The sequence below is a fragment of the Acipenser ruthenus genome, chromosome 7 (genome assembly GCF_902713425.1).
Source record: "Acipenser ruthenus chromosome 7, fAciRut3.2 maternal haplotype, whole genome shotgun sequence".
Lineage (NCBI taxonomy): Eukaryota > Metazoa > Chordata > Actinopteri > Acipenseriformes > Acipenseridae > Acipenser > Acipenser ruthenus.
The window spans coordinates 13,882,265-14,124,241 of NC_081195.1; the positions used below are offsets into that span (position 1 = coordinate 13,882,265).

The following is a 241,977-nucleotide window of genomic DNA, read 5'->3' on the forward strand; positions in this document are numbered from 1 at the left end:
TATTAAGATATAGTTACAGAGAGGATAGCATAACCTATTGAGCCTGATATGGAAAAATAGCAAGACACGCAGGGAAGGGAGTTCTTTTAAAAGTCAGGTTTGTATTATTATTTATTTCTTAGCAGACACCCTTATCCAGGGCGATTTACAATTGTTACAAGATTTCACATTATACAGATTTCACTTTGTTTTTTTTTTACATACAATTACCCATTTATACAGCTGGGTTTTTACTGGAGCAATCTAGGTAAAGTACCTTGCTCAAGGGTAGAGCAGCAGTGTCCCCCACCTGGGATTGAACCCACGACCCTCCGGTCAAGAGCCCAGAGCCCTAACTGCCCTAACTAACTACTCCACACTGCTGCTGCAGACTGTGGGGTTTATTGATGTAGTGATATTGTGAATGTTTTTTTACAAATGAAGTTTTTATTGTTAAAAGCAAGTGGCAAAGAATAGAGGTTTAGTAGTGAAATGAATCATGGTTGTAAAAAAAAGGCTGTTTTCATCCCCTGAGTTTTAGAAATCTGAAAATGTCCCCTGTGAAATGTCTTTTACTCGCTATTTGCCTGGTTTTATTTAGATTACTTTTACAAAGATTTGTTATACTAGATCTGTACTTAATGAGCCCTTCCTTGCACTAATCCGTTTGCTGAAAATAGCTATGGGCTGCTTGTCTCTATAAAGCATATACTTTTCAATTGGTTTAATAGAGTGTTTATTTATAGCTATGGCCAAAAGATTTGCATCACCCTATATTATGGCTTCCAGTAAACTTTTTCAATATCACTTTGTAGTTTATTTGATTACATGATGTTAAATAAAATATCTAAATTATGTTCAGATAGGTTTTTTTGTTGTCATTATGTCTCAATCACATAATTCTAGGTGACGCAAAACTTTTGACCAGAGCTGTATATTCCCTCCTGCTTCTCAGACATCACTTGAGTTCATCAAAAGAGTGCATCAATGTGAGTATTTGTAGCAAAAGTATAGAATATGTATGAACAAAATTATACAGTATTTTGTCATGGGTGGGCATGGCAATAATTGTTATCCTTTAGCCAGACATTGCCCATGACATTAATACAACATAGTTTTTCATGGCACATCTTGTTTGTGCCACACGTTTTCTATAAATATGATATCAGTAGCAATACTGAAGCTACCCTAACTCATATCATTGTAATTTATCCACTTTTACAGCTCGTGCCTTCACACAAGTGAGCTGGCTGTCAAGAAGTACATTCGTAACACTCTTTAAAGTCTGTTTGACTTTATGTAATGTTTTGAAAATACATTTTGTTTTAAATGATATGCAGTATACTTAGCAATAGAATGTAATGCAGCTTGCAGTATGCAGTATGTAACTTTTCATGACATAACATTAAAATAACTCATGGAAATGTAACCACATGAATGGTATTATGTGTTTAGAACTTGTAATCAAAATGATGTGTAAAGCAATGCTGAAGAAATAAACAGGAAACAACAGTGGTCAATGTGGAACTATTTCAATGTATCTTATCATTTACAAAAGTGGGAACACAAGAGAAATAGCAACAGCAATACTTCCAACATCCAACATACAGTAACCTCATACAGTAAAAACAAATGATACACACAACAAGGACTCCTAGGGTGCCCTGTATTTTTACAGCAGACAGACCAATTAAGAGTTTCTTTGAAACATATTGCAAGTTAACCTTTCAATTAGTCTTATGGTTTAGTGCACCTGTTGTATATTATTATTTGTTTATTTAGCAGACGCCTTTATCCAAGGCAACTTACAGAGACTAGGGTGTGTGAACTATGCATCAGCTGCAGAGTCACTTACAATTACGTCTCACCCGAAAGACGGAGCCAAGGAGGTTAAGTGACTTGCTCAGGGTTACACAATGAGTCAGTGGCTGAGGTGGGATTTGAACCAGGTTCCTCCTGGTTCAAAGCCCTTTTCTTTAACCACTGGACTACACAGCCTCCTATATGTAAAGTTATTCTTATTCACTTAGGATGCAGACATATAAAATACTGTATATGAATATTATCAAAGTCAAATCATAACACTTTGCATTCTTTATCAATCCCTGACTTACATTATGGGCTGCCTAATAGATCAAATAGGAATAACGTTCGTTATTATGCAATGATCTAAGAGTGTGATTTCACTACTGACTGCTGACAAACTAATCAAACTTTTAAACACATTTGCTGTGCAAATTGTAGGGAGGAATATATCACTTGTGGCCTTTGATTGGATTGTCTAAACTAAAATGATCGTGGTTGGGATTTACAGGCTAAGAATGCTCAGTGGTTTAATGGCTTGACGTCACATTATTAGCGGCCTCTTGGATCCCCTTAGCCACTAAGCCATTGCCTTCTGTCAGCTCTGAAGAGACAACAGGAAATTTGTGGTCAGCACACCAGGGCAACAATGCTATTCGGAACTATAGGAAACATTCTATCTTTTCCCATGTGATGCCTGTGTAAAGGGGAGAAGAAACCACAAAAATGGGCGAACTCAATACAGAATCTGTTGAGAAGTACTTGGAGAACAATCCTCAGTTTGCCAAAGAGTATTTTGATAAAAAGATCCGGGCAGAAGCACTTTCGGCAGCTTATACAGATTCCAAGTTAGATGTAAAAGATGCAGCCTCTTTCAAGGAAATTACCCAAGTGGAGGAATCTAATTTTATATTTGAAATGATTAAAGAAATTCAGACTTCCACAAGCTTGGAAAAGCCTATCCACCAAATGTTGCAGAGACTGTCTCAACTAGTGAGAGCAGACAAGTGTAGCATGTTCTTATGCAGGTCCAGGAACGGCACACCAGAGTTAACAACAACTCTCTTCAATGTCACGCCAACTTCCAAGTTGGAGGAAAATCTTGTTGCTCCTGAAGCTGAGATAGTTTTTCCTCTCGATGTTGGTATAGTGGGGTGGGTTGCTCACACTAAGAAGACTTTAAATATACCAGATGTGAAAAAGGTAAGCTTGCAATACTAGTGTGAACTGTGAATGAGTCTTTAGAATGCACTAAGATAATGTTGCATCTTTAGGCTATGTGTCACCACAAGAAACACTATAAATCAATAATTTCACAGTAAAGTGTCTGTGTGTAAATGAAATGAAATAGTTAAGGAAAAAATACTTTAATTAGAGGAATTAGAAAGTCATCTTGTATATAATAAAGATGCATATGAAAATTAAATTCATCACACAAAATGTTGTCTGTTAAACTATACAGATGTAAATACTGAAGAATGAAATTTGAAACATGTGTTAAGTAATTTCAAAGCATATTGCCAACCAGAAACAGTGTTTCCAGCAGGTTTCAATGTTTATAACCATATCTGACTTACTGCTTCTTACTTGCCATATGGAGGGATTACTGGATAATCCCTCTAAATTCATAAGACTGATTAAACAAAAAAAGATCAAGGAGGATCCATTTCATCAGGCCTAACAGGGCTGCGTTGTCATGGTAACATGGCTGGGCTACCCAAAACTAAAATTAAACCCAGGTATATGTGCTACCAAAAATAAACACAACAGTTCTACTGCTTGACACCCACATATGTAACTGTGGGTCTAGAAGTGAGTAATTTTATGGTGTTTTATATATATAAGAACAAGTGCTCTGGCTTTTGTGTTCTGTAACACATCATGGATTGTTATGGCTGTGTTACCTGTTTGACAATGTGGGCAATGATCCTTACACTATCAGTGCACTAGAGCGGCCATTTTGAAAACAGACTTTAAAGTTTAAGTGTAAAACGTTGTCAGGATGTTAACAATGAAAATAAAAATTACAGTTGAGTTATTTAGACAGTTGTAGCAACACGTTGAGACGCGTAACCCTATATTTTTTGGAACCCCGTTAATTACTCTTTCCGCAGTATTCATTTTGGGGCGCCCCCCGACCATAAGGTGTGATTTTTTCAGGCACCACAATAGCAAGCCTCCTGGTTGAGATCTCACTTCAACAGACAGCCTTCCGGTTTCAGTCTCGTTTAAAAGTGAGCAAACCTTTACTGAGCCACAAGTAGACAGGAACTGTTCTGGAGAATGGCACAAATAGTAATGGGCATGTCTGGAGCTTGTGTGATAGTTGTGTAATTGTTTTTAAAACATGTTTCTGTTTCTCTTTTATCATTTTTGTTATATTACTCGTTTGGTAAATATGTTAATAAATCAGATGTTTTTGATCCAATTAATTTCATTTCTTTCCAGATTCATTACATATTGGAGTTTAATGGTACAGTTTTTTTTCTTTTTTTTTTGATGAACCTTTGAATACAAAAAATATAACACTGATCAAGCATCATTTTTCTTGAAAAGTGAATACATTGTTTTGCATTTTTTTCATCTGTGCCAGCCTGAGCTTGTTGATCCTTATGTCATTTGATGTATAACACATGCTTGTATCACACACAAGCAAGTAGTCATACATAACAAAATAAAAACAGTTAAAACAGGTGTAAATTTGGTTGAGTGTGTTAAGTAGTTTTATTTCATATTAAATTGAACACTAATGCTAGTAAATGCTACTTTATTTTATCATAGAATACACACTTTTGTGACTTTGTGGATAAACAGACTGGATACACTACCACCAGCATGTTGGCAACTCCAATTACATATGGGAAAGAAGTGTTGGCTGTCATAATGGCGATTAACAAAATTGGTGAACCTGAGTTCTCTAAAGCAGATGAGGAGGTAACTCCATTCTTTACATAATAGTTTGAAATCATCACATTATGATCCAATGGCTGCTCAAACTGACAAGTGTTTCTTTTTGTCTATATTTCAGCTTTTTGTCAAATACCTTAACTTTGCTTCTTTCATTTTGACTCACTACCACATCACGTACCTATTCAATGTGGAATCGCGAAGGAGCCAGGTACATTTCTATACATTTTAAGTGAAGTGTTTACTTTGACGAGGGCTTGTAGTTCAGTTTTAATAAATGTCCAGGTGAAGGAATTAAGCTCTAGTGTGTTAGTATTTTATAGCTATTCTCTGTTCAAGAATTTGTGCTGAAATGCTTTACAAAATTTGAGGGTTATTGCTTCAGGGAAACTTTAAAATATGTTGCTTTTGTTAATTGCTGAATACTTACTATAATGTTATTGTTTATGAAATATGGGACACATTGTATACAAACAATGAAACTCAAATGCTACATTAAGAAAACTGTTCTTGTCTTCCTTTCCCTTTTTAATAGGTGCTGTTGTGGTCTGCTAGCAAAGTGTTTGAAGAACTTACAGATATTGAACGTCAGTTTCACAAAGCTTTATACACTGTTCGACTCTACCTCAACTGTGAAAGATACTCAGTTGGTCTACTGGATATGACCAAGGAAAAGGTATATATATATATGCACACACACACACACAAATGTATATATATATATATATATATATATATATATATATATATATATATATATATATATATATATAATATATACATCTGTTATGCCCGTCATAATAGAGATTACTTCTTAGCAGGATCTAATTTTACTGTATTTTATTTTACAAAGTACTGTAGTTTTTTTTTTTAAAACACTGCATGAAAAAATGTAACATTTACAAAGATGTATCATTCACTTGAAATATTTTGAGCCCGTTCGAGACCCTTACAATACAAATAGAATAAATAAATGTCTTTATACATCATTCGGGCCTGTGTAAAAAAAATCTGTCACATTGTGCAGAACAAGACAGTGATTTACCAATACATCACTGCAGACTGTGAAAAAACACAACACAGTGCAAATTTAAACTGAGGAAATAACTATATATATATATATATATATATATATATATATATATATATATATATAATGATGTAATGACCATTTTTCTTAATCTGTCGTTTCTGTGTTGTATTTATTTATTTTTCCTTTATTTAGTTACATGAGCCAAAGGTTTAACATAATACCTAGAGGTCATTTTAATGTTATGACAAAAACAAACAATCAACAATCAATCAGATATACAATAATAATAATAATAATAATAATAATAATAATAATAATAATAATAATAAAGTATACAGTATACAATATACTGTAGTCCACAAATATGTCTACTCTTATAAGCCAAATGTAACAATATAAAAATGCCAAAAAAACTGTTAAATTATTGTGTTGTGTTTTTTTGTTTGTTTGTTTTTTTACCAGTTTTATACCCTTATTATTATACAGATATGCTAAAATAGTTTATGAAAATGTTTGAGGGGTCCCCCGGGACTCATCCAGTGAAAGCACTGTGACATGAAGTGCAGGGAGAGTCATACAATCAAGAGCTCGCTGCTTCAAATCCTGGCTGTGCTGATTTGCCGATCTTGGCTGTGGGAAAACAGGGAACGCTGCACTGGCATTCGAACTCCCATAGATTGAGAAGGAAAATGCGAGAAGGAATATAGATAGTTATGAGCAGCAGTGTGGAGTAGTGGTTAGTGCTCTAGACTCTTGACCGGAGGGTCGTGGGTTCAATCCCAGGTGGGGGACACTGATGTTGTACCCTTGAGCAAGGTACTTTACCTAGATTGCTCCAGTAAAAACCCAGCTGTATAAATGGGTAATTGTATGTAAAAATAATGTGATATCTGTATAATGTGATATCTTGTAACAAGTGTAAGTCACCCTGGATAAGGGTGTCTGCTAAGAAATTACTACTAATAATAAGTGTATTGTGACAAGTTTTCCCAGGCTAGGATAATCAGGGAACAAAGGTTGCATGGTTATTAAGTGGGTTGCAGTGTTGAGATGATAGGGATTTAATGCTTCAATAATATAAAAAGCAGTAAGATAGTCTTTTCTGTGACTGGTGTGATTCTGTTTTACAGGAATTCTATGATGAATGGCCAATAAAACTTGGAGAACAAGAACCTTACACGGGTCCAAAGACACCGGATGGAAGAGTAGGTATTTTATTACTTGCCAGTAAGTATTAGAACCTTACAATATATGTGCTTATACATGTATATACAGAACAAGTATATATGTTTTACTTTTTACAGGAAGTCATCTTTTATAAGATCGTTGATTATATTTTGCATGGAACTGAAGAAATTAAAGTCATACCGTGAGTGTCTTGATAAAACATGTTTTCTTAATAATAATCAAAAGCAACAGACAGAACTATTCTAAATATGTCTTTTGCTGCTGTTTTGTATTTAAAGGTCCCCCCCTCCAGATCACTGGTCACTTGTCAGCGGGCTGCCAACTTATGTAGCTGAAAATGGATTTGTAAGTCAATACATTTTCTAGTATTTGTTTTATCGGTACTGATATATATATTTTTGTAAGCTCTACCATTAATATAACAGCACTTTATTATTGTAAGTGTGCATCTGTAATCCATTGTTTTATTTATAAAAGGTGTGACATATTGACATACGGCTGTTTGAATAGTCCTTGAGTTCTCATGAGGAATTTCTAAATGGATATTTGGTGACACTTTATTTTAAGGATCCATTAATTGTCATCATTTTTTCAAACATATTGGTGCTGTTGTATTTGAGCCTCTATTGATACAACCAAACTCAATTCACTTGTGATTTAAGACAGATCTAGGCCTCCAGATGTAAGTAGGCATTTAAAAACATGCTACTAAAGGTGTTGACAATTCTCAACAAGATTTATTACCAGTATACGGTGTCTACCAGTACTGACGGCATGTTGTTTTTGATATTTACTCAATCCTTTAGCTGTCTGAATGTACTGGTACAAGTTACTGTAATTTCATACCTTATTAACACTCAATTATATCATTTCCAATTAACAAAAATATATTTATTAGCAAAAATGAACAATAAAAACTTAGCAGATACCTTCTCGGTTTTGGATATCTGCTTTTCACCATGCTGTCCGATAACTGGATTCTGAATTGGACCAACACAGTGTTTAAACCTTTACTAAAATTCAACATGTATGCTACTCACCTATGTACGATACTGTAAAATGAAGACATGTAGATTTGTGTATGTAATTTAGTAACAAATATTTTTTATAAATCATGCAAACTACTTAATTCTGTATTTAATTTAAAATAATATCTCATTTGAAATCTATATGCTATGCTGTAATTTAATTCTTTCTCTTGTCGTGATGCAGATTTGTAACATGATGAATGTAGCAGCAGATGAATACTTCACCTTCCAAGTAAGTGCTCCTGGCTTGTACATGCATCCTACTATTAATTCAGAGTTCATTGTACTGTACATTACCCGCTATCATCATAATTGCTATTGGAGTTCACACAATTATATTATAATGTTTAATATTCAAGTCTGTCACATGTATTTTGCAGAAAGAATCCTTTGACGAGACTGGCTGGGTGATGAAAAATGTCCTGTCACTACCCATTGTCAACAAGAAGGAAGAAATTGTGGGAATCGCCACATTCTACAATAGGAAGGACGGCAGACCATTCGATGAACATGATGAACAGATCACTGAAGTACACATTTTAAATGAGATACTTATTTAGAATAGACCCAGAGTTGACAGTAAGGAATCATCCTAAACATAGGTGAAAACAGCAATGAGGCCAAATAATAGCATTTCACGTATTCATGTATTAATAAGGTACTTCATTAAGCTCCCTCTTTATGGTATATCCATCATGGTTGTTCATTGAGTATTGAATTGTTTACCGCCACACTGAATGCATTAAACACAGCCCTATGAATGTTCATGCAGTGTTGTGTTTATGTAACAAGTATTATCTATGAAAGAAAATATGTTGAAACCTAAATTAAACAGCTTTATTTACAACTGTGGACCTGCTTAGGAATGCAGCGTAATTTGGAACTGTGTGGTTAGTCCAGTCATTCTGTTGCTGGATTTGAATGAATGCAAAAAAGACTCACTCTGAAGTGTTGAATCCGAAGAATACACTAGATCTCTCAACATGCATTGTATATATATTTTTTTATCTTAATCATGTTTCAGATGTATATGTATGACAGGTAGGGAAAGTAATTAGGCCTAAGTAAGAACTGTATAATTTTTTTTAGGCGCTCACACAATTTCTGGGATGGTCTGTGCTTAACACAGACACATACGACAGACTGAATAAGATGGAAAACAGGAAAGATATTGCACAGGAAATGCTCATGTATCAAACCAAGTGCACCAAGTCTGAGCTTCTGACTGTTATGGTAAGACAAAATATTGTTTATGTGATTTGCATACAAATATGTGGAAACAACAGAGAGAATATCTTTTGTAAATGTTCTTTTTCCTTCTGTTAGAATACACTGGAGAAGTTCAATGCTGAACCTGAGGACTGTGATCCTAAGGATCTTATCAAATTCTTGGTAAGGCCGACTATATTTTTAAGGGAAACCTTATACAGTATTTGGTTCCGCAAGAAGAACTAAACCAGACCTAACTAAAGCCAGAATAAGGCAACAAACCCTTTGAACAAAAGTATAACCTGAAGTATATAACCTGAATACAAAACCATTGCATTGTCATTGAAGATCATTTGGTAAGAAACCTATTTTTTTTAAATATATAAACTATAAACCTACTCAATCAATCAAAATATTCAAATATGCTATAATAGTAGTTCTCCTTATATTTTAGGGAAGGTCCTGGCAATCTATATACATATATTTATATGTGTTTAATCTTTTACAGAAATCAAACTTACCCGATCCCAAAGATGTTGAGCTTTATGAATTCCACTTCAGTGACTTGCCTGTTACTGAACTTGATTTGATTAAATGTGGAATTCGGTGTTTCTATGAAATCAATGTGGTTGAAAAGTTCAAAGTACCTCCAGAAGTAAGTGCATATGTATGTGTGTGTGATGTAAGATAAATAAACCCTTCAACCACAACTTTCAACACTCAGGTTATTTGTTCTGAGGCAAAACTGGAAGAAATGACAGTAGACAAAAGTCTTGACTAATGCCTTTGTCAGTGTTAAATAAAAGTTATCCCATAGTCTTGTAATGTACAATGAAAGAATACTAAAATCATGGTAGCCAATAGAATAATCATTAATGTATTGTATACAAATGGGAAAACTACAAAATCACCAAGTAAATTCACTGTGGTAAAGTTTTATATGGAGCGTTCATGGTCACAGCACATTATCCCAATAGAATGGATAAGCATCTATTGGATTTGATGTGCCTCTAAGGGTTACAGTAAACTGCCATTTTCCTTTTATTATGATAAATATAATATTATTTTAAGCACCCTTTAATGGTGATGCATACAGTAATAGTCCTGTATTTGTCTTTCTTTCAACAAGGTGCTAACACGGTGGATGTACACTGTTCGGAAAGGTTATCGTGATATAACCTATCACAACTGGCGGCACGGCTTCAACGTGGGGCAGACAATGTTCTCACTACTCATGGTAAGCTTTTGAATACGAAATCTTTTTTCAGGCTGAAGCCCTACTGTGTTGTTCATTATGTGAATGGCTTACTTGATGTGGAACAAAATAACAATTAATACTTGAAACATGCAAATAATATTTTGCACAATGGAGGAATAGAGATAATAAAGTGTCCAGTGTATATATAGGTCTCATATTCGAGTTTTTAAATGCTTGTTTCTTGAATCTTGCTTGCAGTCAGAGTATGAAACACAGGTATTGCTAGTATTATTGTACTGTGGGATCACAAATTCCACAACTCTTTATGTAAAATGTATTGTAGGGAGCCAGGGGTATGCTTACAGTGGAATAAATGGTTGCCGCAGACGCACTACGGATGGTGTGTGTGCATATCGGTTTGTGAGTAGTCAGATCTTGGAGAATAGTCGCTGGGTCCATAAACAAAATTGAAAATAATCTCTTTAATAGCATTGTTTTTAAACATCAAAATGTAACATTTTTCATAAACCCAATATCTATTTGATAAAACGCCTACCTTATTAAAATTATCTTCGCTGTGTACTTACAAATTCTCATTTTTGTGTCTACAGTATACTGTAAAGCCATAAATATTCGCGACCAAAATATTTGGCGAATCACACCCATAAAACCTATTTTGCTCCAGAAATCTTGCCGACCTGTTGCTATATTCGAAGTATGTATTGTTAGTGGAATTTGATATTCATGCCAAAAATGTTGGCGAAAAATGCATAATAAAAGGCTCGCAAATATTTATGGCTTTACAGTATATTGCTTGTCTATGACATATTGTTTGTACTATAAAATTGTATATATAGAGGATAAATGACGAGGCCCCATTGAATGTGTAAAATATACAGCAAAGTGCAGATGGATCCATAACCCATGAAAGCGAAGCTTGAGATTCAAGTCACTCACAGTCTGATAGAGAGTTTTTAAAGTAGCATCATAGACAGAACAACTCAGAATACAACAATAAAGTACAAAGTAATTAATCTCAATTACCGTGAATAAAACATAAGAATAAAATCAATAATTAATGACAATTTCCTAAATTATAATGATTGACTGCATATACACAGCTGAAGTAAGACTTTGTCTTTACGTCGCTTTGTCCCCTATTTATACCGTCAAACATAACCCCTTGGTAAACGATTGCAGCCACTCCTCCAATCTGCGGCTGCCACATCATTTCCCTTCCGGGTCAATGAGTTAATGCACCGAAGCTCTGCCCCCTTTTTAACTGACCGACTTCCTTTTAACCCTAGGAATGAAGTGTGAAGAGTCCAGGGTACTCTGTTCCCGTTACTTAGCGCCCTCACAGGTCGGGAGGGAGATTTACCACCAAGAATCATTGTCTTTCTGCCACATATCCCATCATTCAGAGTGGAGCCGAAGGAACACTCAGCTGAATCTACCTTTCCCTTTACTCCCCCCTCCCGGGAAAAATAATCTGCATTTTGGTGGTCTTTCCCTGCACGATGTATCATGTGATGAGAGTGGGGGCCTGGCAGAGTCTTCGCTTAATAGTATCAAATGCCCCCTGACACTCTACTGACCATTTAATTAAATTTGGTGCACTCTTTTTGGTGAGGTCAACTAAAGGGTTAACCACTGTGGCATACTCTGTGATAAAGCGGCAGTAATAACCGGCTAATCCCAAACGACCGACCAAATCCAGGTGATCTCTTAGTAGGAGCACATGCTTCACTACATTTTTGGATGAGCCTTTGTGCTCCTCCCACCCCTCTCTCAACAGATCGAGAATGCCGCGAGGCTGTCGGCTGTACAAAAGCTTGAAGGGGAGAACCCTGTCGAACTCTGCGGAACCTCTCTCACTGTTAAGAGGAGATAGGGAAGAAACGATGCCCAATGTTTTTGCTCTTGAGTTACAAAACGTCTCAGCATCTGCTTCAAGGTCTGATTAAATCGTTCCACCAAACCATCCGTCTGTGGATGATAAACAGATGTTCTGATGGGACATACTTTTTTATATTTTATACACTTGCTGTAACGTTTTAGACAAAAAGTTGGTTCCATGATCAGTCAAAATCTCCTTGGGGATCCCTACTCTAGCCATAATCTTCACTAACTCTGTGGCTATTGCAGCGGCACTAGTGGGCCTCAATGGAACTGCCTCCGGGTATCGTGTTGCATAATCTATATGCGTATACCCAAAATCAGAAGGTAGCAAAGGGCCCACTATGTCCATTGCAATGCGTTCAAAGGGGGTGGAAATATCCGTTCCCTTGTTTTGTCAGCCTGTGGCGGATTGTCCCGCCCCTGTATATATATTTATTATTATTTGTATTTTTGTTTGCGGCGCAGATCAAAGCGCCGTGTATTTGTTATTGTTTTTATAATTTAAAAACCTTGTGAGGATGCGTGACTGATCAGCTAATGATTTATTTAGCTAGCTGACAGTCACGCATCCTTATTAAACTCGTGCAGATGGTGACCATCTCCCTAGTTAATTCATTGATTAATTGTTGCTAATCAGGAGATGGGCACTGTATATAAACCTGCAGCTCTCTACCCTCAGGGAGGGTGTATTAGGAGTGAGAGTGGAGAGAGCGAGGAGAGAGAAAACGAAACTTAAAAACAACTGCTAAATGTTATTTGTTTATTTGTTTGGCCAACGCGCCTGTTTGTTTGTTGTGTTTTGTTTGTTTAAATCTTTTGGTTTATTTATTTAATAAAATGCTGAGCGCCGTTGTGTTCAGCTTCCGCCATTCCATCCATTGTTTTGTTTCTGTTACTTCCTGGTCCTTGACGTCACCAGTCACATGCCACTCAGCAGCTGCTCAGTCACACAGCCTCATGACCTCGGGCCGACAAAACGGGGGAACCAATAATTGTGTTACAGGCTGTCCTGTGTCCCCGTGGCTATTACAGTAATTGCCCCTTGACACTGAAGTGCGGAAATACTAGAGCCCCAGCGCCATCAACATCCTTACCTTCAATGGACCGGACCTGTCCCCAAGCGTGAGTGACGGGTCATTATGTTGGCCCCACACTATGTCCGCGCTTGAGTGCCATATGTCCGGTATATTGAGAGGGGCGGGAGTAGCATCTGCCCTAGATGGCCCAGTAATCCCGCCCTCTCGGTCACACTGCATTCCCACCCCTTTTAACTGGAGTTTGTTACCATTGGAGCAGTTTTCCACCAAACCTTGTCTGAGACCTTGTCTCATTAATGATCCCTCCTATTTTCTCATCCGTCTCATCCGTTGAAAGGGAAAAACATCACCAATTACTTCCCTTTCTGCCACGATTACGTGTGCATTCAAGACTGCCATTAATTTCTGGGTGTGGTAGCCTTTCCGCCACCCCCACTTCATGACGTTTTATCGGTCCTACCGATAAATATGCTTTTATGGTGGGGTATGTCATCGTGTCTCTATGGATACAGGAGATAGCCACCTGATCTTGTGGCGTCCATGACACACCACCTAGGAGAGCTGTCCTAATTAAGGTCTGCTCACACCCTGTGTCCACTAATGCGTGGGTATTCACATTCCCTAAAACCACATCAACAATACAAGACCCCTTCCGACTATTTTCCCCTTGCTTACCTATTTCAGGTGCCCAATTACACCCCACCACATCACACTCCATTGCAACGGGGCATGACCTGGCCAGGTGTCCTGGTTGGTTGCACCTAAAACAAGTTGAGGGGACAGAGGGCACACTGCTTAGATATCTGTCCCGTTGCTGGTATGGTAACGGGGCAGGGGAAGCACCTCTACCCCAGCTGGGGGCCAACCTTGGTCTCCATGAAGTGGAGGCAAGGTGGACCATTGGGGTCGGCGGTCTCGGAGGTCTGGATCCCGGTGCCAGTGCTGGTGGTGGTGAGAGAGAGAGAGGAGGTGATGCACAGCCGCTCCGGTAGACGGGTGCCATGTGTATCCCTGTCCGGGCGGAGACCAGGGAGTCTTCAAAGTCCTCGGCCAGTTTCACAGCTTTTTCCACTGTGTCGGGATTGTGGCGCCGTATCCAGGCTTGGGTTTCGGCGCCGACCACATGGCACAACTGCTCCACTACCACTGCATCCCCCAATTGCAGATTGGTCTTCTTGGCAGGGTCAGCCAGTGTACCATGTGGTCACACAACCTTTCCGTGACCATCCTCGGGTGTGTTTCCAGGGAGATTTACCACCAAGAATCATTGTCTTTCTGTCACAAGAGCCAATCAGAGTTCCAGTTTTGCAAGGTGTTATAAATTCAACATCAAAAGCAAAAGCAATGCTAATCTGCTTGAAGATAGTTAAAGTGATTGCTGTAGGGAGTTACAAAGTATGAACTCTCTATTTACCTACTTTGTACTTTAGTATTGATGAAATATTCTGTTTAATTTGTTATGGAACCTCAGTTCCAAGAAGGCAAACAAAAATATGGCCAAATGTACGTTTGTGGTAAGGATCAAAAGCTTGCACTTGGCTTAGTATTTGAGCAATGCTATCCATGTTTATACAACTTTTGGCAGGATCCAACCAAGGCAATTATTAACTTGGAAATGTGTTTGTTTCCAGACTGGCAGACTAAAGAAGTACTACACAGATCTTGAGGCATTTGCTATGGTAGCAGCTGCTTTTTGTCACGATATTGATCACAGGGGAACTAACAATTTATACCAGATGAAGTAAGTATTTAGTAACAAGTTAACTATTTTGCTTAAAAAAAAAAACTAAAAAAAAAAGTGCACTAGTGGCCATTTTGAAAAGAGCTTTGAAACAGAGTTTGAAGTTATAAGTGTAAAAAGCTGTCAGGATGTTCACAATGAAAAGAAAAATTAGAGGTCCGTTATTTAAACAGTTGTAGCAACACGTGGGGACACGTAACACTGTGATTTTCAGAACCCCCGCTACTTACTCTTTAAACGTAGCCCTAGTATGCCATAATATAAAACTCCACTATGCATTGCAAACGGTGTACTTGGAATGTTTTACCTCCCTTTAGGTCTTTGAACGTGAAAAATGTGTTGTTATATATGATATTAAAACTATATATATATATATATATATATATATATATATATATATATATATAGAGAGAGAGAGAGAGAGAGGAAGGTCTTTACCTTAAAAGCCCAATTATATTATTCATGTATTACTATATGCTTAGATTCCTTTGTACTTGCTTCAGAACATGCCTAGAATGTTATAAACAACTCTTGTCAGATTTGACATTTACCATTATGCCTGCAGATATTTGGAGACAGCATCCATATTTCTGCATTTTGTTGATATCCTCCCAAAAGGTCACCCTGTTGCAGTGTCTGCATTCTGTGCTTACTGTACCTGTTTCTCATCTCTCACAACTCCCCTGGCTACACCTGGCAGCTGTCTTATTAACCTGCCGACGTATGCATTATGGATTGCTATCTGTGAGCCCTACAATTCACCAATAGGCAAGATGGAGTTCTGGGATGAATGAACATTTATACATATGCACTTTGATATATTTACATGGCACTTCATGTTAAGAAAAGAAAGAAAAAGTTAATATCTAAAAGAATTTACACCTGCAAGAAATAATTCTATTTACAACTTTCTACCCACAGGTCAGCATCCCCATTAGCAAAATTGCATGGCTCCTCCATTATGGAAAGGCATCACCTTGAATACAGCAAGACCCTTATGGCAGATGAGGTTAATTAACTATACTGCACTGAAAATAAATCATTACGATTTTGTTTAATAATAATAATGCTTGGTTCCTCATATAAACTGCCTTTCATAATCTCTTCTGTAGAGCCTCAATATCTTCCAGAATCTTCAGAAGCGGCAGTTTGAAACTGTTGTTCACTTATTTGAAATTGCCATCATTGCAACTGACTTGGCATTGTACTTCAAGTAAGTGATTCTGTTTAAATGGTCCAGCAATGTTGCAGGTCCATATATAACTATTGTATGTGAAGCTATGCCATGTCAATGTTGTGTCTTCTTTCCCGATTATATTTGCAGTTTATGTGTGCAATAGATTAACGTAGTCGTGTTTAATGGGTGAAGTTTCAAGACAGGGATCTAGAACAAACTTTTGTTTTGCTCCATTTTAATTGTATGAATCACTGTCATATTATTTATTAAAATCATTTAGCTATACAATATGGTGTTCTAATATTATCTGTAATTTAGTATTGAACAGGAAAATTAAATGCGACGACTCAGTAAATGAACACGATTTATATTGAAAAAAGATAACAGGAGTTTGTTGTAAAGTAGAAATTTGCTCAGAAATGCGAGTGTTTTTAAAATGATTGTAATTTACCAATATATAATACATTATGTACACAACAACCAATCGACATTCCTGGGATAGCATGTATTTGGAATGTATTCTATGTATTTGTTATTTAACATGCCGGAAGTGTTACAGTAGATGTGTTTAAATGTTCCACAGAAAGAGAAGTATGTTTCAGAAGATTGTTGACGCCACAGAAAAAATGGCAACCGAGGAGGAGCAAATAAAGTACATCACATTGGACCCCACCAAGAAGGAAGTCATCATGTAAATATTCATCTTTTCAAATATCACCTCCAAAATCAGGAGCAGCACACATTTGTTTGGTAAAATATTGTAATATTTTATGGCAGGAAATGAAAATCACAGGTTGTATGCACTGATAATCGCCACACACAAAGAGTCCTATTTTAAATGTCTACTGTGTATTTGTCTTTAAAATACATACCAGCGACGGTACTATTTTAATGATTTAACAATGGCTGTTTTGAGATCTGCCACTCTTCAGTGTAACCCCATTCAGGGGAGTATTTCAGTTAGCCACAATATTCCACACCCGTAAATTCCACATTGCATTTTCAAACTAATCAGACTCCTCAGCTGTAGTTTAAGGTCTTGTTCTAATAACTGGACGTAGTGTAAGTATACTGTGCTGCATCAATGTTTTGAAAAGTTAGCAATATCATTTTTTACTGAGCCTTTGTTTCTGTTTCATCAAAGGGCAATGATGATGACTGGATGTGACCTGTCTGCCATTACCAAACCATGGGAAGTACAAAGTAAGGTAGGCACATCATTAATATTCCATTTAATACAACACTTCATCAATGTTTCCAGAGAGAGACAAACTACAATCCCTACAACTCCAGACTGCAGGAGGAATACTAAGGCCAGATACTAGAAAATATTTTCAAGATCATCTTTGTACAGAGTGTGGTCTGTGTAGATTCTTCCGCAAATGAGTCCCTGTTTCTCCATTTTCAAAAAAACGAAGAGTAACATGTCATAAGACACACTGGGCCAAATTCTCATTAGCGCATTCTAAAACAATTAAGAAAAAAACTACTAAATGTCTGAGCTGTTTATTTTGGTAACTTTGTTGAGTGTGTTTTTCTTTTCTGGCACCTGGCACCACAAAACTTCTGTATGAAGTTTGTAAACAACATCGACAATTTGACTACATTAACGTCAATGTATTGTTTTTCCAGGTGGCTCTTATGGTAGCAAATGAGTTCTGGGAGCAGGGAGATCTGGAAAGGACCGTTCTAGATCAACAGCCCATTGTAAGAATATAATGTATAGTTATCTGTCATGCTTGTATAATACAGTGTATAATGCACCTAATTCCATTAAAGTTCATCTTCAATTTTTGGTATGTTATACATATATATTTATATGACATTATATTTTTTTAGAAATCTATCAGAAAATATAGTATAATAACTTTTGTTTCTTTGTCTAGCCCATGATGGACAGAAACAAGTCTGCTGAGCTACCGAAGTTACAAGTTGGCTTTATCGATTTTGTGTGCACATTTGTATACAAGGTAGGTGTGGGACCTTCCTTTTATCATACTGTAGCGTCGGGTCTCGCAGTACCCTGAATAGGACTTTTGGGGTGCTACATTGAACTTGGGGGGGGGGGGGGGGACCGGGACTATTTCTTCCGTTGTAAATAAGTTTATTTCTGTGTGTGTGCGCTGTCCTGTCTTCCCCACCGTTTGTGTGTGTCACCCTGCGTGAGTCTGTGAGTGGAAGCGTGTTTCGTGTCTAGACAGTGCTGGCGTGCTGCCTAGGGTGTCACGTGCACAGTGCAGCTGTATGAGAGAGGGGTCTGTGTTGGCTGCACTGTGATTTGTGTTCGGTTCCGCCAGTCAGCTGCTTGCGCGGGACCGAGCCAATAGGGTTCGGGGGGATCTCTATTTAGGAGCTGCCTGCGAGCAACTCGGGGTTGTGTTGTGTTTGGCACTGCCTAACTGAGCTATGTATCCTGTTGCTAAAAAGAGGGTCCTTTTGCCTGCCGTTCCTGTTTAAATAAAAATAGCAGTTTTAACTGCTTTGAGCTGAATCCTGTGTTGCCTTCTCTTATTCCACTGCGGACCAGATACACCTCCGCTACAATACACGTTCATTTGAGAGTTTATCAAAACAAAAACATGTACTTGATTATAGGCATCTTCCCCTCTTGTTTAATTTCCATAAACTATCAGCTTAGTTCCTGGTAGACTCTTCTAGGTTAATGTTAATTTCAAATTCAGAAGATTATACATTGCAGACAGAAGTGTATTTGTAATGGAGACTTTAACTGCATATTCTGTATGAAGCCTTTGAAAATTAACTTTTTGTGATACCTCCTGAAGGCCTTCTAACACATAATATACTGTGCCGGCGCCTGTCCAAGAATACTGTACAAGTAGAGTTAATGGAAAACCAAAGTAACCTCTGCCCACACTCTGTAGATTGGATTTTGATAATCAACCAGTAGTTAATTTTGGTGCTGGTACATTCTATATTGTTCTGTATCTTATTAGAAATATATCAACTGAATTAATTTTGGGAACAAAAAATGATGTTAACATGCATAGTTGTGTGAAAGACTTAGGGCCGGAATGTTCCTAGTTAATCTGCCTTCGGGAGCGCTTGTATATTTGCTTCACTCAGGGCTGTAGATTCTCTTTTATGAAACATGTCATAACCAGCACTCTCTTTGTTATGATCCAATCTCACAGGAATTCTCAAGGTTCCACAAAGAAATCACACCAATGTTATCAGGTCTTCAAAACAACAGGGTTGAATGGAAAGCATTGGCAGATGTGTACGAGGCAAAGATGAAGGTTATTGAGGAGGAAAAGAAGAAGAAGGAAGAAGAGGATGCCAAAAAAGGTAATTCTGCCACCTTATTTTGATTGTAGTTTAGTTTTACTCACTTACTGTCTATTCTTGTTCTTTAAGTCTATTTAAGCCCCACTAATAATATATATGCCATTTCCATGACCATCCATTTCTGGGTAGTGCCTCGAAGGATCCACCTTAATGAAAGGACCAGTACTCTATTATGTTTTCCCCTTTAAATCTTGTATGTATGTACAATATTTACAGTATAACAATACAGTCATAATAACCAGAAAAAACTGCACCCTTTTTTTAAAAGGGTTTCCCTGAACTACTGTAGTGAAAAAAATAATACATCTTCAGTGTACTTATACTGTAACATGTAAAGCACAGAGAGGTATGGTCAGGGGCGGACTGTTAAGAGTGTTCGCTTGCTCGTCGAACCCCCAGTCTCTTAATAATGAATTGCCCTTCTGGGTGATGTGTGTTTCATTTCCCCCCTCTCACGTGATACTGGCACAACAACAATGCTGTTCAACCCATCTGTTTAATGGGCTGAAGTCAGGCTGTGCTCGCTCAGAAACGCGAGCACCCAAATCCGCTGTGCACATGCGCAGTAGCAGCCAGCAGTCAGCCAGGACTGGCTATGATTGGCTTAAAAGTGTCTGGATGGAGCGCGGCCTGTTAGTGAACACGGTGATCAGGTGATCGGCGCGCATGTGCCAAGACAACAAAGGCTATAAATATGAGCAGCACGTCTTTGTCTCTTCTCAGTCTTGCATGGTGTATTACTTTGCGGAAAGACAGAAAACGATTAATCTGTTTAAATATTAAAATAAAATTCGAATTATCTTGGTCTAACTTTATCTAAGACTTTTTGTATCGCTTCCAACAAGAAACAGATCCACTGGACAGTGCTTCTACCACTCAGGTTGGCCCCCTGGACCACACCCCCCCAGACCCCACCCCCTCACCTGCATCTGAGGTGTGAACACCCAAATGTTTTTGCCACCAGCTGCCACTGGGTATGGTAAAGCATAGACAAGCATTGTAAAACACAGAGAGGTATGGTAAAGCATAGGCAAGCATTGTAAAGCACAGAGAGGTATGGTAAAGCATAGGCAAGCATTGTAAAGCACAGAGAGGCACGGTAAAGCATAGTATAAGCACAGCAAAGGGTAATAATAGCATAGTGAAAGTATGGTGAACCACAGATAAGCATTATAAAAGAATTGCGAGGTATAGTAAAGCATATTAATAAACATGACAAACCAGGGTAAACTATGGTAAATTCATAGCAGAACCATGGGAAAAGCATGGGAAAATACAGTGGTAAACTTTCACAAGGGCTATTTGTTTTTCCAGGAGAAGATGGATTGTATGTATTTAGAGCATTGCATTCAGCTTGGGTGTGCTACTTACTGTTGCTCAAACTGTGCTAAAAACAGAAGCTGGTTTTCTGAATATAAATCAGAAAGCTGTCTATAAGTCCTTTTTTCCTTAAACTGATCCGTCAGTGATGATGACAGTATCCCCAGCAGTCCCAGTATGTCTGGCTAGGGGATCACATGACATCCATAATTACCATAATTACCAGCATACTGTCTGGCAGTGGAGAGATCAGCGTGCGTAATCAAACGATAAGCAAAGACTGCAGCAGCATCCGAGACAGACATCAGACCATGAGCCCTAAGAGACCCAGCTGCAACAGGCAGCATGTTTAGACTGCTCTAGTAGATCTCTTGATCCACCCCTTCTACTTTGCACTGGACTTGCCTGAGCTGAGCACCACATCACTGGATCCTCAGCTAATGCACTATCCTTGCACTATTGCATTGCTATTATGTCATTGTAGATATAACTTGTTGTAATCCTAACTTGTTGCATCCTAGCTCATAGTGTATTCTAGTAGTATTAATGCATTTACTGTAAACTACAATGTATAATTTGAATCTTGCATTGTAACCCTGTACTGCCCTGTAACACCTGCAAGTCGCCTTGGTTAAAGGCGCCTGCCAATAAATACATAATAATAATGCAGGTCAAAAGGGTTGCAAATAACCCAGCAACTTGATGTAGTCCAGCTTTTGAATGTTTCACTTCCAATATGGTTTGACTGACAAAACTAGCACAACTGTGACAGGTATAAATCTAGCAAAAAACTAAAACTATCCAGGACATGCAGTTCAAAACTAGGTATTTAGATGATAACAATTTCGGGTCTTAATGTCAATTTGAATTTCAACTAACTTAAAAATGGTATTAGTTCGAACGACCAAATAAACACAGATACATTGGCAACCGCTGATGAGCTCAATCAGTTAGTTCATTTGTCTGCTACGTTTACAAGGATTTTTGAAAATATGTAATTATTGGAACTTGTGGCAATGGGTTAGAGTTTAGTAAAGATGGCATGTATCAAGCAAAGGCAACATTTTAGAGATCTTTGCAAGAATAGTGGGACTAGTGAACCAATCACGTCTCCAGCTGCTTCAAACTCTGTGAGACGAGATATAGCCAGGGGAGAAATGAACCCAGTAACCCCAAGCATACCTTCCTGTCACTTGAACTCATTCCCCTGTTATAAACGAGCCATGTTACATGCAGCTCGTCTGCGTGATGCTGAATTTGTGACCTGCCGTGTAGAGCAAATGGGAGCTGTGCAGCAATCGGCGGATGATATGGAACTCGCAATTTGCATGTGAAAAACAACATTCACTTAAACCGCAGTTAAATTATGTTTATTGCAACAAGTAACCACAGTCAAAAGATCATTTCAGTACGCTTCAAATTAACTACTGTCTATTCACAAAGCTTTAACTCTGTTTTGAATGAAGGTTCATGAACCTGTTGTAGACTGATGGTAAAGAAGCTACTGATAGTTTAGAACAGTTTCATGAAGTGTATTTTATTTATAAAAAACAGACTTTAAATAAAGAGTTAAATGAGGGTTTATTTACTGACAGTTTGTCTTTGGTGTTTTCGCAGCAGAAGGTGGAGGAGGAGGAGGAGGAGGAGGAGGGGAAGGCGAAGGAGGCAAATCGAAAACGTGCACAATATTTTAGAAACTGTCTGACAGCCCTTCCGTCTCAGGCATACAGATTGCCATTTAAGCACTGGAGGAAGTCGTACAAAGACTTACCTCCCAGGATTACAACAGAATGTTTGATTGGGCACAATCCTCTTACATCTACCATCTGCTGCATGTCAGTAGCAATGGACTTCTGGAACGAGTCCCTGTGAGAACCGCTGGCAGTAATGGAGCTGGAATGTACAGCAGCATTTTGTGGTGTAATATATAACTAACAATAGAGCATTAGATATGGTTCTCTTGTAAATAGCTGTAAAAGGATGACATTTTATTTGACTGCAGTTACTGGGTACCGGCTTTGATACTATATGAATCCTTGCATGTAAACATTGGTTTTTAAAAAGCTCAGCAAAAGGCAGTCGTTGGCCACAATTTATAAAACAATTTCAGAATTCTTGATTATTATTTAGATATTTTATTTTTCTGTGAAACTTGAATTCCCTTTTTTTTTCTCTGAAGTGGTTATGTAGCCAAGAGTCTCAGTCTAGTTCCTAGAATCTACATTAAATGTGTCACATTCACAATTATATTAAAATTATTTTAAACTGTTGTCTAACACAGCTACACATAACCAAATGAATTATAAACCAATTTATGGGTGGTACAATAAAAAAAAAAAATAGAATGATGCCTGAAAACAACATTTGGCAATAGATGGTGAAAAAAATATAATACAAGATGACATCTCTAATAACAATAAGAGACACCCAACACAACACTATCAACTTTTAAATGAATCGCATTTTAAAACTCTATTTCAGATTGATGCATGGGGAAGTGGATTAATTAGTTTTACTGAATTAGTTAGCACTTTTTTGTAATTTGACTATGCATCAGATTGGTTTCAATCCAACACCTCTCATACTGTCATTCGGGAGCTACTGAAAAACCTCCATTACCTAATCTGTTGTAACCTTTTTTAAATGTTAGGTAATCAGAGTACAGTTCAGTCAATTAATAGGTTCCTCCATGCTGTGTAGTCTCATATTGTGACTCACTGCTCTACCAGATTGTGATCAAGCTGAAGGCTTGTGATGAACTGGCTTTCACTGATGTAAATTTAGATCGACTGTTTTATGTATATGTTGCAGGCATTTGGAAAGGTACTATAAGACAATCTCTAAGTTCTAAATGCGGGCAACAGTGCATTATAACTTCCATGTATGCAAAAACACATAGGTATACATCAAAAGAAACTTATCACTATTATAACACATTTATTTTCGAAAAATATATAAGGTATATAAATGATGGACACTGACTAAATGTTTTTGGTTTCTTTTTAATCACTTGATCAATCATCCTTGACGATGACACGCTTGAGTGACTATGACTGAAGCATATGCACTTAATCACCTAATTAGTGAATTGATTGGACGTTGATCTGAGTGATTTCAGCTATTGAATGGCAAGCTTGAATAAAATCAATAAAGAAAATCACAGAAAAACACCAATATTACACGTCTGTCAAGAGAGCAGTGCCTTCGTGCAATCGGCATGTTGGAGTCTGGAATAGGGCAACTTACTGTGGCTCGCCATCTTGGGTGCTCACAGCCAGCAATTTCAAACCTGGCGAGACAGTATAACCAGACACACTGTCAATGACAGGCCATGAACTGGGAGACCAAGAGTCACAACACCTGCCCAAGATCGACAGAGCATTTTGCAGCATCTTCGTGATGTCAATTGTTAATCAGGACAAAAAATTCACTGCACCTGCTCTAACTCAGAGTTTGTCATATTTCGATCTAGTGAATTTTATCCAAATATAAGTGATAAGTTTCTTTTTATGCTCAAATATAAGTGATATGTTTCTTTTGATGCTCAGTATATATATATTTCAGCGAGGTCCTGCTTTTTTAGTGAGGTCTTGAACTTCAGACGGTTTTGAGGCAGCTTGTTCACAATTAAGGTTTACACTGTTTTTGGAAGAAAATTTGTGATGTTGCTTCAATCAAAGTTAAGGCTGTTACCATCATTTTCTAAAGCCGGCTGTTAGTACAGTAACCATAATATCATGTATACTTTATTTAAAAAAAAAAAAAAAAGTATAATATTATCATTTTTACATAGCCCAAAATAGTCCTCCTCTAGGTGTGATTCATTGTCAATATAGAAAACAAATATTTGTTTCTTCACTGAAACAAACCCTTGTCCAAAAGGTGCTACTTGGTAATAAGTTAGAGGTTTGACTGTTGATTTATAAACATGTAGTTTTTAAAACTAGGCTAGAAGCATGTATCTTAGTTCTGAAAAAAATAAAAAACTCATTGATTTGTACAGCAAGCCAAATATAAGTTTGCTGTAAGAAATAGAAAACAATCTGTTTAGACTTGTTGTACAGGTGTAAGAAGATTGCACTGGATTGGATTTGTCTTCAAACCAAGCATTAAAAGATTCTCAGGGATTTAACCTTGAAATCCCCCTATTTACCATAAGTAGACTGCACAAGGCTGCTGTTATTTGTTAATCAAGAGCACCTTAAAACAAGTTGCTGATGGATATACAATTTTTTTTTTTTTTCTTAATTATTATAAGTCCCTATTTTACAAACATGTTTGAACATTGAACCAAAAACTGAATTTCATAATAGCTTTGGGCATGTTAAATGCAAAGTTACGCAAGACAATGGGGGGTTGGGATAATGGGATAAGGCTGATGCAGGAAACCTCACCAGTTTTTATGTTAAAAATATTTTGTCATTAAAAAGAAAGCACAAGTCTCCATTAAGTAATAACGTTTGGATAGTAAGAAACAATTGCATTACTGGAACTGGTATTTATTTAAAATATCACCTGGATAACCCTGTTAAGACTAAATATTGTCCTGTAAAGTATCTTAAAGAGAAACAGCAGGGCAGAAGGAAACACTTCTGTAACATGTCTAAGGACCTTTATCCCATTAGCCTGGCCTCAGCACAAGATGTGGAGTAGTGGTTAAGGCTCTGGACTCTTGACTGGAGGGTTGTGGGTTCAATCCCAGGTGGGGACACTGTTGCTGTACCCTTGAGCAAGGTACTTTACCTAGATTGCTCCAGTAAAAACCCAACTATATAAATGGGTAATTGTATGTAAAAAATAATGTGATAACTTGTAATAATTGTAAGTCGTCCTGGATAAGGGCGTCTGCTAAGAAATAAATAATAATAACAAGATAAACACCTTGGATTTGGCATTAGAATCATATATATATATATATATATAAAAAAAAAAATAACTACAGCCATTAATCAGCTACAGTTTAGTACAGTTATCGATTGATTGACAGATTAACATATGTATGTACAAAGCACTTAAAACTGAAGTATTATAATAGTGAATGGATTATTTTAAAGAGGCTAGGTTGACATTTAAAAAACTTTGTATAATAATGTCATCTGTAAATTAAAATAAATAAAATGGACAGTAATTAAAATGCTGGCTGTTTAATTTTCTGATAGGGGACACCTGTGGTTTCATATCACCCAGTATCTTTTTTTTATATAACTGGCAAATCCAACACGGTTTCCATCTTATTTTTATTACCATTTATTTATTCAGCAAAAGGTAGATGGACAGATGTGAGCTCGGGGATGTTTACAGTGCTGTAATAGAGTAGAAGTGACTTGGTGCTAAAGTTAATGGATAGCCAGATGTACTGGAACTTTACTATAAAAAAAAAATCGAGCTGATCTGCTGCTTTTGAACTGTGGCATATTTTAGGAAGCACCACAAAAATGTGATAAAGATCATTCAAATAATGTTTTGCTAAAATTGCCATAACGAGTCACAGCTTTTGTTTGTTCTGTCATGTTATACTGTACTTCTTGACAGCTGCTATAAGGATAATGGTGCCATAATTAAAATGTAATCCCAGCTACAGTGTATGGTTCTCATAGCTTCTGGACTAAAGGATTAACCTTTAAAAGCAGCATTACCATTTGCTGCTAGATTATTTCTGGTACACATCCACTTTCTTATAGGGCGGAGATGCTGAGAGAAAACAGATTTGGTTCCAAAGATACTTTCAAACCTTTATCCCCCTGCTGTAAACAGCACACTGCAGTGTAAAACACAAGACACATTTCTCCACAGCTCTTCTGTTTATCATTATTTCAAACAAAATTTAGCAACAAAATACTCTACCTGTAGTGTTTCATAATTCGGCTACAGTTTCATAGTGTGTCTTAAAACTAGGGCTGTCAATTAATCGCAGTTAACTTCTGCGACTAACGCGTTCATTTTTTAGATGAATTTTCTGAACGCACGTTAATCACACTCCTGTCTCGTCTCTCTTTTAGCGTGTCGTAATTCATTTCCTGCGGCACCATTTTAGAGCATGCCAGGATTAAAAGCGCGTACTCATCGTTTGAATATAAAATTAGTCAGTGAACCGCATTATGTAGCAAAGCACTCAAACTGAAGGACCTGAAGGATGTTTATTTAAAAAAAAAAAAAAACTTTCTGATGGTTCATTGGATAGAAAGAGGGTTACTTGTATCTACTGTCAAAGTGAGTTCCAGTATCACAGATGTGCATCTAGTCTGCTGTACCACTTGCGTGCTAAACATGCTTTCACTTATCAAAATACACTCTAGTAGTTTTTTTCTGCTACAGACATCAACAATACAACAACAGATGAAACCCGTCCGTTTCGACAGAGTACTCTTACAAATTCAGGATCGCCATGAATCAAGTATGATACTATAAGTATAACCAGTGCTGCTGGACAGCTACCGACTGCAGACCCGTTAACATTGTACCTTTGTTTTCTTTCAATAACCACATTTATTTTTAAACATAAGAACATAAGAAAGTTTACAAACGAGAGAAGGCCATTTAGCCCATCTTGCTTGTTTGGTTGTTAGTATCTTATTGATCCCAGAATCTCATCAAGCAGCTTCTTGAAGGATCCCAGGGTGTCAGCTTCAACAACATTACTGGGGAGTTGGTTCCAGACCCTCACAATTCTCTGTGTAAAAAAGTGCCTCCTATTTTCTGTTCTGAATTCCCCTATCTAATCTCGATTTGTGACCCCTGGTACTTGTTTCTTTTTTCAGGTCGAAAAAGTTGACATTGTCAATACCTTTTAGAATTTTGAATGCTTGAATCAGATCACAGCCTAGTCTTCTTTGTTCAAGACTGAATAGATGCCTTTTAAACCCAGGATAATTCTGATCGCTCTTCTTTGCACTCTAGAGCAGCAATATCTGTTTATTACCGTGTCTGCATTTTATTAACAGCAATAGCGTCTGTTTGAATATGTGTTCGGTGTTTGATACAATACATTTCTTACTTGCAATAAAAAAACAAAGGAAAACACAAAGGTCAAAGTTATACAGAGTCCCTTTGGATCATTTTTAGAGACCATCACAGTGGCTTGGCAAGTAGCACATTTTAGTTTTTTTCAATGAGCCTGTGTTAACTCCTAGCCAGTGCTGAGTGCTAGGCCACTACACTGAAGTACAGGTCAGAATGTATCAGATAAACCAAGAAATGTCTAATTGTTTACAGCTGTTTTGAAGCCTGCACTTTAATAAAAAAATAAAGAATATAAGAACATAAGAAAGTTTACAAACGAGAGGAGGCCATTTAGCCCATCTTGCTTGTTTGGTTGTTAGTATCTTATTGATCCCAGAATCTCATCAAGCAGCTTCTTGAAGGATCCCAGGGTGTCAGCTTCAACAACAATATAATTTACAATTATGGAGGATATAAACGTTACTCAGTGAATGTTTTGTTTTATTTAGGCAATTTCAAGTTATTAATAAAAGCACATTTTCAATAATAATAATAATAATAATAATTATTATTATTATTATTAAAACAACAATGAAAAACATCAGTTCAATGCTGGATTGTAAATAAATATAAAACTATAAAGAGAATCCAGAACTAGGAAAACAGGGTTGTTTTCTGGATAATAATAATAATAATAATAATAATAATAATAATAATAATAATAATAATAAAACAACAAATGATTTGGATGCAGTAATTGTATCAATTAAATATGCGATTAAAACCAAGATTAACAAAAATGTAAATCTCAGGATTAATCGCGGTAGAACATTTTGTATTCGACCAATATATTATTTTAAAACACAAGCTTCCAAGACCACAAAACTAATTATAATTTAATAAAACCTCCAAAGACTGTAGACACTAAAACGGATAATTCTTTCTCTGAGAAATAAAATCTTTAAGTGAAAATGGGTTAGAAAATTATGAACAGCATAATGTTTAGCCTGATAACTAATTTGTTAGTTTACTGCGTCTGTCCTTTTTTTATTTTACTTTTCAATTAATCCAACATACTGTCTGTACCTCGCAGAGGTCTAATAAATATCACATCTGGACTGTCGAGAGGAAAACATTTAGTAGAAACTACAGTGCCTTGCATAAGTATTCACCCCCCTTGGACTTTTCCACATTTTGTAGTGTTACAACCTGGAATTAAAATGGATTTAAATTAGGATTTTTTGTCACTGATCTACACAAAATAGTCCATAATTTCGAAGTGGGGAAAAAAAAAATCTACATATTTTTCAAAATTATTTACAAATATAAAATTGAAAAGTCTTGATTGCATAAGTATTCACCCCCTTTGCTGTGACACCCCTAAATAAGCTCTGGTGCAACCAATTGCTTTCAGAAGTCACATAATTAGTTGAATGGAGTCCACCTGTGTGCAATTAAAGTGTCACATGATCTCAGATTAAATACCTGTTTCTGGAAGGCCCCAGAGTTTGTTAGAGAGCATATCTAAACAAACAGCATCATGAAGACCAAGGAGCTATCAAAACAAGTCCGGGATAAAGTTCTGGAGAAGCACCAATCAGGGTTGGGTTATAAAAAAATATCCCAAACTTTGAACATCCCCCAGAGCACCGTTAAATCCATTATTAAAACATGGAAAGAATATGGCACAACCGCGACTCTGCCTAGAGAAGGCCGTCCACCAAAACTCATTGACCAGGTAAGGAGGGCATTAGTCAGAGAAGCAACCAAGAGGCCAATGGTAACTCTGAAGGAGCTGGAGAGATCCACAGCTGAGATGGGAGAAACCGTCCATGGGACAACTATAACCCAGATGCTCCACAAAGCTGGGCTTTACGGAAGAGTGGCGAGAAGAAAGCCATTGCTGAAAAAAACCCATATTAAATCCCATTTGGATTTTGCCAAAAGGCATGTGGGAGACACAGCAAACATGTGGAAAAAGGTTCTCTGGTATGATATGACCAAAATTGAACTTTTTGGCCTTGGCGCAAAACGCTGTGTGTGGCGCAAAGCCAACACTGCTCATCACCCCGAGAACACCATCCCCACGGTGAAGCATGGTGGTGGCAGCACCATGTTATGGGGATGCTTTTCATCGGCAGGGACTGGGAAACTGGTCAGGATTGAGGGCAAGATGGATGGAGCCAAATACAGGGAAATTCTAGAGGAAAACCTGTTTCAGTCTGCAAGAGACCTGGGACTGGGGCAGAGGTTCACCTTCCAGCAGGACAATGACCCTAAACACACAGCCAAAGCTACACTGGAGTGGCTTAAAAACAAGAACCTGAATGTCTTAGAATGGCCCAGTCAAAGCCCAGACCTCAATCTGACTGAGAATCTGTGGCAAGACTTGAAAATTGGTGTTCACCAACGGTCCCCATCCAACTTGACAGTGCTTGAGCAATTTTGCCAAGAATAGGCAAAAATTGCAGGATCCACATGTGCAAAGCTGGTAGAGACTTACCCAAAAAGACTCACAGCTGTAATTGCTGCCAAAGGTGCTTCTACTAGGTATTGACTCGGGGGTGAATACTTATGCAACCAACAAATGTATTTTTTTTTTGTTTAATTAACTTTTGTGTCACAATAAAAAATATTTTGCACCTTCAAAGTGTTAAGTATGTTGTGTAAATCAAATGGTAAAAATCCAAATTAAATCCATTTTAATTCCAGGTTGTAACACTACAAAATGTGAAAAAGTCCAAGGGGGGTGAATACTTATGCAAGGCACTGTACACTATTTTTTCATGGGTTTCCAATGATTTATTTCCAAGGTGGCATGAGAGGCAGGATAAGAAGAAACAGGACAACAATGTTAAAACGTAGCGTAAAAAAAGCATAAAAATATGTAATTCCATAGGGATTTTTTTTTCTGAACATTCAACACATGGTATCACTGGGTCTGTTGGTGCCAAGGATAGTTAGCAACGGGTAGTTAGCCACGGGGATTCAAGGGCATTTGTTAGAAAGAAAATCACAAAGATGTCAGAGTACATATTAACACCAACATTTGGTTCTTGGGGGCTTCTTCACCCTTCCCTACTTTGAATTAACTGCACACCTTTGTTCCGATACAAGGGCCAGTGAGTCAAAGAAACATATCTTGAAAATAGTCATCAAACTCTTCTTCCCTGTGGGGTAGAAATAGTGAAGACTCATTAGACACATGACTTGGTGATGAAAAAAATAACACTTTTCTCTCCATTTTATAGGTATAGTCCCACAAATCCATTTGCCAGCTCATGTAATGGATCAAGTCAAGGTTTCCATTAACAGAAAAGGGAAATACATTTTACCAACCTTGTTTTCTCGTCTATACTTGGCGCCGGACCTTTCCAATAGTCTGCATCAGAGGGGCCTTGTGTTTCATCACCGTTGTCAGAATCTGTATTCCAGAATAGTAAAGTGAAGTCATGCATTTCTCTATATCTGACTGGCTCATGATTAGTACAAATTACGAATATAATTGAACAAAGTTGGCTGTTGGGAATCTAGATGTTCCACAACACATGTGCATTGAAACAGAAGAAAATGTATCATGAATAGAGTATGTGTACCTCCATCAGATGTGTCCGAGTCCTCTGAACTTCTAGGTGAATGACGTTCTGCTAAAGAAAAAAAGTGTCATTTTAAAAAAAAAAGTAGGTCTCTAAAACACTATATGAAAGTAAAATATATTCCCTTCCATACTGTCCTTGCCATTGTCATAGTACATGTTTGCATGCATGTCTTTATGCAATTGAAATACTGTACATAACTTTGAAGTGGTCAATGTAAACTTAAGATGTTGAAGAAAAACACAAGCAGCGCTGTTTCTGTTGCAGGTATGTTTCAGATACAATGTTATAGAATAGCTCAGTGTACAGTAGTGAAGGTGATTATGACTGTATTGCTACTTGTCTCTTTCAGGGTTGTTTTTACCTATGTGTGAGAAGCTACTGTGCAGTAACTCTTAAAGCTGATCTCAATACATTCTCTCTCTCTCATTTAGTAAAGTTATGCTATATATAGTCACACAATGCTATATATAGTCACACACCTATAAGCTTGGATATTTAGAATAAGTAACTTTTTTATGGTGCATGCCATCAGTTTTAGTGATTCTGGGTCCTGGTGCTCCAATATTGTTATTAGGATTTTTCTCTAAATCTGTCTTTGCCTAGCTTTGAACTTCCTTTGAGCTTGTCCAGATAACCATTCTCTTTCCATTCAAAGTGCAGTCTAATCTATGTGGGGCTGGCAGAGTTCAAAGGTCACATTGTCCAAGATTTGAATGTAATGCAGAATGCCGTTTGGTCCCAGCACTATTTGGGTCATATTTTGAAAACAACTTTTCAGAGACCAAAATAAGTTTACACCATAAAACAAGAAGTAAACAATTCAGAACAATAATTGAACTGCTCCTTTTAGCAACTATCTTTTTTTTTTTAGTGCACTCAAGAAATGTATCTTTGCAAGTGCACTTAAAAACAGGACCTTTAGGGCTCATTGTTTAACAGTTTTTTCTTCTTTCCAATGATCCATTGCCTTTACCTTTTCCTTTTCTTTTCCCCTTGCTTCTGTGTTTCTTGGTCACTGATAATTTGGATTTTTTTGACAGTGGTTCATCTTCACCGTCCTCTGTTCTCTGCCTCTTCTTTGGTTTAACTTCTTTCCTCCTTTATCACAAGAACAGGTTTATTTTCAATCTGAAGACCAATAACCCCATCTCAACAAAGAAGAGCCATGTTTTAGGTTTGTTTGTATATTCACACTGGTTTAGTTCTAGCCATGAGGGAAATGTGCCATTACTGAGCCACCCACAGCAGCTAGTATTCTTTGGAGTTCTCACAATAACGTACTGACCATTGTAAGTGTCCACACAACAAAATGATCTCAATTTGTTCCCTTTTCAAGCAGCCGTTTATTCAATTGTTTCTATTGGAATGTCAAATTAATCCAATCAACACCATGGCCCTCACCTGGATGTCAACTCAACCAAAGGTCTCTCTTACCTGTGATGGAAGTTTAATTTGTAGGAACATTCTGGACACAGTCCTGAAAAGTAAATGTAAAAAATATGTGAAGGCCAAATAAACCTGCATTTGATTCAATGCTGTAATATATTTACATCATTTAAAATATCTTCTTAGTTCTTGGAAAATATATCAGTATGGAACAGTTGTTTCACCAGCAGCTTAGATTTTATTTGTTTCGTTGTAAAACTTTAGACTTGACCAGTGACTACCAGGTCTGGGTAATAGCAGTACGGATTAAACCACAATGGGATGGTTAGCACTACTCTTGGACTACCTTATACAAGGTAACATTAGGTAGTTCAAGACTAGTTCCAATCAGAACACAGAAATGTGTTTCAGAAGTCCCAGTAAGACAGATCTGTTGTATGTGTCAGGAGAACATTACAAAAACAGAAATATACTGGAAAGGGTCCGGATTTGGTGAAGGATCATCAAGTGAAAACGCTGGCACTTTGTTTGTTATACCAAGACTGCTTTCAGTAGCTCACACATGAATGGCATTTTGGTTACCCCCCTAAAGCACACCAGTCTTATTCAGTTAAAGGGAGATAGTAAACCAGGACTTTCACACAAGCTTCTAAAACATCAACGCACACCCACCCCATTCAACAGAAGAATGCATTTAATTCAAGATATTCCCATCACAAACAAAATACATTAAAAAAAATATATATGCAAGTGTGAAGCTATGAAACATAGTGTGTATTAATTTTTACAAGTAACTTTAAAACCAAAACTATTTTAGTAACAGGATATTTCAAGCCCAGATCCAAGCCTACTCTATACATTTTAAGTAATCAGCACGGCAAATATATCCTTGCAACTCATACATTGCGGTCAGCATGCTTTAATATCCACCAAAACTATATATATATATATATACATATTGTAACAAATACACTCAACTGTAGTATATTTTTACTCTGTTCCCACTCCTCTGTGAGATCAACAGTAACCACAAGACTGTCAGTTTGGTTTAACAGGGTGGTGCCTGTATTTTTATTGGACAATCCAAAGCCTTAGGTGATAATCAATATAGGGTTCAAACACAGTTCAGGTTCTCATACAAAATCCAGGTTAATCCACCAGAAGGGTGGTCAAAACAGTCCAAGTCATACACAGAATTGTAGTCTTCTTTTTTTCCTTTTTGTTTTAAATCAGTAACTCTTACCAGCACTTTTTATTCTCTCTCTCACACCTTGTACTCCTCTCCTTTCCGTGCTGTGACCAAGCCCTTTTATAGGTGGATGATTATGTCTAATTTGGGGCAGGTGTGGCTACCACACCCTGGGTACCTTGCATTGTGGGAATTGTAGTGTGCTGAGGGTGGCCATTTTGTGACTTGTAGTCCTTTCCCTGCTGCCATTTAGAAAGTGCTGTCAAAACCTCAGCCCTGATGTATTTACCATCTATAACCACACCCTTTGCTTTATCACAATATATACATACATACATATATATATATATATATATATATAAACAGCAACACTGGCTTTCAAGAAACAATGGTGCCATAATCAGGTCACACACTAATGAGATTTCCTCCAACAGAAAGCATTAATAGTAACAGGATTATCTGCACAGGCCTTGAATTAGACTAAACAATAGTATAGACCTGCAGGCCCGATCTGTCTCGATTGGAAGCCTGACTTACGCAGTTTTACAAGGGCGTTCCTCTTCTCCCCTTGTTCAATGTAGCCAAAGTTCACCTCCCAGCTTTTCAGACCTTCCTTCGTATCACAGTTCTTGTTTCCACAGAAGAACTGGCCTGAAAAAGAATGTAGGTATATTTTAATATACTCAGTATGGTGGCAGCAAATGTATTCATATAGTTAAAGTGTAAGCTTTACATTTTCACCTTTTAATGATGTTTGCAATTAGTGTGTGGTTCTTACTGCAATTACCTAGTGCAGTGTTTTGTTTTTCTGTGTCTGTGTTAAAGTGCTTTCACCTGACTTCAGGAGCTCCTATTCTGTTCTACTTGCTTGCTATAGATATATGTAACAAAGAAGTGACTTTCTGTTTCATATTTTTCCTTTTTAAAAGCAATTAAGGCGCAACGTATCACAGTCTATCATTCTACCAAATAATAGAGTGGAACAGTTGTATTCAATTTAGGCCACTAAGACTTCAGTTTACAAAAGCTCCATTATTTTGAAAACTCAATGTTGACAGGTATGCTGAACCCCCTTTTGCAGTCAGCGTTGCTTGCTGCAAGAGTGATGGTTACCATGGCGATCACCCCCCAATCACATGAACATGATCCGAGTGACTTGGAGTTATTTTGCTTAAACATCAATAGCAACCGTACAACCAAGAAGAAGCCGGGAGACAGTAAAGAAAAAATGATGTAGCCTAAACATTCGTTTTGATAAATCAAAATATAAAATGACCTTGTTTTACAGATACATAGTATCTGGCCCTGCCGGCTTACTTTCACCTCTGTGTGTAACGCAGGTTAGATCAGCCAGTGTGTTTATAAATGTAAGCGTCAGTGTCACCCAGTGATCTACCACAAGTTTCCTTCTGTTTTGATGGCAATACACTTCTGTGCACTAGATGGTGATAGTAGTTACGAATACAGCCTACATAATGTATCCAGAACTGAAGAACAGCTCCTGAACCATAACAAAGTTAATATCAAGTAATAAAAAACAGAATATTTGAGTAACTGAAATAAGAACTCAGATATAAAAAGACATAGAAACAGTAACAAAAAAGTTACTCTTTAATAATTCTTAACATGAATGTACTTGAGAGAGACCCACAACTGTAGACAGTTACAGTCTAATTAAACCTGATTCCCAAATGTTGACACAGAAATGACCTTGTGGTGGTTTGTATGTTAGTGTTACTGTGTATGCAGTTGCTACCCTGATGTCACTAAATGTTTTTCATAAAAGGTAAGGGTTGATCTAAAAAGGTCTCCTGATGCTGTGACAGACTTACTGGGCTTTCTTTCCTGAAACTCCTGTATTGATTTAGCACTATCCTTAATCTGGTCAATAACAGCATGGATTTAACTACCGTAGGATTAATACAGGATATTCAAGATGTATTGAGAGGAAGCGGTCACACATATGGGCCTCCACCACCATTTGCTTCACAAGAAAGGTATATTGTTCTCTCCTGGCTTAGGGTGTACTGACATGCTTTGATGAGTGCATTTGTGTAGTTGCACAACAAGCCATGAGGAACTAAATGATGCAAAACACAAATTGTCCATAGAGGGCGCTGTTGATGCCCATTTGTGCGTATCTCACGGTAAACTGTGAGTACGGGCAGCATTGTACAACTGGTGGTGGTTAATTAATCTTGTGACCTGGGCAATTTTTCTCTATTTTGTTATTGAATTCTCCATGGCTTGTTCTGTACCAGTACCAAAATTCAGAACTCTATTTTGGCTAAGTAAGCCACAGCATGTGTGGATATACTCTAAGTGACTTAATTCCAACACTGTATAAATAACTAGACTTTAAAGTATAATGTGATTGTAAATATTGCGATTTCAAAATGTTTATTTAATTTGCCTCCTTCAAGTAGGGTCAGACTTGTGGTTTAAATCAGCTGTCAAATCCTACAACCGGTTCAAGCTAGATGCTGCTGCAGATTAATACACTGCCACAAGGCATTCACCCTTCACCTATCTTTCAAAATGATATTGCTGGATAACTACTGCTGGTCAATCTGACCGGATTCACGTGGTCTCATATGTAAATATAAACTAGCCATGTAACGTCCCTCTGTCAACACTAGCAGATAAAGCCCAGAGAATGACCCCTTTCACCTGTAGAAACTGTGCAAGGTGGCCCCACAGCAGCCAGCAGCTGTCATTGCTGGTTGCTTTGAAAGTTGTTGCAAGAATAACATTTGAATTCCCAATAATGTTCTTACACAGTTTTAAGAAACACGAGCTTGCATGTTACAATATACCAAGTGTTTACTATTCACAAATGTTAAACTTCATATTTTGACTATTAATAAATAAACATATAACAAGAAAAATGAAAAAAAAAAAACATGAGTTGCCACAGTAAAATGGAATGTACATCTTTGTTTTCCCATGTTATTCTATATCACACTTATTTGAGCGTTTCTTTACTTTTCTATGCTTTGTCTCATTAGGTACTTTACATATAGGTACTTTTTAAGGGCAAAATATTATTTTTTTAAGGATAACTGCACTTGTAAAATGGTTTGTAAACGTGAAGTAAAATGAAAAAATAAGTTGCTGTTGTACAGTGTAAGAAGTATGTTTAGAATAGTCGCTTACATCATTAACAACCTACCATATGGTAGGTGTTAAGAATCAAGGGTTAAGGTCATTGCCACAGTTTTCTTGAGATGTATTTACTGGAACAAAATTAACTCTAAAAACTTGACGATGCAATACTTGTCCTGTGCACTCCCATGCCTACCACCAGTATCATCATCTGAATCTTACAAAAGATTATTTCTCAACAAGTTCTGTCATAAGCTGCTAAGTAATAGGTGGTTCGTGTCCTCAGATACTTCAGGTCCCCCAAGTAAAACTACCTCTAAGCTAATGCTTAAAGCAACCATAACACAGCTGCCAGTTGAAATTAAACCTTTAACTTTATTACAAGTCAAAAAGCACAAGAGGTCTGTTATTTCTTTCAGTTGGGGAATAAAAGTCATGTATTAAGGGGATTGGGTTTTATAATTTTATGGTTTGGTTCAAATAAATTACAAACCCTGCAATATCATTCATGCTTTGTTTGCATATTGTAGATGCTGTAGTAATGTGCTACAGCACAAGATGTGCAAAGAAAGCGCAAAAGCCAAATAAAATGTACTGAGGCCTCTGTGTACTTTATAAATAGACATTATGAAAACCTCCCGAAAAAATTGTTTTTACACAAAAATACTCACGTCATTTAATGTAACCAGAAACAAAACAAACACTTTAAACTAAAAAAAACACTTGTATACACCCCCACCTTTTCAATGTGCTCTATTTCCAAAAGCACAGTACTGTACATTATGTTGTAAAGAAGCAGATGCTGTTTTGACCAAACAGCAGTACCGATATTCAGTGACAGTGTACCATTGTTAATTAAATTGTTAAATAAATTAAAAATTATAATACTTTAATTAAAAGAATCCAGAATGAGATTCAGTAACACAGTAATGGAAAACTACCTCTGACCAATATTTATAAAACAGCAAAGTTCAATTTTCTAATCATGCAATGTGAATGAAATTCTCTTATTCAAAACATGGCTGAGAGGGTGGACTATGACCTTTCTAATTTCGTAAACAGTTCAGCTAGAAATGTTGCATAATGGCACAATGCTATCTCATTGGGTGTTGCAAAAACAGTTGATTTCAGCTGACAATAAACAATATTTAATGAAAGTAATGAATTCCAGTTAGCAAGAAACTACTTGGGAGTATAGCTATGGCAAAGATTTGCATCACCTAGAATTTTAGCACTGAGACATAATTTAAAATAAAAAAATAAAAAATAAATCTGAACATAATTTAGATATTTTATTTAAAGTTAACTATGTAATTGAATATGTTAATGTAACATTATTCAGCACATTTCATTCGACTGCATAAAGAGCACTGATAATCAGCATACTAAATATGCATAGGCTATCAGCAATCAGAAAGTAGACACATTGTACAAACCTAGGCACCACTGGTTCCCTACAAAATTCAACCATAGACATTTTATGGGTTTAAATAAGCACTACATATTTTCACAGCATTTATTAATGTAAGAAGAGGTTTATATAACTTGAAGTTCAACATTAAATAGAATGAAAATTAAATTAAAATGAGGCTTTAGTAAAAGTTACAATATTGCATAGTAAGGCGTCTTGACTACTAATGAATTTATTGTGTTAAATGCATGAGTAGTACCATGGGATTAACGTTCTCCCCAGCCAATTAGCTAATTCTAGCAATGATGTACTATTTGTTTGAGGTGAGGATCCCCACATACGAAACGTAGCTAATCACTAATCTTAAAAACAAACGTATGTTGGTAAGCTGTAAAACAGCTGTACAGTTTAAAAAAAAAAAAACAACGCAAGGAGAGTGACGAAACTTCTTAATGTAATCTCTGCAGGCTGAGTCTTAATGGTGATCGCATCATCTCATTGTGGCACTGACGTACTATACATTTGGTGTGGGGGTTCCCTATACAACCTGTAAATCAGCTATCAGTATCATGAAAAACATTTTATTATCTCTACTCACAGTATTTGTACATGTAGAAATATACTTTCCACATGCTCTGACCTACAAAAAAAATTAAAATCCTGTGCTGGTTTGGGGTGCTGCAGTATTTTGTAATGGTGACTAGGCTAGTATTGCATTTAATTCTTTGCCACTTGGTAGTCTCCATTGAATGGGTTTATGAGAACATCGCAAGGCAGTATTTTCACAGGGACATGCACCATCTCTTGACAGATTTAAATCGGTTAGGAATTATTATTTTTGTCCAAAATAACCTACTGACTTTATAACCACCCAGAACATGGTAATTTCGATTTCTTTTTAACAAAATTCATCTATTTAGGGGTTAAAAAAATGTGCAAATATGTCCCACAACCAAAGCTATTATTTTATTAGTTGTAGTTAATGCTAGCTCAGCTTCAAACTATCTTAAATCACAGAAAGATAAAGCCTCAAACTCTGGATTATATCTGGAAAGCCTAGTTTTAAATCCCTGCTTTGGCACAGCAGAGGATTTGAAAGAAAATCAAAGTAAAATATCCTTTACAGCAATATCCATATGTGCTTTTTTAATATTCTGAAGCATATAAGCTAATTATATCTCCAAGAGGATAGCTTTTTCAATAATTTATGAAAAACGCTTGGGAGTCAGTCATTTACTTAATTAGATTTGCAAAACTGGGATGATCACATAATATAATTTCCTCAGGTCGAGAGAGAATTCTCCTTCGCAGTTTCTGCAATATCAAACCGCTCACTGTGTACACCTATAAAGAACCATCTAATACCATGACCCTGTCATTTACTATTCATTATGTGACCAGGTGAGCAGATACAATTAAAACAAAACAAACAAACAAAAAAAAAAACGTTCTATAACAGTGCAGCTTTATGACCGTAGTTATTTTCTTGTTTTATGGTGCAATTTAATCAAATAGCACAATTCAAACTTCCAGAAAAAAACAACTAAATCCCACCTAACTGCAAAAACTGTTGGCTTTGCATTAGTTTGCACAGCAATCCTTTTACTCAGTTCACGACTAGCTACGTGAATTAGGTATTTATTAGGATAATAACTATTAAGAAGGGATAAAGGCTATATCCCAAAGTACAGCAGTAGTATGATTATGTTATTGTCTTCTGCTCTGCTTAATGGATTAGAAACGTAATTGGAGTAAAGAGATAGATGGAAATGTTATATTTTGGCCAGCCTTTGAACTGTTAGTTTCCTTTGTAGGAAACATGATCTGGACAAGTTTATTGTGTCACATTTGACAGAGACCATCTATCAATATTTCAGCAGTTCAATTCCAAGGACTACCACGACACTCAGTTCCTAGTTTCCAAAGGCTTACAGCAAACAGTAAATAGTTTAGGAGATACAATGTGTTGAAGGCGAGTGGGTGTAAGCAAATCCCCAAACTTCATGAATATATGCAGCATGCCAGTATGCTTGTCTCTCATAGATACTACAATCAGCTGATCTTGATAAATCCTACAGTCATATATTGAACAAACTTCAGTGCTGACATGTCAGACTTTTAAAAACAAAAACAACTCAAACATCCATTTACAGTTATTTAGCTCCCTCCGGTGGTTACTTGAGCCTTATACTGCTGTACAGTTTGTTTTCCAAAAATTAAATCCTAAATACTAAATAAAAAGTAATGTGGTTGATTGTGATCCAGAAAAAAATGTGGCCCAATTCTACTCATAATTGTGAATGCATCTCACTAACTGAACTTCATTAGATGCTTTACATTGCAGCAGTGTGGAGTAGTGGTTAGGGCTCTGGACTCTTGACTGGAGGGTTGTGGGTTCAATCCCCAGTGGGGGACACTGCTGTTGTACCCTTGAGCAAGGTACTTTACCTAGATTGCTCCAGTAAAAACCCAACTGTATAAATGGGTAATTGTATGTAAAAATAATGTGAAATAATGTATAATGTGATATCTTGTAACAATTGTAAGTCGCCCTGGATAAGGGCGTCTGCTAAGAAATAAATAATAATAATAATAATACATTGCAGTACTGTCCATATGGACTGAGATCACAAGCAACATATTACTTTGGCAGTCCTTTCTACAGAAGGACATATAGTGTCTTATTTTGTATAATAATAGCATTTGTGCCTGTAACAGGGGAGATCTATGCTGACTGTCTGGCGCATGCATGGTTCTGCAGGAAGAGGGCAGCACCCCGTAAGATCCGCCTGTCAGTCATGGCAATGACACGGAGAGGTGGGACGAGGGTGTGTGGTTTCACCCTCTCTCTGAATGGTTGTGAGGCGGGCCTTGGGGGATTGCTGGGCCTATAAAATAACGCTCTGTTGTTCCCTCAGCTCGGCCCCTATAGGACGACAAACGAGCGAGCAGAAGCTCTATTGCCGGACAACAGCGCCCTCTGCGGGTAAAAATAAATCAGAGCGGCGTTACAAATAAAGTTCTGTCTCCTGTGTCAGTGTATTGCCCACCACCCTTCCACAGTGCCCTTCTAATCTTAAGACATTTATTAATATGTTACTGTATTGTTTATAACTGATATACAGTGTTGTAATCTAATGTTTTAGCTCTGGGGAGGAAACATCAAGGTTCTTGTTCTATTGCTCAGGTCACCAGTTCTGAATCCAAACAAGGATTGCTGGATCAAGTTAAAGACGTTGGTGAAAAGACAGACTTCAAATACAAAGCAGCTGAAACTGGTACGCTAAGAAAGGTGCAAAAAAGCATGTAATGCTATGACAATTTGTGACTAGCTGTGATAAATCCAAAGGAGGGCATACCAAATGAAAATAAACATACACTGAATGGGTGTTGTTACCTTTGATTAAGACTGTACTAAACTTAGTATTGTTCATTTTAATTTTGGACAAAAAAATGTGTGTTGTTATTAAATGTTTATTAGGTATTTTATTAAAGAGCAACACTATATAATCAATACACTAAATAATCAATTATCTGCCAGTCCTCATGGGAACCAATGTACTTACTGATAATTGGAATAAAAATCAAGTTCATGTCAACTCCTCCAGGTTTCCCTGGATTATAGATAGATTCTATCTTTCAGCACGGTGAATCCGCTATGAATGAATGGCAATGAATGAATGGCAATGAATGAATGATGATGATTGCAATTGCAGATGATTTATGAACTGTGAAGGGCGCTCAGGGTCCGATGACTGTGGTGGGCAGTCAGGGCCCGAGCGAAAGATACGTTTGGCCGGAGACCTCATCCGTGGGTGACCGACGGCTACCTGCATGAGGCCGGCTGGAAAAACACGAAAAGTTACATGCATCCCAGTGCCGCAGATAGGAAGTGGCTGTGGCCACCTTCCCCCGAAAAGACGAGGCTGCCAAACCATGAATGAATAATAATAAATAATTAACACGCTCCAAAGTGGCGCCGTGCCACCTATCCCCCAAATACTGAAATTAATGAAAATCAGCAGCTGAGACACGGCCCGTCCCCCAGAGCATGACTGTGCTGGAGGAGAGAGCCCAGCCTCTCCAACCCGACCACTCACCCCACAGAACTAAATACGAACCGCTCAGCACTCTGGTAAGGAAAAACCCCCTACTCACATTTTTTATTTTTTAGGGGGAAACCTTAGGGAATCCGTGGCTGAGGGCAGCCCTACCTCCAAGCTCTAAGCGGTCAACTCCCGTTTCGGCCTCCCAGCGCTTGACTGAGAGGCCGAAACAAAAAGAAGCGACATGAAAGAATAATACACAGAGATTTTATGGGCTTGCGGATGACATATTGGTTCGGGGCGGATTCTCCTTTGCAGAAAAGGAACCAAGTTTACAATCCTATTTTGTCCTTAAATAACCCAAGAGATCTTGTTCGCATTATAGTTGTGGTCAATTACCCTTAAATTCTCTAAGGATTACCTCATATCCCAGCAGTGCTCTTTATTTTATTTTACAGGTTTTCACCATCCCTTACAATTTAAAGAAGGGAATTCAATGCCCTTTTTTCCAAAATAAAATATGTTATCAGGTAGACCATCCTGCTAACATAATAATCAATATTGAGAATATCTTTCCATTTTTAACATATAACTAGTTATTAAAACATGAAACTGAATGATTGGAAAAATGAATACAAGTTTAAGTCACCTGAAAATTAAGCTTGGAAAATAGCAGATTTTTACCTTTTCCTGAAACAACCTCCTTCTCCACTTGCCATCTGAAACCAAACTGTTATAAAAATTTTAAAAAAAATAAAAAAAAAACATAGTGAATTGGCAAAGCAACATCGCATATGATCACTTTATGTAAGAAATGTCTGATTCTACAAGAAAGCAAATGGGCTAGGCTAATGCTATCACTGTCTGTACAAAAACAATAGTATTCAAAATCAATCCACAGACAATCAAATTATCTTTTTAAAGCTCGGTGGAACAAACAAATTATTGTTATTTGCATTTATTTTTTCTAGTTTTACCATTTATTGTTTGTTCACTGACTTTTCGCTGATGAAATAACATGTATAATCCCCTGGTAAAATGTATATTCAGTGTAAAATGATACTTAAAACCCTGCAATTGTTATGGAATGAAAATCAAACAATGGTGTAAAACTGCAAGCGAGCATCTTAAGTACTATGCAGAAGAGCGAGGCTGGTCTGCATTCGTCACTAGAGTGACTTTAACCTCTTCTCATCTCACTAACGGATGCCAGAATCTGTAACAGTAGTGCATCACACAACACTGCCTGTTACTGCACAGTGACACTGCCGTTATTCAGAAAGTACCGGTAACCATAAATTCCACTGTTCATAGTTTTATAGATTGAACACAACATCTTGAAATGCAATAAATGCTATAAAGCTATTGCAAACTTGGTAATTATCTCAGCAGTCATTTAATTTGTATGCAAGCATTTAGGGTTTCATTATTTCAAGATGGTAGACATGCAAGGTCGGAACTTGACATACATACCTTGTTTTCTTTATATCTGCCCAGATCAGCAATGCAGTATTCTTTGAATAATTTATCATAGTATTTCTTTGCCAGATTTTGCTCCCTGGAGATACAGTAAATAGAGTAATAGCCTTGTTTTAAAAAAATAATAACAATGAAACGGCAAAAAAAGCTTTTAACTTTTTGGTTTCTGATTATGGAGTACATGATTACTATTATGTACAAAGACAATCAATCTGTGTATTTAAAATATAGTTTAAAAAAAGAATGCACATTTAACAGCAGCCAGGTCAAAGCGACAACGGATAAACTGTGTCATAAGTTATAGTTGTTTCAGTAAGACTCTAGAATTTAAAATAAAACTGCCTGATACATATATCAACTCTAAGATAAGGAAGGTTCAAAAGACATGGAATATGGGCAGCCAGAATGCAAAGCTACTGTATAACTATGCAAATATGCGTAGGCGCTTATGCCGGGGGGTGAGCTTATACGCAATTTAAGTTTTAAGTATTGTCTTATCAATTTTACTAACACAACTTACCATGCTAACCCTACACCTTGCATTTTCAAATTTGAACTACAGGGCACTTATACTCAGAGACAGGCGCAAGGGCTTGCATATGAAACCAAGGGGGTTACTGCATTTTCACAGTAAACCCAAGTAAAAGCCCATGCACTTATTTGCTTGACTATACAGTATGGCAGGCACAGGTGTTCTTCCCTTTTTGATTAAAAGTAGCAGATTTGGAAAAAAGACAAGACCTTGCTGTCGAAAACTTGCTTCGTTCCAACACCTGTCTTCTTTTTAACTGTTTTGTGAAAGCACAGCTGGACATTTGAAACAGAAGTGCTTAGAAGACTTGCATTGATCTGTTTATTCGAATGAGATATGGAGAAAGAAAGGCTTCTAAAAATACATGTCTGCGGGTAATGCACTGTAAGCAGGGTGGAAAGATTTACTCCAATAATTAGTCCCGTTAGAGGCATCCTACACGCAATTTATCTGCAGTAAATTCCCGTGCAGGTTACAGCTACACTTTACCAAGTCATATCGTCTTCATCTTCCTCTCTCCATAGGAACCGATGGTTTTCCTTGATCACATCCACATCTGTTTTGTCTTTTTCACTGAAAATATGAGATGGAAACATACAGCGCATAAATCAAATACTGTGTGTATCCTCTCTTGAGACTTTAAAAGGCCATACTTTAGGACAGCCACTGTTAAAAATACACTTCAGAACCATCTAGCACGTTAACAGCTTTCTGAATTATTAATAAGAAACAGTAACTCAATGAACTGTATCTGCTACTGCAATGTGGGGCAGTGAAATGAAAAGAAGCAAACACTTCAATAATTAAATTGCAACATAAAGGCAGAGATTCAAAATGTTGAAGGCCAAATAGATAAATCTCGATGTTAAAGAGCAACTTGTTAAGGGTATGAAATAACACAGTTTTCTTAAACAGAATCACTTTTGTATATCATTTACTATTTCAGTCATTGCATTCTGGTGGCTTTTTAAAACATAGAAGTTAAAAGCACTCCTGTGACCTTTATAGAGCTCTCAAACATGTATGGCTTACACCAGAGGGGAACCATTAACCTGTCCTTCTGCAACATTGCATACTGTATTTCTTACTGATGTACTGTAAATCGTACCTCCACTAAGGGAAGAGTGTTGCAGGGGGACAGGTAAACGCTTACACTCTGGTGTACCAGCTGAAGAGAGGTAACATGTTTGAGAGCCATACTGAGGACCACAGGTACATCTTGAAGTTGTGAGTTTTAAGAAGTCACCAGGATGTCATGAAGAGACATGATTTATCATGCGGCTATGTACAGAGTTCTGGTATTATCAACATAATTACTGTTAAATGATATAGTATTATTGTGTTTAACTTGTTTTAACAAGAACTTTTTCTTAATTCAGTACTTACACTATTAAGACATGTCACGCTACTTCATTTTCAGTGGTTGGGTGTGTTTTTTTAAGAGGTCAGACAGCTAGATTGATCTGCCTTTCTGGTTATGATTACTTTTTTATACCTACTAAGTAACCTGGAATGGGTCTGTCTTGCTTACCAAAATGAGCTTGAGTAAATACTAAGTAAAACCAGACGCAGTTGAAAACTACGCTCTTATTTTGTTTCGTATTTCCCTTTATAAATGTCAAATTAACAGCCGTTACAAACAGTGGCAGTGCATGGCCGACTTACATTCCCCTAACCACAGACAAAGGACAGCATGGTGACTGTTGCCAAGCAACAGCATTTAATAAAAAGAACAATTTTCATCAGGCAAAAGGCAAAAAAAAAAATCTTTGGGTTCCCTACCTGTTTTCAAATGATTACTAGAGGAGTCTCAAAGAATACATTGCTGAATTTGGCTGTTTAATTCCAATAATGCAATTAGCATATTTTGTTTTGTTATTATACATAATGTTGACAAATTATTATTATTATTATTTATTTCTTAGCAGACGCCCTTATCCAGGGTGACTTACAATTGTTACAAGATATCACATTATTTTTACACACAATTACCCATTTATACAGTTGGGTTTTTACTGGAGCAATCTAGGTAAAGTACCTTGCTCAAGGGTACAGCAGCAGTGTCCCCTACCAGGGATTAAACCCACGACCCTCCGGTCAAGAGTCCAGAGCCCTAACCACTACTCCTCACTGCTGCCCTATCAAATCAGTTGCCCAGCTGGTACAGAATAGTACACAATAGTTAGTCTATTTTTACATTCCTTAACAGACGTAAAAAACGTGATCACATCATCCCCGTCTTGCCCAGCTGCATTGGCTACCTGTAAAGTTCAGGATTATTTTCAAAACTCTCCTGCTCACCTACAATGCCCTTCATCACACAGGTGCCAAGTACCTCCTGAACCTGCTGACCCGCTATGTCCCTGCCCTGACCTGCTTGTTATCCCCAAGCAAAAGTGCACCACACTTGGAGAACGCTCGTTTAGCTTCATGGCTCAGAGTCTTTGGAACTCTCTCCCAGCTTTGGTGCATGATGCTCCCACTGTCGCTCACTTTAAACCAACTCTCAAGACCCACCTGTTCTCTCTTGCTTTCCATGCTCTTTAAGCCTGATATCTGCTATTAGCTGCTGTGCTACTGCTACTATTTCATGTATTATGCTACTATCATGTATTATGCACTTTCCACTGTATTTAATGTATTATGCATTGTTTTTTTTTTACTGTATATCATGTATTATGTATTTCTCTATTTAAAGTATTATGGATTTTCTTGTTGTTACTGCATCGTGCAAAGTGCTTTGTGATGGTGGTCCACTATGAAAGGCACTATATAAAATAAAGATTGATTGATTGATTTTTATTTAACCCTTCACCCTTCCAATTACTTTACTGCTAGCCAGCTTTAATAGTCATCACAGATTGTCTAAGACTTGAAACCTTATGACAGAATGAGACCTGTGGCTATACATAATTAGCATTGAAAATTGAAGATATATGTATCAATAATAAATGAGGTATTTGAAGTTTAATAGGGTTTTGATTCATATGGCCGTGTGCACTTCAGAGGGTAAATGCAATTATTAACCACTTAATAACCAATAGATTTGGATTGTTGCTAAATGGACTGCTGTAACAACAGTGTTTTGTTCCAATGATTATTCTTTGGGCATCCAAAGGGAGTGAGAAAGAATCTGATCGGTTCTATAACTGTGACACCGCCAAGCCAATTGCCTCTTGCCAATTGTCAATGTGATGCTCCCTGACTTCTCACAGCCATGTCATGCATCTGCGCTCCCTGACTGTATAACTCACCCTGTACAGCCACTGGGGGATATTGTGTTATTAAATGTACTTACATGGAGCGCTTAAAGTCCTCCTCCTTGCCACCATAAAACAATATATAGTCACTGACAAACTTTTTGTGTCTGTCATACTGCAGGGAACTGATTAAGGACAAAGCCACAAAAGGTTAGAACAGAGCACTATAATTTGTGCCTTTACTGCACACTTGATCACGAACATAAACAAGGGATCCCCAGTATAGTTTTAGAAGGCAGAAGATACAGCATTAAAGTAACACATCACATCTGTTTCTATTTAGAACTCCAAAAAACATTCACATTACATAGACGGCATAACCAGCTGTCTTCCCAAAACATCTGCTGTCACCTTTGATTTTACTGAATAGCTTTTAAACTCCATTACAATTATATTTTGTAATACACACACACACACACACACACACACACACACACACACACACACACACACACACACACACTTGTAGTCAAAAGTTTACATACCCCAACGGAAATTGATAATTTCTAGAAATTTCTCGAAAACAAAGAATTTTAGGAAAAATCTTTTGTAGCAAAAGTTCTGGGGCTGTCACTCAATTACCATTTTTGATTGGTTAATCTATGGGCATTAGTTGATTAATAGGTAGATTAATCCATGCACATTTTTAATAAGGGTAACGATCTTATAGCGGCTGTCCTGCATAGTAATACTCCTAAAACGTTTTGGACAGTCCTTGTATTTATGGTATGTATTTCTCACTTAACCACCTCATAACCAGAGGTCACAATCAATGTGAGGAATAATCCAATGTAAAGGTATAAAACTTAGCCAGAAACAACTCAATATAAGACCACTGTGTCATGTCACTGTACAAAACCAAGAGCTGAAATATCTTATGACTCCAGCAGGAACAAATGACCTGAATACAGAAAACCATTCAAAATGTAACCTGCACTGCTGTTAGGAGCCACAGTACTGCTTTCTGTACCTTTTAGAGAATCCCTACTGGCTAATGTAAACCAGTTTGCTGCTAAAAACAAAAATGGGACATTTTCCTAAAAAAGAAACTGAATAAAAACCAGCGGACACACGCACACATAAATTGTTCACCATGTAAAGTAGACAATGGGGTGCCTGGGTCCAAAAGAGTTATTAAAGTTTCAAGATGAAGCTAAACTCTGTTATTTCGTTTTAAATCGACTTCAAACAACTGTTTACAGTAACACAAAATTACAGGAAATGAAGTCATCATTTAAAAATTGCACATAAAGTAACATAAAGGGAAAAAAAATTATTTAAACCATATTTTGCATTTGTCAACGTTTAACGTAAAACAAATGTAACTGTAGTACTTCTGAGGCACAATATTTGTGTTACAAAGCACATAAGCTGTTTAGGCTTTGGAGAGCGATCCCTTAGCTGGAAGGGCCAAAACATACTAAAAGGCTCACGTCAAACTGTTAATTCTACTTTTCTTGTCCTGTTTTTTGATCACTGTGGTTTAAGAGGCAGAGCACCTAAAACTAGAAAATGTTTGTGAAAAGAAATTGTCTAACTCTACAATTTAGAGCTTTTTTTATTTTTATTTTTTTTAACCACTGTTACCCCTATGCGTAAGCTTGCTCAAGTACCACAGTGTATGGTACTGCACCTGTATGTATAATCCTAACAACTGTACAACCCAGACCTAAACTTTCCAATCGGGCTATCATCCCCCAATCTTAACCATTTTAACCATTCTTTACCATGCTTTATTACACTGCTGTGCTTTTACTGAGGTCAACTTTTATAAGGGGTCTACAGCATAAAACCATCAACCTACATGCAGAACAGTGACAAGTTCCACAAACATTCAGTTATTGAAAGTGTGTAATCCACAGAAGATGAAGAGAGACAAGCAGGCTGTCAAAAATGAGGATTAAACATTCAATTACAAAAGCAGACAAATATATTTTTCCAAGTAATATATGGGATTTCACACTCTGTTCCATCTGCCCCTTTTGTTGTCCCTTGGCCTTAGCATAAATCATTTTCCCTGAGATAACTACTGTATAATGTAAAGGTCCTATAAGCAGTTATCTTGTTGTGCATTTTATAAAATCTCTCTACAGATTAAACCCATGCCAAGCCTATTTTAGAAGAAAACAATGTTTCCGTAGGGTTTTAATTCTACAGCAGCTTTCAAAAGGGGACAACAGTCATAGAAAAAACTAAGAATTAAAATAAACCCTTTTGCATTCATGTCTAACGAGTAAAGGCGTATCTCTAGACAGACAGCCTGCCCCACAGTGTCTAATTTAAACTAACAAAAAACGTTCCTGCTGACTGAAGTTTCACCCTCCAGAGGCACCTGTGTGTCTACCACCATGGCAGCTTGACTATTACTGTTTGTATAAGCTTGAATGCTTTATACCTTATCGATATCCATCTGAAGCCATATTAAGCAGCTGGCTTGACCATTGAGATGTGTACATTGCAACTCAGGACAACAAGAAGGAACTTAAAGGATACAGCATTCATTGAAATCAAGTGATGCCGCCTGTTTCTTGCCTCTTCCCTGTAAAAAAGAAAATATGCATTAAGTTCCCATGTAACACAATGTTATAGGTTATAGTATAAAATACTTCTAAAAATACGTATGTGGCTGAACTTTTGAACAGTACTGTATATGCTCTTCAGACCTGTTGCCACTATGGCCTGCATTCTGTTCAACACACTGTACAGGGAGTCAACATTTATTTTCCCTGAATAGCTCAACAGGCTGCAGCACCTGGCTTCCGAGTTCAGAGATTCATACTCAGACGCCTTACCCAAGTTAATCTTGCTTCAGGTAGTGTAAACGTCCTGTATATTTTGCTTATTCAGATCCTAAGTTGCAACCCGTAAATATTTACACACCTATCCCATTCTTGAGCTGCGAGATGCTTGTGGACCAACTTAACATGCTTTCCTTTCTGAAATGCCTTTTGGAGCAGAGGGTCATCTTTACGTATCCTAAAAAATAATTGAAAACATAAACAAATTAGCCAAATTAAACAGCATCTAATCTATGTTTTTATTATACATATAACAATAGCTATCAATGAACAAAAATTACATAAACTTATGTAGAAATGGAAGATAGTTATCCAAAATCTATGATGCCTGAACCTCCAACCACAAATCATTGCCTCACAGTGACATTTGGATCAGAACTCCACTCAAAGAAACGGCACAGTTACATTTGTGGAACATTGTCCAAAAGTACATTGTGGTACATTCTCTATGGCACATACAGCCATTATTTTGTTATTTTAAAAGGATGTTTTAGTACAGATTTTCTGCATAAATGCTCCTGGTAAAAGCATTGGAGCATAATGATAGACAGTACTAAAGATGTAATTCTGAATTATAGGTAATGCAGTTATAAAAATGTGCTGATAAGATATTGGTAGTCCATTTCTAAGGATATCAGAAACAGCAGACATGACACAGTGCCCAAGCTAATGGCTTCACAGTCAAAAAAAACATCACATGACTAATCAAGGGAGACCTTTTTTTTTTAAGCACGTCCCTCCTCAAAAGAAGCTCTCTAGAGCGACTTGTTTTTTTAAAGCACTCACCTTCCACCTCCCAGCTTGACGATTTGTCACATTATGCTGTTCAGATCACTACAATATACCCTTTTGTGTACCATATGAAAACAACATCCCTGTACATAGTGGCACTATTGAGACCGGTCACATTTTAAATCAAGTGAATAGACCTCAATAACAAAAAATACAACAAATAACTACTGTAGCTTGGATGGCTTCAAATACTCTAACGCTTCAATGGCAAGTGATATGGATTACTATACATCACAGCTGCCAGTAGTTTTCATCACTTGAAAGACTTACAATCGGAGTTTTCCACTGTCTTATAAAACTGAGCTGAGTCTACAATGTAGCTTTACAGAATGCTAATTAATTAAGTGTAACTCTTTCTTAACATACCTTTTCTTTTTCTGGTCAGATGTTTCTTCTTGAATTTCATCATCGCTAAAGTCTGAGTCATAACCCCCAACACCATGCACCTGGAACACATTATAAATAGCATTTCAAAACTGCCACCCTATTTCAGTTTAGATTTGTGATGCTGAAGTTATGAGGGGTGAAACATACTATACTAATCCATCCATCCATCCATTATCATTAACCGCTTACTCCTTTACAGGGTTGCGGTGAGCCGGAGCCTAACCTGGCATACACAGGGCGCAAGGCGAGACTACACCCTGGACGGGATGCCAGTCCATTGCAGGGCACCACACACACACACACGGCAATTTAGAGTGACCAATCAACCTGGACAGCATGTCTTTGGACTGTGGGAGGAAACCGGAGTACCCGGAGAAAACCCACGCGAACATGGGGAGAACATGCAAACTCCACACAAACAGTACCCTAGGCCGTATTCAAACCCAGGACCCTGGCGCTGTGAGGCAGCAGCGCTAACCATTACGCCACCGTGCCACCCTACTATACTAATGTGACATGTATTTTCCCGGAACAGGGTGAATGGTTTATATTCTCGAAATGATTTACTAGCTGTGGCCTACCTATTTGTAATACTATTCTGGGCACATGGTGTTCTTTCAAGTAGCTGTTTGTCATGTTAAGACCATTCTGCTCTACAGTCTAAACCAATCAATCAATGCCGTAAAAGTAGTTCCAAAGTATCACATGACCACCTCTATACAAACAGCTTCCCAAAAAGTTATGTTATGGTACAGTATACGCATTTGAAAGGTACCAGGTTATCATCAGCTTGGTTTAAAGTGTAAAATAAGCTTAAATGTGTGTTACTCAGCTGTCCACACAGTTTTTCCTCCTAAGTGCAGAATGATTTTTCTACCTTAGTTCATCATTTAGCTGTTGGAAATAATGTAGGGAAAAAAACATAATGTGCACTGCAAGCTACAACAAACAAAATAAGCAGAATCTGCTCATATATATTAAAACTACCTCAGCAAGCTTGAGAAACTAAACACCACACTTCAAGGTTTCAAATTTACCAGCAAGGATGGACCATCAAAATGGTGACCTTCTGAGCAGCAGGACAGAATGATTCTCGGATGATTCTATCCATGCACTAAGTTTTACTTAATATTTGTAAAGGAACTGTAAACCCATTTAATAATCAATTATAGAGCCTATATTTATTATTAACATTAATAATTTAAATACAGTACATATTACCACTGAAAAATACTCAATTCTGTTTTGAATGAACCTGTAACTAGTTTTGTTATTTAAAACAGCAGACTGCTTTTTATTAGAAATCACTGTGGTTTTCCATAGAACATTTAAACTATCATCAACACCTACTAATGGATTTCTATTAGTGCTTTTGCATATAGTAAACCATAATCGAAAATTAAGGGGATGTGTTTTGTTATTAAAACTTGAATCTTGGGAAATCCAAACAATGGGGTCTATTGATAAAATACCCAAAAAGAAAACATGCTTATCTTTAAATATTACATTAGTATAACTGAATCCACAGCCTTTATATAAATGACACATTAATCAGAAAAAAAACATGCCTATTGATGCTCTCAATCTATAAATCATCATGTAACCTTCTGGCTTTTTAAATGATTGATGTGCTGCACAACAGAGAGCACTTGCTAAAAGCAATAAATACAATTATACCATTACATCTTACCTGCAGAGCTGAGCATTTTTCAAAGGAGCTCCATATTTGATGCACAGCACACGGCCTTTTAGACAACAGTGACATATTGTGCTTTGGATTTTATATACAGCACAGGGGCTACATTATTTTCATTAGATTTGGTTGACCCCTTGTCAGCTCTTAAAAATATGCATCTGAACCATTTAAAAAACTTAGGGATGAACAAATCCATATGTTCCATTTTTTTTTTTTTTTTTAAGTGCTATACTAAGCAATCAGACCTACGACAAACGTTTACCAATACAGCCCCCTATTAAAATAACCGATGTTAGCATGTACATAACACAAAGGTCGTGTTTTCAAGTTACACATTTTAAACTAAAATCTTAGTTTAACTCTTTCCACACTTCAAACCTAGATTAACATTTGAGCTTTTCAAAACTGCTCATGTGAGACATAGCCAGCAGAAGTGCATCGCAGGTAACAGGTCTGCAATTAGAGCACCATGCACTGTTTACAACTTGATCTTGAAACGTATTATTTTACCTTTTACTATATCCCGATCGATATCGCTGTGATGTGGCCAACATTGGGTGGAACAGGTAAAACTATACTTTTCTTGTACCTGTAAAACGTTAAGGTCTGACACACATACACGTTTTAGAGTTACAAAAATAATTGCTTTATATACCAGAAGTGATACTGTAATTAGGGTGGGAGTAGATATTGTATATATACACACACACAGAGTAATATTTGACTGGTTGATACTGAGACTCGGCAGCGTATTTTGAAAGCGTACATCTATTCCATGTGTTGTACAAAGAAAACTGCTTCATACAACGTTTAGACATTTAGAAAGCTGGTCTTTGTATTAATAACCGCGTCTACCTTTACAAGATTCAGTGATCTGTTGTTGTCCATAGTTTCACTACGCTCCAGTTTCAGCAGCGATTCGATGGCGTCAAAAGGCAGCGACTTTGGAAGGAAGGCGAAGGAGGCAGATGTTTCTAAATGTAATGTAAATGTCTTTTTCTCCAGTGTGTAAGAAAAGAAAGGTATAGCTTTTTTAAGTGTTATTTAAGCAGTCTGGCCGATATACTTCAGTTGCAGAAGTGTCAAATATGAAATTAAAAACAGTGTATCTGTTACGGGGTGGGGGGGGGGCGACTATATTTTGCCCGTTCCTATGACGTATTTTAAGGTAACTCAGAACTCCTATACATCGCAAGGAAAGACGAACTGATCCCGCTATCATGCCAGCGGTGCCGTTTACTGGGTGCTTGATACTGTGGTCTTATTTTTCATGTCGTAGGGCTACATATTTTTACATCATTATTGACAAAAACAATTGTAATTAAGACTAAATGCCATGCTAGCATCTTGTTACCCAGTGCCTATAAGTTTGCCTGCAAATAATGCAACTGAATGTATTATTATGAGCTTTCAAAATACTTAATAGTTAAAAACAATGGTACATAATGGAAATAACAGGATAAGATGGGGCAAGATGCAGTTTTTTTTTTTCAATCACAGTACTGCCTTGTATACGCACAGGTGGCAGTAGTTTAAAAATGTATGTAATTCCCTTAGAAATCGTATGCATTGTGTTTTTAACATGGGCATTTTGCCACATCCAACTGGTGAAACTTTGTTTTTGTAACTTGTAAGGCAGGGGTATTCAATTACATTCACTGGAGGGCCAGATAAGGCAATGTCCAAATCTTGGGGGCCACAGGACGCTCATCGTGTGTATGGTGGGGGGGTGGCGGGGGTAACCACTTACAATGGTACAATTTATGATTGCCATTTAATAATACAGATACAAAGCAAATATATGTATCACTGTAATGCTATTAAAACTGCATGCTATTAATCTTAATTTTATTGAAACTATTACATTAAAATGCCCATCTAATTTCCTTTCTTTTTGTCAAAAAGTTTGATCCTCGCTTGAAAAATTACTGCGCAACAAGCATACAAGTTAAGTAATGAAAGCTCGTCAATCAGTGGCGGGGGCGTGGCGAATTTGCCATGACAACGGCACCAGACTTTCCATGATAAGGTGGAAGGGGGGCAGAACAAAATATTGAGGGGGCTACACCCCACTTTGTGTGGGCATGCATAAATACATTCAAATTATTTTCTGTGTCAGATGTGGAACAGCAAGGAAAACAAAACTTCAGGAAAGATAGAAGTTATTTGAAGAAGTTAAATAATAATAATAGTAAACTGTAAAAAAAAATCACTGTTAGGTTATGATGTGTACTGGCGCGAATGGGAATGGATGTGCATACAGAGTGTGTGACTAAACTAAAGTTTATTGATTGAGGGTAGCTTACAGAATAAGTTGTAAACAAGGAAGGAGAAGGGTTATTAGCAGATAAAGTGCAGTGATTATTTGTTCCTGTATTATGGCATGTTGCCAATAAATATCGCTTGTTAGGGGACACAAATACCCTGTAGATAGCGGTGACCTTTCAACCGTTCGGATCTGCAACTAGCATTTGTAATGAAGGACAACTACTTTTACAAAAACCTGCCTACTTCTTCCTGAAAGAAATCATAATAACAAATTAAAAAGCATGGCACCAGGACTGAATTTATCACTGCTGTGCACTGTTCTGTGCAGCGGGATGTCTTTGAGATCAGTCCAGTTTGTGCAATTTACATGTCTTTTAACGATCTCAGACAAGCAATACACAGTGGAAATGGCGGTGTGATTTGCCACTAGAAACATTTGTTGATATAGTTTCAATTGTTAATATTGTAGCTTGCACAGGGCAAGGCAGCAGCAGGGCTGGTAGGTAACGTAATCACACACGAAGACATAAGTCCAATATATGCTCCCTGCAAAAGAGACAGCTCTTTTGTACAGCGGTATCTGCGCTATGCTTTAGTGTGAGAGGTCCCGGGTTTGCGCCCGCCCTCCGCCTGTATGTGGATTACCTCACCCTGTGTGATGCAAGCACACACCCACCATGCAACCCCTGCAAGCACACACCCACCATGCAACCTCTGCACGCACACACCACGATGCAACCCCTGCACGCACACACCACCATGCAACCCCTGCATGCACACACCCACCATGCAACCCCTGCTCGCACACACACCCTCTACACTATCCTGATTCTCTTCCCTCCCCCCAGGATCGCTACACTATAGAGGTTTATCAGGCCTTAAAATTAATAGTATGGCGTTCAACATGTTTTATTCACCTATCACATGCAAAAACAAAAATAAAATAAAGGCCTATATCAGCTCTTTCACTTATCAATCAATCAATCAATATTTATTTTATATAGCGCCTTTCATAGTGGGCTATTGGTTTTAAGAGACCAGTGCCCTTCAACAACTTAACATAAATTCTATTATATTGTATTGGTAAAATATTCTTTATCTATTCCTGATAGTTTAAACTGTAGGCTAAACTGTAGGCTATAGATAATGCAAATATAATGGCTAAATTCCAATTCAAGCATTTACAATCTGGTCTACCTAAATGTCCTCCTGTAGTTCAATTGGCTAAGCAATTCCTCACTTCTCCCACTTTAACTGCTGTGTCAGTGTGCTGCACAGAATAGCTGCCGCGTGTAAAGAGCTTTGGCATCCTGTGGGATGAAAGGTGCTATATAAATCCAAAGTATTATCTTGCATTTAAATAAATAGCTTTTTAAAACTAGGGGTAAGGTAATTTTGGGAGTTCAAAGTGTTTGAAGACCCTGGGTCAATCGCCTTCAAAAGGGTGAGAAAGGGTAATCTGTCTGGTATGGTAAAGGGAGTTCTAAACCACACGGTGTTGAAATGTGATATGCTAGCAGCATAAGCAGCTCTCTAATTGCTTATCAGTGCCCACTTTGTGATGGTGGTAGAAGGCACAGCAAGTTTGTTGTTGTTTATTTATTTATTTTATTGTTATTTAGCACATTCTTATCTCAAACTCAGCTGTGGGTGAACACAAAATGCAAGACAGGTTGTTTATAATTAATTAGGCTTGCTACTATCTGCCTTTAAAGCTGTAATTAACATTGTTAAACCATCTCAATTTCTTAATTACATCACGGATATCTGACGATGATGAAACAAGCAGAAACGTGTTTCTAGCTATACATTCCTTGAACAAAACTGATCACTTTACACCAGGGCTTCTCAAACTCGGTCCTGCGGACCCCCTGTGGCTGCTGGTTTTCATTCCAACCGAGCGCTCAATTACTTAACTAGACCCTTAATTGAACTAATAATTTGCTTCATTAGACCTTTCTACTTGTTTGCAGCTCTTAAACAGTTGTCGTTCAAGTTACTCAGCAAATGTTATAGCTAACTTGAAATATCAGTTCAATTAAGGGTCTAGTTAAGTAATTGAGAGCTTGGTTGGAATGAAAACCAGCAGCCACAGGGGGGTCCCAGGACCAAGTTTGAGAAGCCCTACATTACACTCAATGTAAGGAGGATGTAGTCACTACACTACATACTGCTTGTTTCGTAAAATAAATACATTCTGCCTGGAGAAGCACGTAACAAATGCTGAATTAGCAAGAAACAATAGGGGGATTCATTAGGAGTTTGAATTAAAAAGTGCGCAATATAATTCTGGTGATATGGAGCAATGAACCTGCTAGCAGGGGTCTCCAATCCTGGTCATGGAGGGCCGGTGTCCCTCCTGGTTTTTGTTCCAACTGTACCCTAAATTATTTAATTGGACCAATTAAGTTCTTATTGGAATTGACCTGTGGCATTCTATCAATATCAGGAATGCCTATGAATTGTTATATCAACTACAACAAAGTATAAATCTAGGCATTCAGTAGGTCACACAGATTGATACAATTAACTTGTCATTCTATCAATCTTGCAGTTAACCCTTTTATGGCCAGTGTAAATGTTTCCAAGTAGGAAGGACTATATGTGACCATATCATGATCACTAAGAGAAAAGTGAGGTCAAAATAGACTTTCCACTTTACAACTCCTAGTAGGAAACAAAAATTGTAGCTTTGATTTGATTTGATTTAAAAAGACACAACATTATCCAAGACCTCCCAAACCATTGGGCCTTGACAGCTGAAACTGTGGATTTTTCCATTGCTCATCATGGATACTATTCTGGATTCATTTTTCAAAGAAAACCAGTGATGTGCCAGCACCCAATTTTCTGGATTCTCTTTCAACATACCAGAGCAGTCTGCAGTCTTTTAGGCCATGTGCAAAAGATTTCCTGTACTGACAGTTGCCTCAAGTATCAACCTTTTGGCCTGATCTCTAATCTGTAGTAGTGACTGTGACCAATAAAGCCTAGGAAGTGCTGGATTCCTTATTGTGCTGTACAATAAATGGGCTTTTTTTCTTTTGCTTGTTAACCTACAGTCCCCATTCATAAGACAGCAAGATCTTCTCTCCCCATGCATGTAGCGTATGTTCTGTGCATGGAAATTGCATCTATTGCCAAAAACAGCCACTGTGGAAAACAGTATTAGTAGTTGTCATTCATTTGCATCCAAAAACAATGCATAGCTCATGCATACAAATTAAAAGGTCCTATTGGCTTCACCTTAAGTAGGTACAGGTCATAAATGTGAAGCCCTTTAAGTGAGAAGAGACAAACCAACAATAGGTTTTATCTTTTAAAAAATCTCAGTGGTACTCACCCATTTGTATAAGCCAAGTCTAAAATAAAAAACCTTTCTATGATTCATGGGAGTGGATGTCTTGATGTGTTTCACTGTTGCTGCAGATTACATCATCTTTGAATGGAATCAATAGAATGGAAATGATGACCTACCCCTGGTGAGTAGAAAATAAAAGATTAGGAATAGAGTAAATGTAAGAATCTGTTTTCCTGCAAAGCAGGTAAATTACCACTAACTTTAACATATGAATAATCTCATAAATATTTACATTGCAAGTAAATTAACTGACCCATGAGTGCCTAATCGAGTTTGGCAAGTTTATTCAGTTTCATTGCTTTAGAAAAATATAAAATGTGTGCATGTTATTAGTTTAAATGAACAGAAATACAGTATACTTGCTAAATTGTTGGGATAGGATGCCATGGTCTTATAACACTCCATAGCTTTTTAACTTGCATAATGAGTTTGTGTGAGATGGGCCATTTGTATTATCTCATGAAGACAAGAGACCAATTATCCTTAAATTATTTCATGCTGCAAAACAAGGTCATAACAAAAAGGGGGCACTGCACAGACTGCTTGTTGCCAAAAATGAACAACAATTCACTTATTCTTTTAAGCTTAAGCGACTGAATTGGCCTCAAGGAGAAAAATTGTCAGACAGAACTTCAGTCCTATTCAGACTCTGCTGGGTTTGAACCCACCGCTGCATATAACAAAGGGCTCCCATTTAACAGCATCTGCATTCTGAGTATCTAGAAGTTGGAAAACAGTCAGGGTGCTTAGCAACCAGCCAAAACAGAGTTTGGAATAGCAGCTGCAACTATTTAGCAGTGGTTTTGATACACAAATAGGTGTTCATGGTTTGTTACTTGATCCTGAGTTCAGTGCACCAAGATAGGACCTTGCCTTTAAAGGGGTAAAAGGTTAAACTCATTTTGGTTTACAGATACAAATGATTACCAGTCACATCTATAAACTAGGTTGTTATAGGAAGTGCACAAACAATGATTTTTTCATCAGCTTCAGGTACATCACCTCTACATATGTGTTAGTTGCATGTTTTATTGCAATGTATGAATGTTCAAGCCATACCAATTACAGTCAGACCTGCTTATGTTACTGCTTGATAGAACACATAAAAGCAGTTCTAATAGACTGTGGTCTTTATATTCATGAGGATACACCAGAGTGCTCACTGTAGACGGGTTCTCGTTCTATGCCGGTGGCCTCTAATACCAGTTTGACAGTACATTACAACCAACTTGAATTCTGCTTTCATCAGATCAAAGACTACATTGTAATACATCACATGATATATGTGGCTCAATAAAATGTGAGGATGCTCCCCTCTGAGCTAGAACTTTTTTAATGCCATCTTTAGAGGAGAAAAGTAGAGATGTTAATTCCAGTATCCTGGTCCAATTCCAATACAGAAAAAAGTTCTGACCAGGTTAAATATCTGAATTCAAAGTAAATTAGACTAGAAGCATAATGATTTCTCAAACTGCCAATGACAGGAACAGAAACAATATGGTCAATCTCTGTGGTTATATCCTGTATACATACCTTCAAATAAATAAAGCATTTCTGCAGAAGGCAACATTACAGGTTCATATTAAAAAAAAACCTTGAATAATGTATTGATGACCCTTTTGTCAAAGATTAATTTTCACATGCCCAGATCCTGTCATAGGATGAGGTAGGGGGAGCTTCTGAGAGGGTCTTGACATGATTCCACAGGAATACCAAAGCACCCCCTACCTTTCCCTTTTCCAGTATAGTTCTGTGTTTGCAAAATCTGACAACATATGCTAAAGAAGTCAGAGAAGTGCCAACAAATGCTAATGATTGATGAATGTGTAGCTCTATTCCCAATATCAAGGCTTGAATGTGGTTTTCTGGTATGACGAGATAAAAACTAAGTTGTGCTGACTAATGACAAAAGCTATGTATATTTAGTTTTTAAAATGGCAGATGCGACCTGGGTCAATACATGTAGAACACTATAGCCCACACGATGCAAAAGAGACTTTAACTCAGTTATTGGTAAGGGGGTCATGCTGTAACAATCCATTTTTATAACAGGCAGCAAACCTGACTCCTTGATGTCAAAGACCACAAAAGTGAAAACTCACCAGCAATTGGATCTCTAAAAAAAATGGGTTATTGAGAAAGGAAGTAAATAAACAAAAAAATCATGGAATTATGGCAAAATCAATGGGAACACAATCCTAAGGGAAGGTTTTATTATGATATACAGCCAAAGGTTAGATTAGGGAGTGAAACATCTAGAGGGGAATTGAACAGGACGGAAGAAACTATAATGAATAGGTTGAGAATTGGACATACGGCATTGAGTCATCTTTTTAGAATACGGAAACATGTAGATGGATTATGTGGAGATTGTCAAAGGTTGGAAACTGTACAACATTATATTTTGGAATGTAAATTCAAACAACAAAGGGAGACGTTCATAAATCAGTTGATTGCATTAGAGGTGGATAATAAATTAATATGTATTGAAGGAGAGAAAAGGAAAACAAATTGGGAAAGAAAAACAATACAATATATTCAGAATACTGGAAAATGGGGATGTATCTAGATGTTCTTATAGAAGGGTGATAAAGAGCATGCGCCAACTTCCCTTAATCATCAGAATTGGATCTCTAGCGCTCCACACAATTGAACAAGCAGTAAAGACGCAAAACTAGATTTCGTAACACAATGTAAGGATTTTTAAATTACATTTAAAAAATGCAGGGTGTTTTTAGTTATTAATTCAAAAACTATGCTTACAAATACAATGCAACACAAACCTTTATTTCACGTGTTGGGAGGTTGTAGCACCGCTACTATGTATCCTGCACTTAATAGAAAACGTTAGTATCAATGTATGTATGTAGGGCTATTGCAATGAATGTAGGATGTGCAATAGTATTGTGGCAGCGGGGTAAGCAAAATGCAATTTAACAGCTTCTGGCTGTTTAAAATATGAGAAAAACAGTCTTCTTTTCTTCTTTTTTACATTAAACAGCGCATGCCATGAAATGCATAGTGATGTGTCATGTACAATTTACCATAGTTCCCTTTTTACCTATTGTACTAAAAGTAGCGAACATCATCCATCTATAACATCGACTGGAAAAATATCCCTCGGGGGTCATGGACCGTTCCATTTTTTACCCCAGGGTTTAGCCAATAGATGTGCAGAAGTGTATTTTAAGAGGCATCGTTGATTATTTAAGTTTCATGTTGAATTGAGCCTGAAATATAACATTGAGGGTGGTGTGCAATTAAATTAGCGCATGGCACAGCGTTTATGAAAAAATAAAACCAGACTTTTTTTTCGTGGTATGTTGACTGTATGTATTTCTGAAGGGAGGCAATCCATTCGTCGTCCCTGTTCTGCAAAGTGTTGGCGATTCTTATCTTTTGATTATATTTTATATATATAGATAGATATAGATTATATAGTAATCTTCCAGTTTGAAGAAATCATCATCCCTGATATTGCTATAGCGCCTCGCAGAACGAATCTCTTTAGATCAACGCCTCAGTGATGTGAATATAGATCAGCTGCAGTTTACTTGCACGGCAGAGGCAGAAGAGAAGGAGAAGGGAAAGAGAAAAAAGAACCGGCTGTCTTGGACTCCTATGCAAGAAATCATACATATACAAAAAGAAACCTAGTTCATGTTCTACGATATTCGACGCGCTGGTTGTAACCAGAGTGGATCACAACGATGGGATATGCCAACAAAACCTTCAAAAGATACGTTCTCTTCCTTTGGATTGCATCTTTGCATCTTTCAATAGAAGGCAGACCAAGGCAACCCAGATGCCCCACGTCGTGTATATGCACAAGAGATAATGCTCTGTGTGAAAACATCAGATCGGTTCCTCGCAGTTTTCCCCCTGATGTCGTTTCTTTGTAAGTGCATTTGGAAATATGCATTAATAAAATGTTTGTTTGTGTGCGTTTTGTTTGTTTACAGTATCAAATTAGGATTCTACACCGGCATTTTGGTGTTTTTATTTTAATTTTCGTCATCTCAAAAGATGAAACATTTTATTGTACGTTTAATCTACTATTGTGAGACCTTCCTAATGTCAATTTCTGATTAATATTCCATATTTAAATGTATAAGACAATAGGCTATCGAACGCTCTTTTGTTGGACTAATTTTTGGAATGCACACTATTATTATGATGCATTTTTTTATTTCCCAATAACAAATCGTCTTTTTTTATTTATTTTTTTTAGATCGTTTGTTAAATCTGGATTCAACGAAATTCCTGAAGGAAGCTTCATGCACACACCAGCACTGCAGCTTCTGTGAGATCAATTTTATACATTTTTTGTCTTCCCGTTATAATCGCTTTAAACAGCAAATCAGTAAAAGCAGGCTTTTATTACATATAAGATATAAGATATGTTTATGCTGATAATGCTAATAATTTCAAAGGGCGTTGGAAGTGTGAGAGATTTGCATTGCAGCAACTGGCGAGCAGGCAGCACAGAATTGCAGCATTACAGCAAAATGGTAGAATATTAGTTGTATGTCTGTATAGGACTGATTCAATAAGGGTTGTTTAAGGAAATGTGCTTTAATAAATGTAAGCAAGGGACTCCTAGTCAAACGTACACAGTATACTCGGAACCTTAGCGTGCTTCTCTGTGTAAAAGATCTCAAAACAGAACTGTAAATAAGATGTTTAAATAAGATGTTACTACCAGAAGGATTTCCCTGGCACTAAGGCAGCAGGTTTAACTGCTGACAGTAGGTGCACAAAACATAACTACCCTTACCTTTTGTTATAAATATTCTTATGCTTCAGCCATTATGTTACTCAATCTTTTTATGATTTCTTTCTGTCAGTAGAATGTGAACTGGTTCTAGTCACTCCGTTTAAATAAATGGGATTTGAAGGGCATAATTTCTTAATGCTTTAAGAAAAAAAATATTTGTATTTTAGTTCATCATGGGCACTATTTAGCAACGTTCGCGAACCCTTAAGGCAATCACAAAATACTTTTGCGGACAGTTAGCGCACCCGAATCAGGCACACGTGTGGGCAAACAGACTTTGCCCACCTATGGTTGTAGTCATGGGCGTCCACAGAATTAATTCTGGGGGGCAAGGTGTTTAAAAGTAGTCGGGTAACGTGGTTTGTATTGCATAATAATTCTTCTAAGCCTCATTTACATTAAAGTAGTCAGGTAAAGTGGTTTTGTATTGCATAATAATTATTATAAGCCTCATTTCCATTAAAGCTGCAATTTTCTTTCTGATTATGCAAGTTGCATAAAAATTGTTTTTTTAATAAGCAAAAATAAACGGGACCATACATGCAGTCTATATATCCACTATTTAAATGTAACATTTGCACTTTTGCTGGCTTTTAAAAATGACACAAAAAGGTCCTGCATTCACACAACTTCAACATGTAACCTAATTTTAAGCTATGGCCTCTTTTGGTTTGTTTGCATTTATGATAAATAATGTTTTGTTCACTAAATTGTTCTGTGGCAAGAATGCCTTTACATGTGCATAAAGTGAACATATGCATAAAGAGATTCACCAAACAAACAAAAATATTGTAGCGATCTCGGTTAACGCAGGTAGGCGCATCACACAGGTAATCTACACACAGGCAGAGGACGGGCGTGAACCCCGGAACCTCTCACACTAAAGCATAGTGCCGATACCGCTGTACAAAAGAGCTGGCTGCCTTTGCAAGGAGCGTATATCGGGCTCATGTCTCTGTGTGTGATTACGTCACCTACCAGCCCTGCTGTTGCCTTCCCCCGTGCACACTACACTCTCCCCTGCCAGCCTCAAGTCCACCCCGGACTAGCTAACCAGGCGACAGTCCGATGAGTGCATGCCGGGGTACCTGCATCCCACTTCTAACACCAATGTAACGATCTCAGTTAACGCAGGCAGGCGCATCACACAGGGCGAGGCAATCCACACACAGGCGGAGGACGGGCGTGAACCTGAGACCTCTCGTACTAAAGCATAGCGCCGCTACTGCTGTACAAAAGAACTGGCTCCCTTTGCAAGGATCGTACATCGGGCTTATGTCTCTGTGTGTGATTACGTCACCTACCAGCCCTGCTGCTGCCTTTCCCCCGTACACCCTACAGTATTATCAAGGTCCTACTATTCTATATGTTGTAAAACAAAGCCAGCAACACATTTGTATTCTATGTGACACTAACATTACCAAGCTCATAGTTTGATTATGAGCCATATCTTTTCACCAGACTGTTTTAAAAGGAAAAACTAAACAAAAGCTTTGCGTCTTGTCATGGCACACAACATTGTTCTAATTATTCATAAGTAAATGAAGTCAGAGACGGCTCAAACACTCATGATCTGATGCGTGACAGTCTTCAATAGTGTTACGATAAAGTAGAAAAATAGATTTGCAGAATGACATCGGTAGTAATACAAGGTAATGGTGACTTGCGCATAATAACACAGATCATAATAATAATAATAATAATAATAATAATAATAATAATAATAATAATAATAATAATAATAATGTTGCAATTTAAAATACTTAAATAAGTTAATAAAAAGGATCAATGAAGGAATTTGTAAAGACACACAATTGAGATTGCAGTAAATTGTACATATAAATGTATAAAACAAAAATAATTTTGTTAAATTCTGACAGCTGGAGATTAGACTACTACTACTGGTACCACAAAGAAAAAATAATACTAAGAGTACAACTGTACAACTGGAGGTCAGGGTGGTAACCTTTTATCAAAACAAGACCTGTTTTGTAATGGGACAGCCCATCTCTAGGTCCTGCTCAATAATCTCTGGACAGCCAGCTTGTTATCCTTTTGATGAGCTTAGTGTGCTTTCCTATAGCTTTCAAAAACATTATATCATCACCCGAATAGATGACTCCTCTATACCACTGCATACCACTAACTGAGAGTTAACGTTTAAAAATAACTGATAGTTTTTTTGTTCTCACTATTTATTATTTAAGATGTGTAAAGTCAATTTTCACATTCTATGGCATACAGGAAAAAAAATAATATGGTGACCTTTCAATTTTATAGCTTTAAAACTTTTCTTAACTTCTGTTCTTTGAAACAAAGCAAAAAAATGCATGTCTTATTATTATTATTATTATTATTATTATTATTATTATTATTATTATTATTATTATTATTTATTTCTTAACAGATGCCCTTATCCAGGGCGACTTACAGTCGTAAACAAATACATTTCAAGAATCACAGTACAAGTAATAATGCAATTAAGAGCAAGATAAAAACAATGACTTTGGTTCAAGCAAATACAAGTGTGACAAAATACGATTCAATAATACAGCAGATAACAGTGTTAATGATAGTTACATCAGGATATAATTAAATACAAAATACTACAAATTAAACACTTGGCAGATTACAGTGCTCTGAAGTACAGGATAAAATGCAGTAAAATAGGGGGCAGATAAGAGCAAGTAAAGCACATTTAAGGAATGGTGACAAGTGACCCAGGGGAAAAACAGAGGAGTTCTACAGGTGCTTTCTGAAGAGGTGAGTCTTAAGGAGGCTCCAGAATGTGCTCAGGGACTGGGCAGTCCTGACATCTGTAGGAAGGTCATTCCACCACTGTGGGGCAAGGGTGGAGAAGGAGCGGGCTCTGGAGGCAGGGGAGCGTAGAGGAGGTAGATCCAGTCTTCTAGTGCAGGCAGAGCGGATAGGTCGAGTGGGGGTGTAGGGAGAGATGAGGGTCTGGAGGTAGCTGGGTGCAGTCTGGTCAAGGCATCTGTAGGCTAGTACAAGAGTCTTGAACTGGATGTGAGCGGTGATCGGGAACCAGTGGAGTGAGCGGAGTAGTGGAGTTGCGTGGGAGAAGCGAGGCAGAAAGAACACCAGGTGAGCAGCGGAGTTCTAGGTGAGCTGGAGCGGACGGGTGGCGGACGAAGGGTGGCCAGCAAGGAGGGAGTTGCAGTAGTCTAGGCGGGAAAGTACCAAGGCCTGGACCAGGAGCTGGGTGGTGTAGTTGGTGAGGAAGGGTCAGATTCTTCGGATGTTGCTCAGGAAGAATCGGCAAGTGTGTGCAAGAGTGGAGATGTGCTGGGAATAAGAGAGGCAGGGGTCCAGGGTGACTCCGAGGTTCTTAGCGGAGGAAGAGGGAGAGAGTGTGGTAGATTCCAGAGGAACAGAGATAGAGAGATCAGAGGAGGGGAGGAGGAGGAGGGAAAGAAAAGGAGGTCAAATTTAGAGAGGTCTTCTGGCAAAATATTAAGATACAATTAATCATATGCAGCAAAAAGCACTCATGAGTAAGGGTTAGTCAGCACACAGATTTCCTACAAGAAATCCGTTTTTAGGAATTTTGAAATGTTCGCTATATCCGTGTGCCTCAGTTACTCTGTGTTAGAAGCAGTGTTAGCTCATTCAGTCCATCATTTTTGACCACTTTTAACACTACAGGCAGCACATTTCGTGATGACATCGTTCAGGATTTCTGACAACTGCATGCTGTAGAGTTGTGGTTTTTTTGTGTTTTTTTTGCATGATATACTGGATATGAGTGGTCGTTGTGATCAAGTCAACTTCCTCTGCTGGTACATGTGTGCTCGAGGACATTTTTCTAAAAGGAATGAGGTTTAAAAAACATCGCTTCTTCAACTCATACCACAGATTCTTAATCGGATTTAGATCGTAACTTTGGGTAGGCCATTCCAGAACTTTGATTTTATTCTTCTTTAACCATTCTGAAGTAGATTTCAATGTGTGCTTTGGATTGTTGTTGTGTTGGAACACCCAGTTGTGCTTTAAACCAAGTTTTGTAGCAGAGGGTTTCAGATGATTGGCCAATATCTTTTGGTATGCTATGGAATCCATTTTACCATGTATTGGAAATAAATTTCTTGTGCCATTAGAGAAAAAACAGCCCCATAGAAGGATATCACAACCTCCATGCTTGACAGTAGGTATGGTGTTCTTTTCTTTGTACGCCTCGCCAGACTTTCTCCATTCTCGATTTTTGTTTCATCACTCCACAAAACCTTTGACCAGAAATCATATCCATCATTCAAATGCCATTTTGCAAACTGTAAGCCATTGTCTTTGTGACGTTTTCCTAAGAGTGGCTTTTTCCTTGGCCTGCGACCATTGAGACCTTCATCATGCAATACCCAACCTATGGTTGAAATGGAAACCCCAGTTGTAGCCAATTCATTTTGAATATCTTTGGCAGTCAATCTCGGATTGTTATTAACCTTCCTCACAATTTTTCTACTTGTTCTTGGTGAAAGAACCTTCTTTCTTCCAAACCTTGTACTTCTTGATAATAGAAACAATAGTTGAAATTTGTTGTATCCTTCTCTAGCTTTATGACCATAAATAATTTTCTTCAGATTGCTCTTTACTTTTTCCCATATTGACTTATTGGTAATGACAGCAATCATCCTATGCCTAACCCTTTTATACTCTCTAAAAATGTTCACCTACAATCAAGCATTTTCTAGACTTTTCTAGAGGGTACAGGGTACAGTAAGTTAATCAAACAGAACCAGTCGTTTTATTAAATTAATAGTTTGATTGTGTAGATAAATTGTGAAATGCATGTTATTTCTTCCTTGCATGCTGTTAAACATTTATTATTATTATTATTATTATTATTATTATTATTATTATTATTATTATTATTATTATTATTATTATTATTTATTTTTTAAGCATTACATGTTGTTGCCAATGATATAATGCCATTAATAACTCTAACTAGTGCTTAAGTTCTAATGCCCCATGTTGAATGTAATAATACTGTATCTATGTTTAATTCAAAAACATAATTTGGGCAAGTCTATAGCCAAGCTGGAAAATTACATTTATAACCTCATACTGCTGGAAGTTGGCCTATTTGACGCACAGAGTGACATGCATGTTTCAGGGGTTGAATAGCTTAAACTGTGGAAGGGTCTTCTTTCTGGAATGATCTCTGTGGTTGTTTTTAAATTACATTATTTGGGGGCTGTGTGGTCCAGTGGTTAAAGAAATGGGCTTGTAACCAGGAGGTCCCCGGTTCAAATCCTACCTCGGCCACTGACTCATTGTGTGACCCTGAGCAAGTCACTTAACCTCCTTGTGCTCCGTCTTTCAGGTGAGACGTATTTGTAAGTGACTCTGCAGCTGATGCATAGTTCACACACCCTAGTCTCTGTAAGTCGCCTTGGATAAAGGCATCTGCTAAATAAACAAATAATAAAATAATAATATTTGATGTATTCTGTAGCCTGTTCACTGCAAACTCCTTTGAGGCCATTCATGAAGATGCTTTCCTTGGTCTCCCACATCTCGAGTACCTGTAAGTAATATCAACTTGTATTCTTTTTTTGCACATTCTTAATAGACAGTAGTTTATGTAGGTGGATTCATACAATCACAACAATATGGAAATGCTTTCACAGGTTTATCGAAAACAACAAAATCAAATCGATTTCTCCAAATGCATTTCAAGGACTTAAGTCGCTTATTCACCTGTAAGTATATCCTGTTTTCTTTATTTTGGTGGTTGTGGTAATAAATCCTACCATTTCGTGCTGACCTCCACTTTGTTTTTGCCCCGTATGTCTGTTTTCTTTCCTGTAAAATGGCTAGTGTTCATAAAGAATGTTGATATTTATTGACTGAGAGCTATACAGATGCAATTTTGAGTGCATCCAGCTAAAATGGTAACACTATTTCAATTAGTATTCATAAAACTCCTCAATGCTGTTTATGCATGCAGTTCACAGCACAAAGAAGTAAAAAAGCTTTATGGTTCATTTTTTTTGTGATCGATGTCATACATCATTATACAGGTTATACATTACTAAAATGTATTTCTAATTTGCCATGTACCATTGAGATGCACCTGGTTAGAGATATTACAAATGCAGATTTGCTTAGTTGTACTTTATGCTATTATTAGCACAGAGCTGGCAATCACATAAAACCCAACGGTAACACAATCATTTGTGCACGATTAAAATGACAATACCCACCTGTGACAGGATGGCTTGGTGGGTCACCAGACCAGAAAATATACACACAATAGTAATGCGGGGTGAGTCGCCAATGCGATCATTTTTATTAAATCAAACAAACTAAAGACTTTTACAAAACAGCACAAAGGCCAAAATAAATATACACAAACAAAACAAGTACCGTGCCTGTCTATACTCTGCATGAGTGGCAATTGTTTATTTCTTACTTTGTGATTGATCTCTCTCATTCCTCACTGAACAACAAACCCCGATCAGTAAAAGCCGCTGGTATATATAGTGGTTGAGGGATTAACTGCATATCAATTACCGCATTTATACCTCAACCACATTCTGCACGGGTTTTCTAATAAAAAGAAAAGTTAACACAGGCCACATTTTGTTGGTCTTGACTGGTTTTAGTAGAGAGGTTTCACTGAACATGAATTTGATTTTAGAGTTGGCCTACTGTTAGTATGGTTGGACAAAAAAATAAATAAACAAAGTGGAGAAGCAGTCATGTGACTCTACACATAACCAAGAATGCTGTGGCAGAAAATGGAAAACTGTAAATACCCGTAAGTTTATCTACAATTATACACCATAATAACCAATCAGGTCACTCCATTGCTGTAGGACATGTCACGGTACACAAAGTTGAAAAAAACAAACATTCCACCACAGTAGACAGCAAAGTTTCATTACCAATATTTATATGGTAACAGTTCAGAAATCAGTTTGGTTAGTACCAGTAAATGATGTGTAAAAGCTGCTGATATACTGTTTATGTGACAGTATCTTTTCGAGTTGAGGGCAAGTTCTGCGATTGTTGTTGTGCTGAGTTAGGAAGGAAAATCTGGCAATTGGCTGCTCTGTAGCAACCACTATTGGCCAGGAGCCAGACAAAACCACATGGAGTAGTTAGGCTGAACTCTGCCCCCAGAATTTAGCAGCTTGAAAACATCCACTGAGTTTGTTTGTCATTTGAAAAAAGACATTTGGCAAGACAGCAGGAATAGAGGATGCCCATTGATCTTCAGTCCTCCTGAGTTGGTACAGGGGTTGCAGCGATGAGGGGACATTCAAATTTCAAATTAGGGAGAAAATGGAGTTAAAATACATCACTGGTTACTCTAAATGCATTGCTGAAGGAAAAAAAAAGATGTGCACTTATTGAATTTGTTAGATTAATACCACAGTTTATTGAGGATGGTTTTAAAAAATGTATTTGCAGGAGCCTGGCATATAATAATCTTCAGACACTCCCTAAAGATGTTTTCAAAGGCCTGGAGGCATTAATAAAGGTGTAAGTATGAATTATTGTTATTGCTTATTGCTTAGCAACAGAAATGCATAATCTATGTACATATTTATTTCTCTCATCTGCAATTTGATGTAAAAAAAATGTAAACATTGAAAGTAGAGCTGTGATTCCTTTCACAATAATCGTCCCTCATTATTTTATTTAAAGGTAATCAGTATTGTTCACTTTAGCCTGCAATGGCACTCATTGTATATAGGACCAGAGGAACCAGATAAAGCTACCAACACAAGGTGGAAGAGCCCACAAAGCTTTTCATGCAGCTTTCAAAGTGTAGTAGTCCCTTTAAACTGACACATTTTCCTTAGTACATGACTTGTCTTTGTGTAAACATGACTTACCTCTTATTCCTGTTTCAATTCTGCATCATTTCCAAAGATTTTGTCTTAATATGTTTTGTGAAAAATAATACTTAGAGTGCTCAATCATTTAATTAATTCATATTACAAAAAAATATATGTGAGAAAACAGAGTGTGCCAAAAAATGTATACTTTTTAAGCTATACATACAGTATATCACTGAATACTATCAAAATTGTCCCATAAGTGCCCTCGCTCTAGGATCGTCTTTATGTTTCTCATCATCTTTGCTTTGCAGGGACCTGAGAGGCAATGCCTTTAACTGTGACTGCAAATTGAAGTGGTTAGTTGAATGGATGCACAACACAAATGCAACTGTGGATCAAATCTATTGTGCAGACCCGCCAGCATATCAGGGGAAGACCATCAACGATCTTGACCCGCAATCATTTGACTGCATAACAACAGGTGATTGTTATTTGCTAAAAATTCATTTCTAACATCAGTTTTATAATACATACTCAAAAGTACTTCACTTTGATCCTATGTCACCATGCCCATGAGCGCAAGCATGACCACATGCAAGCCCACCTCAGCTCTTTTTTTCAACAAGCTCAACAGAAAATGAAAAGGGTTTGAATGCTAAATTACCAATTGTTTCCTTTTCATGTTTTACAGAATTTGCTTCATACCAGTCCCTAAAATTTGAGTCAATTTCAGTGGATTCCTTCTCTTACAAGAACGATGACTATATTGTAATTGCCCAGCCTTTCATCGGGAAATGCAGCTTCCTAGAATGGGACCATGTTGAAATGGTCTTCCGGAATTATGATAACATTAGCAGTAAGTTATTTTCAATATCTTCCATTGACTAATCTACACCAGATTTGTCCTTACTTTTTAGGCATAAATGTGGAGTATACACCCTTTTAAAGGTAATAACCAAAGTTTTAATGGGATACTTTGTATCATCTACATTTTGCTAAGGTTTACTTTCCTTCTTGTTTAATGTTCCATTATTTGTTTTCTAAATTATCCTCTATTGTATTTTTTGCTTTCACTATTATTTACGAAGTTTACTAACAATTCCAGCAAAAAAATGATTTGAAAAGACTCCTCAAGGCTGATTTTGAGAGTGAGGCCAGGAAGCATTTAGAGTTGCATTGCTCACTGAAGCTCATTGGGGATCGGTTGTGCACTGAGGTGAAATTTTTGGTGGAAAGGTTAATTAGTATGGCAACAGATGTAAATCATACTGAGCACATATAACATGATATCATATACATAAGAAAACAAAAATACCAGGAATATGTAGATTATATGCCTCAAAACATGTTCTTATTTAGGGGAATCCAATCCTGTTTATCTTTAAAAACAAACCCCCTTTAGGAGGATAATACAGTTCTGTTTCAGAACAGTAGCTTGGTTACAATATTCCACCACAAGGTGGTGCACTCTTTCATTCAATTAGAAGTCATTTTGGCATTGCATTTACCTGACTTACTGTAATACATGTTAATATTTCTTCAACTGTGACAGATGGTCTTATGTGCTGTATAGACAGTGAGTGTGGTGCTGTGGTGGGGTCTATAACCTGTTGCACAGGGAGTGAACCAGAAAAGGAAGCAGTGTGTTTATCTTTAGACTAATGGTTTCACAGACCAATATGAGCTACATTAGGTGGTTATTATTATTATTATTTATTTCTTAGCAGACGCCCTTATCCAGGGCGACTTCAGGATTAGTGCTTATCAGGGTCGATGAAACCCACCAATAGTGTTGTAGATGTGGCAGGATAGATTGTTTAATCTGAGTAAAAGTTAAAACAACATCTGGAAAACTACTTTTTTTAAAAATGCCAACGCAATGTAAGAATTGTTTCAGAGGCTTTGTTATTCCCCCTTTTACTAGCTCATACAACGTACAGTATTAAATGTCTTGTATACTTTTTTTTGAAGGCACTTCCATGATCGTCTGCAAACCAATGGTGATAGACACTCAGCTGTTTATCATTGTTGCCCAGCTTTTTGGAGGCTCCCACATTTACAAACGGGACAACTCTGCTAACAAGTTCATCAAAATCCAGGATATTGACATCCTCAAAATCAGGAAGCCTAACGACGTGGAAACCTTTACAATCGATGGCACCTCATACTTTGTCATTGCCGACAGTTCCAAAGCAGGTTCTACAACAGTGTACAAGTGGAATGGAAACGGATTCTACTCCCATCAGTCCCTCCATCCTTGGTACAGAGATACGGATGTGGAATATCTCGAAATAGCCAACAAACCACACTTGATTCTGTCGAGCAGCTCCCAGCGCCCTGTTATCTATCAGTGGAACAAATCCCAGAAATTGTTTGATAGGCGTACGGACATTCCAGAAATGGAAGACGTCTTTGCAGTCAAGCATTTCAAAGTGAAGAATGACCTGTACATCTGCCTCACCAGGTTTATTGGGGACTCCAAAGTGATGAAGTGGGATGGCTCTATGTTTTTGGAGATACAGACGATGCCATCTAGAGGATCAATGGTGTTCCAGCCTTTTGCTGTGAACAACTGGCAGTACGCAATTCTCGGGAGTGACTACTCCTTTACACAAGTCTACCGCTGGGACGTGAAGAAGAGCCAGTTTGTTAACTTCCAGGAGTTAAATATCCAGGCTCCAAGGGCTTTTACACTCGTTTCTATTGACAACCGTGAGTTTCTGCTGGCTTCTAGTTTTAAGGGACAAACGCAGATTTATGAACATCTCATACTTGACCTAAGCAATTAATAGAAGCAGACCTTACTTGTATTTACACTGCAGTAAAGAATAACTGCACTTAATGGAAATGGACATGTTTTTGGATTATATGCATGATATATACCACTAATAATACTTCTAGGTGAATGTCTTGCTAGAAGTATCTATCTCTTTTGGTCATCATTTAGTGCTTTTGAATTTTCCTTGCTTTTTTAACAATGACCACTGTTATCTTTCCCATTGGGACTTTAAGCTGTACATAACTGTGCAATCACGTCTGTTACTAAAGTGAGAAATAATAATAATACACTTTTTCATCTATTTATTAACCTATTTGGAAGAAAATATATATCTGCCGAATAACACGTTTACATTTCTCTGTCTTTCCAGTTGCAAGCAAAATTATTTGTAAATGAAGCTTTTGTAAATATGTGAGGGACCGTGTCAGTCAGAAATCAGAAATCATATATTTGTAAGAAAATGAACATATGTTGCAATGCAAACTTAGTTGTTGTTGCTTGGGGGGGGGGATCCTGACAAATGAGATTTTTATTGTTATTTGTTTGTATGTACTGTATAGTAATTTACTCAAAATAATAATAATAAAAAATAAAATAGCAGAATGTTTTAACTATTTATATATATATATGTAAAAACACACACACACCCACCACACTAGCATCAGCTGATCACCTCCCCATATAGTTTTATGAAAATATTTTTTTGAGAATGAGCTCTCGCCAATGGCTAACACAGGTCATCAACAGGATTTAGTTCTATATAAAATACATTTTTGTACATACATGTTCTTTTTAATGAAAGTATATACTGTACATTGAAAGTTTAATTCCATTATAAAACAATATGATGGCTTATTTTCCTTTCAGGTTAACTTGCCAATATACAACGTAGGTTTCACTTTTCTTAAAGTTCCAGTATAGTTATGCATTCTGTTTTGATTATAAACAATTATACCTTAACTAAAAACGATTTTCATGATGTTCTCTCGTTTTCCCATTTCGGAGAGACCTGCTTTCTAGTTGGGTTACCTGAACGGATCCTAAATGTTTTTTTTTCCTTTTCGATTTACATGGAAAGACACTAATTCTGGGACAGCAGGCATAAATGTAGACACACCACCCAGCTTCAGAATAGATCGGAGTTGCCCAAAGCAGTTCATAATGCTGAAAAAGTATTATCAAGTTATCCAGGAAGATAAGAAATGGCACTGCAAGATCCAATACATCTTGCAGGCATTGTTATAACTTATATGGATGTAATACTGGGTCTTTAAACATGTATTTGAGATTGTTTACCTCTTGGAAACTGCAGAAAGAGCTCCAGGTTATGTGTTCAAAATAAATCAAAACTTGGTACAGCTTATAATGAAGATTAGTAGTTCTATAAATAACAAAAGCATGAATAATAAAAAGTCCTCAATAAAACTTTGACACAGCCCCTTTCCCCCTTGTTGGACAAGAAAGCAACAGACTGTCTATACTGGTACATATATTGTAATAGTATCTACACACGTTTTTAATATTTAAAAAGGACAACATATATAAAATGTTTTTTTTTGCCTGATACAATAAACATTTACAGCATGTACGGTATAATTCCGTACTGATCACCAAATTCTTTTATCATATTTGGCCACTGGGTAGCTCCAGGGTTTGAGAATCCTACTCACCGTTATGTTGCTGATCTAAGCTGTGGGGACTCACAAGTAGCAATGGCGTTTGCACTCCCGAAGAGTTCTAGAAATAAACAGTCTGCTGATAACTCATCATGCTTCAGTGACCCCTGCTGGTCAGGTGCGCAGAGGTTTCAGGTAGAGCCCTTTTCTTTCAGTCTGGTAGTTCATTTTTATTGCCACAACATTAAGTACTGGCCCAAATAAAACACCACACATGCCTACACCAAGAGGGAAGCATGCACAGGTACTTCTATCAAACTCATAGTGATGTGGCAATGTAAATAAGCATCACAGTCATTGAAGTGCAAATGTATATATATGTACATCATTTTGTGGATGAAATTATGTGGACTAGTGATGTGCAGTTTGTGAACGATTCATTCTTTTTGAAGGACTCATTACAGTGAATCATGGGAATCGGATCAGAGTCTCGTCTGAATCGGTTCTTTTGATTCATCCAATGAACGAATTATGTGACACACAGGAGTCGAGTTACCAGCCTATCAAAACTCTGGATTGGCAAAAAGGGATGGGACAACTACAATACCTGGAACTTCAGCAAAGACGATGCTAAAGTACTGAAAACTTATTACGATCAGTATGAAGCATATGTTATGCCTAAAGCTAACCCGATTTTCCCCAGATAGAAATTTCAAGAAAATGTACAAGGAGCAACCAAGACATTTGAGCATTTCGTAACAGAACTCAAAATGCTAGTAAAGGACTGCAACGATCAAAATAGTGACGAGATGGTCAGGGACTGCATCGTATTTGCTACCAACTCGCCGAAAGTTCATGAAAAACTTTTAAACCAAGGACCAGAACTTACCTTAGAAAAAGCGATAGATGTAGCAAGATCTCACGAAATAGCGCAGGCCCAACTGAAATCCATGGGTAGCAGCAACACGAGCAGTAAACAATCTGACGATAAAGAAGTTCATGCAGTGGGGAAGAAATACGCAACTAAGTATGCGTCAGCAAAGCAAGGCCCTCACAAAACCCCACCGAAAGAAAACGATAGCAGCACCTCCATGTGTTATAAAACACAGAACATGCAGCTACTGTGCAGGAAAACATGCAGGCAATGAAGAATGCCCGGCAAGAGGTCGCCGTTGTGCTAAATGTAAAAAACTTAATCATTTTGCAAAAGCATGCAGGTCTGGCTCAAGTAAACCAGTACATGCAGTTCAACAGAATGAAAAGGGCAAAAACTATCTGGAGTGCGATGAGCTTTTCATTGATACTGTTAGTAATTAAGTAGACCATTCTAATTTGGAGCAATAATTTGCTGACATACTAATAGGGCCAAATGCAAGTAATGTGCAATTCAAGTTGACACTAGAGCCCAAGTAAATGATATACGTGAGTGCAAATACCACAGCCTCTGTCCCAAAGGCCAATTAGAATGCACTAAACAACGCCTCACCGGTTATGGAGGTGAACAACTAACAGTCAAAGGCAAATGTCAGCTAGAATGCAAGCACAAAAATACCACACTATTGCTGGAGTTCTATGTTGTGGACACCCAGGCACCACCAGTCTTAGGGCTAAAGTCATGCCTTTATCTTGAGCTCATCAAGTTAGTACTGTCTGTGGCTGCAACGGAAAATGTAAAAAATACGATTATGGCTGAATATGCTGATGTTTTTAAAGGAATAGGACTGTTCCCAGGTGAATGCACATTCCACCTCGACCCAACAGTCACCCCTGTTGTGTGACCGCCAAAAGGAGTTCCACTAGCAATCCGCAGTCGCCTCAAACAGGAGCTGGAAAGCACAGAAGCGTCAGGGATCATTACCAAGGTTACCGAGCCCACTGATTGGATTCAAGCTTTAGTCGTGGCTGAGAAACCCCGCACAGGAAAGCTCTGTGACCTCATCAAGGCTATAAAGTGCCCACACTACCCATTGCCAACTCTAGATGATGTCACGCCAAAGCTTGCTGGTGCACGTTATTTTAGTGTGTTGGATGCAAGATCGGGATACTGGGCCATCAAGTTATCAGATGAGTCATCAAAACTGACCACTTTTAACACTGTCTTTGGACGTTATCGATTTCTCCGTCTGCCCTTTGGCATTATCTCTGCACAGGATGAGTTCCAGCACAAGATTGACAAGACATACGAATGCCTCAGTGGAGTAGCAGCCATTGTTGATGACATCTTAGTGTTTGGTCACACAAAAGCAGAACACGACACAAACTTGCGTGCAATGCTTGAAAGGTCAAGAGAGAAGGGTGTACTCCCCAGAAAAGAGCAACATATGCGTCCCAAGTAAGTTACTTTGGACATCGCCTCACAGTGGACGGGATCAAACGAGATCCAGCGAAGATCATCGCTATCAAGAATATGGAACCTCCCCGCAGTCGTGCAGAACTCAAAACTGTTCTCTGCATGGTTAATTACCTTGCTAGGTTTGCACCTCACCTTTCAGAGATCAATGTACCGCTGCGTCAGTTGCTCAAACAAACCAGTGAATTCCTATGGGACAAACAACACGACATTGCTTTTCAGAACATGAAAGAACTAATCACACGGGAACCAGGCCCTGTGCTTGCTTACTTTGACCCCGATAAAGACCTGAACCTACATGTTGATGCATCAAAAAGTGGACTTGGTGCAGTACTGCTGCAGGAGGGTAATCCATTAGCATATGCTTCGAAGTCCCTCACAGCCAATGAAGAAAACTATGCACAAATAGAGAAAGAGCTCTATGCAGTTCTGTTTGGATGCAAACGTTCTGACCAGTACATCTATGGTCACCACACCACTGTGGAATCAGACCATAAACCTCTAGAATTCATAATGAGGAAACCACTTGCAACTGCACCTCCCAGGCTACAGAGAATGGTCCTTCAGCTACAGAAATACGAAATCACCATCATACATCGGCCTGGGAAGGATATACCAGTAGCAGACACACTGTCAAGAAAGTCCATTGTCTACAACGACAACAGCCTCAGTGAAGATATGGACATGCAGGTTCACATGGTTCTACACAACTTGCCAGTTAGCGATCAGAAGATGTCTGAGATCAAAGAAGCAACGGAGGCTAATGCCCAAATGAATGCACTAAAGAAAGCCATGAAGGAAGGGTGGCCCTCTACAAGGAAAAAATGCCCACCTGACATTGCTGAATACTGGAATACTGAACTCTCTCAGCTAAATAGCATCATATTTAAGGGTGAGAAAATAGTTGTGCCACATTCTCTGAGGACAAACATGCTGGCCAGGATTCACACTGGACACATGGGCATGCAGAGATGCAAGCACAGAGCCAGTGACATCCTCTTTTGGCCCAGCATGTGCAAGCAAATCGAACAACTCATTGAGAAATGCCCCACTTGCCTCAAACGACGCATGTCAAACACCAGAGAGCCAATGACATCACACCAGATACCAACTAGACCATGGCAAACTGTGGCAACTGATTTGTTCTTTTGGAACAATGAAGACTACATTGTTATTGTGGATTACTACAGCAGATTCTTTGAATTAGACAAACTTTGCGACACAAAGAGCACCACTGTAATCCGCAAATTGAAAGCAGCATTTGCTCGACACGGAATTCCCGAGAAAGTCATCTCCGACAGCGGTCCCCAATATGCCTCTAAAGAATGTGACACCTTTGCAAAAACATGGGACTTTAAGCACATCACAGCAAGCCTGTGTTACCCTCAAAGCAACGGTCTTGCAGAGAAGACAGTCCAGACTGTAAAGCACCTGCTAGACAGAGCAAAAGCAGACAACAAGGACCCTTATCTAAGTTTGCTGGAGTATCGCACCGCCCCAGTAGACAATTTCAAGTCACCTACAGAGCTGTTAATGAGCCGCTGTCTTCGTTCCATATTCCCTTCTACTGAGAAACAACTCAAACCTGAAGTAATCAGCTACAAGCAAACCCATGCAAAGCGAGAGGAAAGACAGCAACAGCAAAAACAATACTATGACAAGCCAGCCAAGCCACTTTTGACACTTGATTCTGGTACTTCAGTCCGAATCCAACAGGACCATGGCCGCTGGAAACCATCCACTGTCATTAAACCAGCACACACCAACTGATCATACTATGTCCATACTACTGATGGACATATTTATCGCCGCAATTGACGTCACTTACTCAGCACAAATGAAGAGCACAGGCAGCAGAGTGGGGATTATGACTATGCAAGCCAATTACCACAAAACCAACCAAAGGAACCAGATGATCACGCATCACCTCGATCATTCCCAGCTAAGATCACAACTTACGAGCCAACAAACCAATCAGCACCCATACAACTACCAACACCTGATGAGGACTTACAAACACAGTTACATGTGCCATATACCACCAGATGAGGACGCCATGTTAAACCCAGAGCAGTCCTTGATCTGTGACATGTTAAAGGGGTGTTAAGGGGATCGCTGCCCCTATGTGAACACCTATGTAAATAAGTTACCTTGCTAAATCTTTTATATGTGAGACACATTCAGAAACACAAAATATATGCAAAAAAAAAAAAGTTTTATTCATTGAAGAATGTTTTTGTTTAAGAAGGGAGATGTAACATTCAGTAATGTTTCACACATTGTTGACTAACAGGTCGCTATCCAGTGTTTATTTATCAGTAGCGACCGACCCATCAGTGTGTCTATATGTTAAGTCCTCTATGTAAAATCTCCCTGCCATCAGTGGCACAAATTAAAGAACGCAGGAACAAGTTCCGAAGGGCGGGGGGATGCAGAATATCTCATCACCTGCACTATAGAATTTAGCACGACACCTGAGTTTATCCAAGGTAAAAGAAGCCAATCGATTTTTTTTTTTAAAACTATCAAAATCATATTCATAGCTTTGTATTTAACCTCTCTTTAGTCCCTCAAAATCTATTTACCGGTACAGTATATTATTCCAACAACTTAATATATGTTTTGGTTGTTTAGTTTAACTAGCGTTTGCACCTCCCTCTAGTGCAGGGGAAAACAAAACCTTGTTAATAACGTTTGGATGCTTCTTTGGAATTACACAAATCAAAACCAATTTATAAATGATATTGGCCATTTAATTTGTTGTATCAATACACAGCCATTGATATAATTCCTATAATAGACGGGATTACGTCCCTTAAAACTAAGTCTGTTCTGTTTTTTAATCAAACTCGTGGTGATTGTGAAGCAAGTCACTTTGTTACTTTCTTGAACTCGACTGATTCTATTTTACTGAAAAAAGTACAAAAAGACAACGCCTTGTTAATTCAAACCATATACAAAAAGCCAGTGAAGTTAAATTGATTTAAATAAATCAGTTAAGAGAGATTAGTTGCAAAAACGTGTTATAAACTTTTTGCAACGAGTAATTAAAATTTTAAATCGGGAACATTTCATTTAAGTTCACTAACTTGTGTTTGGTTTGAATTAAAAACAAGGAGATGTTATCAATGAAGCAGAATCATAGTATGATTCAAACTACGGGAAAACACCAAAGATTAAAGTAATTAAAAGACGAACTTCAGCAGAAGTTGAGTAGACACGCCTTCGCAACGAGTAGCAACATAGAATGATGCACAGTAAAAATGTTTGCGGAGTTGAAAAAAAAGAAACAGCGGCTGCTGGCCATTAAATATCAATCTCGTGGCGGTCCCAATATTTTATGACATGGTTCGATTTAGGACAAACATGACTGCATAGTGCTCTGTACAACCATGGAATAAACCACCTCCGAAACGTAATCTCACTCTACATAGAGTAAATATTTGCACCAGGAAACATGCCCTGCCAGATTTCTGACAAAAAAATAGCGACCTCGTTCTTCAAAACAAGCGCAACCCATGATAGAGTATAGGCATGTATGCAAATTCTAACCAGAAACTCTCAAATTTCAACCGCGACTCTCAAAAGAAAACAAGCCCAATCCCGTTTATTATAAGCGGACTTGGCAACTCTGATGGGTACGCACTGTCAAGCACCAGTCTCAAAGCATTGGCTGACATATGTACCATGTGATAGTATGTCATCAGTGATGTCACGAAATGTGAATTTCGTCCACATAATATGCATTTCGTCCACAAAATGTACATATAATTGTCCATTTCGTCCACATGTACATTTTGTCCAATAATTTTGTTTATTTTTATTTAAAAGGTGATTTTTTGGAGAAAAGAGGAAGCATAAGCTGCTTTTTGTTTACAAAATGTAAACTGCAAATTCTGTTATGTGTACAAAACGAATTAAGAAAAACCACATTATGTGCACACAATGTAAATCACTAAAATCATTTTGTCCACATAAAGTAAAACCATGTTTACCTTTTGTGGACTCAACGCAAAGCTTGTTTTTATACATGTTGTGCAGTTTCTTACCTTTTGTGCACAGAATGTACCAGTATGTGCATTTTGTCCACTACAGGTCCTTTTGTGGACAAAATGATACATGACACAAACGGCGCCCCATGGTATTTCATCATGGTCTAATCAGGACTTGGGTTTGTCGTACTTAAATCTTGGGTAACGTTTTAGTTGGCCACTTGCTCTGACAGTCAAAGTCCTCGATTACCCAAGTGGTGAAATGTAATAGTACAGGAGTTGACAATACTAAACCAAGGTTACTAATTTAACTAACGAAACTCATTACTCTTCTTCGCTGAAGAGAAAATTGTAAGAGGAAAAAAGGCACCAATCAACCACCATCCAGCATCAAAAATGAACAACTTCACCGGGAGAAGTAGAAACGATGAAGATGAGAACGATATTTCAGTGGAGCTCGACAGAGAAGAAATAGAGATTAACTGCCTAGAACAAGAGGATGAACGTGAAACTGAAAAGATTAAACTGAAAAATAACAGTAACAGTCATCACTTTACTAATGATGATGGAGCAGGTAGCACAGATAATAACACAGCAAGTAAGAGAAATGCGGGTGTCAGAAAACAGTTGTCTGTTTTCATGTGCTGTGGACAGAAAGCTGATACAAAGAAGGGCAAGCAGGCAGTTTCGAAAGGTAATGTACAAAGACTTTCCCGTTCCACCTTTCTTTGTATTTTTTTTTTTTTACAATTTGTTATTTATTTATTTAAAAAAATGTTTGAGTCACCTTTAGATCTCGAGTACAGTACAACATCTAGCTATATTTGCTCTGGGGATAACAGCAAAAGTTACGTGTGTTCTTACACATTTTCTAAAAAAAAAAAAAAAAAAATGGTGTAATTACAGAAAGTATCTCCCCTAACTATACAGTACGCACTGTACAGCTCAGGGACCACACAGGTACGTTTGTTTGCAATACTTATGTATGTACAGTACCGGGTAGAACTAATTTCCTTTCACTTGTCACCCAGTGCTCAGAGCACATTCTGTTAACCGTAGTTATAATTTCCTCGTGCGATTATTGATTGGATACATATTCAAAACGGCATATCGCCTTCAGATGTAGACATACTCACCCAACAGACTGTACCTGCCATAACGACAGGTTAAAGTAATTTTATAATTAAACGCATTGTAGTTTTTTAGGCTTTTGTGGTTTTCTTCAAGAAATACGCAGTAACAGGAAATTACTTACAATTTAACTGAGAGGAAATGTATAATATTAATTGGAGAAAACATGTAGGCCTATTGCCAAAACAACCCCAAATTGAGTTTTAAAAACAGTTATACAACCACAGTTTAGCTTAACCGCAAGACAGCACAATGGTTAATGTCATGGGTCAAAGTGTTATCTTGGTTGATATTACTGTGCATTAAGTTTTTGTTTTTTCATTTCTTTTTGCCCACAATATAAAAGTTCACACAATACCAATTCTTTTCAGTATAGTTCATTCCTCTGATACAGTTCCTGAAAGGTTTATATTGATTTTAAAACACATGCTTTTTATTTTTATTTTGGTTGTATTAGACAGGGAGTTCATGTTCAGAGACACACAGCTTGGTAGTACTATATATATATATATATATATATATATATATATATATATATATATAGCCTTTAAATTGGGTGTTGCATAAGGATTCCATTTAAGATCGGTTGTGACTGGAGGTAATCTGTTGTGTGTTTCAGGGCCCAGTTTTGCCCAGTTCCTAGTGGACAATTGGTATAAATGGTCACTTACCCACTGCTGACAGCGTCACAGCCTGAATGGGCATAGTGACTGAAATACCTTCTCACCAACAGGTATAAAATGAAAGCAATTCATAAAAAATAAATTAAAATGATGATGCCATTCAAAATGAATGATTGGTTATGTGCCTCCAGTTCTCCGTAGTTATGAACCCAAGATCTGTGTCAATTTCTTACTGCAGACATAGAAGGCCTTCAGAAAATACAATTATTTTATCTTACCTTTTATGCCATGATGGTCCTGATGCAGATCTCACACTCAGGGGTTTAAAAGAAAGACAAAGCAAACATAATTCAGTACTTTACTTCTGGCAACCCGTTCACAATTTGTGCTTCCTGCGGACATTCAAATGCTTATCAGTGTGTTCTGGATTCAAACAAAATAGGTACTGTAACCCTGTGAACAATCCCAATTCCCTGACTGCCGTTAAACCCTCTAACATCCTATTTCAGGATTATTAACCAACCAACCGAATTCAGTTACTGAATTGGTCCGAAGCCCTTTACAAGATGAACTACCTGTAAATATACGGTTTGAACCTGGATTACTGTGATGATGCAATTCACCTCAGGAAGAACACACTCTGAAAAAGTTCTCAAGAGGAAGTAATTGAACATTTATAATGCTAGTAAGGGACCGGGAAACCATCCAATACTGTATTGGTAGAAATAATGAAATGTTGCCTGGCATTAGACCTTGTCAGCACTTTGTACATTGTAGCTTGGACAAATGACCAGAAACATGTTGGTGGGTAACTGAGGACAATATCACTCTCTGTACAGGAGCTTTCTAGCTGTGTAACAAGATTATAATTGCTCATATTTAAAAAGCATATACAACTAACAATGTACTATGTGTGAAATGACTAGATGCATGGTTTATATGCTGAAAAGCAGTGTACAGTGCCTTGCGAAAGTATTCGGCCCCCTTGAACTTTGCGACCTTTTGCCACATTTCAGGCTTCAAACATAAAGATATGAAACTGTAATTTTTTGTGAAGAATCAACAACAAGTGGGACACAATCATGAAGTGGAACGAAATTTATTGGATATTTCAAACTTTTTTAACAAATAAAAAACTGAAAAATTGGGCGTGCAAAATTATTCAGCCCCTTTACTTTCAGTGCAGCAAACTCTCTCCAGAAGTTCAGTGAGGATCTCTGAATGATCCAATGTTGACCTAAATGACTAATGATGATAAATAGAATCCACCTGTGTGTAATCAAGTCTCCGTATAAATGCACCTGCACTGTGATAGTCTCAGAGGTCCGTTTAAAGCGCAGAGAGCATCATGAAGAACAAGGAACACACCAGGCAGGTCCGAGATACTGTTGTGGAGAAGTTTAAAGCCGGATTTGGATACAAAAAGATTTCCCAAGCTTTAAACATCCCAAGGAGCACTGTGCAAGCGATAATATTGAAATGGAAGGAGTATCAGACCACTGCAAATCTACCAAGACCTGGCCGTCCCTCTAAACTTTCAGCTCATACAAGGAGAAGACTGATCAGAGATGCAGCCAAGAGGCCCATGATCACTCTGGATGAACTGCAGAGATCTACAGCTGAGGTGGGAGACTCTGTCCATAGGACAACAATCAGTCGTATACTGCACAAATCTGGCCTTTATGGAAGAGTGGCAAGAAGAAAGCCATTTCTTAAAGATATCCCTAAAAAGTGTCGTTTACAGTTTGCCACAAGCCACCTGGGAGACACACCAAACATGTGGAAGAAGGTGCTCTGGTCAGATGAAACCAAAATCGAACTTTTTGGCAACAATGCAAAACGTTATGTTTGGCGTAAAAGCAACACAGCTCATCACCCTGAACACACCATCCCCACTGTCAAACATGGTGGTGGCAGCATCATGGTTTGGGCCTGCTTTTCTTCAGCAGGGACAGGGAAGATGGTTAAAATTGATGGGAAGATGGATGGAGCCAAATACAGGACCATTCTGGAAGAAAACCTGATGGAGTCTGCAAAAGACCTGAGACTGGGACGGAGATTTGTCTTCCAACAAGACAATGATCCAAAACATAAAGCAAAATCTACAATGGAATGGTTCACAAATAAACATATCCAGGTGTTAGAATGGCCAAGTCAAAGTCCAGACCTGAATCCAATCGAGAATCTGTGGAAAGAACTGAAAACTGCTGTTCACAAATGCTCTCCATCCAACCTCACTGAGCTCGAGCTGTTTTGCAAGGAGGAATGGGCAAAAATTTCAGTCTCTCGATGTGCAAAACTGATAGAGACATACCCCAAGCGACTTACAGCTGTAATCGCAGCAAAAGGTGGCGCTACAAAGTATTAACTTAAGGGGGCTGAATAATTTTGCACGCCCAATTTTTCAGTTTTTTATTTGTTAAAAAAGTTTGAAATATCCAATAAATTTCGTTACACTTCATGATTGTGTCCCACTTGTTGTTGATTCTTCACAAAAAATTACAGTTTCATATCTTTATGTTTGAAGCCTGAAATGTGGCAAAAGGTCGCAAAGTTCAAGGGGGCCGAATACTTTCGCAAGGCACTGTATAAGAGGAAATTATGGTGATCTGCCAACTTGATCTCATCTTTCTTTCAGACTTGGAAAAGAAACCTGCCTTTACAGGAATTGGCCTGGTTTATGCCTTGTTGGCTTCGTTTCTTTTCTCAGTAATAGCCCTTTTAGCGAAGAAAATAGAGGGAGTCCATTCTGTGGAAATCAGTTTGATCCGATGTTTCTTCCAGATGCTGTTTCTCCTTCCTGCCATTATTTATAATAAGTAAGTCTACAAGATGTTCGAAAACTGTTCATTGCAGTGCACAGGTTTGAATAAGCACAAGGATGTGGTATAGTTTAAAAATGGTGTGCTAATGAAATATTCTTTCATATGGTAATTAAAAAAAAAAACTTTCTCTAATATATATATATATATATATATATATATATATATATATATATAAAATATAGATGCAAAAGTATTCTTTGTCATAAAGTTCTCAACTTACCTTATAGGTGCTCCATTGTGCCACTGTGTTAGTGATGGAACGCTGTCGCCAGTTAATAACTTTTGTCGATCCTTATGCCATATGTTAATGTACAGTATTTAGTTCTGTTTCCTCTGGGGGAAAACAACAATTTATTTTTATCTTCCCTAGAACTGGATTTTTGGGACCAAGAGATCAGAGAATCTTTCTCTTTCTGAGAGGGTTTCTCGGTGCAAATGCAATGATTCTGTTATTCTACGCCGTGCAGCAGATGCCTTTGGCCGACGCAACTGTCATTATGTTCAGTAATCCAGTCTTTACTGCGATCTTGGCCTGGATTTTCCTCAAGGAAAAATGCACCATCTGGGACTTTGTCTTCACCCTTTTCACACTGACAGGAGTTATACTAATTGCAAGACCCCCCTTCCTCTTCGGGTCCCGCACTGAGGGGATTGAGGGAGAATACACAAACCACATGAAGGGAACCATTGCGGCATTTGCAGGCGCAGTAGGAGCTGCGTTCACTTTTGTTGTGCTCAGAAAAATGGGGAAAAGCGTGCACTACTATTTGTCTGTGTGGTACTATGCAGTCATTGGTTTCATAGAATGCGTCATTGCTCTGTTCGCCATTCAGGAGTGGAGCTTACCATATTGTGGGGGGGACAGGTGGCTTTTAATATTGATAGGGCTGCTGGGAGTAGCAGGCCAGGCCTTTCTCACGAAAGCACTGCAGCTTGAAAAAGCAGGCCCAGTGGCCTTAATGAGAACTATGGATGTGGTGTTTGCCTTTATATTTCAGTTTTTTTTTCTTAATCGCGCTCCAACCTGGTGGAGTTTTGGTGGAGCATTCTGTGTAATTAGCAGTACTAGTGGAATTGCACTGCGTAAATGGTATATCAATACAAGAAGTGGGTAACCACAACTACAATGACGGCCACAGTTATACTTTATCTGACCATATTCTCTACTATACAGTTATGCATACTATTAATAGGGATTTCACTGTGTTCTTGCCATAATCCTAAACCTTTCATAGAGGAATAATCTGAATTAATGAGTGCAATTTTACATTTCCAAATGAAACCTATTTAAGAGTTACTTGGCGTGCTTACGTGCATATAAAAAAAAATGAGGTATTTATGATCATTTTTATTTTTGTGACACTTAAATTGAAAGCTTTATTTATAACAACTTTATTATTATTATTATTATTATTATTATTATTATTATTATATGAAGGGTTATAAATAAATATGGGTTAGCTAACTCATTTGTCATGTTTTTCTAGGAAATATTAAAATATAGGCAGTAAAGTGAATTGTCTTTACAAAGTAAAGATTACACATCAATTAATAGAATTTGAAATAACATATATATATGTATATATATATATATATTCTGATCAATTTGACCTTTCTACTGCAGCTACAGTATATTTTCTTAATGATTTTAAATAGTATAGATTAATAACACGACAGCATAATTGCACTTTAATTGCATCACAGTCTTCCTTGCAAGACCTAGTAATGACAAATACCTTGTTATTCCTCTTGTTTGTAAATTAGATTTTTATTTTAATAATTTTTTCATGCACTTATGGTCCATTTTATTGTTATCTTATTAGTTAAAAAAACATTTATTAGTTTTGCATTGTATCACATTGTGGTCTAGATTCCGCATCAAATCTACAGGGTTCTGTTTTTTTGTTTTGTTTTTAATAGTCATAATATATTAGTTAATGTTTCAAAATAATGATCGCTCAGGGACAAGTCATTAGATGCACTTTTGCCTTTTTGAATAGATTTGAGTGTGTGAATGTTTTATTTTTTGAAAAAAATATCATACAGCCTTTTCCATGCAGTAGTGAAGGCCTCACTTCAAGAACCCCCTAATTATGTTCAGTAAATGTCATGTATAGGACCATAATTGAGATGTACATAGCTGCACTAAAACACTTAAAAGTGATTGTAGCTATTCTAAATAACTCCATAAAGCTGGGTCTATTGTGCACTTCTTTTTGCTATATAGTTCTAAAATGTGCAGCATAGCAAACATGTATTTTTATTTTAAAACATGATATTGCTACAATAGGATCCAGAAATATTGTGTTTGCAAGTCTTGCTCAGGTGTTGTTGCCCTTCCTTGGTCATTTCACCTGGATTGTAAAACTGTCCCCATTTGCAACTAGAAACACATTTGAACCACAAGACCCTGCTGAAAGGCAGTGAAACAGTAACAGTAAGGTAAGCAAACAGAACTTTTCTTATCCTAATGTGCTGTCAGAGGGCATGTCTTAAATTGAAAATACATGCTTGCACATTTGAGATCTAGGCCTATATACAGTAACGAACAAAAGTGCATGACAGGTAAGATTTAAAAAATAATAATAATAATGAATGCCAATCTGCCTACATCCCTCTGGGTAAGTTACTGGAACAGATCTAGACTCTCCATGTTGAGAAGGGGGATTTCCTGAGTTCAGTATTCAAAGAGTATGTAGTTTCATATGACATTTTAACTGTTTTTATTTGTTTTTGTAATCCTTTTTATGATGTTTGTAATTGTTCTGAGTGTCGTTGCTCAGATATTGAATTGTATTAATTTCTGCTTTCTAGTTTTAAGAAAACTAAAAAAAAAAACTGATATGAACCAGACAGTAAATTAGAAGGCCAAAAGTGTTTGATATATAAAGTAAAAAATCAATGAGACTCAGCTTCAAATATGATATGAGGGTTAAGGGAAGTAAAAATAAAACTGTTAACATGACATTTGTTGATACTCTTTAATGCTGAGACCCTAATATCAACAACACAAACCCCAACTGTTTACAGTATTTAGGAGGAAAGAGCCATCACAATCTTTATTTATGGAGCTGTCTTTATTGCAGATTAATTTGTAGGTTTGAGATTCATGGATAACATTAAAAAAAAAAAAAAATTGTTTTTTTGCAGCCCTACAAGAAATCAATTATGCATTCTGTCAGTTTCATAAAGATGTCAAAATATTATAAAATGTCCATCTATTTTTACAATATTCGTACTGTATGTGCAATTTGGTCCTATAAGCACTGAATATTCAATAACAATTTAGAGATATTTTTCTACTCAAAACGTTTTTAAAGTCCTTGATACTGTATAAAACTATATATTTTGGAATGATCAGGCTATGCTTATTTTTTTTAAAAAGATGATTATTAGAAAAGGTTGCATAAATATTTTACAATATAATGTTAAAAAAAAACAACTTAGTCTCTCAATGGATTTCAACCTGTATAAGAATAGAATTAAAACTTTTCCTCAAACCAAAATATGTGTTTTGTGTTGTTTCTATTAAATAATGTTTGGAGGAAGTGTCTTTAAAATAAAATAATAAAATTGCTCAACATGGAAACCTAACCCTATTGCATGTGATCTAATTACATTGACGTCTACTTTCTAGTTCTCAGTGTGTATATAACAGTCTTATTCTTTTTGTGTGATTTGTTTTGTTTGCACTTTGTTTTATTTTTAATAGAAATACAGAACACGATTTGATAGTCAAGTATATTTTAATGTTTTGTTTGTCTTTTAGGTATCTTGTTTTCTATGTAACACAAAACATATTTACATTCTTGAGTATTCAGGTTCCTGTAAGTGAGAACAGTCAGTTATTATCTGACCTACAGGTATTAGGACTGCAAAGATGAGACATACTGACCTGCAAAACAATAGTGGGCATTAAAGTGAACCCTCCATATTCTTTGGTTACGTTCATATTTTAACCCTTTATTATTCAGCTGAAGGAGTATTATTATTATTTGTTTATTTAGCAGACTGCTTTATCTAAGGTGACTTACAGAGACAAGGGTGTGTGAACTATGCAGCAGCTGCAGAGTTACTTACAATTACGTCTCACCCGAAAGACAGAGCACAAGGAGGTTGGAGTACTCTTGATATTTTTCGTTGAATGTTACTTTTGGTGGTTTTAGATTGATATTTATTAAAGAATATTAATTAGTACAGTACATTTAAATGTGCAACTTTGCTAACAGTAAATATTTATAGTACTAGAAACACAAATGCATCAATTTGTTTTATTGTAACTTGGAGACATTTTAAAAACAAAAACATTCTGTACATGACTAGACATTTTAGTAGCGATAAAGGAACCTCAATTGCATAACCTTGTGTGACCAGCACATCTGGCCATCTTCAACCCAGCAAAAGGCAAATAATGTTACTATGGGAACTGTGTGGTCTCTGATGCTGCCTATAAAAAAGAATCTGTGATGCTGACGCAACAGCTGTATGCCTCATCAAAAACACCATGGTGTAATTTGTTTAATCAAAGATACAAATATCTGGTCCCTGAGACTGTATCCGTGGCAATTTAATGACTTGTGCCTATGATGCACCTTTTTAAATAAATAAATAAATCCCACAGGTTCATCACTGCTATAACAAACAGATTACAGGTCTCCATGGAAGGAAATATTCTACATAATTGAGTCTTTGCCTTTCAGAAGCCTTATCAAATAAATGTAAGTATGTTGGTTCTTTGTTTGAAAACATGCTGCAAATATCTCAATGTGTCGATACCCGAAGAAGTCAGAAGCATGAATATGACAAGATCCAGAAAAACGATGGAACCGATTTGATGGCTGCAGACTGAGGTTTGGGAACATAATTTCAAAGCTACAGCGAGCAACAAGATAAAGGATAAAAAACACCTGCTATATATAGCACACACTTTTGGGGTAAATTGTCTGTTCCTGTATTGACTAATACATTTTATACACACTGACATACTCTGTAATAAATCAAAGCTGCACCCCTCCCTGTTGTAAATAATTGTACTCATTTTCATGATGGGCAATACAGCAGATCTGATAAAATACTGGTACTTGGCACTCGGGTTGAATCTGTATCCCAGACTTAAAAAAAAAAAAGATCTAAAAAGTGTTCATTTCAACCCCAAACTTCCCTGAAGGAATAAGAGCTGTTTTTTATTCAGTTGCAATAAGCTTCTTGGCTGGGCAGTTGTTTTCCAGGAACTTGAAGAACAGTGGCAGTGGCAGTGGAGTGGATGAATGGCAAATGGAGAAGAGGATCTAAAGTTCCTATTCTGGGAACTCTCCAGGAAAAGTCTCCATAGATTAAAAGACAAGCTGTACTGTCTAGTTCAAAAATCTTTTCACAGCTAGGCATTCACTTGACTGGTTCACAATAGCCAAGTTAGAGTGGCTGTGGAAAAAAAAACAAACACATTGTACTGTGAATACAACAAAGTTATACACAACCGGTCAGCTTGCTACCTACTGTAATTGAAAACCAGACGAACAAAAACAAAATAAGTTAATGTTTCAAAATTATGATCGCTCAGGGACAAGTGTTTATCTATAGAGCTGGGTCATGTGATTATCTGGTGATGGTATTTTAGAGAAGTTGGACTGTTTAGCCTGTAAATTGCACATCTATGCAGCTGGGTGTCTCAGAGTGTGAATCTGACTTCTATAAAACACTTTGGAGAATGGGTTTCCAGGATGGTTTCTGAACCACCAGGTCTCTACTGCATTCAACTAAAGAATATTTATATATTTTTAAATTTGTATTAATATTGTCATATTGCTTTAACCTTTCAATGTATATGTGTTCTGCCTTATTCATTTCTGCTATTACCATATATATATATATATATATATATATATATATATATATATATATATATATATATATATATATATATCATTCTTAAAAGTTACCTGGTGGACACATTACACATGACATTGTATCTCCTTATCTTGCTTCAAATTCAGCTTGAGTACTGCATGGTTTGAGCACTGGTTGTACCATTCTGACTAAGCTGTCACAGCACTGTAATTAAATTAGAACAGTATGTTGGATGTTGTTTATATTTCAGAAATGTATTTTCTTTGTAAAACTGAAACCATATTTCTAAAGAATACTTTTTTGGTTTCTAATAAATAAAAAAAAGACATTTTTTAAAGAAAGTGGATTTAAATATAATCCTAAAATGTTTACAACTGTATCTCAAATGTATTTTCATGTAATTCAGCCTATTTTAAAGCATTTCTGTCAGGCATGTATTAAATCTTACAATCCACCAGAGGGCGAAAGTGACCAGTGTGTTCAACAGACGTTGAGAAGTCACATTTATTTTCTATTCATTTTCAACTTTCATTTAATCCATCAGTTTTCTATATATAAATATATAACTCATGTATATTTCAGACTCCTTTAATTACAATCCAAGGCCTCCTGCAATCTGTGTGAATGAGAAATTAATGTGTGAGTTATTTGTGCATGTTACATTTAAACTTGTTCACATACCACTGTGATCATCATTGGCCGATGCTAATGCTCTGGACCCTTCAAACCAAAGAGAGAGACCAAAATTGGGAATACCAATGCACTTACATATAAGGTACGATTTATACAATTATTTTAATATTTTATGCCTTTAATTATTTAATGTGAAATCCAATTGATGGTGGTGATGGGATTTAAAGTGATTATAGGAAATAAAACATGTTCCATGACATCTGGTACTACACTAAGCAAAACAAAGTGATCTTGCCTTGTCGTCCAGGAAATTGGTTACACTTTTGCACTTCTAATGTAATTGTACCTCGGTCCCTTTGAGGTCAGTATCTTACGCCAGTCATTTGGGGAAGCAGCGAGTTGGTAACTGACCTAGCGCAGTCCCAGACACCATGCTAGACAGAATCACTTTAATGTAGTGGTGGCACTCTAGTCTTGCAAGAAATGGATCCTATTAATTGATTAATTACTTTCAGCTACAATCAGAAGGTCATCAGTAGCTAGGCAGGGCAGCTGTACAGTATGACTTAGAAATGATCCATGCAAATCTTTTTAGACCCTTCAAGAGGAAACTGCTGCATTCTGCAGTTTTCTGATCTCACCTCAACGATGGATGCATTAACACTTGCATATCCTACACTTCTCAACAGGCCTTCATTTGTTCTCTTCCACTGTAACCTTCTATAGCCAGACTAACTCCTTCAGTTTGTGCACAGCACTGCTGGATTACACATGACAATGAGGTGGGGTTACACATTCCTTATCGATGGCATACAAGTTCCCTCCTGGAGGACAAGGGAACTGGAACATTATGACAAACCACAGCCAGGCCTGTGACAAGGATCAGGTATTGGCTAACTCTGTTCTGGGATGGGCGGATACTCCTCGCCATTATCTTTTCACGATTGTTTGCTATTAAGTAAATAATTAATAGCAAAAATATGTTTTCAGAATTTTGTCAAATATTACAACTAATATTGTATGTACAATTGCCTGTACACCATCTGTACACCATTCTTTTTTATTTCACTTGCCTCATTTTCTTTATATAAATATACTGTATAGAAAATAATTTTATTTGTGGAATGTGTAACTAAACTACCTGGCCCTGTTGTAAGAGAACCTTCGTGAAATAACAGCTGTACGCGGTTTAAATACATGTTGCCAGCAGGGGTCACTGCAGTACACGTGAAGCTCTTAAAAAGGACTTGCATAATGTAGGAAGTTGATTTTCAAACTTTTTTGATTTAATGCAAATAGAAATTCAAGAGGCAGTTTTTTTGTGTTCACCCAGCTGTGGTAACTTCATACTGTATCGTAACTGAATTAAAAAGTAATATCTGTATGTTAAGACTGGTCCTATTTGAATCAAATGACATTGTAAATGTAGATTTGCTATACAGTGCATTGTTAATTAATACTGTGTATTATAATTAAAGTAGATTGAGTAGTGCTTAATGTGTTTAAGGTTAGTTTGAGTGAAGCGCTGCCACATTCAGTTGTTACTTTAGTAAAGGTTCAAATCCTTTTCATATCTTTCGGTTTCCCTGCTTCATTTTTATTAAGTTATTTTAACAAACATCTCTAAAGGTGCAACACTATACTCTGTAGAGTAGCTGTCTCAGCGTTCAAACTCCCACCTGCGCTGGGTGGCCAGCAGGTCATATTTCCATTATCGATTAATTCAATCACGTTTCCACTCTGTGAACCACTTTCAGCTGTTTTAGAGAGGGTTCATGTGTTCATTCTCATGTTCAGTACTGTTTAACCAAATTTATAAAATAAATAAATAAATAAATAAATAAATAAATAAATAAATAAATAAATAATCAATCAAACAGTATGAATAAGGGGCAATTTAATGACTTTTGGGCCAAATGGGAAAATAATGTTTTGTTTTAAAGTGGTTTCTTAGTCATGCATTTAAAAAAAGTGCTGTTAAAACGCTCAGTTTGTTAGACGCGCCACCTTTGTTTAACTTGTGCACAATATATTGTGCAGGTGGTTTACCGTTTTTTAAATAACAATACAAATGTAATCTTGCAGGCCAGCCCTCCCTTGTGAAGTTATGAGCGTGTTTTGCCTTGCATGCGAGCCACCCTTTTTTGCTTCAGCTAATTTACATTTTCCATGTGGGGGAATTCAACTTTTTTTTCTTCATTTGGAGACATTAGTAACTAAAGTCTTTCTTTCTACAAGACTGCTGGCAGCAGCGAATAAGGCAGAGGCTGCTGTGTTGCACTTCTGAGGCAAACCGTTGAATTGGGGCATTGTTAGCCTACATAGCAATACTTTTTCATTGTGAAAACGAGAGAAGGGTGTAAAAAGGCACCTTGTGTGCTGCTGCTGACAGACCATCGAAGAATATCACGAAGAAATCGGAGCAATCATTGAAAGTCCCATTAGTATTCAGTGTATTGCTGCATGCAGTCTCTTGGAAACACGATTAGCTCAGACATTCCTATGCCATCACACGGCACTCAGTAAACACCACTTTACCAGTTTATCTGGGCAAACTATTATAGAGCTGTAGCTTAATTTTCACTCACAGTAGCAATATGACAGTGGACCTCGGTCCACTCTGCAGCACGCAAGTGCGAAATAACTGGTGCTGGTGGAATCAGTGAGAAGCAAACACCGCATTCCATATCCGCCACCAAGCTTTGCCTCCGTAGTTCAACGCACATGGTAAGTGAGATTTCACATGTAAATTTTGCAGTAGAGTATTACACTTTAATATTCTTCTTTTGTGTTTATTTTGCGGCAGTAATGTGACGCGCTGGCGTATATCTTCTGCTGAGCAACCTCAAAACGACAACACACGTAATGTGGCTGGGTTAGTGAAATACGTGCTTAGGCGCTTGCATAAAGTTTTGCTATAATGGTTAATATGTATTGTAAGTGTTTTTAATGTTTCAGGTAATTTTTAGATTGTTTTAAAATACTTTCAAACAGCTTTTTTTTTTTTTTTTTTTAATGAAGCACACATTTTCGTGATCTATGAGCTTGTGCAATGTAAACACAAAGGTAAAGTTTTTGTTTGCGCGAAACATGTATTAATGATGTACCATTTAATCACTGTATACTACATAACTCCAGAATAACAAAACAACCCATCGCTCACAGTATTTGTTAATTTAATTTAGTGCGCTGTTAAGTTATCTATTTAATCAAAAGTGTAGCGTCCCTTATGTTACAACATCTACGCACTGTTTTATTCTGTACATTTGTTACTAGAATAATAAATATACCGATTGGGAAAACGCAATCCTGTTTTTTATCTGCCAATATAATTTGTAACACACTGTCCTGGGGCAGGAACTTGCAGTAGCGATTTTATTCTAGTTTAAACTAAAAAAAAAACTGCATTTGGGGTTAAGGGAGCGAAGTGGAATCTCATAGCGGGTTTCTAATTCGGTGGCTGTTAATTAGCCCCCGGGAGTTTGTGTTTGTGTTGGCATATAGACAAACTATGTGGTATTGTATCCAAAGGTTAAAAACAGGAAGTGGAGGTGTCCAAAGTATTCCCACAGTGTAGTTTACCCTTAATTGCCATTTATGTCATGTCAGATCTTGCCTATTGGAACAATGGTGTTCTCACACTCTGTTGTGGATGTGCTATTGCTTTACAGCTTTCCTGGAAGACCCAGAGAGAAGACAGGTTTCTAACCTCTAACCTCCCTCCTCAGTTATCAACTCTGGGTCATTATTGATTATTGCACTACTGATACTTTCTCAACATTGTTTTTAGTGCAAATACAAATAGTGCTTATGCAAGGTGCACAGTGTTGGCAAGCATGGTGGGGTCTTCCCCCTTAACCCCTCATCTCAAACTCAAAATCCAGACTCATTTCCACTTGGGTTAAGTTCGGACCAACAGACTCATTTCACTGCACAGTAAAATGTTGTAGCTGTAGGTTGCTTTTATTCTTGAAGTGAATTGCAATACAAGGTTGTATATTTTAAACAATAACCTTAAACAATAGTTTAAAGGTCAGACACATCATGCATTTGATTCCAAGCCTTTTAAAAGCATTAGGAACCAAATTCTTAATAAACTCTTACTGGACAAAAGATTATCTGTATTATCAGTTCTCCTGTAATGAGCACAAAAAGCAACACTAAAGGTTAGAAGCAATGTGTTTACTTACACTTTTTAACATTGTATGAGGTCACACATTTATACAGTCTTTCAAGTCTTGTAACAGGGAGCCGCAGGATTGGCTCAAGTAGTTTATTTCAAACAGATGTTCACAGATGTGAGGTAAAGTGTTCATGCTGTACAGGTTTTCATTTGGTGAATAGGAGAATCCTCTGCAAGTTCCGGGTATTGTGTTCTGAAATAATCAGAATGTGTGACAGAACTATTCCATTAGCACACAGCGAATTGAGAAATTCAGTAGGCACCAGTTGACAACTAGACTGTGAATCATGCTAAGTACTGTAAGTAGAGGATATTGTTCTTTATTTTAACACCATGATGTCTGGCTAACTTTTTTTTGACAACAGACCAATGAGTTAGAATTATCATTCATAATGCTTGTTATGGCATAAGGAGGTTTTCCAGATTAATACACATTTTTATTGCAGATCCTCTGTTTTGCCATATGATAGAACTAAACCTTTGTGAATTATTATTATTATTATTATTTATATATAACTAATGAACTGGCTGTACATACTTTTTTAATTCTATTTAATAATAGTAGAAACAAAGGTTTACTTCGATTGCATTTGGGGAATGTTTAAAAGGACAGGCTTTAAGAAACTAATTTGTTTGTTTATTATAGTCTAAAACACGCTTTGTAATATGAATCTGTTAAAATCACTCCAAAATACATATTTGCTTCCACCCAAATGGCATTGAATATTTCCTAAACAGTGCAAATCCGCAGCAGTTTAACCCTGTTACGACTTTATCACTTGCTTTATTGTCATTATCTTTCCCCATCAGATATTTTGTGTTGGTACTGCTTTTTTGTGGTATGAGCATACACAATAGGAGCCCATTTCCAGCTTGCACACTCTTAAGATACATCTTTACAGAACAGAAATGGCTCTCTAAATTGCATTGATATTTGCAACACTTAGAAGTTAATTGGTTATACTACCTGGCATCCCTCCATTTTGCTCTCTCCCATTGCTGTTTGTAAGTGGGTGAGTTAGTAGTTCTTTTTTTGTCATAGAAGTTAAATTATTATTTTTTTTTTAAGATTGATAAGCTGAATTTTGAAGCTGAATTTTGATGGCAACATCTGCTAACAATTAGAGGCTATAGCTGAGCAAGCATGTTGTCTAAATGGTCTCAGCTGATGAGTGTTGATTTATTTAACTCTTGCTGGAATTGTTGTTTTAGACATGTGTATGTGATTCCATAACAGCTTCAGTCAGACTTTCTAATATATAGATGCCAGGAAAAACACATGTAGTTTAGGTAACAGCTGTTTAGCAGAGTATTCCAGTCCTAGCACTCAGTAAGTTCCTTAGGTAGCCTATATTTTCTCATGCAGAGGCCCAACTTTCTGATGGTGCTGCATACAGTACACTACCACCACTCATGGAACCATGGAAAATAATTGCTTTCTGGTTCCAGAATGCATTGTAAAGTTTTAACATTACTTCCCTTGATTTAAATTCAACGCTTTTCACTATATATCTGAGCATCTTGTTGGCCTTTTATTTTTATAGGTTCCCCACATTATCTAGATGAAGACATTTCTGAGTCAACATAAACTCCTAGGTCTTTATCATAGATTCCTCCTTCAATTTCAGTATCTCCCATATGATATTTATAATGAGGAGACAGAAGACAACGTGATCTAGTGATTAAAGTCCATGGCATGTAACCAGAAGGTCACCGGTTCAAGTCCCATCTCTGCCACTGACTCACTGTGTGACCCTGAGCAAGTCACTTAACCTCCTTGTGCTACATCCTGCGGATGTCCTATTGTAAGTGACTCTGCATATAATGCACAGTTCACAGCCTACCTCTGTAAAGAGCTTTGTGATGGTGGTCCACTATGAAAGGCACTATATATAAAATAAAGACATGTCATTTGCCATGTGTCTTCCCAGTTCTGAATGCTGTCTAGATCATTTTGAATGACCTTTGCTGCTGAAACGGTGTTTGCCAATACTGCTATTTTTGTGTCGTCTGCAAATTCAACAAGTTTTCTTACTATACCAGAATCTAAGTCGTTAATGTAGATTAGGAATAGCAGAGGACCTTATACTGATCCCTGTGGTACTCCATTGGTTACCTCACTCCATTCTGAGGTTTCTCCTCTAATCAGTACTTTCTGTTTTATGCATGTTAACCACTCCCAAATCCATGTGCATGCATTTCCTTGAATCCCTACTGCGTTTAGTTTGAGAATTAATCTTTTATGCAGGACTTTATCAAAATCTTTCTGGCAAGCTAAATAAACCAATTTTATATGCTTTGCAATTACCCATTGTTGATGTTGCATACTCAAAAAAAAACAAGCAGGTTAGTTAGACACTATCTCCCTTTCCTAAAACCATGCTTACTGTCTCCCAGGATACTGTTACCATATAGGTAATTTTCCATTTTGGATCTTACCATAGTTTCCATAAGTTTACATATAATTAGAGCTTCTGTTTTTCGGTTTTTATTAATTTCAATTTCATCTTGCTCTCCACCGGGTTTTCCCATTTTATATGGGGGAAATTGAAATCCCCCATTAATAGGGCTTCTTTGCTGCACGCATTTCTAATGTCATTGTATAACAGATTAGGCTATTTTGCTCGGTGCCTGAATTTGGCGGTCTATAGCATGCCCCTATTATTTTGCCCTTGGAATTTTTGTCCATTATTCTTGCATTCATCTGGCAAATGGGGAACTTACCTGTTCATGGACATGGTTGTTCCACTCCGGAAAGGTATAGAGAAATCAGTTGACCAGATTGGTAAGCTCTCTGTGCAAACTCTTTCTCAGGGCTGTCCTATGCCGCATGGAGAAGTCCGGTACAAAAAATAAATTCATCATATTGGACCAGTAATTCACTTCACATGGCAGAGGGATATGAAGTGGGATAATAGTTCAAACAAGAGCATGTGGCTGATGACTCTCAATACTACAGTGTTTCCTAGTAAAGATAGCTTTAGTCATGTTCCATTGAATAGAAATGTATTTGGTTGTGACTGTTGTTGACTATTACCATTGACAAGACTTGTTTCCAAGTACAAGTTGTACAGTGTTAGCATTCTGTAAGAAATGTACTAAGATTTGCATCCTGAACTAAAACACTAAGAATTGCATGGGAGTTGGGAAGCAGGTCTGTGTCAGACCTTGAACACTTACATTCCACCCACAAAGCACACCATTATCTCAGTAATGTGCCCGATAAAAATTCACAATCCCTACGGCTAAAGACAAGTGAAAATATTTCACTCTGAAGCATTTCACGTGATTTATAGCTGCTTTCAGTCAATAGTTTTGTTATGTCTACCTGACTAGTAATGTTCACCTTGGATCTTCATCATACTGGAAAGGTCATAATTTAAAACCGTTTAATCGTATCTTTTAAAAAAAATCTGTAGATAAAAGTCTGAAGATAATAATTAAGCATTCCCGTAGGGGAGTTTGTATAAACGGCTACTTCTGATATCTTATAAACTACTTAAGCTGGCAACTTCTAAAACTTGCAAAACTAACAAAACCCTTCACTCTGACCTGTGACCTAAGATGGCCGCCATATGGGGGTCATGCGACTGTTTGGTTTCTGGGTGATAAATACTTTACGCTTTGAGATATTGGCTTCATACTCGCTACACAAGTGTATTCTATGATTCTCTAGGTCAGGTCCAGAGTGTTGTACAAGAAAAACAAACCCTGTCTTGACAGTGATTTTGTAAAGCTGCTGCTGACACAGAACCAAAGCCTTGTATCTCACAAACCATTAGTGGCTTTAGATGTGCAGGGTTACAGCAATCCTTATTACTACATGTGCTGCTGACCATGAAAGTGTACTCTGACCTTATATGGCTTCCATAAGTTACAGCTACATGGAACCATGTACACCTTGAGTTCTTAATGTTGGAACACAGCGGTATTCTTTGATTTTTTTACTTAAGTTCCATTATCCAGTAAAAATAAACCCTTCATTGCTAAATTGCTTTAAATTCTGGCCATATCAAAGATACAGACCACATGCTCAAACCACTTTCTTACACTTTCTAAGTCTCTTGGTAACCCTGAATGGACCATGATCTGCTACTCAAATATATACAACATTCAATGTGATAGCTGTATTGGCTTGACAATAGTTAGTTTGCTCATGGTCTCTTGTGCTTGAAGTTTTGAGATGTAGACCATTTTCTACCAGACAGAGATCTTCAGACCTAATTTTACCAAGGCAGCAAAGTGATGTTTGAGAATAACAATGCCCTTAATTTATATTAACCTAACCCTTACCCAACACATAAATAAATAATAAAACAAATCACATTACCGTATCAAGGATGTAATGTAGTATGCGTCCAAGATTTCAATAAAAAACCAAGCACCCAGCTTGGAGGAATCACACCTGCAGGAGCCCCTGTTTATTGGTATGTATCCTTTGAATAGAATGTGTAGACAGGATGCATAGCCAAATTTCCTTGACTGTACTATGCAATCGTCATTGTTGAATAGAACAACTGTCTGTAAAACCTAAACAAAAACAAAAGTTACAGTACTACCATGTTGTCTTGCATCATGTTTGTAATTCACATTGCAAAGCATTTGGAAGAACTTGCCATCTTAATGGGGTTCTGTCTTGCATTTCGTAAGATCAAATTTTACAAAGATCCTGAATTACTTTATGTAACATACATGGTCTTATGCAGCTTTTCATGCTTTGCCCTTTTCTTCTGAAACTAGTACTGGCAGTTATTTTTTTCCATCCACACTAACAGTGAAATACAGTAGGTGGTCAACTTCTTGTAGTAGTCGTAGTAGTAGCAGTAGTAGTCATAGTAGTATAAACATGTATGTAAATATTTTTTTATTTGAATTAATAGGTTGGGGGTTGGGGGTTGGCGGGGCACACTGTGTGGCTCACGAGTCACATCATGGACGCCCAGTTTCCATGGAGACAACCCATGTAAAATAACTGTTCTCCACTCCTTTTCAGTTGAGGAATGTGGGAAGTACCATGTAACTGGCTTGTATGAGACCAAATAAAGTACATTGTTGTGTAACATTCTGTTTATGTCTGTTAGGTTCCAAAGTTACTGTCAGCTGAAGTGTGCAAATCTTTATATTTCAGATGGTCAGGTGTTTTCCAATTTAGACTTTTTTTCCGGATTGCCCCCCAAATGTTTTTCTAAATCTAAATTAATGCAGATAATTGAGAAATTACCTGTGCTAAGTGTTTGCCATTGATTCCTTTGATCCATCTGGGGAAAATGTGTGAAGTCAGCAGTATAAAAGTCTATAGAAATCTGCATGTGAAATTCCCCCGAGCTGTGTTGCATTATCATTGCTAGCAGTGACCAATGGGTTTCTCTCATGCCTGACAAAACAACACTTTGTGAAGTCCATTCTTTTTTTAGCGACAATGAACAGTTAGAAATTGACCAATTAATGAAAGAAAAATACGTACAGGGTCTTAAAAAATTGGTTTCAATCTTTGCCATACATGTTAATTTTTATTTTTTTTTGTCCTCCTGTATTTTGTTCCAGTCATTACAGATTTATATTCCAACCTGAAAAGGAGAAATACATCTGTTGGGAATGACGTGTTGGGTTTGGGATTGATTAGGGGAAAAATGGCTTGCGCCAGCAAAAATACATTTAAGTGTCTCAGGAAAAGCTGGCAAAATATTCTGTGCGTGAGCAGCTTCTTTGGTATACATGGTTAACTTAAAGTCATTTATTTTGAAAACTGTGTGATGGCGTTTATAGTCATAATTTAGGTGCTTTGTTCTCTTGTGTACATTTTCCACTTTTCAGTTTTCTCTGCAGTGACTTTTTCATGCATGAATGCATTAAACTAGGGGTAACCTTGTCTTCCAGTCTGGATTTTAAACATTTTCAAATTCTTAGGGGCCTGCATGACCTTCATGGATTCCAACCAGATTTTATACAGTGCTGTTTGAATGTGTTTGAGTTATCTCCATTAAAGAAAATAACAAATAGCTTTTATTACTTTTATAAACAGACTGGTGTACTTTGTTGGTTAGTAGCTTTAAATATTAAATTAGATTTAGCTACTCTCAGTAAATGCTATAAAGTATTAAAAAAAAACAGTTTGTCAAATTTCCAGCAGCTGCATATGTGAACTGGCAGCTTTGGTGGCTTATGGAAGATATAATCTTGGTGCTGTGAAAAACTAAAGTGGGTGTGCACAGGCTGCAAGGTTGGTGCCTGGAACAAAATGGTACAGTAATGTCATTTTATAGATTTGATTTGTGTTTTTGAAATAAATCTGTAATAGAAAATGATTTATAATGGATTGCAGTAGTATACACTTTTTTTTTTGCTTTAATAGATTTAACTCTGTATTATATTAATGCTGTTGTGTCAGTGATAGCATTCGAATTAGAGGGTGCTGTAAAATATTTTAATCACTTAAAAAAGCTGTGCTGGTATTAAAACCACGTGAGATTTAACTGCAGGTATTAACTGCAAAAATGTGTTTACTGGACACAGCCTGTGGCGATTTTATATTTGTACAGTCACACAGACATTTTACAGGCCAACATCGTTCCGGTTGGCGACGACGACGACAAAAGAAAATGCAAAAACAAGCAACATTTATGAGTAGTTTCAACAGGGTCTGAAACTATCTGCCTCATTAGTGAAGATATAGCTTCTGAGATGAGTTGGGCATCTGTCCTCTCCACAGACTGCATGTGCACAAACTGCACAGTTACCAGCCCTTTCTGGCAGACTCATACATGTACTAGTGCCTCTTCTATGACAGCGCTATCGGTTGAACCATCTGACATCACTGACAGGAATTTTGCACCTTTTATTTTCTCAGACAGCTGCCTTCTTTCTACCTCAGCAGTGTAGTGCAAAAAATGCTTGTTTGTCAACTTACTATGTTTTTTCAAGCTGTAAAACAAGTCCGTTCAAGATACAATTGATTCCAGTAAATAGTAAATTCATCTTAAATACCAAATAAGAGTTTACTTTATTTAGCGTGGTTGCATTATAGTTTACTATCATTTGAATCCCTTTTTCAGAGTTTGTAGCACACACATTATTATTATTATTATTATTATTATTATTATTATTATTATTATTATTATTATTATTAAAACTTGAATGCCAGCATATATTAAATAACAGACCAGTCGAAAGCAGAAGTTGTGGTGCTTATTGTGGTGACATCATTTGTTCAAGTTTCTTCTTGTTTAAGCCAACAGCTTCTGTTATTAAAGGTACAGCGGACTGTCACAAATTCACAGCACTGGCACAGAGCTGCTGGCATTCAAAGTGTTAAGTGTACAAAAACGTACCCGCCACTGTGGCTATGAGTGTGAAATGTTAATTTCGAACCCTGTTGTTGCACACGTTCATTGAAGAAGTGGGGAGCGCACAGCAACCATTGCGTGTAGAATGCAAATGTTTATTGATATTTACAGAAGACTGAAGGAAGTTCGCAATGCTGTGGAGAATGCCTAACATATTTTGATTGGCAGCTTACTGCCCCCTATCTTCTTGTGGAAATATTTGCTTTTGCAATGTTGAATCCGTCTTCATGGATAATAATGAAATGCAGACCAGATGGCGGAGGCTAATACAAATAAATGCAGAAGATAAGCAGTTTGAAGAGCTCGAAAATGCGTGAATTTATTTAGTTTGCCAAAGTGATGGTCAGTTTATTGAGAGTCCTGCAAATTCAAAGGATGGTTAAGCTGATCCATTGGGAAGTATAGGCTGGTGAGTATTGCAAAAGTATGAGTGAGCTTGACTTGAGTACGGCAGGAACTACCTTAGAATCAATGAGTTCACTGAGAGGACCTGTATTGAATGTTGTGTAATGTAAAGACTGCAACAGTTAAAATGCTTGTTTTTCAGATAGTGTCTTTAGAAACAGATCCAGTTGTGAAAGAACATTCTTCTGTCCTACAGTAGTTGTGTCCCATTTTGACATTTACAATTGTATTTAATGTAATATTATACAGACTCTCGTAAAAGCTAGGCACAGCCTTCAGCTGCTCATTTTTGATCATTAAAAATGACTGTTATGAGCTGTCTGAGTGAGCCCGGCCCTTTTTACACATTAATGAGCTGCTTTCTGTCGTGTTCTGAATTCTGACAATAAACAGATGAAGACTTCATGAACATGGCAGACCATGCAATGTAAGATTGATATTTCCTGTCTATAACCTGCAACTACTTGTTTAATTCATTATAATAATAAATAATAATAATGTACTAATTTATTCAACAAGAGGCCCTACTTGTGCTTTTGAGGGTGTACACGCAGTAGGTATCACAGCGTGTTTGTATTGTGATGTAGATTTGAGAAAAAGGAGCACTTTGACCTATATTGTACATTATCAGAGAGCTTGTTATAATAGCATTAAAAAAGAACAGGAAACAAGTTGACTTTTACTATAGTATACCATTCTTGTAGAACATGTTCTCAATTGTACATTTTTCAATGATGTATTCTAGCCAGGGTTGGCAAATTTTTATATATTTAAATCAGATTTTTTTTATTTAAATCGATTATTTTTTTTATTTTTCCTTCTTTTTATTTTTTAATTATGGAATTTTTTTTGGAGTACCGTAGTTGTAGCTCTACAATACCTCCAAACTGTAAATTTTGGAACATAAGAAAGTTTACAAACGAGAGGAGGCCATTCAGCCCATCTTGCTCGTTTGGTTGTTAGTAGCTTATTGATCCCAGAATCTCATCAAGCAGCTTCTTGAAGGATCCCAGGGTGTCAGCTTCAACAACATTTAAGGATGTTGGAAATGGTAGTTTGTGAATAGTTGCATACCGTACTAAATTACTCAATCTTAAATGAATGCACAAATAAAGCAAATTATTTATCATTGTGGCATCCTCTAAATGTGAACTACAATATGTGAACAACAAGAATAGCGATGGAGTATGTCAGAGAAAAATCCACCTCACTCATCCCAGTCATTATTTTCTTTGATTTCCTCTTTCTGTGTCAGTCCAAACACACACAGTTGTTCATTAGCACTACTTTACTTTTTATAGTGTGTTCAGTTGTTAACGTTCCTGATTGCCCCACTAAATAAACCTGGTTTCAAAGGGTCTTAACACAGTGTACAATTGTCTATTTGGGACCCCATTGCACTGTCATCAGAATCGCTTCGGCGAATGTATTAATAATGGGGCAGGCGCTCTATAACGGGGCAAGACATGTCTTCAGAATACCATTTCAGTGCACTATTTTTATTTTTTTTACATCTTCGCTCCATTTATGCGCCACAGAATCAGAATTTTGTGTCTTTTCCTTGAGAAACTATATAAAATAGGTAGTAAATGAAAAAATCAGTGATTTAAATCGACTTGATTTAAATCAACCAACCCTGATTCTAGCAATGTCAGAAACAGGAACAAAAACTGACCAGGCGGGTTTAAGAATTTAGTGAAATAGCCCCACCCTACCCTATATATTTGTAACCCTTTCCTTACCCGAATCTTTCAGTTAAACAACGTAGCACAGCCTTTAATCAGTCTCTCAGACACTGAACCAGCAATAAGAGCCAAACTACATCTGGTTCAGCTAGTGGGTAGCAGATATTGGTACTTTCCTATGATAAAAAGGATATATATATATATAATTTTTTTTTAAGTATATACACATGTTTTTGTTTTTCATCATATAAAAGCACAAGAACCAAGAGGAACATCAAACAATAATTTACATAAAGAAATTGATAGATTGAAGTGGTGTTACAGTACAGATAAAACCGGGAGACTTTGATGTTAAATCGTCTTCATAGCGAGTCTACCAGATGTAGAAATAGTTTTTCATGAATTATTCTTATGTATTGAAATCGGTAGCTTTATACCAGATGGCCCCGTGCTAGCCTAAATATCTTGGATAGTCGCTACAGCAGAGAGAAGCTATTGTAGTATGCCTGCCGTGTCGGTCACATACTGCACATTTCTTTTTTCAATTTCTAAAACTCTGAAAACGTATTCTTCACAATGATCTTCAAAGTAGTGGTGGACTTTGTTTGTGGTTTCCTTGCTTGATAGAGGCTTTGAGACTCAGAATTCCTGATGATGCAGGCTGTATCGTGTCTAGATTTGTGCTAGGAGAATCACCTGTGTGTTTTCACTGTGTGTAATAAAATGTTGGTAATAATTGCTATTACATTTTCCCCCAATCTAAATGGTTTTCCTTTCCCTCCTTGGCTCAGGTGACCCCCAATCAGACACACGCATTCATGTAACAATGGGGAGGGCAATTTATATCAATCGTCACAGCACTTAACCCTTTCACGCAAGAGATAGTGAAAATAGCTGAAAAAAGTTGTTTGGGCACAATAAATATTTTTCATTTATTTGTTTTTTTCTATTTTTTTCCATTGCTTTTATATGGGGGGGGGGAACGGCATCGTCATATGAGGCTATCGTGCATTTGCGTCTTCCATCCGTCCCCATATAAAGAGTAGAAGATAGTGTTTTATTTATTTATTTTTTATCTGTCTCCATATGAAGTTACCATGCATGAAAGGGTTCTAACACCACTCACTGATAAAGGTATTAGCTGCAATTGAAATGTACTTGATTAGTTTCCAATTGTTTTATCTCACAGTTAGTTCTTGAATGTTTAAAGAACTGGATGCTTTAATAAGTGTAGACTCTTTAAGGACCAACTTTCTTTTGGAAATTTCATAAGCACACTTTAGGGAAGAGTAAACAAATCTGCATGCTCTTAGTTAAGAAATAATTTATTAATATCTAAAGTTCCCATTCACACCTGGATGAATGACAAAGCAGAATTTACCAGGAAACTGCCTGGCATGTTTAAAGAGTCAGTGTGTGATACAGGCTTGTTTTTTTTTGTTTTTTTAGAAACATGATTGATTGTTTTTAGAGTAATAATGAAAACTTTTTACAAGTCCTCAATAGCCATGCAGCACGAAAGGCTTTGCTGGTATAAGGGCTTACTGCATGAACTCTACATTTACCACACAAACTGGCTTATTTAGATTGATGTTTCTTTTTTTTATAATCTTGTGAATAAGCAAACATTTCTCTACATTTTAAACAATTCAAATATTGTACAGTTCAGTTAAGACATGTTGAGTACTCTTTCACAAGGTATAATAATATTATTATTAAACATCTGCCACAGAGTGGATTATCTTTTAAATTAACTATAAATGCAGCATACTGTATATATTGTTGTTATTGCATCATTTCTGATGCAGAAGGAGGATTATGAAAAGCATTTAAAGCCCTAAAAGTTACTCCAATTGCTTTTTTCTTTTTCTCTTGAAATATATATGTTGTCATTGCTTGAATGTTTTGATATGCTTGTCGGCTGTTTTTGTTTTTTCTTGTATGGTTTGGATTGTATAACACTAATGTGTATGCATGTGGATCTGAAAATGATTATCCTGGTTTTAATAAAACTGAACTCAAAAGTCTAGTCTTGTCGCTTGCTGTAGAGTCCCATTAGAAGCCAGCAATGCCATATCTCTTGTTTTCCTTCTCCTGCATCTTGCCCTTTGTAAACTACCCTCTCCTGCAGAGGCCTTGCATTTCACACACACATTTCTTTTGAATCTTTTTTTGGTCCTGTCTTGAGTTGACTGTTGAAACAGCTGCAGGGTAAGACTCCTTATAGTGGTGGTTTGTGAAAAATACTTCTGACTGAGCAGAACTTCTCAAACAGGCTAGCTACAGAACACCCCATCTTGAGGTAGACAGAAATGGTAAACAGATTAATCTAGTAAAATCCATGCCTCTCAATATGTCTTTTGGTTAAGACTTTTTTCCTGTTATCATAGAAAATGTGTTGCGTTCAGCCTTTTATCAAGGTCAACTTTCATTTTATAGGCTGTCAGGAGCAGTAGAATAGTAACTTTTCGAAATTTTTCGACTGATATGTACTGTACTGAGGTGGAAGTGTGTATTAACGGTGACACTGTAAAATGGCTTGGATAAATTAAGTGCTGTGATTAGCTTATCAAGATCACATGACCGTATGTTAAGAATTGTCTTGCTGCACGGCTATGACATCATAGACCAACTTACTAAACCTGATCAATTAATATTACTACACCTTAATAGTAACAATTATCTAAAGAGTGTTTCTGTAGGTAGAATAGTCAACATACAACTGAAACAGCATTTAAATCACCCAACAATCTGTTTTTTTTTCATCTGTCACTAAGAATTACAGAAAATATACTGTGGTCAGAGAACAGAACAAAGAAAACTCTGAATTACAGAAAATATACTGTAGTCAGAGAACAGAACAAAGAAAACTCTGAGGTAAGCAGTAGCAGTAACACTTTATTCAAAAGCCATCTGAGAAATCACCACGTAGTAAATATATGTGTAGCAGTGGCATCTGCTTATTAAACTAAATATCGCCTTATAAAACTGACCTAGTGTGTGATGTTTTAAATTAGACACAACAGATACATCTCACCACTACCCTCCGATTTCAGAAACATATTTAAAACAAAATTAAAATATCTCCTGCTGTCTTCTGACACAACCGTTGGGCTTTTAAACAAGGTTGGGTTTGGCATAGAGTTCTATTGTGCTCGCCGCGAACGGGAAGGACTGCGGCACTGCGCAAACTGACACGGAAGTCGTTTAGTCCACATATCATCTAATGCTGATGTACAGTCTAGGGAAATGATGCTGGTTACTGACCATCAATGTGAAAACAGCCTTTGAAATTATTGGTCAGCTTCTCTTGAACACCGCAAAACCTGAGTAGGATCATTTCCTACACACACAAAATCCTCCCTCAGATGAGGGAAATCAGTCTGCTTTAAATTCTCAGATGTCATTTTATCTTGAAAATGTTACTATAAATGGGAATGTTCAATGTAATGTTTATGGCAAATAAAAAAGTACAAAATATATGTATTCAGGGACTATTTTTTTCAGTGGAAATATACATAATATATTTCAAATTTTTTCCTTAAAAAAAAAAGCTAGTTTGTGTAAGGCAATTCTTACAGCACTTCCTGGGTAGTTGAAAGCTTGTCTTTCTGCACACCCTGCCGTGGGTTATTTCTTGCATGTTTTTTGGAAAAGTTATAAAGGCTTTAATTTTTTTCTAAACTGAAAAATGCTGTCAATTTTTGCTGATAGTGTACCAGTAAACATTTTAAAAGCTAAATACTGTGTACAACTAGCAAGAATCTAGCAGTATTTCACATGTTCAGCAAAAAATATTTAGCTTCGTCCTTGCTTTCATACAGAAGGTGTTAATGTATTTTTTTAGTTTAGGTATTGATAAACTATTATGCACTTACAGTATCTCCTATATAGATTTACAGAAAGAAAATCATTTTGTTTTTCAGAAAGAGGTTACGCAAGTCCTGGAAGCACACGAAGACAAACACTGAGACACAGAAATGTGAACAGAGGCTTCAGTGACGTTCTGTTCTACAGTGCTCAATGTTCAAGCAGAACAACTTGCCTGTCAATACTGGAAAACAAAACATTTGATATGCAAGCTCTTAAATCAGGAACTTCTTCCACCTCAGAAGATCAGTCTTGCCTGCCAGAGTTTCACAGCTGTGGAAGTTGTATTGCCTATTAACAACACAGCCGCTGAGCTTGCATGCTCTATTTGCCGATTACACAAGTTGATTTACACCCAATTTTTTGCTCCATGATATGAAGGTTAGCGGAGCAAACCAGCGGAATATCTCGACTCTATGTGTTAGCATGGCCTCTGAGGGAGTGGATGCTTTGGGGCAGGCGAATGTGACACCTGCTTTGTCAGCTGGGAATAAAAATAGCCGAAATGCTTCAAACGCCAGGAGACACTCGGCCAAGCAAGAAAGAGGTCTCACTTCAACACTGCCATACATTATAGAGGCAGAACACTACAAATCTGCGTCAGATATTCTGCCACTGTCAACCAAAGCAGGAATACCCTACGACTGCCAGACAAGAGAGTTTTGGGGTGGCAAAGCTGGGGAGTTCTGCTGCAGCTCAATGCAAAGAGACAGTACAGGCTGCTTCTATTGCAGCCAGCTGTGCAAGACATGTGATCCACTGGTAGAAGGGAGAGTTTGCTCGGAGACTCACATTCTTACTGAACTGGAGAGCACTGTTGAGCCCCTGCAAGATGAGCTACAGTTGGGAATGGAAAGCCTTTCCTCAGAGTTACATCAGTTTGTAGGGGAAAAGTCAGAGGAGAACTGTGTGGATGGATCCAACAACCCATCGGACTTCAACACCAACCAGAAAAGGGAGAAGCAATTGTCCTGTCTGAGTCGCAGGCTCAAACCCAGCTCCACAGCACAGTCTTTACCAGTGCCATTTGACTGTCCTGCTGTCCCAGATGCTGACTTGACAGGTGTCTGTGGCTGTGATCGTATGGAAGTTACAAAAAGTTGCCAGAACCAAGATATGTTGCACAGTTGTGTTCAATGGGTTAAAGATGGGTACTCAAGTCTGGAAAGACGCTGTTGGAAACACAAAACAAAGTACCCTAGTGATGGTAGCAGCTCTTTTCAGTTCCGAATGACCCATAAGTCAGCCACAAGTCCACAAAATAACGAGGATAACAGCGGGGAAGAGTGGCCAGAGGATGAGTTTGTCCGAAACAAGAAGGAGCGCTCCACTCTACTAGTCAGGAGGTATTATAAAAATAACCGGGAGGTGAAGAAATCTGTTTATACAGGCACAAGAGCTATAATGAGGACACTTCCTTCAGGTCACATAGGAGACGAAGCCTGGAAGTCTGTTTGCAAAAAAAGACAAAACGTCTTTGAGAAACACATCAGGTCAGCGACTGAAAACATCACTGTGCTTCAGGCTGGTGACCTGCGATCGTCTGGGCTGCTCCATTTCTTGGCCAGATTTAAGGATTATGAGGTAAGGATAGTTAACTTATTTGTTTGGCTAAAGGTACATGAAAAATGTTTCAGATAATAAAAAATAAAAAAGGAGTTTTTTGCCATTGAGTTAGTTATGTGTATGTGTTAAAAAGCTTTGGGAACAGCTCCCTTCACAGTTTTGTATCCAGATATGCCTGAGTTGATACCAGAGTTTAAAACTGCACCCAATCCTTGGTTACAGAACGCCACTTTATTACGTATGTTGTTGAAATGATCAGAAGCCAGGAGTTTGAGCAACTAGGCCCATGTAAAATAAATAGTTCCTCCCTTTATAATTAACAGCAATGACTCATATTATATTAGTGAACCAACAGACTCAGGAGGGGCCTGATTGCTCAGATTCTTGATATGTGGTTATTCCAATAATACGTACATAACAGGGAATTCTGAAAAACAGGACTAGCTAGAGTGCATAACAAGTGGAAGTTTCTTTTATTTATTTATTTATTTTATTTAGTTGTCGCCTATGGTTTTTACCCCAGTTTTCTCCCCAATTTGAAATGCCAAATTATTATTTTTATCCTGGTTCACCGCTGCAACTCCAGCGCCGACTCGGGAAACGGCTGCAGAAACACATGTCCTCTGAAACGTGTCCTGCCAAGTCGTCTTTTTTCGCGCTGCAGGTCTATAGCAAAGCCACACCAGACCCATAGTGCCAGAGGACAACACAGATCTGAGTGGCTTCTACAGTCGACCCGCAGGTGCCCCATCAGTCACAGGTGCGCGGTGAACTGAGGATTACCCTGCCGACCTGAACCCACCCAGGTGGCGCTCGGCACAATTGTGTGCCGCCCCCTGGGAACTCCCGGCCACAATCAGTGATGGCATAACCTGGACTCAAACCAGCGATCTCCAGGCTATAGGGCACATCCTGCACTCCACGTAGAGCACCTATACTGGATGCGCCACTTGGGAGCCAACAATGGAAGTTTCTACGATGCTCAATAGGCCTTATGATCATGGCTTTGACTATCCCATTATATTCTGTGTTGCAATGGAAACAGAATGCTATGTTGAAAAAAATATATCCTTGTAATAGTCATGTATATATAAAAAATATTCTTGTAATATAAATGTTCCTACTTCATCACTAAACAAACAGCCGCCATTATCACTCTAAAACAAGCACAGTACAACTGAGAAAAAATTATAAATACAAATAGACATGGACATTTAAACAATGACGAGAACTTGGAAACAATGTGGTTAAGACCAATGACAAGAAGTTAAGGAGACTTTTAAAAGAGCAAGAAAATGAAAATAGAAGGAACAAAAAACTTGATATAAACTTCACAATGTCGTATTTGCATTCAGCGGGATAAACGAGATGCCTCAAAAAAGACTTGTACAAACACCTTTCGAATGTCATCTCAGTAAATAAGAAAAATGTGGAAGACTTTGAACAGTGTTTTTTATGTATTATTTATTTTCCGTTGTACTGTGCTTGTAGCACGAGACATAATGTCAGTGGTTTGTTTTTAAATGCTATTTACTTTTGTATGCTTTAAGAAACTTAGAATATATAAAATATGGGTCAGAAAGTATTTTTTATCACACAATAATACATGTCTCTAGTTGGTTTTGGGCTGGTAATGCATATGTGGCCTGTAAAGGTAGGTCTAATTAGTCACACAATCAAAGTTTATCAAACCATTGCAAGTCACATTTTCCTCCTTTCCACATAGCTTATGTAGACAAATTCTTCTGGAAATACACATGTTATTATGATACTGAGTTACAAATTTCCACTTATGTGGAAACGGTCATGTCATTGTTTGCTTTAGGGCACAAGAAATATTTTTAAACCAGCACTAATCTGCACAGTTGGAAGACGTAGATCATAAGAATTGCTTTATGCAATAGAAAAATAAATCTCCTGGTGTTTAAGTCTGGACATGACACACATGCACAACCGTGGAAGAGTCTACTTTTCTAAGCAGTATTGTAATTTTGACAGTCTGACATCCAAATAACAAAAAGAAAATGCACTGTATAGTCAATTATTAAACAGAATGTCTGTAAAGAGATTTGTATCCTAAGATGTGTGAAATCAAAAGTATATCCTGCTTGTATTTCAGGCAAGATGCTTGTCAAGATAGAAATAGCAGAGATGTGCTATTACAGTCCTAATTAAGGATTTGTTATTCAATATGATTGTGTTAGCTAAAGTTCACTGAGGTCTAGAAAAAGCTGGTGTCCGTTTTAAAGAGGCTAGATTTTGATTGCCGTGGCCAACTAACTTTGTAAATCTTTGATCATGACAAATAATTACTACTGAAGATTTTAATATTTTTACTACGGGTTAATGTTATAAAATTTACAATAAATAACTTGGATGCAGGTTGGTGATCCTCAGGTACATGAATGTCGAGCAAAAGTGGGGTTGATCGGACTAAAACACGTTTCAAGTTTTAGATCTAGCTCAAACAGCTGATTGCTCCCAATTACTGTAAAATCCCAGCTATTACTGTAATGATGTACTGTAAACAGTCTTGTCCTAGAAGGTACTGTCTAGATAAGTTATTATGTACTTATTTTCACTGTTACAGTAAGCAGGAACATTGTGTTCTTGTCTCATTTAGGATTCTGTATGTTAACATACAGGAAGATGATTCACTCAAATTAAATCAATGAACTTAATTTAGCAGATGAGCATTTACTTGATTGAATCAGTCAGTCAAAGTTTTTTTTGTACAGTAAATTCTCTGTCCTTTTTTATCTACAGGAGTGTGATGCATCTGTTTTAACACGCTTACTGGGCTTTGCTATGCTCGTACCATAGATTAGGATGGTAAACTTTTACAAAGGAAGTGTACCTTAACACTAATAGATTCTTCTAATTCCTTTAAACAATGCAATACAAAACACACCATACATCTTGAACCTACTGGCCAGCTCTGCATACTATTTCTAATGCACATAACCAGGGCAGACCAAGTGAAATGTAACATGAGGTTTTATTACAGATACACTACTGCTTAGTTTATTTAGCTGGTCAAGCATAAAAACAAGAAAAGAACCAGGAGGTAAAAAAAAGACCATATTTCAAATTGTGGGTGTCACTCCTTTGTCTGGCAACCTATTTAAAAAGGCTGTCTTTCGAGGCTGGATTGTAAACACAAATATGATATTGTATCTATGATGGGCCTTACATAGTAAATGCTATTTCCAAACAACACCTATCATTTACCATCAAATACTGAAAAACCGTATCAGATATAGCTGGTTACAGCTGCCATGCCTACCACTGTGGCCTTTGTGCACAAGAGGATTACTATTTTGTTTTTGTGAGACAGATATGCTTTAACTTAATAGAAGTCCATATGTTAACATCTAACAGGTGCTCTGGTACTATAGCTAAGCTAATAACATCTGATGGTACTTTAGTAGGAATTAAATGAGTTTTAGGTTTACAAAGCCATTATGTAAACAGACTAGGAAGGGTAGGATATTATCAATCAGCCATGCACACCACAGATGTATTGCAAAGTAAACGGTTTTAAATTTTCAAGAAATGACCATACATCTTTACCTCTAGATACGTGGACAAATATTTAAGACCATCATTTAAATGGGATTAAGGGAAGCTTTCTTAGTTTGCTTTTCAAGCAAAGGGTGATTTAAGGCTTACGGTCATATAGACTTGTGTACTGCTTTAGCTAAAGAGCAACTTGGACTAATTTCAGTAAAGCATATAAAATAAAGGTACTGTATTAAGCAATTGTTTTACTTTTTAAACAACTTCTTTACTCTGCTTGCTTTCTGTTGCATGCAGAAATACTCGTGTAGCTATAGATTACAGAATTTATCATTATAATATTTAAAACAAAACATAAAATATATATATATTGATGGAGAGACACAGGTACAGCTGAAAATGAAGATATTCTTAGTTTTATACTTTACTAAGTAAAAGATATAAGCCCCTTTCACACTGGCATGCTCTACCCGGGTCAGGGTCAGGATTGACCTGGGTGACAGACTCAAGTAAACAATGTGTGTATCAATGCCCCAGAAGCAGCTTGTTATTGAAACAGAACAGACCGCTGCTGTGACATTGACGATACAGAGAGAGAGTGTACAGGACCAAGGTTGATTTCTTACAGACTACCTCGATAATTCAATATTTGTAGTTATGTAGTTTTCTATACTTGTGGTTATGAATGAGATTTATTCACTTATTTTAACCATTTGTAACCTTACAGACCGTTTGTTGTATTTCTAAACTGATACACCATTATATGCATCCACTGCAATGTTACTACCAAGCAATTATCAATGCAACTGTAGCCTATCTGGATGTGTACATTATGTGACAGCATCTACTGTAGATTTTACTTGAATTATACAAACGAAATCTTGGTATAGAAAACGGCATATTAGCTATTACAATAGTTTCCTTAGGTGATTGCAGATTTGGAATGCATCCTTGGCTTTTAACAGCTGTGTCTTACCCACACAAGAATGAAGAACATGCATCAAGGACACAGCGATGCACTAGGAATGTGATGGAGATCATTGACATGGATTTTGCCTGAACGTATTTCGTAATGTTGTCAGACTCCCCCCACATTATACACAACATAGATATTCCCATTATTTTTTATTTCCACGTGGCTGCTGCTTGCTGGTGGGAGAGACGCCTCCCTGTACGCTAGTACTAGTTTCTATAACATCGAATTCTGCTTGCATTAATTATTCTTGATCTTGTTAACATGCATTTTGATTAACGGGTTCCCCTTATCTAGTCGTTGAGACAGGAAATAATGTAGGTGACCTGCGACAATAAAGCTTTTTAACGAGAAATGCGTTTATTAACGACCTCAGACTCAATTTCAAAGCATTAACGGATTGATTTAATTGACACATTTCGTTTACTAATAAAGCTCTCATTACTATACCACGAATTTGATACAATAACACTAGTTTTTAAAAATTATTCCCAATGGTTCATGATACCTGTAGAGCCCCGTTTTCTTTCGCAAATACGAAATAACGCAAAATAAAATGAAATGCAACATGTAAAACGAAATACAACTAAATGTAAAGCAAACCTAGAATGATAGTTTTAGGTTTATACAAAAAAAACTTTAAATACTTGCAATCGTAGCTGTCAAGGCTTTTACCATAGACATGGTCTGAACAGAAGCTCTGACTAGCACTTGCGCAGATGTATAATTAGGAGCGAGTCGTTTGGGAAAATTGTGATGGAAGAGAAGAGATGTTTGTTTCATAAATGCCTAAATTGCGCATAACAATTAAACAGTGTTGCAAAGAGGGTATGTATGCAGCTGACGGTGACCAAATAATGATGTGCAGATTGTGCAACTGTCGGCTGGAATGTGAGTCTAAAGATACCATCGTTAAGCATTAGCTGTTTATTTATTTTGGGGAAAATAGGGCTTGTTTGCTTATATTTGTATTTATTTCAAGTGATGCAAACTTTGCACTGGAGCAAATGCGGTTTTGGTTTTGAATGAATGAATCTTCTTTGCTTCGTGTTTAAATACTCAGAAACCCCAAGCTTAGTTTGTGTACTGGAGCCCTGCTTCAGTGCAATGGGATTGAAATAAAAAATTGTTATCGTTTTTTTTTAATGGATAGATTGATGCATGTACAATTATTATGACAGCCCCACAATAGTAGGGCCAGTGTAAATATATGTTTTTGATGTTATCTTACTGTATTTTTATAGAGGGCATGGGCAGTATTTACTGTAAATAAATAAGCAGTTAATTAAAAAGAATGGGGGACTGTACGTTACCATTACTGCCGCTAATGAGAAATTATGGTAACTAAATTATTTTTCTGTGAGAGGTCTGTTTGTCAAAATGTGTACAGATGAACCTGTTTTATATCACCTAGCTTAATATCATACCCTGTTTTATTATCATGATTTTTCAAAAACCACTTGCCTTGCACCATAGGTTCTTTGAGATATGACCTCTCTTAATATCATCTCACAAACCAGCTTATTGTCATGTTTTGTGCAGCCTGTCAAATGCTGCGTGGACGGGCTTTACTAAGTAACCACAGGAAATAATTAATTTCCAACGCAACTAACAACCAATAATAAAAATAAATAATTTCACAGGGCTCTACTCACGCATGCAGTGCCACTGGGGGCCTATTGCCAAAAAAGATGATTTGGGATAGTTGGTATGTCATGTAACTGAAAAGATAAAGGGCACACATACTGTATTTCTTCAAAGATTAAGAAACTATGTGCGAGTCTACAGTATAGATATGCAGTGTATTCTGTTTGGAGGTTCCACTTTCTATATTGTCTCACACCAAACTGTTCTCCACAGCATGAGTTACACACACACAGCCACAACAAAAGAGGAGAGTAGTTTATTAGGTAGTGTTTCTTTTTTCCAGCTGCTTTCCTGTAAAAAAAAATAAAAAAAACATGCTTTGTTTTGTCTCAGTGCTATTACATGTTCACAGAATGCAGTGGTGTCGCCAGGCAACTTGATTGGGTGGGAATATAGTGTACAACTGTAATATTCTTTTGATGTTTATTTATTAGAAGATTGTACTGCAATATCCAGACAGTCCACTAATCAAGAATGAGTAGGGTACAGAGTTAAATACCTTCTACAGTTATCCCATTTTTCTGGAAACCAATGGTAAGGTAATGTGAGCTTGCTTGAATGCAATACTGTAAGTTAAACTGAATACTGTATTTGACGGCTTTTAAGAACACAAAGACAGATTGCGGCTAGTTTTATAAATGGGTACTTTGAATGTTTGCTTTTGGGATTTCTTGAGATACATTTCTTGGAGGAAGAATAAAACTTTGACTAAAGTATAAAAAGACCCCTGTAGCCCCACAGAAACCCATAGGGAATAGTGCTGGGCATTGGTTACAATCTTTCAAGTCATTAGAAACATAACTTATTACTGTAGAAGCTGCTAATTTAAGTGACCTACAGAGTGGTAATGCTCAGTAGTGTGATTAACCAGTGCAGACTGCAGTGCATATGTTGGTTGCCAGCACCTCATGGCACAATAAGCCACTGTACTGTACATATCTAGATGGATTTATGAGTTGGTTTATTGCTCCTCTGTGGTAAGGAAATGGCCGATCTCAGCTTTCCCTCCACTGCAGTACTGTACTTGGCTAACAACGGTTCCCATTGAAAAGGTTAATAATCAGAACTTCTGTCAAAATGAAAGCTTGTGTCTGCCTTTACTGTTACCACAGAAACCAAACATATAGATATGGACTAGAACTGAAGTGCTTTTTATGCGTTTATGAATTGGATGTGTTCCCTACTTGCAAGCCAGGAAAGGTACTATTTATCAATTTCTCTTGACATTGTAAGAGGAACAGAATGGATACAAGAGGCCTCCAGTGTAATTTTTTTTTTTGTATTTCCTGTGGTAAATAAGCCTGCCAAAACATACATACTAATGTATTAGTGCTACCAGGGGGATTAGCCACTTCAGCATAGCACTGGAGGTCCGAGCAATAAGAAACCTTAGAACAACATAGTGATTATCCCTACTTCTGTTAACCCTTTCCCTATGCAATCTAAAAGAGTTAGGAAGCTTTGACAAGACTGTTTGGTTAAGGCAAGGTTGACTTTCTGATTTAAGGCATACATTGTAACTTATTTTATATTATTTAATAACGATTACACAGTAGTATTTCAATTAGATAGATACGGGAGGGGATTATAGCTAGGTCAGCACCCCTGCCCTTTTTTTTTAACCAGTGCTGTGTTTATTACTGTCTATAGTAGCCCACTGATTCTGGGGAATTGGTGAAGTTCATCACTAATGGAATTCCTTGCATGTCTTCATTTACGTTACTACTTCATTATCTAAGACAGTATTGTTACAGACATGTTGGTATGCTGACACCCATATATCGACAGCCTGTTACTGTATCAGCAGACCGTAAGATTAAGTAACTGGGCTTATCCTTTTCACATTAAGTAACTGGGCTTATCCTTTTCACTGTGCTGTGGTTTCATAGTAACACCCATTCACTTTTTTTCAGTTTATGGTAGGAGAATGCCTTTGATAATGTACTTTCAGGAGTTGGACAGTTTTTAAGTAGCATAACAATTATTCACAATGCAAGTGTAGAAAAGCTCCAAAGAAAAGTATTGATTCAGTAATGCATATAGGTACAGTTCCAGTGAAAATTCAGTTGTAATTTTTTTTAACATCAGTGAACTTGTTTAGAATACCGCATACCTTTTGAATTTAAGACGTCCTTGGATTTTATTATTATTATTATTATGCTTATTTAGCAGACGCCTTTATCCAAGGCGACTTACAGAGACTAGGGTGTGTGAACTATGCATCAGCTGCAGAGTCACTTACAATTACGTCTCACCCGAAAGACGGAGCACAAGGAGGTTAAGTGACTTGCTCAGAGTCACACAATGAGTCATTGGCTGAGGTGGGATTTGAACCGGGGATCTCCTGGTTACAAGCCTGTTTCTTTAACCACTGGACCACACAGCCTCCCTGGATTTAATACGCAGTCCCAATTTCCCACCCTCAACTTGAGAAAAAAAAATCTAATAAAGATGCATTTACAAAGATGCATTTACTCCTACAGGAGAACGAAGTGTGGGGGCAGTTTGCAGCCGTCTGCTGGCGCACAGAGCATTACAGTTATGCGCTAGTTCTCATTCCAGTTGTTATTACTCACAAATGTTTTTTCTCCTTTTTTGTGAACTGTGGTATTGTTTGGCAAGTACAAAATATGGGGGTCTGATTAGAATGCTGAAATTGTAAAAGCTTCTCTTCGAATTCCTCAGGAAGTTGATGCTTTGTGACAGGGAGGAACCTGTCGCTAGTTCAGCTGCGCTGCTGCTGTGGTAAACAGGAAGAGTTGCCCAGAGCTGAACTAATCTGAAGGTCTTGATTGGCTGGAGGGCATGCCCAGGGAGCCTACACCTGTTTAAGAATGCAGCAGCGCCAGTCCGAGGCTACTGCACCACGGCCATAGCTAAAGGAAAAGCTTGCTGTATTTACATCGAGGAGGAGAGTGCCCGATCCGCAGGATAACTGCTATGGAACCCTTCAACTGCCAGTCAGTCGCGTTGCTGTTTGTGTACTCGGGCAGTCATATATTTTGTTGCCGATTTCTAATACACACATCACTATATCCTCGAATTTAATTTAAGCAGGCCTTTTTTTAGAAGAAAAAATTAGTTAAAAAAGTGCGTCTTAAAACATACTCTACACCCTGCTGCGCAAAAGAAACATCAAGAGATTCGAACCACCCACAAAGCAGAGATGTTTGACTTGCAAGAAATCTGAACCTTCTACCCCCCCCCCCTCCCCGAGATGAGATTTAAGCAGCAGAGAAATACTAAGCATTTATTTATTTTGCAAAATTACTCCCCTAACCTTTTCCTACTAGCACCAAAGTTGGAACACAATTTCAGCTTTCCAAAAGGTACAACATAAGATACAGCTTGCAAAAAATAGTTTTTAAAACCTAATTTTTCTATTTTAAAACGGGTCAAGCTTGCTAACCAACAACATTTGAATTTGTCCACTGTTTTAAATAGTCTGCTGTTAGTGATTGAAGTCTTATTTTTTCCCTCCCCCCGTTCCTTATATTTGTACCGTACAAACCAAAAGTAATGAGTACACTGTGGTTTCAGATAATTTCCGAATCCTGGAAGAGATTTGCATTTGATATGTTACCATTGCAGTTAAGAAATGAATGATGCTAGGAGTCACAGTTTATTAAATCCAGCAATATTGAAATAAACAGTGTGTCTCAATAAAAAGAATGAGGTCCAGTGGTTAAAGAAAAGGGCTTGTAACCAAGAGGTCCCTAGTTCAAATCCCACCTCAGCTACTGACTCATTGTGTGACCCTGAGCAAGTCACTTAACCTCCTTGTGCTCCGTCTTTCGGGTGAGACGTAATTGTAAGTGACTCTGCAACTGATGCAGAGTTCACACACCCTAGTCTCTGTAAGTCGCCTTGGATAAAGGCGTCTGCTAAATTAAACAAATAGTAATAACAATAATAACTTAGTGCTGTGTTTTTAAAACGAAACACTGTGCAGCCATTTCCCTGTCTGCTTTAGGATGTTAATTGTCTAAGTCTTTCCTTGCTACTTATCTGAAGTCTTTTACTTACGTCACACAGGGTCCTTTTAATTATCATTCATGGAAAAAAAAAATCAGGGCCCTACAGTGTGCAGCATTCACCATATGTTTGTAATACATTACAGGGAGGTTTGTAATGACTGACTTGAATCTGTTAATGTTACAAAACTCCTGTGGTAACTAAACACGTATAATATAGCCTTCCACTAATGTGATGTTCGCTTTAGTGAAAACACCATTATAAATCTGTCCAAAGTGTCTGATATGACTGGCAATACAAATCATAACTGACTGATAAACCTGGAAGTTTTATTTATTAATGTTTTTTTCTGCTGTGTTTTCTTAATTAAAACCACAACAATATTTATTTGGTTATTTAGACAGATTCTAGATACACTATTTAAGATCAATTCTTCAGGCACCAGTTCTGTATACCATACGTTGGCTTACGGACTAATGTTCATACTTTGGAGTAGGATTTACTCCCGGCTTTGTAACACATCCAGCTAATACAATGTATACATTACACAACACATATTAGGATTTCACATATATGCACAGAAATCATGACAGACAGCAGCACTGGAAAATTGACCAGGATCCAGTGGTGTTAGGTTTCCAAATTAGTAGTCCACAATGGAATGATCTTTCTGGTCCCATGAACTCTACTGGGAAAGCTAAAGGAACATCTTCACCAGCCAGTTTGTACAAATTCACCTCAAAGGTCACTGAAAGAATTGCAGTGCATTCTATGAGGCCTGCTGGAGAGGAACACAACAGAGGATGTGTTGCTGGTCTGCATTGTGCATGGCTTAGTCATATCAGCACATGCTTAGGGAAATACTGTAGCTAAGAGTGAGAACAGAACCTGGGGATTACAGTACTATATAATCCCAGGTGATAATAAATACACAGCACTTTTCTATTAACTTTGCAATGTTGTGCCAAAGCTTTCTTTCCATGGGCCAGTTACACCTTGCAGGATGATAACTAATCATAACATAATAAAAACCATGCCTTTTTATAATTGAGCATCACAAATATGAAAACATAGCATCCTCTTAATACACCACCTTACCAGCAAACATGATGTGGTATCTTGCAAGTGATAACATTGAATTATTATTGAACCTACTATTGTAACATCCATTATGATGACAACTTATTCACAAAAATGTAATTAAAACAAATAAAAATAAAAAATAAATAATAATATTTGAAAATATTATTGCTCTGTTGTAGTTCCCCTTTAGATTATTCATAATATATAATTAATTTAGCCTCTGTTACAACTGCCACTAGCAACTAGGCTACATCTCCCAGAATACAATATCTTTAGTTAACTAGGATAATACACAAGAGAAACCAACCCAACAAACATTATCCAATCTCTGGCTAGTCCTGTTGTCTTTGCAGCCAATCACAGTAAGAATAAGAAAAATTCGAAGCTACACAGGTTGAAGCATAAGCACTCCAGTACAGCTACAAATCCAACTGGAACCATCGTGGGAGGCAGCCTCTAAAAAAGGTACCTATAATAGTAAACAAACTATTTTATAACGTATTTATGCATGTCCTTATTTTATTTATCTGTATGAAGTTTTAACATGTTCACTGAGTTTAAGAAGTTAGTGTTAAAATATAAGTAACGTAATTAATTTGCAGTGTCAAATGCGATAAAGAACCTTGTAGAACACACGCGTGGTTGTACAGTAGTTTAAAGAAACATTGCAGTTAAAATGGAATACAATGACAAACAATCCAATTACTAGACTGACAAAACAATACAAAACATTCACATTGCTTTTATTTTCCTTCAGCGGTCTTTCCGTAACCATAACAAAGGAACTTGGCCACGTCCCCTGATATACCTTCAGTCACGCCCCCTCGGTAGCGAGTGCAATCACGTATCCTCCAATCCATGACTGATACATCGTCTACCGCATTAAGGCGATGACTTCTGGTATTGTGACTCCGCCCCCTTCCTGGATGGCCGACTTCCGACTGACCCTGGAATGAACTGCCAAACCATCCAGTCCGGGGCACACTGTTCCTGTTATACAGCGCCCTCACAGGTCGGGAGGGAGATTGTTGACTAGGATTCATTCTCTCTCTGTCACACTACCCCATTACCATGAAAGATTGTACAGTATTTATCGAGATTACTCATAACTTCAAGGTAATGTTGCATTTTACCCACAGAAAATACATTTTACTCTCACAGTGTTAAAATTAGAGGGTAAGTTACTCTGTGACCCAAAACCTGGAGCGCTGATTTCAGTAAAACATTTTAAGTCCGGAGAAGTTTAAAAATCTGCTTGTGCTCAAAATGTTGATCAAATCTTAATAGAGCTGACACATACTGACTTGAAGGAATGCAAATTGGGGAATTGAATAATGGTCTGTTGCAAAACAGTAATGACTTGAGCACAAAGTCCTGGCCAATTGCTAATTTGTTTTAGTTGCAAATTAGTTTTAGATCAGCAGATTTGTAAGCACTAATTACATTCCACATTAAATGTCAACTTTTGTAGTAACCGCAGACAGTGAGACTCATTTTAGTGTTGAGTTGAACATGCATTCATTAATTGAATATTGAATTTCCAGAGTTAAATGTGTTTAAAGCTAGAACTTATTACAGACTCCGCACAAGGAGGGAACACATTTATGTAGCTTGCAAAATGCATAGATTATTGGCACACATTGAGTTTCTCCAGGATCTTGTTATTTTTCCCTAGCTCTGATACTTAACCTAAAAAAGAGGCGCAAAAGACTGGAAACTGAACTGTGAAACCATAACCTGGCCATGACTCTGGACTGTAATTTTAACACGGGTTTATAACAAATACTGTATGCTTAAACAATGCTGGCTCAGAGGTAATAGAGCAGTTTTAAACAACAGTTATTTTAGATCAGAAATAAAGTTAGTTTAGGGATAATTGTTGATTTAGGCAAATCACAAAGAGCATCTAATCTCAAGGAAATTGTCATGGAGAAAAATACTATTGATTTGCTTGCATGTTTGTTTCTTTACATTTCTCAGAGTCAAAGAAGCTGTTCAGCTATTATTGTAGTCCTTGTCAGTGAGCAAAAACTTTGTTTATATTAGTATATATGGAATTAGTTACCATTTGTTTCTACGAGAGAGACTTCATGATAAGTGAAACATGATAACATAATAATGTCAAAGAGTATTGCTTAAAAGTGACTAAAGAAATCAGCCACACACACAGTATAAACAGTTTAGAGACTTACTTTTCGATTTCTGTTAATACAAATTTGGCATAAAAAACATCTTAGATTGAAGTGGTTATTTAAATAAGATATTGTATTTTAGTGGTGGACTGAACATTGCTGCAGTTAGTGATTTTCCTCCATTACCTGCAGTTTCCTTTTGGACTAGTTTCTAGGAAAAATAATGAACATTACATCTGTCCAAGGGAGCTGTCTGTCGTCAGCCAGTAATTGCTTCACTACTGGGACCTGGCACTCAACCTTGCTCTGCCTGAGTTGCTGAAGATTATATTTGTAAACTGTCAGGTTCCTGCATTTGTGTGGTTTCCTAAACATGCAAAGATTTTTTGTTGTGGTTGTTTTTTTGTTTTGTTTTTTAGGACAAAGACATTTACAGTGTCTTATTCATATCAAAGCTCTAAAATGTTTATTTTTATATTCAGATCCAATGCCACCCAAAGTTTCGTGGTGAAAAACATTTTAGCAGTTAGTTCACTTAACCCGATTTTACAAAATCTTGGACTACCTGTTGTTACCTTGGTTAAGGTAGTCCAAGATTAGTGTTCTTCCGAGTCTGTGAAACCAGATGAAAGAGCTTAAAAAGTGATCTTATAAAAAAACAGTAACAAATTGCAATAGAAGTTATGCATTACTTTTTATTTGGTAAACTAAGAACAACACAAAACTCTTTTGGCACTGTCAGGCTTCCATAACTCCATCATACTGGCTGTGTTTATTTGTTATTCTATAAACTGATTGAAAACAACTATGAATATAGTAATATTGGTATGTATGATTGTTCTAATGAGTTCCACAGCTCTGTCACTCAGGATGTATTTACAGGTGTTTTATAATCACACTCTCTGTGTTTTAAAGTAATTGTGTGAGCAATTAGGAATATGCATGTTGAACTTGTTTCTCCAAGCTGGGCGATATGGCTTATGGACAGATTAGTGACTAATATGCAATCATGTAAACAGATGTTTAGACTGACAAAAGGATTTGTGAGTAACTGTAAGGTCATCAAACCATATTCATTCATTCAGTATCTTTACCTGAAGCATAGGACTCATGACTGACCAAAACTCTGGAACATATTACAGTAGCTAGACCCGTATCAAATCTTATACCATCTGGTGAGTGTTACTGTTAGTTTCCCAGCTTTTGATTTTACAGCATGTTAAAGTAGAACATGGCTTGTCTGTCTGTCTGCCTGTCTGTCTGTGGATTGGCTTGCCTTTGGAACTTTCCATTCATTCATTTAGGTTGTGGGTGGGACATGTGAGCTTGATTCACTTAATTGGTCTGATTAAACAATAGTGGATGACTGTTGCAAATTCATATGTTGTCAAACTGTAACAACAAAGTCCCAGCCACAACGAGACATAAAAATGATTGTTATACTCATGCAATATTAGGTTTGCAGTTAGGTTTACAACATGCATCTGTGAATCTATAAGAATACAGTATTTTCTCAGATGTATTTTGGACAGCAAAACAAAAACAACAAAAGAAAAATGGAATCTGCATTGGGACCTTATGATAAACAACAAATTCTGATGGGGGGGGGGGGGGGGGGGGGGGGGGGGAGTATTTACATCCTTCACTGATTCCCATGGAGATTAAATAGATAGCATTCCAAATATTAGACCTTTTTCCAGCCCCCTACTGTGTGAGGCCATTTTCTCAGTAGCTTTAGTAGTAGTAGTAACTAAGCTTTCAGTTTGGATGGACTATCATTAGTAGATAAACTATTGTTTATAATGGCGAAAAAACCACAGGGACCCCCACAGATACCCACATGGCTATCTTCATTTATTAGAATCATGCAGAGCATTAAGAAATAAAAATATGATGAAACTTCATTCAAGGATTACGTTTACTCAGCTGAAAGATGGCATGCTGCACAAACTATTTTTTTGTATTATATCTGTCTGCCACCTAGTGGACTTCCTACACATTTCCAGAAGTAGTTTTAAAATTAGATTTATATGGCTAATCACTAACATTTAGCTACAAAACAAATACCTTCAATGGAAGGATTTTAATGAACTGTATCATTTTTGTAGAAAGAAGTTGCATATTCTTTTTTTCTTTTTTTTTTAATTTAGTAGTCGCCAATTGTTTTTATCATTTTTTTTCCCAATTTGGAATAGCCAATTATTTTTAGGCTCAGCTCACTTCTACCACCCCTGTGCTGACTCTGGAGCGGTGAAGACGAACACACGCTGTCCTCCGAAGCGTGTGCCGTCAGTCGACCGCTTCTTTTTCACATTGCAGGCCCACCATACAGCCACCTCAGAGCTACAACGTCGGAGGACAACGCATCTCTGGGCAGCTTACGGGCAAGCCTGCAGTCACCCGGCCAGACTACAGGGGTCGCTGGTGCACGGTTAGCCGAGGACACCCTAGCCAACCTAAGCCCCCCCCCCTTTACTGGATGCTCCACTCGGGAGCACCACTGGAGTTGCACATTCTTGAGTTGTTCCTGGATACTAAATGAAATATGTGGAAAGGAATACTTTTGGGGTTTTAATTACAGTAAAATAAAAGTTTTTATAATACAGTGAATGTGACCAAATAACGAAAAGAGAGAAAGGTTGTGATAAATCCTGCCTATTTGAAACAGAGATTGGATTCAGAGTTTCTTGCTATGGAACCATTAACACTACTCAGGGGGAGTTGAAGGCTTCAGTTCAAAGCCTACCATATAATAAAAACAAAATATATGAAACCAGAAAAAAGCTCATTGAGATGAGTCATGTTTCTAAAGGTGCCAGCAGACATTGCGTGGACAAATCATTCATACCATTTAAGAACACACAAACATAAAAAAAAATAAATACAGGTCTGCAAAATAAGACTCTGAAAGCTCAAGATAGCACATTCAGGAAATGAAAAAGAAAATGTTTTGTATAAAGTATGGTGGTCTTGCCTTAGGCAGGTGTTTACTTGAACCTATAGTACCGGCTCATCAGTGATCAGCAGTGTATGACTTCCTCTTAACATTGTTCCTTCATTAGTAAAGGAGTACTGGGACCTAAAAAGAACTGGATGTATTCGGTGACACTGCGTCATTATTAAAAATGTGTGCTTTACTTTCATTCCTTATGGTCTGTTCTGAGATTTTAAACTAACACAAATAAGCCACAATTCAGCGAATGGACAGTATTAGTTGCACTGTCAAGCATGTGCTATAGTGGTTTTATACTGCAGTGACTGTGAACAGCCACCAGGAAGCAGTGTTAGGTGATGCAAATGCTACAGTGGCACAGTACAGTACAGAGTCCATACACTACTGTACACTGTAACCAAGTGCCAGTAAACTATTTGGAAATAATCGGGAATTATTGTTACAAGAAGAAGCTTGTTTAACTCTTGTTTTCTTACATTAACATACAGTACTCATTCATTTCAGAAAAGATGGTCAAATTTATCATCAGTGACTTAGTCAGGTAATCACCCCTTGTTAGTATTTCATGTTTACCGCATGGCTTATTGTAGGTTGTCCTTTTATATTTGTAGGGTTATTTTGTTATTCCTGCTTAGTACATATCTAACAGGGTGATCTTTCAAATAAAGTAGAACCAACAATGTACCTAGGAGTAAAGCATTAGGAAATTAGGCATCGTCTATCGTATCTAATTTCAGACAAACTGTACTGCTTAAAAGAGAGATTGCTAGAAAGATAAGGATATCAAAGCAAAGAAAAACAAGAACAGGCTTGTCGAGCATCATTGTCATCTCCTGTTGCTCCAGTGTTAAGTGTTGTACTGCATGTACGCAAGTCCTTGCAGCATATAAATACAGAAAATAGACTAATGCATTCCTGCTGTGTGCGATGCAGTAATATATAATTCTAATGCAGTACTGTATGTGTGAGATCATCATCAGCAACTCACTTTTATTACATGATTAAAAACCGAATGATAACATGGATCAAGGTTTCTCTCATTTGCACACAGCTGTTGGCTAGTCACTGGCATGTTATCTAGAAATATGTTTCTTTTAAATCTTATAAATCAAAGTGCTAGAAGGAACTCTGGCTTCAGGAATCAGTATTAGTTCCGTGGAGACTACGATGTAATTGTGGGTCTAGACACTGCAAACACGGATGGAGCCAAGACCTTCATTATAATCTGTGTTTAGGGAAGAAACACATACAGCAGTTAGGGTATTGGTCTGATGTACAACTTCACATGTGCATTCTACCTACACTTGGTACTTCTAACTTAATGAGACATTTGGTATACTCTTACCAGATCCAGTATTCACATGGTAATGTTTTAAAGAGAAGTGAATGCGGGAATTAAATTAGCCTTACTATGTAAACATTACATTCATAACTAACACTTTGAACAGATTCAAATGTTTAAACTACAAAACACATACTTTGTTAGACAACTACACGCACACTCCCTCCGTTATACCAGTTGTCACAGGATTTAGATCAAAAGTGCCTTACTATAGTAGTATTTCTGGATGTGTTAAATAACCTGAATATTTTTGTTTAAAATCTCTTCCCTTTAAGGTGTAAATAGAACAGCGTAATAGCATTTCTAGTTTTAAAGAGATTTTTTTTCAGAGTTTATATTGAAGGGAAACATAATGCACACTTGAAGGAATTGCAGTTCATTGTACAAAATACTTTATTGCATAATATACTCCTACTAGTTATTAGTGATAGTTAATACAGTGGGAATTAAAGGGAAAAGTTAAAGGGAGGTGGGGTTGCTTGTTTTAAGTCAACTCATTTGTGCTATCTGCCTTATTCTGAGGACCCAATGTAAGAATTTAAGACCTTTAAGAGGTTCTCATAGCAACAGTGGAAGGAACTGCTTAATGAGCAGGATCAACTCACTTTCCAGGGTGAAATTCAAATTTGTCATGGTATTAAGGGATAATGAGGCTATTACATGCAATACTGTCATTGACCATGTAAGATGACTGGCCTACTGGCTAATTTGTTTAATAAAATAGACATGGGAATAATTGAATGGTGAACAAAAGAGCCTCAAGTTTTATGTGTTGGTGATTAGATGAGCTAATTAGCAATTTGCTTGCAGAGAACAGGCTTTCATTTACAGCATTGGGTTTGTAGTGATGAGATGCTATTTATGTTTAAGCAAAAATAGCAATTTGCAGTTGGTATTTTAATTAACAATTTGTTTGAACTAACTAGAATCACCGTCGAGCCCTCTTGAGGTGTCGTGGGCTAGTCGACGAAACACTGAGGATGGAAGGTGCCCACTTGAAAACCCCAGAGATGTACCCTACTTAGCTCAATCCAGACGGTTGTCATGCTGATGCGCTGGGGAGGCCGCACTTTGGTTGATCCCCGGAGCCAGCATCGCAGCCGTTGTGTGTGCTGATGCGCCAGGGAGGCAAAATAAGCTGATCCCTGGAGCCAGCATTACACTTCAGCCATTAACACCAGACAGAAGGATATCTACATCATCATATGGAAGGAAACGTAAATGGATGGAGACACATATGGATCACATTAGTTTACTGTAAAGCTACGTCTTAGTTGGTGCTTATCTTGGCGAGAGCCGAGTTCAAATCAGCATGAAGTTTTAACATCTACTCTCGTGTAATGGAAATCATGCAGTAACTTCAAGTGTAGTGAATGCAGTGTGTGGTTTTATCATCTCTGGACAATTTCAGTGTTCCATAAATCTACCTGTTGTGGACTTTCATTTAAACCTGTATTCATTTTTAAATTATATCTGTACATTAGCTTCTTTGCAAAGCATGTCACTACAGTAACTGCCAAGCATGTCAGTCATTGGTGGAAGCAGCTGCTTGGTTAATTACAAGAAAAAAAAGGAGTTGAAGGGGTGAATGTCTCTCTCCAGGTTAAATGACTAAAGAGGTGCAAATGTAACAGACCTTTAGTTATCAGGTACCATTGTTAAGCTTTCTTTAACCATGGTACCAGATACCATATTTAATTGTAAATGCACACGTGCTATACACAATCAGATACATGTGTGTTACGATTCTAAAGGACTGCACACTATTGAATTGGTGGGTTGCAGAGTGTATAGCCCACCATTGTCTATTGTACAGGATTTAAATGTTGTAATACATAGTTTTCCCGTGGTATGTTGTACATACACAGGGTCATTACAAGAGGGCTTATAAAACATTACTAATGCCTCGTTTCCTTTCTTGACACAAGCTTTACAGAAAGTATTAACACCAGCTTTGCACGATTAGGCTGTCATTATTTGAGAACGACCTCATGCTGCTCTTCATAACAGTTGTAAGGATGACAAATATTTATTTACAACAGTCTCCAGATGGGGATCTGTTGACCATGTACAGAAAAATCTCTGACTACTTACTGTAGGCGTTTTAGTATAAAAAAACATTTGGGAGGAAAAAACAATATGTAAAAAAACAAAATCTTACCACTCAACGCATGTTTTGCTCTTGATCTTTTTGTTTTTCAGACGTTATTGTCATTTTGAATCAGGTAAAGCCAATTTATCATGCACCAACACGTAGTGCCAATTATGGTAACACAGAAAGTACAGTATTGTGTACTTTAGGCTACATACTGCTGAAGTGCTTTGGCAGTGATAGAACTTGAAACATGTTCTTTGAATGTCGGCAGATCAAAATTGTCATTTGTGTCTTTTAAACCTTGTCCTTACTGTACCTGTCAGAGAATGCAGATTTGATGTTGTTTCCAAACTTTTTGTTTAAATATTATTGTTTGTTTTCTCTTAAAGTGGTATCTTAAACCTTAAAAAGTCTGATTGTCTGGGACTACTAATGTCCTTAAAGAAAGCACATCTAAATTGTGTTATTTTGTTCCTGTTTTATTTGTTAAATTAAGGGATTCATATTTTTAAGCATGAAGATGCATGTGCAAAATTTGCTTTCTCCAGAACATCCTCCCTGTAGCGTTAATCCCTGGTTGGCAAGCGCAATATAAGCCTTGAGATCCATCAAACCAAGGACAGTTTGTTCCATGCTTCATGCACAGAAGGTACTGCCAGTGTTGGTGCCCAGGTTTTTGGAAGCCTTAAGAAAGGTTGTTTTAGGTTCTACATAATGAGTACATTCCAAAGAGGGTCATCTGTTGGCAGTGGGCCTGGGGACTGCAGAATATCATGTTTGTCAACACCTCAGTTCTTTATCTATTTTAAATTGTAGCGTGAAATACATCTTCCAGGTCTGTGTACATGTAGTCTATTGGCTTTGACCATCTGACCTCAGTTCAGATGAAAGTGTAAAACTACGCTGAAAGCTTTGATAATCCTCTTTGTGGATTGAACCCCTGAATCCAGTTGAAATCCCCATAACATTCTGTACAGCTTCCTTCTCCATGGTTGAGTATGAACATACAGTAGTTCAGTCTTCTAGCGTCACATTTACAGTTTCTTGTTTGGATGTTTTGATATTTGTTTTTGTGAAAGCTTGTGAGGCTGTTAACTTGATGGGGGAATGAAACAGGCACAATTACACCTTTATTTATTTATTTATTTATTTATTTATTTATTTATTTTTAAAACAGCCCATAAATCCAACAACTGACTGTCAAATATTAGATCCACTATGTGTAAACCTTATGTTTTGAATTCAAAATGTACCCCTCACACTGTAAGGCTTACAGATTATAATATGGCAGGCTAGCACTGGTAATGCTTCTTGTTTAATGTTTTTAATGATTATATTGTTTTTCTTTAAATTGATTGTAAAGGCCCTGGACTGAACTTTGCTTTTAAGCTCCACTTTCTTTAAAAGTTCAGTAAGAAATAAATCAAAGTACAGCATTTATCATTGTGTTAAGTATGCATTATATCATTGAACGTGGGATGAGATACGTCATGCACAGAAACACGCTTGCCCGGTACTCTCTGTTTTATTTAATGGTTTCCGGGTTTTCTTCTGGGAGTCAAGGTCGTTCTGATAAGCATTTAACAGAGGTATCATGCCACACCCTGTGAAAGATTTGTTTTTTGAGGGGTCCAGTTTTTACTTTGTGAGGAACAAAATAAAAACAATACAAAACAATAGTAAAGCAATGATACAGCAGTAAAACGTTAAATATTATACAGTTAACTGTACTTGAAATCTGCAAATGCCCGGTTACTGCACTGACTAAAAACCTTTTGAATGTTTGTCCTGTTTTGAACTTGTTTTCTGTATAGCTTCAAAATTGTACTCCCTCCACTTTTTTTTTCCTGTGGCCTCACCCTCCAACATACTCATTCTTTTTCAAATGTTGGTTTAAAAAAAAAAGTAAAAAAAAAAAAAAAGAAAATGTCCGAATGCACAGTTATATGCCGGAGTGATACCTTTAAGCAGAAGAGGTGAAACAGCCCCATGTGAAATTCAGCAAGGGATTATGAATTGGCACAGAGTTCACTTCCCTGCAGGCTCTTAGACAGTCTTAGCAGGGGAGACTGAGGGAGACTAGCGTCTTGTAGAATACAGCTAACAACTTCACTACTGGGGTGTTTCAAGCAAATAACTGGGTGCAAGGGAAGCAAAGGCATTGACGACACAAAGGTAAGGTTGTGGGTCTCACTATTGTCTCTGCTGGATGTGGTAAAGACTTCTCTTTCAGCCTTATACTGTACATGCAATACTGTGTGCTTTTGTGTATTCCAGGTGGATTTAAGGCATAATTTATCACAGCAGATTTTTACAGTAAACTGTTCTTTATTCTATTCTGCTAAGCTCAGGGATTTACAAATAAATGTGTTGCATTTTGCACACTTAATATTGGGGGTGAGGTGGCGGTTTTGTGCATTTATTGACAGTGTGCATGTGGTAAATTCAGAACTGATGGATGTTTTGATACTGTCATTTTTGTCTGCCAGTCCTTAATTTGTCTGAGGATGTAGTCACACTTACTGTAGTGGTTCTGTGTTGAGGTTATGCAAATAGAACCCCTTCCAGGAATCACAGCGTGCTAAAAGGAGTTGAGATCTTTAGGGGAATATCTTTTTTTTTTTTCAGAATATCTTTTTTTTTTTCATTACAATAACTGGTTCACAGAACAGTTCTCTGAAAAGGTGGCTTTAAACATTAACATTAGTCATTCAGCAGCAGATCTCGGCTTTTAGTTTGAAAAGCTCTCATTTATTTTAACATTTAAATGAAAAGATTGGAAAGAAAATTGTGGCCAAATGCAAAAGTGTACATTATTATAATACATACTTTCATAATATAGTATCAATTCCATGTGGTTTATGTAAAGGTTTGCTAAATAAATCTAAATTGTTTCAGTGTCAAATAAGACAATTAACAGGACTAAATTAAAATATTAAAAAAAATATTGGTAAGTATATTATATACCCATGAAGAATCTAGCCTTGAACATTGTTTGATTGGGTTCATTCAGGTAAGTGTTTACATGGGAAGAATATGTGGTTTAGTCAGCATGATCCTCCTTGTTGTTTTTTTATTACCATTGGCATATTTCCTTTTTTTCATTTTGTTAATAGAAATGTTATTTGGGTCACCTAAACAAAGCAGTGAGCGTAGTTTTCAAAGTGGCAGTGACTAGTCTATGTAGGGTATTCCCATGTGTTAGCTGTAATCTTTTAATCCTAAACCTGATGGCTTTTCTTGAGGTTTCTTCATACTGTACAGTATTTCTGCTTCTGACAAAACAATTGTATTTGTGATGGATGGGGAAATGGCCCAACATGCTTTTACATTAGGGTGCCATGGCAAGTCATTCATTTTATTTAAAATCCCCAATACGTTTCTTAATTTTAATATGAGTTCAGCTAGTATAAAAATATTGAATAAATAGGGTATATGCAATGGGACATATAGGATGTTGTTGATACTTTTTTTAAATCATAATGACTTATTTACTTTAATATATAAATACTTAAAACAACATTTAAAACATTTATAGGCCTAATTGGTTTTTATTAGGGCCGCTCAGAGTTGATCGCAGATTCTTTTTTCTTTTTTTTTTTTTTTTTACAATTTAGTCGTGCAGAATTTATTTTTTTTTAATATAAAATATAATCAACCAATAGAAAATCTGCACTTATCCTCAGCATTTTGAGAATTATATTGAGAACTTCGAAGTAATATTTAGAATTGCTTTTTACAAATTAAAAAAAAAAGATGTCATCAGACAACGGAGACATTGTAGTCGATTTGGTTACAAATCAATTTTCAAGAACTTTCTAAGAAAAATTGGAGATTGTTAAAAAAGGGAGGTATACACCACAAATACCCACTTCCAACATTCAAATTATGAAAGGTATCCATGGCTTGCCGGTAGCTGTCAATTAAAAAAATTATACTGCTGGAAATGTCTTTTGTTCAGTACAGAAAAGGTGATATGGAACAGCACTGGCTACAGCAATCTAGGATGTCTAATGAAGTCAGCACAAAAACAAGAGCATTCCCTAAGTCACTTGCGAGCCACTGTAACACTCAAAACTTTTGGACAAACCCGGATCGATGTTAAACTGGATGAGAGGAAGCGTAGGGATACAATACATCACAATGAGCAAGAAAGGTTCTTAAATGTTTTGGTTCTGTTGTTTACCTTGGCAAGCAAGGGCTGGCATTCAGAGGGCATGATGAAGGCACCAATTCCTCAAATAGAGGTAATTATGTGGAATTACTTTCTCTGATTTCTGACTACGACAGCATATTGAGCAATCGTTTGTCAATAGCCACATTATTCTCGGGTACCTCTAACAAGATTAATAAAAAAAAAAAAAAAAGCAGAAGTACAGGAAGCCAAGTATGTAGCTGTAATAGTAGATTAAACAACCAATGATGGAAACGCAGCTCAGCTGTCTTGTGTTTTCAGGTATGTGACTGACAGTGGCACGAATGAACGGTTGTTCTGTGAAATGTGTTACATTTACTAACATAAAAATAATAATAAAAATGCTTTTAAAAAGATGTAATTCCCATTGGGCTTTATTTATTTATTTATTTATCATTTTATATATATATATATTTTTTTGATTCTATTGATTTTTTTAGTATTGCTATGCAGAATAACCGCAATAAGATCGTTACCTTTTAGTAAAAATGTGCACAAATTAGTCATCTAATGCCCATAAATTAACCAATCAAAATTTTTCATCGAGTGACAGCCCTAGTTTTTATATTCCTTGACCCCAACACAACTTTCTGGACAATGCCTTTCTTAATATTTACTGTTCATGTTGTATTCATACTTCGTGCTCTGCTACCAGGTCCTATTACATAAGAACATAAGAAATTTACAAACGAGAGGAGGCCATTCGGCCCATCTTGCTTGTTTGGTTGTTAGTAGCTTATTGATCCCAGAATCTCATCAAGCAGCTTCTTGAAGGATCCCAGGGTGTCAGCTTCAACAACATTACTGGGGAGTTGGTTCCAGAACCTCAAAAGTGCCTCCTATTTTCTGTTCTGAATGCCCCTTTATCTAATCTCCATTTATGACCCCTGGTCCTTGTTTCTTTTTTCAGGTCAAAAAAGTCCCCTGGGTCGACATTGTCAATACCTTTTAGAATTTTGAATGCTTGAATCAGATCACCGCGTAGTCTTCTTTGTTCAACACTGAATAGATTCAATTATTTGAGCCTGTCTGCATACGACATGCCTTTTAAACCTGGGATAATTCTGGTTGCTCTTCTTTGCACTCTTTCTACAGCAGCAATATCATTTTTGTAACAAGGTGACCAGAACTGAACACAATATTCTAGATTAGGTCTTACTAATGCATTGTAAAGTTTTAACATTACTTCCCTTGATTTAAATTCAAAACTTTTCACAATATATCCGAGCATCTTGCTGGCCTTTTTTATAGCTTCCCCACATTGTCTAGATGAAGACATTTCTGAGTCAACATAAACTCTTAGGTCTTTTTCATAGATTCCTTCTTCAATTTCAGTATCTCCCATATGATATTTATAATGCACATTTTTATTGCCTGAGTGCAGTACCTTACGCTTTTCTCTATTAAATGTAATTTGCCATGTGTCTGCCCAGTTCTGAATGTCTAGGTCATTTTTAATGACCTTTGCTGCTGCAACAGTGTTTGCCACTATTTTTGTGTCGTCTGCAAATTTAACGAGTTTGCTTACTGTACCAGAATCGAAGTCATTAATGTAGATTAGGAATAGCAGAGGACCTAATACTGATCCCTGTGGTACTCCACTGGTTACCTCGCTCCATTTTGAGGTTTCTCCTATAATCCGTACTTTCTGTTTTCTACATGTTAACCACTCCCTAATCCATGTGGATGCATTTCCTTGAATCCCTACTGCATTCAGTTTGAGAACTAATCTTTTATGCAGGACTTTGTCAAAAGCTTTCTGGAAAACTAAATAAACCATGTTGTGTGCTTTGCAGTCCATTGTCAATGTTGCATCCTCAAAAAAAATCAAGCAGGTTAGTTAGACATGATCTCCCTTTCCTAAAACCATGCTGACTGTCTCCCAGGATACTGTTACCATATAGGTAATTTTCCATTTTGTATCTTATTATAGTTTCCATAAGTTTACATATAATAGAAGTCAGGCTTATTGGTCTGTAGTTACCTGGTTCAGTTTTGTCTCCCTTTTTGTGGATCGGTATTACGTTTGCAATTTTCCAGTCTGTCGGTACAGCCCCTGTGTCAAGAGACTGTTGCATGATCTTGGTTAGCAGTTTGTAAATAACTTCTTTCATTTCTTTGAGTACTATTGGGAGGATCCGGCCCAGGGGATTTGTTTATTTTAAGAGCTCCTAGTCCCTTTAACACTTCTACCTCTCTAATGCTAAAGTTATTTAAAATTGGATAGGAACAGGTCGACATGTGGGGCATGTTATCCATATCCTCCTTTGTAAAAACTTGTGAAAAGTAATCATTTAATATATTTGCTATTTTTTTTTTTTCTTCGTCTATGATTTTGCCATTTGTGTCTCTTAGACATTTAACCTCCTCTTTGAATGTTCTCTTGCTGTTATAGTAATGGAAAAACATTTTGGAATTGGTTTTAGCCCCCCTAGCAATGTTCATTTCTATCTCTCTCTTGGCCTTTCTAACTTCCTTTTTGACTTGCTGTGTACTTTGTTTTTGGTACCTTTTAAACACTCTGTAAAGTGATTTTTTTCACAGAATATTTATTTTTAATTGATCTATTAAACCATTTTGGCCATTTTGTTTTAGATTTAGATTTGTCTACTTTTGGGATGTAATTGTTTTGCGCCTCTAGTACTACATTTTTAAAAAACAGCCACCCTTTTCCTGCGGATGTTTTCTCTATTTTACTCCAATCTACTTCTGTTAGTCTCTGTTTCATACCTTCATAGTTTGCTTTTCTAAAATTGTAAGTCTTAGCTTTAGTCATTACTTTTTGGGTTTTAAAAATCACTTCAAATGAAATCATGTTGTGGTCTGAGTTTGCCAATGTATTCTAATTTGCCTTGACAAATTGCGTTAGGAAGAAGTCATTTGTCATTTCCACCATTTCAATTTTGTAGGTCGTGCTCCCCACCGGGTTTTCCCATTTTATATGGGGGAAGTTGAAATCCCCCATTAGTATGGCTTCTCCTTTGCTACACACATTTCTAATGTCATTGTATAACAGATTATTTTGCTCGGCATCTGAATTTTGGAGGTCTATAGCATGCTCCTATTATTATGCCCTTTGAATTTTTGTCCATTATTCTGACCCATATTGATTCGGCGTTGTTTTCTTCATCCAGATTTAACACCTGGGCTTCAAGACTGTTTCTTATGTATAGCGCAACCCCTCCGTCTCTTCTGTCTTGCCTGTCTTTCCTATATAGTGTATACCCACTAATATTATATTTATCTCCATCACTCTCAGACAACCAAGTTTCTGTAACACCTATCACATAGTATTTACTTGGTAGTGCAGTAGCTTCAAGTTCTAACATTTTGTTTCTGATACTTCTAGCATTGAGTTAACATTTAATGGCTGTCTTACCTGAGTTGTTGCCCTTGTTTTGATGTGGTCTCCCTTTTGTTTTTTTGTTTCCTCCCCCTTCCTTTCTAGTTTAAATGCTTCTGAACCTCTTCAAGGATCCTTTCTCCGAGTAGATTGGTTCCCTTTTTGTTTAAGTGCAGTCCGTCCCGCCTATATAGATAGCCCTTGTTGTAGAATGTGCTCCAATGTTTAAGAAAGATGAAGCCTTCCTGTGTGCACCACGATTTCAGCCATACATTTTGATTTTGTATTTCCAGCTGACCGTATGGTCCTTTGCAAGGTGCCGGCAGGATCCCAGAAAATACCACAGTTTTGTCTTTTAATTTCCTTCCTAGCTCTCTGAATTTGTTTTGCAGGGATCTTGGCCTGTCTCTTCCAATGTTGTTTGTACCGATGTGGACGACTACTACTGGGTCATCTCCTGTTTGTTCTAGGAGCCTGTCCACATTCTCAGTGATGTGCGTGACAGAGACTCCTGGAAGGCAGCACACTGTTGTATTAAGGGGGTCCAAACTACAAACTGAACTTGCTGTGTTTCTCAATATGGAGTCCCCAACAATCATGACCTCCCTTCTTTTTGCTGCCTGGCCAGTACTGTTTATAGGGTCATGGAAGTGGCTCGAATTTGTTGGATGTTTTGATTTCTGGTGGTTGTATTTGACAAAGTTTCTTTTTTCCCCTGCTTCTACCTACCTGAACCCAGTTGTTTTGACCATCTTCCATCTCCCTGGTGGCTTTCAGTCTGCTAGGGGGGCTGACTTCCATGAATTCCATGAATTGTGGGTGTGCCAGCTCCTCAAGCTCCTGTTGCTGTCTCATTTCCTGCAGTTCCATTTCTAGCATACTTCCTAGTTTAAGCAAGTCCTAGATCATGCGGCACTTTACACACACTTAGTTGAGCTCTGCTGGGTTTTCTCGGATTTCCCACATCATGCAGGTGTCACAGATTACTGGCTTGAAGACCATATTTATTTATTTATTTATTTATTTATTTATTTATTTTTTTGAAGTTCAGTTTAGCTTCTGCAGCTGTCAACCTGCTTTCAGACTGCTCTAACTGCTCTGTACTTTTCCACGACTGTACTTCTCCCACGCTGTCGCTGGGAAGACTGGCTGGCTTTTGTTTATCTATGGGCAGCAGTGTGGAGTAGTGGTTAGGGCTCTGGACTCTTGACCGGAGGGTCGTTGGTTCAATCCCAGGTGGGGGACACTGCTGCTGTACCCTTGAGCAAGGTACTTTACCTAGATTGCTCCAGTAAAAACCTAACTGTATAAATGAGTAATTGTATGTAAAAATAATGTGATAACTTGTAACACTTGTAAGTCGCCCTGGATAAGGGCGTCTGCTAATAATAATAATAATAATAATAATAATAATAATAATAATACGTTGTTGTGCTGTTGACTCTGCCCCTCCCCCGTGTCTCAGAATCACGGCGACTTTGAATCAGCTGCTCTGAGCTCCAGCTTGTTATCAGAAAAAGACACACAGCTGTTAGACTTTAAGCTGCAGTGTTTTCTGATTAAAGCAATTAAAGATGTCATTTCTCCTTACTGCTTCTAACTGCTCTGTACTTTTCCACGACTGTACTTCTCCCACGCTGTCGCTTCCACACGCTGTCGCAGTGTTACTGTATATAAAAAAGGCTGCCTGAACAATTGGAAAAGCAGACACAGTTTTTTATGTCCTCATCATCTTCCTGTGTGCTGTAGAACACTGATGAATCGTCAGAGCAGTAGCTAATTCATTGTACATAGAAATACATGTCTGCTTTCTGTAAAACAGGACAGATAAACACACCTACAGGTTGACTGAGTTTGCAGCTGTGAGGAATACTCTTGCTAGTTTTGGATACTTGTACTGTATAATGTAGCTGTTATAAAAGGGATGGTTGAGCTTTCACAGTGTGCGTTTATTAGCAACAGCCATTTTACAGATTAAGGGACAAAACTCAGATTTACTGTAATAACAAAACTAGTCCTCTTGTAAACCATTATTGCCAGTAGCTGTTTTAACTATGATTTTTCTAAGTTAATGACTGTTCAAAATTAGCTTGATTGCCAGATATAAATACTAGTGACAATCCAGTTAATCACATCAGTAAAAAAGGCATGACGTCATTGCAGTACAAAACAATAGTAAATCAACAATACAGCAAATAGTAAAGCAACAATTAAAACGTTAGTCATAGTTGACATTTGAAAATGTCATTATGCCCCCTATTACCCCACTTCAGTTTTTGCGTGTTTGCCCTCTCTTTTGTTAAATTATTTTCGGTGTACTCCCCAATGTTCCCATCACTGTTTCCTGTGGCCTCCCCTTCCAACGCAATCATTATGGAAGCGGAGATCTTGTCTGGTTCTACCTTATTTAAAAACCCAACGCAATGAATCATTGTGTTTTACTGATGAACTTTTAAATGCAGATGTCTGTAACCTTTTATTTTTATGAAGCTTTTTATCCCGTACAGGTACATTTTTTTTTACATAGAAAACAATACGTCATAGGTAAGTTTGCACAAGAACTGTAAGAGGTGCACATATTGTTGGTAGTGATTGATGAATGTATTAAACAAACATCATGTTTTCAGTCTGCCAGCTGGTGCTAACTTGAGTAACTGTCTATTGACAGACGTAAGTGTCCAGACCACTAAAGTGCAAACGTTTTAGCAATGTTATCAGTTAGTTTACCTGTTTGTCGTGTACCAATGTTCACAAATTGGCTTCAATATTTTCTTTTTGAGCATTTCCTAAAATCCATTCATTTGTATGCCTTTGTCTTTTTCTTTTGTCTATTCCTTGTTAAGTATGTGTTAATTGAACTTGTGATTTGTACTTGATAAGCCTAACGCTGCCCTGGCCGCAGGCTCTAAATAAATACTTCTTGCAGGTTGCCTTGGTGCTTTAAATCACATTACTGCTGTGAAAAGACAATATCTGCACTCTGGCAGCAAAAAGATGGCATAATCCTTTGTTGCAACCTACATCCAGAGTTTTCACATTAGTACACACCAGTGAAATCCCTGCCAAATCTGCTTTATGACTCAGTTTTAAGTCGTCTGCAAATCGTTTCAGATGCAGCACTGGATCAGTAGCACAGACTCCAGCATGCCCCTGAAAGGTACAGAAACAGATTTACATACTGTAATGCGATTTCCATAGTTCCAACGCCTAAGGTATGTGAGAAAAGGTCACAATGCAGTTCAGTGTTCTTGCAGGCAGAGTTTATTCTAAAATAAGCATTTTGTTGTCTGACGTTATTATCCTGTTCAATGAATTTCACAATGCGATAGTGGAATGTACTTTCTGTTTTTATCATTAACTAGAGTGGATTAGCCATCACTTTGAGTGATTTGAATGGCTGTCAGCTGTTTTAATTGTGGTTCATTTGTAGGTTGTGAGAAGTTGACATTGCAGGCTGCTTGTGTTTTCTTATTGGCAATGTTGAATTTTATCATTGTGAAAAAAAGGTTAAGTCGAGTGTCTACCCTTCTACGGTCAGGTTCAAGTAAACGGTATTAAAATGAAGTTGGTGCGGCTGCATACTTTATCAAGAGCATTCCAAATACATTTGTTTCTTTTCAACTTTATTCTGAATCCCGCTTGAGTCAAATAACACGCAATTCGCAATACAGTGTTATGTAGCCTTTATGTTGGTGTTATTAAATCTGCATAGTGACCACTTTATCACTTGTTTTCCTTTTTCAGTATATCCTGTTTAGCTGAAATGCTGCATTGTCTTGAGACTGAACATTACACTTTTTCACCACTCTAACTCGTTTACATAATGTAAATCTGTCAGAGTCTTCAAGGCTCTGATTTGTGCCAGCTCTTGAATACTCTTAGTTTTTGACGAAGCATTCCGGAACACGAGGTGACCGAATTCCAAACTCTCAACAATGTTAATTGATAAAGTGTGGCCAACATTGTTTGCACAAAAGGATGCAGATGGTTTGGAAACAAAATATTTAGTCATACCTGAAGAACACCAGACATCCAAGCATGTGAAAAACATCCCCCCCACCCCCCTGGAGAAAGGACTATAGCACAGGGTTTGTGAAAGGAAGGGTTGCAGAAGATCTTACAGCAAATGGTTTGGAATGAAAATGTTCACGTCAGAAAATGCAGAAGATCTTAAAGTGTTGCACAACCCCCTGTGGTTTTCACAAGAAACACATTACTTTTGCTGTATCCCATGTTGTTCATATATATTTTTATTTGCACATAGGTAAATCAACAAGGGAGTTGTTTTAGTTTTTTTCAACTTTTATTTGGGAATGTTCGCCAGGAAAAATATAATTTCTCTTCTAAATATGTTAGTGTATCCAGATCATCCTCCTGAAACAATGCTGGTGCTCTGATTAAAATGAGTGGTGTGCTGTGGGAACACCGCATTTCTGCAGGAGAGAGCATGGTCTGGATACACTGTGATGTTTAGAAGAGAAATCCTCCTTCTGGCGAATGCTGCCAAGTTAATGTTGAGAAATGTATTTCCTTGTTGATTTATTAACCACGACGTACAATTTAAAAGTTGGCAATATGTTATAAAATATAACACTGACTGTTTTTGACAGTGAGACTCTCTAGATCAGGAATACTGTTTGCTTTTCCTAACTGTGTTGATTGCTAAGCTACAGTACTGGGGCTTGGTTAATCAGGATTTTAATCTGCGGAGCTCATATAATACTTGTAATTCGATTACCCCATAACAATGCTCCTGGTGATAAAATCAATCGTATGCTTTTTTAGAATTGAACTATTGATTCTACAATATTTGATGTACAATAGTGTTTGTTTTTTTCTAATTGATTTATCATTTGTTCTACTGCTTTATATGAACCATGTTATACTTCAAATGTAACTTTCGCAAGCACTTGTTAATAAGGGTGTAGGGGCATATTAAGATACAGCATGTAGAGTAATATGAATTATGAAGTATTCTCATCACATGCATTTTATAGCATGAGATAAAAGGTAATGATTTTGCACCATTTGCTATTCAATTCTAAATGGGAATGCTCTGCAGTTAAGCAAAGTAATCTCTGGTCTTCTCCATGAATCCTCTAAGTATAAATCTAACACCTAACACAGGCTGCCAGATGGAAACATTTCAGCTAGAGATGCCTCTACTCTGCTTTATCCTCAATGGGAAACCATCAAAGTTATTTTTTGCACACCTCAATAAATTGCACACTGCTTTGCTGCAATAACATTATGTTATATTTCATTTTCGTGGTACTGTTGCAGTGTGATGGTTAACTAGAGAAAGTATTTGCCTTGTTAAAACTTAAGAATGCCAAACTACAATTTTTATATTTCAGTGGTATAAGCGTATTTGTGGTTTTAGAGATTTATCTTTTCAAATGAAGTCCTTAAGTGAGGACTTTTTTTTTTAATAAGGCAAGTCAGCATATTTTCCCAGATTTTATGATTTTGTTTTCGATTCATATCAGTGGCATTAAGATAAACTACTCTGCACTCCTGAGACGTAGTTTTGTTGCAGGCTTGTTGTTCAAAGATTCTACAGAAATGTGTTAATATCTTCAAGATTTTTAGTCAGTCTTTATAGCATTGAAGTCTTAGCCTCGTTTTTGCATTTTCTTATTCATTTTAGTTCTAAGTCTTCCTTGGGTCTATTTTAATGATCTAGACAGTGGCGGATCTAAATACAGCCACCCTAAAACAGACCTCTTTTCACTGTATATTTATTGAATTGGGATGTTAATTTGAGGGACAATGAATCTCAACTGGGGGAAAACACCTGTGAGATTTATAGAATGAAAAGGAGGTAGTATTTAGATCTCCTCAACTTTTAACTCTTTCAATAAGGAAACTTTTAACTATTAGACTGATAGTTCAGTCTAGGAAAAATAACTCCAACCAACACAACAGACCTGTTGACCCGTCTTGGTCTTGGATATACCCCTGTATCATTTTTGTATTGCTTACTTATTTCTATATAACTGAAACTATTTAATTAGTTATCATAGAGCTATCTTTTTTGCAAAGTTACTGCTGAAAGAACCCATTTTGGTCATCAGTCATCATCTAAAGTGGTTGTCAGAAACCAGTGTTTGTATCATGTCAGGATTAAGGGTGATCTTCATATATTCTTAGTCAGTGAGGCAAATAACATAATGAGGAAATATGGAAAATTACTGTGGAGTCTGTCTCCCAGTGTACTGTAGAAGGTGTTGAATGCATTAAGATGGAAAATTCCAGTCAGCATTTTGTAAGTCTGATATTGTTTATGTTATAATTGCACATAGTTACCAGTACAGTAGTTCCCGGTAAGGGGTCAACACTAAAGCCTTGTACAGGGGGTCTCAAGGCTACAGTATGAGCTCATAAACGTCCTGCTCTTTCAGCCAAGCTCATAGTTTTGACATATATATTAGACTGGTTGTTACAGTACATTATATTTCTTTAGATTTATACCCCATTGTGAACTACTTAACTGTGTAGGTCGTGGTAAAAATAGTGCCTTACATTCCGTATCCCTGCTGTGTTTTATAAAGTATTAACCAATAATTCAGTTGAATAGAATTGTTGTTATTATTATTATTATTATTTATTTTTTAGCAGACGCCCTTATCCAGGGTGACTTACAATTGTTAAAAGATATCACTTTATTTTTAAATACAATTACCTATTTTATACAGTTGGGTTTTTACTGGAGCAATCTAGGTAAAGTGCCTTGCTCAAGGGTACAACAGCAGTGTCCCCCACCTGGGATTGAACCCACGACCCTCCGGTCAAGAGTCCAGAGCCCTAACCACTAGATACAGCCACCTTTTAATCTAGCAACAAACTAAAAGAAACAAAAGTTGCTGACTTTAATTACTATAGCCTAAAATGTATTCAATACAGTCATTACCACATTTTTGGTTTGTGTGATGCAAAACTACTGCAGTAAATCCTATTCTGCCATTTGGCTGTCAAGTCATTATTCTGCTGTGTATTTTTCTCATACAAAAATACCAACAATGAGGCATCAGCCCGGTAGCTTATTGCTTTGTTCATTTAAAAACAAAAATCATTCATGAAGAAAAAAGGCGAAATTATACCAACTAGAAACACAATGAAGTAAATCATTAATTCCAATCGATGTACACTGTGCCTACTTGAATGACATGATTTCCTGTACATGTGAAACTTGTTAGGGTTTTCATATTGTGAGCATATCTTATACAGACTGCAGTATTTTAACACTCAATACACTGCTGTCAACATGCCTTTTAAGGGTTGCCATTTCCCAATCTGGAAAATTGGAAGAGAATAGGATGAATTATTTTAAACAAGGAAGGAGGCTGGATCTAACCACAGTGGTTGAGCTGATTATTTTCAGATGTCCCATAAACAGAGATACTGCATGTCATTGCTGAGAAACCTGATAATCTGATATTCGTTTCCACACACACAGTAGATAACGCTTATTAACAACCTCATTAACCCAAAGTTGCCAATAAGCAAAAAGCCCCCGTTTTCAAGTGTATTTATATGGAACGATATATACTGTAGTTGTACAAATATGGCACTGAAAATACATGTGTTTTAAATGTTTAAAATTATCATTAGAAACACGAAATATCCAAACATAGAACTGTTTACTTCACGCGTGTGTAAAACAAACAAAAAAGGGAGTAGGCTTAAATAGTACTACACAACGGTGTACTACAGTTGTCCTTACAATGAGTAAAGCAAACATGAAACATGTGTTGTACTTAAAATTAATTCTAACGAACACACTTTTAAAATAAGAAATTGTCCAATGTTGTCTGCTTTTTACAATGTACCACCTCCTGCTGTAAATCCATCTCAATTTTGCGTGCAGCTTCATAAACAGTTTCAAGGCTATGATTGCCAGAAATACGCAGTTGCGAAGTCAGTGTGTTATAAAAGCTGCATGAAGTATGTGCATAAATCATGCCAGATAGTGGTAGACAAATGTTTTGGCAAAAAATACATTTTTCAAATTTGAATGACACTCTCCTTTACCCTCTCCTATTTTTCCATGAAAAATCAAGATATCCATACATTTAGATTATTAAAATAGACGCTAATGTCTATTACATTCTGTCCACATTTTTGTTTACTTTATTATCATTGAACTGTTAAACTAGCTGAGAATGCTGTGCATACACTTCCCATACATTAAAACATGACCGTTTAAAACAGTGCTTAATCATCCATTGTAAGATCTTCTTGCTTCATCAGTAGGCTAGGAGTATGAGAGTTTCATTAGACAATTGTTTTAGGACTGTTTCAAATCCAGAGCTCCATGGTCGTTGTGTGTTCCTGTGTCCCAGCTCCCAGTTCCTGTGTTACACATGGTAAATTGAGAATGACAAATAACTATGTTTGAACAAAACACTGGAATAAGTCAAAAAGACTGAGAACCAGTTTGAGTAAGAATGCTTATGCCAACTTTCTTACAATTTTAAATATTTAAGTTACGTAGCAGTACTAAAAGAAACTTGATGTGACAAATGTCATTGTCTTATAGAAGTTTATTTTAATGTTATTGTATATACTACTTGTTTTTATAATTATTGATGAAAGGGTTAGATTTTCTTGCTATTCGTGTATTACTGTACATTATCTTTTGTAATAATTTAAGGCTTGGGAATTTGTACAATGTACGTTGCATTCATTACTCGAAGGTGCAAACTCTTTGTACTGTACGGGTATATGTGTATCCAATGAGTCTTTAAATAATAGACCACCATGTACCCTCTTACCCATGCAAACATTTTCAGTCTCATGTACAACGGCTGAGAGAGTTTGTTGCTGCGACAGCTGGGTGGTGTTTGGGTCACATGACCCGGGTTTAGAACACTGGCAGTGCTTGCACTAGAGGTCAGTACATCCAAAAATCTTGGCAGCTGAGTCTGTGGGTGAAGATTTGGCTAACAACTATAGGTCATAAATTGTTAGAATGCACACTGTTTGACAAGAGTATATTTTTTATTTAATTTTTTTAAGTTGTTGCTCACAGTGTTGAATGACACCAACCAACTGGTGCAGAGCCGGGTTAATAACCTGGAGTCAGCCTGGATAGATTCAATTCTGGAGAGAAACGAGACCAAAACACAGCAATAAATGCATATTTTTACTGAAAATGTAACTTTCTGATCAAAAACAAATAGACGTCTAAAAACAATGAATGTATTTACTATATAATTCTCAATCATAAATTCTGAGGTAAAACTAAACCAAGTAGACAAATGTCTTCAGTGTCAACCTTTATTGTACATTTTACAAAAATGATTTAGCAATTACAACTGTCTCTTATCAGTCAAATAAGTACTTCCTTTTTCTAGCTGTCAGGCAGTAACTTGTCAACACACTAGTGTACGGCTGGCCATGCTGTTGCTGTGATGTCATGTTCCATGTGAAGTCAACACAATGTTTTGAGTCGCTATCTGTATCTAAATTTCTGTCAATGATAATTCACCAGATAAGCGATTTATTTTTTATTTTTGGCCAATAAGGCAACCTTGATCAATTTTTATGGACAATGTTGACTGTGATCTCATGACCTGTGGCTGATTGGATTGCTATATAAGGCATGTAGCGTGTACAGCGCTATTGTGTCTTTTGAAATGACGTGAAAGAACTTGAATCGCATAGAAACTACTGATAATCAAGGATTTTTTGTAGGTGTGCTTTGGTAGTGAGTTGTGATGACATTTCTTAATTACTATAGCTACATTTTACTGATTTTTTTTTTTGTAATTTTTATTAAAAGTTCAAGCCCCAATTAAATGTTATGTGCCTCTGCAAATGGGCAACACAGTAGTAGTATTTAGTATTCGTCAGGACCCAAATATGAACAATTTAGTGCACCAGTTAACACAGTAATGATGTGTAGCATATATACCAAAATAGAAAAAATTTCGAAAACTGACCTGGGTGGTCTTTACAGTATGGGCCACTGCTAACGTAACTTTGTGGTAACTGATGAGCTGTGAATACAGTGGTTTTAACCTACTATACATTTATTATTATTATTATTATTATTATTATTATTATTATTATTATTATTATTATTATTATTATTTTATTTCTTAGCAGATGCCTTTATCCAGGGCGACCTTACAGTTGTAAACAAATACATTTCAAGAATCACAGTACAAGTATTAATACAATTAAGAGCAAGATAAAATACAATGACTTCGGTTCTAGCAAGTACAAGTATATTAAAAAATATGAATAAGTAACATAAGTAATTTGAATGGATAAATGTTGGTTGTTGTGTTATTAGAAAATCTTAATTTTGCATTTACAGTAGACTTTTGGGACAGTTAAAAAAGGAAGCCGAATTTCTATATGCATCCTTAATGCTGCAATTCCCATTTAAATCTGGGGATTGATGTCAGCCAGAGAAAATACCCCTTCCTTGTCCACTGCCAACAGCTGTTCAGCATTTATAAAAAGCATAACATTCTCTGTACTCCTAAACTGTATTGTACATCTGTAACACACAACTATGCACTGCAGATACTGGAAGATCAACTCATGTTTTAAGCCTAAACAAAGGAAATATTTTACATTGGCTCCCATTTTTATTTAAGGCTGTTCAAGGTAAAATGCCCTCATCAGGTTACAGTATCTTCCTTCAAGTTCTATTCCAGTCAGGAGCATGTATTTGCAACTGTAGGTGCAATTTCACATGAGTTTCTTTGGCACTCTCCTTCAACAGTGATCTTGGGAAGAGGTAACATCTATCTTCTGCATATGTATGTAGTTTGAACATAGTTGTATTCTGATTGGTTGCCATTATACTGCACAACCTATCCGATTTGAAACACATTTTGCAGAGTGTGGTTTAGTTTAGCTTACGGAAATGTCAATTTGTAGAGTATACAAATGTGTTTTAAAAATATCTTTCTAACCTATACAGTACCTTTTGGGAGGGGGGGGGGGGGGGGGAGATTTGATCAACTCTGCTCTGCATTGTTTATTTTTAAAAACTCACGGTACAAAGACATCCTTGTCCTAAATACTGTACCGCCTGCTAAGAGATTGAAAATTGCTTACTAATTTGATGGGGTGGGTTTCCTAGCAATTATACAAATTATATGTTATTGTGGATGCCAAAGTAGTTTCAATAAAACCAGCTTATGGTCACAAGCCAGTAGTGATTAGAAGCACTTAATTCAGTACACTGCATCAAATGTTCTTGTTACAAAAATAACACAAACCAATAGTTTTGATAGTAAACAGGAGAAGGTTGTTAAACCGGAGCCTATTTGAAGATAATCCAAGTGTTCCCAGCCTGCTTCTTCCTACATTACCTTAAACTCTTTTGCACCATGTCTCTGTCTTTTATTAATTTTATTTAAATAAAGCTATCATGAAGAATAATCCCACTGAGATGTACCAGAGCTGCCCTGGAGACAGACAGCAGAACCCACATAAACAGACACTCATTTTATTCCACTAAGCGTTCATAAAGCAAGCAAGGTTTAGGCTAACAACTGTAAATGTTATTAAAATCCAGGGCAAGCTCTATTTAGCATGCCAGACACTTGGTTTTCCAGTGTGCCACAAACAAGATAAAAGGGTCAGGAAAGCAAAAGGGGCCAAATATGGATTTGATAAATTGTGGTTTTAAAGCATTGTTGGACTTAAAGCCAAACAATTCCTTAATAAAGTTACCTTTTGAAAACAAATCTATTATGAATTTGTGGTATAATTTATACTACATTATTCTATTGTTTAGTCTTTGGTACACTTTCCAGTTGGAGGTTTCAGCTGTAGGTACCCAAGATGCTCTTCCATTGCTCATCTCTCCTCACACTGAACATGTGATGAGCTAGCAAAACATGATCTACAGCACAAACCCAGGTGCTTTGAAACTGACCAGTCAGGAATCAGGAGAACTTGTCTTTCATGTGGAAATGGAAATGGAAATGGATGAGGAGTTAATTATTGTCACGTTACTGTTGATGTGACATGTCATGCATCCTGTGTTACAGTATGAGGACTTCAAATATACAGCTGACTTACAAACAGGGTTTTTAATGACATGCTACGGTAGCTCTATCACAGCTTATATAGAAAAACTTGAAAGTTGTACTGATATTTTACCTGCTTCAAATGTAAAAAAATACATTTGGAAAATGCATTTTGGAGGGGAAATGACTGCTGAATGCTCCTCTTTGCATTGAATGCAAGCCCTAAAGCATGAAACCATAACTTTATTTCGATACAATTAGATGATATACAGTAGATAAAGTGGTGATATGTCAACAGTCCTTGTAATAATTATATAAATTGCCAGTTGGGTTCAGAGTAAGTTTAGACTTCCTGTTTTTAATAAAGATCTTATACCTCTTTCACACAGACGAGTTATGACTGCTCAGAACCGGCATGGTGTGAATTGCCTGTACCGTTACAGAGCCGTCATATTTTATGCCGTCTCTGAACCACCTCGCGAGGCACTGCAGCGTCTTAACTCCTGTGTGAAAGGCTATGCCTGCACTGAAGCACTATAGTTCCAAATCAATCTGCCTGAAAAAGAGTAAATACAGTACAGCATGCATTCACTTGTGTAATTTACCTTTTTCTGGTTTATTAAATAATTAGCCATGTCCACCAGTCGGATGTTATACAACAAAAATGATCCAAAGTAGCTGATTACTAGATGGGACAGGCTCTTACTAAAAGACTATAAAGACAGTAACACACGAGAAGGCATTGGCTGTATTATTAATCTGTTGCATTGTGAAGGCACTACTGTATGAGTGGCACCTAGCAAGCAAGTAAGCCAGCCAGCCAGCCTCTGCCACTGCATTTCAGAGTTCAGTTGATGAGTATTAAGGACTGATGGTGAGAATAAACAAAGGCTTGACATTTAAAGGATAAAGGTTTAAAGTGTGGTTATTGTAGGGGAACATTAATTTGAAACATCAAATCTACATACAGTACCAATGTGTAGTAAAGCAGGTCTTTTTTTTTTTTTACCTTTTTTTAAAATTTATTTCCTTTACAGAAAAACTACATTCAAGCTGCAGTATATTAAATAAATACATGTGCATATTTAAAACTATTTCAACACTAATTGAGCTGTAATACATTTTTTAAGTCAATTAGCAGCCCTGTGTAACAAAAGTATAGGGAGTACATTTGAATCTGCTTTGCCTTGTGTATCACAGCACACCTGAGGCGTGGGTTGTATCTGTTACAACCCATGATGACTCCTGGCTTGTATGACAGGAGACGGGGAGGACTGCTGTCTTGTATGACAGGAGACAGGGAGGACTCCTGTCTTGTATAACTCATTGTTTAATATTTTTTTTCTTTTCTTTCTTTTTTTTTAATTTAGTAGTTGCCAATTCGTTTTTTGTTATTTTCTCCCCAATTTAGTAGTGTCCAATTATTTTGTTTAGCTCAGCTTACCGCTACCACCCCTGTGCTGACTCGGGAGGGGCAAAGACGAACACACGCTGTCCTCCGAAGTGTGTGCCGTTAGCCGCCCGCTTTTTTACACACTGCAGACTCACCGTGCAGCCACCCAGAGCTACAGCGTCTGAGGACAACGCAGCCCTGGGCATCTTACAGGCAAGCCCGCAGGTGCCTGGCCAGACCACAGGGGTCGCTGGTGCGTGGTGAGCCGAGGATACCCTGGCCGACCTAACCCTCCCGTGTGGCACTTGGCCAATTGTGTGCTGCCCCCTGGGAGCTCCCGTCCTCGGTCGGCAAAGGAATAGCCTGGACTCGAACCGGCGAAGTCCAGACTATAGGGTGCATCCAGCACTCTATTAGTCGTCCACATTGGTACAAACAACATTAGAAGAGACAGACCAAAATCCCTGCAAAACAAATTCAGAGATCCAGGAAGGAAATTAAAAGACAAGACCAAAACTGTTATTTTCTGGAATACTGCCGGCACCTTGCAAAGGAGCATACGGACAGCTGGAAATAAATTATCTAAATGCATGGCTGAAAATGTGGTGCACACAGGAAGGCTTCACCTTCCTTAAACATTGGACCACATTCTACAACAAGAACTATCTATATAGGCGGGACAGACTGCACTTTAATAAAAAGGGAACCAGTCTACTCGGAGAAAGGATCCTCGAGGAGGTTCAGAAGCATTTAAACTAGAAAAGAAGGGGGGAGAAATCAACAAAAAAAACGTCAAATTCAGGCACCGAGCAAAATAATTTGTTATTACATTAGAAATGCGTGCAGCAAAGGAGAAGCCATATTAATGGGGGATTTCAACTTCCCCCATATAAAATGGGGAAAACCCAGTGGGGAGCACGACAGACGAAAATTGAAATGGTGGAAATGACAAATGACAGCTTCCTAACGCAATTTGAAGTGCTTTTTAAAACCCCAAAATAATGATTAAAGCTAAGGTTTACAATTTTAGAAAGGCAAACTATGAAGGTATGAAACAGAGACTAACAGAAGTAGATTGGAGTAAAATAGAGAAAACATCCACGGAAAAAGGCTGTTTTTTAAAAATGTAGTAGTGGAGGCGCAAAACAATTAAATCCCAAAAGTAGACAAATCTAAAACTAAAACAAAATTGCCAAAATGGTTTAATAGATCAATTAAAAAAAGATATTCAGAGAAAAAAGGCACTTTACAGAGTGTTTAAAAGGGACCAAGAACAAAGTACACAGAAAGAGTACTTGGAACTGCAAACACAAGTCAAAAAGGAAGTTAGAAAAGCCAAGAGAGAGATAGAAATGAGTATTGCTAAGGGGGTGAAAAACAATTTCAAAAAGTGTTTCCAATATTATAACAGCAAGAGAACATTCAAAGAGGAGGTAAAATGTCTAAGAGATACAAATTGCAAAAACATAGATGAAGAGAAAAAAAGCAAATATATTAAATGATTACTTTTCACAAGTTTTTACAAAGGATGATACGGACAACATGCCCCACATGTCGACCTGTTCCTATCCAGTTTTAAATAACTTTAGCATAAGAGAGGCAGAAGTGTTAAAAGGACAAGGAGCTCTTAAAATAAACAAATCCCATGGGCCAGATGAGATCCTCCCAATAGTACTCAAAGAAATGAAAGAAGTTATTTACAAACTGCTAACCAAGAACATGCAACAGTCTCTTGACACAAGGTTGTACCGACCAGACTGGAGAATCCACAAAAAGGGAGACAAAACCGAACCAGGTAACTACAGACCAATAAGCCTGACTTCTATTATATGTAAACTTATGGAAACTATAATAAGTTCCAAAATGGAAAATTACCTATATGGTGACAGTATCCTGGGAGACAGTAAGTATGGTTTTAGGAAAGGGAGATCGACAATGGATAATTGCAAAGCATATGACATGGTTTATTTAGATTTCCAGAAAGCTTTTGACAAAGCCCCACATAAAAGATTAATTCTCAAACTAAATGCAGTAGGGATTCAAGCAAATGAATGCACATGGATTAGGGAGTGGTTAACATGTAGAAAACAGAAAGTACTAATTAGAGGAGAAACCTCAAAATGGAGCGAGGTAACCAGTGGAGTACCACAGGGATCAGTATTAGGTCCTCTGCTATTCCTAATCTACATTAATGACTTCGATTCTGGTATAGTAAGCAAACTTGTTAAATTTTCAGATGACACAAAAATACGAGTGGCAAACACTGTTGCAGCAGCAAAGGTCATTTAAAATGATCTAGACAGCATTCAGAACTGGTCAGACACATGGCAAATGACATTTAATAGAGAAAAGTGTAAGGTACTGCACGCAGGCAATAAAAATGTGCATTATAAATATCATGGAATCTATGAAAAAGACCTAGGAATTTATGCTGACTCAGAAATGTCTTCATCTAGGCAATGTGGGGAAGCTATAAAAAAGGCCAAAAAGATGCTCGGATATAGGGAAGTAATATTAAAACTTTACAATGCATTAGTAAGACCTCATCTAGAATATTGTGTTCAGTTCTGGTCACCTCACTACAAAAAGAATATTTTTGCTCTAGAAAAGAGTGCAAAGAAGAGCGACCAGAATTATTCCGGGTTTAAAAGGCATGGCATATGCAGGCAGGCTCAAAGAATTGAGTATTCAGTCTTGAACAAAGAAGACTATGCAGTGATCTGATTCAAGCATTCACAATTCTAAAAGTTACTGACAATGTCGACCCAGGGGACTTTTTCAACCTGAAAAAAGAAACAAGGACCAGGGGTCATAAATGGAGATTAGATAAAGGGGCATTCAGAACAGAAAATAGGAGGCACTTTTTTACACAGAGAATTGTGAGGTTCTGGAACCAACTCCCCAGTAATGTTGTTGAAGCTGACACCCTGGGATCCTTCAAGAAGCTGCTTGATGAGATTCTGGGATCAATAAGCTACTAACAACCAAACAAGCAAGATGGGCCGAATGGCCTCCTCTCGTTAGTAAATTTCTTATGTTCTAAGAATTTGTGCCATTCTTGGTGTCTTGTTTCAACAGAGAAGAAGAAACTGTGTATATTGCACAGTAAATATTATTATTATTATTATTATTATTATTATTATTATTATTATTATTATTAATAATAATAATAATAATAATAATAATAATAATAATAATAATAATAATAATAATAATAATAATAATAATAATAATAATAATAGTTTTTGAGCTGATTTTAGAGTTTTATTTGAAATAGTTTCCGATTGTCTTAACACATTTTTATATCAAGAAGAATATAAAATAAAAATGTACCATCACAGTCAGTCAGTACTTCAGTGCTTTATACAGTGGGCAGCTACTCAGAGAGACAGAGGTTGCATGGGCTTGGACAAAATTTAATTTGAAAAAGCGAGCAGCGAAGACTATTCTAACCAAGTATCAGAACAGTCTTTGAGCTCTCTGAAGCTAATTTAAGCCTAGTCTCTTCAGTCTCATTTGGATGCTTGAGATGTGACAGATCCATCTGCGAGAGGTTTCAGCAGGTCAAACCTCTGAGCAGCAGTTCTGGGATGTTCTCATCTTGTATAGGTTGAATGTCCAACGTTCTCAGCGTTCCAAACCAAAAACACCACTGCACGTTGGACATGTACAATAAGGTTCTGTACAGTACACAAGACCTGCAATCTTGGTATTTTTTGTATTAATATCCTTTCTCATAAAAAATAGCCGTGTTCTGTACGTTTTAAAATTACCAGCTACTGTCCTGCATGTAATATGATTCGCAGAAAGAAAGGAATTTCAGGAAGGGTAAAATAGAACAACTTTAATTTAGTATTGAATGCTGAGATATAAAAGATCAAAGAAATATACCACTGAGCACTGCAGTTCGTGGTACTGTACACATCAGCTATTCTGTAGTGTTATTAAATAGTGTGTCCATGCATTCAGATTTTACTCGATAATCCTACTGAAAGTAATGTGTCCTGTAAAACAGATAATAAGACGGACAATTTTGCTGTCCTGCCTTGTTAATTTGGTTTCCATAGAAACCATCTTGAGCACCAAGATGCATGAATAAAAAACTTGCAGCACAAACCAGCGAAGTAGACATAACACAGCATTATTAAATTGCTTTGGGGAATAATCCACTTAATTAAAGTGACAAAGGCTGAACACAGCAGCTGGTCTCTATATAAGAGCTATAGCAATGATGTTCAGCCTTTCCACCCACCTGATTAAACACGTTGCCTCAACTTTCCAAGGATCATAATGTACCACTCTTAAAAACTCTTGAATTATAGCTTGAATTGCCTTTTTTGTTCAACAAATTAGAAATACGACCTTGTCCTAAAACTTGTATTTTGAAAAATAAACTTAATTCTCAAAATGTGCTTTTCGAAAATAGATACTTGAGCAAATAAATTAACTGTTGTGAGACGACAATATAATGAAAAAGCTGTGTGGATTCAAACCAATTGTTGCAGTAGTGTGGCCTAGTGGTTAGTGTTTGGACTCGGGAGTATGAGGTTTCAGATACGCTGTAGTGAACTTTTTCAGGTTAAACTATGATATGTTGTGTTATATGTATAGAACAAATACAGTACGTGCTGAGAAACATCAATAAACCAAAACCGAAATCAATACAAAAAATTACAATTTAGACCTACCATGAAGAGGGAATGTAAAACAAGCATATTGCAGTAGCGGGATGCCTTTGGAGAGCGGATGTGCAAATGAATTGAGAAATGGTTTCTGTTTAAAAACCTGCTTTAAGTGGCAATGAAAGTTACTTTAATGGTAATGAAAGTCACTTTGATTATATTGCAGAATACTTTTATTACCATAGTATTATTGTAGTGCTGGAGAAATATTCCAAAAAATGAATGTATTGTTCATGTTCACCAGACTTTTCACAGATAACTTATACACAGGGCTATTATAATGAAACTGCTGAAAGTTCTATGGCCATAACATGTGAAGGAGATGTTAAATAAAGATTGTAGTTGACAGAGAGGCCGATGGGCCTATTGGCGTTGTTCCATATCCACCAGAGGGCTTCCATGTAGGAGGGTTTTGTTTGACGATGTGGTCAGACACTCTTATTTAAGAATTAGTGTATCTGACCACATTGTGAAACAAAACCATACAACAAGCCCATTAAGCGCTCTTTCAAACATTTTTTTGACATTCCATTCCAAAGTTATATGGCCACAAAACTTGTGGTTTCTTTATAACAACATTAGGATGCCAAAAAGATATTGTCAGAAAAAGCATCACTGCCACCAGGTTTCACATGTAATGTTAGAAATGATGTCTGAAATACATAAAACACATTCTAGTTTACTATAAAGTGTTTCTGTCCTTTCCTTTGAGAAATGGTTTGCTGGTCTACAGGGGTATAATTTTAAAACAGATATTTTATAATACTGTGCTGTATGAATATTTTTTCAAGCAGACATGAAAAGCCCATGTTTAATCAAGCACTTACTGTATTATGGCTGTTGTACACTAATAAAAGGAGTATCTCATTGGCCCTTCATCACTGTCCTTTTAGTGCCATAAGAATTCATGAGGGCTGGCACTATATCTTAGTCCAGGTTTTCCCAGATGTCCTGGAAAACCTTCAAGGAGTCCCTGCACCCTATCTGGGAGTGGTCTTAAGTGAGTAGTTGCTTGTCAAGAAGATCCCTTGCGTGTTCTATGGGGTTTATGTCTCCACAATGGGGTTTTAATGTTGTCCTGGCAGTGATGTGTAGACTATAACAGAAATTGTAAACAAAATAAATTCTGGTACTGTCTATTAAGCCTGCAACCTGGACTTTTGAATCGTACAATCTCAAGCAAAGTAAAATTAGGTTAAAAAAAAAAAAATCATTAAGATCTTGTGACAAGTTGCATATAACAAACCCTACATTATTTTCACAGTAGCATTTACAGTAACTTTTCAGATCTTTAGTGTGCTATTCAAAACCAAGGCATATTTGCATATTTACAGTAAATCAGGTTGCCATTTGACACTGATTTCCCTGACATCCAATTTATAGTAATCTTCTATCAATGTCACCCAATTGCAGTCCTTACAATCAGGAACAGATGTAGCTGAGCCCAGATAATGGTGTGCCAAAGCCATCGCTGGCACCACACTGCCTGGGATTAATACTGTTTTTGAATTTCTGTTCTGCAGAAAAATTGGCAAGACTTCCCTTCACTATGGGGTTGGTGCCTCTTACTACTGTTGTTCTTGTCAAATCTCTTAATGGGGGGCTGAACCTTACTCCGTTCGTAGCTGTAATTTCAATGGAGCCAATGTAAAGGACTCCATAAAGACATTTGTGGGAATCTAAGAGCACATTACATAACTTCACAAGACACAACTCCACACTGGGGCAGCAGTGTGGAGTAGTGGTCAGGGCTCTGGACTCTCGACCAGAAGGTTGTGAGTTCAATCCCAGGTGGGGGACACTGCTGCTGTACCCTTGAGCAAGGCACCTTATCTAGATTGCTCCAGTAAAAACCCAACTGTATAAATGGGGAATTGTATGTAAAAATAATGTGATATCTTGGAACAATTGTAAGTCGCCCTGGATAAGGGCGTCTGCTAATAATAATAATAATAATAATAATAATAATAATAATAATAATAATAATAATAATAATAATATGTTGTTGTGCTGTTGACTCTGCCCCTCCCCCGTGTCTCAGAATCACGGCGACTTTGAATCAGCTGCTCTGAGCTCCAGCTTGTTATCAGAAAAAGACACACAGCTGTTAGACTGTTAGGCCAAATACCTAGGAAACATGTTAGTATTAACCAATTAAGAAAACAGTTGGTTAAATGAAGTAATTGATAACTTGGGTGGAATGAAAACCAGAAGACCCTGCGGCTCACCAGGACCAGGATTGGCCACCCTTGTTATATAACTTATTTTCTTTTTTTCTTTTATGCATTTGCAGGTAGGGAATAGAAATGCATTATTCTTTTTCAGGTCATGCTGTACTGATAGCTGAGTACTAGATCTGCTTATAAAATATGTACTTTTTGAGGATTATTCTGGTAAGGACAAAATCACTGCTGTAGAAAATAAAAAGGCATGTTAATAATACCAGGTTAGGCTGACCTGTGTATCTGCTGGGTTCCCTCGGGACTTCTTTTAGATATATAAAAGTTCTCTAAAAAAAGTTATGAGTTAGGATTGTACTGTCCTAACTTTTTAAAAAGTAGGTCTGTGTGTTTTTTATATTGCTTTTTAAAATGTATGATGATCAGGTTTCTTATTTCTTCAAATTAACAGGTGCTTTTAAACCTTCCATTTGACTTTACCCAGGGAGTAGCACATGTTGATGTGGACTGGCAGCAGAGTAACACACATACAGTACCTGTAACTCACAAACATCCCTGTGATTAAACAGATAGGGATACTGTTGAATTCCAGTATTTTTTCAATTATTTGTTCCTTGGTCTTTAATGATGATATACATTGACAGTGACGCTGGTTTTATTATTATAGTCCTGGTTGTAAAAGATGATCAGTTGTATTATTGGAGAACAGATAGCCCTGTGGCATGAGCCCATTTCTCTCATTATTTTAGCACACTGCACAAATTGTAGATTCTGCACGCATAATGCCCAATAACTAACTTTAACATTCCAGCTAGAGACTAGTGTTCTGTGATTATTGCACCTAAATGTATGACTCATAAGATGTAACCAGCCTGAAGGGGTGTTGGCTTAATCATAATAGAATGTACAAAATTAGAACTAGAAAAATGTACTATTAGAACTAGAATTACAGAACTATAGTTGTACTTTCTGATCTGTATAATTTGAATAATGTTGTTATGTTTTCCCTCTTATTAGTAACACATTTATGTAATGTAAATTTCTAAATTAATCATTGGATTATTCTAAAATAATCATATACTATCTGATATTTTGTTACAGTATATAAACATCTTTTGCACATCATTTTATGCAGCCAGTAGCATTGCTTATAGTGTCACTTTAATGCAGGCCTGTGTAAATGAGGTTGGTGTGCCACAGGTTAGTTCTTATCCAGCATATCTGCTGATGAATGTTCTGGATATTAGAATGGTCCACCGCCTGGAAATGCTTTAACAAATGTCTTGAATGTGTTCCCTTTTATGTTAGATACAGTGAGTTGATGGTAGCTAGTTATTATAGCCTTAGTAATTTTCCAAGGCTATACAGTAAACAGCGGTGAATTAGTTGCTAAGTAACTAAAAGTGAAATGACTTCACAAATGTTTTGGACAGGAATATCAGAGAAACGTTTTCTTACTGAGCAACCTGAAAGGGAAACCTAGGCTAGAGTAAATCATTAAATGCATCTGGCTTTGAGATGTTATTGTATTCAATGTGTTAGATACACATTTAATTAACCATTGTGCAACTACAAAATGGTATCGCTTATAAGCAAAGAACCATGGTCAGTTTCTAGGGAGTATTGTTTACTCATGTCCTTTGTTATTATTATTTGTTTATTTAGCAGACGCCTTTATCCAAGGCGACTTACAGAGACTAGGGTGTGTGAACTGTGCATCAGCTGCAGAGTCACTTACAATTACGTCTCACCCGAAAGACGGAGCACAAGGAGGTTAAGTGACTTGCTCAGGGTCACACAATGAGTCAGTGGCTGAGGTTGGATTTGAACCGGGGACTGGGACCTCCTGGTTACAAGCCCTTTTCTTTAACCACTGGACCACACAGCCTCCAACCTCCTTGTTCAGGGTCTGTCCTCATTTCACACGAGTGGACAAACCTCTATGGAAATTTACCACGGTTTCTGTTTTTGGAAGAGTAGTGGGACCCAAGCTAAAAACACAACTCCGAGGTTAAAGAATGGTATCTCAGAATACCAGCTGATATCTTTAACTAACTGTTGTAACCAATAATCAACGTTTCTCAGATCAAAAAGTACCCCAATGACGGATAAGACCTTAAATTGCTTCTTAGACTTAGACACTGTTCTAAATGTTATGAAGTTTTGTATTTTGTATATATCAACCTTTTCTACAGTGCTGCAGTTAAAATGGCAGTAATGTGGCTGAACCTGTTTAACGTGATCAATGAGCTCATAGCCTGGTTGGTGTACAGTAGTGTAAGTATAACATACAAATAATTCAGTATTCTGAGTTCCAGTTCACTGGGAGAAGACGTCCTTTCCTTTCCTCCCCTTATAGCTGAGGACTGAAGGCATAACCACTCCGACTGTAGACTACATACACTTAAATGCTGCTCTTCAGATATATTTTTGGACTGTTTTCTGCACTCGAAGAGCTGTTGAAGAGGTAGCCTCTACTGTTGGCAGTTGCAGGGTAATTGTTGTTCGTATCTTGATTTCAATAATAATAATTAAAAAAGGTACTTAAATAACAATATGTTCTAATCAAAAGTTTTTAAAACTGACTTTTTCAAATTCAGCTTTTGAAGTGGTTAAAAAAATTACATTTGCTGGAATAGTTAGTCAGCGCAAATACCCTACGACATGAAAAGAAATAGGGTAATGCAGGCATTTTAGAAACAAATTAGTTACATATCGTGGGGCGGTCGTCCTTTTAAATAGGTGTAATTGGTTGTTGTCCTTTGAAGAGAAAGGGTAATTTATGTTCTCACCAGGAAATTGTGGATTGCAAGCTGATCTGATTTTTCTTCAAGTTAGATTTGTACTGCTACAATTGTACCTAAGCATGGAATCAAAATAGATATACTAACATCACAGGTATTTAAAACGTAATTTAATTTGGTTTATTTGACATATTCTGTGCTCTCAAATAGTAGGTTTCTATCAAACCTATACATTTTCTGATACCTGTATCCAGCAACGGGTAAGGATTCTCATTGATGAATGACATTGAAAAATACATTGTTGAAGCGTTTGTCATTGAATTGTATACATTCCATTTGGTATTGCTGCACCATAGTTTAATGTTTTATAATTCTGCATAAAATAAAAAATACACTTTGTTGAAATTTTGAACTGAAACTGGTCCATGTGACTGCAGTGGAAATCTGTGCTATTGAGTTCATTGCTTTTTTAAATGTTCTTCTTTATCCTTCTTCAGTTATAAACCTTGCAACTTTCCAGCAGGGACCATTTCCAGTTCTGATCAATTTGTCTTATTGCTGTATTCACAGATCCACGATGCACTGATAGGAGAAGGAGGGGAGGAAGCCCTTGAGAACCTGCTCCATCCTTCCAGAAAGCTCCTGGTCTCAGCAGTAGCCTGCAGGAGAGGTGGAGGTTGCTGTGATATAAAGCCATGTGTCCACCGTGTGCTGCCTAAGTACCGCGTCACTCTCCAAAGAACGTCCATCTCTGACCACATCACCGGGGCTCTGCTAGAGGCTACTACATCCATAGGAGCACGGAGTGGGTTGCTGAACCTCTTAGCAGGATTCACTGGCAGAGCAATGCTAAAAGGTGAGCTGCTGTTACCTTTTTTTTTTTTTTTTAACAATTATTATTTATTAATTTTCCAATTTTCTCCCAATTTTTGGAATGTCCAATTAATATTCAACCTGGCTCACAGCTGCAACCCCTGAACTAACTCGGGAGAGACAAAGATGAGCACTCGTGTCCTTCGAAACGAGCACTGTCAGCCGTCCGCTTTATTTCAGTCTACAAGCCCGCCATGCAGCAATATCCAGAACTTAGTGTCGGAAGATCACGCAGTTCTGAATTGCCTGGCCAGCCACAGAGGTCGCTGGTGTGCGGTGAGCCAAGGACTCCCCAGCCGACCTAACTCCCGTCCACAGTCGGCAGTGGCATAGCTTGGATTCGAACCGGTGATCTCCAAGCTATAGGACGCGTCCTGCACCCCGGGCGGAGTGCCTTTACTGGATGCGCCACTCAGGAGCCCATGCTGTTACCTTTTAAAGAAATATTAAACAGGGGCAACTCTTGCATTTGACTTCTCTTTAAGTAGACATTATACAAGACTGTATTGCATCGGGTTCAGGTTTCTCCCAAGATCCCGGGAAGAAGAATATGCCACTTGTGGCTATTACACTGGGAATTAATTTATTATAATGAACACCCAGGTAGACATGTGGCCTATTAAGCTTTAGTAATTTAAGACTTTCTATTTGGGATTCTTACTACTTCTAGCTCTCTTTTAAACTCCATTTCCCAGTTGGAGTTTAATACACAAAACACTAGACTACCATGCCACTCAGTGCTTGTACTGGTGGTCAAGTTTACAGAATATTACTTTCTGAAAACCATTCCTTGTCTGTGTTAATCCTGTACCCATGTGTTTACTGAAAACAATTCTTGGTTTTCAGAAATCTACAGAAATTATTTTGTCTTTTGTCCATGCAATCACGCTGATTATTTGTTTTGTTTTTATGCAGCATATTTTCATATTTTCCATGTTTTATAGAGAGAAATGTGAGAGGAAACAGTGTGTTTATGACGGCTCAATAAAATCTGTCTCTCAACAGTATTGGCAAAGTCCTACAGTAAGACTGTTCTGTGGTTTAACATGCGTAGGATTCTTACCATTCAGAAATTTCGACTGCTTCACCAGTCAATCTGTAGAATTTTTCAGATACTATAAATAACCACTGTTGTCAATAGGACAAGATTTTGCAGTGGAGAAAGGTTTATCCAGCCTAAGGGTCAAGGTATTTCTAATTGATTTGCCTGCAGTTATAATGCAATTGTGGGCTGTTGAAAGAAACATACTTGGGAATATTTATTACATTTATCCACTTTATCATTAGTTTAATTAAAACCAATTAAAAAAAGAAGTGCATCCTTTTGAGTGACTGTGAAACATGAAGGCATGAACCAGGTTTGCCAGGTGGTCATTGTAAATGAGAATTTGTTCTCAATTGACTCATGTGGATAAATAAAGGTTTTGATTGATTAACTGAAGCAAAAGCCCTGGGTTGTAATTTGGCCGTTTGTTCTGCCAAGAACTTTAATGGCACTGATAGATGAAAAACAAGTTTGGATGTCCAATATGCTTTGCTACCAAATGTTTTTGTTTGAAGACAACCGTTTATCCACATTTAAGGCAGCTGTTTTATTTACAAGCTAAATCAATTAATAAAACAGCACTGTTTATTTGAATGTGAAAATGATCTACTTCCGCACGGCTGTAACTGTGTTCTTTTGCTTATCATTTTTCATTTCATTCAGTCTGTTTTGAATTTAATTCTGCACTTAACTTTGTTGTCCCCTTTTGTAGTGATTTACATACAGTTACTGTCAAGCAAGATGAGTCCAGACTGTTTTTTTTTTTATTGCTGTATTAAAACCTAGACCGAGGAAGGTTGCCTGGCGTCTCTTACAGGAGTCATCACAATGAGTCATTTGCCCTGTAGTCTCTTGAGTCTGTTATGTAATGTTGTTTAGCACATGGAGTTACATGCCTTCATTATGAACGTGGGGGAGGTATTAATGCCAAGCAGAAAGGTCACAGCATTAAGGTGATTGCTGTGTTGGTCTAATGTAAAAGTGACAGGATATTGTAGCATTCTGAACTGGTTGGAGGACAGATCTTGGGTAGCTAACGCTGTGCTTTGTTTCTTTAGTGAGACACAAGACTGACTACTGCAGTGTAAACTAGTATAACTAGTATACATAAGGCAATACTTCAACTCTAAAACTGCTTGTTCAAACAAGCCTTGGTCCTTTGTACAGTGATAAAGGATGGGTTCGTGCCACAGACTCCCAATTGTTCTTTGATTCGTTAACGTGTCCCTACTATTATTCGATTACAGCGGTATAGGCTGATTGAATGAGTGATGGACTTAGTTATTTATTTGAAGTTCCTTTAAAATATAGTTAACTTACTGTAATATGTTTTATTTTTTTCTTAACAAGTTACTGACTAGAGGGCTTCAACAAAACTAAACCCAATCAACTAAGTAATATTATTCAGTGTCTTAGGTTGTTTCTAATTAGAAATAACTTCTGTAAATATTTTTCAACAGAATGCTACTATGTTTACAATACAATAACTTGTGTCTGACTCTACCAAATAGCTGTATGCTGACATGCATATGTATATAGACTTAATCTACACAATACTGTATATATAAACTGTTGATGAGGCATAATTTGATGCCGACTGTACACCACATACTGTAGCAAGGTCATGTTTACATATTGTATGTACCTGATTGGACAGCATATTTACTACCCCCTTCTACTAGAAATTGCACATGTTCAAAAGTTTTCTTAAACCCCCTATTCAGTTCTAGAGACAGTTAACAAGTTTACTGCAGTGTTTCACAGACTTTAGCTGCTATACTTTATACAGTTTATACCTTTTGCAGTTTGGCAGGCAGTGGTGTACTATTCAAATCCAGGAATGTAATGCTGTGCCGGTTATTATTATATCTATGTTTTTGTATTGAGGCTAAGCAGGTCTGAGTAAATGTGTCAGCTGTTGAGGTAGTTTTGGACACGGTTTGATTTTGCCCAGTCATACTAATGAGCATCTACATCAGTCAACCACGCTAAAGTGGTGAGGACCGCAATGTGCCTTTTCATGAGCAATAAATCTGGACACTGGACAATAGCAGCTACAGTACAGAAATAATATGATCTATTCATCCTGTTTAACAAACTGGTTTAACTAGGGACAATAGTTATGTGAACTGACAATTTTACAATGCAATACATTACTATTTATTACTGTTGTTGTTTGAAAGCTTATAAAGGTTTCAGGAACTAGGTCATCTGTGATAAATTAAGCTATAAGCATGCATTATTAAGGTTAACAGGAATTATGTTTACTGTATTAGCGAGAAAACCTTTTTGTAATGAAATGCCCCCTTTTATTTGTATGCCAAATAAATCACCATTCTACTAATTACATCCACCATGAAATCCTTGCAATCTTCTAAAATGGTAACATTTCTGATGGCTTAAATGAACTGAAAAATGATTTGGATGTATCTACCTGTAATTTCAAACCTTCCCTCTGCATCTAAAATAAGTTTGGCAGTCTAGTCATTTTCAATCTGGTGAACTTTTGTTTGGTCCTTGGATGGACACAGGCCAATGTTTAGATGCTTGATTTCCTGCCTTTGGAGTCACAGTATCCGGGCTTTTATCTGTGGGTAACCTGACCTTCTACAAGCTCAGTGGAACGATTGCCTCCTCAGCTCTCTCTCTCTCTCTCTCTCTCTCTCTCTCTCTCTCTCTCTCTCTCTCTCTCTCTCTCTCTCTCTCTCTCTCTCTCTCTCTCTCTCTCTCTCTCTCTCTCTCTCTCTCTCTCTCTCTCTCTCTCTCACTAACACTCTCTCTCCCCCTCACTAACACACTCTCTCTCTCTCTCTCTCTCTCTCTCTCTCTCCCCCTCACTAACACTCTCTCTCCCCCTCACTAACACACTCTCTCTCTCTCTCTCTCTCTCTCTCTCTCTCTCTCTCTCTCTCTCTCTCTCTCTCTCACACAGATTTCAGATTTTTTTTTTGTCAGATTTCAGCACGCAGTTGCTGCCTGACAGTTAAATGTGGACAAGTGCAGCATTCTGTCCTTCCCTGAGGCTGGGATACCTGTTCCTCCTTCATATCAATGAAAACGTTCACCCAGGATGGATTGCTTATTGAGTAAGTTTGCAATTCGTTGAAGAGCTGTCAGAGCCCGAGCTGCGTCTTTACCATTCAAAGGTATTGAAGTTCAAGGATGCCTGTGTTGCTGGACTGTAAGTAGAAAGGTTTATCCAGCCTGTGTATTGCCTAAGTGAAATCATATCTGCTTTTTTCATAATGATGAATAGCCATTATAAGGTCAGGTTGAAACTTGGAATCGGCTATCCTCCTAGTTTTCTTAAGGAAATGCTTCACATACGATGTATACTGTGTTGCTCGGACAGATGATGAGTGGCTCTCAATATATTTGTTAAATTAGGTGAAGTAAAGGCTTATAGTACCATACTGTGCATAAACATTATTTAAAGATTCGTGTGTTCCTCTGTAGCAAATGCAAAAGGAGGGTGTGTGTGTGTGTCTGTCTGTCTGTTTATTTTGGATGAGTGTTTATCAGTTTTACAAGCAGAGTTTATATTTAAATGCTTATGTTTATTTTTTGTTAACATGATATCCATGAATAGATTAATCATTTAACTTTACGGTTGTCTGTTTATACAGTATGTTTTGAAATGCACTTTTGAAATATGATAAAATGTGTACACTACATGTACTAGTTTTAAAACAAATATTTTCCTTGGTTCTTCTCAATAATGGACTTAAATATATATATATATATATATATATATATATATATATATATATATATATATATATATATATATATATATATATATATATATGGACAGAATTCATGCCATTTGTATTGTTGATATTATTTAATCATTGCAGATTTGAATAAACATAAACACTGCTTTTTGAGGATAATAATGACAAATTCTGTTCTTTTAAAATATGGTGCTTATTTTTTTTTATTCTGTGTATATTACTTCCAATCTGAAATGGTTATATCCTGTTATTAGTGTGCATCCTTTGGGATCCTTTAGTGCTGCTGTATATTGAATAGAGAAGTGATAAAACTATAAGAAACCAAGCCATGTTTCTATACAGTGTACTGCAGTGATTACATTGAGTAAGGCAGTATACAAAACCATGTGTCTATTTTACTGTACCACAGTGTCACAGGGAATAAGTCCATTATTGAGAAGAACCAAGGAAAACCTTCTCTATCTCCTCTTGAAAATTAGATGGTTCTTCAGCAAAAGTGGTTTCTCCTGGTGATCAAATATCTATGATAATTGGGAGTGCTGCCAGCTTTGCAACTAAAATAAAATGCAAAATTAAATAAATACAAAACAAAATCGAATATTGAAATAGCAGTTCAGTGTTTGTTCAAGTAATGCCTTGTTTTACTTGTGCCTATCCAAAATAGTTTGAGTTCCAAATTATATGGATTTGGAAACAACAAATGGCTTTCAAATAGTAGGGTTTTATTAAGCACCTTGAAAACTACATGTTTTAAAAGGTCTTTTTGTAAAACAAAGTTTAAAAAAGACATGGCCATTTTCTGTTAAACAAACTACTGTATAGTCTTTTTAAGGTTAACTTGTTGTAGGTGAAAGCTTTCAATTTGTAAAGTAGTTACATCTCTAATGTGACGGTGCCCCTAAACATGGCCTATGCTGTGCTGTTTGTTTTAAAAGTACTTCAAAGAAGGCCGGTCCTTTGCCCGTAATGATGGAGTAATTAGCACTGTTTGTATGTCAGATTGCATCGAAATGCTTAGCATCAACTGCAACCACCTTTAGAGATGGATGTTTTCAGTACATTTCAGCTCTGATACAGATCTTCATTAAAATCAGTGCTGAGCTGAGCAATTTCATATGTGCGTCCATGTAAGTGAATGGAAAAAATGTTTTGCTGATTAGGGAAGTCATTTTTGCTTCTTTTTTTCATTCATTCATTCATTCATTCATTCATTCATTCATTCATTCGCAACTACCAAGTGCAGCTGGTTACAGTGTCAGTTCATAATGAGTGAGAAGCGAAAATGTGTTCTCGTTCAATTGGCTTTAAAGCTCAGGTTATTCGTCAGCAGAACTTTCAAAGCATGTGTTTTTGCATGCGAAACAATTGACAATTCTTGATTTTTAATTTTTTTATTTAGTAGTCGACAATTAGTGTTTTTGTTATTTTCTCCCCAATTTAGTAGTGTCCAATCATTTTTTTTAGCTCAGCTCACCGCTTCCACCCCTGCACTGACTTGGGAGGGGCGAAGATGAACACACGCTGTCCTCTGAAGCGTGTGCCGTTGTCCGCCCGCTTCTTTTCACAATGCAGACTCACCATGCAGCCACCCAGAGCTACAGCGTTGGTGACAACGCAGCCCTGGGCAGCTTACAGTCGAGCCCGCAGGCGCCCGGCCAGATCACAGGGGTCGCTGGTGAGCCGAGGACACCCTGGCCGACCCAAACCTCCCTCCTCCTGGGTGGTGCTCGGCCAATTGTGCTGCACCCCCTGGGAGCTCCCGTCCTCGGTATGGCAAAGGAATAGCCTGGACTCGAACCGACAACGTCCAGACTGTAGGGCGCATCCTGCACCCTACCCGAGTGTTTTTACTGGATGCGCCACTCGGGAGCACCAGCAGTTCTTGATTTCTGAGTGAAACTGTAAGTTGTTTGTTATTGTTTTTGTTCACTGAGTTAATTCTTTATAATGTAAATATGTTAACTTTTGCTATTTAAGCTGTCAAATTAGACAGTACAAGCAAATACCTAAAAGTTTGTGGTTGGATTGTTTTTGTAAAAATAACGCTGTAGTTATTTTATTAATTCTTATTTCAATCGAACTATACGAGTTGTACCGAGTTTGTACAGTACTGTATACTGTAATTGAGTCATTCACTGCAGTTCCTTCAACCGTTTTCATAAGGACATTTAACTAAAAATAAACTTGTAAATACTGTAATACTGTAAACGTGTGAGTTCTGTTACTTATATGCATGTTAATGCCATGGCTCATGTGCACCCGTGGTTAACGCGACACCTTGGATAAGTCAGCACTAAATGGCATCCCCGTTGGGTCTCGAGTTAACCGAGGTTGACTATACATTCATTCTGAGATTATATATATATATATATATATATATATATATATATATATATATATATATATATATATATATATATATATATATATATATATAATATATATAATTTTAAATATTATTGACGTGCATAGCTCATTACATAACAGGTTTTACATTACCAAAGAGTGTATTCTTGCTCATACTTGCAACTTAGTGTGTCGCCTTGCTCTAAGTGTGACACGTGGTACATTTAAAACAAATCGTTCTAGAGAGATTTGATCCTCATGTTTATATCTTTCATAGCCAGTGAAGCAGCACTGCCTTGAATGAGACGGCTCAGCCATCCTATTCAAATTTAACAGAATGATTTAAGTGCTGCAACCCAAGATGGAACTGGAATTGCCACAGCATATTTAAAAAAACAAAAAAACAACTGGGCTTGATATTTGTACAGTGTCCTGGAAAACTCATGTAATTTAGGGGCTGGATATGAAAAGAAAAAAAATAGCAATTGATCAGAATGAGAAAGGGTGCTTTATTATCCCCGCCATCGAGTATGGAAGCTCTAATTTAGTTTACAGCCATGGTGGTGGATTATGTGAGGTTTCTTCTGTCAGTTGTAGCATGGACGTGTAGCAGTGTCGTGATTAGTTTAGATAAACTTTGCATGGTAACAACAAAATATTATTCTCTAAATAAAAGCCAAAACAGGATATATATATATTTTTTTTTTTACAGATATGTTTTTCATCGTAATCATGCCTTGGATTGAGCTATCTTGTAAACATCAGTGACTGGAACACGTTATTTGCATATAAACTGAGGGACTGAAGTCAAAAGCTTGCGGTAGTTTCTCCGGATCAAAATGGCAGTAATCCATGCTTCTGTTTCTGCTTGCAGGCATTGCCACGTAGCAGAGCTTCTTTGAATGGGAATGGCATGTCTGCTGGACTGGTTTTTCACGTGCATTTTTTGATGATACTCAATTATCATTATAGGTTTTGACAAAGAGAGATACTACTTATCACACCTCTGCTTTTGGCAGTTACAGTGTGTAGTGCCCAATTCCTAGCTACAGTGTACTGTATATATTAACAGCCTCCTGATGACTCAATACATTTCTATGAAAACAAAACTCCAAACAGAAATGGGTGATCACACATTAATCTAGTGAGTAATATTTTCAACTCTTACTGTATATGCTCCTTAATTTTAGTTTTTGAAAGTAGTTTATTCTAAAGTACTAAAGACTGCAATTAGTGTCTCCACAGAGAGCTTTCTTTATGGCTGCACAAGCTTGTTTATACCATTTCACCACTGTCCCTCATGACAACATAAGAGAGATATTTCAAACTGTTCTATGACCTGCCTGTGGACAGTCCTGTCATGGGCAAGATGTTACTGTACTACTATCTTAAGGCTGCTCTGAAATATCTAATTATAGATTTACATTGGCCTCATTTCGCTGTATTTTTATTGTATACAGAAATGTGAATATATGAGTGAATAAATTATCCTGGGGGGAAACCCCAGCAGGATTCAGCAGTGGTATTAAGATCTGCCACTGTTTAGATCATTAAAATTGCCCCCCTTGAGTTCTATTTTTGTATAAATGTACACATTGTGCTTCAGTGTAGTTTACTTTACAGTACAGGTTTAACAACTAGAGATTTAGCCATTCACTAAACATTTAAACTAGATCCCAGCCATTGCATTCGTTCAGTATGCGAGTCATTTGTGTGTTGTGACTTAAACAGTTTAGTGCATTCTGTATGGTTTACTAAATGGGGGCTGTGTGAGCTGGACCCGAGGGTGTGCTTGTTTATGAATTACTGTAGTTAAATATGTTTACAGATATTTGTAAATTTGGAATCCTTTGTGAGATACAGACGATGTTCCTGCATTCAAAATGAACCAGAGCTGCAAACTCATTGGTCACTCTTGCAAGAAAGAGGTCAGCATTTGCAGCAGAACAGAGAAAGAACAACAGTGGAGACAATAACTAATAATGCCACATTCACTATACATGAATAATCCATTTGTTTTCAGACTTTTAATCTTAACATTTCCTTTTACCTTTACCTTTTATCAATTGATTAATCACAATGATTAATTAATCGCATATTAACACGCATTTGTTATGGAATTGTAGTAACCGTCTATCCCAAAACATTTCGCAAAAATTAGCAGTTTTTCATTCTGATTAATCTCTGAGGATCTGCGGCAAACTTTCTGGAATGAATCACTGAGAAAGTTGGTATTCCTTAGCTGCACTATGTAACTGAGAAAACTGGACAGCTCTCATTGTGTACTGTGTGGTGCACATTAAAAGTGAGTGAAAGTTTTGATCCAATCTAAATCATATCTGTTTTATTATTATTACTTTTATTTGTATTTTATTCATATTGACATTCTCCAGCTGCAATGTGACACAATCTGTTACACAAGTTTTGCAGCTTTTGCAAAGAAACTGCGGTACAGATCACTACAGTAACCTGTCATCTGACTTTGTTTCCACAGAACTAATTATTTGCTGCATCATTTTATGTAAATGTTATTAAAAGTTACTAAAGCTAGACAATAGACCAGGGAGTGTTGCTTTATTTGTTTTCTTTGCCTCTCCTTAGAGTGTCAACTGTGCACAACGATGGCTGGTTCAAACACTCTGCCCTCGAATGTAGCTGGAATCAGTAAGGATCTGGCTGACCTGAGGCACCTTATCCAGTTCCCTGAGGAGATTGCCAGCATTTTGACAGAGCAGGAACAGCAGCTGTACCACAGAGTCTTTCCACTCGATTACCTCAGCTTCCTGACCAGGGACCTGGGCAGTCCAGACTGCCAGAACCGGCATCCTGTCCTTAAAACCTCTCTCTCTTCTCCTGCCTTCTCCAAAAAGAGTGGCAGCCGCAACACCATTGAGGACCTGGTCACACGCTTCAATGAGGTAAGGCCACTTATAAATAGGTACTCCATGTGCAACAGCGGTACACTTTCCGTCTTATTTGCATGTACTGTACTGGAAAACATGGCAGATATACACTTGCATATATTCTTACAACTAGAGCTGCAGGGTTATCTTATTTCAGATTAACATGCATCATGGTGTTTTTTTATTTGAATTTAAAAGTAACAACACAGTTTTCTAAATATATATATATATATACATATATATATATATATAAAAAGATTTTGTGTTAAAAAGGGCTTCTTTTAGTTTCTCAAATTTTTTAATGTTGCATTTGAAATAGCTACGTATTGATCCTGTACGTTAACACTAGAACCGCCAGCAGTAGTCATTTTGATGGGTACATTTTAAACAGCTTCGATATGAAAATGAAACACAAACTATCAGATACAACTCAAAAGTTTTATTTATGAACATCATATCTAACATTTGCATAGCAGAAACACTGTATTTAAATGAAAAAAAATAAACATAAAATGCTTTATTTTTGAAATTAGCACATATAATAATGCATGACGTAAAAAAAATTAAACTATAATAAAACAAACATTTCAAAAGAAGGTATTGTGTAAACAGGTGTAAACTGGTATATGTACATAAAAAAATTGTAAAAAACAAAGTAATTATTTACAAAAATAACATAAAAGGCTTTTTTTTCACATTAGCTTACTACATAGAACGACTTCAAAAAATTAAAAACTATAATTAAAAAAAAAAACACTTCAAAAGAAAATATCGTGTAAACTGGTTATATGTAGGCCTACACAATTGTAAAATCGAAATAATTATTTATAAAAAAAAGAAAATAACTCAGTTCCCATTGTGTAACAGGAATGCACATTCAACTGTTTTGCTAATTACAGTGAAAAAAAAAATGATAAAAATTATAATGGTAACATTCATCCCTTTTCCTAAGCATGGTTACATCAGCCTAAGTACTATATTGTCACTCAGTCTCTGACCAGCTGGGTGAGTTTCATCTTTGCACAGGTAGGGGTAGGGTCACCCGCCAGCCAAAACTTGATCCCAATTTTGACAGGTTTGTTTGACATGTGTTGTGTCCAGTGACACCATGCTTTTTTGTTGGAAGCAGCTGCTTGTCCATGTAATGTTTTACGTTTAGCTTGAAGCAGGCAATGCTGTTTTCAATTAAGTCGTTCCAAATTTCTGATACCAAGGCAAATATATCTGTAGTTGCTCTCAAATCAAACCACAAAAGTCTCAAGATTTCTCAAAAAATCCTTGTCATAGTAATATTATAAGATGACAGTTCTCCAAGGAATTGATAGGATTGCAATAGATATTTGGATAACACATATATCTAGACTTCAAGAGCAATATTCTATTCAAATACATAATGCTGTAAACTCAGCAGAGGTAGAGATAACCGGCTTGTATACATATAAAAATAGCGTATTGTACATTATATTAACAATAAAAGCATGTATTACAACAAGCTGTCAAAATGTCTACTTTTGGCGGTTCTAGGTAGAAGTGCGTATAACTTTTTTTTTATTTTTGTGATTCTGGCTTTCCAATGCCGTCAGTGTATTTAATACATGTATTTAGGAAAAGGCAAGAACTGACAACCATGGATCTTTAACACACGCAGAGTAATTTAAATTTTAAAAGTGAAAACCGTCAAATGACTACCGTGGCGGTTCTAGTGTTAAAATGATGTTGCTGTAATTATAAGGGAAGTAGAAGTAACAAAACCTTGATAGATTGAAAAAAAGAACCTCTAGCAGTTTTTAGATTACCATTCATTTTAGATGGCTTCTAAAATTAATATTGGAAGCATTTAAGCAATTCTGGTTTGTCATTTAAGTTTAGTCTAGTCCGCACTGTAGTGTCCTGTTAAAGTCCTCTGTTATAAGTAAGTCGATTTTTTAACCCCACCTCTTTGAAATTATATAACGTACTAGCCGAAGTATTGAAATATAATCTTAGAGCACATCATTTGTCAATAGGATAACTTCAGAATTAATCTTACTGTAATAATTTCATTGTATGAGATGACGTTTGCATGGGACATGTTGTTAATTGCAATTTATGAGCTCAGCAATTAAACTGAGACTCTTTCAAAATAATGCCATTCTCTTAAGAGACATCACTATTGTAATTATAGCTTGATTTTTTGGTTGTCAGAAGTAATCATTGGCTATTTAAGTAATGATAAGTTAAACTCAAGGGTAACTAGAATTACTTTTGTGATTTAATTTGACAGGACAATTTATTAAACAAAAATATATATATAGTATATAATATACTGGAATGTACAGCATTATAAATTGCACAGGCCAGTAGGAAAATCATTTTAAATAAACCAAGCACTCAAAGAAAAATGAGAACAATTCCAAATATTTCCTTTATCATTAATCATTTGTTTCAATATACAAAACGAAACCTCCTTTTCTATTTTGTGGTTAATGATAAATGTGAACTGTGAGTTGTTTTGACGTTTCCAGACCGGTGTACAGTGTACAAGAAAAACACCCCCCTTGTGTGTGGAGGTTTATTGTCTGACTAACCTACAATTATCTTTACCAAGAGGCTGCTTTATATGACGGTGACAGTCTCCCTCCAGGGTTAACATTACATCTGGCTGCTCTGACAGTTGTCAGAGTAAATACAATTGCAAAATATTTTGAGGAGTTCTAAATATTGAAATCTGAATTTGAAAATAAACATCTTGTTCCCGTTATCAGACAAAATTATTTATTTTCATTTTAAACTGTTGCTGGCTGGTGTTTCGAGAATGGCTCTGCTGAAAAATTCACTGCTTTGCCTTGCTGTTTTGAGAAAGTGGATTGTCTTTTTACCAAGTTATTTATATATATATATATATATATATATATATATATATATATATATATATATATATATATAAAAATTAAATTTTATAAAATGAATTCTCTTGATAAACATTTCTTTGTGTGTTACAGACATTTAGTCACATGATGGAAAAGAATGATGCTTTATCGTTCTTTTGCCCACTACACTAATACTGTCAGTGTTGTCAGTGTTAGATTGAACATTTCAGACTCTGCAAGTGTTAATGCTGTAGGGTCATTGTGTGTATATAAATATCTGGACCAGGGCCTGTGTAACTTCATATCTCTCACCCTGGTTAGCAGTCATTGTAGTGCACAGTACCCTTGATTAAACTTCTGCTTATTATTTTCAGTATTGTGTTCAATTTAATGTCATTGACCAACGCAAATTCAAATGTAATCTTGTGTAAGGGATTTCCGGTTCCTCTATAATTTACTATATATAAAATAACACTCAAGCTGATTGGCTAAAACTATCAGTAATCCTTTATACACTGCCTGTGACCTCATCCCCAGAAACGTGAAGTAGTATCCCTACAGAGCACAAGGAGACCAAAGGAAAATATAATATGAGGTCTTTGACATATAAATGCAGTAATACCCAATAAGATAATACTCTAAAATCCCTGCCAAAATAACATTTTTCTGTGATCTTAATTCCCTTTGTGTCATGCATCATTGCTCAGATACTGACTGGGAATAGGAAGAACAAATGTAATCATATTCCGCTTACATATAGAATCCTTTCTGATTTATGCTACACATTCCGATTAAACAGCCTGCCTTTTGTGTTCACCGGTTTCCAATATTTATTTTTATTTTAAATACGAATGTAGTCAGGTAGAGGAGCTTTTTCCGTTTTTTGTCCTACTTATGTCGTCTCACTACATAAGTCATCTTTTGTTCATTAACTTTGACTTTTGATTTATTCTTTTAATATTAAGTTATGCTTGTTATGGCTCAGTGAAGCCCTGGCTTTCTGTTTTTTTAGCCTAGCATTACTTTAACTCATAGCTTCCTTAGTATTAGAGACTACGAGAAAACTAACATACAGTGTATTTGTTTCTATGAAAAGCTTATGATTCTGAACTTGTGCCCATATAAAAGTTTACCAAGGTACATTTGCTTATAAAACATTAGGAAGGTATTTTTGCAGTTTCTCCATGGTTCCATGGTTCTGCTATTAATTCACGTTAGTTTACCATGGTTTGCAATGCCTTTTTGTTTTTAAATGTATATGCTTTACTGTACCTCTGTCAGCTTTATAGTGGTTAATTTTGCTTTACCATGTTTTTATTATGCTACTTTGTTATGCTTTTGTTTTAGAAAATGGTTATATGGGTGTGTGACAGGCTGACCGGGGTAAGGAGACTCAGTCGTGGCGGCTAGGCTGGTGTGCGCCGTGCTCCCTTCAGCAGCATAAATAGAGGCTGCTGGGGAACACCAGCATCCTGCCCTTCTCCCCCCCAGAAAAATTCAGGGGGTTGAGCCTGTAACCCCTCCCCTTCTGGCCCTGGAGACGGCAGTAATGGCTCCTCCCCTTCTGGCTCTTGGGACGGCAGCGATGGCTCCTCCCCCTCTAGCTCTCGGGACGGCAGCAGCAGGTGAACCAGCAGGCATGCTCCCTCTGCTGGTGGCGGCGATGGAGGAAGAGACAGCAGGTAATCTTCCCCTGCTGGTGGAGGTGGCACCGACTCCTCCCTCTCGGGCCGTGGACGCACCGACTCCTCCCTCTCGGGCCGTGGACGCACCGACTCCTCCCTCTCGGGCCGTGGACGCACCGACTCCTCCCTCTCGGGCCGTGGACGCTCGGGATCCTCCCACTCGGGCCGTGGACGTTTGGGCTCCTCCCACTCGGGCCGTGGACGTTTGGGCTCCTCCCACTCGGGCTGTGGACGTTTGGGCTCCTCCCACTCGGGCTGTGGACGTTTGGGCTCCTCCCACTCGGGCTGTGGACGTTTGGGCTCCTCCCACTCAGGCTGTGGACGTTCGGGCTCCTCATAGTACTGGAAGGGACAGGCAGCAAACTGATGTTGCTGGTTACAGAGGGGGCACAACAGTGGTGACCTACAGCTCCTCGGGTACCTGGCCCTGATGTACTCCTCCTCCTCCCTGTCCCTCGCTTCCCGGTCTTTCTTCCACCTCATCGTCTCTTCCTTTTTTCCTTTTTTTTTTTTTTTTTTTTTTTTTAACAAAACAAAAAAAAATCCTGCACTCCTGCTCCAAGTCTCCAGAGGCGCTATCCCACTCTGACACCAAATGTGACAGGCTGACCGGGGTAAGGAGACTCAGAGTCGAGATGTGCAGGGAAAAGCGCTACGGCACGTATTTATTAAATAAAACAAACAAAATAAACAGTTTAAACAAAACCAGATCTCGCACACACAGGATCAGAGATCTACCCTCTCCAGAATCCTAACACCAACTAAACCTGTGCTCTCAGTGCTCCCTTATATACACACACCTGTGCAGCAATTTACACCCACTTAATCAATTAAACCCTCCACCACATTCTCACATGTTTTTAAAGTGCTGGTGAATTAACCCTTTAATTACCCACCACCACTACAAAACACACATATACACAGGCCAGTACCCTCATTCTGCCACAGGGTGAAAATCCTATTAGATTGTTTTTGTATATTTTTGTATATTATTCATCTTTATACACCTTCATAACAACATGGTAAAGAATTGTGAAATAATTTGGTTGTTACAGGAGCCAATCAGAATTCTGTGTTCATTCTGCAGCAAGATAAATCTGATTTGTTGAAAATTATGTAATGTGTTCAAACTCTCCACCCTAATAATAATTTACCTGTAGGTGTACTGTATTTAATTTGCAGGTTATGTTGAGATTGTGTAATGACCAGGACAGTTTACATAAAAGAGAGAGACATTTCTTTGAAAGCTATGGATCATTGAAAGCATCCCATTCTGAAACGGGGACATCCACAAAACATGGCCCACCAGAAACCAGCATATAAAGTGTGAATCCCTCAGCAGCACATTGGATATTATTACAAGCAAACCCGGAAGTCTTATAATTCTGTTAAGTAAAATATCCACCCAAACTGTACTTCTTGAGGTCATGATTTAGAACAACATACCGCACCAAGATCCAGAGCAGTGCATTTCAACAGAGCCTGTCACAGTCAAGCTATTTCTTGGCACTAAATATTTCAAAACTAAAGCTGCCAGGAAAGCCAGCCATGACAGGTGGTGTGACCTCCTGTAACCAGGCTTTGTTTGCTTGTGCTTTATATTGCCTCCATTCTGCTGGACACGCATGAATCCCAAACCCCCACTTTAATCATGGGTTTGTTATTTAAGTTTAGGTGTGTGTATTTAGCAGATACTGTAGCGATTGCAGGGTCAATCTTGTACCTGTAATGGCTGTGTTTAATATGTGAAACTTCTCTATAATACCGTCATTTTTAAATGTGCATCCTATTTAAAGATTTGGAAGGTTGTATGTTACAAATAGGTTGTGTATGATTTGTAGTATACTGGTAATTCTTTGTATTATCAGTGTAGCATACTATAGTGCTTATGATTGGGTAAAGGCTGCTTTGAAACAGTAATACCCTTCCACATTCTTGCATGGATTTTATACTGTTAGACCAAAACAAAATGTTCTGGGAATGAGATAAGAATACCAGCAATTTCCATAACTGAACTAAGGTATTTGCAAGTTGTATTTTATTACAGTACCAAAAGTCCCTGCATACCAAGAAGACATCTATATTCATACATACTGACTTCTTGAGAAACATGATCCAAACCAAGCTGCCTTAATACAGTACCATAAATAGATCAGGATTAGAGTATTCATATTCAAACTGAATGATCGTCCACTTAGTTGTGTAAAGTTCATATTTTGCAGCAATTTGGTTTTGCTATTGTGTGACAGGTAGCTGAGTGGGTATGTTAGGACAGGCGTAATGGGGTGTAAATCAAAAGACTCCAGTCCGTTATGCTGTTAAGCGCCTTGGTTTTATTTTGTCACACAAAGGAAACCAACAATAATGACGCCAGGATACACAGCAATGTGTAACCTGCTAAACTAATAATTATAATAACGCCGGGATACACAGCGATGTGTAACCCGACTAAACAAAGTGAAAAAGGGGTTGCAGTCCCAAAAATAAACAAACAACAAAACCAATCCGTCTTCCTCTTGTGATCCAAAACACGGGGGGGGGGGTAATAAACCCAGCACTTCCGGGTTGTCGCTCCTGCGGCGTACTCCCGGAGCGTCCCGTTAGTGCTCTAAAAATACAAAGTGCAGAAGGGTTAGCACACAAATCCAAAATAGCAAAGAACCTGCTATCCAAATCCCTTCCTCTGTTTCTCTGCTCGGTTTCTCTCTCTCTCTCTCTCTCTCTCTCTCTCACGCACTGTACCTTGCCAGAAGGAACAGAGCCCCGGGCCACGCCCCCTTTTGTACGCTCCGTCCCGCTCCCATTGGGCAGCGTGGGCAATCGCCGTTGACCAATGCGCGATTGCCACAGCGCTCCCCGTCTGGGTTGATGACGTTGCGCACCGTGGCTCTGCCTGTTCCTCCTCTCCACAGCCCTCACCGGTCGGAAGGGAGATCTAAAACAAGAATTCATTCTCTCTTTGTCACATATCCCACCGCTCAGAGTGGAGCCGAAGGAACACTCGGCCAAACCTACCATCCCCATTACTCCCCCCTCCCGGGAAAAATAATCCGCGTTTTGGTGATCTTTCCCCGCACGATGCACCATATGATACATATAAGGCTGCAATGCCAAATACCACCGAGTTATTCGAGCATTGCTATCCTTCATAGTGCTTAACCATCTGAGTGGGGCGTGGTCCGTGACCAGATCAAATGAATGTCCCAGTAAGTAATATCTGAGGGAGTGAGTTGCCCATTTAATGGCTAAACACTCCTTCTCCACAACCGAGTAGTTGCGCTCCCGCGGAAGCATTTTTTTGCTGATGTAGAGAATGGGGTGTTCCACCCCGTTAACTTTCTGGGACAAGACCGCCCCCAAACCAACCTCTGACGCGTCGGTATGGAGGAGGAATCTCTTGCTAAAGTCTGGTGCTATCAGCGCAGGAGCCTGGCATAGTTTTTGTTTAATGGTCTCAAACGCCCCCTGACACTCTTCTGACCACTTGATTAAATTTGGCGCACATTTCTTAGTGAGGTCCACCAGGGGATTGACCACGGTGGCATACTCGGGGATAAAGCGGCGGTAATAACCAGCCAATCCCAATAGTGACCTCACCTGGGACTTGGTCTTGGGGACAGCTGCATCCACCAAAGCCTGGACCTTGGTGGCTACAGGTTTCACCCGTCCATTTCCCATGATAAATCCTAAATACTGCGTTTCTAATTTAGCAAACGCACATTTCCTCAGGTTAGCTGTCAGCCGGGCAGCCCTTAGAGACTGAAGGACGGCTTCAAGTCGAATTACATGCTCTCTCCAGGTGGAGCTATATATAACCACATCGTCAATATACGCTGCTGCATACTCACGATGGGGATGTAACACCTCGTCCATCAGTCTCTGAAAGGCGGCAGGCGCACCATGTAGCCCAAACGGCATGGTTTTAAAATGGAACAGCCCATCCGGAGTTGAAAATGCCGTTTTTTCACATGAATCACGGGTCAAAGGGATCTGCCAATATCCCTTCGTCAGGTCCAGAGTTGAGATGAACCTGGCCATTCCCAGTCGGTCGAGGAGTTCGTCGATCCGAGGCATGGGGTAGGCGTCGAACTTGGCGATAGCATTGACCTTTCGAAAATCAACACAGAAGCGATTAGTGCCGTCCTTTTTGGCCACTATAACGATGGGACTGCACCACTCGCTTCTGGAAGGCTCAATGACCCCAAGTTCAAGCATCGCCCTCACCTCGTTCTGGACGCCACTCCGCCGGCTTTCTGGGATCCGGTAGGGCCTCTCCCGAACAGTGACCCCTGGCGGAGTAATAACAGCATATTTGGTAAGGTTAGTTCTGCCGGGCACATCAGAAAACACATCCCCAAATTTCCCGATCAACTTACGCAATTCTATTTGCTGATCTGGAAGTAACTGTTCCCCCATTGAAATCTGGCTGGGGCTAGGGGCCTCTATACAGGGTCCTAAGTCATCCTCCACCTCGCCTGGGGCTATGAATAAGACCTCCCTTGCCTTCCAGGGCTTTAATAAATTGACGTGATAAATTTCTGTTTTATTACGGCGATCGGGCTGTCTAATTTCATAATTCACTACTCCTACAGCCCGTATCACCTCATATGGCCCCTGCCATTTAGCACACAGTTTCGACTCCAATGACGGAAGAAGCAGCATTACTTTATCTCCTGGCCGAAAGGTTCGAATTCGTGCATTAGTATTGTAATGCTGCTGTTGCCGATGTTGAGCCGATCTAAGATTGTCTTGAGCCAATCGACCAATTAAATCGAGGCGATCCCGCAGTAGGAGCACATGCTGCACTACATTTTTAGAGGAGCCCTTGTGTTCTTCCCAACCTTCTCTCAACAGGTCGAGGATGCCCCGTGGCTGCCGGCCATACAGCAGCTCAAAGGGGGAAAATCCCGTTGAGCTCTGAGGCACCTCTCTCACTGCGAAGAGGAGATAAGGAAGAAGAGTAGCCCAATGTTTCTGCTCCTGACTTACAAACCGTCTCAACATTTGCTTCAAAGTTTGGTTAAAACGTTCCACCAGTCCATCCGTTTGGGGATGATAAACCGATGTCCTGATGGGACGTATTTTTAGAATTTTATACACTTGCTGTAGCGTTTTCGATAAAAAGTTCGTTCCATGATCAGTTAATATTTCTTTTGGGATCCCTACTCTAGCCATAATCTGACTTAACTCTTTCGCAATTGCAGTGGCACTAGTGGACCGCAGCGGAACTGCTTCCGGGTACCGCGTCGCATAATCCACCATTACTAATATGTGTGTGTACCCAGGAATCAGAAGGCAGCACTGGCCCAGCTATGTCCATTGCAACGCGTTCGAAGGGAATGGAGACAATGGGCAGTGGGACCAAAGGGGCGGGGCGCACTCGACCCGGCGCTACTCTCTGACAGTCCGGGCAGGTAGCTACATATTTCGCCACCTCGGTGTAGAGCCCTGCCCAATAAAATCGAGCCAGTATCCTGTCCCTCGTCTTGTCAACACCAAGATGTCCTGCAAAGGGGACGTCATGCGCCAGCCTCATGACCTCTGGTCGACAGGACGGGGGAACCATCAACTGTTTGACAGGCTGTCCTGTGCCCGGGGCGGGGTTTACTCTATATAGCAAGTGCCCCTCTACAACGAAATGAGGATATACCAGCGCCCCAGTGCCATCAACATCCTTACCCTCAATAGACCGGACCTGTTCCCAAGCGTGCACCAGTGTGGGGTCGTTGTTTTGCTCCCACACTAGGTCCGCGCTTGAGGCCCACACGTCCGGGATATCGACGGGGGCTGGAGTAGTGTCTGCCCTCGAGGGTCCAGTAACCTCGCCCGCCCGGTCACACTGTGTCCCCACCCCCTTCGATTGGCGTTTGGGACCATCAGAACCTTCCCCCGCCAGTCCCCAGCCGTGTCTCATCGATGCGCCCTCCCACTTTTCCTTCCGTCTCTCCTTACGTGTTTTCCTAGGACGGAAAAGGGGAGAAAACAGTTCGGCGTGGAAAGGAAAAACTGTACCAATGACTTCCTTTCCTCGGGAATCTGCCGTGTTTACACGTGTGGTCGAGTCTGCCGGTACTTTTAGTAAATCTTTATATTGCGGCCAGTCTCGACCCAGAATAACTGGGTGTGGTAACTTCTCGGCCACCCCCACTACTAGGTGGCGCTTTATCGGACCTACCGATAAGTATACTTTTAGAGTGGGGTATGTCGCCGTATCCCCATGGATACAGGAGATCGCCACCTGGCCTTGTGGCTGCCACGACATACCGCCAAGGAGAGCTGTTCGAATCAGAGTTTGCTCACACCCTGTGTCCACTAATGCGTGGGTACTCGCATTCCCCAGCGCCACATCAACAATACACGGGCCCTCCCGACCTTTTCCCCATTTCTTACCCGTCTCAGACGCCAGGTGACACGCAGCCACATCGCATTCCATAGCGGCCGGGCAGTATCTCGCGATGTGTCCCGACTGCTGGCACCTGAAACAGATTGGAGGGGCAGAGGGTGAGGGTGGTACGTATCTGTCCCGCTGTTGGTATGTCAGCGGGGCAGGGGGAGCCATTCTACCCCAGCTGGGGGCCAACCTCTGCCTCCACGGTAAGGGGGCTGGATGACCCGACGGGGCTGGTGATATTCTGGGTCGTGGTCCGGGAGCGAGGTTCGGTGGTGGTCCTTTAGTAGAGGAGGGAGGGGTGCAGTCCAGCAACGTGGTGCGGGCGGACACGAGGGAGTCCTCAAAATTCTCCGCCAGGGCCACGGCCTGTTCCAGAGTGGTGGGATTGTGCCGGCGTATCCACGCCTGCGTCTCCGCCCCGACCACATGGCAAAATTGTTCCATTACAATGGCTTCCCCCATCTGGATCCCAGTTTTCTGGCTGGGGTTCAGCCATTGCGCCATGTGGTCGCACAATCGTTGGGCCACCACCCTGGGCCGGGTGTTTGCTGGTCGCTGGAACTCCCGGAAGCGGACTCGGTGGGTCTCCCCCGTGATATTAAGGCGGCGGAGGATAGCCTGCTTCACCAACTCGTACTGGCTGGCGTCTTCATCAGTCATGGCCCGGTATGCTGCTTGCGCTTCTCCCATCAAGCAGGGGCCAAGTTGGCTTGCCCAGTACTCCCGGGGCCATGCTGCGGTGGTAGCCAGCCGTTCGAAGGCTACGAGGTAGGCTTCGGGGTCATCCTCCGCCGTCATCTTCTGAGCCCGGGCCTTCGGGGCCACCATCACGGGGCCGGTTGCCGCCGACGTCATCCCCATCCCGACCCTTTCAATGAGGGCTGTGTACCGCTCCTCCCTCCTCCGTTCCTCAGCCTCCCTCCGGCTGTCCAACGCCTCCAGAATCGCAGATAAAGCAGCGGGGTCCATCCCACTTCTGACACCACGTGTGACAGGTAGCTGAGTGGGTATGTTAGGACAGGCGTAATGGGGTGTAAATCAAAAGACTCCAGTCCGTTATGCCGTTAAGCGCCTTGGTTTTATTTTGTCACACAAAGGAAACCAACAGTAATGACGCCAGGATACACAGCAATGTGTAACCTGCTAAACTAATAATTATAATAACGCCGGGATACACAGCGATGTGTAACCCGACTAAACAAAGTGAAAAAGGGGTTGCAGTCCCAAAAATAAACAAACAACAAAACCAATCCGTCTTCCTCTTGTGATCCAAAACACGGGGGGGGGGGGGTAATAAACCCAGCACTTCCGGGTTGTCGCTCCTGCGGCGTACTCCCGGAGCGTCCCGTTAGTGCTCTAAAAATACAAAGTGCAGAAGGGTTAGCACACAAATCCAAAATAGCAAAGAACCTGCTATCCAAATCCCTTCCTCTGTTTCTCTGCTCGGTTTCTCTCTCTCTCTCTCTCTCTCTCTCTCTCACGCACTGTACCTTGCCAGAAGGAACAGAGCCCCGGGCCACGCCCCCTTTTGTACGCTCCGTCCCGCTCCCATTGGGCAGCGTGGGCAATCGCCGTTGACCAATGCGCGATTGCCACAGCGCTCCCCGTCTGGGTTGATGACGTTGCGCACCGTGGCTCTGCCTGTTCCTCCTCTCCACAGCCCTCACCGGTCGGAAGGGAGATCTAAAACAAGAATTCATTCTCTCTTTGTCACATATTGTCATATTTTTGAGAAGCATTTCTGAAAAACCATACACCTGGCTATAGTTTAAAATGAGCAATGGCAATCAATCAAGCATTTAGACCGCGTTGGTTTTATTGCAAGATACCAAAGCAGATCTGACAGCCCAGAGCTATTTTGTTAGCTAAGCAATACTGAGCTGGCTTGTCTTAATACATGCCAGTGTCGTAAATAGGATTTACAATTCATCAAATGCTTTTATTTGCTATCTCACTTGATTGTAGGTGGCGAGAACATCAGGCAGAAAGCAATCAAAGCAGCATGCCGTGTAACGTGACTTTGTAGAACAGCTGATTGCATTCACATTGTACTCAACTGGGAAGAAGCTAGTCATATGTCGTTGTGTTGTGTAAACTGTGGATTATGAACATAAAACAAGCCACAAGCTATAGGAATGGTGTCCGACACATTTTCTCGAACATATCTGTGTGTGTATTTTTAGCTTGTGTTGCTTTAGAAGACAAACTATTTATTCTATCCTAACTTCACCTCATTCTGTCCTAAACCCAACCACAAATGTGCTCTACAAAAGAATGAAACCCAAACTCATGGATATTTTACATGTTTAATAAAGTAGAGAATATTTGACATTTTAGGGCAGTGACTGAGCAAGTCTGAGGAAGGTGGAATTTAATGACCAGTTTAAAACTAATTGTTGTATTACAGTACCTTGTTATCTGATCACACATACAGTAGTTCACTATGCATAGAAATGAAGTTTCATGTACAGTATCAAGGTACGGTACCAAGTCAAAGCAAGAATCTATTATAATCACAGCCCATTGAGTTTTCAGGAGAAGAAAATAGGGACAGGAATGCATAAGTATATATAGAACACAGAACTGCTTGAATCAATTATGTTAATTTATGTAACCAGGAAAGTTATGATAAATGACCTCGTGCAAAATCCATGCTTTTCTCCTTCCACATTCTCTTACTGAAATGGTTGACCTTTTGCACAACATTTGTGTGGACGAACGACTAGGTTAAACAGCTCCTCCTACATTTGCATATTACAATGCGAAATGTAGCATGATACGGTAAAGGGAACTTTAAATAAATTTTTTGTGCTAAAAAGGTAAATCATAATCCAGTACGCCAAAATACAGTAACTGGGTTTATGCTGAACAAATTACATTTGTGGTTGTGCTGTAACTCGAGTCCCCTGTGCTTTCCAGCCTATATATGACAAGAAATGGAGACTGAATTTTCAAGGCAAAAAAACGTTTGGTGGTGGTGGTGTTTTTTTTTTGTTTTTTTTGCTTTTTTTAAAAATCATGAACTTAAATCTTTTTCCAAGGTAATGTGCCAGACCTATTATCAAAGCAGTGTACTTACACAAGCTCTGAACGATTAGTCTTCTTTCTGGTTACTTTGAATCCAGAAGCAGTAATCGCCAGATTCGTAGGAACAAACCATTTATTTCAGTCGTATTTTAGAATTACCTCATCGCTGCCAGATGTGAAAATGAAAAAAGTGTAAACACCTGCTTAAAGCTTTTGTAATGTTGGTATTTTTGTACTGTACTAAAATAATTGAGAGAGCAGATTAGCACCTGTAATGATTTCAATATATAGACTTGCCCCATAGGTCTCTTGTTGCCACATTGTACACCAATTCCATTGTAAACCACATGTATATCAAAACAAACTTAGAAGTAATTGTAATAAAAACATTAATGATACAGTATACTGGAGCAGATATAATGTTATCTGTTTAATATTGAAGAATCTGTTTGCCTTTTTTGAAATATTCATACACCTTTATAACTCTGTTATATCCAGTGGTTATTACATTTTTTATGGAACACTAACCAAGGCATATTAGTATGGCACAGCTTATCATGCTCCAAACAAATCACTAATCTGAAGTGTGTGTCTATGCTACTGTATAGCCTTACTGTTGTTATGAGAAGTATCTTCCTGCTAAATTCCATTTTCTTCAGGTGAAAAGGATTGACAAGCTAGTATATCAATTACAGTGACCTAGAGGATGAAATGCATAATGCACATTAATGAGCTCTGGAAATGCAATAAAGCTTTATACATTTGCCTAGCAGAAAGCAAACAAAACCAGTTGTTGCTGAAATAAAAATTCCAGGCTAATTGGAAGTGATTAAAGGTTGTAAGCTTCAGTGATGTTTAAACAGGGCTGTGAAAACCGTTTCTTGGCATTCACTTGTATGTTGAAGTCAAATAATGTGATATCTTGTAACAATTGTAAGTCGCCCTGGATAAGGGTGTCTGCTAAGAAAGAAATGAATAATAATAAAATAGAAATTATTAATCAATTGCCTAGCTTCCTAAATAGAAAGTGCTGCTGTTTCTGAAGCAGCCAAAGTCCTGTTTAGCACAATACTCCTTGTTGAATATTATGCATACAGCATGGGTCTGCATGGTTCCATTATTGAATATTCTCATAATCAGTAAATGCAGATACCTTTAGTGGGTATCCAGTGGATGTACAGTATTTATATTATGGTTCTACTTCAGTACTTCAGACCACTTGTCCTCCTTCTGTACTTTGCATTGCTTTTCAAATTGGGATAATAATACAAATAAAAAGATGTTGTCCTCTTACCTAACCGTGTCTACTGAGAGCTGGGAAGTAGTTTTTGTTGAGAAGAGGCCTGCTGACGTTTGCCTCTTTGTAACCTTAAACTGCCTGTGAAAGCTGAAAGAACGGCAGTCTGTTTCTCTGAATCCACAGCCTTCACTCAGGATACCAGTCTTGAACTTTGTAATTCAGTATTGCTGGGTTTATGTTTTGCAGGCTTTTTTGAGTTTTGTATTGATGGTTTTTTTTTTTTTTTTTTTTGATTTCTCCTGCAACCTAGTGGTTTAAGTTCTCCACTAGATATCCTCCAAATATATCATTTTGGTATCCCACAAAGAAAAAAAAAATCTTTACAATAGTGATGTTCAATTTTACTGTCACCATTCTGTTTTCTACTAAATAAAATGAAAACCAAAATAAATAATGGCTATATTGACCCAGAGATAGAACAAGTGCTTTAACTCTTGTGACATTCACATGTCCTGCAGTTTCACTTGTCCAGCTGCACAATTAGCCAGGTCTCCCTGTTAAACGAGATGTTATTCTCAGTGGGAGAACTGGATAAATAAGGGATATAATCATAATAATTAAATGAGCAGTGAAAAATTTAAAATCATTTTAAAACCTAAAAGAGTTCAGGATTTTCTTGGTTATTTGCTGTGGAATGAGCATAATCATAGATGTTGATGTTTTTACCAGCTAAATGTAATCGATGGCAACATGATACAGCATGTACAGTATGCATTAAAAGCTGTAACAGAAGAAACCTCTGAAAAATAGTGAACTAGTAACCTTTCTGACATTTCCGTTAGACCAGGAACCAATGTCTATATAAACATTTTAAAAAGATACAATTGTTGACTCAATAAAAAAAAAAAAAAAACTGTCCCTGGGGGGATGTCACTTTAAGATATAACATTTGTTTTATATTAGATGTTCATGCGAAATAAAGCTATTTTTATTAATTTGCTTGGGAAAGCAACCAGCTGCTTTAACAGCACTATGATATGAAACTTGGTTTTATCTAATGAGTTTCTAAATAGAAATTGTATCCAGTATTTTTTATGATTTGTAAAAAATGATTGTTTGGGGCCTTCCCTCAGGGCTCGCTTTATTTTACCTTTGAAATAAAGTTGTCTAACCCACTAAACATGATATTTTTTGGAACAAATCGTAGTTGGCTAGACTGCTTATTTTTGTAAGAGTAATATAAGAAATCTACACAAAAACATGTGTTAACGATAGATAGATAGTAAAACATAAACCTGCACTGATTAATTGTAATAAAACAATTAAATAAATCTTCTGTCTATCTATACCCAATCAATTTAAGCATTCAGAAGGGCTTTTGTATATAGTATTATCTATTCACTAAAGCAAACTGACATATAAGGTCAATACCGTAGAAGCAGTCTAGCAGATGTTTCTATGGAGTTCTATGGAGATAATAGTCATGCTGCTCTATTAAATTACAGGAACACGAATGATGATGGTCCAGTAAAACCTCTTACTTTCGAGATCACACAGAGATATCGATGCATAGCTTCCCAGACGTAGCTTTGGTCTGCAAAATGTTAATAAGGGTTGGTAGGACATCCTTTTCTCAAGATTATAAGGTTTGTCACAAGCAAAGAAGGTAAATAAAGGAGCTGGTGTTTTTTTTGTTTTGTTTTTGTTTGGACTTTTTTGTGGGAAAAATACCAGTGCTAGTTTGTGGATCTGGAGGTTCAGTGCTTACTTACTTAAAATCTTGTTATCTCTGAATAGATAAATGTCTGCTCTTCAAATATATGCAAATAATTTCAATTAGCAAGGCATCACACAAATAACTGGGGGTGAGGGATTTATTATCTGCTTAACCCCAGTCATAACCTTGTTGACTAAATATCTTGGTACTGTATCCCTGAATAGTTAAATATCCACTCTACATTTTAATAAGCAAAGTGACCCACAGCTGGGGTACACCAAGTTATTTAGACTACCAATGTAGAATGGCTGGGTGGGATATATTTAATTATATTACTGCAATAGAGATGGCACAGACTGCTACAACATCACATGTGATACCAGTCTTGGCAGTGAAAGTCACAGAAACCGAAGCCTGTGTATAATACGGATTAGCCTACTGCTGTGTCATGGCGTGCCTCTCGTTTGTACTAAAGGTGAGCTCCTGGGTGACCTGGCTGATCCTGACCGCCGGCTCCATGGAAGAGAAACGGGAGGTCTTCTCCTACCTCATCCATGTAGCCAAATGCTGCTGGAACATGGGAAACTACAATGCTGTGATGGAGTTCCTGGCTGGGCTCAGGTATGCTGCATTCCTTCACTGGCTTTTAAAGAAAACCATAGATTCAAATGCACCATTCAATATTAGCTGTCAAGGACCACTTGGATCCAAAACAGTGCTTGGCGCTCACTCTGACGAGGCTATTTCATATAAGTCACAACAGCATGACTTGTCTATTGGTGGTGATTATTCAGGGGAGACCCGATTTAAAAGGATGCTCTACAAGTCTCATATTTGGTGTGAAAACCTAATTAAACTTTTTCTGTTGACTGAAACCTGTCTTAAGAATGCTTACAAGCTCACATTCCAAAATACACCAAACATTTTGTGGATGAGCTGTACAAATACACATGCTCAGTATAAAGATAAGTTTCACATGTCTCTCTCTCCCAGGTCTCGGAAGGTGCTGAAGATGTGGCAGTTTATGGACCAGTCTGATATTGAAACCATGCGAAGCCTGAAGGATGCCATGGCGCAGCACGAATCCTCTTCGGAGTACAAGAAGGTCGTTAACAGGGCTCTGAACATCCCTGGCTGTAAAATGGTGCCTTTCTGCGGGGTCTTTCTGAAGGAGCTTTGTGATGCTCTGGATGGGACTGCCAGTCTGATGAAACTCCGTCCTCACTTCATCTCTCAGGAGGAATCTATTGAGGTAAGGAGTGAAAATCTTTTGATGGTTATTTGTTTATCAATGTATTATTATTATTATTATTATTATTATTATTATTATTATTATTAGTTTATTTAGCAGATGCCTTTATCTAAGGCTACTTACAGAGACTAGGGTGTGTGAACTATGCATCAGCTGCAGAGTCACTTACAATTACGTCTCACACGAAAGACGGAGCACAAGGAGGTTAAGTGACTTGCTCAGGGTCACACAATGAGTCAGTGGCTGAGGTGGGATTCGAACCGGGGACCTCCTGGTTACAAGGCCTTTTCTTTAACCACTGGACCACACAGCCTCCTAATGTAACATATCATAACCACGATAACACTACAGTAACGGCTGCTAATTTGAGTGGAATAGTTCGACTAGTCACCATTTTGAAATAAATATGAATAAATCATGTGTTTGATATTGTCTGGTGCTCTGTTTGTGAACATACTGTTTCGTAGTTGTGTTTGCTGGTGTGCAGTATATTTTAAAACGTCTTAGAATTTTTTAAAACTATTTAATTAATGTTCTAAAATGTAATATGCTAATAGATTACAATCGTAACGGCACTTCCGTCCATCTGAAACCGCACGCTTCACACTTACTTCACAATCACGTGCTATGCCATTAGTTGACTACCAGTTTCTGAGGTCACTAGTTGACTAATCTGCGCCACCCATCCACTACAGTGCAACTGTTTGGCCATTTAACTTTGATCTGTATACTGTCTGGTAAATGATGCACTCTTACACATAGACAGTACAGGCTATTCTCTTATTGGATGTTTTCTAATCTATAAAACTTAAATGCATATCCTGTGCTAGTAGTGTACTTGTAACAATAAAAATGGATATTTTGAGAGAAATATTTGCCACATGGCATCACCTATTATCATTTTGTCACTGGATTAATACACTTAATCGCCTGGATTAATAAACTTCTAAAGCAACTTTCATGGTTTTCAATTAATGGCTCATAATCAGTATCTAAACTGAATTTTGCCTGGATCTCTAAACCTCTAGAGCTGTGGATGATAGCAGCTCAATGAAATACATGTTGCTTGTAGTTTGTCACAGACTACAATGGGCAGGACAACTTCTTGCAGCGGGTTGGAAAGGATGGTCTCCACAACACTGAGAAGGAGGCGACTGTCAGCAACATCCTGCAGACCATTCGCAGCTGCAACCGGAGCCTGGAGTCCGAGGAGGGGGACGAAACCATCAGCGAAGGCTCTGGGTCACGCAAGAACTCCTTTAAGGACAGGAGCAAGAACCAGTAAGTTCAGGAAACTCCAGTTCATTTTCCAATCAATTCTCAAAGAGAAACTTTAAGAATCTGATATGTTAATAGTAGTTAGTAAACTTGGTATTATTTGCAATGTAAATTGTAATAACAAAATGCATACTAGGATTTGTATTATTTTATTGTAATTTTGTGAATTACAACGTGTGTGCAATGTTATTCTAAGATGACAGAACTAGTCCAGGAGAAGCTCTTCTGTATGTAGGGTCACTGTGACAACCTAGTATGGACCTTTCCTCATTTACAGTACTAAACCACTGCTCTTCGGTCCCTGAAGAGCTACAATGTTAGCATACGTCATTCCAGAAGAGTGATTTATTATTTAGAGTTCACAGCTTTCTTAAATGAGCAGGGGAAAGAGAACCATAATTGCTAGAAAGACCTTTTCCTGTTAGACGTTTTAGTGTCTTGTTTCAATAATATGTTTCCCTTTTTTCCTCAACCACTTTTCATTTCATGCCTGTATTGCCCTTTCCAGTTAAAAGTGATTTCATAATGTGACCTTGGAAAGCCATTACTGTGTTTATGCTCCTGTAAATTAACATTTAGCCTAAAACACATGGTTTCCTGCTTCCATTCGTGCTAATGCACTTGAAGCCAAATTTCTGCAGCTTGTAGATGTGATGGAGAACACTCGGCACTGCTTAACATTTATTTCCGGAGAAAGTATTTTTTCTTTTTTTTTTTTCTTTTTTTTTACATTGTTTTTTGTTTTATTGTTGGGACCTGCAAAATTACCTGACATATAATTATTATTTATTTTTATCATTCTAGGACAAGGGAATTACAAAAAATGCAAAAGCTAGTTTAAAATTAAATAAATAGAATGTCTATTTTGGCTAGCAGTTTTCTGTGTTCAATATAACAGCAATGTCTCATATTTTATATTAAATGTAGCCTTACCCCCTTAATGCACCCAGTACCACCAATTAATTCTAATTAAGTATTTATTTATTTATTATTATTATTATTATTATTATTATTATTATTATTATTATTATTATTATTATTATTATTTAGCAGACGCCTTTGTCCAAGGCGACTTACAGAGACTAGGGTATGTGAACTATGCATCAGCTGCAGAATCACTTACAATTACGTCTCACCCGAGAGACGGAGCACAAGGAGGTTAAGTGACTTGCTCAGGGTCCCACAATGAATCAGTGGTTGAGGTGGGATTTGAACCAGGGACCTTCTGGTTACAAGCTCTTTTCTTTAACCACTGGACCACACAGCCTCCTATAGGACCTGGGATTGCATTTGTCATAACAGGCTGGCCTTTAACCCTAGGTCAGGTAAATGAAATACATGATGGATATGTTCATATCCAAAAGGCTACAGGTTGTCCAGGAAAACTACAGATCTCCTATTTGTCCTGAATGAGAAAAAAAACAAAAAAACTCATTGGAATTCAGACTACTATTAATACATGATATGTTGTGCTCTGAATTTCCTTGCACATTCTCTGTATATTTTGCAACCTGCCCAATGGATAGGATTACATTTGAACTATGGCACTGCTATTCTTTTAAATGTATGCAATGTGTTGCTTCTTTGGAGGATTGAAAATACTGAATGGGGAAAACTGCTAAAATTGCCAAAATTATTTATAGTTATCACGGTTAGCAGCACCGTTATTAAAATGAATCCAAAAGGCTACATCCCTGCAAGTCTTTCCATCTATCTCCTATTTCTCATCACTAAAGACCACATCAGTATTTCTTACAATCAGACGCATGCTTGTACAGGTACTGTATTAGACACTGACAAAGACACTTATTTGTTTTGTTTTTTAGTACTACTCTCCCATTTCTCAGTGTTCATGAGTCTGTTTTCTAACTTTTTCCATTTCATTTTTTTTCTCCCCACCTACTCATTGCTTTTCACTGTAGTCCAGCACCTTTCAGGACAACTTCTGAGTCAAACCCTGTATTGTAAGTCTCTTCTGTCCTCCTGCTTTTTCTATTGCTGCTTTGGAGTGCTTGATAAATAATACAGCAATCATATCCTGTTGTTTTTGGCTCAAGATGTTTTTCTTTGTTTTTGTGTACAATACTGGATATACAGTACAGTGTATAAAAGGATGCATGTTGTTCACTGTTCAGTTTTAGAGTTTTTAAAACTGGTTTGTATATGCATTAAAAAAATATTCTCGACTGAGTAGCATTAAGTATTGCTCTACCAGTTTTCAGATACACAGCTCCTGTAATTTAGATGTTGCAACCCTTAACACAGAAACAGAAATAGCTGTAACATAAAAGATGATGTGCCATTCTGTAAAAAGAATGACCTTGCTTAACACAGTGCATTGATGTGTTTTTGCATAAATACCTGGTTAATCTATTGCATTGTCATGCAGATTCACAGTGGGAGACCTGTCCGATTCCGAGGGAGACCTGTCTGAGCAAGCGAAGGATTATGACTTTCAAGGAGCAGAAGAGCAGCAAAAAGCTTTTAGCCATGGGACAGAACTTGTCCCCTGGTACGTCCTGTCCATCAGGGCTGACGTCCATCAGTTCCTACTCCAAGGAGCCACAGTCATTCATTACGACCAGGAAGCCCACCTCTCGGCCCGCTGCTTCTTGAAGCTGCAGCCCGACAACTGCTTCTTGACTTGGTCGAAGCCGATGAGCTGCGGCGGGGAGCTCAGTCATTGCAAGCCCCAGTTCTTTGGACAAGTCACACTGAATGGATTGGCTGATGGGTTCTTGGACTTGTCTGTGGTTAAGGCTGTTTACATGGGCCACCTCGGAATGGACATGCACGCTGTTTGCATTCAGAATAAACTGAGTGACATGACCCCTGAAGAGAATGGGGTGACACTGCTGTATGGGCTCCACACTACTGATAACAAGTTGTTGCACTTTGTGGCTCCAAAGTACACTGCCAGAATGCTGTATGATGGACTGCTGGAGTTAGCCAATGCTGTGAGGAAGATGAAAAGGTTCCCTGACCAGAGGCTTCAGTGGCTAAGGAAGCAGTATGTTTGCTTGTACCAGGTAACAATGCCATTCCATTTCTATTTTGCATATTGCTTCTTTTTTAACCCTTGCTACTAGGGATGTGCTTTTGGTACATTTTTATGAATGTTTACATGCTATGCAGGTGTCAGCGTTTTAACGTCTAAACCATATCTACATACACACACTATTTATATTACATTATGATGTATATTGACATACCTGGTTAGTATTATCAAAGCAAAGAACCCCTAAGTAAGCAAGTAACTTTTTAACATCATAAAGATAAGTACAAAGTAAAAAAAAAATATATATATATATGATATACAGTACCGTGAAAAAGCATTTGCCCCCTGTCTGATTTTCTGCATTTTTGCACATTTTTCACATTGTATTTGGTCATATTTTTTTGTGGGTTGTAGTAGTATATAGAGGGAATCTGAGTGAAAAAATGACACCAAAGTTTGGTGCTTCTTTCATTTGTTTGGTTGTGCAAGGTAATCAAACATGCAATCTTCAGGTGTGAAAAAGTTATTGCCCCCCCCCCCCCTAGTTAACTCAACCCAATTAAAGGGATAATTAGGGTCAGCTGTTTGAGTACTTTGATTAACAACCAGGCCTGATTTGGGCCAGCCCTGCCCAATATAAATCTGACTAACTTTGGCCCTTACCATCAGAGTGAAGTTGTCAGCACACAGGTTCTAGAGGCACATCATGCCACGAACAAAAGAAATTCCTAAAGACCTCCAGAAAAAAAGTTGTTGATGCCTATCAGTCTGGAAAAGGTTACAAAGCCATTTATAAAGCTCTGGGGCTCCACCAAACCACAGTCAGCCATATTGTCCAAATGGAGAAAGTTTGGGACAGTAGTGAATCTTCCCAGGAGTGGTCGTCCTGCCAAAATCTCTCCAAGACGTAAAATCGTCCAGGAAGTCACAAAGAACCCTAGAACAACATCCAGGTATATGCAGGCCTCTCTCGCCTCGGCTAAGGTCAGTGTTCATGACTCCACCATCAGAAAGACACTGGGCAAAAATGGGATTCATGGCAGAGTAGCAAGGCGGAAACCATTGCTCACTAAGAAGAACATGAATGCTCGTCTCAAGTTTGCCAAAAAGCACCTGGATGATCCTCAAGAGTTCTGGAACAATGTTCTACAGACAGATGAGTCAAAAGTGGAACTTTTTGGCTGACATGGGCCCCGTTATGTCTGGCGAAAACCAAACACTGCATTCCACAGTAAGAACCGCATACCAACGGTCAAGCATGGTGATGGTAGTGTCATGGTTTGGGGATGCTTTGCTGCATCAGGACCTGCACGCCTTGCCATCATTGAAGGAACCATGAATTCTGCTCTGTATCAGAGAATTCTACAGGAGAATGTCAGGCCATCCATCCGTGAGCTGAAGCTGAAGCGCAGCTGGGTCAGACAATGATCCTAAACACACAAGCAAGTCTACATCAGAATTGTTGAAGAACAAGAAATTTAAAGTTTTGTAATGGCCTAGTCGAAGTCCAGACCTAAACCCCATTGAGATGTTGTGGCAGGACCTGAAACGAACAGTTCATGCTCGAAAACTCACAAATGTCACTGAGTTGAAGCAGTTCTGCATGGAGGAGTGGGCCAAAATTCCTCCTCAGCGCTGTGAGAGACTAATCAATAACTACAGGAAGCGTTTGGTTGCAGTTATTGCTGCTAAAGGTGGCGTAACCAGTTATTGAGTCTAATGGAGTCATTACTTTTTCACACGGGGGCATTGGGTGTTGTATAACTTTCTTTAATAAATAAATGAAATATGTATCAATTTTTTGTGTTATTTGTGCACTCAGGGTCCCTTTTATCTAATATTAGTTTTTTGGTTGAAGATCTGATAACATTTAGTGTCAAAAATATGCAAACATGCAGAAAATCAGACAGGGGGCAAATACTTTTTCACAGAACTGTAGATTATATATATATATATATATATATATATATATATATATATATATATATATATATATATATATATATATTTTTTTTTTTTTTAAACAATAGATTTGCGTAAAAGTGTACTGGTAAATTAAAGCCTATACATAAGTTATTTACACGTATGCGTTATTTGAATTAATATTAAAAAAAAGCTTCCTTTTTTAAATCGTGTTATACGCATTCACAAAGATGTAAGGGCTAAATAAATGTCGGTCGCCATCTGGAGTGTTCTCTTTATTATGAATGTTTGCTTTTTACTGCCATCAGTAACTCCATCCACAGTAATTTTGGAATGTTTTCATTTTAGATGGAGAAGCATTGAAAGTGTTTTTGTGGTGAGGGCAATTTTGTTTGGCATAATTATTTACATACCACAGTTTTCTCGTGCGGTTCCTCAAAATACTTCAAAACGTGGCTTTGCTTCGTTCCTTTGTTTAGAGATGCCATTTTATTAAAATATATAACAAACTTCTCAAAAAAATGCTTGTCATTAACTTTATTACACCGTGGAGTTGATACCATACCACGCCTACTAGAGCATGAAAAGCAGAGTGCACCAATGAAGCGCCAGATCGACCGAGAATAAAACCCGCCCCAGCGTCAATCTTTCTGTTGCACCAATTAGAAAAACTACTTGGAGGCAATTGCCAAACCCCTTCATTTTTATAATATCCACCCTTATTATGGCACCACAGCAGTAGGATATGCGATGGACTCCTGTATATGATGATAAATTACTAAAATTAATACATTAAAAAATATGCGTTTAGTGAAACTTGTCACGTGACCGATTATACGTCTAGCATGTTATTCAACGTTTAACCACTTCTTCTGATAAAACAAAAATAATGCTAAAAGATGCAATGTAAGATTCCGGTATTTGTTGCTCTGTGGAACATATACTTTTTTCATAATTTTATCTCACCTTTTTGAAAAGATTTGTTACTTATTTTAGTTTAAGGCTTGTATCTTTATAGCAAACCTATGAAAATCTAAACATTAGCTTGAAAAAGTAGTAGAAACTGGGTTTCATTAAATGTGTGCAAGATGCCTGGCCGTTCTCTCTTCAGAATTTTCTTTGTTATAAAAACATTTTGCTTTACTGGTAGAATGACATTTTATCAACTACAGTACAGATGACCTCATGGGGAGTTATATAAAAAAAACATTTTGAACCCAGATCTGATTTTCATTTGAAAACTTAGAATTTGTCTAGCAGTGTTACAGTGTTATCTTTTCATATACAGTTGTGGTCAAAAGTTTTCATACCCCAATGGAAATTGATAATTTCTAGAAATTTCTTGAAAACAAAGAATCTTAGGAAAAATCTTTTGTAGCAAAATTTTGCTTTTGTGGATGTGCAAAAAAAGTTATAAGAAATAGATGTCTACAATTATTTATTTCAGCAATTTGAGCAAAACTCAAAAGATGCTCCAGTGTGGAATAAGCCTAGATCACTAGATTTAATTGATCTACAGACAATACAAGGCTACAGAATGTACATTCGGGCATATCTTATGACAGTGGAATATGAGTTAACAGGGCAACCCTTCTCACTCTTCCTCCAGCATGTTATTTCTATAGATACACATGGATAATTACATAGAAACTAAATTGAGGGGGTTAAATTGAGCAATTAAATGATGTTTGTGCATTTTAAAAGCTTTTTTTTTAATTTCAGGAAGAAGGCAGGTATGAAGGTCCAACGCTGGCTCAGGCGATTGAGCTGTTTGGAGGCAGGCGGTGGAACGCGAGGAACACAAGCACAGGGACTTTGAGCAGAGGATCAGAGAAACCCAACATACAAAGAATCAGCACGACAAAGAAGAAAAAAAAAGGACTTATGAGGGTGAGAACCCAGCCAACCCATTCCCCTCTTGGTCTCTTCTTCAAAACAGCAGCAGTTAACTGTTAAATTACCAGTGACGAGACACTGGGTGGGAGTTCTAAAGCTGCATCAAGTTGAGTCGCGATGTCACTTCTAGTAATGCAGCGAGCAGGTGGAGCTCAGAGGGTACATGCTGTCCTCCTGCAGTCAGAGCTGAAATGCCAGAACAGTTAGGTCATGTACAGTATGCACACACGTTCTGAAAATGTACCTACTTATTTTCCAAGTAAAGAATTAGCCGTGCTTGCTTGACCTCAACGAAAGAATTATGATGAAACAATTTAGAATATCATATTGTTTTTCTCTTCACGATTATCCATAAATCAGGTATCTTCTTTATTTAAAAGTGCTTAATGTAGTTTCAACGTCTTGCAGAATTAAATGTAAATGTATTCAAAGTGTTTCTACACTGATGTGTAGCTTCTGGTTCGATCCCCAAATGTAACTGAAGCAGGTGATTCATTGATATATGACCTTGACCTCCCTGTTAACATGAAAAAGGATTGATTATTCTCTCTCCTGTGCACACAGGGGGACAGTGGAGATGCTACCGATGATGAAATGGTGACTCGGAAAACAAAAAGCTGTAAAGAAAACTGTGGCAGGAGTGGTTCTGATCCTCTGGACTTCAGGGAGCAGGTTGAATCTGGTACGATAAGTTCAAACCATTACATTTCCAGATATTTCCAGTCATTCATATTTCTTTTCTACTTTGACACTCTTATTTAAAAAAAAAAACAACTTTCCTTTAGAGGAGAATACTGCAATGGGTTTCCCTGGATCCTATCCCCAGCCATCAAGAAAAGCCAACTCCCCCACGACCGCTGTCTCTCCTAGCATGGCAGCCTCCACCACCCCTGCCAGGCCTGCTTCTTCTCCTGTCTTGTCTGCTGCTAATAAGAGCCAGCCATGGTAAGTGGGAGACCCCTGGAGATGCCCTAGATCAAACGGGTCAGAACTCTATTAATTGATTACTGACATTTCTAATACTAATTATTAAAAGGGCAACCCGTCTTAGAAATAATAGCTTGAGAAAAATGAGAGAAACCGCTAGAAGTGTTCTTTGTAGATGAAAGGAATCCTAACTGCATGATTCACAGGCTACCCATTGTAATAAAAGTTGTAGGTACTGTAAGACCATTAATAAGACACAAATTGATTATGAATAGTGCAGAATTAAATGTCAGTGAAGTAAGCAGCAGCACTCCACAAAATCCAAAGGGCAAGTAGGTTTTAATAAAAAGGTTTAAGTCGTATTGATTTTGCAGATTTAAAGGGGTCACAGCTTAGAAATAGCAGGAATAAATGCAGCTAATGTTACAAGGTATGTAGACATTCAAAAATAACGTCTATTGAATTGAATGGGGGTGAATTGGAAATAAGACAGGACACCTGATGATGTTTTGCCACAATGGAACAGCATTACTGAACTCCAATATGTGTTTCCCTCAGCACCTGGAGCAGTCGCAGCTGGCATGGTCGAGGGAAAGGAAGCTTAAAAGGCTTTCAGAACCTGATGGTCTCCGACAGCAACATGAGCTTCACTGAATTTGTGGAACTTTTTAAATCGTTCAGGTAGTGTATTCTGCAAGCACTTGTTTTGCATTGTAAAGGAAAAGTGCCTTACAAAGGGGGTCCAATATTTCTCTTCGGTTTCAATTCATCTTTTTGTTCTGGCAACTGTTCAAGCAGCTAGTTGTTGTTGTTGACATTTTTGAATAATTTCCCCTCAAAGTTTCTCAAATAAAGTCGATTGCAGTTTGATATATTTCCCGCTTGTTGTATATAGGATGTCAAGTTTAAACCTGCTCACAATTCAGCTTTATTACTTTTAGCCGTTCAAGTGAACTCAGATATATCGATAACTAAATTAATTCAGTTTTCTTTGTTATTACTTGAAACATGTATTTTTATTTGGTATATTCTGTATTGCGTACTAAATGGAAATACATAAGTTGGTGTTGTAGAGGGAATTACAAGTTGCCTTTATATTTACATTATGTAACTTTCTCGTTCACTCCCAACTTGTGGCAAGTTGTGTCCCCTTCACAAAACAGTATTGCAGCAAAATATGTAAAGAGACCGATATTTTATGTAACTGTAAAACTTCATGGACTTCATGGATAGTATGTTACAATTACATAATCTGTTTTAATGTTGTAAAGGCATTATATCCAATATACAGTGGCTTCAGTGATGCTTAAGTGTATCCCAGATTACAAGGTTTCTACAGAAACACTTGACTAACGTTTGTAATTGGAAAAATGTGTTTTATTCAACAGTGTTATATAAAATCACTTTATCCTATTATGTAAACATAAACCTCTTTGAATAATGTAGGAATCTGTAAGCAAATGTATGCTGCTGTAAATACCAACACAATGTATTTTGGAAGTGTGTTGGTTTACTAGCAATTTGAGGGTAATTTAAGGTGGTATTGCTTGGTCGTAGGTGATTTAAGGTAGTATTGCTAGGTCACAGTCCAGTCCTGTTTATAATGAATCTGACTTGCAAACTGCTCCATTACTAGAGGATGACTTTTTTTTTGTCATTGCAGCATTCGAAGTCGGAAGGACCTGAAGGAGCTATTTGATATCTATGCTGTGCCGTGCAATCGCTCAGGGTCAGAGTCTGCTCCACTCTACACAAACCTGACTATTGACGACAACATCACTGGGTTACAGCCTGACCTAGGTCTGTTACTTTCTGTTGTTTTTTTTTTCATTTGCTATATTGCTGTTCCATTTTATCAGTCATTTTCCGTTTTCATTGTTGTGTGTATTACCTTGTGTTGCATTAAGTATGTCCTATTTAAACAAGCAACAAAAAATAACATGAAGGGTTAAATAGTGCCTTGATATGTCTGAACTTAATTGTGAAACAATGAAACAGATTTTTTTGTTTGTTTGTTTATTTGTTTAATGCAATCAGACCTCCTAACCCGTAATGGATCTGATCTTGGCCTCTTTATAAGAACCAGACAACAGATGTCTGATAACCAAAGACAGATCTCAGATGCGATTGCTGCTGCCAGCATTGTGACCAATGGAACTGGAGTTGAAAGTGCATCGCTGGGAGTGCTGGGGATCGCCATTGAGCAGCTCAACGACTTCCTGGTTAACTGTCAAGGAGAGCATCACACCTATGATGAAATCCTCAGCATAATCCAGGTTTGTATCGTGCCCAAAACTAATGGAGAGAAGAGGCAGATATAGATCTTTTTGAGTATTGGGGATTAACTGAAAGAGTGCAGGTGACACATGTTTGAATAGGAGAAGGAAGATTATGGAAGGCTTATGCTCTCTCCAGATTCCGTTCCCAAGTCAATCCTGCTTTGTTCCCCCATAAGTAATACACCATCGACACACTTTTTGCATTGGCTTTTATTGGATGATCGAAACAAGCACGTTTAAAAGTATTTGTCCAAGAGCTTTTTTCTTGGCTGAGGATGTTCAACCGTTTATGTAAAACATATGAAGCTCTATTACCTTTGTTCCAGGTGATTTATATTGAAAAGAGAAAAACAACTCTTTAAGACAATCTATATATTGTTTTTTGTTTTTTGTTCAAGAAGCACTGTTGGTCTTTTGTTTTGTTCGCTTGATCTACTTAAAAGTATTGGGGAATTAAAAGGTTAAACACCATGGAACAAATTTCTCCTTGCAATAGATTTTGAGCGTATATATGGTACTTTTATATCATCTGTATTTAGTTTATGTTTAATTTTTTACCAGTTTAATTTACTATTGTGTAAGAAATTACTATTAGGAAAGGTTTATGATATATGATAATATGTTATTTGTATTTTATTGTATTATTTTTTTTGTCTCCTACAGAAGTTTGAACCCTCTATCAGCATGCGCCAACTGGGATGGATGTCTTTTGAGGGTTTTGCAAGGTAATTACAAAATTCCACATGCTTAAGATTTAGTATCACAACTGTTTTCCCGAGTAGGGAAAGGATAGGAGCGGGAATTCAGAATCCCTTTCCTTTTTATTTTTGTGGTGCAATGATACAATAACAAGCATTTTAGTGATGCATAGTGTGAAATGTCAGCCAGTATGATAACAAACTGCAGTGTTTACCCCAAAGGATTACATTTTTCCAAGGACTTTTCCAGCCAATGTATATAAATCTTTTGAGAAGGGATCTTTTTAAGCAAACAAATGTATTTTTGGATTTATTTATTTATTTTACTATTTTCTATCCTCTACAAAAAAGAACCTTCATCAAGTGTTATAGCTTGATTATTTCCTAATAATAAATGCACTTCTGTAGGTTTCTGATGGACAAGGACAACTTTGCCTCCAGAAATGAAGAATCTCAAGTGAACGAGGAAGACCTGCAATACCCCCTTTCTTATTATTATATTGAATCCTCGCACAACACCTACCTCACAGGGCACCAGCTTAAAGGGGAGTCCTCTGTGGAGCTTTACAGTCAGGTGAGCATGATAGCAGCTATGTTGTTTGTTAGTCAGCAGTGTGTAGGGCTTTGGACTCTTGACCGGAGGGTCGTGGGTTCAATCACAGGTGGGGGACACTGCTGCTGTACCCTTGAGCAAGGTACTTTACCTAGATTGCTCCAGTAAAAACCCAACTGTATAAATGGGTAATTGTATGTAAAAAATAATGTGATCTCTTGTAACAATTGTAAGTCGCCCTGGATAAGGGCGTCTGCTAAGAAATAAATAATAATAATAATAATAATAATAATAATAATAATAATAATAATAAATAATAGTCAGCCAATTACAGTATTTATTGACCGACTGCAGTGTGGCAGGCTGTCAGAACAGTCCTGGATAGTGCTGGCAAAGCACCTACCTCATAGCAGCAAGTAGCCAACTTAAGCCATTTTGGTGCAGTCTAAGAATTAGCTGGTCGATGCAGCAGGGAGAATTGGACCACTAATATTGTCAGTTTTTCTTAAAGTATTTTACAACTGTGGTGTTCAGTTTTATCTGTTTGCTATCCTTGGGTTTTTTTTTTGACAGAGAATACACTAGTAGTTTACTTGTCATTTCTTTAATTCTTTAATATTGGGGCAGCAGTGTTAGGGCTCTGGACTCTTGACCGGAGGGTTGTGGATTCAATCCCTGGTGGGTGACACTGCTGCTGTACCCTTGAGCAAGGTACTTTACCTAGATTGCTCCAGTAAAAACCCAACTGTATAAATGGGTAATTGTATGTAAAAATAATGTGATATCTTGTAACAATTGTAAGTCGCCCTGGATAAGGGCATCTGCTAAGAAATAAATAATAATAATAATACTCTGCAGCTATTTTAACAGTACAGAATATTTTCATATGACTAACAAATATTGAAACTTGCATAAGCTTATTTTATTCAGCCTGGCATCATCATTACATTACTACTATATTGTACATTTAAAAATACATACTATGTCTAAAATCTTGATTGCGTCTTGATAGCTCCAAGCTCCAGACAACTAGCAACATTTGCTGGTTTTGAGTTGAAACGTAAAATTTTCATTCAAACAATATTTGCGTGTAACTTGCTGCAAAGCCTTTTGAAACAATATTATCCTGATATGCATGTTAAAACATATCATTATTGTCTTTATATTGTACAGTACTATTGATGGTTTGTGCTCTCTGCAATACCATAATCGCCTTCTTTCAACATAGTCTTTGTTTGAGACAGTATACAGTTAGTCTATCCCACAGACATCTTTTCTTGTGGGTTGTTTAGTCTGAAGTTCCCTTTGTTAAATGTATCAGAATCATGTGTTTCTTTACTATGTGTTTGTTTCCTCGTCATTGTTTCTGCAGGTGCTTTTGCAAGGCTGCAGGAGTGTTGAACTGGACTGCTGGGATGGAGATGACGGGATGCCCATTATCTATCACGGACACACACTTACTACAAAGATCCCATTCAAGGTACTCTGTCACTACGCTAACCAAGAGACCGCAAACCCTACTAAAATTAAGAATTATACATTTAGTTATGGGGGGGATTATTTCAAAACTCTGAAAAATAGGATTTTTATATTTGTCTTTGCTTGTCAAGTCCATTTTACTTGGTTTTATCAAAGTCTGCTTTCCTTGGATATAAATGAATGTTCTGTTTTGCCCTGTTAAATGATGTTATTTTACTTTATCAGCAGACATTTACTCAGTATTACAAAGATCTGTTAGTAAAGCACCACCACATTTGTGAGAGGGAATGAAAATGTCTATAATGTTGAATAGCCCTCCACCTCTGCTTCCTTCACTGTGGAGATGGCCTTGTACCAGGGAGGGTAGCGAGGCCACTTCACTGGCATTGAGGTTCCAGGGTGTCCTTCTATAAGGACTGGCCCAGAAGTTTTCACTGTCACTTTCATTTTAGTAGCAGCTTCTAATAAATACTTTCATTTCAGGAACCTGCTGGTAAACTAGGCTTGCTATAAGGAGCTCCCCTGAATAACAACGTTTTAATTAGTAAATAAACAAGCTATTGCTTGCTTATCTTTCTAATTGTGCGGCCTCATTAACAAGCTCATGAGTTTCTTTTAAAGGATTAAATCAAGTTTGACATTTGTGAAATTGTTTTAGTCCATTGTTGTTTTCACTACACTAAATACATTATGGAAATGATACAAATAAGTGCAATGTTTTCTTGTTTTTTTTTCTGTCCCCTCAGGATGTTGTGGAAGCTGTCAACCGCAGTGCTTTTGTTAACTCAGACCTGCCTGTCATCTTATCAATCGAGAATCACTGTTCCCTGCCTCAGCAGCGCAAGATGGCAGAAGTCTTTAAGGTAATTCAATTTACCATAGACTATCAAGGTTTCAGCTTTCCATCTTGGAATGGATTTGTACTTTGATGTATCTGCTGATGTTAAAATTCTTTGTTCACTTAAACTACACTGGCCTAGGTGTCAGTGCATTATGCATATAGTACTATGTTTCATTTTGTTTTTTTAGAGTGTATTCGGGGACAAACTGGTGACTAAATTCTTATTTGAGAGTGATTTCTCAGATGATCCACTATTGCCATCACCACAGCAACTAAAAGGAAGAATTCTTCTGAAAAACAAGAAGCTAAAAGCACATCAGGCTCCTGTTGATATTCTGAAACAAAAGGCAAGTAAATTACAAGTTAATTGTAAAAGTTGTAATATCTGTTTAATATTGCACTTGCAATTATAATGCACAGTATGGTTTCCTACATTATTTAACTCTGGAACAACCCATCCTCTATTACTTGTCTGAAATTAAATGTTTTTATGCATCCATATGTGCCTAATATAAAGTTGGAAATATAAAACATTAGACACTTGCTCATACTGATTTAATAGCACAGGGTTTCCTTGTCTTTACAAACTCTCTTGTTTTAAGTCAAAGGTAGGACTCTTCACTGAACCTTTTTAGTCTATTACAATAAGCATCTAAAATCTCTGAATAATTCAACCGGCTGAAGTTGATTGGCATCATATTTTTACCGCACATGACGGGATAAAACAAAGAAGCAGTAGGTGGAAGTCTCCTGCTTTAGCTTGGAAAGTGGTCCAATTTACAAAGATTGTGATTCATTATTAACTCTACAGGATGTATTGTTTTTGGTTTAGGCCCATCAGCTGGCACATATGCAGGCCCAAGCCAGTAACGGCACTCCTTCAAGCAGCACATCTGGGAATAACGAAGAAGAAGAAGATGAGGAGGATGAATACGATTACGACTATGAGTCTCTGTCTGATGGTGGGGAAAAACTAACGTTCTAAATATACATGCAGACATACAGTACATACAGCTATCGCCAAAACTTTTGCATCACCCAATATAATTCGCTGATTTTTCTTAGTTAAGTCAAGTGAAACCTGCTGAATAATGTTATGTTAACATATTGAATTACGTAGCACATTGAATTACGTAATTTTCCATATACTTAACGAAAAACTGACAAATTGAAAAATTTGACGTTTTGAAATCTAACATGAAATACTGTACTACTATTGTGGTTTCTGGTAGACTTTTGCAATATTATTTTGTAGTTTCTTTGATTACATGATGTTAAATAAAACATGTAAATATGTATATATAATTTTATTACTGTACGTCAATCCTAAATCCTAAAGTTCTTGGCCACGGCTGTACATGCATGCATACATACAGAAACAAGGTGTGCTGTATAAATAGTTGTATGCTCTATAACTCTAATCTGCCTATCCACACAAAGATTTGAATATGGCAGTCGGGCTCTAAGGGACGATTTAATAAACGCATTTATGCAGATCCCTGTATGTGCATCTCATTATGTAAATACATCTCATTATGTAAACCATTGAATATGCATCTCATTCTGTAAACCATCTAATTAACCATCACAAATGTATTTAGGCTTTAAACAGTTTAACACAACTAATGCAAGATCAGTAGTTAATACCGCTTCATTCATTTTTTTATTGACAGTAAATTATACAAGTAAAACAAGCTGTTTTGAAGAATGTTTTACTTGACCATATGTAATACATTACATCTGGACATCTTCATTTCCTTTACTCTTACTTCCTTTCTGACTGTTTTCCTATAGCTGATGTCCTTACTGCTTCTCCTGCTTCTAATGGCCAGGAAGGTAAAAAGCACCTTTATGTTGGCCAACTCAACTGCATGGCCTTCACCATTGAATAAACCTGTGTGCAGTAAAATCATATTGTCATTTGTGTTGTATACTAGCAGTATGTAATATTGCATGGAGAAAAGTATCAAGTAAAAGCATAACGCACCACATCATGAATTCACTCTTCAACCAGCAGGGAGGGAGACAAACTGGTATTGACTGGTACTACTGTTTAGTTATATAGCACAACTGGACGCCAACTGACTGCTTCACATGTGAAAAGAAAAATACTCTTCTGCTATTTCACAATAGTATAGTTAATGTAGTGCCCTTCATTAAATAACATTACAGAACTTTTCTTATGCTGTATTTATCTGTTATTTACATACATGCAAATCTTGGCGACAGGCACATGGAGTATTTGAAAAGCCACAGGTGTGCCGAATATAGGTTACTGTGGACGTTATTTGTTGTGTTTACTATTATCTATAGTAAGCGAGTTTCAGCTTTTGCCGCTCTGTGTGGCTCTACAGCATGCAGCGGTAGCCCTTTTCGGTGTAGCAAGTTGTCATTATTTTTAGTTACTTACACAAACAAAAATGTACATTCACATGTATGTCACAAATTATCATTATCAAATTATGGTTTAGAATTGTAAAATTGGTACACTTCATATAAGTAAGTTTTTTTAATCTTTTTTATTTATTTTTTGGTTGCATATACAGGCCACAACCAGCAACACTGTGCATTAAAATGTGATTTCATTTGGTGGTGTTCGCTACATCAGAACAAACAAAAACATCTGGTTTCTCAGGCCCTACCTTCCCCTGCTTAAACCAAAAGTAAAGTGCTTGTGATAGTCCCATGAGAATGTGTGTATTCAGCAGATCCTGAAGACCTTAACTGCTTCTAGGAGGTCTGGACGTCAATTTCCCATAAGTGCTTGCCAATGCTTTTATAGTAAGGCCACTGTGCGCCCTATTCTCAATACGGTTTGTTTTTGTCGGCTTCATTAACAGTACTGAGCAGTTTCATAAATATCAAACTGTGTTATGTTTTATATTTCGAATAATACATTAGTGAATAGGGCCTACAGTTTAAATTCATATTCCAGTGGATACTTTCAAGGTACTTGTATTGAAAATAAGGCACATGATTTTAATCTCATAAAGAGTGTGATGTATGTATAGATTGTTTCCATTAAGATTTTCTTTGCTAAAATAAAGATAATTGGTGTACAATACATTTTAACATTTTCATATTGCCTTCTGAAAGGAGTTATTCCAAGCCAGGTTTTAGGAAGCAATGGAACCCTATACTCATCAGTGTAGTTGTCCCTCATTGCTTTTGTCTGTGAACCCAGATTTATTTATTTTTTTGTGTGGCTGAGCTCACAGTAATGCTTTTGAATTGCAACAGCTTAGCAGGTGCAACACATTTCAGTCTGATAGTAGTTTGAATAGCAGTTTCAAATGCAGAATTATAAATGAGTTAATCATTCTTAGGATTACTGTCATTTTAATTTTAAATATCCTGTGCAAATTACAACTGGGCATGTAGGTTTCTTTGTGTGCTTGTTTTTGTTTCATTGTTTTGTATGTACCACTGCCATGCCTGTGGCCAACACATAATTATCAGTGCAGTAATGACTGGAATCTTAACTGATGTCACACTGTGTTCTGTTGAACAGATAACATCATTGATGATCGGCCAGAGAGCAAGTCATCCAGCGATAAGTTTCAGTTTGAGTACAGTGAAGAAACCCCCAAGAGAATCAAGAAAGCATACAGCACTGCTTGCAGCAAAGGAAAGGTGCGAGCTTTCACCGAAACCCCAACAAAAAAAAGAAACCTGTGAAAATCTTTTGAAATTCTGAAAATCTGTAACATGCAGAGTCTGAATCCCAGACCACTATTAAGAACCAAATTCATTTTATAAAAACTAAGTATGTCTGTCATTTACTGCACCATGGCAAAATAAACACAGGCCTGTACTTACAATGTTAAGAACTGCCTAATTCATTCATGAATCATCATATTTCAGATGTCACTTAATTTATTGATGGTTTTTCAATCAGATTAATAAACAGCTAAAGTGAACAGCGTCATTATTTAATTAATTAGGACATTTTATATGATATGGTATTGACAGTATTTCAGAGTTTTTGTATTCATGCTTTTTTTTTTGTTTTTAACAATGCACAGATTTTTGATATGGAACTTGGGGAAGAGTTTTATCTCCCACAAAACAAGAAGGAAAGCAGACAGATTGCTCAGGAGCTTTCAGACATGATAATATACTGCCAAGCTGTCAAATTCCCAGGTTTGTACAAAATGCAGTGTCCCATGTAACTGTGTATGTGTTGTAAATTGATTCAGTAGTTAAATATACAGTGCCGAGAAAAGTATGTGAACCCCAATGATTATTATGGAAATTCCATAGTTTTACCATGATAGCCTTCTTGAATCAAAACCAGTCTTTTCTTAAATATCCAGTAGGGTATATATTAACCAATTCCATGTCTTTTGAAACAAAATGATGTATGAATTAGACAAACAAAGAGTAAATAAGATTCAGGGTATGTGAAAAAGTAAGTGAACCCCTGGTTTTATCAGCTCAATTAAGGGGATAATTAGAATCGGGTGTTCAAATAATTAGGTAGATCTTCAGGGGTGAGTTTGGGAGCCCCACCCTATATAAAGATCAGAAACTTTGTGAGTTTGGTCTTCACCATATACCATACCATGCCGCAAAAGAAATCTCGACCTCAGAAAAACATCAGTCTAGAAAGGGTTACAAAACCATTTCTAAGGATTTGGGGCTCCACCAATCCACTGTCAGACAGATAGTCTACAAATAGAGAAAGTTCAAGACCACAGTCACTCTACCCATGAGTGGTCATCCTACCAAAATCTCCCCAAGATCAAACCAGAAAATCATCAAGGAAGTCACAAAGAACCCCATAGTAACATCCAAGGATCTGCAGGCCACTCTCGCCTTGGCTAATGTGAGTGTTCATGACTCAACTATCAGAAAAAGACTGAACAAGAATGGAAGAATGGAAGGATAGCCAGGAGGAAACCACTGTTCTCTAAAAAGAACATTGCTGCCCGTCTGAAGTTCGCCAAAGAGCACATAGATGATCCACAAGACTTCTGGAACAATGTTCTCTGGACAGACGAGTCAAAGGTAGAATTTTTTGGCTTCAATGAGAAATGTTATGTTTGGCGAAAACCAATCACTGCGTTCGAACAGAAGAACTCGAACAGAAGAACCTCATCCCAACCATCAAACATGGTGGTGGGAGTGTGATGGTTTGGGGCTGCTTTGCTGCCTCAGGACCTGGACGGCTTACCATCATTGACACAACCATGAATTCTGCATTGTATGAGAAGATTCTAGAGGAGAATGTCCAGCCATCCGTCCATGAGCTGAAGCTGAACCGAAAGTGGGTCATGCAGCAAGACAATGATCCTAAACATACAAGCAGATCTACAAAATAATGGCTGCAAATACCCATCTGTATTGAATCACTGCAGTTGGTCATATACTTTAAATTGATAGCTTTCTAGTTTGGGTAGGTGTTCTCAGCAAAAGGCATCAATATTACTTGGTACAATTTATCTCTGAAAATTACTTTGTACAAGTCATTTTCTAGCATAGCATTGAGCACGGAGGATTTAATGGAATGGTAGATTGTCATTAAGGCACCCTTTGATGTGGGTGACACCCCAGCCATGTAATGTAATGTATAAATACTATTGCTTTAGTACACTGGTACATTATTTGCTACAAGGTAGGTACCCCACTAAACAATGCTGTAGAATTCCCAAGAAAAAAAAGATGGAAAATGTAGTGCCCTCTGGCTCTGGCCTTTTGCTCACGTCTCTGTGTAATTTGTTTGTGGGAACCAGGCCTTTCAACTCTTACTCCATCTGGATCTGGCAGAGGAAAAGAGAGAAAGAGCAGGAAGTCCATCTTTGGAACCAATCCTGGTAAAATCCCAGGGGAATCCATGACATTGGTCAAAGCATCTGGAAAAGGTAAAAATTCCTCTGCTCAGTGAATGAAATGGAACTGTAAAAGAACACACACACATTCTGTATTTGATGTGACTACGTTAACATTCCATACTGTTGGGGGAATGTAATAGTTGTATAGAAGCAAGATGCTAATGGTGAATTCAGTTATTCTTGTAAGGATGCTGTTGGGTGCCTATTGGTGTATAAAATTGCAGTCATTTTAAGTTATTTGTTAACAGTGTCATTTTCCTTCAGTGTGGAAGTTTGGTATTTAGATTTTTCTAAGTACATTTTGTCCTGTCAGCAGCCAACAGCTGGCAAGGAGGAATGCTTGGATTTAGCGCTTGTTAATTTGCTTTACTGTAACCCTTGGTCTTAAACCTCAGTTACTGACTTTCTTTGGTGTTTTACCTTTTCTTTTGCTTATTCTGGGAGTATTTAAAAATAATAATTATCATATCATTTCTGGCACTCCCTCTCCACACTGACAAAACCCATCTTGTCTGTGGTGTTTACTGTACTGTAATGTTGTGTAAGACTTCCTGAAATAAAGAGGGTGAGAGAGATTGTTAGCAGCTGGAACTAGTGCCTTCCATAACCCCAGACATGCCTGGGGATAATTAAATACAGTTTCTCTGCCTGCAAAGTAACTGCTCAATTTTAATAAGGCCACTGTGGTGATGCCATTACCAGTAGCATTTATGTTTCCCACAGTCTTTTTAGTAAATAAGATTGAAACCAGTGGGAATACATCAGACAGAAAGCACTGTAACCAGGTCTTAAAACAAATGGAAATTGGTCCATCGCCAATAAAGTAAAATAGAAATTTTACACCTGTAATTCACACTGAAATGTATTCGTAAAATCTATTTTCTGGTACTAATACTGTATTTCTTGATTTATTATAATTTTTGTTTTAATTTGCACATTATGTTAGGTTCTTTTGACCCCATGCGGCTGAGTTGGGATGAGCCCTCTTCACCCCCATTTAACCCCAACACCTCTCTGAGCGCTATCATCCGGACACCAAAGTGCTATCATATTTCCTCTGTGAATGAGAACGCTGCCAAGCGCCTGTGCCGGAGGTATTCTCAGAAGCTGATTAAACACACCACCTGTCAACTGCTGAGAACCTACCCGGCCGCCACTCGCATCGACTCCTCCAATCCAAACCCGGTCATGTTCTGGCTCCATGGCATTCAGTTGGTGGCTCTTAATTACCAAACAGATGGTAAGGGATTACTCTGCGGACAGATGTTGTTTCATAGCGATCATGAGCTAAACACTCTACTCTTTCACATTTTATTTCGCCTCACTGCACTTTTCTCTCTGGCTTAAGGAAGTGTGCTGCAGTAAGGGATCTGTAGAAGCTAAAAATAACACCCTCTGTTCCACCAGCCCAGAGCTGAGATTCTGGACAACTTGCAATATATTTTAGAAATGAGAACTTAATAAAGCACTGGACTTTGCACTCATGTGGTGTTAGGGAGGAAAGTCTCCGGGGGATCATTTGTGCTTCAGCCACCACTGTTGGTTAAGCACCCCCTACAAATCCATATATAGATATATAGATCTATAGATCTATAGATATAGATATATATGTATACATATAGATAGTATTTGTTTATATTATATTAGTTTAGCAGTGGGTCTGATTAAATTCAAGAATGGTGATTCATTAAGGTGAATATATCTGCTCTACTTGTCTATAATTAGATGTTTATTTATCTCAGATATTTTAGGAGGAGAAGCTCTCTGAATGCATCGTCACAGTTTGAAGAGCCTCTAGGAGGTTACATCGGGGGTGGTAAAGAGATCAATTACACATCATCTGCATTGCACCTGATCGCTATAAACGAATCTTCACACTGAATCAGCAATAAGAATATATTCCAGAGAACTAAATAGACCAGTAATATGAACCTCCCTTGGTTCAAACAGATGTCTGCACAGTCTTCTTAAAGAGACCATGATACCTTTGAAATATTTTCAGAAGGATACAAATAAACATAGGTTCCAGTAAGAAAACAAGAAGCATATCTGAGACAACCAGCATTGCTGCATAACCTTCAGTGTGGTCATTTATCAAGAGGGAATGTGGGATGCTAATGCTTGACTTTTTTTCCATCTTAAGGTAATTAAATCATGAATTGCAGGGTTTGCAGGCTGATTTAAAACGCGTGTTGTAAGAAGCACGGAATCAGTCTGTTTCTGGTAGATCAATGTAACCATTTGCTGTTTTGAAAAGGTTTTTCTACAAACTCCTTTCTTTTTCAACAGACCTCGCCATGCACTTAAATGCAGCAATGTTTGAGGCAAATGGGGGTTGTGGGTATGTGCTGAAGCCCCCAGTTCTGTGGGACAGGAACTGCCCAATGTACCAGCAGTTCTCCCCATTGGAAAGAGAAGTGGAGAGCATGAACCCGTCAGTATATTCTCTCTCGGTAAGCGAGTGCTGTAAATATATATGCTATATATTCAGTATCCAGCAGTTTTTAAATTGTAAAACAATAGCGGAATTTCCTTTTCCTTTGTTCTAGATTATCTCTGGTCAGAATGTGTGTCCCAGTAGCATGTCAGGCAGCCCCTGTGTTGAAATTGACGTGCTGGGGATGCCTGTGGACAGCTGTCACTTCCGGACCAAACCCACCCACCGCAACACCCTGAACCCCATGTGGAATGAGCAGTTTCTTTTTCATGTCTGTTTCGAGGACCTGGTTTACATCCGCTTTGCTGTGGTCGAAAACAACAGCTCAGCAATCACTGCCCAAAGGATAATTCCCTTGAAGGCTCTAAAAAGAGGTAAACTTTGCTCTTTCCTTTTTATATATGCATACTGTATTTCTAACTCTATCCTCAATTTCTTACTTTTATTAAAAATATCACTTGATATCTGATAATGTTGAAATCCAAAACCTAGAGTTATCTAATTATCTAATTGTTTTAGTTTTTTCTGGTTGCATAAAGTACAAATCATTTCTCCATCCTGGCCTTTCATCTTATGTACAGTTGAATGCTGCTTCCACTCAGTGACACACTGAGGTCAAGTGACTTGGTTCTGAGTCACACAATGAGTGACAGGGCTGGGATTTCAACCAAAGATCTCCTGACTCTTTGCTCTTGACACTGTACCAATTTGTCTCCGAGCCGAAATAAAAGTATTCTTGAGCCAATAAAATGAGGCAGCGAGCCCGGCTGGTCATTTTGGGAATGATTATATATGTGAATATAAATTGACAGCTGCTTAAACACATAATAACACAAATCAACTCTAAATGGACACCACAATAAATAAATCAGTAATTACTTTGACAAAAAAAGTCTTTGTTAAAAAATATTTACATTTTTTACTTCCTCATAATTTCTTTGAACGTGTATTATTTTTCTCTAAATCAAATCTTTTCCAGTCAAAACCATCTTGACTAACTTGTGTGTGTGTTTTTTCAGGGTACAGGCACTTGCAACTGAGAAATCTTCACAATGAACCGCTGGAGATCTCGAGTCTCTTCATTTACAGCAAGGCAGATGAAAATCCCAGTGGAAACAATGTACCTGCTTCAGTGGTAATTACACACAAAATATTGTGTCTAATGCAGCAAAAGCATGAGCATTTTTTATTCCAGCTAAACTGCTCGTAGTAATAGATTGAGACTGAAAAAGTGGATGCTTCCGCTATGTTTCTCAGTCAGTAAATATGTAGAATGCAATTTTATTACCACATTCTCTTCTCTCGCAGATTGTTCTCATTTTAAGACCACCCATACTTTGTTGAGCTATTAACTATCATGCTCCCTTCTTGTGGAATTTACTCCCAAAATATATCAAGAGCTCTGGCTGCAGTACCTTTTAAATTGCTACTAAAAACACAAGATTGTATCTTGCTGTCATCCTGCTTAACTTGTTTACTTGTGCAGCACTTTGAAGTGATATTCACAAAAGGTATTTTAATCTTCTGTTTTATGTCTGTTTAAATTTGCATTCCTGTAAAATGCCTCAGGAAGTGCTCTCTTCAGGCTACTTGGTAGAGCTGTCAGAATCTGGATGTTTTTCTTCTGACACAAGGTTTCATTTTGGGTAATCGAGAAGTGGTACAAGAGTTTAATGGAATTGTTTTAAGTTGAGAACTCCTGCTTGAAAAAATGAATTGCAGAAATCTCACTCAGGAACCTTTGAAAGGGTTGATTGTGTTTGTGCTCAGGTGTTCAGTACGGAGGAGCGGCGAGCTGCAGCCCTGTACAAAGTGACGGTCCATAGTGTCCCAGGTCCTGAACCCTTCACTGTCCTCTCTGTGAGCGAGAAGACCACAGCCAGACAGCTTCTTCACAAAGTGAGCCTCGACTCTCATCACCCCCACGCAGTTCACAAAGGCCAAGTGAAAAACTAACATGCTATACCTAATATGGGAAAAAGAGCACCATGGAAAGTTTACCAGGCTCCTATTTGTGTTATACAATTGTTTAAAGAATGCATTTAAAAATACCATCATCTCTGGTATGGGATGTGGAAATGTTGTGTCCAGCTATATCAATGGTTGTTTAGACAGCCAAAAAACATCCACACTGTAGTAATTTAATATCTGTTATCTTGATTTTTTTGTGTGCAATTATTTTCTATACTTGCTGCAGTATCTCCCTGGATGCAGTGTGTTCCCTTAAGATTGGCCAAGCACCAAAGCCTGGTCTTCAAACAAGCCCTCAGGCACATGTAATTGATGTTATTTCGGTAGACAACACAATACTTTGGACTGTCGGATGGAAAGAACTGAAAGAGAATGTATAGGGTGTCTGAAAACTTAAACTTGATAGATATTGAGCCAATAGAGACCGTACACCTGCTAGGGGGAAGCATAGGCCATTAAATGAGCTGTTTATTTATTTTGGTTTAACACCAGCTTTATTTTTGTGCTGTGTAATCTACCGTAACACAATATTTCTTTGCTAGATGTATAAGGGAGAGGGTGGATTGTTTTTTGCTTGTTAAAACAGAACATGCCAGCATATGTGTCCTTTATGTTTTTCATTTTTTTCTTTTCATTGTTTTCTGTAGTTACTCTCCTCAAAGAAGGGCTCAGTTTCAAATGCCCTGGGCTACTTGTTGGTGGAAGAGAAAGTGTTTCTGTGGAAGGAGAAGAGCGAGTGCAAGAAGCAGCCGCTTCAACGTGTCATCGGGGCCGAGGAGGAGGTTGTAAAAATCCTCGGCAGCTGGTTCCCAGAGGAAGGCTATGTGGGAAGAATCAGCCTCAAAACCAAGGAGGAAGTAAGTCTAGTTAAAATGTGCAGTTCCAATAAAATTCAGACAAAGAATGCTGATGGGTTTACATGCCTAAAGCATGTGTAATTAAGCATGTCCAGTTTTGTACATCAACTAATATTCTATTAAAAATGTAAGATCCAACGTTTTTTTTAAATTGAAATGTCTCACTTTTACAAAACCTTCAGCAATGTGAAATGGTTAGCTTGGCACATGAACACAGCAGCTATGAAAATAGAGGAGTATAAATTGAAGTAGTGATGCTATTATTTAATATCCAAGTACTAAAACCAAACGGTGTTATATTGACCAACTTCTCATTGTCTCTCATCACCCAACACAAATATCAGAAATAAATAATAATAATAATAATAATCAGTTTGATGGCCTAATTGACAAAAAACACTTCAGTGTTAGAGCTCACTTGTGTGCACCAAATATAATGTATTTTTTATATTGAGACAGTTCATTTAAGTTAGCATTATTCTACTGAACTGTTGTCTGGATATAGCTATGAGTATTTCTTTGTTTGTCAGTGTTAATGGCATTCAAGTACTGTGTTAACACCCCACTCCCTCTGCTGGTAGGTCCTTAATCTGCAGTGCTGTTGAGCTTGTGTTCACGTATGATATATGTCATCAAATAATCTACAATGTAAGCAAACTATTCTATGCCAGGATTACTGAAGGATCAATTTTCATATTCATATTTTAAAATACAATAGCTGTTAACAGGTTAAAACAATGTAAGATTGTGTTCTAGTTTTATATCAACAGTATATAACTTGAAGCATTGGACCACACAAGAGAAAAACCTTACACGGTTTTATTTTAATATATGTAAATGAAGCTGCTGTTCATAGCACAACCAGTACACTTTAACCCTCTTGGTCTCAACTAACAAGTGTTGTTAAATTAGCAACAGTAGTAAGTGGCAGAGTTGCAAATATATAGTACATAAATAAATACATAATTAATAACGTATAAATAAGGAATCCCTCTGCTACTGCATCCTTTCATTTTTCATATCTTACCTGTTATCTCTTAATGTAGGTCTTAATGTATTGAACAGCGGGTTCTTGTATTTTCTCAGAATATCAACCAGAGGAACTCCATCACGGAGGCGGTCGAGGAAGTGAATATCAGCGCAGATGACGACAGTTTCTTTGTTCAGGTGCACGATGTTTCTCCAGAGCAGCCTCGCACAGTCATCAAAGCACCTCGCTTCAGCACTGCACAGGACATCATCCAGCAGGTGAGCTTCATTCAGTGAGCTCTGAGAATAACCACAGCCACTGCCTTGAGAGAGCAATATTCACAAAGCATTCACCCCAGTGCTAACTTCACACCAAAAAACAAACATTGCCAATGCACTGCAAAAAAATAACTCTGCTCCTAGTTGTTTCTTGTTAAGTCTGAGACAAAACAATAGAGGATACTTAGAACTGGGGTAAATGCTTTGTGAATATGGCCCCAACTCGCATTCTGGCTTGTGTGCAGGCAACATAAGCTTATAGCACGATCATGGAAACGTCCCTATCTAGGATTTTTAAGTTGAATTTTTAACTAATAAATGATCTCATGAGTGTTTTAAATACAAATAAAAAATGTGCTCTTATGTCATGTGCAGACACTAAGTAAAGCCAAGTATTCGTACAGCATCCTGACCAATCCCAACCCCAGTGACTACGTGCTTGTGGAGGAAGTCACAAAAGAGCCTGTAAACAAGAGAGCGTCAACCTCCAAGCCGACCCAGCGCATCCTCTTTGATCAGGAAAGTGTCTATCAAGCCCAGAGCAAGTGGAAAGGGGCAGGCAAGTTTATCCTCAAGCTCAAAGAGCAAGTCCAGGTAAGTTACCTAGAAGAGACCCGAGCTGCACACGATACCAGTACTAACATATATATAAAATTTAACATGTGACAAGAGTCATCTTCGAGATTTCTCATTCTACTTTTCCTATGACCTTTTTCCTGTAGAAAATGGCCCAACCTGGTCTAAGACAAATATTATGATGTAGGTCTTGTGTCAACGAGGTAACATAATCAATATTTGGTTGTAAAGATAGATACAGTGGATGGGGATGGGGAGACATGGCAATTTAGGTTGTTCTAATTGGTAAACTGCCTCTTACACCCACCAGAACACAGCCTGCAGCTGGACGGTAAACAAGGTGGTTCAGTATTCCTTATGGAATTTAGACAATAAATCAAGTTTGTAAGGTGGAAGAAAAACTTTGCTAACTCTGAAATATGTTTGTTCACAGACCGCACGGGATGATAAGAGGAAAGGTATTTCTTTTGCCAGTGAGCTCAAGAAATTCACCAAATCAGGCAAGCAGAATCGGAACCCCTCAGGGCCAGCTCAGATGACTCCCCCAGAAAGTGGTCAGAGTAAGGATGAGAAAGCTGCATGTGGTGTGCCCTTCAGTGAGGTTGCTGAGTAACGCCCCTAAGTGCTTGCATTGAGTCCCATTCAGGTATGCCTTGCAGTTCAATATCAGCAGCTTTGATATGTGTCAGGTTACGTATCATATTGTCCCTGAAGCAACACCACCTCTGATGAAGTCAGCATGAACTGCATGTTTTATGTCCCAATCAATGAAGTTTGTTCGCACGGATGCAAAGAAATGAATTTTCATTTGAATAGTGCTTCAGGGAAGATTTTATTGATGTTAGTTATTTAAAAAAATAAAAATAAATAGTAAATCAAACCGGTACTGTAATTCTAGTAAGTAGTTTCAAGCATGGTTTGTAGAAAATGTTTATCAGGTGTATTGTGTACAGTAGTCCATTTCAGATTTTGATTGTATGAAGCAAGAGCTGTTTCTTTGGTAGTTGATCAATTTAGAAGAATGCATCATTGAAAACAGTCTGTATGGAGTGGAGAAAGAACTTAAAATACCATACATGGGAAAACCATTTTCCCCCACAAATATGATTAGTGTGGTTAATCTTCGAATGCAATCAGGATATTGGCGACTGTTAGAATAATAAAATGACATCACAGTCTGGCATTACACAAACAGTATCTCATGCTCATTGCAATGTCTGCACATGGAATGTTTTCTATGCACTCTCACATTACACAGTTTTCTGTTTCAGTCAGCATAGCTGACATTTTAAACATCTTGACCATGCTGTCAGGAGAACAATGTATAATGTATGTATAGGACCTGTGGGTCCTCTGCCAGGGTTGGCAACTTTGTGTCTTTGATTTTACATGGTGAGTCACTAATTAATAGAAAGGAATCAACTAGAACTAAAGCACTGCAGTGAGAGGCTTGAGTTCCCAGCATGTGTTTGTGATTCATACAAAACCATATTCACTACAATAACCATCATTTCTAACAACACCGTTGAAAATATGTATTCAAGAGGTGCACTCAGATCAACTATGTCATAAATTGAGAAAGGTTGTATACATTTAGCAAATATCCCTTTCTGCCCATGCATGTCATCTTAACTGGTGTATGCAGCATGCTCATTTAAAGACCAGAGAAGGGTCTCATTTGTGAAGAATCTAGAAAATGCAGCTTTACGTGTAAGTACATGTAAAGGAGTGTGTTTATGTGGTGGGGGTACAGGGTAGGTGTCTTTCACCCAACAGTTTTAATTGGTAATTGTTTTTTGATTGAATGCTAAAATAAAATCACATTTGGCTGTGTACTGTCAGTAAGTCTGTTTGCTCTGATTTCTGCAGGTTGGTGGCCTGAGAGACTCGAAGCCTTGATAGTGGAGAGCAGAGCTGAAGCAGAGAAACTCCTTGGCAGTGAGAAGGAGAGAAGGCATCTGCAAGTCAACACCCCTGCCTCTTCCACGTGGTCTTTCCCCCTGCTCCGGAACTGGAAATTGCACAAATGATTCCAGGATCGAGGCAGTTTTTGGGAAATTCAAGTCAGGAATGTATGGGTACAGGTTCAGCAGCTCTGAACCCGCTCAACCTTTGGAAGGAGCCCATAATCGGGTTACTTTGGAAGACACACAGCATGGTGTGTAGAGCAGAGTATTTTTAAATAGGGGTTTTACTGCTGATAGACAAATGTGGCAGTGAAATTCCTGGTGGTGACTGCACTACTCTCCCTGTAGTATCAAGCCAAGTGGAGTACAATATTTTAAAAATACCCAATTGATCAAAGTAACTGTATATCCCAGCTTTGTACAGTCCTCCAGTGGGTTACCAACAGAAAAAAAGCCCCCTCGCCTGTACCACTGATAAAGGGGCAAACAACAAGCTGGCTTATTAGAATCCATTGGGATGCTTTGGTTTTGAAAGGTCTCGCTTGAAATATTTTTCACTGATGTTTTGAATGGCTTGAGTTACGTGAAGCACTTTGAAACTGATTTGTATATTGTGAAACATGTAGTACTTTGAAATATTGTCTTTGATGTGCTTGATATTTATATGGTACCGCATAGTTAGGTATTAAATCAAATAGCAACTTTGATGTAGACATTAATTTGGATATCAACAGGCAGATTCTAATTGTAGCTGCTGTGTACACGTGATATTATGTAGAACAACTCTTAATAGTCCTGTATGTTTCAGATAAAAGAAAATTAGAAGTATAAGTCAAAAAATGATAAAGTTAAACTTAATACATTACAAACCAAAACTACTATATTGTAGTTTTAGGTATGGTGCATGGAATTGGAACATTTTACTTTTCTCTAGACAATAACGAAATTGGGATGCTGTTCATATTGTCTTGAATGAAGGACCTCAACCATGCAATCACACTTCTCAATCTTAAATAATAATAAAGAAATAAGATATATTGTGTTTGCTCCAATAGTGTAAAAAACACCTGACATTCTTGATATTCCTTCTATTCTGAACTGTTATGGTAGTCAGAGATGATGTAAACATATCCTATTTCTTTCAGCCATTCATAAAATACCAGAGTGAGATTTAGGACAGAGAAAATATATAAAATCCCTCATTGCAAATCTGTGCACTGTCCCTTTTTGCTTAAGATAGAAAGCTGATAAACGCTTTGCAATTTTTAAAGGACAGAAAAATTCAATAGATGTACACAGAAGTATTGTAGATTTGTGAATGTTTATATGCATTAATAGGTGATACTATGTAAATACTTTGAGACAGTTTTATGTCAGTTAGAAGAATTTGTTAATATTGTATATATTATTTCTATTTTAGTTGTATATTTTCTTTTTCTTTTGCTAGTGAAGGATGCTATATACACATATAGTGGGATTGTCCCATTCTGCCATTCTGGAGTTTCAACATTGATCTGTCATTTTGGAAGTTCTTGTTGTTCTAAAAAGAAATAGTCTGTTACTTGCATTGTAAGATGTTTAACGAATGCAGGTCCAGTGCATGGGTGAACAGAATAGGTCTGTTCAACCAGTATGAGGGTTTGAGGACTGGACTTTGCAGGGTAAAAAACAAAACAAACAATATATACTTTACCATTTTCTGTTACCAGCATCCATTTTCTGTTCCAATAGTTCTCGACTGCTTGCAGTCAGCTATTTTGTGCCTCAAACGTTTTTTCAATAGAAATCACTGCAGCCCATCAGCATACCTTACTACCCATCTAGGGAGATAGAGACGTCCCTTTAATGCGAAATTCCAGAGAAAACATTTGAACACGTGGGTAATTGGATCTTCCTCTGACTTTTACTGGTACATTTACTGCATTAAAAGTGATGCTAAAATGTAAGATTTTTTTACTTCTAGTTCATAACTATCTTCTTTTGCATGTTGCCCTTTTCTGATTGAGACTTATTTAGGAAGGATACACTAAAGACAAGTTTGCCAATCTTGACTCAATAATTATATAATGTAGCAGTTACTGACTTTCATGCAATAGCTTGTACTGTTTTCTATCACAAGTGCATTATAAGAAACTTATATTTCTTAAAAACAAATAGTAAAATTGAAAATGTAATTGAAGATATCTGATTGGTCCTTCTACTTTTTTGAATTTTTGGTTAATTGTAACCAGTGCTCCAGGCAAGGTTTTGGGTCATTAAGCTCTCTAATTTAAAAACTGTGCGTCAACTGTATTTTGGTAAAATGCAACATTACCTTGAAGTCACGAGTACTTCTAATAAATACAGTACATACTTTAATGCTAACTTATGCATTAAGTACAGCCTTACATTTGAACTGTTGTACAAAAACTTTAGCCCTGCCTTAATAATATTATAGTCCGAGTAGTTGCAAGTGAGTTTTTCTTTTTTTAATTTTTTTTTTTTTTTAATTGAAAACCCTAATTTATTGGTCGTGTGTCTCTGGCAATTCCCAGACAGGCTACAATTAGCTGTCCCAGAATTCTTTAGCTACCGCTTGCAGTATATCAACAATTGAACATTGAGACGGTGGGAACCAACGAAGTACAAGAAGCTTGATAACATGCAAACTCAAGCTGTGCAGCAAAATTGCAATGCCTATTCTTACACATTAAATTTAAACATGATGCGTAATTCATATTTTTTCAATGCGTAAAACACCCAGTATGTGGCTTATCTGGAGAGCTGATTGTAACCATTTTAATTTAATAAAAGGGACAAAGACTTAGTATTTCTTATGCCAAAATTGAATTAAGCTTACATTTAAGCATTGTGCATGCAGGCTGTGTAAGTGGTATATATTTGTTTGTTTGCTTTTAAAGTGGCCCTGTCTCACCATGTGATGTAAACTACCTGGTGCAGAATCTGAATATACCTTGTCACAGTGTTTGTAATGTATGATTACAATAGCACACAAGCATTCACATTTTTATTTTACAAAAATAAAATAATTGTCAGTGCTGATAACAAAATACTTGATGAAACACAATAAAATACAGTTAACTGTATTTTTTTTTTTCATTTTACTAACCTAAACCTAGAAAGCTACAAATTATATATAGAAACACAATCCAATGTAAGTTATTTTATATCACAGCCCTGGTTGGCAAAATATGTTGTTTTCATAGATGTGTAGATAGCTCGTATGTACTTGGTCATGTTTTTTTTTTATTTCTAATTTACATTATTTAAAAGTCTTGATGATATAATATAATGTATTTGTCTATATCCTTTGTACAACCATACCATCAAAGCTGTTTCTTTTTCATAAATGCATTCAAATCTGTGTTTACAAACACACAGTGGCTTTTTATTTTTAATACTTTTTTCAACAATTTCTGTTGATTCATTGTTACAGGAGATTGTTAGTGTGTATTGCATGTGCATTTTTAGAGCACACATTTCTTGACTTTAAACTATGAATATGAATTTGTGTACGAGATTCATCACGTTCCCTTTGCTTTATTTCTAAATGTCATGTCATAGTTCTATTTGACTACAATGGCAGTCACAAAGCTGTTTTCTATTGTATGTGTGTGTCATCTTTGAATGTGATATTTATGTTACTATAGATAAAAGCTCACAACTCATAAGTATTGCCTCCATATGTTCTTTAGAAAATGGCAGGATGTAAATAATTAGATTCTGACTAGATTGTTTTGGTGTGATTAAAGCATGTCTCAGTCTCAGTTCATCACTCTATATTTACTGCTCCTTCTTCAACACTGAAGCTTTGTGCTTTGAAGTTGAGTACCGATTAAAATCAAATTATATTAAGAACGTACAACTGTATTTTTTCTTAGATTTACTTTACGTCTTTAAAAAATGTGCAGCAACTTTTAAAATCTTGCCTATCTTTAATTGTAGTATTACAATTGCCAGTCTGTGTGTATTGTGCAAAACTGTTTATTTATATGTAAAGTTACCTGTTTTGGAGACTACTTTATTTCTGTTGACTTGAAGGAAAGCAACTCATATTGGTACTAAAAATAAATAATTTATGAAGTGCTGAATTTGTTTTACTGTTTTAATCAACATACAGACACAATACAGACAGTGAGGGGATTAAACATGGAAACTAATTCTCAAACACTTAAATAAAATATCAAAATTATGTTCATATAGTTTTATTATGTCTCAGTCCTAAAATTCTAGGTGATGCAAAACTTTTGACCACAGCTGTATGCTGGGAGGGTTTTGAACGTCAGGTAACATGGATACTGTTTGCAAGCCTATTCTCAAGAATTGCTGTACTGTATGTTCAGTTTCAAACAAGCATTTTTTGGCTTTATTTTCAAGGGATTAATTATTATTAATTGGGTGCTTTGCTTGATATATATTTTAAAAGTTAAAATTATTATTCATCCATTTTCAAAAGTGTACTTTTTGTTCCTCCATTTTCAGTCATTTATTCTACTGTTGCTTTACTCATTATAATAGTTCATTGTTTTCATCTTTGGTGTTAACTGTCGTAGTATTTTTCCCAAAACGAATCGTCCTTCTGTTCCAGTGGGTTGTTACCTCCGTTTATTCTTGTATGCTGCTGATTCAGACTGTCATGTTGGAGTTCACTCTTCATTTATCATTGGCTTTGCTCCCTTCTTATTCTTGTATTCTATTGGTTCATTTGTAATTTGTTTTAATGGTTTATTCTAACTTTGTTCTCCAGTGGTTTTATTCTAACATTCTTAATGTATTCTCAAATTGTTTCTTTCTAACTTGTTAATTTGTTCTCTAAGGCAGTGGTTGTCAACCACGCTCCTGGGGATCCATTTAACTGCTGTTTTTTATTCCAGCTGAGCTCAGTTACTTAACTAGACCCTTAAATGAACTGATAATTTACTGAATTAGACCTTTTTAATTGTGTTCAGCTCTTAAACATTTGCAGAGTTCAAGATACTTGAACTCTGTTATAGATAACTTGAAATATGCAACTGTTAAGAGCTGAAAACAATTAAAAAGGTCTAATTCAGCAAATTATCAATTCAATGAAGGGTCTAGTTAAGTAACTGAGAGCTAGGTTGGAATGAAAACCAGCAGACAGTGGGTCCCCAGGACCAGTTTGGGAACCACTGCTCTAAGGGCTTCATTCTTACTGTCTCATACCCCTTCTCCACTGGCACGTCCAACCCATGAGGGCTCAGCATGGTACGGGCATGGGTGGTTGTCCACTGGCTATTTGTCAAGTCAAGCGAGAACCAAACCAGGAAACTCTGGCCTTACAAGACATCTGAATCCGGCTGTGAGCCGAGCCGAGCCAAGCCAGGGGCGGGGTGAAGGATTTTCGTCATTACGTTGCATCAGTCAGTACACTCCAGAAAGAAAAACAACATGGTGGGCAGCCAGTGCGATGACAGAAATGTAGACTTAGGACGCTGAGGAAGTGCAGGCTCTAGGTTCTCTATTCAAATGAAGTGTGAAGAATTACTGAATGCACACAATGAGAATCTTTAAAAAAAAAAAGACCTGCATACAGAAAAGTGCAGTTTACCTTCCTCTTCTCTCAGGCAGCAACACTGTCAACTTCCACTCTCCCCTCTGGCAGGATTAGCCCGCTGCACCACCATCTATCACAGGAAAGCTATGTTTCAAACTGAATATAAGGTACATTAACAATAAAAGAAACAATCAGCTGGATTTGAACACAGTCCCCCCCAAGGAGAACAGCACAGCATACCAGTGAATTAGCCCACTGTGCCATCTCACTTCCATGGACGAGCTTGCTTTTTCATCTTTATAGGAAATAAACCAAGTCTGAAAATAAAGTAAGGACTCAGGATTTGAACCCAGTCTCCCAAGAACATCAAAACATACTACTGAAATAGCCCACTGCATGATCTCACTTCCATGGGAAGAGATTGCTTTATCAATTACTTTATAGGAAATTAACCAATTATTTGAAAATAAAAGAAAGAATCAGTTGGATTTGAACCCAATACTCCAAGGAGAATAGCATAGCATAGCATACTAGTTAATTGGCCCACTGCACCGCCAGCTCCCAAAGCAGAAAAATAACTTTGATACATTGGCTTTGCATGAGTGAAGAGAGATCTATTAATACATTACTTTTCTTTCTGCAGAAGTGGACCCAGAAGGAGGCAAAGTGGATTGAGAAAGGGGTCTCAAGATTCAGGGAATGGAAAAGGAAGATTATCATGGAAAGCTACCCCTTTAGAGGAAGGACAGCCATTATGATGAAGGTAGTAGTTTAAAGTTAGTATGTTTTATAGTATGTTTCTGTATTTGTAATTTGCTTGGTTATCTAGAACAGAATAAGCATGTTAGTGTGTGTCATTTGCTAATGTATATATATACCCTTTTAGGCTTGTTATTGTTACTGTTTTATTAAACAAATATTTAAAGAAATAGAAAATTGATTTATTGCTTTATATAGTTCTAGTATGTGTTGAGAATGTGTGCATCATGTGATTTGTCTTACCAAGCATATACAATACTCCAGTCCAAACTATTGAGTAAATAGTTAGCATTATTGTGAAATGGCACCCCTAGTGGTTAGGATCTTGGGCTGCTAAATCACTTCCAAACTCAAGAAAATCTACTTCTTCCAAAAAATGATAATAATAATAATAAAAAAAAAAAAAAAACATTTTGTAAGAGATTGAAACCCCCTGTACAGCCGACTAAAAGAGAAAGTCCTGTTGAGGTTAAACATTAATCATGACTGCCAACAAAATAAGGTTCTAAAACCACTGAAGCTTTCTGAAGTGCACTAGCAACTAAAACAAGTTGTTTAGTGTGCTAAATTGGTAGTCAGGAATTGTCATTATACAACCTTTTTTTTTGTTGTTGTTCAAATATACTGTGATGATCTGACTGCATAACTCAAAAGACACAACAAATCGCACATTTTTTAGGTTTTCACATACTTTCATTTAAACTATTTTTACCTGGACATTTTTTTGCTCCAGTCCCATTTGTGCTATGCAGCCTTAACATAGAAGACCCCAAACATAAAAGTGGGATGTGTCAAAGATATAGAAGGAAGGTTCTCCATTGGGGTCCAAGTTAAAATTAATTAACTTATTGTTTGAAAATGACTCCATTAAATGGCATGCCAACATCTCGAATCAATATTGTTACACTGAATTGTAATTACAATTGTTGACTTGATTTGGACAATTTTACTGGAATTAATTTTTTATTTATTTATTTCTTTATTTGTTTGTTTGTTTGTTTGTTTATTTTCCCCACAATCATACTGTGGCTTGAGAGTTGAATTTTAACTGCTCCTCCGGCAAATGGTCTTCAATATCCACTATCTTCTTTCATTAACACATTCCCATCTGTCTGTTCCTTAACCTTATTGGCTTTTCATAATGCAAACCACAATAATGATTTTTGGGTCTCATTCGCAGTCCTGTGTTAATCACCATCGTCCCAAAGCTGGCCACTGTTCTCTATATAAATGCCTTCCTGAACTGCGCTGCAAAATCCAAATCAGACGGGATAGAGGTGGCTTCAAGATGGCTGTCAATTTGTTTCTTCAAATCACTGTCCAGCAATGCATCTCCAATTGTAAACTTCTCCTGTATATAGATAAAAAAAAATGAGAAGAGAGTTTCCACCACCTGCACAAAACTTAGTACTCAGTGAAAGCAAATCACCGGTGTCCAGGTGCTGTATTTTACAATGCATTGGACATGGCAGCCATCAATTCCTTCGTTTTGTACAAGGAATGCATCGGGGAAAATATCAGGAGGAGAGATCTCTTATGGTGCTAGCCACGGAGCTTTGACAGAAACATTTTGATCAAAAAACTGCAAAGCAGCAGGGAAACGCAGCTCAACCTGGATACAGTGCATCAAGTGACACACGCAACAGAAAACAATGCCAGGTAACTAAATGGCATAAAAATAAAACTTCTGATATCTGTGTCCAGTGTGAAAGAGCAGTACGTGGTAAATGCACACGACAAGTTGATAAGTGTTGTCTGTGTGGATTGTGCTTTTTTTTATAAATAATTACTTTGTTTTTACAATTTTGTATGTACATATACCAGTTACAGCTGAATATTTTCATACAATATTTTCTTTTCAAATGTTTATTTTATTATAATTTTTCATTTTTTGAAGTAATGTGGGGGGGGGGGGAAGCTTTTTGTTATTGTAAATAATTACTTTGTTTTTACAATGTTGTATGTACATATAGCAGTTTACACTTTTCTTTTCAAATGTTTATTTTACTATACTTTTTCATTTTTTGAAGTCATGCATTATACGCGCTAATTTTGAAAAGAAAGCCTTTTATGTTTATTTTTTCATTTAAATACTGTGTTTCTGCTATGCAAATGTTAGATATGATGTTCATGATTTGTCTTTCATTTTCATATCGAAGCTGTTTAAAATGCAGCAGTCTAGGTAGTAGCATAAACCCGGCGGTTCTAATGTTAAATGAATACATGCAAATGTCATGTCCAGAAGGTCTTTTCTCACAAGAAATAACTCTGAATGAGAACCTAATAAGTAGATTTAGTCACATCAGACACATTTAACACAGTGCATTTGAAATTTGGAAGACTAACCTTTTTCTTTGATGATGGTGTTGCAACTGGAGGATTGAATGTCATTCCTTTTGTACTGTAATCCTCAAAAAGGTCAGTAGCCGATCTAGGAAAAAAACAAACAAATAAATGACTTTTTTGTACAGATGATCACTATCTGCTATAAAGTCATGCTGTTTTACTGAAATATCAATATGCAATGCATTTAAATATATTAGTTGCTTAGTCCCCAGATGAACCCTATCTCTGATTGTAAGCAGCAGAGTTTGACTGAATCAGAACGAGCTGTATAGTAGCAATGAGCCTTTGGAAAGCATCTTAAAGAGCGACTCGTACAAGCCTTCATAAAGCAGTCATGAATTCCAAAAGTGGAGAAAGAGGGTTGAACATCTTACTTTCTACTGAGATCCACGTTAAGGGCTCCTGACCCCTCGCTTGGTGCCCCTACAATGAGATGAGCTGCAAACTTCCGCACAATAGGGTGATAGTGTCTCTAAATAAAAAACATAACACAAAGAAGAAATAAAGCCATGGCAAGACTTAGAATATTTGCTAATTTAAAGTAAAGCCGGTATGTTTTCAATGAAATCAATGAACACTCACCTGAAGTGTATGCAGCTCCCACAGAGATGTATTCTGAGGATTACAATACTCTGGTTCATCAAGCTCGGGCAGATATATCCCACTACCCTGTGACTCATTATCCAAAAGGATATCGGACTTGGGGAATGTCTAAAATAAAAAGAACATACAATGAAAACAAATACAAAAGGTACATTGGCAACAAAGTATTTGGCCAATGTCCCTGGCTTCTTACTTTCTCCTTCTAGTAAGCTGTTTCTTTGACAATGAAATTGCCTTTTGCGTTTAATGAAAACATAACAGGACATAAATTTAAAAAAGATTAAAAAAAACAAACAAAAAAAACACACACACACACACACACACACATACATATATATATATATTCATTTAAAAAAAGCTAAACTCATGAGCGGTGTTACATAAAACAACTTAATAAAATGAATTTGTCATCTAGTTCTACTTTTTGGGTCACTTTTAAAAACAGTCCTACTCATTATTGAGTACAGTGTGGGTGTTGGTGCAGTTCACTACTTACGTGCATTAGCACCCTGTTTGTTGCCAAGATGCCGACTGTTGAATTAGGTAACACTTGTAGAGAGAGCGTGGTGAGGCGTTTGATGAAAGCAAGCGCTCGCTGCACTGAAACCTGCTTCCTGCGCTTAGTCAGCATGACGTCCAGACACTGCAGGACAATGATCATATCATCATTCGCTGTACCTGAGGGAATGAAACACAAGTTTACAAGTTGTGCTTAAATACGTCAAAAAAAAAAAGTCCTGCCACTAAATGTATTGCCATTTTTTAACAAAATGAACTTGCCAGAAAGTGACTAAAATCGTAGGCATTTAATAATAATGCTTTGCTGAATAACGTATCATACAGACAAATACAAAATAGGACAAAAACAAAAATGTCATGGATATTTTACAAAGCATCAGATTCAGACACCAAAGTTCATGATTTCTTTTTAATCCACATGCAAAATATAAAATCAACAAAACACCTTTAGGCCAACTCAAAGCCAGGTCAGGTGTCTTGCATTATTAGATCAAGACATCCAAGGTTCTGGTTTTGTACCAGACTTCTGTCAAAACCAATGAAGGACTGAAGTTTGTTTATATACAATAAAAAAATCAATACAAAAAAAGTATACCTGCATGTATTCTGAGAAGAGTTTTGTAGAGGTGCGTGTAGAATTTCAGTGGGTCAATGTTCAGTACGTCACCTGCAACAGAAAAAGTGATTTGTCATTTTACTGGAATACAAAAAGATAAAAAATTGAAAGCACTGGAAGAACGGTCTTTAACGAGGTACCTTGACCAGAGAGAACATGAAAGGCAGTCTGAATACAATGAAGGCTTTCCCTGTAGCTCAAGTCCTACAGGAAACAATTAAAATACAAACATGTTGGAATAGAAGACACATACAAGTAAAAACACAGTTTGAGGGTAATGTGTTGTTTTTCTTTTTTTTTTACTTTACATGTATCAAAATGCATATGGCTTTGATAATACAAACCTATTTCAGGTACAAAGTACAAAAGGTCATAGTTTAGAATCAATATTCAGTGCTTTTTGGATTTAAAACAGACAAAATAAAAACACCCAACAAACAGTTGTATTTACCCCAGATTCAACGAGTTTGTGCAGCACAATCAGCAGATCATCAAAGAACTCCACATTAATAAGGTGGGCAAACCTAGTGGGGAGAAACAAAGGTCTCTTTTAGACTGAATTTATGAGGCTAGAAGCAATAGCAAATGATACAAAAATCTTCTTATTGTATTGTATATTCCTGGGTAGGCCCTCATTGTATTCTTAAAAAAACTATATATATATATATATATATATATATATATATATATATATATATATATATATATATATATATATATTTTTTGTATAATCCAGATGTAATAATACACAGTCTGAAAACTGCATTTAAATGTCTTACTTTGCAAGACCTTCCAAAACACAAGGGAGCAGAATTGACTTCTGAGCTTTCTTCAGTATCCTGAAGTATGTTAAAAACACAATGTTCAGGGTCTCTGTGTGCTGATTGAGAGACAAAAAAATACATATAAGAATTGTTCACGTACATTAATTCTGACATTGCCAACATATCTTTTAGAGTATGTACAGTAAACGCCTGTGACTAGCCTATCCAGAACTATTAAGATGACACACCCAATAAAATTCAAATACATTTTCACTCTACCAATTTGGAAATGCAGAAACATGTACAATACAACTAACACAGCAAGTGTAAACTACATGTATTATTACTAAGGATCGGAGTAGAAAATACGCTTGGCTTTTTGGAGAGTGGAGTTGGATGATTTCCCCGTCACTCAAGCCTCTTTGCCTAACATCCCACAGAGGGCATGTGGCTGAGGTAATTTATTAATAAATGTCTGACGCTTATTGTTTTTCTGAGAGTAATTGCATTATTCTGCTCGTCCACAAATTTCTCCCTGTCTTCTTCTGCGGATAAAACTTCACATCTGCAGGTCATTGTTGTTTGTTTTGGTATTGACTGTTTTGTTGTGTTCATGTACTGGTGGTAGTTTGTTTTAAAAAATTGAGGTTAACAGTTTTATCATCAAACTTATTACACACGTCTTGCACTACCACCATGTACAATACGCCTGTAAAACACTGAAGTTTACAGAAAAACTACTGGTTCACCATGTACTGTATTATCACCAGAAACCACCTACCAGTTTAAGCTTTTTCTCTTTGCATTCTGTTGCTTCAGCTTCTAGAAGTTCTTTTTCTAACTTATCTTCCGCTTTCTTCCACTAAAAATAAATACAAAATACATTCTTTTAAGACGATTCACATTTCAAGAGCTGAAACCCCAGCAGCACATGAGCACCACAGTGTTGTAGTAAAATGAAGAGTGACCTTTCTTTGCATTCGTGAGAGATGTTTTCTCTTTTCTTTGAAGTTCATGAATTTCTTTTTGGGGGCAATATCATCTGCATCTTTCTTAACTTCCACTTCTTTTACTCTCAAGCAAAGCAGAGCCTTCAGAACCTGTTATTAAAAAAATTACATAATATATCATTTAAAAAATACATTTATGGAATGAGTGTTACTTTGAAAAGAGATATGGGAAGTATAATGTTTGGCTTGTACAATTGTACAGTATATAATACAATCCATGACCTGGTTATTAAATAAGACTGTTTTCTTCTAAACATTATACCACCATATAGAACATTGCTTCCTATGTTTACTTGGCTGAATTTGTACCCAGTGCTTGAAATTGTATGGCTTTCGTATTTCTTTAGATTTTACAATGCCAGAATTATACAAAATAATATAAACAAATGTACTAGACACTACCATATACTATAGCTGTTACCACATACACACTTGATTTTATCATTCCCAGTATATATTTTATAGAGGATTATACTTTGGCTAAAGACCATGTCATTAAAAATAGTGTCAAGTGACTTTACAAAATGATCACAGATGGATCATGTTTTTTCTGTAGGCGTCTTGAGATATGACTATACAAAATGACTACTTGCTAATTGGTCCTTAAGGTACATGTACTATAAACAATATGCAATTAAAGATTTCCTTACCTCTGGTTTGACCTCATAGTTTCTACTTTTGACAAGACCAGAGATCACTTTAACCATTCCGAGAGAGGCTTGACCAACTTTGTCTTGTTTAAAAAGCTTCCTAACTGCTTCACAGCTCATTTCTGAAATCTAGAAATAAAACAGGAGGAACAGCAAGGATTACTTCTCACACATACAATAATTCAAGAGTGTTTGCAGAACAGCTAAGAACTGGCTTTTAAAATTGTTGCACATACATACATATATATACACACACATATACATATATATATATATATATATATATATATATATATATATATATATATATATATATATATATAATTTTTTTTTTTTTGCTTAAGATGGCCGTGCCCATTGTTTACTGCAGGTGGTTTACAACAAAAATATGTGAACACACCTATAAACATAATAACAGTAGTCTCTATTGCAAAATTCCGTCTATAACAGTTAAGTCAGTGCACCATTTTAGTAAACAATTTAAAAAGATATTCTACCACAAACCAAGGATCACCAGTTTGGATTGCCAATTAAACAGGCAATCATCAAATGTAACTGTGATTTTCAATTAAACTAAGAGGAGAAGTTTTCACCTTTTTACAGTCATGATTCATAAGGGGTACAATCATCACAATGATATTGTTGTGGAAGTTGAAGTGAGGCAAAGCCACCAGGAGCTCACAAAGACACTTCACGGCTACTTCAGCCAGACCTTTGTAAGACTTTAATGAAACAACGTCGCTTTTCTTTTTCTTCATCTGTTTCCAGTCTATTGGGAAGAACATAGAAAACCTCTTGTCAAATAAATACACATTTCAGCCACCTCATGACCATCTTTTAGTACTTGCTATGAAAAATAATTGCTATCTAACTCAGAACGTTTGTCTAGCTATTTAAGCATTAAAATAGATTTGATCTTCCCATACCTTTAACAGTTTGCTCCAAGTTCTCAAGGTAAAACTTGTACTGACTTACTAAACCTTCTTCAAACTCTCGTAGTTGCTGGGTTTCTTTTTTAACCTAAAAATGAAACACACACACATACAAGTTAGATGCTTGGTAGCTATGGAAATAACCATCTTTGGTAATTAATTGTTAATATTGTTTGATGTCACAAAGCAGACGTACGAGAACAAACTGCGTCTGAAAAATCGCTAAACTCTACATTTATGTACTGCAAGATTTCCAACACATAAAGCATGCAATGTTTATAGAACATATCAAATATGAAGTCAGTAATTCAAATTGTCTCTGAACACTGAGGTTTTGTATGTGCAGCATAGACTGCACCTGAAAATGCAGTTTATGCAACTTTAGATGTCTTCCCAGTATGCAACTTTAGATGTCTTACCAGTAAAACACTTACCAAAATAAATAAGTTATTTTTTAAGGCTGAACAATACAGTAAACAGCAACCTTAAAAGGCAGGCATCTGCAGTACACAAATACCTTAGTAGACTTTTCTGCTTCAGTCAAGGGCCGAATCCTGTAAGATGGAACTATGTCCTTAAAGAGCTCCATCAGTGAGACCATCACTAGCTTTCGAACTGTGACAGCCACATAGGGATCCAACTCTACCAGCATTGAGCGAAGCTCTTTCAACTTCTTAATCTGGGGGAAAGTAATCAGGGATTTAGAAGCAGTTGCATCATCAAAATCTCAAACATGATAGCTTAGTAACATTTGGATTGTAAGGCCAAGCTGGTAAGCAAATGGACCACAAAAACACATTGCAATCATGTTCAGTTTTACACAATACATACATTATATATAATATTTATTTTTTTTAAGCATCCTTGGTGTGCTAACTGAATTTGTCAACAGTTTAGCCTACTTTATGAGGAAACAGACCTTCTTTGCTTGCATTACACAAAGGTACATTTAGCAGTATGGACACAAGCTGCACCTACACTATAACACCCTGTGAGCCAAACTAGAAATTAAACAGTGTTACCTGTTTTATTTTAAACAAAGTTGTTTATATATATATATATATATATATATATATATATATATATATATATATATATATATATATATATATATATATATATATACACACACATACTGGTAACATTTTTTTATTATACAAGGGAACATCTTTAAAACTTTAACTACACATAAACTATTTTAAAAACTGCACTTGTAAATCTGTCTGGTCACTAAAGTCATTAAAGCAGAAATTCCTTTCAAAGCTTGCTGCTGCAACACTTACATTGGCTGATGGATCTGACAAAATGGATGACCCCAGAGCAGCAATGCAAACCTTTCTCTCCTCTAGTCTCTTTCTCCGTAGGACCACCAGCTCTTGTGTGGTTAGCAATGGAAGAGGCTTGGGCGCATTAACTTAAAATTACAAAAATATATAAAAGTCTTCAAATGGAATTTTGAGTAACAACAGCAAATGATGGCCTGCAGGAGGTGCCAAGATATTAGAGACTGACTCTTCTGGAAATTTAAAACTGACGGCTATGTATTATATTTAGGGCTTCTGTTTCTCAGTTTTTATTCATTCAATTTTTTGGTGCTTATTTTATATGTACATTTACATTTTACGAATTTTATCGGTTAAAACCGAAATCAGAAGCCCTAATTATATTGTGTGTCAGTTCTTACAGAGCAGCAGTAGGCACATAATGAACAATGTGCATCCTATTTCGACATTTTCTGTAGCTGCGGGGTGCAGTCTATTGACAGACTCAAATAAGAAATAAAGAGCAAATAAATATTACAGCAGTATGTTGTGAAGACATCCAAAATCATTGCACAACTACCAGGTGTTGTAATAGTTTAACTGAGAAATCTGGTTGGTTCAGAATGAAAAAACAACTTAAAGTTCATATGAATTAGTTTCACAAATATGTACAGTACAATGCAAAGAACACTCATAAGATGCTTTACACATATTTAAACATCACCTAACGCCACCAAAATGGAAGACTGGTTGACTGACAATACGGATACAAACCCTCCAATTTTATTTTACCTTCTTCAGCACCATCACCACCATCTTCTTCATCCTCATTTTCCTTCTCTGCTTTCTTTACTACTGCAGAAACAGGACATTAAATACAATAAAAAACATTGAATCAAATTACAATACTAAAAAAAAAGTAATTTTCACAATTATTTGTACACAACGTGTTTAATGATACGAAACAAATGTACATATAAAACATCAAATCAATTATAAACATCTCAGTTAAAAAAAGAAAACAAACAGGACAAGTTAGTAAGAACTCAAAATAATAAATCATCATTTTAAAAAAACAATCGTGCTAGTAATTCAGCTTTTCATTAAGACGTGACAAGTGATTTGGCTCTTATCCAGATCACGGAGCAGGTTATTGAATGTTCGAAGTAGATTGTTCAGTACCTGGTTTCTCCATAGTCTGGGGAATAATGCCAGTCTTGTCTTTGATAGGCAGCAGATGAATAAGCTCTTTTTCCTGCTCCTTCTGCATCAGTCTAGGCACCTTCTCATATTTATCCATCACGTTCTCCTGTTTGCGCTTCCTGGCATGGACTGGCTCACTGTACATTAATGCAGATAAATTAGCATTTAACAGGGTTGTTACACAGTTTATAAATGTCCTTTAGAACAGTTACTGCTGCAAGAACTAAACACACAGGAGTCTGATTTTCCACAGGGAATCATTCATACCGTACCTGGAGGAAAGGTCTCTTGTTAAGAATGAGGCCTTTTGAGCCATGGCCTTCATCTGCTCCAGATCATCATCTTCCATCATATCCACAGGGAGAGTTTCCTCAAACTCCTCCTCCTCCTCCTCCTCTGTAAGCAACACATGGGGTGGGGAGAAAAATTGAACAAAAATATATGTGCTTTCCTTAGGTCAAAACACAGCATGCATCATAGAATCTCATAACAAATGCTTAAGCAAAGATTCATATAATTGATTTCTAAACAGCTTTCAACAGCCACGTGTGAAAAAAAAAGCATGGGAATTCATTTCTTATAAGAAACGTCTTTGAAAAGTTTGATTTCTTCTCAGGGTAATTTAAAATCTAACAGTCACATGCATTGCAGATTCTGCACGTCATGCTTGTCTCGAGCGATACAAATCACCCGTGGAGGATATCATTTAAATTCTAGTTGCAGCTCTCTTATCTGTCAAAAATACAATGAGAAAAACTCCTACCGTGCCTTTTCTTGTACCGCTCCAGTGGAAGAGGAGTTCTGGTTGCAGCATTATTGAGAGCTTGCTTGAGCTTCTTCTGCTCCTTCCGGTGTTTCTTTGCGATGCTTTGCTGCTTGAACTGCCTGTTCTTTAGTTTGTTTTCAATCTTGATATTGCTGGTTTTCAGCAATTTACGAAAGCTTGGTGCTGTCTTCTTGCTTTTTCTCTGGTGGAGGAAATTGATCATAACAAATCAACAAACAATTGGGATAGCTGTGGTCACCCCAGTAAATCTTGGTCCTGTGTAGTGCCACTCTTGATATTACCAATTATCAAAATGTGTTAATTGTAAGCAACATAAAAATAATATTTAAAATACTGTAGTAGGGCATTTTTTACATGAGCCAGAAAGGGGAGGCTGCATACTTTTTTTTTTTTCCTCTCATTTCATTTAAATTTCCTGGTGATACATCTATAAATACTATTCTACTGTATGAATATCTGGCCTTGATACATCTATAAATACAATTATACTACATGAATATCTGGACTGTTGATACCGAAGTGTCAGATAGGAAAGCTGTGTCAAACAATTGTTTATTTGGCTTTGGGAGCTACTTCATATATATAAAAAATAAAACATCACAAAGATAGCAGGCATAAAAAAAATACAAACTTTGACAGAAGGATGCATAAGAAATAATAGATTATATTTGTATTTAAGGAATTTATTGTTAGAAAATCTGAAACTCAACAACAGTTTCACAGTTGTAGTTACAGTTAAAGTTTTACTCAATCACGTCTAGAATGATAAAAGATGATACACTTACCGGTGCCATTTTATATTAAACTTCTTTCCAGAGGATTGATCTTGCTCACCAGAAAAACAGATTTCGCTTCCAACAAAATTTTAGTAAAAATGTGTGCTATCACGCGTGGTTACATCCACATTTACAATAATAAACAACAATGCAAAGTTTAACACTAACGTGTAATTTGAATTTCTACTTCTAGTACCAAAAACGTCAAACTGGCTATTTACATATAAACAGCAGTCTTTATTATAAATGTGTTATTCTCCAAAAATTATAACACATGCAGCCTTTCCAGTAACCGGAAGTGAACCGTGTTGTCAAATTAAAAGAGATCGTCTCAATGACGTTGTAGGTGTTTTATCAGATCGCCACCAGACGGCGTGGATGACTAACAACAACCATTAACAGATTTTATTTTTTAGCGAACATAGATGTCCAGCATGCATTGTATCTGAGCACCCGAATGGGAATTGGCAACACAGCATTGTTCTCTCACTCTGGATATGGAGAGACAGAGCAATACCGAGCGAATACTTTTGTAACATTCATCAGCAAAAATGATTGAGACACTTATTTGTGAATCCTGGTTGTGACTGGTTTGGATAATGAAGACTATTTAAAACCTGTAGTACACATTTTACAAAATGCTTATTACAGGATATTGTTTAATACACCTTGTCCCTCTATGTATATTTGCCATACACACACATTTTTCACCTGAATTGTCAAATTGTGATTAAAAGTTAGTATACACACATATGTTTTCCATAAAGTCTTGATGTTTCTGGCTTGGGATACTTATACACAGCCCATTTCTATCTCTAATCATAATTTATAAAACAAAATTCAAGCTAAATAGATGAAAGCAACAGCAAAGAGCATGCCCATTAATACTTTACTACACATTATAAATACATTTCTAAATTATTGCTTATTGTGTAGTAAAGCTTAATGTACTTTTGATTCTGAAGAGTGAGAATATGCTAGTACAAATGTGTGATTGTCTAGACTCAAATGCATTGTATAAAGTGTTAATATTACATGTTCATGTACAAATGGTACTTATGCTAGATTCCATCATTCCAGTCATTTAAGGGTGTAGCTCCAAAATGACATTGCTTGGGATCTGTCATTTGCAGCGTATTTTTTTCACTATGCCACTTTTACTTTTAAAACATATGGCATGCATGACATATTCATATATATATATATATATATATATATATATATATATATATATATATATATATATATATATATACACACAGTGCCCATAGAAAGTCTACTCCCCCTTTCAAAATTTTCACCTTTTGTTGCCTTATAGCCTACCCCACAACTCCCAATTGAAAAAAATATTCTAGAAATTTGCAGAAAATTAATTATAAATAAAAACTGAAATAGCTTGGTTGGATAAGTGTCCACCCCCCTTGTAATAGCAATCCTAAATTAGCTCAGGTGTAACCAATCGCCTTCAAAATCACACCCCAAGTTAAGTGGCCTCCACCTGTGTTAGGATAAATTCAGCAGTTCCTGTAGGTTCCTGCTGTTGGGTAGTGCATTTCAAAGCAAAGACTCAACCATAAGCCATAAGCACCACGGGACAAAGTTGTTGAAAGGCACAGATCAGGGGATGGGTATTAAAAAAATATCAAAGGCCTTGAATATCCCTTGGAGCACAGTCAAGACAATTATTAAGAAGTGGAAGGTGTATGGCACCACCAAGACCCTGCCTAGATCAGGCCGTCCCTCCAAAATGGATGACAGGGCAAGAAGGAGACTGATCAGAGAGGCTACCAAGAGACCAATGGCAACTTTGCAAGAGCTACAGGCTTTTATGGCCAAGACTGGTCAAAGTGTGCATGTAACAACAATATCCCAAGCACTCCACAAATCTGGCCTGTATGGTAGGGTGGCAAGAAGGAAGCCATTACTCAAGAAAGCCCACCTTGAATCCTGTTTGAAATATGCAAAAAAAAAACACACTCAGGAGATTCTGTAGCCATGTGGCAAAAAGTCTTGTGGTCTGACAAAACTAAAATGGAACTTTTTGGCCTAAATGCAAATCGTTATGTTTGGCGCAAACCCAACACAGCAAATCACCCAAAGAACACCATCCCTACTGTGAAGCATGGTGGTGGCAGCATCATGTTATGGGGATGTTTCTCATCGGCAGGGACTGGGGCACTTGTCAGGATAGAAGGGAAAATGAATGGAGCAAAGTACAGAGAAGTCCTTGAGGAAAATCTGCTGCCCTCTGCAAGAAAGCTGAAACAGTGACGGAAGTTCACCTTTCAGCATGACAACGACCCAAAGCACATAGCCAAAGCTACACTGGAGTGGCTAAGGAACAAAAAGGTAAATGTCCTTGAGTGGCCCAGTCAGAGCCCTGACCTAAATCCAATTGAAAATTTGTGGCATAACTTGAAGATTGCTGTCCATCAACGCTCCCCGAGGAACTTGACAGAGCTTGAACAGTTATAAAGAAGAATGGTTAAATATTGCCAAATCTAGGTGTGCAAAGTTGGTAGAGACCTATCCCAACAGACTCACAGCTGTAATTGCTGCCCAAGGTGCTTCCACCAAGTATTAACTCAGGGAGGTGGAGAATTATCCAATTATGATCTTTCAGTTTTGTATTTTTAATATATATTTTTTTTCTCAATAAAAACTTATTTCCCCTTAACAATGTGGAGTATGGTGTGTAGATAAG

General features: G+C 37.5%; 6 protein-coding genes across 11 annotated transcripts; 4 read left to right on the top strand and 2 right to left on the bottom strand.

Annotated features, from left to right (window-relative positions):
• Positions 1 to 2,358: 2,358 nt before the first annotated feature.
• LOC117415475 (cone cGMP-specific 3',5'-cyclic phosphodiesterase subunit alpha'-like) lies at positions 2,359 to 25,962 on the top strand. 2 transcript variants are annotated; one of them, XM_059026418.1, is made up of 22 exons: positions 2,359 to 2,985; positions 4,564 to 4,716; positions 4,811 to 4,900; positions 5,225 to 5,365; positions 6,853 to 6,927; positions 7,027 to 7,091; positions 7,189 to 7,255; positions 8,123 to 8,170; positions 8,319 to 8,468; positions 9,028 to 9,171; positions 9,265 to 9,330; positions 9,656 to 9,802; positions 10,277 to 10,384; positions 14,916 to 15,025; positions 15,947 to 16,034; positions 16,138 to 16,238; positions 16,786 to 16,893; positions 17,347 to 17,410; positions 17,835 to 17,909; positions 18,089 to 18,172; positions 19,355 to 19,508; positions 22,446 to 25,962. In XM_059026418.1, exons 1-22 carry the CDS (start codon positions 2,509 to 2,511, stop codon positions 22,520 to 22,522), a joined length of 2,592 nt encoding a protein of 863 aa, XP_058882401.1. In that variant the 5' UTR covers positions 2,359 to 2,508; the 3' UTR covers positions 22,523 to 25,962. The 2 variants fall into 2 exon arrangements, with proteins under 2 accessions (XP_058882401.1, XP_058882402.1); XM_059026419.1 differs by having other exon boundaries at positions 22,449 to 25,962.
• A 1,013-nt stretch (positions 25,963 to 26,975) lies between these two features.
• LOC117415476 (protein FRA10AC1-like) lies at positions 26,976 to 54,572 on the bottom strand. 2 transcript variants are annotated; one of them, XM_034025906.3, is made up of 14 exons: positions 54,303 to 54,572; positions 51,731 to 51,810; positions 50,655 to 50,750; positions 50,268 to 50,313; positions 47,813 to 47,889; positions 45,004 to 45,087; positions 43,977 to 44,061; positions 43,188 to 43,233; positions 34,479 to 34,592; positions 32,801 to 32,843; positions 32,340 to 32,464; positions 31,364 to 31,411; positions 31,107 to 31,191; positions 26,976 to 30,937 (listed from the first exon to the last, which is right to left on the bottom strand). In XM_034025906.3, the coding sequence occupies exons 1-14, from the start codon at positions 54,333 to 54,335 to the stop codon at positions 30,895 to 30,897; spliced, it is 1,005 nt and encodes a 334-aa protein (XP_033881797.3). In that variant the 5' UTR covers positions 54,336 to 54,572; the 3' UTR covers positions 26,976 to 30,894. The 2 variants fall into 2 exon arrangements, with proteins under 2 accessions (XP_033881797.3, XP_033881796.3); XM_034025905.3 differs by having other exon boundaries at positions 31,364 to 31,414; positions 54,303 to 54,571.
• Positions 54,573 to 61,983: 7,411 nt separating this feature from the next.
• LOC117414662 (leucine-rich glioma-inactivated protein 1-like) lies at positions 61,984 to 75,640 on the top strand. The gene is made up of 8 exons (XM_034024425.3): positions 61,984 to 62,974; positions 63,308 to 63,379; positions 69,327 to 69,398; positions 69,502 to 69,573; positions 71,291 to 71,362; positions 71,976 to 72,145; positions 72,356 to 72,520; positions 73,636 to 75,640. Exons 1-8 carry the CDS (start codon positions 62,787 to 62,789, stop codon positions 74,451 to 74,453), a joined length of 1,629 nt encoding a protein of 542 aa, XP_033880316.1. The 5' UTR covers positions 61,984 to 62,786; the 3' UTR covers positions 74,454 to 75,640.
• A 6,824-nt stretch (positions 75,641 to 82,464) lies between these two features.
• Positions 82,465 to 90,728, top strand: LOC117414929 (solute carrier family 35 member G1-like). The gene is made up of 3 exons (XM_034024784.3): positions 82,465 to 83,095; positions 86,794 to 86,974; positions 87,351 to 90,728. The coding sequence occupies exons 1-3, from the start codon at positions 82,798 to 82,800 to the stop codon at positions 88,093 to 88,095; spliced, it is 1,224 nt and encodes a 407-aa protein (XP_033880675.1). The 5' UTR covers positions 82,465 to 82,797; the 3' UTR covers positions 88,096 to 90,728.
• Positions 90,729 to 95,335: 4,607 nt separating this feature from the next.
• LOC117415432 (1-phosphatidylinositol 4,5-bisphosphate phosphodiesterase epsilon-1-like) lies at positions 95,336 to 225,622 on the top strand. Of its 4 annotated transcripts, XM_034025761.3 has the most exons (34): positions 95,336 to 96,187; positions 111,003 to 112,530; positions 163,338 to 163,623; positions 173,367 to 173,683; positions 191,053 to 191,198; positions 191,571 to 191,829; positions 192,902 to 193,110; positions 195,497 to 196,136; positions 199,751 to 199,918; positions 200,489 to 200,606; positions 200,710 to 200,869; positions 201,410 to 201,532; positions 202,515 to 202,651; positions 202,889 to 203,127; positions 203,794 to 203,855; positions 204,237 to 204,402; positions 205,754 to 205,861; positions 206,607 to 206,723; positions 206,890 to 207,048; positions 207,534 to 207,663; positions 208,496 to 208,537; positions 210,213 to 210,334; positions 210,727 to 210,844; positions 212,437 to 212,565; positions 213,482 to 213,775; positions 214,825 to 214,988; positions 215,085 to 215,346; positions 215,992 to 216,107; positions 216,743 to 216,871; positions 217,591 to 217,800; positions 218,887 to 219,048; positions 219,424 to 219,642; positions 220,058 to 220,184; positions 221,494 to 225,622. In XM_034025761.3, the coding sequence occupies exons 2-34, from the start codon at positions 111,322 to 111,324 to the stop codon at positions 221,652 to 221,654; spliced, it is 7,008 nt and encodes a 2,335-aa protein (XP_033881652.3). In that variant the 5' UTR covers positions 95,336 to 96,187; positions 111,003 to 111,321; the 3' UTR covers positions 221,655 to 225,622. The 4 variants fall into 4 exon arrangements, with proteins under 4 accessions (XP_033881652.3, XP_033881653.3, XP_033881655.1 ...); XM_034025762.3 differs by lacking the exon at positions 208,496 to 208,537 and having other exon boundaries at positions 95,337 to 96,187; positions 220,058 to 220,270; positions 221,494 to 221,630; XM_034025764.3 differs by lacking the exons at positions 95,336 to 96,187; positions 111,003 to 112,530; positions 163,338 to 163,623 and adding exons at positions 167,609 to 167,866; positions 195,030 to 195,071.
• Positions 225,623 to 228,726: 3,104 nt separating this feature from the next.
• LOC117414868 (nucleolar complex protein 3 homolog) lies at positions 228,727 to 239,595 on the bottom strand. The gene is made up of 21 exons (XM_034024701.3): positions 239,283 to 239,595; positions 238,474 to 238,678; positions 237,983 to 238,106; positions 237,690 to 237,847; positions 237,300 to 237,362; positions 236,529 to 236,659; positions 235,763 to 235,924; positions 235,240 to 235,333; positions 234,907 to 235,082; positions 234,314 to 234,442; positions 233,622 to 233,753; positions 233,435 to 233,515; positions 232,669 to 232,769; positions 232,341 to 232,413; positions 232,030 to 232,093; positions 231,869 to 231,940; positions 231,251 to 231,432; positions 230,734 to 230,862; positions 230,526 to 230,623; positions 230,152 to 230,236; positions 228,727 to 229,156 (listed from the first exon to the last, which is right to left on the bottom strand). The coding sequence occupies exons 1-21, from the start codon at positions 239,289 to 239,291 to the stop codon at positions 229,028 to 229,030; spliced, it is 2,397 nt and encodes a 798-aa protein (XP_033880592.3). The 5' UTR covers positions 239,292 to 239,595; the 3' UTR covers positions 228,727 to 229,027.
• Positions 239,596 to 241,977: the final 2,382 nt, after the last annotated feature.

Bases quoted from the DNA above. Each gene is read 5' to 3' on its own strand.
- LOC117415475 (XM_059026418.1), top strand. From the start codon at position 2,509: ATGGGCGAACTCAATACAGAATCTGTTGAGAAGTACTTGGAGAACAAT. The intron at 4,717-4,810 runs GTAACTCCATTC...TCTATATTTCAG, and splicing joins TCTCTAAAGCAGATGAGGAG to CTTTTTGTCAAATACCTTAA. The intron at 17,411-17,834 runs GTAGGCACATCA...TTGTTTTTCCAG, and splicing joins CATGGGAAGTACAAAGTAAG to GTGGCTCTTATGGTAGCAAA.
- LOC117415432 (XM_034025761.3), top strand. From the start codon at position 111,322: ATGAAGGTTAGCGGAGCAAACCAGCGGAATATCTCGACTCTATGTGTT. The intron at 163,624-173,366 runs GTGAGCTGCTGT...GCCTCTCCTTAG, and splicing joins TGGCAGAGCAATGCTAAAAG to AGTGTCAACTGTGCACAACG. The intron at 215,347-215,991 runs GTAAACTTTGCT...GTGTTTTTTCAG, and splicing joins CTTGAAGGCTCTAAAAAGAG to GGTACAGGCACTTGCAACTG.
- LOC117414929 (XM_034024784.3), top strand. From the start codon at position 82,798: ATGAACAACTTCACCGGGAGAAGTAGAAACGATGAAGATGAGAACGAT. The intron at 83,096-86,793 runs GTAATGTACAAA...TCTTTCTTTCAG, and splicing joins CAAGCAGGCAGTTTCGAAAG to ACTTGGAAAAGAAACCTGCC. The intron at 86,975-87,350 runs GTAAGTCTACAA...TATCTTCCCTAG, and splicing joins CCTGCCATTATTTATAATAA to AACTGGATTTTTGGGACCAA.
- LOC117415476 (XM_034025905.3), bottom strand. From the start codon at position 54,335: ATGGACAACAACAGATCACTGAATCTTGTAAAG. The intron at 32,844-34,478 runs GTAAGTCAGGCT...TTTACTTTTCAG, and splicing joins GAACGCCCTTGTAAAACTGC to GACTGTGTCCAGAATGTTCC. The intron at 32,465-32,800 runs GTAAGAGAGACC...CTTGTGATAAAG, and splicing joins AAATTAAACTTCCATCACAG to GAGGAAAGAAGTTAAACCAA.
- LOC117414662 (XM_034024425.3), top strand. From the start codon at position 62,787: ATGGGATATGCCAACAAAACCTTCAAAAGATACGTTCTCTTCCTTTGG. The intron at 69,399-69,501 runs GTAAGTAATATC...ATGCTTTCACAG, and splicing joins CTCCCACATCTCGAGTACCT to GTTTATCGAAAACAACAAAA. The intron at 72,146-72,355 runs GTGATTGTTATT...CATGTTTTACAG, and splicing joins ATTTGACTGCATAACAACAG to AATTTGCTTCATACCAGTCC.
- LOC117414868 (XM_034024701.3), bottom strand. The intron at 237,848-237,982 runs GTACGGTATGAA...ATTAATGTACAG, and splicing joins ACAAGAGACCTTTCCTCCAG to TGAGCCAGTCCATGCCAGGA. The intron at 229,157-230,151 runs GTTAGTCTTCCA...ATCTATATACAG, and splicing joins CACCATCATCAAAGAAAAAG to GAGAAGTTTACAATTGGAGA.